At 43.2% G+C, this 255,286-nt stretch overlaps 1 protein-coding gene across 1 annotated transcript; it reads left to right on the top strand.

Annotated features, from left to right (window-relative positions):
* Positions 1 to 84,722: 84,722 nt before the first annotated feature.
* On the top strand, positions 84,723 to 251,905 carry fgf11a (fibroblast growth factor 11a). Its single transcript, XM_034106265.2, is given in 7 exon segments — positions 84,723 to 84,915; positions 86,929 to 86,930; positions 189,605 to 189,635; positions 189,638 to 189,712; positions 204,827 to 204,930; positions 243,466 to 243,664; positions 245,171 to 251,905. Coding segments are annotated over 7 exon segments (747 nt in total). The 3' UTR covers positions 245,314 to 251,905.
* Positions 251,906 to 255,286: the final 3,381 nt, after the last annotated feature.

Below are 255,286 nucleotides of genomic sequence, written 5' to 3'. Positions count from 1 at the left end.
GCCAGCGGACGTCATTGTGTGCGTCTGCTGCTGTGGGGAAACTATGGAAACCACAGTTTTCTATACAGCGGACTACAACATGGATGTTTAATAAGAACGAGGGACTGCTGTGAACTCATCTAGAGACTCTGCACCGTGCTCTGATGCTGCTGCTTTGCTTTATGAACGTGGACAACAGAGAAACAGATTCTTCATGACCAAAGTTGGAATTGAAATAAAAAAGGAAAGTGAAACTTATGCTCGTCACCCTCTCCCTCCGGTCCACATTAATACAAATTATCCCAATACGTATGATTGTATGAACTAAAGATCTTAAAATCAATACAGATGTATTTATTATAAACATTAGTGGTCCTTAACATCTATCACTGTGTATATCACCATTCAAACATCTTTTAAAAGTTGAACAAACCCCACACAGCTCAGTAAAGACTGAAATGTTGACTTTATTTGATAATTTCAGTGAAAACTAACGTTCATATTTCTCTTTTTGATTATAATACTGATGAACGTTCAAAACAAAGCACTTTGGCAACTTACCACCTATGTTTTAAAATGCTTAATAAGCACCGTAACTTTCATGATATTATTTCTCCGTCATAATCGGTTGTTTCCGTGAACGGCCGACTGTTGAGTGACGGCAAATGCTGCGGCTGCAAGGCATTGTGGGGCAGCATTTTCGCTTCTCCTGTCGGTTAGGGCCATGCTGTCAGTATCACAACACTAAGGCTGAAGTCGAACAGTCCATTTAGCTTAGGAACCTTCCTAAAGGAGTGAAATGACCCGGAAGTCCCTCAGTGGCAGCCATGATAAGTGCCGTTCGAATTCTCTAGAATGATGAGAATGATAGGAAAGGAGGTTTCAAACTTCCTTTATAACCTCCTTTAGCTTAGGAACCACTGGACCTCCCTAACCGACAGGAGAAGCGAAAATGCTGCCCCACAATGCCTTGCAGCCGCAGCATTTGCCGTCACTCAACAGTCGGCCGTTCACGGAAACAACCGATTATGACGGAGAAATGATATCATGAAAGTTACGGTGCTTATTAAGCATTTTAAAACATAGGTGGTAAGTTGCCAAAGTGCTTTGTTTTGAACGTTCATCAGTATTATAATCAAAAAGAGAAATATGAACGTTAGTTTTCACTGAAATTATCAAATAAAGTCAACATTTCAGTCTTTACTGAGCTGTGTGGGGTTTGTTCAACTTTTAAAAGATGTTTGAATGGTGATATACACAGTGATAGATGTTAAGGACCACTAATGTTTATAATAAATACATCTGTATTGATTTTAAGATCTTTAGTTCATACAATCATACGTATTGGGATAATTTGTATTAATGTGGACCGGAGGGAGAGGGTGACGAGCATAAGTTTCACTTTCCTTTTTTATTTCAATTCCAACTTTGGTCATGAAGAATCTGTTTCTCTGTTGTCCACGTTCATAAAGCAAAGCAGCAGCATCAGAGCACGGAGCAGAGTCTCTAGATGAGTTCACAGTAGTCCCTCGTTCTTATTAAACATCCATGTTGTAGTCCGCTGTATAGAAAACTGTGGTTTCCATAGTTTCCCCACAGCAGCAGACGCACACAATGACGTCCGCTGGCGCATCATAAACACGTCGGATAGTGAAAGTGCATTCGGATTCTCTAAAGTACCGCAGTCTCTTCTCCTAAGACCTTTTGAATTCTCCTATCCACTATCCCTTAACCCCGTGACGTTTCACTCAGAGGTCAAGGAATAGACGATAGGGTTAGAACTTAGGAGCTGATTTTTAAACTATCCGACTGCAGCCTGACTCTGCACATTTTAATGGAGGCTTTTAATTTTGACTTGTAGCAACCAATTATTTAATCAAATTAGCACTTAACTTTAAATACAATGAAATAGAAACCGAATAAAGTAAAAACCTGGTCAAGTGTTCTGTCTTCTGTTGCTCTCCCTGAGGTTTCTTACATTTATTCCACCATTCATTTATTGAGGGGGGGGGTGGGAGTTGGTCATCATCTTAATAATAATAAAGCTGATTCTTGTTTCCGGACAGTCGGACAAGAACAAAATAAGAAAAGCACAAGTTTCACGTGTGGGCCATATTCCATTGTACTTATTCAAATAAGCCAATTCAAAGTAGACAACGGGCTGTAGTTTGGACACCCCTGATCTAGATGGACACACTTCCCTTATACATTTAATAATGTTGTCCATCACTTTCTCTTAAAGGTGGGGTAGGTAAGTTTGAGAAACCGGCTCGAGATCGCTAGAATTTGAAAATACACAACCGGAGAAAATCTGCCACTTCCTCACAGAGCCCCTCCTCCAACACACACAAACGCGCACATGACCAATGAGGGCACGAGGTAAGTTTGTGCCCCGATGGAAGGCTGACAGGCAGGTAGGCCATCCAATCCGTTTAGCCGGGCCGGCTTTTTACAGTATTACGGCTTCTACAGATGAAATTTGTTTATGGATTTTTTTGTCAAAGCACTTAAGATATTCATTGCTATCGGGATGTTAAGAGCATTCCATGGAATATAACAAAAAGTGTATCTCAAGCCGGTTTCTGAAACGTACCTATATACCCCACCTTTAATTGTCTATAGGCCTACTGTACGCTGCTAGAGTTACTCCCAAAAATAATGTATATATTTTTATTTTAAGACTAAATAAATAAACCTACATCATTGACATACGTCATGATATAGACTAGAGTCTAGTCTATATCATGGCAATGATGTAGGTTTAGTCTTACATCATTATCTGTGATGCATGTTGTGTCTGCGTAATAATTCTAGATGAAATAGCATGCTCGTTATTTGGAGAGTTAAAAAACTGATGATCCGTAAATTCCTTAATCCAAACTCAAAAGTGTTATTTTTTTTCAAACAGGTTGCAATCTTAATGGGAACTGGGGAAAAGTGTATTTCTTTGAATACATCTTCAGATTGCAAAAGTGAAAGCTCTCCAGAAGGTTTCATGCAACTGGTATTTAAAATCTGAAGCAGTGCGTATTTTGTAATATCTGGTCGAGTCCCCAGGCGGTTCCTGACATTTTCGAAATATTTAGCCATTGTCTGTCATCAGTTATGTGATGATGGCGCAGATGTTTTTGGCACAAACACACATATCATTTTAATTAAAACCCCGTGCAGGCACTGACAGCAGCAATCTGTTGATGTCTATTAAGCAGATTATGAAGCGAGGAATTCTCTGGATTGTGTTACAGATGTTAGTGGGACTGTCCACAATTTAATGTTTATTTTATTTCAGCCTCATGTTAGCCCAGGTTTAAAGTTTAAACTACTTGAATTTGTGTCGGATTAATAAGCTTTGTCCTTAGGTTGAGGTGTTTAATTATTTGTTTCTGATAAACACTGATGATAACAGATCCAATAATTCAATAGTTTTTGATGGATCTCATTAGCTATTGCTCCAAACAAAAATATCTCAAGAAATATTGGATAGATTGCCATGAAATGTATAAACTCTGTTGATGCCTTGATAAAGCTATCACTAATATTCCATAGTAACAATGTATCTCAAAGAAAACCATGATGAAGTAATAAGAAATGATCACCCAATTCTGAAGCTCCCATCGGCTTTATGGATGTTTATAGTGAGTTTCAGATTATTGTGTTGTTGTGAGGCCCACAAATTCACACTTTTGGTTCACTCTCACTGCTGTTGTAGAGTTGTTTGGGGCTACAGCAGCGTCAGCCGCTGCTTCCAACAAAGTAGCTCTAAAAATCCACCTGCTTAGCAAATAGCTGGTGAACACAGTGGACCATTTAGCAGCTAAAGATCCGGATATATCCTTCTGCAGTAGATGGAGACCAAAAACAGAAAAAATAAAAATTGGACAGGTGGTCAGGATCCCTGAATAAATGATAATGCTAAGTTATCAAGCAACACCAACATAAAAAGTAATGATATGTTGGTGTACCCAGTTCACACATTTCCCCCACAGGTGGCCAAAGAATGATCATGACCAAATACAGTGGAGGAAATAAGTATTTGATCCCTTTCCGATTTTGTAAGTGAACCCACTTACAAAGAAATGAACAGTCTATAATTGTAATGGTAGGTTTATTTTAACAGTGAGAGTAAGACTATCAAAAAGAAAATCCAGAAATTGACATTATATAAAAGATAACAATTGATTTGAATTTAACTGTGTGAAATAAGTATTTGATCCCCTTGCAACAAACAAGAATTCTGGCTCCCACAGACATGTTACATAGAGTAAGTCAATTTCCTTTAGGAAAGTACTCATAATATCTACTTTACCTGTATAAAAGACACCTGTCCACAGAATCAATCAATCAGATTCCAACCTCTCCACCATGGGACAGACTAAAAAGCGGTCTCAGGACCCGAGGGACAAGATTGTAGACCTGCACAAGGCTGGGATTGGCTACAAGGCCATCAGAAAGCAGCTTGGTGAGAAGGAGACAACTGTTGGTGCGATTATTTGAAAATGGAAGGAAAGAAAATGGGCATCAATCAACAATCAATAGCCCTCGGTCTGGGGCTTCAGCTCCACACAAGATCTCTCCCCGTGGGGTATTGATGATCATGAGACAGGTGAGGTATCAGCCAACAACACGGGAGGAACTTGTTAATGATCTCAAGGCAGCTGGGACCACAGTCACCAAGAAAACTATTGGTAACACACGACTGCACCATGATGGATCAAATCCTGCAGAGCCCGCAAGGCCCCCCTGCTCAAGAAGACACATGAACAAACCGTCAGAAGTTTGCCAAAGAACATCTGAATGATTCAGAGAAGGTGACCTGGTCAGATGAGACCAACATCGCAATATTTGGCATCAGCTCGACACGCCGTGTTTGGAGGAAGATAAATGCTGACTATAACCCCAAGAACACCGTCAAGCATGGAGGTGGAAACATTATGCTTTGGGGGTGTTTTGCTGCTAAGGGGACAGGACAACTTCCCTGCATCGAGGAGAGGTTGTACATTGGGCGAAAGCATCCTTCCCTCAGCCAGGACACTGAACATGGATCATGGAGTGGTCTTCCAGCAGGACAATAAACCTGAACATACGGCCAAGGCAACACAGGAGTGGCTAAAGAAGAAGCACATTTAGGTGATGGAGTCGCCGAGCCAGTCTCCTGACCTTAATCCCATATACAATCTGTGGAGGGAGCTGAAGCTTCCAGATGCCAAGCATCAGCTTCAAAACCTGAAGGATTTGGATTTGGACAGGACCTTCAGAGAGGATGAGATGTGCACAAACCTGGAGACCAACTACAAGAATCATCTGACCTCTGTGCTGTCCAACAAGGGGTTCTCCAGCAAGTACTAAGACATGTTCTGCAAGGGGATCAAATGATTTCCCACAGTTAAATGCAAATACATTTTTACCTTTTCTATAATGTCCATTTCTGGATTTTCTTTTTGATATTCTTACTCTCACTGTTAAAATAAACCTACCATTACAAATATAGACTGTTCATTTCTTTCTTCATATACAAAATGTGCAGGCAGGGCCGTCCCTCCCTACAGGCCGATCACGCAGACTGCATGTGGCCTCACCTTGCGGAGTGGGCGCATAGGTTATGCCACGCAAATAGTTTTCGCCGCCGCGAGGCTCCACGCAACCCTAGTTGCCTCCACTGTAACTGTAAACAAAACGACATTCCCATCAGCCTTAGTAATTTTTTATGACAATAATAAGCCAGTATAGCATGCTAGCTTGCTAAACCAAGTTGGTGAACATGGTCAAATTTGTCCCGCTTAATATTAGCAGTGGAAGTGTCATCATATTGAGCAGGTTAGCATACTAAAGTTAGCGTCCATCTCAAAGCATCAATGATCCCCTGTTGCTTCAGAGTGCTAACATGGCTGAAGTCAAATGGTAAAAAAAAGGGTCCTTTACACATTGATACACTTACATGTTTATATCAAAATGGGTCTCATGTGTCCCCATCCAATGTGCATGATAGTGGTGTCCTCATCAGTCTGTCTTGCCAGTAATTGTGACCAAATCTACCTTGTAAATAGGTCACTGTAACCTCAGCCCTCAGGCAGCTTTGTGTGTGCGTGGCCTTAGAGTCGTGTGTTGGCATGTATGAGAACAGGCTGTAACTCCATAGCATGGTGCTGTCTGTCACTGGGAAACTGGGGCTGAACAGGGACATGTGTTCACCTGACACACACAACAGAAACAGTAGAAGGCTATTGTAAGCTCTGTCCTCCTAGATACATCCTGCATAAATGAAGAGGTTTGTTTGTTTGTTTCTGTGTGTGTGTGTGTGTGTGTGTGTGTGTGTGTGTGTGTGCCCCAAACATGTCTTCAGAATCAGGGAGAAACAAATGCTCTGTGCAGTGAAGCAATCATAATCAATCAATCAATCAATCAATCAATCAATCAATCAATCAATCAATCAATCAATCAATCAATCAATCAATCAATCAATGTTTATTTATATAGCCCAATATCACAAATGTACATTTGTCTCAGTGGTCTTCACAGTGTGTACAGAATATCAGTATGACAATACGACACCCTCTGTCCTTAGACCCTCACATCGTACAAGGAAAAACTTCCAAAGAAAACCCAGTTTAAAGGGAAAAATGGGAGAAACCTCAGGGAGAGCAACAGAGGAGGGATCCCTCTCCCAGGACGGACAGACGTGCAATAGATGCCGTGTGTAAATTGAAAAGATAATACATTTGCAACATAGGTAGTCCAAATGTTTGGAAATGCATGTGTGTATAATAGGAAGATGAATCCACGAGGATATCCATCCAGGACCTATGATCCAGGACCACAGCCACGACTCAAGATCCAGCGCTCGCGATCCAGGACACAGGACCGCAGGATCATCCATGACTCCGGATCCCAGCGTATATAGACACCAAAAAGAAAGACATTTGGGGAAGCTGGGTTAATCGGAACATGAGTGTACACGGGTATAGACAGAGAGAAGGAAGAAGTAAGATGTCCCCCGACAAACTAAGCCTATATCAGCAAAACTAGGGGCTGAATCTAATCAGCCCTAACTATAAGCTTTATCAAAAAGGAAGGTCTTAAGCGCACTCTTAAAAACGGATAGGGTGTCTGCCGCCCGAACACAAACTGGAAGCTGATTCCACAAATGTGGAGCTTGATAAGAAAAGGCTCTGGCTCCCATTGTACTTTTAAAGATTCTAGGAACAACCAACAACCCTGCATTCTTGGAACGCAATGCCCTAGTAGGACAGTAGGGTATAATGAGTTCTTTAAGGTAAGATGGCGCCTGCCCATTAAGGGCTTTGTAGGCGAGAAGAAGAATTTTAAATTCTATCCTGTGTTCTATAGGGAGCCAGTGTAAGGCAGCCAGAACAGGAGTAATGTGGTCCCTTTTCCTAACTCTGGTTAGTACACGAGCCGCAGCATTTTGAATCAGCTGAAGCGACTTGATTGACTTCTTGGTACTCCCTGATAATAAAGAGTTACAATAATCCAGCCTAGAAGTAACAAATGCATGGACTAGTTTCTCTGCATCGTTTTGAGGCAAGATATGCCTGATTTTTGCAATGTTACGTAGATGGAAGTAGGCGGTCCTTGAAATTGATTTTATGTGGGCGTTAAAGGATAAATCCTGATCAAATATAACACCAAGATTCCTTACAGTCTCACTGGAGGCCAAATTAATGCCATCCATAGTTAGTATATCTTTAGATAATTTGTTTCGTAGATTCTTCGGGCCAAGTACAATAACTTCAGTTTTGGTCGTGTTTAACATCAAAAAGTTTAAAGTCATCCACGTTTTTAAGTCCTTAAGGCAGTCTTGAATTTTATTTAGATGATTAATTTCATCAGGCTTGATTGATAAATATAGTTGAGTATCATCCGCATAACAATGAAAGTTTACAGAATGATTCCTTATAATATTGCCTAACGGAAGCATATATAATGTGAACAAAATAGGTCCGAGCACTGAGCCCTGTGGCACTCGATGGCTAACTTTGGTTTGCGTGGAAGATTCATCGTTAACACGTACAAACTGAGAGCGTTCAGATAGATAGGACCTAAACCAGCCTAAAGCAGTTCCCTGTATGCCAACTAAGTGCTCTAGTCTTTGCAATAGGATATCATGGTCGATAGTATCAAATGCAGCACTAAGATCGAGCAAAACAAGAATAGAGACAAGTCCCTTGTCTGAGGCTATTAGAATATCATTTGTGACTTTAACCAGAGCTGTCTCTGTGCTATGATGTGTTCTAAAGCCAGACTGAAAATCTTCAAATAAATCATTGTTTTTTAAGTAATCACACAGCTGTTTTGCGACCGCTTTCTCAAGAATTTTTGAGAGGAACGGAAGATTAGAAATAGGTCTATAGTTGGCTAAAACCTCTGGATCGAGGTTGTGCTTTTTAAGAAGCGGTTTTATCACTGCTACTTTGAATGATTGTGGAACATAGCCTGATAATAAAGACATATTCATAATATTTAATAAAGAAGTGCTAATTAATGGAAAAACTTCCTTCAACAGCTTAGTTGGAATTGGGTCTAACATGCACGTTGATGGTTTAGAAGAGAGAATCATTGAATGTAATTGTTCAAGGTTAATGGCTGAAAAGCATTCTAGTTTACTATCTAGTGTAATATTAGAACTTATGATTCCGGGAGATGTTGATAACACTATACTGGTCGAAGGCAAGAGGTCATTAATTTTGTTTGTAAGAGTAACAATTTTATCGTTAAAAAAGCACATAAAATCATTACTACTGAGTGCTAAGGGAATAGAAGGCTCAATCGAGCTGTGGCTCTCTGTCAGCCTGGCTACAGTGCTGAAAAGAAATCTTGCATTATTCTTATTCTCATCTATTAATGAAGAGTAGTAGGCTGCTCTCGCTTAACGCAGTGCTTTCTTATATTCATTGAGAGTAATATGCCAAATTAAACGAGATTCTTCAAGTTTAGTGGAACGCCATATCCTTTCAAGTTGTCTAGACTTTTGCTTTATTTTGCGGGTTTCGGCATTATGCCATGGAGCTAATCTATGTTGTTTTATTTTCTTCTTTTTCAAAGGAGCAACAGAGTCTAATTTTATTCGCAGCGCATCTGTAGCACTATCAACAACATGATCAATTTGGGGTGGTGTACATTTTGTATAAGTTTCCTCCCCTACATGCAGACATGCTATCGAGTTAAGTATTGGTTGAATCTCTTCCTTAAATGTGGCTATAGCACTAACAGATAGGTTTCTGCTGCAAGAGCTTTTGACTAATGCTTTGTAGTCTAGTAACAGTACTTCAAAAGTTACTAAGAAATGGTCGGATAAAGCAGGATTATGCGGTTCGACTAATAGTTGCTCAATTTCAATACCATAAGTCAGAACAAGGTCGAGAGTGTGATTATAACAGTGGGTTGGTTTATTTACACTCTGACAGAAACCAACAGAATCTAATATAGAGTTAAATGCAACAGTAAGGCTATTTTTATCATCGTCAACATGAATATTAAAGTCACCTACGATAATTACTTTATCTGTTTTAAGAACCAAAGTTGATAAAAACTCAGAGAATTCTGATAAGAATTCTGAATAAGGACCTGGTGCACGATACACTGTAACAAATAAGATTGGCTGCAAAGTTTTCCAGGTCGGATGCGTAAGACTAAAAACGAGGCTTTCAAAAGAGGTATAATTACATTTTGGTTTAGTATTGATAAGTAAACTTGAGTCAAAGATTGCTGCAACTCCACCTCCTCGGCCCGTGCCTCGAGCAATATGAGTGTTGACATGGCTGGGTGGAGTGGCCTCATTTATGCTGACATATTCTTCATGTCTCAACCAAGTTTCAGTGAGACAGCATATATCAATATTATAATCTGATATTAAATCATTTACCAATATTGCTTTAGATGCTAGAGATCTTATGTTTAAGAGACCACATTTAATCTTCCTGTTTTGTTGCACTGTAGTAGTTGTTACATTTACTTTTATTAGGTTATTATGTATGACACCTCTATTAGGTTTTACCTTAAATTGTCCTTGGGCAGACACACACACCGCTAATATTGGGTATTTTATTGGGTTCGGGATTCCTATGGGTGACTGCCTAGGAGAGAGCGCAGAGAAGCGTGTAAGACTGCGACTCTGCCTCCTGGTCTCAACTCCAGTTTGTCATGGATTACGTCCACAAAGCCCTGAAATGTTTGCCGAAATGAGATCTGCACCTTTCAAAGTAGGGTGAATGCCGTCTCTCTTAATCAGACCAGGTTTTCCCCAGAAGGCTGTCCAATTATTTACGAAGCCCACATTGTTTGCTGGGCACCACCAAGACAACCAGCGCTGAAATGATGACATGCGGCTATACATGTCATCATTGATCAGATTGGGGAGGGGACCAGAGAAGATTACGGTGTCCGACATTGTTTTAGCATAACTACACACCGACTCCACATTAAGTTTGGTGCATTCTGATTGGCGTAAACGAACATCATTACCACCGACGTGAATAACAATCCTACTGTATTTACGTTTATCTTTAGCCAGCAGTTTAAGATGTGCCTCAATGTCGCCCGCTCTGGCCCCCGGAATGCATGTGACTGTGGAGGCTTCGGTCTCTAAATTCACGTGTCTCATAATAGAGCTACCAATAACTAGAGTTGGCTTCTCAGCGGGTGTCTCGCTGAGTGGGGAATATCTGTTAGATACGTGAACGGGTTGGTGGGGACCTGCGGGTTTCGCGTTATGCCCCTTCTGAACAGTCACCCAGCCTCCCTGCTGCTCGGGAGTTGCCGGGGGACGGCTAAGAGGAGCTACATTTTGGCGGTCCGCACATGCTAACATGGGCTTTACTTTAGCTGAGTTACTTTCTAAGATGCGGAGCCGGGCTTCTATGGCTATGATTCCCGCCTCCAACCTAACAACTATACTACATTTAACACATGTATCCTTACCAGTAAGGGAGGCCGGGAAGTAACCAAACATGAGACAGGAAGAGCAGGAAATAGCACCAGAAGGTGGGGAAAGAGCCATGGCTAGCTATCAAGCTAAAGTAGCTACCGTTAGCAAACCCGAAAAGAGTGTAGGCAACTGTGGAGTTACAGTCGCTAAGAGAAGGAGAGTTGTGAGTGCTTAAGCTGTAGTAACGTGTGATTACAACGTCAGGCAGTTGCCGTGATCAAGAGTTTTAAAACGATCGATTAAGTTTAAGTTAATAAGCTATCAGCAACAGAACAGGCACACGGGATACCCGGAGATGACAACAACAACCGGAAGTTACAACGTGCAACGTGCTCACCGCAATAGGTTCCTCCTCATAAATCCATAACCTCGACCTAGAAGTGTTTAGGCAGGAAAGCTGGATGTTGCAACCTGCTTAACGCCTCACTTACCTGATGGTAACTAGCCACAGTGTAAGAAATACAAATAAATATGTGTGCCGGAATTGAAAATTAAACCTCTTTCTTTCAGAATGAGAGGAAAAGTATTAAACGAAGTGAAAATCATTACACGTCTGGGCATGTTGAGAGCTGCTATTACACAAAAGGGGAGTTAGTCGGTTCCGTAAGAGCCAGCATGCGCAACCCAGTCTCACGGCATTTCGTGTAATAGTCACAAAATAAATGTAATCTATTGATTCGTGTTCGCCAACACAATTTTCCCATTTTTTTCGTGTCAAACAGAACGATTTTAAAAGCAATGTATTGGTAGCTATGTTTCGTGCCTGCACCACGTCTTTTTGTCCGGTCAATATCAAGCCACGATTATTGTTTTTATTTAAAATTGTATAATGTCTGACTTTTTTTTGTCGTCCGCGAGGAAAAGAACTGGGGCTCAAAGCCTCAGAATACTGATATCTGTATATTTCATATTTTTTCCTTCTAATTTGTTATTATTTACAATGCTTTTAAAATCGTTCTGTGTGACACGAAATCGTGTTGGTGAACACGAATCAATAGATTAATTTCTTGACTATAACACGAAATGCCGTGAGACTGGGTTGGCATGCGGGCCGGCTGTACAAGGTTTCGGTGAGTGTTAAACGAGTTTAATGTGCAAAGTTAATGTCAGCTAGCTAACATTAGTTTAGCAACTCATTTTCTGTGTACCTTGTCCAATGCCAACACTAATGGTATCCACAGCATACACGCAGTTCTTAACTTGACTTCCGGCTTCACAGAGTTTCTTTGTTTATAGCAGTTAGCAAACAGTATGTTATGAATGAGATTATAAGGAGAGTGACCTGTGGCGTAACATATTAAACACACAAAGTCTAATGCTCCTTATTGACGTTATTAATCACTTGCGGGAGACAAATCTAAGGATACGTCACCATGAAGCTGAGAGGAAGACACGGCCCTCGTTGATGCAACTAATAGAAGGAGATTACAGAATGATATATATGAGAGTGTACGGGGAGACGCACTCTCTCTCTCTCTCTTCGATCACTGCTGTGAAACTTTTAGTAAAATGCACTACAACGCTACTTTATTAAATATTCTTAACACTTCCTGAGGCGCCACCTTGTCTCCTTGTAAACGTAGGCTACTCCTGGACTTTGGAAAAAAGAACACTTTCACTAGCCATGTGGAAGTGCTTACAGCATCCAGAACCTCTGTGCTCAGACTGCAGGCCTGTACTTCACCAGGATAATTGTATACTTCTAGTTATCAACACACGGCACAGTATGCAGTAGGTCCAGAGGAGGACAACCTGAGTGATCCAGGATTTCATCCTTCAGCAGTATCTGCCCAGTCATCACGGTCCTGCAGCCCTTTAAGTCAGGCCAGATGGAACTTCACTTTAGATGGATGGACTCTTTCCCCTAATGGAACTCAGGAGCCTGATCGTCTTCTCCTCCGTCTCCGTCTCCTCCTCCTCCGCTCGGTGGCTAGCCCCTCGTCCGTCTCCTGAACTCTGCGCCTCGGGCTCCGGGTTGCGGCCCCGCGTCTCTCGGTGCCCGCTCTGCTCTTTCCGTTCTCCTCCCGAAACCTCCTCCTCGTGATCTTTGTCCTCGTACACCCGGACCTCGTCCCCGTACTCGAGTACGTCCTCCTCTCCCCGAACCCCCTGCCCGCGGGGCTCTTCTTCTTCTTCTTCTTCTTCTTCTTCTTCTTCTTCTTCTTCTTCTTCTTCTTCTTCTTCTTCTTCTTCTTCCTCCTCGGACGAATTCGTAGAGTACTGCGCAGTTGCGTTCACGTAAAGCTTTCCTTGGACCTCTCGAGCGGTGAGGAAACGCACGGCCATTGCTCCCGAGGCTAACGCGAAGCGTCTGCGCACGCGCCCCGCCATGTTAGTACCGCACGGCGCATCCTTTTCGACCGAGGGGCCGGGTCGCTCGGACCCCGAGGGCGGCGGAGGGTCGCTGAGGCGCGCTAGGCTAGACAGGACTGGGTGGTAGTGGCTAAGGAGGGAGGAGGGTCGCTCGGGCCCATAGGGCGGCGGAGGGAAGCTGCGGAGAGCTAGGCTAGACGGGACGGGGTGGTGGTGAAGGAGGAGGGAGTAGGGTCGCTCGGACCCATAGTGCGGCGGAGGGAAGTTGCGGAGAGCTAGGCTGGACGGGGTGGTGGTGGTGGTGAATGGTCGCTCGGATCCATAGGGCTGCGGAGAGCTAGCTGGCCCATGCGGGACCGGGTGGCGAAGGATGATGGAGGAGGGTCGCTCGGACCCCGAGGGTCGCTCGGGCCCCGAGGGCGGCGGCGGAGGAGGGCTAGAAGCGACGGGGGGCTGAGGACGAAGGGGCAGGTGGCTCGGACCCCGAGGGCTGCGGAGGGGCGATGCGGATAGCTAGCTGGCCTACACGGGACCGGCTGGCGAAGGATGATAGAGGAAGAGGGTCACTCGGATTCTGGAGAAATGGATCTGCTGGAGAAGAATCTGAAAAGTGCACAGCGGATCATCAGGACAGAGCTGCCATCCACCTTGCTACGATGACCTCGTAAGAACTCAGATGCTCGATTCCGTTTGCTTGGTAATATTCTTTATTGTAAATAAACCAAGCTATCCAATAATGACTACTAGGATCTACTAAGATTCTACATCGAATCACTAGGTTCTACTAGGTCTTGTAACATGGTTCTCTGGTACACAGGCATGGAGATAACGACAAGACAAGACGAACCAACACCAGACAAAGGGAGAGAAGGACTAAATATACACATTAGGTAATCAGGGGCGGGAACAACAATCAATCTAGCAGGTGCCACACGGACAGGAAGTGCCGACACCTGGAGAGAGAGAGTAGAGTAATTACCATCAAAAGACCGATAGACAAAACACTAAAACACAACAGCTAACAGGATACTAGCACTAAACCCTGACACACCTGGGGCCTATACTACGAACCTGGTTCAACCTAACCTGGATATGTTTGAGTTAGCCGGTTGGCCTAATCCAAAACATATGCGCTCTCGCTAAACTGTCCTACGACGCTGGTTATCAAGTGGATCACTCAAGCCAGCCGTGTCCTATCTGGTTAGGTGCGCGTTCACATGAGAGGGGTGGTATTTGGAGCATTCGACCAATCACAAACATGGAGAAGCGTACTGACAGCACAGCGTCATACTTCCTGAATGAAAAGTGAACTTTAATACTAGTCAAAAATGAAGAAGTTACACTTTAAACATCCATGACTTAAACACTTTATCCAGGATAAAAGCCACATAGCTGCACCTGCAAGGTGAATACAGCTGGGAACAGAAAAAGTGTTTGAATGCGTACATTAACAGGTTTATGATATCACTGCCCCGTCTAAAACACGATCTGACTTCAATTACATTTGTCTCGAGTGTTTCGTCAACTTATGTGTTGCTTAAAATAATACTTCTGCATACAGTATGTGACACTGTGAGTGTTGCACGGCCAGATACGGCTCAGCTGACTCAGATAAGGAGATATATGATACATTATGAAGTGATATGCCGCGGACTGTACTTAATGTACTCTGATCCGGTTACTTATGTTGTGGCCGATATTTAAGTAAGCTTTCTTAACGCTAATGTTATAATAGTCAGATTGCTCTGAAGATGGAGGTGATATTCTATTCATGTTCACGTTCACACAGTCGGTGATTTTTGCCGGCCGTCTTTCCTGTGACGGCAGTTTTTCTGTATTTCCTTTCTCCTGTAATATGACTTGATCGCTTTAAACTCCGCACACTGAGCTCTGAATGGTCAGCAGGCGGTGCTTTCACTGAGTTGAGCTCTTAGCCTGCAACCTAACCTGGTCCCGACCAGGTTAGCTGCTTAGCATATATTACCATGGAGATCTAGCCTGCTCAAAAGAGAACCAGCTTCGTATGACCGGAAAGCCGGAGTTTTCCCTGAATTTAGCCGGCTAAGCGAAAATCCTGCTTCGCAGTATACCCCCCTGGACACCCCGAGGTGCTGGAGAAAGCAAAACGGCGATCAGGAACATCCTCCACCCAGACCTCTGCTTACTGCTGTCCTACAAACTTGTGTCTTAGTTTCAGAATTAGATTTTGTATGTGTCCTTTCTTTTAATAGATATTTAACGTTTACAGCTTGAGTTGGTCTGATTCCCCAAACAGCTGCTTCTATACTTGCTGCACATATAATACAAATAAAGAACTCGATAAATACACTTTTGCTGATATTTGTGTTACTGCTGGTGATGTTAAATAACATGATTGATTTCCTCTGTCTCACTGATGAAAGTTATAATAATAGAAGACATGAAGCTGCAGAGAAAGGATGGATATATTCTTACCTCTACTTTGTGATTAGATGAAAATACAAAATTAAATTAAAATAGTAATTGTTAAACACATTGTTTATTTCATTTACTGAGGTTTTAGCCATTATTTACTGTACAACATGGGTACATAAGCAGTGGAATAATAGGATCTAGGTCATTAATCTGTCTTAAGTTCAGTTTAATTTTATTAATACCAAAAATAGGTCATAGAAAATGTTTAATTGTGTATTTCAGCAGAGCGGGGAGTCACGGTAGTGCTGGACCTGGAGGTGCTGACCTAGTGTCAGTGGGACATCATCTGGGCTGGTTTAGGGGAAGAAGGAGAATATAAATGTATAATCACAGCTATTAAGATTACAGGGTATATGCAGGAATCCTGAAGTCAAATGTAATACCTTTTAAGACCCTTTCCATACATTTTAAGACCTCATTGCCACTTTGAGTTTTAACAGGTTTACATTAGCGACACACTTTACCTCACATTTACTATATACAGTATTGATTGTCCTTCCTCCTTATCTTCCAACCATTTGGACGCAGACTTGCATTTCCCCATAACGATGTTATTTAACAACTGGCGTAAACGGAGCTTCGTGCGCTATCAAGCAGTGAGCGTGCAATGTCCTGTTCAGATGACGTCAAATCCAACGGGATGCCATAAATAAACTACACACCTACGCAATGATTACATTCAGGCAAACTTTACAATATAACCTCTTTGGACCGTTTATATACTTATTGAAAACAAGCTACAACATTTTATACCTTGGAAAATACCATTTAATACTTTTTAATAGCCTTAATTTACGCTAAATTGATTTATCAACTTTTAATACTTTTTAAGACCCCGCGGACACCCTGGATTAGAACACTAATATTGTTAAGAATCAATCTATACAACATGCTTTTGTTCATTTATTAGTACAGTATCTCAGGCCCGTAGCAGCTGTCACTGCTGAGCGATCAGGAGTGAGTGACTGAGAGACCTAGCTGGCAGTTGCTTACAGATGGATAAACAAGCTCCAAAGCGTAAAGGCGTTTTTGTATAGTTTGTGTATACAGTATACAGTATTGTAGCTTCTGGCCTGGACACAGTTTGCACCTCACCGTCACATTCCTGTCTATTCTTCGGACGAACTCAAAATAATGGGCATACCTCCACCCCTCGAAAGTTATCGCTGACTCAGCCATGTTTATGCAGCACTGCACGTGGAGATGTGGACGCGCGCGCAGATTACGTACATATAACACAGCGGCGGAAACCCCTCTTGTCTGTCAGTGTGATTATGAATGATTTTAGGAAGTAACAAAGTAACGCGTGTCGGGGCAATGTTAGTAACTGTAGTGTGATTACTGAATTATAAAAGTAGCGCGTTACACTACTCCGTTACCGACAAAAGTAATATTATTACACCAATGTAAATATGTGCCCTTGATCAATTCAACCAAAGTTAGTCATAATTATTAGTTTGGTTGGTGGTGGCGTATAGTTCTTTTTTTGGTCTGAGATCTAAAGACCATTTTTAATTCCCAGTCCATCTTTACCACACACTATTTTATATTCACATAATACCGTGTGTGTGTGTGTGTGTTAAACTTGTTCCCGTGCCAGTGTGCATTAATCTCCATTACTGAATCACGTGTACTGAGAGTTTGGAGGAGAGAGAACGGGAGGACAACCAGGAGCGAGCTCTGCATGTATCCTGCGCTTGGTCTGCATGTTGATCACACGTCCCGGGTGTCTCCCCACCTTTTACCCTTGAAGCTTCAGCTGGACACTTCTGGCTGAGCTGCGAAACCACATGTCGTTGTAATGGCCCCAACATAGCTGATCGTAAATCTCACATCATTAAACTGATAGTTCTTGGTTCTGCTTGACAAATGCACATAGAGGCCATTGTAATAATCATGATTAACACACTCGTTTGACCATGTAACTGCTCGTGTAGCTACTGTACAACATCCACTATATAGTCTACAGACCGCCATCACAAGACGTCCTGCCTAGCTGCTGTATATTTTTTGTAGTATTTTCTGTTGTAGTTCATTAAATATCAGCTAAACAAGATCCACTAATTTTTGCAATGCAAGACTTTCATCTTAGGTTGGTTTTAACTACTGTATTTGCACGTTTTAGAACCTATTTTGACTTTTTCTGGCTAGCAGGCAAAATGTCTTACAGACTGCAATGCGACAGTATTTCATGGTTATTTACATACTACATATGCTCAAATAGCTAGCAAACCATATGTTCTCTGTTGTCCCAAAAGTATAGTTATTTTCAAATACACATTCCCAAAAACTTGTTTTCCATCTCAAAGAACTCGAAATGTTTCGCAATACTTCCTTTTAGCTGCGACCCGAAGCTCTATGGGTCAGTGAGTCCTCAAAAGTATACCATCCTTTAGAAGCTGACATTTGGCATAGAAGTCGAGTGTGTGTGTTTGTGTTCACGCAGGTTGCCATACAGAGGGTGTGGCAGTGAGTGGCCTGAAGAGGGCCTAGGTATAAAAGTCACGGCTATCTGTTAAATAAGCTAACAGTAAAATTAGCTTAGCATTAAGACTAGAATGGGGGGACACAGCTATCCTAGCTTTATCTAAAGGTAAAACCATCTGCCAGCTCGTATATCTTTAAATTCATACCAAACCAAAGATTAGAACCGTCAATTTACATATGTAGTTAAGTCAAAGCATCTGAAAAAGGAATTGTCCCCTTGAAACGGCTTGTGAACACACAGGCATTAGCATGTTAGCTGCTGAGTTAGTTGGGTTTTTCCTATTGTGACTGGGATCAAAATCCAAGTCTGAGTTAGAGTATGACATTCTAAACTTCTGGGATGTTGGATAGCTAATCTAGAAGTTTGATTAATAATTGCATTTTTTACGACTATTCCTGTGACAGGATAGACAACGTCTGCAGTTAAAACAGACAAAGCAACACTTTGGCGGGAATCATGGCTACAGCTCCACGATCTATCAAAGGTCAGCTCTGCTTTCAATTCTGTGGGACATCATCGGCCAACATTGTGACACATGTGAGCTGTGGCGTTGATGTAATGCTTTGAACTGGGTCACATTTCCATACTTTGTGTGTGTGTTAAGCTAAAACTAATCTCCTTCATTGTGTCATGGTGTGAATGCCTTACAAACGAGGCCCCATATGTTTGGCTCTCACTCGGAGGAGAGATGCCAAAATGATTTTTGCGCTCATTGATTTTTGACACTCAAGTCGATACTGTTGACATTGTGGCAGAAGCAAAAAAAAGCCTCAGCGCAGCCTCTAGTCCTCTCATCTCCAGACTCAGAAGAGAAGAAGAAAACTCAGAGAGTCTTTGGCTGAGTACGTCCTCTTCGTGCTGAGTGTTTCTCCACATAAGCACTTTTTTTCTGTTGGGGTTGTCATTAGTTTGGGCCTGTCATCAAGTTTGCTGTGAGGGGAAGACCTGCTGCATCTGAGTGTGTGTGTGTAAGAGGTTTCTGGTGCAACTTTTATAATGTTGTTATTCTCGTCTGTTGTCCCTGCTTCTTTCTTTGTATGTGTGTGAACCATTCTAGCAGAAGGTGTTTGATGACGTCACTGTTGATTGTAATGCTGCCAGTCACGTCTGTCATTGGACAATTACTTTTATTGATCAACATCTCCACCTCCGCTCCTCTCAACTTTTGCAGACATTGCTGTTGGCATCAGATGCTGTGTGTGCGTGCGTGCATATTAGAGAGAGGGAAAGGACATACCCTAAGTGTGCATAACCTAAACAGCGCTTACATTTGTGTTTTAATTTAGTCCTAGGTTTTTGGGGGGTATTTGTCTTTTTTTCTTGTTACTTTATACGCCGAATTGTGTGGTTTTTTACCAACTAATGTAAGTGCAGTTGCATTTTGTTAGAGTTAGACTGATTCTTAAAAAAAAGGGGGTATATCTATAAAACTTTTTTAACTCTCATTTCCAGTCTTTTGGATCTGGGATGATTTAGGGCTTTCGTTTTTATCCCGGTTGTTTGGTTGAGGGTAGGAACATTTTGGGGTTTGTTTTTTCACATGTTACCGGGTTTTAGGTTTTTGGGATTATCTATTTTTTGGTTAGACTATTCCCCATGGTGGACATTTTTGAAAAAGTGTGTTTTTTTTATTTTTATTAAACCACGAGTTAGGGATCACCAACTACATTTGTCCAAGGGCCAAAATGTATCGAATAGACACCATCGCGGGCCAGCGATTTTTATATAGCCCAGCATTTTGAAGTTGTTGACCGGGGGGGTGTGCTAGTGGAGCACGCTCAGGTACTGCATAAAGCTTAGCAGACTCTTCACGCTAACGAAGGATCACTTCTAGGCAGGGTTAGGAGGGTTACTTTGTAAATGTAATCAGTTACTGAATACATGCTCTGAAAGTAATCAGAATACTTTTAGAAAACTTTCTTTTTCCATAACAGATGGGTATGTTTTGGTGCACAGGAGACACTTATTTTACTGTTTTAATGGCTTATCAAGAGCACAAACACAACATCTTGGTGTCATGTTGGACAGCTCCTTCATCTGCACCCACATAAAAAAACATCACCCAGACTGCATTATTTGTACTGACTTAAAACCTTTCCTTGGAATATGTTATGAGTTGTAAGGTGTCCTTGGGTGCTTTGAAAGGCGCCCCTAAATACGCCATTCAGTCCTGCAGCTCCTTCGAAAAGGGTTTTCTTTTGTGCCATCTCCTAAAACCTGTAGGTTGGAAAGAGGAACGTTTAAAGAAGACTTGGCTTATTATCATCGCCAGCTAAGGCTTCTTGCATTTTTTGACAGCGAACAAAGAGAAGCTGTACCGCGCTTTCAGGGACCATCAGTTTGGAGCCTGGGGATACACAGGTACCAGGGGAGCTTTTGGAACTTTTTCAGGTAGACCAGGAGTCTACCAGGACACTCCGACCATCCATAGCTCCCTCCAACATGTCCTTGGGAGAACATCAGGCTTTGGAGGAACTGCAGGGTAACATGGGTTCTGTGGTGATTATGGATAGGAGCCAATATATCCGGGAGGCAATGAGACAGCTTGAGGATCCAAATTACTACTTGCCTCTTGACTCCCCTATTTATGAGGAAACAGCGGGGTTGATTGGGGAGATTTTGAAGGGAATGGCCAAGGCTTTCTAAAAAACAGTTGGCTTTTCTTTTGGTTCCGGTGGTGCCTAAACCTCTGCAATTTTATTTGTTGCCTAAAATACATAAAACTCCTGAGGCATGGTCGGTTCCCTATCGGATGCCTCCAGGTAGGCCGATAGTGTCCGACTGCTACCGTGTAGCAGAATGGTTGAACTTCCATCTTAACCCTCTTTCTACCCGACATGAGTTATTTCAAGGACAAAGTAAAGGCCATTGAACTGGTAGAGCCCTTTTTCTTTTTTTCTATGGATGTGGTTAGTCTATACACCAATATCGATACGGAGATGGGATTGCAGGCAGTGAGGAATATTTTGATCCAGCCCGTCCTGACCAGGATATCCTCAGACTGTTATATAAGCCTCATGAGGAATGATTTTTGTTTTAATGATTAATGGTTCCTACAGGTGAAGGGGATAGCAATGGGGAAGACATTTGCACCAGCCTATGCTAATATTTATATGGCAGAGTGGTAGAAATCCGCTTTTGACAAATGCTCGAAACTCCCTAGGTGTTATTTTCGATTTCTGGACGATATCTGGGGTGTTCGGACTCACACCACGGAGGAGTTTAATTGCTTTGTGGAGGCCCTTAACACCCATCATCCATACATTAAGGTTAAGCCTACAGTAGGGGTTCAGGAGGTTTCCTTTTTGGATGTGATCACTTATAAAGGCTTAGATTTTGCGACCACCAAACAGTTGAGCACGAAGGTGTTTTTCAAACCTACAGATGCCCATAACCTATTACACCAGTCCAGCTTTCATCCAAAACACACGTTTAAGGGGATTGTGAAATCTCAGCTTATTAGTTTCAAGAGAATCTGTTCCACGAATTTTGAGATCATTGCTGCGCCGGAGTCGGTCGACAGTTTTTGGAGAATGGTCTTCGACCATTTCTATCATAAGAGAGGTAGTGGAGGATAAACGGATAGCCCCTTGTGTCCAAACTTTCTGTGCTTTTTCTGTTCAGGCTAGTAGACTGGTAAAACAGAACTTCAATAGGATAGTGGGCGAGACAACCCTGGGTCAGTCGGTGAAGGTGATTTTGGTGTTTAAAAGGAATCAAAATTTGAGGGACCTTCTGGTCCGGGCCAAAATCCCTTCGTTTGGGTCCCGGGTCCGACCGCCGAGTTTGCCCAAGTCTGTGACAAATCCTATATAAAAAAAAAAGGTTTGCTCTCGAAGCTGGGTTAACTTTGGATCATTCCAACTGCGTGTACTGCATTAAATGCACGAGATGTGGGATTTTGTATGTAGGGGAAACGCGTAACACATTGGAATATGAATATGAAAAGGCACCCAAGAGTGCTTTCCCTGTAGACTAGGGTGAAAATTAGGATATGGGGAACAACGTGTCTATGTAAATGCACTCCCCTGCCTGTCTAAGCATCTCTGTACCCCATTACCCTCTACAAGGCCATGGACCAGCAGAGGGAAACGGGGGGTGAAAAAGAGGGTAAGGGTTTTAAGAGTAAACCGCAGGGGTCAAAAGTGAAAAAATATGGTATATAAGGTAGTATATTTCAATTTTTTGGTTATCCTATTTTTTGTTTTCAGTATTTATTCATTTTAGATTAAAATGTTTAAATGATCCTATTTTTTGTATTAAGTATTTCATTTTTTTGAATTTTGAATTTTCAAATTTCAAATATAATCATTTTATTCGACACATCAGTTGTGGACCTCGGGCTCATCTAATGTTTCGGCCATTATCACAATACACCTTTCACCCCAGGAAGGCCCTGCTGGGGTTGATCAAATCCCACAGTATGTATATTTAACAATTGGAGTTAACCATGTTTGTCACAATAAGGAATTAATTATTATTTTTCTTAAAAAGCTAACTTTTAAGACAATTGCCTGTGTCCCATACAACGCACGACTCCAGGAAATGCCAAAATAATATTAAACTAATCCTGAAATAATACTAAAAAGAATGCTAATATGAATCTAATACTTAAAAAACAATAACATGTGCCCCATACACCGTACGACTCCAGGTATTCCTCATAAGTTAGAGGTACATTGAGTCTGAAGCAAAAAGGTAGTCTAACAAACCGAGTTAACCCTGCATCGCAGTGCGAACACATTTTTTCAATAAAATATTAATTTCACTTGTATTCATCCTTTTTATGATGTATTTAATCCTTATTTAACCACTTTAGGTATTTAATTCTTAATTTAGGGTTAGGTTTAGGAAATATCTCATAAACTTCCCCACTCAATCTATCAAGACCCGAGCAGTTCTATTAGAAGTCCAAGGTAAGGCACGGGCCGGCGCTCAAAGGAATCCCTCGCCATATGAACTTTGACCCTTAGAAAGTAAAAGTGAAGAGGTACAACGTGTCTACGTAAATGCACTCTCCTAAAATAGTTTGAGGAAAAGGGGTAGGAAATAAGAAGTAGGAAACAGGAATATGAGAAGGCACCTAAGAGTGCTTTCCCTGGATTAGGATATGGGGTAAGGCACGGTCAATAAGTGTTGCTAATTCCCATCAGATGAAAGGTCTTGCAGTGACACAAGGACAAATGTCTCTGTGTGTGTGTGACTGTGTGTTACTCCTCGTCTACACACCAGCTTTAAAGTAACTTGGCTTGGCTTAAGGATATCGTGTGATTGCTCTTTCTTTTTTTCACTAACAAATGTGCACATTAAATACACACATATAAAAAGCACGTTTTTTCTATGTTCTACTTGTGTCTTCAAGTTAATGCTGGGAGACCCACTCTTGCCACAAGGTAAATAATAAATAGTAATAAATCATATATATTTGTTTTACTTCGATCAGTAGATATTTCTAGAAGTTGGACAAAATAAGTATGTTAATTATTATCTAAATGATACTTTATTTCAAGAACTTCCACACATGAATCGGGACTGGGTAGCACAAAATGTGTTTTTCCTTTAACCCAACAGGTGTTCACAAATCAGATTTATCAAAAATATTTATGAAGTGAATACATTGCTACATTAATAGGCTTCTGCTGAATAATTTGTAAAACATTTTCTTTAAATGTCTCTGTAAGTGGTCCACGGTGCTCCATAGCTCACCACACTGCAATCAAAGAAAAAGAAAATTGCAAATGAAGGTATTAGCTTCATGAAATGTAAAACATAGTGTTCCAATACGGCTGCCAGGGGGAACACCATAAAAAACTAACTTTAAATTAGTTAGGCTTCATACCTTCTCTTGAAGTTTTACGCCACTTATGGACTTTGTTCTATTTTAGAGATCATTTTTTATGGTGTGGTTTCACCTGAATGACATACTTCTCTCTCCTTCCAGCTTTTTTTTCTCTCTCCCTTATTCCTCCATTCCTCATTAGCCCCCCGTCAGTGCAGAATTATCCCGCCGCTTTATTATTCTCCAGAGGTGGCCGGTGCTGACGCAGCGCTGAGGAGTTGTCTTGTGCCGTCTGCTTCCCCCACGCCATCCTTTCTGTTCGGCAGCCCAGGAGAAAAGGGAAACGAGGAAGAAGAAGGTAGACAGGAGAGCTAACATCCCAGAGGGGCCTCGGCGAAAGAGCAAAGGCAGGCCGACAAAAGACATGTGTTACGGAGAGGGAAGCTGGACACAATAAATGTCCAATACGAAGAAGATTAGAAGCAAAGCCTGAAAAATGATGGCTCCATCAGGGATTTTTGTCAAAAACTCTGGCACACATTTGCTAAAAAAACGTTCACTCACTAATTGGTCACGGCCTCGCTATCTTTGAAGTGGAGCTACTTGAGCAAAGCTGAAGACACTGTCACATGCAGGAAAAGGTGCAAGGATTTAAATCTTAAAGGCCACAATTTAACTAAACACAAACCTGTTGTCGGTTCAACTCGATCTGTAAACCGCGACAACACCAAAGATACAATTAAAAGCCTTTTTCCCCGCAGAGATCAATAAAGATTGTGTTACGATCCGTTTCCGTGGTGGGATATTAAAGCTGCCTGTCCTCATTTCATGACCTTACTGAGAATGTTTTCCCTCGGCGTCTTTTATAGTTTATTAATGAAAACGGCTTGTAATTATTCATCAGCTGCTACAGGGACTGGGAGGCATTTATCTGAAGTCATGACTCATGAGCTGTGTTGTATTTTGAACAGTGACACATTGTAGTGTTTCATCATCGCTCAGATGTTTGACCCTGCCGCTGGCCTTGCTGACAGCAGCAGTCATATGTTAGCATATTTTACAATCTCAGCGGAACATAAGCAGTTGTATTTAATGCACAACTCTGATTTCTGTGGTCCTGCTGGTTCGGAATCATGGTGTCGTTTTTGCCTTGATAATTAGCATTGCAGATGTCACAATGGTTTGTAAAAAGTTCCTCTGTTTAAAGATAAGAATCATTCACTTGGGTCATTATAGAAATACTCTGCAACAAGTACTGCATTCAAAATGTTAAGGTAAAAGGGTCCCATTTAGTTTTTGCGGTTTTCCCTTCCCTATAGAGTGTTACCTAGTTTTCTGTGCATGTAAATGGTCTGCAAAGGCTAACATCTCCTTTAAAATCCAAAAGTACAATAAAATTGTACTTAAAGTCCCTGTAATATAGTGGTGCAGTGACGAGTCCTAAAACCCGGAAGTGAGTTAGCATTTTACCACTACCGGTTCCCTCGTCTCAGAGTCAATGGGATTTCTCCATAGGATTTTGGAAAATAGCTGGAAATAAGGGCTGTGGTTGACACAAATTTAAGAGACGGATCACGTTTTGTTCTACGACATTAAATACATCAGCAGTGACCCCACTGGTGATTTTTGAAGAGTTTATGTGTCTGAAAAACGATGGTTGTTAATAAGTGGCTGAATAGGACTACAGAAGTTGTTGAGGACATTGTAAGTCATTACGTCAAACACGTAAACACTCCCGCTAACTTTGTTTGACCGTTATGCTTGAAAGCAAGTACCTGCGCTCTTGCAAACTGTTAAAACAAACGCATAATGTTAGTATTTTTCTTCTGGCGATTAGATTTATGATTAGAAAAGAAGGGTACAGTAGACATGTGGATATTATCCAGCTGAACAAAACGTGCATTCATCTAACAGGTTCGTTTTCCACAGACCTTATTTCGAGCTATTTTCCCAAATCCTATGGAGAAATCCCATTGCTTTTTTGTCGAAGGAACCCATGCGCAGCCTACTTCCGGGTAAATATGTCATCCCTGCACCACTCTATTAAATAACTACAATTGGACAGCAGCCCATGAAAATAATACACATTATATAATTGAACTGTAATCATTGATGCATTCACCGTGATTCAAATGTTGCAGCTGGCTAAGGTGCAGCAATTTGTTAGTCGATGTATATGTTTAATATATAATCCAAATCTAAAAAAGCACCTAGTTACTTAAGTTATGAAATAAAAATAGCAACACTTGTTCACATTAGAGAAGCTGGACTTTGAAATGTCAACCGACTTGACTTTGACATTTTGCAATATCTTAATGTACTTATTCCACCACTGCATTTCTTGGCATTTAATCAGAATCAAAGTTTCAACAATCCCATTGTGTCAAAGCGGACTTTAAGTGGTTACATTTTTTTTGTTTCACCATTCTCCAGAACACAGAGGCACTCCACCTCAGACCGGACTAATAACCTGCGAGCTGTCAGTCAGTGCTCCGCCTGCAGCTTACCTGCTGCCATCATCTTTTCTTCATCCTGCAATTATCCTCCCTCTCCCCCTACATGCAGGTCAGAGGAGGAGAGACACATGAATAATTCCACAACAGGCCTGTATTCATGATTGCACTTACTTTAATAGGACCTGTATGTGTGTGTGTGTGTGTGTGTGTGTGTGTCAGGAAATGATTGTGAAATCTCCTCCATCACTACTGCTCTCCACACACATGGGAGCTCACTGACATGAATATAAATGCACCCCACACACACACACACAGACACCCTAAACCACACTTTCAAGCACACACCGACGAAGACCATACACACGTACACATAGAATATGAATGAAAAAAGACACGTGGTGAAGTTAAATGGATTTTTAATGTGATGTGTGTACGAGGGGAACAATTGAGTGATGCAGGACTTGGTCAGTGTGTGTTCCTGGCATTTATTGACATTGAACTAAGGGACAAAAGGAGACGGAGATGAATGGAGCAGGAAGTCTGTGTGTGTGCCTGCAACATTGTTGGCATTCATGCCCCAAAGTGTACATATGTACAAGTGCATATATGAGCAGACACTAAACACACACTCACATCTACACCCACAAACACTATTATTAGCTTCTCCTGCGAAGCTTATATGTAGTCTCAAAGAAATATGTTTTAGAAATAATTCAAAAAGCCAGGTAATCCATTTTTGCAGGCAGGTTTGGGGGGGGGAGCAAAGTAGGAAAGAAGGTGAAAAGCGTCTGATTGGAGGAAACTAAAGCACTCCGAGGAGAGATAATGGAAACAGATGAAGGGAGCGGCGAGGACGGAGAATGTGAAAGGAGAAATACTCCGAATCTAATATTACTATTTTGGATAGGGCACCGGTGTGAATTCATGTTATTAATACACAGCAGATAAGATAATGGATAGTGCATGTGTGCTTACAGTACATGTAGTCTGTTTGTGGGCAATCTATCATTTTGTGCCCAATAACATATTATACAAAAACACATTACTGTTTCACACACATCGTTAATGCAGCATGCAGTTCACACCCACTGCCTTGTACTGTATGTACTCAGAATTACACACCGACATGCACATTTTGCATACATCTACAATATGCAAGTATAAACACTGCGGATACCGCTGCTTCTAGAACACTAAGGGAGTGTACGTGAATTATTATTTATATAATTTTGGAATATGTTTTTTTTTTAATTGTGCCAGTTAAAAAATAAAATATACTGTATCTAAAGTGTATGGCCAAATCATGTCCATACATTCCCTAAGCAGAATAACAATAAGTGCACAATGGTTAATAAATACATAAATGTTGATCTTATATAATGTGTTCACACTGTGTCCACGTTTACTTAATTGCATCTATTCCAGAAAGTATTATTTAAATAAGTCTTTTTTTTAACCAATGTTTTAATATATACGGGCCTGTGCTCAGGTAGTCCAGTAACATGCACCATGCGCTTCAATTAACCAAGCACGCATGCATCAAAGTATTTGAGTTCATGAAAAGCGCTATATAAATATAATTTATTATTAAAGACTGAGCGAATAAAGCCCGCCTCTGGAACTCGCTCCCACTGGATATCTGGAATACTGACTCTCTCCATTTTCAAATCACGTCTAAAAACACATCTCTTCACGCTGTTATATCCACCCTGATCACATCACATGTCCTCTGTTTTTATTGATTATATTGTGTTGTTTTTTTGCTATTTTGTTTACCTTGTAAGGCGACCTTGAGAGCCTTGAAAAGCGCCTTTAAAAATAAAATGTATTATTATTATGAATCCACACCATCTAAATAGAACTTAACATTGAATATGGATATTACAAGGGCTCTTTCTTCGGTTTGTTTTAAGGCGGGTTTACCTGGAGGATGTGATATGATAAATTGTGCATCAGTCAATCAAAATCAAGGAAGCGACCTAGCCATTAGAATTTAACCAGATATCCACATGGGGGGATTTAAAATGTGATTTAAAAGTTAAAGCTGGAATATACTCAAAGCTGGATTTCTGTGTGTAAAATATGGTAAGAAAAACCTCAGTAATATCTACATCCCTTCCTCTCTATAATTGGGAAACTTCAACTATAGCACCAGTCAAGAGAGTCAAATTTGAGGGCAGGTGAACTGTGAAAGTAACCGGACTGTTGAGCCACTGAGGCGTGCGGTGATGTGTACAGTAACAGTAAGGGTTGACATGAGAGCTCTGTCAGACAGCTCTATCTGCATATATGAAATGTGTTCCTTTGTCACAGCCACTTATTCCTCCTGTCCATCAACGTCTGCGTGTGACGGAGGCCGGCCACGGATCAGTGCCCCATGTAAGGAAGGAGAGGGAGGGGGGTGGTGGGGTGGGGGGTGATAAAGAGGACAGTGAGCGGGAGTGAGACTGGAAAAGAACCAAGTGCTGGGATGAACACAGAGAGCAATCCATGTCTTTGACACCGTAGGATGAGTCATCCTGCTGCGCTGTGAATGAAACAGAAAGGGGAGGGAGGGACACCTGCAGAGAGGGGCTGGAGAGTGGGTGAGCGAGGGCGAGAAAAAAGAACCACACGCTCGCCGAGGAAAGAAAACACAACGACATGATGTCTACCTCAGATTCTGTCAATGAAAGAGGGAGGAGGGAAGAGTGCCAGTCACAGATGCGAGGGGGGGAGGGAGGAGAAAGTGCATTGGAGTGGATTTATGTGACGACGGTGTCCTGCACAACACTGATGTCATACCAATATCCTCCAGTCAAGCCGAAACAAGAGTATTATATTTATATAACCCAATATCACAGATCACAAATTTGCCCCCTGTCCTTTTGACCCTCGCTTTGGATAAGGGAAACACTTATATAATGAAGAGAAAACAGATCCTTCTCCCATGAAGGACATACATGCAATACATGTGTGTAAATTCAGACAACCCCTACCGCAAAATGATAAAGAAGGTGACCATATTTGACTTGGATCCAGAAGGATTTCATGTCAGAAGTGGGATCCCACACTACAGTGAAATTATGACGAGAGGTGGAAAGAAGGATGGTAAGGAGGACCAAGGGCGGGCCCGGCGCCCCGAGGGGGCAAAAGCGGGCAATGCCCCCTGAGTTGTATTCTCTGCCCCCTCACCTTGAGCATCACTCATCCATCAAAAAGTACAATAAATGTCACAAATTATCTTCCCCAACACACGTTACTATGTTTAGATCATATGTGGGCAGGCAGTCAAGCAACGTGTAAAAAAGCCTCAACCCCAAGTGAGCTTGTAGTCTAAGGCCCCGGCCACACGAGGACGATAACGGTCATTTCCGTTACCGTTCTGTGTCATATATAGACCATTCGGCCACACTAGGACGACAGAATATGGCACTAAACGACTACGGTAACGATAACGGGTCCCAAGGTAGACAGACCTGCATACGCAACGCTCTGGGGGGTCCAACGGCTCCGTGTGTACGCCCTATATGTTCATTTTCTGATAATGATGAGGCAATAGCCCGCCTCTCCCCACCTCTGCTGCTCACCCCCACGTCAAAGTAAACTGCACACTGAATTCAGATTATTTATCTTTCTCTCGATATGGACCTAAACGCGAGTGAAGTCTAATCTGACAGGACGGAGACACGCAGCTCTGCTCACCTGCAGCTCCTCCCGCTGTGATGCAGTGGTGAACGGAGCAAAACACACACTTCAAGTCAGATCATCACCCTTAGCTATTTTAATTACCTCTCAAACTATCTAAACTAGTTATACATATGTTTATTTTTACTGTCGGCCGGGTCACTGACTGGATCAGCTGCTGCATGAAACAGACACTGATGCTGTCCGAAGAGGGAGGAAAAAGAGAGGCTCCGTGTATTTTATTATTATATTATATAGAGTCGTTATTCATTTGTTTTAAAGCTCAATAAATAACAAAGAAGACCTTTGACCGGCACTTTTATAATTTTGTCCGGAAGATTGAAACTTTAATACACGTTGACTGGCGAAAAACTCTGCCCAGTTCCCTCACCCCCCACCGCGGAGAATAAACAGAAGGGCAACCATGACAACCATGCTTCTTCGCTGCTTTTGTGGAGGATGTTACAGCGCCACGTACATGCTCGGCATATGTACTGCAGCTTCTCCAGCGGTTGGAGCTAAACGGAGCTGTCTCGTGTGGACAGAAACTTTCCGGTGTCTATTGCGTGTGGACGGAAGCCTTTTTTGCGATTGCGTTTTACCGTTATCGTCCTCGTGTGACCGGGGCCTTAATGTTAGCGTGTGTGCTTAGCTGTAAACACAGTCGGATGGGTGACCAAAACGTCCCCGTTTTCCGGGCAAAGTCCCCGTTTCAGGTGGCCGGTAGCCTACCCGGTTGAAACTCCCGAAAATGTTCCCGTTTTTGAATGTGCGTTAAAAAACATAGAGCAAGGTGAAATAAAATGTTACATGTCGTCAGTAAAAACAGAGTAACCGTGAGTGTTGTGCCTTTGTAGCGTTAGCGTATTTCTTCTACCTTCTTCTTCTTCTAATTCAATGTACCTGCCCGCGAAATATTGGACAAAAGAAACTCGGATAGTAGTGTAAACAAAAAGTGCTTTAAACGAGGTAAGTTACGAATTTGTTCTCAATCGTCATGTGTGGGATTGAATATTAAATTAGTTTAGATTTATTGTCCCCAGGGGGACATTCATTTTCACAGCTCTGTGAAAACAACAAATAAGACAACTACAGCACCACACATGATGGTTACTTGTTATTATTTAGGGCTGCCTGTATGGCTCAGGTGTTTGCCAAAGTGAGCCCTTTTACTATAATAATATGTTGTGTATTATATAAATCATATTGGTACAATGAGCGACATCTAGTGACGGATTTTGGAACACTGATTTGATTTTTATTATGGCAGTGTTACGATCTCAGGCACTTAGGATGTTGGACCCAATTGCAGACAGAGGTAAAGTATTGGTAAGATACTTTATTTTTCCAAAACACACCATGAACAAAAAAAAAAAGGTCACTAACTAATCTCAGGATGAGATGACAAAAAATGAGACCAAAAGGAAAATCGCTCACGTAGTGAGGAACAAAACTATTCTTGAGCACAAAAAAAGCATAGACCTGACCATGACAAGAGACAATACGAACTGACACTGAACACTGGGAGACAGGGGAATTTAAACACAGGATAACTAGACACGGGTGGGAACAATCAGGGGCGGGGCTGACACTGATGAGCACAGGAGACACACAAGGAGTGACAGGTGAAAACAATCAGGAAATTAGACACACCAGGGAAACTAACGACAGACATGAAAACACAGGGAAAAGAGACCTGACAATATACAGGGAGGAAACATGACAAGGAGAACGGAAAAACACCCACACCTAGACATAGAAACGTGACATGACAAAATAATCCTGACAGAACCCCCCCTCAAGGGACGGATACTAGACGTACCTAAAAAATCAAAAAAAAAAACCTAAAAAATCAAAAACGTCCAGCAGGGTGGGTGGTAGGGGTCCGGAGGACGGGCCTTGACTGACAGCCCAGGGCACGGCAGAGGACCAGGAAGGGGTCTCAGGCGGACGGCCCGGGGGTAAGGCAGAGACCATGGATGGGGTCTCAGGCGGACGGCCCAGGGGCAAGGCAGAGTTCAAAAAGGGGAACTCGGGCGGACGGCCCGGGGGCAAGGCAGAGTTCAAAAAGGGGGTCTCGGGCAGACAGCCCGGGGGCAAGGCAGAGTTCGAGGAGGGGCGAAGACCACAGCTCTCAGGGGACCGGGCAGGAGCCGGTGTTGACCGGACAGTAACCAGAGCCGGTGGAACAGGTGTCGGCAAGATTCCCCACGGAAGAGGACATAGGGTTGGCAGGACCCCCGGCAGAAGAGTAGTCGGCGGGGCCTCCAACGGGACAGGACACAGGATTGGCAGGACCCCCGGCAGGAGAGTAGTCGGCGGGGCCTCCAACGGCACAGGACATAGGGTTGGCAGGACCCCCGGCAGAAGAGTAGTCGGCAGGGCCTCCAACGGGACAGGACACAGGGTTGGCAGGACCCCCGGCAGAAGAGTAGACGATGGGACCTCCAACGGACAGGACACAGGGTTGGCAGGACCCCCGGCAGAAGAGTAGTCGGCAAAGCCTCCAACGGCACAGGACATAGGGTTGGCAGGACCCCCGGCAGAAGAGTAGTCGGCGGAGCCTCCAACGGCACAGGACATAGGGTTGGCAGGACCCCCGGCAGAAGAGTAGTCGGCGGAGCCTCCAACGGCACAGGACATAGAGTTGGCAGGACCCCCAGCGGAACCTCCAACAACACTTGAGTAGGGACTTGAGTGGGAACTCGAGAGGGGACTCGAGAGGAGACTCGAGAGAGGGAACCTGAGAAGGAACTCGAGAGGGGACCCGAGAGGAGACTTGAGAGGGGACTCGAGAGGGGACTTGAGAGGAGACTGGACTTGTGTTGGTCGGTACGCCGACAGGACACGGGGAGCTGGCGTCGGCTGGAGAGCCAACAGGAGACGAGGTGCTGGAGTCGGCCGGTACGCCGACAGGACTCGGGGAGCTGGTGCTGGCTGGAGAGCCAACAGGAGACGAGGTGCTGGAGTCGGCCGGTATGCCGACAAAACTCGGGGAGCTGGCGTCGGCAGTTGAGTCAACAGGTGACGAGGAGCTGGAGTCGGGACCATGACTGCTGGGGCCGGTACTTGAGCCGGAACCATGGCTGGAACTGGGGCCGGAACCATGGCTGTATGGGCCAGCTCTGGTGCAGGGACCATGGCTGCATGGGCCGGTTCTGGAGCCGGAAACATGGCTGTAAGATCCAGTTCTGGAGCCGGAAACATGGCTGTAAGATCCGGAGCTGAATCCTGGATCATGTCTGTGTGGGCCGGTTTTGGAGCACGGAACCATGGCTGCTGGGACCGGAATCATGGCTCTTGGGGCTCGGGCTGCTAGCCTGGACTTGCGACTCCTTCTCTTAGAAGCCGCCTGAAGGCTCCGTGGACCTCCAAAAGCCAGACGAGTTCCAGAAAACGACTCCTGGACAGTAGCAGGAACTGGGGCAGAAGCATGGGTTGACTCCAGACAGAACACACCGAGACGTCTGCAGTCAGCAGGCTGGAAATCACACATCCAGAGGAAGTTCAACATCCAGCCAGGTACGAATTTCACCAAGTCTGGTTTCTCCATAGCCAACCGGTGCGCCTCTACCAGAGCGGCCTCCCTCTGCAGAACACTGGACGCTCCCTTCCACCAATCATAGCAGCATGCCAAATAAAAGGAAACATGTTGTAGCTCCACCTCAAAAGGATCATCTGCTGGGTCCATTTCTGGTCAGTTCGTTCTGTTACGATCTCAGGCACTTAGGATGTTGGACCCAATTGCAGACAGGGAGACAGAGGTAAACTTATTATATATACTTTATTTTTCCAAAACACACGATGAACAAAAAAAAGGTCACTAACTAATCTCAGGATGAGATGACAAAAAATGAGACCAAAAGGAAAATCGCTCACGTAGTGAGGAACATAACTATTCTTGAACACAACAAAAGCATAGACCTGACCATGACAAGAGACAATACGAACTGACACTGAACACTGGGAGACAGGGGAATTTAAACACAGGGTAACTAGACACAGGTGGGAACAATCACCAGGGAAACTAATGACAGACATGAAAACACAGGGAAAAGAGACCAGACAATATACAGGGAGGAAACATGACAAGGAGAACGGAAAAACACCCACACCTAGACATAGAAACGTGACATGACAAAATAATCCCGACAGGCAGTTAGACTCTAGAGACAAACCAGGGGACTTTATTTGTATTTTGAATATGTGTCTATCCATTTGGTGTAGTATTTTATCCAATATTACATTTGGTTTATATATTAGTCAGTTTCTTATGAAATGCCAGGTTTTAGGCCTTGATTTGAACATTCAATCCTGGAAATAATTGTTCTTTAATCCTGACCTGACTAGAGTAGGTAATAAGTAAGTATATCTGTATAGGAAGACGAGTTAAGTGATAGAGGAGAAAAGGTTATGGTATAATTACAGAGCCTGTCAATTTATAAATTGAGGAAATCAATGTTAGTCTGTTAACCAAAGTGCAGCCATCTATCCATCAACTATCTACTATCTGTTATTAAAGATCAGAGGAACAGAACAGAACGAGAGGGGTCAATCCGGAATAACAATAAAGAAGCAAAGAGATTGTAGAGCAGTGAGAAGTAAAAAAGCTTGGTGTGTCAATTCATTGTGAAAAAAAAATCGCCCCCTCTGATTTTTTAACAGCCCCCTCTGTCATTTCATCCTGGAGCCAGGCCTGACCAAGGGTGTTTCTCAATGTCGAGGACACTTCCTTGGTAGGACATGTCTTCCAAGTCAGGTCCTTCAGAAGCGAGGCAAGAATCCTTCCTAGCCTCGGAGAACGAAGAATGGAACAGGCTAACAGGTGTGCGTCATATGCGAGGCCCCGCCTTAAATGGAGCGAGATCTTGTATGGATACATTAGTTGAGAAGGAATACAATTAGACTCTGTTGCTCCTTTGAAAAAGAAGAAAATAAAACAACATAGATTAGCTCCATGGCATAATTCCGAAACCCGCAAAATAAAGCAAAAGTCGAGACAACTTCAAAGGATATGGCGTTCCACTAAACTTGAAGAATCTAGTTTAATTTGGCATATTACTCTCAATGAATATAAGAAAGCACTGTGTAAAGCGAGAGCAGCCTACTACTCTTCATTAATAGATGAGAATAAGAATAATGCAAGATGTCTTTTCAGCACTGTAGCCAGGCTGACAGAGAGCCATAGCTCGATTGAGCCTTCTATTCCCATAGCACTCAGTAGTAATGATTTTATGTGCTTTTTTAACGATAAAATTGTTACTCTTAGAAACAAAATTAATGACCTCTTGCCTTTGACCAGTATAGTGTTATCAACAGCTCCCGGAAACGTAAGTTCTAATATTACACTAGATAGTAAACTAGAATGCTTTTCAGCCATTAACCTTGAACAATTCAATTCAATGATTCTCTCTTCTAAACCATCAACGTGCATGTTAGACCCAATTCCAACTAAGCTGTTGAAGGAAGTTTTTCCATTAATTAGCACTTCTTTATTAAATATTATGAATATGTCTTTATTATCAGGCTATGTTCCACAATCATTCAAAGTAGCAGTGATAAAACCGCTTCTTAAAAAGCACAACCTTGATCCAGAGGTTTTAGCCAACTATAGACCTATTTCTAATCTTCCGTTCCTCTCAAATTCTTGAGAAAGCCGTCGCAAAACAGCTGTGTGATTACTTAAAAAACAATGATTTATCTGAAGATTTTCAGTCTGGCTTTAGAACACATCATAGCACAGAGACAGCTCTGGTTAAAGTCACAAATGACATTCTAATAGGGACTTGTCTCTATTCTTGTTTTGCTCGATCTCAGTGCTGCATTTGATACCATTGACCATGATATCCTATTGCAAAGATTAGAGCACTTAGTTGGCATAAAGGGAACTACTTTAGGCTGGTTTAGGTCCTATCTATCTGAACGCTCTCAGTTTGTACGTGTCAACGATGAATCGTCCACGCAAACCAAAGTTAGCCATGGAGTGCCACAGGGCTCAGTGCTCGGACCTATTTTGTTCACATTATATATGCTTCCGTTAGGCAATATTATAAGGAATCATTCTGTAAACTTTCATTGTTATGCAGATGATACTCAACTATATTTATCAATCAAGCCTGATGAAATTAATCATCTAAATAAAATTCAAGACTGCCTCAAGGACTTAAAAACATGGATGACCTTACATTTTTTGATGTTAAACACGACCAAAACTGAAGTTATTGTACTTGGCCCGAAGAATCTACGAAACAAACTATCTAAAGATATACTAACTATGGATGGCATTCATTTGACCTCCAGTGATCAGGATTTATCCTTTAACGCCCACATAAAATCAATTTCAAGGACCACCTACTTCCATCTACGTAACATTGCGGCGTAACATTGCAGGCGCCATCTTACCTTAAAGAACTCATTATACCCTACTGTCCTACTAGGGCATTGCGTTCCAAGAATGCAGGGTTGTTGGTTGTTCCTAGAGTCTCTAAAAGTACAATGGGAGCCAGAGCCTTTTCTTATCAAGCTCCACATTTGTGGAATCAGCTTCCAGTTTGTGTTCGGGCGGCAGACACCCTATCCGTTTTTAAGAGTGCGCTTAAGACCTTCCTTTTTGATAAAGCTTATAGTTATGGCTGATTAGATTCAGCCCCTACTGTAGTTTTGCTGATATAGGCTTAGTTTGTCGGGGGACATCTTACTTCTTCCTTCTCTCTGTCTATACCCGTGTACTCTCATGTTCCGATTAACCCAGCTTCCCCAAATTTCTTTTTTTTTGGTGGCTATATACGCCGGGATCCGGAGTCATGGATGATCCTGCGGTCCCGTGTCCTGGATCGCGAGCCCTGGATCTTGAGTCGTGGCTGTGGTCCTGGATCATAGGTCCTGGATGGATATCCTCGTGGATTCATCTTCCCATTATACACACATGCATTTCCAAACATTTGGACTACCTATGTTGCAAATGTATTATCTTTTCAATTTACACACGGCATCTATTGCACGTCTGTCCGTCCTGGGAGAGGGATCCCTCCTCTGTTGCTCTCCCTGAGGTTTCTCCCATTTTTCCCTTTAAACTGTGGGTTTTCTCCAGAAGTTTTTCCTTGTACGATGTGAGGGTCTAAGGACAGAGGGTTTCGTATTGTCATACTGATATTCTGTACAAACTGTGAAGACCACTGAGACAAATGTAACATTTGTCATATTGGGCTATATAAATAAACATTGATTGATTGCGCTCCATCAGGACCAAAACCTCTCTCCACCTGAACAGTTTATTCCCCTCCGCTACTGGCCTCTTAGACAAGGCCTGGGCCCCCCCACTGACACTTTACCTCAGCCACAACACAGACTCTATACGCATTACATTAATGCACACAATGTTCAAATATTGCTGACTGCACATATTTCACAGGAAATTACTGCTTCACTTTATTGTATTGCTATCTATCTATATTTGTTTAAAGTGTTGTTATTATAGTTCGCTATCTGTGTAATAATTTTCGTTTTATATTTTATGTATGCACCATGACATCAAGTCAAATTCCTTGTACGTGTGAACCTACCTGGCAATAAACCTGTTTCTGATTCTGAATAATATATATATATTCCTATATCATACTTGATGACTGCAAACCTTTTTTACACATATTGGTGCACATTGTAGCATAAAACAAAATCAACAAAAGAGGCAAATTCAAAACAAGGTTCATTCTCATACAATTTCTATGCAATTTTTTATGTTGGGGCAAAACGCTCTAAGAGAGCAAACAACCTTTCGGACCTTTCTCGGGCCTCTGCTGCTCTCCTCTCCTCTGCCTCTCTCTGATAGAGGATGTCCTCCCTTAACAGATTAATGTAGGGATCCTCTCTCTCCCTCTTTTTTGTTCCTACTCTGTCTCTCCGTGTTGTCCTGCAGTATGCATTAGGTAGTGGTGACGTATATGTTAAGATCTTTAATGGATTCCAAATGACGCTGGTGTATTTTTTTTACTACAAGGTGTTTTGCCTCTGGGTGAGCATCCGTTTTAATTAGAGGTCAATGACTGGATCAATCAACCCATCAATCAATTATTTCCTTAATCACTTGTAAAGTTATTTGTCACGGCTCACCACCTCTCAGCCATAGCCGAGGGCGACGCTGCCGTAGATCAACATGTGTTGGAGAGAAAGAGCAAAGGAAAGTCAAAGGGGTGCTATCATGAATGCAAATAAATCAAAGAAAAGTTGTCAATAACAAAATGCCAATTACAGCAAAGGTTGAGGCCGAAGAAATAACTAGAAACAATGGATCGAGATCTATATATGGAATCATGTTCCATTGCCAAAGCAGGGATTGGGTCGAACACTTGAAGTTGGATTGAGAACTATGGATCGGACTCCTTTGAAGCTAAGACCATAACATTGGAGATACAACACAATCTGTCCACTCCGTGTTTTCTACTCTTGTTGGGTGGAATTAAATATTGGCATCTCACACACCCCCAGTTTTCAAATATGGACGGTTGATGCATCTTGTGTTAAAAGGGCAGATACAGTCGATAATCATTTGGTTCTTCCTACATCGTTCCACATCTGATTTTTGAAATTAGGACCCCACTAATGTTGGGGTTGATATCAGATAATGGGCCAATGTGCACAGAAGTGAAAAAGCACCTGTTCGAAGAGGACCTGTCTCTATTACACATTCTAAAGTCTGTGAAGACAACCATGTGGGCACTGATTTCTATGACATCATAAAAGTCTATCAAAAATGTTTTAAGCAATCCCTAATAGCATGGGAAAACTCCACATGCAGAACTACTGTATGGCAAGTAGTGTAGTCCAAAATTGACCTAGAAAGTTTGTATGTAAACAGTACTGACAAAGACGAGTCATTTTATTGTTCGCTCTTGTTTTCTCTTCCAAATAAGTAGGTCCAATCGGGGGTTTGTTTACAACCTCTTTGATTGTCGAACTGTTAGTAGGTTGATGAATGGGTTTTTAATAGAAAACAAACCGATAAACAAAGAAAAGTATGTGGTTTTTAGGCAAACTCTTGCACGAATAGCACCAACATCTGCCACAGGCAATGGAAAGGTGTTCAAATGTTTAGGTTTCAAGAAGCTCAAATTCTCAATAAAGGTAGGAAGTTAATCTTAAAAGGGCCTAAAGAGCAGAGTTTCTGGTTGACATGAGGTTTGCATTAATTCAGGGAATGATCTGAGTGTTTGTTCCTCTTCCTCTCTTATGCCCTGAAGAAAGGGCGTATGTCTCCTCTGGGGTGGATCCCCCGGTAAACATCAGTGTGCACTCCACCAGAGGAATTTCCTCCTCCACGGCTTTGCACAGAGGAATGTCGGTGGAAGACATTTGCACTGCTGCATCTTGGTCTTCCCCCTGTTCATTTATTCAATTTTATTTGAGGGATATCTCCTATTCCTCTCTGACACACCCTGTAGGCTACTGAGTGTCTTGTGGATGCTGCAGGCGTTGGTGCCACTGAGGGCGCTCAGCAGGCTGGAGCCAGCTGACGTGCTGGCGAATGTCGTCCGCCTGTTCTGTGGCCGTCTTCACTGATTCCACCATGGCGTGGAACTGGGGTCCGAAGAGGGAGACGAGCATGACCATAAGACTAGACAAGCTACATCAGGCTACTGATCTACTGGCACCTAAACCCAGGACAAATCTTCTGAAATCTTCTGTGTCTTATAGAGCTATAAAGGAATGGAACTCATTGCCAAACTACCTTGCTGAAATATAATCCAGAGCCTCTTTCAAGAAGAGATTGAAGGGCCATCTACTAATGACCATGTACCCTTATGAGCTGTGAACCCTAATTTAATTTGATCGCATGTTGTTGATGATATTGGTGATGTTTTTAATGTTGTTAATGATGTCAGGACTTATGTCCTACATGTTGCTGTATTATTATTATTGTTGGGTTATTGTTGTATTGTTTTAAGTGTCGGACCCCAGGAAGAGTAGCTTTTGTCGAGAGCAAAAGCTAATGGGGATCCTTAATAAACATAAACATAATCCCACGGCGAGATCCTTGCCTGGGACTGGAGATAGCGACGGACATGCACACTGAGTGAGCGCCGTGCTGGCCGCCTTGCTGATCTCCTCTGCCTCCTCCGAGGCCAAGGTGGTGGACCGCTCTAACAGAGTCACCACCGAAATGGAGAGCAGCGCGATGTTATTTGCCGCCGCCGACGCCTGAAAGGCACACTGGGGCACCCGGTCGGCCTGGCGGGCGACATACTGATCTCTGGGGGCGGCCAACGTAGGGCGCCGTCCGCTGATCATGTTGGCCTGTCTTACCCCAAAAAACGCTGTCAGGCTCGGCTCCAGAGAAGGGGTGGCCGGGAAACCAGCATTATGTACCCAGAGCCACATGAGGGACAATCTCTGACACAATTGTTACTCATGTTAACCTCCCATCTTCCTATTTATACCGGAAGGGAGCCCGCGGGTGGGCGTGGACTACAAGTGTTTCAGTGCTGTGCAGGTGTGCAGGGGATTACCCAATAGCGATAGCCTTAGAGGGCGAAGCCATATACGAAATAGAACTTATATTGTGTTACGACCCTGTGTCGTTATGTCATGTGTGTGCGGATATTTTCCCCTCCTCCTCCAGGTGGTGCCCGTTTGCTGATTGGACTACCTGAGGAAGCAGGAGCATTTAAGCTGCAGCCATGCAGTTCCTATGCCTCTCTCCCATCGACCTCTCCTATTCCCAACTCCGCAACTGTTGTTGAAAATCTGATCTGTTGTGCTGTGTGTTTAAATCTACCGATTACCGGTCCTTTTGTACATTTTTGTATCTTGGAAAGCTAAACTAATCCGTCTAAAACTAAACCTGTCTTGAAAGACACACTTTAATTTGCCCAGGAGTGCGAAACCCTTTTCTTTTGCTTGAATCGCCTCCTGTTAAAAAAGAAACAGATAATTAAAATTACCAAAGGCATTTTCTGTCTCATTGTCCATTTCTTGGGAGTGGGGAGAGTGCAATTTTGTGCTGCTTCTAGGTTCCCCTAGACCTGGGCGTAATGGTTGACTAAACCCTTTTTAATAATTTACTATTTAGAAAGGTTTTTGTGAGAAAATAATTTCCTTTTTGTATTTAAATTTGAAATGTTTGCACACAACATTATTAATGTATACATTTTTATCAATTAAAAAAAATAATGAATCCATTTATTTTATTGTATTTCCTTGAGGCTGGGGAAGATATCCAGCATGTAGTTCAACATGCAAATGTTGTGTAGTTATAAGTATAACATGGAAAAGGAAATAAAATATGTTTAATGAGGAGGATGTGGATTTATTTTCTCTCACACAATCAAACAATCTATAATTTAGCTCTGGCCTTCACTCACAAAAAAACATTTTGTTAAATTGGACACATTTTTCGAAGCTCTGTTGACTGACATGCAATGACTGGGACTGATGGAAGATTCTGCGAGGAATTAACTAGGAGCAGAGAAATAATCATATATTAAAAGACAGCATTGTCATAAGAGGCCAACAAGAGTGACCAGCTATCCAGGCCAGTCTCTAAAGACTTTCGATGGTGTAAAATGCTGCTGCTGGAGTACTAGTGCTGATATCATGTCTACCATCCTCTTAAAATACTCTGCACAACAATATAAGTCTCATGAAGAAAGGTGTTTAAACGCTTATTCAAAATAGTAGAGAAACATGCATTCTTGTACTCAGGAAGGGACATTGACAGGATTACTCAAAGTACACAGTAAAAGTACTTCATAGTATTTGTGGGAGTAGTTTTACTAGTACTGAGTCCAACAGTGTCAATCTCACGAAGAACTAATGGCAAAGAAATAATTTTTTCCCTAATCAAACTTAGCAGAAGTGGCTTGATTTTGTTCTCAGGGGGGGACATTGACAGAGGATTTCAACAACAACAACAAACACACTAGAAGTAGGCTACTTCATTGTATTGTGGTAGTATAGGTGTAAGACTACTGAGTCCAGCAGTATCAATATCATTAAGAACTAATGGTAGAATTGTCTTTTTATCCCTCATCAAATGCCCCTTTCCCACCAAGGCTTTTCCCGTTCTAGCTCCGTGCTAGAGCTTTTCTGGTTCGGAACCGGTTCTTCGGTTCAGCTCCCGCTCTGTTCACACCACTCAGAGCCCGACTGGTGCTGCGTCATTGCGTCATCGTTTGCGTCATGACGTAACCGTTTACATGCCTGCTTCATAAAGCCTAACCGCGCAGAACCCCCTCATATCGACAACACCAACAATGGCCGATTGTATTGAAGCGCTACTCGTTTTGGTTTTGCTCTGTCGAAACGAAATGGAAGAAATGGGACGACTTTACTACCAACTTTACAGTCGTTACATGATACATTCAAAAGTTCTTTACAATCATGATCAACTTCAACGACGATTCCGTAGGAGAAAGAAGGTAAATATACGTCTTATTCGATGGCGCCAAGCTCAAACTACCCAGCTTTGCAGCATTAATTACTATGGTATAACATTAAAACTGATTCTCAATGTTATTTCTACAGATCATGTTGAAGCTGGCGGAAAGGCGGATGTATTATATGTACAGCCCTTAATAACATTCATTTTCTGTGCTCAATGTGTGTCTTGGCAGTTTTCGTTGTGATCGCTAAATTCACCTTGTTAATAATATTATCACCATTCCAAGCAAACGAGTGCTATTGTTTTGAAATCACTTCCGCGAGTTTTGCGCCCCTCACTCCAATGACCATTAGACCATTTAGTAAGGTGCAAAAACGCCTCGCATACGCTCTTCAGTTTACTTTAATAAAGAAAAACAAATGGTCCGAAGATACACGGATTCATCTCCCTCTATCATGTTGATTTGAATCCGAAGTTCTGAACATGAGCCCGCCCTGCTCGACATTCTGAGCCAATCACAGCGCGATAATGACCGTTTCAACCATACTCCTTCCGTTTCCACTATACTTTCTCTCACACATACATGCATTCTTCTCTTGCATACATATATTGTCTTCAGACATGCATATATTATTTATAATATTAAATGTAAACATGAGAGCAAAATGTATAAATTAAATACTTTTTATAAGTACTCTTATAAAAAGTGCACTTTAATATACTTTTTTCTTAATTTGTACTTCATTGTACTTTTAGGAAGTATATGTGCGTGAGAGGACCAGTATGAATTACGGCCATGCTTGGACGATGTTTACTTTGTGGTTGTGCATGTCCCTACTTTGTTTAATCACACTGGGGTTAATCACACCATGCTGCCCTGATTGGTTTTAAGCTAATCCCTGCAGGAACATCGGTACTAACCTACATCCTCATACAGATGAATGCACACACACACATGCACACGCACACACTTTTGCCTTTTCTACACACTCTCTCTATTACAGAGCCATTCGTCAGTGGGTTTTTCTGCTCCAATACTCAGGCGAGGTGGCACTGCTGATGAAGATTTAGGACCTCGACCCCAGTCGTGTGCGTGTTTCCCTTTGTTAACACTTTCTTCACTATCTCCCCACCCCAGTATCACACGGGGAAAGGCAGATCACAACTTATGAAGTTATCTAATGTCACACACACCAACTGACCTTGGGGATGCTGTCATGTGTGTCTCATTTACACACACATGCTCAAGGTGTGTGTGTGAGTAAATTAGTGATTCGATTGTTAATCTTCCTGATGAATTTGCCTGTCTCTTCCAGGGTTATTGACAATCTCTGAATGCTTTATTCATCTATGAGTGTGTGTGTCTCAAGGGTAGATCCCAACATGTACCGGCATGAATGGGTTAGGATTACATCACATGGGGAATTCTCTGCTGTGATTGTTTACATCGAGATACTTATATTCAGAGAACGGGGAATGTTGCATTTCAGTTATCAGTCCATTACCCTTCTGGTCATGTGTGATTGCACACACGGCTGCCCTCCACATACGAAGTATCCCTTGTGTTTCCCGGCAGGAGAAGGTCAGAGGAGGCATCTCGAATGTTCCTCTAGGTAGGCAGTCAGTCATGGCAGAGCTGCTGATCCACTCCCCTCCACAGAGGTCATATCTGCAGTCCCCCATGCCCGAGGCCTCTGAAGGAACATCAATCACGACAGACCTTGGACACACCAACACACACCCGTACGTTCACACTATAATGTGCTTTAAAGACAGCCCTGACCACCCCTTTCATGGGTAAACACCGGCCTCTTTTATCATGTTACATACTGTTTCAAAAGCATATAAAAAGTAATTCAATATTATTGATGGCTGGCGCCTTTGTGTAGTTTTAGGTAAGGCATGTGTCTCATTGTGTTATTGGTAAGGGGGAAATTTCATGCCATTTGATATAGAGATCAAGGTTGTTTCTGATGTCCTCATCAGTCACACTAACCCTTCTGTGGAACATATTAAAAGCACAAGGACAGTTGGGGTGTTCTTTTTTATATTACATTGCATTTAGCTGACGCTTTTATCCAAAGCGACTTACAATAAGTGCGTTCGACCAACAAGATACAAACTTGAAGAAAACAGAATCATATTGGTACATCAGGTTTCATAGAGCTAAAACATTTCAAGTGCTACTCAACTGGCTTTAGATAAGCCAGTCCTTTATTAGCAGTGGCGTTTCTACAAAAGTGGTGGGGCACAAAAAACTCAGATGTCTATATATAAGCTTCTGCAGTGAGGTTCAGGCTGTTGAGGCACTGGCACTGACTCTTCAGGTTTACAGATATTATATTTTGACCTAAATCAAAATATAATATTATTTTCAAAAGCTTTTTTAGTCTGATGCTTACATTCATTTTAAACAGACAGTTCAACAAAAGGTTTACCCCAAAAACGTAATTTTATCATTTAAATATTGAATTGTTCTCTCTTAGTAAGATCCCATTTTCAATAAAATGGTGGTCTTACCTTGACTTGAAGATGAAGTCCATTTGCCTATCCTTCTGGACAAAAATCTCTATTACTTTTTTGTAAAAGTCCTCCTTATCTTCTTGTAGTTTCAAAAGTCTATCATAAATCTAAATGATGGATTTATGATTAGAAAAAGATTAAAGTAGGGTAGACATGTGGATATTATGCGGCTGAACAAAACGTGCATTTATCTAACAGGTTTGTTTCCCACAGATCTTATTTTGAGCTATTTTCTAAAATCCTATGGAGAAATCTCATTGCTTTTTTGTGGAGGGAAGCCATGCGCAGCTTACTTCCTGGTTTTAGAACGCGTCTCTATCCTCCTCGACACACACCACTACCCGATCCGTCACCCTGCCCGATCGGTTCTGCGCATGTGCGAGAGGGTCCGCCATGTTGGACAACTCCGGACGGCAACACCAGATGGACACTTGACACAGTGGCTTTTAGCAAAGCTCAAAAAGAAAACTCGAGAGAGATGAGTTATTGTTATTACAACGTGACTTCACTATTATTTAACAACTCTTTTTATTGGGTTCTTTTATTTGGGGTTAAGTACATTGTCAGAATAAGTGAGGAATGAATTTAACTTCTGTTAGACAGCCATATGCCATACATTTTTGCATACATTCACAGTAAATATTTATTCAGTATGATAGCTGTCAGAAGTTAAATCTATTTCTCACTTATTCTGACAATGTACTTAACCCCAAATAAAAGAACCCAATAAAAAGAGTTGTTAAATAATAGTGAAGTCACGTTGTAATAACAATAACTCATCTCTCTCGGTTTTTCTTTTTGAGCTTTGCTAAAAGCCACTGTGTCAAGTGTCCATCTTGGGTTGCCGTCCGGACTTCCGGACCATCTCGCACATGCGCAGAACCGATCGGGTAGGGTGACGGATCGGGTAGTGACACACCACACTTTTCGCGGCACACGTACTTACAGCCAATCAGCTCTGAATGATGTGAGATGACGTATGGTGGGGATGGCAGCACTTTGCCCCTATGGTCATTATTTTTTGCCACACACATTAAATAGGAAAATACTCTGAGCATGCGCAGTGTAGTTTTTACAGTCACCGTTCACTTAGACAGTCAGAGGGAGGGGCAGGATCGGGTTTTGTCCCACATGGCTCTAAACAGCTCAATAGACACACACTGTAGACACTAATTAGAAGAACACATACTAAAACAGCAATGTACAGACAAATCAGATGATTAAACATGATCTTAAAATATATTTTATATATATTTTAATTTATTTTTTGCATTTTGTTGTAATCATTATTTTAATACTTTCTGCTGACACTAGGTGGGGCTGTGCCACCAGCAGTTCTAACATCTATTAAAGCCCTTTTGATACGCGCCCTGCTACCCATGAAATTATCTAGACATTACCCGGAGGGGCTGCATGTGAAGACGCAAATGTCCGAATCAGTTCAATTGGACATTAAATGGCCTTTTACCCTGCCAGCTCCCTAGTAGAAAGTCTGTGTAATGACCGATTGAACGCATGTGTCAAAAGAGCAGAGAGGAATTAACCGCGAGCTAGTGGGCCTGTTGATGACGATTTTATTGCTGCCAGCGTGAAATAAGAAGATAATTGCCACAAAATAAAATAAAAACATATATATGACAGGATTCGAGAACTTCAGACAGTGAGGGACAAAATAATAAAGGGACATAATAAAGAGACTGTACGATCTACCCAGGTGTAACCACTTGCCTAAAGCAAGCAGAGAATTCTCATGTGAGAACATGCTTAACATGTGAAAGGGAAAACCTGTGTGTTTATATGAGAAAATAGCCTATTTAACATTTACATTGGTACCATATAGGCAGCTCTAGTTCATCTCATTTCATTTTCTGTGACTTCACGTTCTATACATTTGACAGAAATACGTTGCCATGTCATTAACAACACATCTTGGGTACAAATTCAAGCTTTTCTGACTAGGTTATGGGTTACATAAAACGTCACCAAATCACTCTAAGCAAGGAAATTATTTTGTAATTCAGCAGCACAAACACTTAAAAGAAGGACGACTACAAACCAGCAACAGATGGATTTCTCTATTTTAGGAAATGTTCTTTTTGCATTAAGAAATGTATTTTTAGGTGTTTTTTATTGCGTACCTCCTAATTGTTCAGTTATCCTTCAGAATGCGGCATTATTACATTTATTTTTTGAGTGATTTCCCACCTATCTGACAATAATGCACATACATATAAAATCAAGTGAAACTGTAAGCAAGCGAGGTTTCACTCACTTTTACAAATATTACCAAATGTAAAACTGTATTCAACAGCCTAAAGAAGATGAATTAAGACTGTACAGTACAGTAGGGGCTGAACTTACCTTAAGGCTGCATGCAGGGGCGGACTGGGACTACAAATCAGCCCGGGACTCTCGACCGGCCCACTTCGGTACCGCCGGCCCACCGCAATTTACTAGCGGTAGACATTAAGGGTAAATAATGTCTACCGGGCCTGTGGACTTGTATTATCACTGGCCCCACCATTGTAACCACTGGCCCGGAGCATTCGTCCAAAAAATAAAATCGACTAATAATGAAGAAAATTAACACATTTGTTGCAATAGTAATGTATGCACTAACTACATTACTACTTGTACTACAACATTTTAATCATCAGTTCTTCCTCATTTTCCTCAATTGTTCATATTTGGTTTATTAAAATTGTTAAAAAATGTCTGCTATTATTATTAGTATAATGCACTTTCTGCCTACCTGTCATTAGGAGTTAGACATGTAATGGCCATGTAATTGATTTGATTAGAACCTGAACCTTCATTATCCTAAACTGCTGGGACATTTCGCCAATACCTTTATATTGTCTACTCTTCACTTACTTGTCAGCATAGGTCGGCATTGATGTACAGAGCCGACAGAAGACCTTGTTTATATTGGCATCATATTGAGAGGTGACGCCAGTGACGCGTCCTAAAACCAGGAAGTAAGCTGCTGGTTCCCTCCACAAGGGTTTTGGAAAATAGCTGGAAATAAGGTCTGTAGAAAACAAACCTGTTTGATAAATGCACGTTTTGTTCAGCCGGATAATCTCCACATGTCTACCCTACTTTTATAATTTTTGAATCATAAATCTAATCGATAGATTATAAAAGGGTTTTAGGACGCGTCACTGCAGCCAACTCCATCGATCAAGCTGTTTGCTTTGCACCCAACAACGACAACGGACTCACGGAACGCTATGTTGTAGCGTTGATAAACGAAACAATTTAACTAAATTGCTAGTCAAAATACCAATACCACAGGACAATTTTTTTAAAGCAATATTTTTAGTGGCCCGAGCGGGCAAGTGGATTGTACGTTATGCTGGCCCGGGGTGTCTAAATAGTGCTTCCGGGCCAGCGAGCCATTTAATGTCGAGCCCTGCCGGTTACCGGCCGGCCCACATCGTCCGACCGGCCCACTTCAGTACCGGCCCACCGGGATTCGTCCCGAACGTCCCGATGGCCAGTCCGCCCCTGGCTGCATGATATTTTGTGTTTTTTAAACTTCACTATGAGAGCAAAGCAAACAGATGATAAGTGCTCCGGCCCCGATTGCATGCATCTCTCTGTGCCTCGCAGCACAGTATCAGCACTGTGGTTACTTATGCATGCATAGCCTGGTCCGGCCTGCACATATGAGTTTGGCTCAGCTTAGCAGAAGCAGAAGCCATCTTCTACTGATAACAGCAAACACTCCGACGGTAATTTATATTTTAATTTTGTTCTTAAAGTATTCAAATCCCCAACCCTGACACACACACACACACACACACACACACACACAACCACACACACACACACACACACACACCACACACACACACACACACACACACACACACACCACACACACACACCACACACACACACACACACACACACACACCACACACACACACACACACACACACACACACACACACACACACACACACACACACACACACACACTGTGGGAAGTCCCATGAATCGAAAATACGTAGCAATGTAGAGGAAGTGTTTTGCTGAGCCAAAATGTATTCAAAATATGAAAATATAAAACATGAATACATTTACTGTGTGGTACAGTCAGCTGCATTTTAGTTGCATACTGTATAGGAAAGGAAATGAAATGCTGACAAATAGGATATTATTTTGAAAGATAATACATGACCTTAAAATTGTGTTTATATGTTTTATGTATTTAAATTGTAAACAATCGATAGCGTACATTAAAAAGAAAAATGTGTTGCAGCATTTCTGAATAATTGTCTTTCAATATGCAAAAGAGGAATTATTATATTATACTGTGAATTGTGGGAGAAATATACTGATGCATGGTATGGTATTTAACATGCCACTTGCTTAATGTGTACACAAAGCATTCGTAAGTTAATTGCACAGTGTTAAATAAATCAATGTAAGTAATACTTGTGCCACTACTGCGGCGTATTCCTCAGTTGAAACTCAAAAGCAGCATCTTCTTCCAACCCTTCTTCAAGAGACCACGGAAGAATCCCTGTCCTCCCCTCTGCCTTTTTTCACAGTCTAGGGACCTCCTCCTCCTCCTCCTCCTCCTCCTCCTCCTCCTCCTCCTCCAGGACTTCCACCTCATCATCCATGCGAACTATCACATTGGAGTCCAATCGGTGTTCACAGGGTCCACGTATTGTCATATTGATATTCTGTACAAATTGTAAAGTCCACTGAGACAAATATAACATTTGTGATATTGGGCTATATGAATAAACATTGATTGACTGATTTATTTATTGATTGACTAGATAAGTCTCCGTCTTCTCCAGGTCCTTCCTGCTGAATTACTGATGTGACGGTTAGTGTGTGTGTGTGTGTGTGTGTGTGTGTGTGTGTGTGTGTGTGTGTGTGGTGTGTGTGTGTGTGTGTGTGTGTGTGTGTGTTGCAGGTCCTGTCGTGGGGGTAAAGCCCATATCCTGGATGGCAGAGATGACGCCCTCTTTAGCAGAGAAAGTGCTTTCATCATAGTCCATCAAGTGGAAGCACTACCCTCTCATAGATGGCTGTGACCAGGAGTTCTGCTGGTTTAGTGTCTCTTCCATCATTAATAGCTTTATAAACCAGTACAATTATTTTAAAATCAACATACTGGGAACCAATGCAATTTAACTGAAACCGGAGCATTGAGCTCTCTTTCGAACAGCACTTTGTCTTTCAAGCACAATGGTGACAAACTGATCCACCTGTGATCATCCGGCTCCAGAGAGACATTAGCTCTCGTCATGTAAAACAGATGTTCCTCATTCCTCACAACAGCTGCCGCTCTCAAAGCGAGGAGCAGAAAATGGATAGGCTCTCCAGGATATTTATCATTAAGTAATTGCACACAAAGTCAAGTGAGAGTCATTTAGCTGGAAGTGGAACATAATCTGGGTGATTTGACTCCACCAGCCTTTCGGACTTCCCCTTTCCTTTCTTTGATCACCAACTCCTTCTGCTCCCTTTTCTCCTCTCCTCCCCCCAGAGTGACCAGATGTGAGCAATTTCCTGACTGTTGACTTATTTACATTTCTGCAATCATGTGAATGTTTGAATATGTATGATCTCTCGCTGTGTGGCATCTGCCTATACCGCCTGCTCATATGTGTGTGTGAATAATATCCATAATATGTTGATGAACTGTTGGCTTGTGTGTGTTCATAAGCAAAAGTGTGTGTTTTTGACATCAAGAAGAGAACAGCTGATCCGTTTGGTGTGTGTGTGAGAGATCCCTCCCTTCTTTTCTGTGAAGACATGCCAGTCCACGAGAGGACGGGGAAAGACCGGGTGGAAAAGTCCAATCAATATTTTATGAGAGCTAAAACCTCACGGCACACACAATTTGATCTTTTCTCTCCATGAACACTGTTTATAAATAGATTATCTTCTGTTCGAGGAATGAGATACAGTACCTGTACACTCCCTGGTGGTGGTGTTCTTCACGTGTCCGTTTGGTGTGCAGTGTCACGGGGGATTTTGATTTGGACCCTTCCTCCCCTTTTTGTTAATTGCCGCCTTGGAAAGCCCCAGCCCTGTCCTTCTCCCTCCTCCCTGGAGACCTTTTTAGAAAATTATATTGCTTATTATTATAGATGTGATATGTATAAATAAAATAACCATTGTGGTAATATCCTTTACACTGTCTCTGCCTGTGGCGTTCAAACGAACATGCCTTTTATTCAATTGGATAACTCTTGTTTTAGTCATTTTAGGGGCGTTGTCAGCAAACCGAGCATTTTTACACGTGCCGCACCACACCGCCACATTCAGATGGATTTTAGGAACTTCCCCTCTTTTCTATTGGCTCTAACAGTTAAACAAATATGTTAATCATCAAAATCGAACGAGGGGAGCCAGAGATATGGAAAATGCACCCAAATGACCCCAGAAGAGGGTTTATTTTGCTAAACCCATCATTCAAGGGTGGTTTTCACTATAAGTAAAACAATTTGGACGGACACTATAATTTAATTTTTTTTACTATGTTCAATCTGAGTTTACTTTAAAATAAAAAAATATGTATTGATTCTGACTTTTCTACTGTACATCCAACTCACAGGTTTATCCTTGCTTTGAGAAAAAAGATTATTAATTTACCCCTTTTTAGAAGTGAAGATATGGTCATTTGTTCTGGTAATGTCATTTTTGCTGCCTCCCTCCCAGGGTAACTCCACTATTCTCACCATTGTTGACCGGTTTTCTAAGTCTGCCCATTGTGTAGCCCTGCCGAAGCTTCCTTCTGCCCTGGAGACCTCCCAACTCCTTTTTCTGCTCCGGAGCAGGTTTGTCGTTCAGCATAAGTTACCATGGAGATCTACCCCGGTAAGAAGTGAACCAGCGTCGTCGGACCGGAAACCCAGAGCTTTCCCTGAAGTTAGCTCGCTAAGCGAAAATCCGGCTTCGTAGTACAGGCCTCAGGTTAATGTTTCCTGACTTTATAAAGTGTTTTTTTTTTTATAAGTTTGTGGTTGCGTTCTAGTCACTTTGCTCAGCGCTACTGCTTGTTACAACTTGTAACAAGCAGTACTCGCCATAAACTGTTATTGCTCAGGTTAATCTCGCCCCCCTCCGACGTAAGCATGGCGTATGTGGTTCTTGCTTCTAGACTGACAATTTATTCGAGCTTGGTAAGAACCGGTTTTCGGGGAAAAGAGCCGGCAGGAAAAACAGGAAAAACCGGTGCTTATTAGGCTCAAGCTCCGAACTGGCCCTGGAACCGCATTGGTGTGAAAGGGGCAAGTGCTGTGTACAACGAGGAACCTGAAGCTGCCGACTCTCTCCACCCATTGATGGAGATACGAACGTGTCCCTGATATAGTACTCATTCTTTTCATCTCCCTCTCATTAAGTGTTAACAAACTAAGAATCACATGCACTAAGTCAAGAGACTGACAGTGCAAATAAAGGCAACATGCATAGAAAACGTTAGTGCAGTTTATGGCCGGAGATAATATGTGCAAACACATACACGCTGTGCCATGACAACCAAGATCTGCATGATTTAAGACTGTGGTCATCCTCTCCTCTGTCTCCTCTCTTGAATGCCCACTTCTCCTCCGACACACACAACAAACATGACCTTTACAGCCTGTTGCATGATGAAAAACACTTGCATTTCTACACCTGTCACACACACACACCAGAGTAAATAACTCAGGGTTCATTAAAGTCTCCTGAGGTTGAAGGTGGGATCCCCTGTCTCTAACAGGCAATAGATTGACAGGGGTCAAACCCACACTGCATCTCATAGCTTTTATTACCCCGATAACCACCAGAGCACTCCCAGCTCCTCCCCCGACTCCCACAGCTGCATGATTAAGCACTTCATGTTTTTGTTGCAATATTTATATTTATTTATTTATTAGACGGACACATGAAAACACCAAACATTCTTGATGGCATTAGTTACTTAACGTACACCTTTCACAGGTGTGGAAATAAAAGACTACGAAAAATAAAATGTAGTTTTTTAACCCGAGGCCTAGCGTGATGACAAATGATGCTTTACCATGATAACCATTATGTTTTTTTAAAAAAGGGTCATTTCCATTGTTGTTACAAATTAGCAAAATGTAAGTCAATCAACTATTGATTTGAAAGTTCAGTTTTAAAAATAATTGTTCAGTTTCTTTAGAAAACTAAAATCTACTTTTCACTTTGGATTCATGGCAGTTTAAAGCTTAAATTACCAATATGTTTTTAATGTCCAAAATAAACTGAAAATATATATTATTTTAGCAGTAAAAATTGATTTTTATGCATGAAAATAAAACAATGCATTTTTAATCTAAAGGTTTTTTTAGTTTTTGATTTTTAAACCAGCCGCCCCGGAGTCTTATGAGCATAATCATGGACTTTTTCATATGTTACGACTACAGCTACTGGACAGTATATTCCCCCTTTTTATATTATGTAATTTATTTACTCCCAATCCACATATTGGGTGACAATGTGTCTTCCTTTTCTCATAGGGCAACTCTCACAAATCAGAACCTCTAACTCTAACAGGTACTGTAAAAAACATCATGTTCATCAACATTTTTATACATTTTCGCCTCTCCACTACTGGGGGTTTCAAGATTTTGATTCTTAATTGAAAACTGTTACAAGTAGGATTGGCGATTCTTCCGAGTATTTCTCTGTCCACTTCCACTTATGAGTAAACAGCATTAAATAAAAGAATACAAAATGTTCAGTAACAATTTATATTTATAAATATAATATAGAGAAGAAGAAAAAAATATATTTGTTTGCATATTGATTGGAATATATCCACTATACTGCAATGGAGACACATATTCATAAAGTAATCACCTACACTGTTAATATTACCGCCAATGTTGGGGCTTTTCATTCAATAAATAAGTAATTATTCCTAATAATCCCCATGATTAAAATAATTGGCGAGAATTTAAAAGAAAATGGGTTAAGCAACACAGAATTAAACAGGAAATTAAAGCTTTGTATCGTGACTCTGAACATTATGTGATCTCCACACTTCAGCTTCCATCGCCCTGCCAGCCAATCAGCTGCTGTCTGCAACTTTTCTAGGCTGCCTCAGGGCACTGCCCACTCACAACAGAGCCAATCAGCTGTCAATCATGCTATAGGAAGGCTTGTCTCCTGGCTACTGCCATCAGATTTGTAATCCTCAGTGATAATGGCTAATCCAATTTAGCAAATCCCTGCTGTCATAAACTCATCCATACCGTGGCCTATACATATTGGAACATACATATAGAATAGGATATCATGCTGTGTTGAAAACTCACCCTCTCTAACAGACACTCATGTAGCACAGAGCTAATACTATCAAAGGCCGCTCGGCTGTCTCTCTTCATGTGCCAGGCGCTGGAATACACTGAAGCACCTCCTATAGGACGTGATGGGAGCAGAGAGCGGAGGAAACAAGAGAAGAAGAAGACGAGGCTTCACACCAGGAGATGTCATTATTGTTGGGATTTTACAATGAAGATGGGCAGAACAGCGGGAAGATGCTAACATGTTTCTAATGAGGGCTAATTCACCCCGAGGGTCGACTGCTAGGCGTAGCTTACTTGTCAAAGAAAGGGTGTGATTACATATAGATGCATAACCTGAGGCAAAAACCAGAGAAGAAGACAAAGGGTGGATAAAGACACATTTATGAATATGTGTCTCCATTGCAGTATAGTGGATATATTCCAATCAATATGCAAACAAATATATTTTTTTCTTCTTCTCTACTTTAGAGGATCCCCTTCCAAACAATGAAAACTGCTCCACAGCTCTATCTCCGTCCCCCCCCGCTTCATCTTCCATCCCTTGTTTCTCCTCTGTGGATCATGGCAGGCTAATCTCAATCTGTTTCGCTGTGATATCGCACAACAGCTCTATATCTGTGGCGGTGCCAGCCTATTGGGCTCATTCGCCCCAGTGCCAGCTCGCAGTCTGCCAGCCGGAGCTCCACACACTCCAGCATTTAGTGGGGTTTTCCGTCCGCTGCATCCAAACGCTTGAATCTGCTGCAAAGTGTTTCCCAGCCATTGTACAACTCACACTGCGGAAAAACCATACTGCTGTGACCAATGTGGGACAACCTTTTCTCAAAAATGTAGCCTTGAATCCCATCAACGTATTCACACCTGAGAGAAACCGTACAGCTGTGAAGAGTGTGGGAAAACATTCACTACATCGAGTAAACTCTAAGTATTTTTCTTTTCAAGTGAGTGTTTAACTGAGGTGTCAAGCTCCAATTCCTAATTACTTTCAGACCAATTGAGGAAATAAACAGGCTCTTTTGCAGGCCATGGCATCAATATCAATATTCCGAATGTGATCAAGCGTTTGTCAATGAAGACAGTCAGAGATTGATTTGATACATTTAAAGTTTTTAAATTCCAATAGTTTCCTTTTGAGTAGTTCAAGTTAATATGTCACCAGTGAACCTGGTCTATGGCAGCCTCCTCTGTGAACAATTGCTTAAACCCTTTTAATTAGGAGTTACAGTGTGTGTTTCTCTCCATCAAAGCTGTCTTTTGCTGAAAGTGTGAGCGCAGTGTCTGCTGGATTACCCAGGTGTGCTCACCTTAATATCTTTCTTTTTTAGTGCACGTTTTTATTACTGTTGGCCATGAAAGACTGTTAATTACACTGAACTATTAAAAAGTAAGAGACTACAGATGTTTTCATGCCAGGAAGACCGCAATCCCGTAATTATGATTAGCTCATCAGATTAAAACTATTTTCCAAACTCTTTAAACATTTCTAAAAGTTTGAATTTATGTTCCAACCATATATGGAAACCACCATGACACTGTATCAGAATTCATGTTGTACTACATGTGATCCTCTTTGTAGTCTGCTGTGTCTCGTAAAGGGGAAATTGCTCTGGACTCAGTGAACTGGCCAGTGTCAAGACAAGATAGATAATTTAATATCCCAGTGTTGAACTGCCAGACTGGCTGGTGAAACACTGAACAAAAAACATCCTTGTCTCACATAAAAGCGTATCTGGGCAGCCCTTGAGAAACTCACTGTGCACTAATTTGAAGGTCTGCTGCTTAACACTTCCTTCTGTCAGTTGTAGAGAATCTCTATAATATAAAAAAATGGAAAAAGTAAAACCCCTGCCTCTTCATCTCGCGCCAATAGGTTTTGTTTGAAACGTCTCGACAACTTTTGGAATGATTTTCATGACATTTGGTACAGACACACTGATCTTTTACATTTTTCGAGCCAAATGCCACTGGAAACTTTTATGAACTGGAAAATGTCTTCAGCAAAAAAAGAGGAGTGTCTGGACTTTTACAAATTGGGGCTACACCATATTCAAAAAAAACATTTCAATGATTGCAATATAAAACAAATGACACAAATAATTACAGGAAAATTCATCCCAAAAGATGCATTTTAAAGTTAAATGAAGATATCTGGTGAGTTAAAGAGACATAACTGATGCACGTTGAGATGACCGTCATGTGATTTTGTAATTTCTTTTTCTATAAACGCATTTGATGTTCTATCTCACACAGGCTCCGCCCTCTACTGGACTCTATGGGTACTACTCTCATCAGTGATACACGAGCGTTCAAACACTGAAGTTGTATAAACGTAGCCGGCAAATGACACGGGTATGTTGGGCGTCTCGCTGATTACTCCTTCGCAAGATGCCCCTACCTCACCGGATCAGAGCGATTATTTGACCGCAGCATCGGCCAAATTAATAACCTGATCCATGGTGTGGCAGCCGCTGCTGGCCGGGTGATGTCACAGTGGGATCACGCCACGGCTGGCTGGGACTCCCGGCATTCTCCAAAAAGTGACCGTGATGATCTCCTGGGAGCCCCCTTGTCTACGGGGGGGGCTCTTTGGATTGATAGGCTCGGTCACGCAGCGTTTTAAAAGCAACGCCATTGTGAGCACAGATGATGGTGGGCCAGCCCCTGGACAGTTCCTCAGTTCCGGGGGCGCTGTCTCAGGAAGCGGGTGCAATAGGGGCTTTACCCACTCTGGGCCAACCTCTCCAGGCTTGGCTCCTGAGAGGGACAAGCTGTGAAGGGGTGGACTGTCTGACAAAGTTATACAGACTATCCAGGCAGCAAGGGCGTGATCCACCACAGCCTGTTACAGGATGAAGTGGTTGGGATTCCTACAGTCACTGGAACTGGTATAGCCGGGTTATTGGTTCACAAACCATCGACCTGAAGGACGCTTACTTTCATGTGGAAATTGCTAGAAAGCCAAAATACAGGAAGTATTTGCGTTTTGCCTTCCAGGGGATAGCCTACGAGTACAATGGACTACCGTTCGGCTACTTCCTGTCCCCACGCACATTCAGAAAATGTGTGGCCACAGCGCTTCAGCCGCTTCGCGACCATGGCATCTTATTTGATCTCAACGACCTCATAGTTATGGCCAGGTCCAGGGAATGGGCATATGTTCCACACAGCCCAATTGATCTTACACCTAACCAGGTTGAGGGTTTGCGGTCAATTGGAAGAAGAGCAGTCCCATACCTCACCAGCAGGTGGGGTATCTGGGGTTTTTGCTCAATGCAGCCCCCATCGAGAGCGAGGGGTACGCCCTCATCGAGAGAGAGCTGTACGCCCCACCGAGAAGGAGGGCAGGCTACGTGCCACTCTGTCAGAGAACAGGGGAAGGAGTCTAGAGCCTCTGTCCGGTAGATTGGGCTCTATTCTATCCTATCTATAGCTACTGGTGGACAAGGGGCTTGCTCATGCCACAGTCAAGGTGTATGCAGCAGCCATCTTGGCCTGTCATGAGGGATTTGGCAGCAGACCAGTCTTTAGCCAACCGCTTATGAAGCGTTTTTTGCAGGGGATCAGGAGACAGCGCCCAGTGTTGCATGTCTCCACCCCGCAATGAGAACTGCCATTGGTGCTCGAGGCTTTGGTTACAGAACCATTTGAGCCTCTGGAGCTCTCCTCCCTGAAGGCGCTATCATTGAGAGAGAGAGAGAGAGAGAGAGAGAGAGAGAGAGAGAGAGAGAGAGAGAGAGAGAGAGAGAGAGAGAGAGAGAGAGAGAGAGAGAGAGAAGCAAAAAGAAACGGCTTTGCTGCTTGCTTTAACTTCTGCCAAGAGAGTATGCAAACTGACCGCTCTATCGGTACATCCGATTTGCCTTCTGGTTCGTGGTGACCGTAGCGGGGCGACAAACCCTCCTCTGTTCCCAAGAACCTAAGGAGTTCTTCCAGGTCAAGGGTTATACAGCTAGACGGCTTTAGTCGTCCACCTATGCACGGCGGCGTCTTGGTCTACGCCAGGCCCGTTCATAAGGTAAGTATCTCTTAGACATGTATGGCTCCTTTTTCATCGTCGTGCTTGCTGGGGCAACACAGGACTGGTTAAAGGAGGAGGGCTGTGTGCAGGGGCGGACTAGGGGGAAAAAGTGGCCGGGGATTAATTGACAGACAGGCCCACTTAATGCGGGGCATGTATCGGCCGGCCGGCGACGAAAGTATGTTACTTAACAAAAAACCCTATGCATTTTATGTTATTTTGGACAATTATTCATTTTAAGGACATTTCGGCCAGGGGTTTAGAGCTATATTTGATTGGCAAAACAGGAGAGTGTGTGCACCAGTCTGCCTTGATCTATGTATTCATGTCTGTGACTCTCACAGTATCTGCTGCCCACAGCTGTTTTATAGAAGGAAAACCTCCTTCACTTCATGACATCTCTGCAGCACCAGGAGGCAGCGGGAGGGTTAACTCAGCCTCTGAAAAGAGGAGCGTGCAGTGCCTTTCACGCACCGCCTTCACTGTGTGTTTACCTTCAGAATCATTAGAAAGGCTAAAGAGCGGTGTGGCTGATGTGTTTTAACCCCACACACACACACACACACACACACACACACACACACACACACACACACACACACACACACACACACACACACACACGCACGCACGCACGCACGCACGCACGCACACGCACACGCACACACACGATTTCAACGCAGGCTTTTGTTCCTCCATGTTACGTTGTTATTGTTTCACTGAGCGGACCCGCACATTTTTTTCAAACGCTCCCCTTTTTGGTCCATCTGCGCGGTTTTGTGCGCTGTGATGATTCGGCTGTACCTTTAGTAATGAATATTACATGTTGTGAGGAAATCTTTCCACCAATAATTCCAATAAGTAATTCAAAATGTATTCACTTCAGGTTTATGAAAGTAACTGTAATCAGATTACTCGTTTTTCAAATGTAACGCGAGCTGAATACAGTTACTTGATTTTTGTATTCTGATTACGTAACACCGTTACATGTATTCTGTTACAACCCAACCCTGGCCACACCCCACTGGGCTGGGCTGGGCCGGAACACTTACAAATGTGGGCCGGTAGGATTTAGGTAAGCAACAAAAAAAAAGGGAGTGGCCGGAACACTTACAAATGTGGGCCGATAGGATTTAGGCAAAAAAAACCCTTACGTTTTCCCATGCTCCTTAGGGACCTGGGAAACGTGGTGCACAGTAAGCCCCATACAGGGCTTACCGTACCGATTACATTACATGTCACTTGTTAGACGATTAAGCTCTACCCAGCCAGGTAAGCTGCGGCCCCGACTTCTCCATGGTCACAACCGGGTGATAGGAAGTTGGGGTGCGATGACCAAAGGCCGGTCAGGGGCAGTGTGGTGGGTCGATGTTCTGTGTGAGATAGAACGATGGATTACGTATTGTAACCCATAGTTCTATAAACACAGGTGGAGCTCTCTACCTAGGGGCCCTGTCTTTCCTATGCCGCTCGCTGAAGAGGGTGTAGTCAGGATGTGTAGCTGCCTTATATACTGTGCGGCCTGCGCGCGCATTCAGGTAGGCTCGCCCTGATTGGCCGGCTACGTTTATACAACTTCAGTGTGTGAACGCTCGCGTATCATTGATGAGAGTAGCACCCACAGAGTCCAGTAGAGGGCCAACCAGTGTTTATAGGCCTGGGGTTACAATACGTAACCTATCGTTTTCAACCATTACATTTGTCCTCATTGCCCTGTGATTTAATCTGGACTGCATCAATCTCCCGACACAGTACGTTTTGAAAAACCCCGTCTCTGGATGTTGACATCATCACTGCACTGTGAATGACCCTCCTCATCTAACCACAGTATTTTGGTACTATCATTTGCTTTGAAAAACATATATATTCAAGTTCAGAGCACTGAATAGGGCTGAAACAATATTTTTTAGCAGCCTGTTGTGCACCACAGCTCTCAGAGGAAGTAAAGAAACTTCGAATTAACAGACTGAAGCGGAGGAGGAGCGGGTGGAGGCCTGTGCTGTGGAGAGATTGTGCGCTTTGCTCGACTGGCTGTTGTATCTTCACAAGACAACGGGTCAGTTCTCTTTTCATCTTCCACCGTCCGCTGTGGCTCTTTAAGTATTTAGAGCTGCCAGCCGTTTCTTCCCCCCCTCTCTTCTGTCGGTTCGAGTGGGTCTAATGCTCCGTCCCTTGTCAGCTTGGCCTCCACTCCCTTTCATTTCCTCTCATGTCTTCTTCCCTTCATCAGCATATTTCTGTTTCTGGACATAACGTCTACTCTTGTTTCCTTGCTTCTTGAAGAAAAAAGTATTTCATATCTTTGTTTTGTCATTCTGCCCCGGCACGTTCTGTCCTGTCCCCTCAATAAAACTTCCATGAACCCTTAACCTCTGCTTATGAGTGTAGATATCTTGTCTGAGAGTTTGTGCACACACACATGAATATTAATGGGGGTCTGTGAGAGATATACAAAAGGTGAGGGGTTGTCTGTGTGACACACTAAAAAACTTGAATTTAATACAGTTATGTCGGCTGGTTCACAGACGGAGCTGTTCAGCTATCGGAAATACAGTGTACTCAGCACGGTACAAAAAACAAAATGACCTTCTAGGCAGAGGTAAAAACGAAATGTACCGATAAATTAGGTTAGCCTTCGTTCAGAGTCACCAGTTATTAACAGTTTAACACTGTGTGTGGCAGAGTTCAGATGTTAAAGACAAAGTGTAGATACCATTGTTACACGCACAAAATTATATATTTCAAGTCAAAACTTCAGATCCTGAATTGACATTTATGTAATCACTGCATTTTGTTGATGCTTTGTATGAGTTTCACAGCCAAGCAACTTCAATGTTTGCCAGAAACTAATAAGTCATTTTGAACATTTCCCTAATGAGATAAGAAGAGTAAAAGCACATTATCATTTAAAACAAAGCTTTTAACGGCGTAACAGGCCAATATATTTTAGGGCCCTAAAGAGAGCCAACAAGCTGTCAACGGAAGTGAGTAAACTTAATTTGAACTTCTATTTCCTCATGTACACTAAAGAGAGTGGAAGGACACTTTGAAATATGGGACTTTTTATTCCTTAAATTGAAAGTAATGAATTGAGGATGGGTTGGCTTTACTAAAGCTGCAGAACCTGACATGCCTGCCAACACCTGAGGCCATGTGCACACATAATAAATGGCAGAGAATTGTTTACTAAAAGGTGGGGTAGGTAATTCACTTCAGAAACACTTTGTTATATTCCATGGAATCAGTGGCGCCGCCAGAGTATTTGTGTTGGTTAATCTAGGGCTAACCCATACAGTGGTGGGGCTCAAATCAGTATTTGCAATGTAATTACATACACGCTATATCGCCCCCCTTGACAGTGAAACGCCACGCGTGAGGTTTAGATTATTTCCCGGTCTCAATCAAAATTGAATTGCATGAAATAAAACGGCACATTTGTCTTGTAGTAAATAAAAAGGGATCACTGTGAACGTGACGTATGATAGTACACGTTGAAGATCCAATGGCGATACTGAATGGCGGTTCCGACTGATCTCAATCAGTAAGGCATGACACAGACCCAACGTTTCGTTGCTCTGATTGGCTGTAGGTCTATTCAAATTGCATTCGGAGGCATTTTGATCGGACCGCGGCCGCGCTGATATTATAACGCGAGAGAATTTCCACACCTTTAGTGTATAAAACTCCCCCACTACTTAGACTATTCCTTGCACCCCTCTTCTAGCATAAACACAAATGGTCTCAACCATATTGCATCAGTAACGTGCACTTGTTGTTACAGCAGGATCAGTTTGTGTGTTGTGGACACGACCGGTATATTTTCGCAATCCGTGTTCTCAACATGCTTACTTTAACATCATTTTTCATGGTGGGGCTAAGCCATTTATTGGTATGGCTGTAGCCTACCCCAGCCATACCCTGGCGCTGCCACCACATGGAATGCTCTTAACATCCCGATAGCAATGAATATATTAAATGCTTTGACAATAAATACATTAAAAAAAAGTCATCTGTGGAAGCCGTGGCGCTGTAAAAAGCACGACCAATCATTTTAGCCAGCCCGGCTAAAATAACTGGACGGCCTACCTGCCTGTCAGCCTTCCATCTCGTGCACAAACTTATCTCGTGCCCTCATTGGTCATGTGCACGTTCGTGTGTGTTGGAGGAGGGGCTCTGTAAGGAAGTCCGAAGGAAGAGGCAGATTTCTTTCAGTTGTGTACTTTCAAATTCTAGCGCACTCGAGCTGGTTTCTACGGAGCCCTGGACAACAAACTATTTTTGTTTATGTGGGGAAATGGCAGTGCATACATTATTTGAGATATATTTCAAACTCGGACTTCATTTTAGGGACATTTCGGCCAGGAGTGTAGAGCTATTTGTTTAAGCACCGGATTCGCAAAACGAGAGGGGTCTGCCTGCAGACCTCCACTCTCAGGACAGTTCCGGTGCAGACCTCCACTCTCAGGACAGGAAGTGCAAGCTAAGAATTCCAAAATAAAATCACCACTATCAGTACAGTGCCACTTTCCAAACAGGAAATGCACGCAAATACAAAATAAAATCGTACTGACACTTATTATCTATATATATATATATATTTATTTATTTATATATAAATATAAATACGACATCTTGTATTTTAGTTACACCCGCTAGACAACAGTGGAAGGTTCGAGAAACAACCGTGTTTGCCGGGGGCACCGCGGTGGAGGTTCCGTCTTGGTCACGCTTCATATCGGCCTGCCCGGGAAGGAAGAGACACGCAGAGTGGGGGAAGTCCCCCACCCCAACGCAGCACACCCTCCCGTCCATCAGAGTCGAACCCGCAGTTCGGAGGAACCGACCGCCAGAGCACCGGCACTAGGCCAGGCCGGCGTGGAGGCCCTCCGACAGTGGGTCGCGGTTGCCATTCGATCAGTGAGAGGAGAGGAGAAAAATGCAACAAAAATCTTGTGCGCACAAATTAATAAAACGTGGCCTCGTTTTATTTATTTTCTCTCTATGAACCCTCCAGGGCTGCGTAGGTTTCTCCATTCTTACCTACCCTACCTTTAATCTTCTTGAAAAAAGCTGATAGCTGTCTTTCTGGTTTTGAGTTGCCACCGGCAGGGAAAAAAAATCCTTGACCAAGCATCATTCCACCTTCACCTCTCAGTAAATATGTCTCACAGAAACGGTCCGATGTCTGGCTTTGCTAAAAATTAATGGTGACAGAGGGTAGTGCAATATTTACGACAAGAAAAACAACAAACAAGTGCTGCCATACCTAAAGACGTTCTTAGCAGTGTGGCCCAATCTCTTCTGCGTTTGTTTTTCTAGTTGCCGACAAAGTGTTAATATGAATCTCAAATATCAGGCTACAAAATACTTTTTAATTCTAACCAAGGTCATTCGTCTTTAGCTAACAGCACCTGTACTGACATTAATTGTCATCTTGGTTCCAGTCGGGAGCCCTGAGCTGTGTATAGCCCAGTGTGACTTTGTTCATTAAATCTTTATACTGTTTTGGTTGGCTACTGTGTTGTTACTTGTCTTGTATTGCAGACAGAAATGAGGGAAGGCACGCCTAACTGCACTCACATAATCACTGTGTGCAGAAAACAGGCTTTTCTGTCCTTGCACATCAACAAATTAGAGGAAATTGGATGAGACTGAATAAATCATAGTATAAAGTCAACAAAGGGAACCTGATTTGTTCTCCTTTTTATAAATCAGCAATAAACCCCAAAGTAGAGGCCTTTCCACCTCTTGTGTGTATTTCTAATGTGGTGTTATTGTGATAGTGGAGGCTGGCAGGTTCTGTTCTGGGACATAATACAGCTCTGCTCCATAAACCCAGCTACACCTGGCTCCACTTGGCTGGCAACTGGGCTTTTTGGATGGCAGGATGGTTCACTGTTATATTTCACACAGACTCTGCCCTCTACTGGACTCTATGGGTACTACCCTTAACCATGCTATGCGAGCATTCAGATACTGAGTTGCATAAACGTAGCCGGCCAATCAGGGCGAGCCTACCTGAATACGCGCGCAGGTCAACAGTATATAAGGTGGCTACACCCTGCCGGTCATCCTTTTTCTCTTCAGCGAGCAGCAAACAACTGATGACAAGTTCAGCTTGAGAAGAGGAAAAAAGAAAAGATCAAGGGAAGATGGATTCACCACTCCTCGAGACCCGGCCCTGTCCTGCATGCCCTGGCTTGATTGCGGGCGCCAATCCCCACCGCTTATGTTTCGAGTGTTTGGGGCCTGACCACGCCGTGGACGGCGTCAACCATTCCCCGGCCTGCAATGACTGCCGAATGCACCCGCGGCTCAGACATTGGCACCGCCTGGAACATTTCCAGGCACATTATGTCTCGCCGGGTGAGGCGGAGGACCAGCTGGAACTCGACGTGGTGGAGATGGCGGAACAGTATGTGGTCGGAGAGGTGCCATTTACATTCGCCATTCAGGCGAATCGGCCGGCCCCGTCTGTCGAGGAGGAAGACGACGAGGACTTCTCGGTGTCGCACGCTTCCGGGTCCGGCGTCCATGAGGGTCCACACAGGTCTGCCGGTCAGGACTTTCCGGTGGTGATGGCCTTGGCGGCGGAGCGTGTGGGGCTACCGATCCCTCCACCACTACCACCGAAGCCGGTGAGCCGCCTCCGTCAGGGGTTTATGGCCGGGTTCGCCCGGCGCAGCCGGCCTTTCGTGTGGCCCCCGTTACCAGACATCTGGCAATGTGGGGAGGCGACGTGGCGGCAGCCACTGAAGACGAGGGCTCCAGTGGCTTGTCGGGCAGGAATCCTCAGGGTGCAGGGCCGCACGGACACAGCGTGTCCCGGTGTGCCCCCCCTTGAAGAGAGCCTGGCGGGCCATCTGCTCCCACAGGCAGCAGGTTGGGCGGAGGGGAGAAAGCCTCTGCGCCCGCTGCTTCGTGACTGGGAGACGCTGGAATATCTGGATAAGATATTCCGGCTCAGATGGCGGCAGCGGCCAATAATCTGGGGGTGTTGGGCGTCTCGTTGATTATGATTATGCGGACCGCAGACATTGTGGGACAGAATTTTCTCCTTTCCTTTCGTAAAGGAAGGTCCAGTGTTTCCTAAGCTAAAGGAGGTTATAAAGGAAGTTTCAAACCTCCTTTCCTATCTAGATAAATCGAACGGCTCTTATCATGGCACTTTGGGGTAATTCCGGGTACCAAAATACGTATGGCAGTTGTTCTGCCCTAACAGCGCGTATCCCTATGCGTAGCTAGACAGTTAGCTAACATTTAAAAGTCCTCCAATAAAGATGCAAGGTTTTCTTTCTTGACTTTACTGTTCTTCTTTTACTTTGTAAAACTGTAACAATACAGAAATACAACACATATAAGTATGCAGGCTTTACATAACATATAAGTAGCACTGTACAAACGACACACATACTACTATTAGGAATTAGCTATCATTAGCATCACTATTAGCTAGAAATAGCACAGATCACCATTAGCTAAATTAGCACACATTAAACTAGCTTCAGACCAAAAGTTACAAACTTCAAACATTCTGCACATAACACATCCAAATTGCACATGAATAACTCACAGACAAATAGTTTCCAAGGCTCAAGCATCACATACACGAACACAGTTTGCATGAGGTCTCTGCTCCATGTGTTGATCTCCGTGCTCGCAAAGCTCGTGCGCACTCTGACACGCTCCCAGCAAACCAACAAAACCAAGGAGCGCTCACTGTAAGCCAAAAAACATGTCCCAACTCTATAAACATAGAAATAGGCAGCTAAGTAGTCAATGGCGAGAGAGAAATTATTTTTCGATTCTGTTTGAATTGTGCCGTGAATTACACATATGATGTTTGTCAATTTAAAAGATAATTTTGCAAGACAAAAAAAAAGTTTGTCGGAAAACTGTGAAGTAACTGTGAAACCGCTCAATGAACTACATCTCTGGTCTCGCAGAATACACGTCACCGACACCAAGACGGCCGTCACCTTGGAAAATTTCACTTCTTTCTTTCAGAATGAGGTGAAAAGTATTAAACGAGGTGAAAATCATTACACGTCTGGGCATGTTGAGCTATTACACAAAAGGGGAGTTAGTCGCTTCCGAAAGAGCCAGCATGCGAGACCGGCTGTACAAGATTTCGGTGAGTGTTAAATGAGTTATGACATCACTTACGCGACTCTTGGATTTGTGGTCTTTCTAGTTGCGTATTGTCATAGTATTATATTTCAACAGTTTTACGACATACTGTGACTTTCTTGACTTAGACATTTTTTTTTTTAATTGACAAACATCATATTCATGGCACAATTCAAACGGGATCAAACAATTATTTCTCTCTCTACCATACATATTTTTTCCGAAATAAGGTCCCATGGTCCATCGGAAAGGGAGGGACTTAGGCTCTCTATTAGCATCCTGGTCTAGTCTCACTTGTTATCCAGAGGTTTATTTGCAGGGAGGCCAAAGCTGTGGATACGTGCAATATGTGTTCATTAAAGTCCCCCACAGAAAACCCCTCCATATCAATCCCAATTTGGGGCCCATTTGTTCCTGATTGGTGCAGGTTAACAGGCAGTGACTGACACAGAGGGATGGTGCATTATCATATTATTTTGAGGCAGCACAGCGCAGCTGAGGCATACCGGCGACTAATCCACAGCTGTATCTAGGGATTTAGAGGTGAGTGGGGGGTAACACTCAGATGCTGCAGCACTCAAAGATACACACAAACACAAACCGACTGACAAAAACTCAGTTCAACACAGTTCGTAAAATACGCAAATGAAAAACATGCGCTTTTCAACCTCTTGTGTAAGCTTTGACATGGCTCCATTTGTGGTTAGGTGCACAGTGTGCGTTTTCTATCTTTATTGGGTATATTTATCTGTGACACCAAGTCTTGGCAGGACTAAGGCTGACATATAAAGCCATAATGTATAAGCACCCCAGGCTCCCTTCATGCAATTGCTGATGTAGAGGTGACAGATTCAAAGATATATGTCATATATCTCGTGTTGTGTACCGCCAAATGTGTTAGTCAGTCATGTTTCATGTTGTTTATTTTGTATTGTTTTTCACTTCCTGTTTTGTTTTTGTCACGTCTCACTTCAGGTCCCTTGACTCCCTTTCCTTATGTTTTCTCCCGCCCTCATCAGCGTCAGCCCCGCCCCTTGTCCTGTCCTCATGCCAGTACTCTGCTCGTCGTCGATTGATTCTTTTTTCAAACCTACGTTATGCTTCTGAAACTTATTGAAAGTTTAATTCCTTACGTTGTGAGCGATATTTTGTTGTATCTTTTTGGACCCTTTTTTGTCACCTCGTAAGAGTGTTTTTCTTTTGTATATATTTTGTGGAAGAAATAAAGTATATTAATTATACTTTACCTCTGGCTCCCGGGTCATTCATTTGAGTCCTTACCTTTGAGTATCCAAGTTCGTAACAGAACGAACTGACCACAATGGACTCAGCCGACCCAAAAGCTCTTCACGCCGCCCTGTCAGCCCAAGGCGTGAGGATTTTTCATCACGAGGAACAGCTGGGATTAATCAGCCAAGGAGTGCAGGCACTGGTAGGATTTTAGATGCGTATTTTGTTAAACTAATACGTTTGCGCTGTGGACCAACACTATACATTGACGGGGAAGGGGGTAGCAATAAAGATAACACCATTAAACAGTTACACAACATAACAGAAATAATATCGATAGCAGCGTCCCTAGCAACAAGTAGTTAATAATAATAAAAGACATTAAGAAAAAGGCATTTTAAACAGTCATTAGAAAGCAACACAATCTACCTCTGCATTGCATTACTCTAAATGTGTAACGTGCTTTAACCAGTAGGTTAAAAAGCTGTCAAGTTTACAGTGTTAATAAAATAAAATATACTGCTGTTTCTGGTTTAGTTTACGACGGATATATTGCCAACTTGGGGCCCCAAGCGACATTGTGAGATGAGGCCCCCCAACCGACAGGAGTGAAAAAACGTTTGCAAATATAATTTCTGTTTATCATTATTATTATCAACAGTTACTTTTGTATACAGTGAGGTAAATGTGCATGTATGTCGTTCAGTATGCGTTTACAGGTGAATAAGTCTGCATTTCCTGCCAAATACTAGCCTCAAAAAGATTAAAATATAATTAATGCAAATAAACTACTTCTACTAATAATGATAATCAATTCAATAATAAAAATACTATATTGTTTTATTATACTATAGTCAAGACAAAACATGCTTATGACATGCTCAAAAACTGATATTTCTTAAATCTGTATTCAAATAGTCCCTCTGTCAGCAATGTATCAACAACCACACACACATTTCTATCAGCATTTCTCTGTGTTGTGGTTGATATGATGATGACTGTTAGGAGTTAAGGGGAGAGGCTGAGCGTCACCATGAAATGTGCAAATTGACATCAAAATGAATAAAAGGGGATAAAATGCTCCATGTTTTTTAGGCTGTAAACTTTAACGGAGCGTCCACACAGCAGCGTGCGTTGACCCTTGGCGGTGGGCGTGTCTGAAGCTTGGGGATTTTTTGCGACCAACAACCAATCACATGAATCTCCCGCCCCCAACATACAAAGCAATAGCAATGTTAAAATGAAGTAAACTGGATATAAAATCCCCAAACAGGCGAAAACCTACCAGTTTCACCCACTGTCTCTGCCACCTCCCTCCATGCCTCGCTCCTCCGGTTTGTATCCCGGCAGATGAACAGAGACTGATCATACAGCACCGGGTGATTCACTACCGCTGTAATGAATTTTCCCTCCATTTTTTGGAATATGAGGAAAAGACCTGCGTAGTCTCTCCCAGCATACACGTGGTTTGATTGGCTAGCGCTAGTACTGGCAGATTTGCATAAACGGGATTTCATTGGCTGACGCTTCTGCCGAGGCGCCAAAAGTTGAATATTGCTCAACCTTTGAAGCGAGCAACGCCAGCAACGCTTCACGTCGCTTCCCAAAATGCAGTTCTGCTAAAAGTGACGTCACCCCATTCAAAGTGAATGGGCAGAAGCGTTGGAAGCTTCAACGCACGCCGCTGTGTGGACGGGCCGTAACTGTTATGTAAGCCAACTAGACAGACAGTGTATCACTCTTCCTCCTGTACATTAGCAGATAAAAGGCATCACATACTTGAATGAATGGTAAATAAAGAATGCTGGAAATAACTGCATCTCCATTAGCCTGTATGCTCTGCAGAGACTGCCTTCTTCATGTCATGAATTGCAGCTGATGTTTTAATATGGCAATTGGCAATTTGACTTATACAACATTCGCAAGTTGTACATTTGACTCATACAATAACCCACCTTCGAGTGATGCTCTAGTTTCTTCATGTTTTGTTTTTTGCGCCGGACTGAAACTGTCTTTTCACCGACATCTCTTCACCTTCACTAGTGGCCGTATAAAAGCCGTGATTGGTCAGATGTCGATACATTACAACGGTGTCGGGTTACAGACATGCTCCCCTTGTCATCTCTCAGGCTCATTCCCAAACTGCCCCCTACACCCTACCCCTCCGTTTGCGCGTTCACGCGGAGGGTCCGCCATATTAGCCGCGTTCACACTGCGGTACTTTTCCCACAAAGGTTCATGCAAACTTAGTTCATGCGAACTCTTTAGTTCGCATGAACTAAGTACAGATCGCGTTCACACCAGAAAAAGTCCCTGGGGGTGGATTAGGCAAATGAAGCCACTGACGTCACTTCTTCTTCTTCTGCTTTGGGTTTACTGGCAGGCCGCAACCCACTTCACGGCGTATACACTAGCGTATACTGCCGCCCAAAGTCCCCGGCCGGAAGTCCCCGGAGTTGGGGACTGGCTTCAGTAGAAGCTGCTGGGAGTCCCAGCGGCTTCTACTGAAGCCTTCCGAGTAAATCGCCAGAACGCCGACACCTCCTCATCTCCACCGCTCCCATGTTTTATTTTGTGTTGCCATAAGTTAGTCTCTCTGCGTTTCTGCGCTGGGCTAATGCTAATTATGCTAATGCGAGGATAATAAAATGGCGGCTTCACAAAACATTTTGGGAGTTTTACGGGGCGTGGTTTGCAATCCGCCCAGCCAATCAGGAATATAGCTCTTTTCTCAAAAAAGAGCCGCTCGAAAGTCCCTGCTTTCTAGCAGGGACTTTCGAGGGGGTAAAAAGGTTCGCATGAACTACTTTTAGTACCGGCTCTTTTTGGTGTGAACGCGATCATGAACTAAGTTCGCATGAACCTTTGTGGGAAAAGTACCGCAGTGTGAACGCGGCTATTGAGGGCTGTTCCAAAGCAACGAGTGTGGAGGGGGAGTGGGCTATCAAGCCCTCAAACAGCGAGTCTGCAGCGGTGCTGACTTGAGACCGGTCTCTACCTGACCGGAGTCACGCTGTGTGTGTCCGTCAGGAAACACGCTGTTTACAAGTAGTTCCAGCAAACATCCACTGATAAACTGCGATGTTAACAACCTCATGATAACCTCATATGTTTTAACTTAGGATCATACCTGTGTTTAGTCTAGAAAAAGGTAAATGTGTGCATTTTATTATAAAGTTGTGTATATTTACAGACCGTTGCAAAAACTAAAAAGCTTATAAACATCAGGTTTAAAACTAAAAGAGCTTTGAAACACAATGAAAGATGTTTGGAGTTTTATTTGAGTTATTAATTTAAACTTTTTGTCTAAGAGATGCTGATTTGAAACCGTTGATACATACAGTTACGGCTGTTTCTGCCGGAGAGAGGGGAGGCCGTCCCAAAGCTTGCTGCTGTATTTACTCCCTCCATCTGACAGGAGGGAGCCTCGTTGAGCTGCGAGTGTGACTACAGACGGAGTTCACTCCATCACGGAGGGGTAGGGTCGAGGGAGTGGGCCTCACTCTCACTCTCGCGGGGGGTGCACGGAGAACTGAGCGGAGAACTGCGCACAGCAGCTGAGGCCCTCTGGGTGGGGCCCCCTGCGCAAGGCGGGGCCCCATGCAGCCTGCTTGATTGGCCTGTAGGGAGGGGCGGCCCTGGATATATTTAGTTATTGTTTTGATATTTGTAACACAAAAGCGATGGAAAAACCCCACAGCAACACAGAAAATATGGTCTTAACATGACCCAGCGGTCAGTGTTGGGAAAGTTCACTTTCTACATGAACTAGTTCAGTTCACAGTTCACACATTTTAAAATGAACTAGTTCAGTTCATAGTTCATAATTCAAAATGTTGAACTAAAGTTCATGGTTTCAAAAATGAACTAATTTATAGTTCATAGTTATTTTTTCAATACGTTGCTGCGAGCTATTATTTGTCTCCTGTACGATGTTAATGGGCCATTTCAATTTTTACAATATCCTCAGAGGGCCGTACAAGTTATTGACCTCTGCTTAAAAAAACTAAAATCACAGCCCATTCATTTCATTCTGTGCAAAGAAAAAGCAACCTCTGAATCCAGATATCTCACCATGACTCGCGTATGCATGCACGTGCAGGGTGTGGCGTGACCACCAAAACAGAAAGATATGGACACAAGATGTGTGCAAATGTATTTAGTTTCCTACAGTATCCATGTGAACATGATTTAAGTGGGGGGGACCTAACCTCCTCTAGGGGGGTCCGGGGGGCATGCTCCCCTGGCAAGATTTGTTGCACTATGAGAGCAACATTAGGAGATCTATGGACACATCTCTCAACACCCAAACACAACTGTAAGCAGATTTTCTTTTAATTTATGGATATTTGACAAATCACTCCCCTTTGAAACTGTATTCTTCTTTATTAATAACTGTCATATAGTATTTTATACCTGTTTACTTTATTCTCTTGTTTTTTTTATAACTATAATGATCATATAAAGATGTGCCTTTACCTCACTGGTTGTAGACAAAGCTTCTTATATTCGTTAGCATAGCTAGCTAACCAGATGCTAATGATAACAACACGGTTATTGACTGTCTGATCAGTATGACAGATGAGCAGATCGCCACTGGGCTTTCAACTAAAGACACAGCCACGCAGAAACTGCGGCATGTGTATGGACTTATCGATACTGCAATTTCTGAAGTGGCGTTCTGGTGCTCTCCGTCAGAACTGCACCCCTGTCAGTCGAGACATATACCACGTAATGACACGTTAGGCTCGTGTTGTGTTCAAGGACCCTGACCTTGGCCAGGAAAAACAGGCACTAGCTTGTTTAATGGTCTAGATTTCTTTAATTTTTTAATTTTTTGCGTGTGTTTATAAATTACCTCGAGGGCCGTACCAAATTGTCTCGCGGGCCGTATACGGCCCGGAGGCCGGAGGTTCCCCACCCCTGCCATAGAGTCTCACTCTGAGCGAGTGCTGCTGCAGCTGCTCTCGGCTTCATCCATACTAATTCATTCATTCAATGCTCGCCGGTTCCGCGGTTCCACATTGTTTGTTGTGAGGAGTCTGATATATTTAGTATATTTATATTTTAGTGCGACAGCCAGGGGTGACAGGCGCGTACGCGTCACAGGCAGCTTGCTCTTGCCAGATTGGGTGGTTTTCCGCATTATTTTGAAGCCTGTTTACGGTGTGTTTTAACTGGGTTTTCGGCTGAAAGGCATATGAAATCTGGCACACTTTTGAACGCCGTTATAATACAGTGCTGAGAATGAACGCACTTTTGAACGCCGTTATACAGCGCTGAGCAGTGTTGTAGTGGGGATTTTTTTACTGGGGGGACGCTATTTTAAATTAGGTCATCCCAAACAATGCCAAACAAGTGCGCACGCGCGCAGTGCACTCACAAAACGGGCAGACAGGTCCACAGAAACTACCGGTATGCTTAGTCCTACTTTACTTACTGTACTGCAAAAAGCGGCGCGGTGCTCAACAGACACACACAGACTCAAAACCATGGACACACTGGCACATACGTTACATAAACAATGTATAGGCCTAAATTGCATAAACTACAGTATTGCAACTAAGCAGACAGCGCTGCTTTTCTCTCTCTATCTCCACTTTCAAAATCTATTTAAAACTCATAACAAACAAACAAAATTCCCAAAGTTGTCCTGAAATTAACTTATTAAATAAACAAAACGAAAAATATATATAGCCTACTAATGCAAACATTGAATCTGGACTGGAAATTATTCTGATTAGGCCTAGCCTACATTGCAAATAAGCAGACAGCGCTGCTTTTTCACGCTTTTTCACACACACACACACACACACACACACACACACACACACACACACACACACACACACACACACACACACACACACACACACACACACACACACACACACACACACACACACACACACCTTGCGTTTTGAAGACTGATACATCAGATATGGATGAACAAACTTTGCAGCCCAGTTTCCCAGCTTTGCAGTCTATCCACGGGTATGTCTCTTGTTTCCTCCGCCACATCTCCTCCGTCCATACCTCTGGGAAAGGTGAGCTTGAGCTAGCCAGGGGAACGTTGCTAGCGCAGCTAACGTGCACGTTAGCTAGCATTATCCACGTCTTTAGGCGGCTCTTCTGATGATGTACTGTAGTACTAGTAGCAGCTTCACTTGTAGCTTCGGTGCTGCTAGCCTCTTTCTTCTTGTGAATTATATTCTTTTTAGAAAAGAAGTCAAGTAAAAAATGTTTGCCTGCCATTATAGAGCTTTTTCGTTAGCGTTCTTGAGGGAAAGAGCTGCCGCAAAATCGGCGGGCGGTAAACTGGCCGTGGGTGTGTCACTGACACACCCCCAGCTCGCCGCGGGGTCACGAGCGTGATGACTAATCATAATTCTTTATGGAAATCGTTTTTATTTTTTATTATAATTACTGTGAAATGTATGTTTTTGTCATTATTACAACAAATACACACTTGCAACTGATAAGACTGGCAATGATTTTATATGTATTAGACTATTACAAAAAAGATCATGCTCCAAATAAGTGGGGGTACGGCGTACCCCCGCGTCCAACGCCCACTACATAACTGGCGCTGAGAATGAACGCGTTCTCAATTACGTTCATCTAGCAGAAATACAGTACGTTCAGTTCACGTTCGCCCAAAATATGAACGCGTTCATGAACGATCGTTCATTGAACGCGTTCAGGTACATCACTGCCAGCGGTCTAGTAGTTAATAAAAAACAATAATATCAAAACAAAATATTACTACTAACTTTATTGTGAAATTCAAACTGAGCGGTAAAAGAATATTTTCCGTCTATTCTGAGCTCGATCTCTGAAGATAAATAAAAATAAAGAACTACGACAGATGTGTAATATATTTAATGCAGCCGAACCATTTATTACAATGCATTCATGTGATGACTTTCAAAGAGTAGAGCAAGCACTGCTGAATAAAGTATGATTTGATCTTTTACGAAACGTTTTTTTTTTTCATATGGAATGCAGTTGGAGGTCAACCAATCACAGAGCTTGAGAACTAATCATGGGGTTTGTCAAACAGAGCACATGGTGTAGTCCTAAACGATAGCTGGGGATTCTGGGTAGTGTAGTGTCTTCTGCCATCCTTTACTCCGAAAACATATTTGTTTCTCCGAATCGAAGGGGAAAAATACAAAAGCATTGCACACAATTTAAACCGATCAATGTTGTGTAATTAACAAGGATAATCTGGTTTTTTTTAGTCGATGAGTTAGTGCAGATATCACTGTAAAATCAATCGACAGTAAGGGGAATACTTACTTCCGGGTGTACAATTATCCGTTATCTAATGGGAATGGACGCTCAAATTGCCTTTAAGGGCAGCCGACACAAACGAATGCCATGCTTCCATGAGCGTCAAATCCCGCCGCATATGGGAATACATTGCAATCAGTTGAAAGCTATTTGCGTCCCTTTATGACGCTAAAGGAGCCTAGGAGCGTCACAACTGCACGCCACGGACCCTGACCAAACGTCGCTCCTGGACGATTATGGAGTGAGAGTGTGTCAATTTCTGACAACGTGATTCGTTCAGATGCGTCACGTGGTGTGCTAAAACACTTCCTGGTTTAGCTTTCCACTGGAAATGTAAATCTCAAAATGGCAAAAGAACAGCGAAAAAAACATTCACAGAGAAGAAGACAACAATTCATGGGCCTGCAGGCCTCCACTCTCAGGACAGTTCTGGTGTGGGCTCCATTCTCAGGACACCTCCACTCTCAGTGCAGGAAGTGACGATTCTGACGAACATGTTTTTTTCCCCGCCCCCCGAAGGACTCGTCTGATCGAAGTGCACTTTGGGTCGGCCTTGGTCCCTTTTGACCCCCCCAGCCTGGTTCTCGTTTCCCACCCCATTCATCCATATATTAACGGATTTTGACAATTTTTGTTGCATTTTTCTCCTCTCCTCTCACTGATCGAATGGCAAACGCGACCCACCATCGGAGGCCCTCCGCCGGCCCGGCCTAGTGCCGGTGCTCTGGCGGTCGGTTCCTCCAAACTGCAGGTTTCACTCTGATGGCCGGGAGGGTGTGCTGCGTTGGGGTGGGGGAAATAGGGACACCTTGTATTGTTTACTCTCAGTACAGCGCCACTTTCCGAACAGGAAATGCATGCTAATACAAAATAAAATCGCACTGACACTTATTATATATTTATATATACAAATAACGACGCCTCTCTGAAGAACCAGCACCTTACCGTGGTAGAGAGGTTTGTGTGCCCTGATGAACCTGGGGGCTGTGTTGTCTGGAACCTTGTGTTCCTGGTAGGGTCTCCCATGGCAAATTGGTCTCAGGCAAGGGGCCAGACTAAGATTGGTTCAAAAGACCTCATGAAAGAAACAACAAGAAGTGAGGATACCCGGCCCGGAGGAAGCCCGGGGTCCCCTTCTGGAGCCAGGCCCAGAAGGAGGACTCGTCGGCGAGCGTCTGGTGGCCGGGCTTGCCACGGAGCCCGGCCGGGCCCAGCCCGAAAAGGCAACGTGGGCAACACCTCCGCTTCTCCGTCCCGCGGGCCCACCACCTACGGGAAACATCGATGGGGTCGGGTGCGCTGCCAGAAGGGTGGCAGTGAAAGCGGAGGGTCTCGACGGACCAGACCCGGGCGGCAGAAGCTGGCTTTGGGGACGTGGAACGTCACCTCTCTGGGGGGGAAGGAGCCGGAGCTTGTGCGGGAGGTGGAGCGGTACCAGTTGGATCTGGTTGGGCTCACCTCTACGCACAGCGTCGGCTCTGGAACCTTACTTCTGGATAGGGGTTGGACTCTATTCTTCTCCGGAGTTGCTCAAGGTGTGAGGCGCCGGGCGGGTGTGGGGATACTCACAAGTCCCCGGTTAGGTGCTTCGTTGTTGGAGTTTACCCCAGTGGACGAGAGGGTCGCCTCCCTACGCCTGCGGGTTATGGGGGGGAAAACTCTGACTGTTGTGTGTGCTTATGCACCCAACAGCAGTTCAGAGTATTCGGCCTTCTTGGAGACCCTGGAAAGAGTCCTGTATGGGGCTCCTGAAGGGGACTCCTTAGTCTTGCTGGGAGACTTCAACGCACATGTGGGCAATGATGGAGACACTTGGAGGGGCGTGATTGGGAGGAACGGCCCCCCTGATCTGAACCGGAGTGGTGGTTTGTTACTGGACTTCTGTGCTAGTCATGGATTGGCCATAACAAACACCATGTTCGAACATAAGGATGCTCATAAGTGTACGTGGTACCAGAGCACCCTAGGCAGAAGGTCCATGATCGATTTCGTTATCGTATCATCGGACCTGAGGCCGTATGTTTTGGACACTCGGGTAAAGAGAGGGGCGGAGTTGTCAACTGATCACCATCTGGTGGTGAGTTGGGTCGAGTGGCGGGGGAAGCCTCTGGATAGACCTGGTAAGCCCAAACGTGTAGTTCGGGTGAACTGGGAACGTCTGGAGGAGGCCCAAGTTCAGGAGGCCTTCAACTCACACCTCCGGCGGAGCTTTTCGGGCATTCCTGTGGAGGTTGGGGACATTGAACCAGAGTGGTCGGTGTTCAAAGCCTCTATTGCCGAAGCCGCGGTGGGGAGCTGTGGTCTCAAGGTCCTAGGTGCCTCAAGGGGCGGTAACCCTCGAACCTCCTGGTGGACACCGGTGGTCAGGGAAGCCGTCCGACTGAAGAAGGAGGCCTTCAGGGATTTGTTATCCCGGGGGACTCCTGAGGCAGTTGCAAGGTACCGACAGGCCCGAAGGGCAGCAGCCTCATCCGTGGCCGAGGCAAAGCAGCGGGTGTGGGAGAAGTTCGGAGAAGACATGGAGAAGGACTTTCGGGCGGCACCAAAGTTGTTCTGGAAAACTGTCCGACACCTCAGGAGGGGGAAGCAGGGAACCATCCAAGCTGTGTACAGTAAGGATGGGACGTTGTTGACCTCAACTGATGGAGTGTTGGGGCGTTGGAAGGAACACTTTGAGGAACTCCTGAACCCGACAACTCCGCCCTCTATGTTAGAGGCAGAGCTGGAGTATGACGGGGGATCAACACCAATCTCCCGGTGGGAGGTCACTGAGGTCGTTAAACAACTCCACAGTGGCAAAGCCCCGGGGGTGGATGAGATCCGCCCGGAAATGCTGAAGGCTCTGGGTGTTGAGGGACTGTCATGGTTGACACGTCTCATCAACGTTGCGTGGAAGTCGGAAACAGTGCCGAAGGAGTGGCAGACCGGGGTGGTGGTCCCCCTTTTCAAAAAGGGGGATCAGAGGGTGTGTGCCAATTACAGAGGCATCACACTACTCAGCCTCCCCGGGAAAGTTTACTCCAAGGTACTTGAAAGGAGGGTCAGGCCGATTGTCGAACCTCAGATTGAGGAGGAACAATGCGGATTCCGTCCTGGTCGTGGAACGACGGATCAGCTTTTTACTCTCGCAAGGATCCTGGAGGGGGCCTGGGAGTACGCTTATCCGGTCTACATGTGTTTTGTAGACTTGGAGAAGGCGTATGACCGGGTTCCCAGGGAGTTACTGTGGGAGGTGCTGCGGGAGTATGGGGTGAGGGGGTCTCTACTCAGGGCCATCCAATCTCTGTACTCCCAAAGCGAGAGCTGTGTCCGGGTCCTCGGCAGTAAGTCGGACCCATTTCCGGTGAGGGTTGGCCTCCGCCAGGGCTGCGCTTTGTCACCAATCCTGTTTGTAATATACATGGATCGGATTTCGAGGCGTAGTCGTGGGGGGGGGGGTCTGCAGTTCGGTGGAGTAAGGATTGCACCACTGCTTTTTGCAGATGATGTGGTTCTGATGGCTTCATCGGTCTGCGACCTTCAGCACTCACTGGATCGGTTCGCAACCGAGTGTGAAGCGGCTGGGATGAGGATCAGCACCTCCAAATCTGAGGCCATGGTTCTCAGCAGGAAACCGATGGACTGTCCACTCCAAGTAGGGAATGAGTCCTTACCCCAAGTGAAGGAGTTCAAGTATCTCGGGGTCTTGTTCTCGAGTGAGGGAACAATGGAGCGTGAGATGGGCCGGAGAATCGGAGCAGCGGGAGCGGTATTGCAGTCGCTTTACCGCACCGTTGTGACGAAAAGGGAGCTGAGTCAGAAGGCAAAGCTCTCTGTCTACCGGGCCATTTTCGTTCCTACCCTCACCTATGGTCATGAAGGATGGGTCATGACCGAAAGAACGAGATCGCGGATACAAGCGGCCGAGATGGGTTTCCTCCGCCGGGTGGCTGGTGTCTCCCTTAGAGATAAGGTGAGAAGTTCGGTCATCAGGGAGGGACTCGGAGTTGAGCCGCTCCTCCTTCGCGTCGAAAGAAGCCAGTTGAGGTGGTTCGGGCACCTAGTTAGGATGCCACCTGGGCGCCTCCCTAGGGAGGTGTTCCAGGCACGTCCAGCTGGGAAGAGACCAAGGGGTAGACCTAGGACCAGGTGGAGGGATTATATCTCTTCGCTGGCCTGGGAGCGCCTTGGGATCCCCCAGTCAGAGCTGGTTGATGTCGCCAGGGAAAAGAAAGTTTGGGGCTCTCTGCTGGAACTGCTACCCCCGCGACCCGACCACGGATAAGCGGGAGAAGATGGATGGATGGACAAATAACGACATCTTGTATTTCAGTTACACCCTCTACTAGACAACACTGGAGGGTTCGAGAAACAACCGTGTTTGCCGGGTGCACCGCGGCGGAGATGAGGAGGTTCAAGCCCGGAACCTCCAACCCGCTGCGTGACCCGGACCCCTGAGTCAGACGGTGCGTCTTGGTCAGGCTTCATATCGGCCGGCCCGGGAAGGAAGAGACACGCAGAGTGGGGGAAGTCCCCCACCCCAACGCAGCAAACCCTCCCGGCCATCAGAGTCGAACCCGCAGTTCGGATGAACCGACCGCCAGAGCACCGGCACTAGGCTGGGCTGGCGGAGGCCCTCCGATGGTGGGTCGCGTTTGCCATTTGATCAGTGAGAGGAGAGGAGAAAAATTCCTCCATGGTGTCATTTGTGCGAAACATGGCTAAGTCAACTTTTACAAGAACCAGGCTGGTTAGGGTCAAAAGGGCCGACCCAAAGTGCATGGTGAGCGGACTCATCACCTCCGTGATGAGTCTCCATTGTGATTTTAAAACTTCCATCAGACGAGTCCTTCGGGGGGCGGGGCAAAAAACGTGTTCGTCAGAATCGTCACTTCCTGTACTGAGAGTGGAGGTGTCCTGAGAGGGGATTCCACACCGGAACTGTCCTGAGAGTGGAAGCCTGCAGGCAGACCCCTCTCCAACAATTTTCATTTGCACGAAGCAAGGTTAGACGAAAAACAAATGACCCTGACCATGAAATACCTTCACGGAGTGCGTCGAGGCGCAAGCTGTCATCCAAAGAACAGGAGGGTTTAGTTAGCGCCACACTGCAATCTTTATAGGTCGTTTTCTCAAAATGAGTTTTTTCTCCTATTCTGAGTGAGACATTTCCACTTCAGTTGCACTTACATACACCAAACGTTCCAGTTATATTCCTATCAGTATTCTGAAGGTCTTTACATAAGGGTTTGTTAATATATTTTTCATAGCCTGAATTATATAACATTTCATACCTAAAAACATGGCGAAAATTGATATGTTAGGGCTGTTGACAGTATTTTCTGATTTATGGAGTGATAAAAAGAGATATCCAAAATCCCTTCTGTAAAAACTTTAGATTCTAATATGACTACAAAATGAAATGAGAATTTTTAACCTGGCTTTATCCAATGTTCAGATTTGTGTTCCTGAAATGTATTAAAATGTGTGCATATTTAATGAGATTATGGCTCATTTGCATATTTAAACATGCTATTTCATAAAACTTGTAATACAAAAAACAATTTTCATAATGTAAGTAATTAACCAGCGAAATCTCTAGCTGATATCTTTAAGTTAAAAAAAGTACCCTATTCACCTGTAGTGTCTCGCCTTAATGCTGCATGCGTTTTTTAAATAAGTGCGTTATGCGTAATATTGTACTTTACCAATAAAGAACCATGTGAATTTAACTGGGGATGTGCAAATAGATCAGTCCATCCGGGTGAAGAGATGGAGGGTGGAAAGTGGAGAAAAGGGAGGGCGGAGTGGAAAACAATGCTGCTGCCTGATCATAGTGTCACCCTCTAAGGCATTTGCCGATGGAAACTGACTCGCTCACAGATTCATGCCCTGTCATTGGTTGATGGCTTTGGCCCAGGAAACACAGACACACACAAACTGACTCAGTACATTTATTTCCTGCTCTCTGTCCCTCTTTGTTTCATTGTCTTCTTCCTCTGTCCCTCTCTATCTTGGCCCGGGTTCTTGTCTGTCTCCTCTGCTCTCCCTGTTGGCACTCTCTCTAACACTCTCTCTAATGTTTGGCTTGCTTGTACTGAGTGATGTCTTCATTGCAAAATATCAGCGTCTGTTCCTCTACACCCCCCAAAACCAAATCCCCCCTTTATACCATCCTCCAATTGCTTTTTGAAACTGTGTCCTTTTACTCAGCAAGACTTTTCTCCCAGTTAGGGTTCATTTGGTAACTGTCTGTCCCAGCACAGGCCACGTTTGTGATTTTAGGGTTAGGGCAACTTCCCACCAGACTAGGGGGTTTGGTATAATAGAAAGGGAGAGGGTGAGGGATGCCCTTGGGTGGGGAGGTGGGAATTATAGCAATGGTGCAGTATGAGGACAGTGCAAGGAGAGTGAAAGAGGTAATTACGTAATTTAACAGCTCAGGAAACTGCGGTTGTGATAGGTGATTGAGTGTGTGTGTGTGTGTGTGTGTGTGTGTGTGTGTGTGTGTGTGTGTGTGTGTGTGTGTGTGTGTGTGTGTGTGTGTGTGTGTGTGTGTGTGTGTGTGTGTGTGTGTGTGTGTGTGGGCGTAAGGGAAATCCTGCAGGGCTTTCTCTTCTCGTTCCCTGCTAGGCCAGCAAAAATGGGGAGGGAGGGACTACAGCATGTCTGCCTATATCAGAGAATCCTTCTATCATTTAACATTTGCCCTCTCAGGGGAATGCTGGCTGCTCTGGGGGCTGAGGCTGTTGCTCTGCTGTCATCTCAGTTTAATCTAAACCTTGTATTACAAACAGGAGGGGAATTCTACTTTCTTTTCTTTTTTTTCTTTTTTTCCACCGGTGTTGGCAGTTAATCATTGGGACTGCTCTTAGTAATTCCTCACCAGTCCGGTCTATTGTTGCTAATAGAATACAACTCTAAGCTAGCAGTGTAAGAGATAACCTAGCCTGCTAATCAGACTGAATTGGTGTTTTGTTTTTAAAAAAGAATTCTGACATTTTGTTAATAATGTGTTAACAATTGGAAGACGATGTCCCGTTCTTTCTACAGTTAGCAACGCCTATTGCAAGGATTCAGGGATACTATTCTGGATACTATTCTGGATACTATTGAGGGAGTAATCCAAAACCCTGACATGTTTGTAATGACTCTAATTGTGTGGTGGACCCATACCTAGCGGTGTAGAACATCAGAAAGCAATCCATTTAGCTGATGCCGTGTTCCAGATACAGTGTGATTCAGTAATTCACTTTCACGTCACCACGTCTTTGGCCAAATCTGATGGGAATCTTTCCATGCTGCCAGCTAATCACCAGTGTTATTCAGCTGGGCATTCATAAATAAGCCCTCACAGAACAGAACTATCTAAAGAGAGTATCTAAACTAAAGAAATATTTGGTAACAAAGCATGACTAACATCAACCTTACCGTGAACTTATCGCTCAGATCCCAAGTATTCATTGTTTATTTGTATTACCGATTTCCAGAAAATGCAGTTTCCTGTTAAAGATCCGTTTTTTTTACATAAACCACATCTCATGGTCTTCACCCGACGATTGACTTCTCTGTTGCAGTCGTGTTGCCATCAACATGATCACAATGACAATGCTTGCATACTGATGTTAAAATGCATATTGTTTACCATCTCAGTTTAGCATGTTATTATGCAACCATTAGCAAATTAGCACCAACACAGCTGAGGGTCATGGGATGTTCTTATATGATATTGGTGCTGGGGGAAAAGTCAGAGGTACAAAGGACATGATTGACATCTGTAGCGAAAACAAAAATACAATTTGCACATTATTATCCCCATTTCTGATTTACCTCCTTCTATAGTTGTACAATCGTTGGCTCTTTAACAACCCGTCTGATCTAGTTCCATACTCTGTTGAAGTGGAGTGTGCAGTGTGTTTGATAAGAGTGTGTTCGTCTGACTGACTGATGCAGACGTATGGATGATGTGACGGCAGTGACGCAAAGTCCCAACTGACTCCCAACAGTGTCACGGCATCTATACGTCCTTGTCATAGCACAGCACTGACAACCTGGCTTAGTTTGTCTCTTTAAGCCAACATCACATCAGAGAAGGTGGGGTGGGGCGGGAGAGTAGGAGGTTGGAGATGTGGGGGCACCCTGCTCTGACCCCGGCTCAGTTTGGTACCGGAGAAGTGACGGAGAGAATAGGGGAGGTAGAAGCGACTTTGTACGTGGAAAGGAAGGACTGAGTGACGGAGGGGGAGGAGAAAAGGGAGGGAGAAAGAAGAGCAAAGGGGAGGGTTTAGGGAAAGAGATTTGAGAGAGTGAGGCGAGGGAGTGTGTGCGAGGGAGAGAGAGAGGGAGAGGGAGGGAGAGTATGTGAAGCACGCTGCCAGCCCTCACTCAGTAATGCACTGTGAACAGGGAGCAAGTCAGACACACACACATATGCACACACACACACACACACGAGTACATGCTGCCTCCGTCACACACCCTTACACCCGTACACCTTCACACTGTGTCGCTCCTTCTTACACACACATGTACACACTCCCTGACACGTGTGCGCTGAGGTAGAGGAGACACACACTTTCTCTTCTCACACACACACACTGACTCAACAGAACCAGACCGGACTACTGTCACCCACCAGTGGAGACTCTGGCAGGAGGAGCAGCATCTATCGTAAGGCATGGCTACCTGTCACCTCTCTATTCCCCTTCACCTCACCTTCTCTCCCTTCGTCTCCCTCCATTCATTCATCCCTCTTTTCTCCCAGCTGCGAGGAAGCATGCATGGCTGAAGGACACATACTCTGCTGTGGTGTAGAGCGCTGCCTAGAGAGTTGGAGAGTCCGATCCGATAGGGGGGATAGATAGACTCTCCCTCCCTTTCCCCCTCATTTTTTCTGTGTCCCTTTCGGTCTCTCTATAGCGTCGCTCTCTGAATGTCACCTCTATCTCTGGGAAATGCTGGATTTGTCAAGCTCCCTGTCTTTTTTCCCCTTCTTTTCTCAGGGTGCGGGTGAACGCAAGGGTGATGCCAGAAGAGCTTGGGAGACAGCGCGGAAACAAGATGCACTTCGTCCAGCGGGGTCCATCCGCACCCCTTCCTCCTCGTCCCAGCTCCAAAAGCTGATACCTCAGGTCGGACAGTCTCTACTTCTTCTACTTCTCGTGCTCTGACATTGTTTTGCTTGGAGAAATTGTACAGGTTGGGGGACAGAAGGAAAAGGAGCACTGTCACTCCTGTTATTTTGGAGCGTTGACATCCGGGCGTCCCACCGAATAGGTGCAGGCGTCTTAACTGCAGGACTGAGCAGGTATTTTCTTTTTTCTGCTTTCGTCACGAAGCGAATGGTTCTATCGGACGGCGTTGAACTTGATTAGAGCTCCAGGAGGAGAGTCGATTGGACAAGGACATATTGGTGGGCTACACTGCAATGGATTTGGGTGGATGACATGACTGGTCCTAAAAGAAGTACAGTGATTTGTAATAAGCTTCACCTGAAAATAAACTCGAAAAACTAGAAGACAAACCTTCATCAATCCAACCTCAAAAAGCACCCATTTTCAGTTTTGGGTGGGCCTTTGTGGTATCCACCCCTATTTCCCCCATCTCCTCTTGTTGTGCCCTTCTCCCCGTGATACGGTCCTTCCTCAGAAGCCCACTCCACCGATCTACACTGCTCCCTCAGCGGTGCTCCGTCGCCCTGGGTGAGCGGGCAGGGGGGTGGCCCACGGTACCCCCCGACACCTGGGCGCCACCGAGCCGCCAGAGGCTGGTGAGGCGGCTGCAGGGTCAGCGCTGGGAAGATGGCCGCTCTAGCCAGCTCCCTAATTCGCCAGCGCAGGGAGGTCAAGGACCCCCAGGCGAACCGGCCGATCGCCAGCAAGCGCAAGCCCTGCCCAAAGAGCAACAAGTCGCTCTGCCAGAAGCAAATTCTAATATTAATATCGAAAGTTCGACTATGTGGCAGTCGAGGGAGGAAAATGGAAAAAAGACCAGGTGAGTTCCCAAAAGGCCTTCCTATCAAACTCTTTCCACTTTCTTCCTCTTCACTTCATCTTCTTTGCTCCATTTTCTGCCGTTACTGAATAACTGGATTTTGATGGTTAAGTTCCCAGACTACTGATTAATCCTCAACTGTAAAGCTTAAATCGAGAACGCCCACAGCTTTTGATTTCCAGTGCAGGACTTAATCTGAATCTGGGAAACATCCCAGCCAATCTTACTGGTAGCTGGACACATCATGTCCTGTATTTATGGTTGTAAAGCAATTGGAGTCAAATCCAGCTTAATGCGCACAGATGTAGACCACAGACCAAAGGCATAACCTCGGCCATGTTGTGACTGTTGAGATGACTCTGTTCATGTCAACACATCCACCACACGCTGGTAATCTGCGAGCACACAACAAACTTGGCTCATACATACGGTGATTTACTGTGATATAAAAATGTCAGGAGGCGTCTCATTTGCAATTCTGGGGGGCCATTACTCTCCCTGTTGTTCCCCCAAGGCAAGTGGAGCACAGTGCGGCCTAATTTGTCTTGTGTGTTTGCATGTTAAATATTATTGCACAATTATTCAATGAAGCTAAATGAGACAGTGACTCTTTATGTTTGCGATGAGTGTGTCTGTGCTACATACAGTATGGAGAAGGTTTTTGACATTGAGGCAAAGATACATTATTATTATTCTATAGTGTTCAACATCTGTATCCATATGATAACAATATGTTGATTCCTTATTTTGTCATACTTTCTGTGGTCTTGTCAAAACCTTTTTGATCTATTCTGCAATACACTTCAAAATGTATATAAGGAAAGGCAGGACTGAATACTACATTTGGCAATTTGTCCATGGACAAAATGTACTTTTGTAGGTCAGACCACCTTGGTGCCAAGGTTTGATTTTAGATTTGTACCCATAGTAAGATAGTTTGATCATTTGTCTTTATCAAAAGCTGAAAGATAAATAATCAAAAGTTGCATTTTTTGTATTGGGATGCATTTTTTACATTTTCTTTGGAGGAAGTCACTTTTTTACTTGTGTTTCTTCAAAGCAATTACACTTTAAAAAGCCTTATTTCGTCTTATTTGTTTTGGGTATTTATAAATGACCCCCCATTTATTTAATTGTTTTTTTATATTATACATTAACACATAACCTTTATTTTTTTTAAAGATTGTTTTTGTTAATTAAAAAAAGCTTTATTTTTCATCTTTCATAACTCTATATATCTTCCATGAAAGTGCTCACCTCAGCTGTCTACAGTTTGTGTGTTCCTTTCCCCACATCTACCTTCCTTGCACGTCCATGCAGAGAAAGTGTGTGTCCTTCTCTGCACTGTACCAGTGTGCTTGTGTGTTCTGTGATATTTATCACCTCACTGTGCCAAGTTCATCATTGTAATTACGTGGGGAACCTCTAACGGAAGCAGCATCTGCCATAGAGGCGGCTGCTCTCTATATTGTAATTACCATAGTAAAGTATGTCGGACGGGTCGTGGCAGTGCCAGCTCTTTGGGAAAAGACCAAGCGTGCCATGTCCATTGTTGGAAACCATTTCCATCCCATTGGGTTCAGTGTTTCTCACACTCTGATGGGTTTATTATAGCAATCGCCTGGACAAGTTATCGAGGCTTTGGTTAGAGACGCATTACCAGCTTTACCATTTCAGGGTTGTGATTTACAACTGTCTTAAAGGACACCTATCATGCTATATTTGAACAATATATTGTTGGGCCATACCTATATAAAGTGTGTATATATATATAGTTTTTTTTTCAAAATACCAAAAAGATCCTGCATTTTAGCCATGCCTCATTTCGCTCTAGGCCTTTTGCTTTTTCCAGCGCTGTTTTTGCAGGGGGCTGATTCTGTGAGCTGCAGCTGACCACACCCCCCTGCAGGAGAGGGGAGTGTGCTCTGAGATCAGCTGCTAGGCTGCAGCGGGGAGAGGAGGGGGACAAAAAGAGATCTCCGTCCTCCGTGTTTTATTCTTATAGAAGAAGAGAAGTGTTAGAAATTAAAATCAATCTTTTGAAAGTAGCTTAAACATATCGTCAGTTTAAATGCTGTTTTATACTGAAAAACCAGAAATTCTGGTGCACAACCAGTTGTTAAGCTTTTATTCTGAAAATCCTTCATCTCCGGTTAGCATTTAGCATGTGGCTAATATACCATTTACTATAGAGGTGAATTTAGTAGCGACATGACACGGAGTGTTGCACACCGAAACCTACTGATTTCAACACTACATCTATAGACGTTGAGATATTATTATTGCTGAATATTCAATGAAGGTACAGTTTATTTGAATACGTTTGTTTACAGACGTAAACAACATCCGGAACTACCAGAAATGATACCAGCCGTGAAGTATTTCCTGTATTTTTGGAGTATTGATTACAGTGTTTAAAATGTATTAAATGAAAAGTCATGAAAGAGATAAGAAGGAGAAAAGGCGTGTTTAGTTATATATTTAATGTACATTGTCTGAATCCTCTGTTATGCGCAACAACGAACATTGGAGACGTGGAGGGCCGGCCCCAGCAGCGCCAACCGGCCCCACGGGGAGGAGCCAGCAGAGGATATTTAAAGATCAAATGCAAAGCTTCCAAATATGCTACATTTTTATAGAAATGTTGTTTTTAAGACTGCCTGTATTTTTTATTTAATTTAAATCGAGATAATACACCCGAAAAAAAAAGCTTTTTATTGATACAAAACTCGACCCAAAGCCGTCTGAATTTCTGACATGTCATTCCCAGCAGCCTCCGCGCGCGTGACGTCATTTTGTACAAACAGTCTCTGGGCCATATATCCCGACTCGGCAGTCTCGTGCGCTGTTCACATGTCAGCGGTGTTTTTCGCTCATGACTGGTGCAGAAAACTCTGAATTATATCCGCGAAATCACGCAAAACATAGGTTATTGTTGTGCTTTCGGATGTACGAACGGTGCGGGATCTGGGAGAAGTTTTCATTCATTTCTTCCCAAGACAAAATCATCTGCCGAAAGTTGTGCTCTGACCACTTCGCGTCTGATGCATACGATGTTGATCCTGCCATCGTCAAGTCTGTTGGTGGAGAAGCATTTAAAGTACATCGGAGGCTGAAACCCGGAGCCGTCCCCTCCATATTTGAGCACAAAAAACAACCGAAAGAACAAAAGAGCCGGGCAATGCAGAAACGCCAAATAATTGAGGTAAACAAATTTGTATTTGATTTGATTTCAAAGCGCACGGAGCACAGAGCAGACAGCAGATAACGGAATTGCAGTTGTATTGCTTATAGATTATCAGAACATTTCAAAGGGGACACAGCCCCATTGGATATTAACCTATGGATTAACTACATCATCGTTTTTATCGTTTTAATGCCATTGAAGACCAGTTTAGACCAGACAAAGAGGAAGGTAAGCCATGTTAGCCTAGCGCATGTTTAGTACCTAGCGCCACTTGTTTTGATGTACGTTTTTGTTGATAACCTCATGAGTTTGTATCTTTCAGTGTTGAGGTCGGCACCGTTAGATTCTGTGTCTTTACGATCATAAACAATGTGTTGGATGTGCAGCGAGGATAAGTAATAAGGGAGCTAGGAGTGATTTTCGGTGCAGTAATAGGTTAGCATTTTTCGCTCGGGGCTAATTCAGAGGCTCACTGTTAGCATTGTGTGTTTTTTTTAAAAAAATAAATGAAAAAGATCAGTTAAATGAGTTTTTTCCCATTATATGGATATAAGATATTCATAGTTTATTAAATGTTAAGGTTCCTTAGACGTCGTTTCCTGCAAATGACGCGGTTTCGGGTCCGTGGGGCCGAAGAGTATAACAGAGTATGTTTTTTTATTTTTCACAACAGTTGTATTTGGATGGAATGAATACCTATAGTGATAATTCAAAGTAATAAAATGATTTTTACGGTGAAAAAGTTCAAATGGAACAGATGGAGCGATAAGCCAGGTGGAAATATGTTTGTACACTCTGACGTCACGCGCAGCGCCATCTTGCGGAGACGAGCGGCTGAGTAATAAATCGTCGGACTTGGTGTTGGGGGTTGAACAAAATAAATAGTACGCATTGCCAGATGCATATTATCTCCGATTTCAATACTGCAATATCTTAGATAGTGTTGTAGCTATATGATTTCGATTTTACTGGCAATTATAAAAAAATATTTGCATTTGATCTTTAACAGCTGAAAAAGTGGTTCTCGCCCTCTTCCCTTCGCTCGCCAGAACACAGCTGTTTTTCTGACTGAACAATCTTCTGCTTGTAACATTACCGCGCCTTTTTATTAATTAAAGTACCCATTTGAACCTTCCAAGAGACTCAATTAGTCTCCTTTTAAAGCTTCTCTCCTGGACGCGAGAATAACGAACAAAGCATAACAGAAGTAATGGGGCAGAAACCCTCCTTTTTACACAGCGGTCCAGACATAGACATCATACGGCGACACATATTCAGTTGCCAGTTACTTTGGCATTAGGTCAGGGATATCTAGATACTTTCCAAGGTTTGACATAATGAATTGTGCTACTTTTAAAGCAAGCAACGATGTTTTCAAATCTGTAATCAAAAAGCTACTCAAAAACACTATCGAAGCAGTTCCTGCCGTTGCTACGTTAGTTCAAACAGTAACAACGGACTATTTTTCTTAGCGGATGCATGTCAATTTAAATCAATAAAAGCATTTCAATTAATATTGGGAGTCATGTCGTTACTTTGTCGAGAATGTGGCCATGTAATAGGCGGGATAATGTTACATTAATGTGCCTTCATGCCGATCTAGATCCCTCCGCTTCGCGTCGGGCTCCTGATCAGCCTGTCGGTGTTCTTTTCCCCATAATGACCGCGTCGCTGCACATTATCCCTTACATATGATTATATAGAGTCATTATTAATTTGTTTTAAAGCAGGAGGCGCAAAAGCGGAGAATAACCAGAAGGGCAACCATGCAAGGGAAGTCTTCTTCGCTGCTTTTGTGGCAGACTACAGCACCACTTACAGGCCTGGCATATGTACTACAGCATCTCCAGCGCTTTCGAGCAGCAATGGCCGGCCGTGGCCCAACCTCTCATTCCCCTGATAGGTGGAGAATTAACCAATAGCCGTAGCACCACTTTACTGACGTCAGTAAAGTGTTAACATCTGGATCAGTCTGTATCAGATCCATTGCAGACCCTTTTTTAGAGATTTGGGTATGGAGGAAAATAGAGAGGGTTGTGTTTTCTGACACTTGGTGAGTTCCCTGGAACACCGGGGACACATATTCATGTATAAAAGACGTACAAAAGTGCATTTTGCATGATAGGTCCCCTTTAAGTACCATGTGTAGCAGTGTGTATTTTCCTCATCCTCTACATGTGTGTGGTCAGTGTAGAAAGGACACTACTGACCCCTGGCCATGAGTGTGTCTAGCTGGTGTATGTTAGTGTGTATTCTGTGCGAGTTTCCTTTTCTGAGCTTCAGCCCGAGGACACAGTCGACCCCTGGCCAGAAATAAACGACTAGAATATTCCTGAGCCTCCTCCTCCTCCTCCTCCAACTCCTCCTCCTCCTCCTCCTCCTCCTCCTCCTCCTCCTCCTCCTCCTCCTCCTCCTGGCATCCCTTCAGAGCTGCCTGTTTACAGCTTGCATTCACTTTGGCTTCCATTGTTTCGGCTGGCATTATTTGGATGATATTGGCTTATTCTGCACCTTGTGGCTTTTAGTGTCTTGCATTGTGTTGTATTTTGGTTGGTGCCCATTGTTCTCCCATGGCTTCCATTGTCCCATTGGCTTTCTATTGACTCTGTTGCCTTTTTTTGGCTTCTATTGACTTTTATCAAGCCAGTGTTTCCCACACTTTGACTTTACTTGGATAGGCAGCCCAGCTATATTAACTTCCGCCAAACCATATTCTGCTCACTTCATCTGGTATGAGCGATGGACAATGGTGGAATCCACTGCCCTCGTTTGACTGGTTTTATTGACACATTACACCCACAGAGTTCAAATCATTCCCATGCAGAGCCCACAGTGAATGATTCATATTAAATATTGTGGGTTAGGGTTAGAATAGCAGTGAAATGACTGCTGTATATCCTAACCCTAACACAGTCCCCATAAATGTGACCACCGCAATCTTAAATGTCCTCCGTCAGATGCCAACGAGAAAAGCCAAAGAATCTCAAATATTTATTTGACAATAAACAGCAGAGATGATGATAAAAAAAATCCACCCAGATTTGACAACAGTTTGACATATCACAGTATCAGTACTCGTACAAGCTTGTAATTTATAATCCAAGATGATCAACAAATGTTTTACTGTGACGCACCGGGTGAGCGTGTCGATATTATGGATGCAGCCATTAACGTTCATTTTTATGTTTGCAGCTTGCTTGAATGTCAAATGACATCCATGACAACATATACAGTAGTCACGCCCAAGTCAGTAACTGTTATCTACTGTTCCCAGGCAGGCAGAAAACACTCAAACGGCACAGCACCAGGAGGAGGTTTTATGGAAAGTGTCGACTGGAAGTGAATAATCTTCTTTGTATAAATCGACTTATTCATTAGTTGACCAAATGTTGCAACAATAACCAAGGATACTCCACTTTTATGGAAAAGATGAAATCTGAAGTTTAATTATTTGTTTGTATTTTTTGCTTTATCCCATCTTTCGAGACTCACCGACATATTTCACCACATTTGTTTCCCCATTGGAAGTCCAGTATATTGTGACACTTTCCACAGATAAGTTAATGACACCTCAAACAGACATGATGTGTGTGTGTTGATGTCGTTACCATGCATTTAAATGTCTTGTTATGCGACACTGCATTGTGAGCATCTCCCCTTGTACTGCTGAAGGTAATTTAAGGCCACTGTTAAAGTCTAGGAGTTGTGTCCTCAAAAATGTGATACCTGCTTCTAAGTGATGAATGGAGAGGTATGTTTGCGTGTCCTGACCCGACCCAAATACCTCCCCCCCTCCCTTTACTTCCTCTGTTACGGTGTCAATCCACATATCTCCCCACTCTGTCACCCCTCACCTCTACACACACGCGCCCTCTAACCCTCACCTAACCCATACTAATGATGCACTCCAGCCCACTCAGCTTATAACAAGGTCAGCTTGCCCCTGTACACACACACACACACACACACACACACACACACACACACACACACACACACACACACACACACACACACACACACACACACACACACACACACACACACACACACACACACACACACACACACACACACACACACACACACACACACACACACACACACACACACACACACACACACACACACACACACACACACACACACACAGACTTTCAAGTGCAGATATACGGAAGAAAACCCTTACTTACTCACACATAAAAATACACCTACGCACAGAAGAACTAATAAATCAACACAAACGAATGATGAGATTTGGTGATAATTCAAGCAGCGAGTGTGGGACAGAGATAATTTCGCCCTGGCGCGTGTGTCCGCCACTGATATGATCTAATGAGGATGTTAAGCCGCCTATTGGATATCAAAGCGAAAACCAAAAGAGCTCGTGTTGTCCTCTGAGCGGCTGTGGAAGCCCCTTCTCTGTTCTGTTAACAGGATAGAATAACACTAGAGTTGTTACTCTAGCGCGGGGGCCAAGTGTTCATCCAGCCACTGCAAATTGGTTTGTGCGGAAATACGACAAATTACAGATTTTAAATGCAATTTTGGGGTGGAATTTCTGCCAGATTAATTGGCTTTTGATTCTCACTTTGAAAGGGGTGGTAATGCCTGATGAATTGCCTTAATGATCAATGATCTGCTAACCACACGATCTGAATTTCGCTCAGCTATATCTTGCACTATGAGCAGTTTCGCTTGGTCCGTCTTTTTTCGTGGCTGAAGTTATATTTTAAAATGTGTGGCTCTAGCTTCCTGATCTCCTCTGTTATGTTAACAGGATAGAATAACACTGAGTTGTTACTGCAGCGCGGGGGCCAAGTGTTCATCCAGCCACTGCAAATTGCTGTGTGTGTAGCTCATTGTTGTGCCGTGATTCACCAGGCCACATCAGCTCCTCATTAACACACAATGATTTATCAATAATGTGCGGCAGTGTTTGGAGAGCACACATTGAGCCGGGCCGATTTACTGTCTCGTAGACCGGACACTCTAGACAAGCTACACCAGAGAGGACTATATTTCTCCCACTCTCTCTCTCTCTCTGTTTGCGTCTCTTTATCAGCTTTCTCCCTCTCTTCGTGTCCTGTTTTCGCCTCCTCCCTTTCTCCCATAGCCCCCGCCCCCCCTCCACACCACCCACTTATCTTCTCAAGGACATCTGGCTTTCTTATAACTGTCTCTCCCTCAGTGTCTCGCTCTTCACTCGCCGTATTTCCCCATTGTGTCTAATCATGTTGTCTCTCGGCCAGTCAGTTAGTCACTGGATGTTACAATGGCATATATACTGGAGGTATTGTGCTGCCATGTTACGTAAACCCGCTTCTGGATCAGGACTGATGCATGATGCACGTCTAATGTATGGAAAATAATTGTTTGCTATTGTTATCCCCCCCTCTTGGTGTATTATGTGATGCAGATATATGGAGGGTGTAGGTTTGCTTAGGGAGACAATTTGTATAAATATAACAAATAACTCATGAAGACATTGTTTTTTCCTCAATATTATGTCAATCATTAGGCTAACACTACTGACAGCTGCAGCTAAAGCCATAGGTAGAGATTGACCTGATTTTAAATCAATTTTTGGGGGAATTGGGTCAAAATTCTAGCAGATTGATTGTCTTTTGATGCTCAGTTTGAAAGGGGTGGTGACGCCTGATGAATTGCCTAAATGATCAATGACCTGCTAACCACACAATCTGAATTTTGGTCAGCCATCTTGAACTTTGTGCAGTTTGGCTAGGTCCGTCTTGTTTATTATGGCTGAAGTAGTAATTATATTTCGTGGCTCTAGCTTCCTGATTTTTCTTTTACTTTATTTTTTGTGCATAGAAGATTTGCACAAAGCATTGCAACCCTTTCCTTTTTTGTCAACAATTTTTAGGGTGGTGCTGGTCAACAGACCGAACTGATGAGGTTTCTGTGTACAAGATTGTTAAAAATGTTCATTGTCTTTACAGTATAAGACATCAGGACTCTCCACTATGCACATTTTTGCAAAAAATCATCTTTATTTCTTGATTTCAGGCCAATACATTGAGCTAAATGGCACACATTGATCCACTTCATGTCACATCTCCTTCTTACTCAAAGCATGATGATAATAATGGTGAAAAAATCATTATCATCCTACAGTAAATGTAGAAAATAAATCCAATGAACCAAACATTTTCTAATATCCCCTGATGACACTCAATCCAAATCCATTTCACCCAAAGCCTGTCCATGACCGTGTACAGAACTCCTCACAATTGCTATGGAATAATGCAGTAACTGTACAATAACCCTAGATAAGAGTGAAAACAAAGCAGAATCGGTTCAAAGAGTTAAAAGATGCTCCCTCCTTTGAGTCAGTGCAGTGGTGATGCAGAAATGAGCAGCTGTACAGTAAAACACAGTATATGCATTAAAAATAGCTTCCTTACATTGTTGTTTCCGAAAGGATGCTCATGAAAGGATTTTTACAATATTCCTGGTTCAGGTCCACCAGACTGCACATCAAGATGTCTCGGATTTTATCATGTGACACCTCTGCTGTGCTCCCACTTTGACCCTGGACTGTCCCTTTAGTGCCAAGCATCCTGAGGCATTCACAGATTATAAATGCCTGGCATAGATTTGGACAGTAGGACATCAAGTCTATTTTAGCTATATCCCAACGGATATATGTTGTCCCATGCAGAGGGGGGAAGTAGTGGAGTACAAATACGTTGTTACTGTACATTTTTATGGTATCAGTACTTTACTCCACTACTTATTTCTCTGACGACTTTTTACTTACATTTTTAACACAAATACCTGTACTTTCTACTTCTTACATGTTGAACTCGAATACCTGTACTTTCTACTTCTTACATGTTGAACCCAAAGACCTGTACTTTCTACTTCTTATATGTTGAACCCAAATACCTGTACTTTCTACTTCTTACATGTTGAACACAAATACCTGTACTTTCTACTTCTTACATGTTGAACTCAAATACCTGTACTTTCTACTTCTTACATGTTGAACACAAATACCTGTACTTTCTACTTCTTACATGTTGAACACAAATACCTGTACTTTCTACTTCTTACATTTTTAACACAAATACCTGTACTTTCTACTTCTTACATGTTGAACTCAAATACCTGTACTTTCTTCTTCTTACATGTTAAACACAAATACCTGTACTTTCTACTTCTCTCATTTCCCAAACAGCTGGTTCCTTTAGTCTGAATGTGTGTTTGGTGCGTGATCATTATTATTTAGAGTCATTGCGTGCCTATTGATTTGAACACGATCCGTGTATCCATCATTTCCTGGTCTTCTCTAAAGAAGAGGGACAAATGGAAACGTTGTCATGTTGCCGTTGTTCAGCATGGAAACATTCATTAGCTAACAATGACATCATTGTTCTATTAATATAAAAGGAGGTCAGGTACTCTTTAAAACAGCTGCTAGTTATGGGTACTTTCTACTGAAGTACATTTCAAAGCCCATACTTCTTTACTTTTAATGGAGTAAAGAAGTTTAGTCAGTACTTTTACCAGAGTATTTTTAAACACGAGTATCTGTACTTCTACTTGAGTAAAGGATGTGTTTACTTTTGCCATCTCTGGTCCCATGAACTTTCTAAATAACTTTTTATTGTGCATGCTCCTTTTCTCATTAGCCACAGACAACCAACCGCCCCCCATCCATCACCAAAAACGACAAGTCGCCACATGCTTTAAAGCGTGCATTACCAGCAGGCTTCTGTTGTTTTGCCGGTGTGCCAGATGTTGGGTGTGATATGGTTCCCTGAATAAATGATTTGGGGATGCTAACACTTGGCCTGTGCGATGATCAATGTGGGCTCTCAGTGCCGCCCCTCCCAACCTATTGATTTATGGTGCGGACCTCCAATTGTATTGACACGGAACTACTTTTTGATGGGCATCAATCAGCGTTATCTCCAAAAATTGAATATTTCTGTGTGCGTGTTTCAATGTGGGCTCAGGGTTTGATTGTGTGTGTTCTAGAAAAGAAGTGTGTGTGTTTTCTGGTGAGGCTATGTGGGGTTAATGAAGGCTGCACTGTGCCCTGGTAGGAATGAGGTGAGCTGCTTGGACTCAATATGGCACGTTCCAGGCACGGCACGGCACAGCAAGTGTGATGAGAGCAGGGCAATGATTCCTTGGGGTTTAAGATCTGGATGCTTTGCTCTTCAAATGACCTCCAGCGGAGACCCTTACGGTGAAGCATTTCTGCATGCATGCAAATCTGCTGGCGTTTATCTACAGCAGCACTCGACATCTTATTTAGCATCAGACAATTTCCACTCCGCTGGGATTCGCCGTCTTAAGAGGCAAAGTAATAAATGACCAGCAAGCGTTGAGTCAGCGACTCCCACCACCAGCACAACCTTGCTTTCCTCAATGTCAAAAAACCAGACGGAAAAGTGTGCACCGTCCCTTTAATCAATGCCCATATTTAAATTGAAATATTAACATGCCGAGGACAGGAAAGCCAGCATTAGCGTTTTTCGTATGCAATCAATTTGGCGCATGGTTTGTGTGCAGTGCCGACGTGTGTCACATGGAGATGGCAGTTTAGGGATACAGGACACACACACACACACACACACACACACACACACACACACACACACACACACACACACACACACACACACACACACACACACACACACACACACACACACACACACACACACACACACACACACACACACACACACACACACACACACACACACACACACACACACACAGCTTTTAAACCTCCGCTAACCACAGTGTCCCTGACCGAAGTGACACTGTCTAAAGTAAGCTCATTAAATAATGTGTCATTTTTATTCACATCTCTGCGTGTTTTCCTCTCAATCCCACACACAAACCACCTGAAACACTTCAAATTTGAGAATAAGGGGGCGAGAATTAACCCCCACCCCCCTCAATGGAGAAAAAGCCTGTGTGCATTTCCTGCTTGTGTGCGTATCTGATTACGTGTTCATTTACTTTGATCACGGAGGCTGTGGTGTAGGATTTACTGACAGGTGCTGTGTGGACAAACAGATCAGCATACAGCAGCACAGGCGAGGCTGGACTCTAAAATGTTCAATAAATGAATATTAAATCTATTTTATTTAGTAGAATGAAACTTATTTAGTTAAAGCTCTTTAGCTTCTAGCTGTTGTAAAAGGCAATGGTTTGGTACTTTTAATGAGTCTAAACCTGCTACACTTGTTTAGGAGATCTCTCAAATACACTTAATGTATTTTAGTTAGGGCTGTCAAACGATTACAATTTTTAATCAGATACAGCTTAAAAATTAATTAATCATGATTAATCACCATTCGAACATATGTCCAAAATATGTCATTTCTTTATGTATATTGTTGTGGGAATGGAAAGATAAATGAAAGAAGGCTGATATATCCATTTAACATGTTTATTGTAACATTTTGCTGTGTGTCAATATGAAAGAGAGCACCTATCAATCATCAAACCGTGGGGTCTTAATTCATTACGATGTATATCAACGGGGGAGTACTTCAGGAAAGTCGAGGGGGGAACGTTGTGATCAGCTGTCTTAGCGCAGTTCTCCAGTGAAGGGGGGGGGGGGAGTCTCCCTCCGCAGCCGGTTGGCGTAGTTTTGGCACAATTCCGTTGTACAGACCGACGTTAACAGCAGCCCTGTCTGTGCAAACGGAGACCGACTCTGTCGTCCGGTGATCTAACCGCCTTCTGGAAAAGCTTCACAAGTACGTCGGTACGCAAATGCGCTTTGTGACACAAGTGACGGTACGCATTTCAGATTACGCACATAACCTGCGTACCAGTTATGTGTTACCTGTAGGCCTACTGTCACTACCCGATCCGTCACCCTGCCCGATCGGTTCTGCGCATGTGCGAGAGGGTCCGCCATATTGGACAACTCCGGACGGCAACCCACGATGGACATCTGACACAGTGGCTTTTAGCAAAGCTCAAAAGGAAAACTCGAAAGCTCAAAAGGAAAACTCGCGAGAGATAACTTATTGTTATTACAACGTGACTTCACTATTATTTAACAACTCTTTTTATTGGGTTCTTTTGTTTGGGGTTAAGTACATTGTCAGAATAAGTGAGGAATGAATTTAACTTGTGTTAGACAGCCATATGCCATACATTTTTGCATACATTCACAGTAAATATGTATTCAGTATGATAGCTGTCTAACAGAAGTTACACCCTTGGTTATGCCGATGAAAATCTTAGGTCACAGGCTTCTCCAACAGTGCAACACAATAACACAGATAAACAGACAAATATAGTGCAAGTAAATAGTAAATACAAAAAGAAAAATAGTTTAAAAAAGTGAAATAGTGCAATAAGAGTCTATATGCAAGTTATTGGAATGATATATTAGAGGAATAGATACATAATTACTAAGAAGCAGATGAATGTTATGGATGTTGTTTCAACAGTTCAGGTGTTTAGCAGTCTTATTGCCTGTGGTATGTCTCTGGTTGTTTTTGTCCGGATGCTGCGGTAACGCCTGCCAGACGGCAGCAGACAGAACAGTTTGTGGCTGGGGTGATGGGGGTCTTTTATAATCCTGAGGGCTTTCTTCCTGAGCCGCTGGGAGTAAAGGTCCTCCATGGATGGTGCTGTTCTGTGCAGTTTTCACCACCCTCTGTAAAGCCTTACGATTGAGGGCGGTGCAGCTGCCATACCAGGCTGTGATGCAGCCAGTCAGGATACTCTCTATGGTGCACCTGTAGAAGAAGAGTATCCTGGAGTCCAAGGGATGTTGTTTCATCAGGTTTTAAATATAATTTATAAACGCCTTGTGCGTCAAAAATGTATACTATTTACCTGGATTGAAATTGGGATAGACATCTCTGTTTCAAATGAATACAAAAACCCTTCCAATGACAGTGTTTCAGGGCAATTGTGGATAGAAATATGAATATTTTTAGGAAAAGTGTTACATCCACAAGAAGAAACTCTGACATTCTCAGAGAAGAAAACGTAAGACAACTTGGGATTGTCTTTTCATTTTGTCAATGAACCACATTACTTTCCACCTTAATTTTCCCGCTCTTTTTTTCGACACACTTTCCTGTTGTCTTTATCATCTCTCCACCATTCCTCCACTTTCCCTCTCCATCTTACATCCTGCATTTACCGTACATAAAGTGCTCTTACCACATTGGTACATGTATAACACTGAATAATGGAACTCGCCTGCCTGTTTCTATAGACAGGCAGCAGAGGCGAGCGCTGCGACCCTATAGAGACAAGTCATTATGTTACTGTATAGAACATTACAGGCATTCACATAATGCGCCGGTGCAACATCTGTGTGTACAAATGCAAGCACCGCTGTGTTGTTTTAAAGACAAAAGTGGCACAGACAGGCTGCACTTTACATTTGCAGTTGCTCACACACACAAAGGGACACACAGATGATAAAAGGGGACACGATGCACAAACAGATCTATCAACCGCCTCTAGGCATGGTGTGTTTTCAAAAAGCATGTGTGTGTGTTGACTGTGGGCCCTGCTGCTGCTGATACGTATGTTCTTTGTGTGAGGATTTGGCATGGAGAATATACATCACACAAGTCAGATACACTGTAAATTCCCAAGTGTGTGTGTGTGTGTGTGGGTGGGGCACCTTGCTGATTGCAGCACCTTGTCTACCTGTGTGTTGTTCCCCTGTGGTACACAAGCACAGGTGCGTGACGCGTCCTTCACTTCAATGTGCCATCAATCTGTAGCTGGAGACAAGCCAGAGCGCAACCTCCCCAGCCCACTGCACACACACATGCTCACACACACACAGCCATACATTTGTGTATACATAGAGCTGTACTCTATTAGGAGATTTTGCATGCAGATGAGGAGAACTTCCTCTCGAAGTGGGGCTTTTCCGCTGCTATTAAATTATCCATCATGCAATTAGACCGTGCAGAGAGGGTGGGAGATAAAGGAAGAGAGAGACAGAGATAGAAAGCACTCTTAGCCATGCATTCAGTAAAACTATTGGTAACAACTCAACATCAACCTGCCACAATCAATTCTGTTTTCTCTTTTATGTCAATGCAAAAACAACATGTAATCGAAGCAACTGTGACGTCACTTTGTTGTGAAAGTAAATAATGGAGTCCAATGGAGGCGTTTTGGGGGGAGGAGGAGAGGAACTCCCTCTGGAGGGAACTTTAGGATGTTAGCCTTTGCAGACCATTTACATGCACTCAAACCTGTATAACACACTACAGGAAAGGGAATACCCCAAACGCCTAATTGTGTCTCTTGAAATAAAACCATAGATCAATGTTTTTAGACTAAATGTAAAAAAAAATATTCAAGTAAATGTAAAAGTTGCAGAAATTATGATTTACATATTTTTGATATTTCATGTATGTTTTCAATACAGCTCTGGGGCATAGATACATTTTGATTCCTTTCAGTATCAATACAAAGGTTTGTACAGATTATGCAGTAGAGTAGGGTAATATAAGGTTGTCTATGATCAAAATTAGGGCTTCAACTCACACGAGACTAATGTGTTGATTATGTCCTCAGTTAATCAATAGGTACAGTCTATAAAATGTCTGGAAATGGTGAAAATGTGTAAAAATACATTCATACTGGTAGTTTTCTTGCTGCCAAGCACTTGACACGTGTTAACTCCATTGCTTATCCTCAAGATGAAAGTCCCGTAGATTGGCGGGGAGTCAGTTAAAATAATTTCCATCCATTTATGTCAAATTCTAAGGCTGATGGTTTCACGCTGGCTATGTGAATGGCTCCAGCAGCAGGCAGAAGAGGGATGGAGGCGGAGGTAGACTACCTCTTGAAATATTTGTAAGTTTAAGCGCCTTGAGGCCGTCGGGCCATGAAGGACAGATATTTATCATCATTATTTTTAAACCATTACAGCTTTATTAGACGTTTTGAAGTGGTAAGTGACGGGATAGAGCGGCGGTCGGGTGCTGACATTCACAAAGGTCACATGACAGATTCAAAGCCATGATGCTGTCAAACCATGATGACTCACATCTACAGAACATATATCGCTCTCTGCTTTGATTCATGTCCAATGCATAAATGGATATATTCAACATGTAGTCGTGTTCAGTGGGTTTTTCGTGCAATCCATATAAGGACTTGCTGGGATGGAAAGGCAGAAGCATTAAATCCTTATAATAAAACCAGGCGCTATGACTTATTTAACTCCATTTTCATCACAAATTCATGTCACTCTTAAATCAAGGCTCATCATTTCATCATGTCTTATTGCACAAGGTCTCGTTTTAACCTTAAGACATTTACGTCAGCTTTAATGTTCTGTATCGTGCGGAATATTTAAGTGAAACCCATCTTACATAAAGACTTTATAGAACTAGTTGACGATGGCATATTGATGCTAGTTTGAAAAAGGCAGTTCGATGACTTAAAGATACTCATTATTGGAAATTGGATGTTACAGAACAAGCTGAAGAGAGCTGAATCACAATTAAACCGGTCCATACTGTAAAGTGTTTGATTTGTGCCATTCTAATGCGTTCACGGCACATGATCCGCCTCATATGCCTTCCCCGGGACTTCCGATGGACTCTGCTAAAGCTTCAGCTGTTAGCTCCAGAGAACAGACTTTGTGGCAGGACGCCATCTTAACACCCCAGCGCTGAGAGATAAATAAAGAATCTTCTTCCTGTAAGTCTGCCATCTGTTTACATAAAATCAAAGCATAAAATAAGGAAACTGAAACAACTCTGTTCAGGCCTTAATAAAGAGGTATTATAATAGTGTCACAATTAGACGATAATAAAGAAGACAGCAGTTTGATTCATCCAACCATAGCCTTAACTGACTAATAAGGTAACCATGTTGCTAGAGGTCCTCTTATCTTAACCAATAACTTTTCTTAAGCCAAACATATTTCCCTCAAAGGGGTTTTCCCTTTTCTGCAGTGTGTTATATATGTTTTTGTGCATGTAAATGGTCTGCAAAGGCTAAAGTTCCCTCTTCCTGAAACGCCTCCATTGGACTACCTTGGGAACTTCTGTAACACTCACGCTTCTATAGGCTAGTGCTCCAACACAAATGTACGTGATAGGTTAAGGGGCGGGACATCTCAAATTCAATCAGGAGAGACATGTTTTGATGTAACAATATATATGTATTGCCAAGAATACACAGATGAAAATATTGGTGATTAAACCCTGTTGTGCGGGACTATCATTAGGGAGGGGAACCCCCCCCCCCCCCCCCCTGGGGTCTTGACACTGGTGGAGGCATGAAGGTATTGATGCAGGTCGGTCTGAAGAGGAGTGGTTTAAGCTTAACGTGGACCCTGAATTCAGAGGAACAGGAGTTGGAGGAGGGCTGCGACGAGTCACCAGGTTTGAAGATGCGCTATGATTGGCTTGTGGGAATAGAGACGAAGGTTTTGCTGGGGAGTGAACACCCCCGGTCGCTGATTGGAGGTGTGAGCTTAGTAACAGGATATAAAGATGGTCTTCCTGTTTGATAAGTACTTTATTGATCCCAATTTGGGAAATGTTAGCGTTGCAGCAGCATAAAAGAGAAGGCATTGCACATAAGAGAAATTAAGTAGAAATAAACAATTCTAAAATGTACATCTGACAACTTGAATTTGCGCTGAGCTTCATGTGGTGAAAGAAGGTGCTGCAGCACAGGCAGTATGAGAACAAATAAAGACCTTTTTGAACATTAAAGCATGGAAACTTGTAACCAATTCATTTTTTATGCAAACAAATAATAATTTTGTGGATTAGCCCATGGACATTCATGTTTGTAAAATGACTAAACACTTCAAAAATATTATAGGAGAGCCGCATGTGATTTCACCCTTGTCTTGCGTTTCGGGTCAAAAGTGACCAAATTACTTTTGTTTTAATCATAAATATAGTGTTTTTCATCCAATTGCCTCAATACCTTATGTTATCCTCCACACTAGGCCTCTGCACATACAGTATACACTTGATGATCACCACTTGCATTGAATTGTGAGTGATTTATTCAACAGTGAAACACCCTTGATGTTTTCGGTCAGAATTGACCACCATAGAAAATGAATGGGTTTGAGTGTATTATGTTCATCCTGCAGATGTAAAACATCTATATATATATATATATACACACACACACACACACACACACACACACACACACACACACACACACACACACACACACACACACACACACACACACACACACACACACACACACACACACACACACACACACACACACACACACACACACACACACACACACACACACACACACACACACACACCACACACACACACACACACACACACACACACACACACACACACTGTATACAATGTATCATACCTTCTCACAGGTGCCAGCAGAAGAAATGGAAGACAACAGCGATCCAGACTATGAGCCTACAACAGACCAGGGAGAGGCACCTGAGGGAGAGGCCCCTGAGGTAGAGGCCCCTGAGGGAGAGGCCCCTGAGGGAGAGGAGCCTGAGGTGACATTCTACAAGTTTGCATTGTCAACTATGTGCGTGAACACACGTGAGCACACACACACACGTTCTGATATGGTATATTTCTCTTAATGTTCATTGAGGAAAACAGTATCAGTGTTTTATTTTATATCACAGTGAATGCTGAACTTGATGAGCCCACCGGTGGGTCCGGACCATGACATGAAACACTGACTTGCTTGGATCAAATCAATACATCCCACACATCATTGGAACGGGAAGAATCTCAGCTACAACACTAACTAAAGCATTTCCATCTCCATTACACACAGCCTACATGGCAAGCAATTTTATAATATACAGTAATGTAAAATAAGCACTATCTTTGAACTTACTGCCAAAAATAATATGAAATTCACCCCTGGTGTCATTCTGTCTGTCATCCCTTGATTCTACTTGCTTTGACTGTTCACATGAGATGCCAACCATCACATGGATAAGAGGTTCCAGAGATATCACTGTGCAAAACACACCGGTCAATTTTGACCGAAAATAGCATGGGAAGGGGGGTGTGACCTAACGCAAGAGAAGGGTTAACTTCAACACCCTGCATCATTGCTGTGAATATAAGATGTACTCAACCATTAGCAAGTAAGAAGCCATTGAAAAAGCAAGCATTATACATATAGCTAGAGAAACTGCTACAGGACGAGTGTTCATGACTTACACAGCTGTACAGATTCATCTTTCTTACCACAGCAGAATAAATCACTGGTTTTATTAAAAAGAAGTGATTTTTCTAAAACAATCAAAAAAAATGGTGGGAATAAATGTGTGTGGTGAAGTGAAGCATCCACTCCCCCCCTACATTTCTCTGGGACTAGGAGTGAACTGGGAGATGGTGTGATTAGAGCAGACAAGGACATAGTGAAGGGCGACCTCTAACTCGCGGTAACCAAGGGGGAAGGAGGGGGGAGAAATCAGCGGGATGCCAGAAATACGTAAACATCTACAAATAATATCAGCCTATAACGTGCATACATGTTTATCCCTTCGAGGATGAACTCCGAGCATGGATTGGACAGTTTGGAGTGTTTCAGCGGCCGGATGAAAGTCTGGATTTTTCAGGTGTCTGTTCCTCAAAGTGTGAGCATGGAGAGTATTGACTTGTTGTCAGCTCTTGTTGAACCAGAGAGTTTTGGAGGGTTTACACTTTAAACAACTCTGATATCAGGACGTCTCTATTTGGTTTATAGTGTATAGAGTGTTTATTGTTACCAAAATTGTCCAGAGAGAGGTTTGTCCTAATGTTCATAAGTCTATTTTTATATACCAATTTATAAAAGGAGTATACGTCGTTATATACTGTCAAAAGGGTTGGGTTCTTCTTGCATTATGTCACAAAAAATGACAGCCATTACCCAGAATCAGAGGCCATCGTGGGTATATATCACTGCTCAAAGGCGGCTGTGATTATTAGGAAACGTTTTTGAAAAGTGTTTGTGTTAATGCTTGATTATTAGTGTTTCAAAGTTCACCTTAATGTACCATTGACAAAATTATCTCTTTATTAAGAATTTGTTAAATTGCTAGAACAATTTGGTCGAATAAGGTGATTTGCAGTAAAATGAAATCCAAACTTTATTGCAGATTCATGAAGAAAAACAAAACAGAAAGGAAATGACGATAATCTTTGTTTTACTTCTAAGAGGATTTGATATAATCTTATATAAGGAGAGGTTCAGCTCTACAGGAGGTGCTGAGTGCTCAAGCGAGGTAAGGAAGTAAGGAAGCAAGGAGCACACATATATCTTGGGGAGACAGATGGACAGATAAGGGGAAGAGAACTAAAGAGCAGCTCCAAAATGGCGAGGAAGAGATGGCGTGATAGAGAGATGGAGGGATAAAGAGGAGAGGAGGTAGGTAGGTGGGCAAGAAGGAATGTAAGAGGGTTGGAGAGAGATGGGCTGATAGGGGAAGGAGGAAGGAAGAGAAAGATGGAGGGAGGGAGTAGGATGATAATTGAGAAAAAAATACAAAGTAAAGAGCGATGGAGGGGCGAGATATAGGCCTGGGAAAGATGAAGCTACCAGCAGTGCTCAATTATATTAAAAAAAATGGGGAGGGTTGAGGGGGGAGGAAAAGTGAATTCATGACTCTCACAGGAGCCTTCATCAGATAATTTAGTCTGCCAGTAATTCTACGTGTGTGTCTGTGTTTGTAATGAAGATGTACATGCTTGGTTGCAGACACACATATAAGTTATGTATATAGAGAGTGTGTGAAGGGTTTTATGTAAATATCTACATACTGTGTGTGTAGCCAAACTGGAATTGTAGTCTGGGGGCAGTGCCGGAGCTTTGGAAGAAGATAAGCAGACATAATTAAGAGGCCATTAATACATTTGTTAATGAGCACATGTAACGAAGAAAGGCGTGAGAGAGACACATGGGAGGGGAGGGAGATCATGCTTGCATGTGTGTGAAGTGGAGACTTTATGTGTGTCTCTCATATTCCATATCAGGCATATCTGTAGCCTGAGATAAGTTATCATTATGAGATATATCCTGCCTGTGACAGACACTCACTGTCATCTCCGCTCTATTTGCATAACGAGGGCTTTTAGCGATGCCCTTGTACCCTCAATGACAGTATCTCTGCATAAGTTAATGAAGACACACACACACACACGCCCCAAATGCATAATAGCTTTACTCATATTTATGGTTTAATGAATGGATTAACTTAATTGCAAGAGGTTAAAAATGCTAAATTAAACAAATATATACCAATATCATGGACTGTTTATTCAAATATTCGGAACTCAAGCTTTGTTTCTAGCTTTTTTGAAGCGTTCAAAGTCATAAGTAAGTATTACGGAACGCCCACACGGCTCCGTTGCGTTGAAGCTTGCCGGTAGGCGTGTCTGGTGAGCGACCAACAACCAATCACATTAATCTCCCGCTCCGGACACACAAGCACGCGGTTTGATTGGCTAGCGCTTGTACTGGCATATGATTTGATTGGCTGGCGCTTCCGTCGACAATTCAATCTAACCTAAGATATATTCCAGAAGACTTTATACTGCATCATAAGTCTGTATTGTTTCACCTGAGTGGAAATGATCAAATAAAACATTTCAAAAATAATAATGCTTTTTAAGGTCAGGCCAAAACAGAACATCAGTTTATCCAGAAAATGAAATTAAAATACATCACAAAAGAAGTGATCATTTTAGCATACTTCAATACCTGCTCTCCTTTATGAAAAACCATTGCGGTTTGCCACATATGTAAGTAAAACCTTTTTTAGGGGACTTTTTTGTAGTTTCACACAACTGGCGAGAGAGTGATAGTCTCTCTTTGAAAAAAAGAAAGTTAGGCTTTTTTTGAAAATGTCAGAGCTCAAATAAGCCATGTTTTCCAAGGTCCGTGCTTATGTATTGCATATGAACCCGGCAAATCTTTATTATATACTTAACATTTTTTTGGGGAGAAATTACCCCTTAAATTAGGACTTCTGGTGATGTAATGGCGAGTTTCCAGTGCAGCGCGGAGCTCGCTATGCTGCGTTCAGACCGGACGCGTTGCGAATATTCGCTTCGCTCTAAACGCTCCTATCGCATCGCTCTAGTCGCTCGAGTTTCACTGCAGCTGCCAGCTGTGTTTACTCGCATCATTCAAACAAGACGTGCTGGCTCGGGAGCTACAACTACAACAACATGAACATATTTTACCGTGATTTAATTGTAATACACGTTTCTAAATTATGCCGACGTAACAACATACTGATACCGGTTAGTAAAAACCATGAATTAATGCTTTGACAAGTCTGCAGACAGACGGCAGGCGAAAAGCTTTTTAGAATGCTTGTTTTCTGAATGGAGCTTGGCTAAGCTAACGTTATATATGCTCCGAACGTCCACACTCACAACAACGGCCTATACAGACATAAAAAAACCAGCGACTGTATTCTCCATGACACAGACAGTCTGTGGTTTGTATTTGTGTAACTTTTGTCTAGTTTCTGAACAGATCGTATCTGTCCCCGGCTGTTTGAAGAGCAAGCATGGGAAACAAAAGATAGCATTTACCTGTTTGCATCCAGCTAGCCATGTGAGAAGCCTTGTTGATACGTTTTGTCTTTTTCACGAGCCTGCTGTGATATATACAAATCGGGTTGGTCCGGTCCAAGGTCTTTAAGTATCAATTTATCTCCCAAACTTCTCCTTTCAAAAGGATTGGAGAGTAGCTCTTGCACGGAATTGGGTGCGGAGCACTGCGGACCGAGGTTCCGGCGACTCCACCTGCACACCATTCTCATCCAAATACTGCGTCACCTTGGTCACTCACGAGTCTAAAAAACAACTCACGTCAATGCACGTAAGTAACATGGGCGCCAACGTGAGCGCCCACGTGACCAAAATATTTGACGGCGCTGATTGGCTGAAATTATGTTTCGGCGGCACAGTTTACTATTGAGACTTTTGCAACCTGCTGGTTGCTGCTGTTTCGCTCGGGGGCTCTGCCCGGTAATGATAAACTAATGCCATGGGCAAGGCCAGGCAGGAAACATGTGACTTATCAGTAACTTTAGACATCGTAACACAATTTTAAACGAGATTGTATTGTAAATTATACATTTTTGTGATACCAATTGTATGATATTTACCTTGTTCATTAAAAATTAAAATATAAAATATATATATATTTTTTATTTATTTATTTTTTGTATCTGGCAAGAGGTGGGGCGGCGCCCCTATGGGCCGGCCGCCACTGCTTACGTGGTTACTTGTTGAGGTTGTCCTAGGCTGTTGCTTGGCGTGGTGAGAATATTGCTCCACTTTCTCCGGTCCCCGAGATTCGGTTTACAGTAGCTCTCTAGAGAGAGCTTTCGCACCTGTGGCCACTAACTGTCATAATTGCTCTGCTTTGTTTCAAGACCCGCATCAGAAAGCTTTTGAATGGAGGTACTTTTCCAGTTGGTCTACCTGCTCTTCACGTAGCTCTGCATGTCGTCGTTTAGGTGCTTTTTTTTTTCTGGAGATAGGCACTCCTCAATCCACTCCTCCATAGTGAGACCTCCCCGGAGGTCGAAGTTAATCTTAAATGTTTCCATCTTATGCTTTGTAAGTTTGTTCCGTAACGGAAGAAATGTAAATATATTTATAAAACTGACAAGTCAAATCAAGCAATCTGATTGGCCGATAGTGTTTTTGCGGACCTCTTTGATTACAGATTTGAAAACATCGTTGCTTGCTTTAAAAGTAGCACAATTCATTATGTCAAACCTTGGAAAGTATCTAGATATCCCTGCCCTAATGCCAAAGGAACTGCACACTGAATATGTTTTGCCGTTTGATGTTTATGTGTGGCCGCTGCGTAAAAAGGAGGGTTTCTGGCCCGTTACTTCTCCGCTGCTTTCTTGTTCCAGTCTGAAAAGCAAACTGCAGGCAGTTTGCTTTTCTGCCCAACGGTATACTGTTTTTCTCAGACGCGGAGGGATACTGACTTGTTGTGAAAAGTTACAATTTTTTGTACTTACAATTCTACCCGTGGTATACGCTCAGTATATCACGGCTAAGAACCAATCAGATTGCTTGATTTGACTTGTCCGTTTTATAAGTATATATATTTTAGATAGCTGTTCTTACATAAAAAGACCATTACCTGCAAGCTGGAGCTTAATAAGATGCATCACATACAATTAAGCCACCTTAAAGTTTACCTATTACAGTTCAGGATAAGCTGGGCTTAACTTACATATCGAGCACTCCTCCGCCTACTACATGTCAAGGTAAAGTGAACTCTCAAGTCTTAGACACAGCAGATTCAAATATTAACCAGCTCAAACACACACACACACACACACACACACACACACACACACACACACACACGCACGCACGCACGCATGCACACACACACACACACACACACATACCCAGTCCCTCCAGCCTGAGGGTCGTGTTGTGCTATGTGAGGCTTTCAGCGGAAGTATAAATGTTAGATTAATGTCAGTCAGGGAGCTTGGGAGTGCTTATGTCAGAGAAGGATGTGACATGGGAAGTTGAAGTGTGTGTGTGCTGATTGCAGTTTACATTTGAGCATGTGTGAAGTTCAGTAAGTGAAGCGCTGGGAAGGGGGGGGGTCACCCGGGGAAACCCTAACTGGGCAGTAAAGAAGAGGAGAGTTTACTGCTGTGAATTTATTCTCCCTCCATGAAGACAGAGTGATCCTAGCTATGCTGCTTTTTACTCTGCTACTTACGCCCTAGCTGTCTTCAATCATAGTGTTTTAGAATGACCTTCAGTTTTGTGGACTTAAATGTTTGACTAAAAACTTGCTGCAGAAATTGATTTTCACACTGACATCATGTTTTGTTTGGTGGAATGCATTTCGAAGGGATTGACATTCAATTTGAGAAAACTCACAGGTTTAACTTATGAGCTTTGACACTCAAGAAACTACCCTCTGGAAGCCTGAAACAACAGAGCCAATACTGTAATCTGGAATGTCAACATGATGTACAACCTGGAGGTTGTCCACTTACAACGACTTTGTGGACTCACACAATGTTTGTCTGAATGTATACATCCAGACAGGCTTTCTGCTGTGCTATTGTAATCGGTCCAACAAGTACTTTTCATTCAACAATGCCAGAGTCCTTCTAACCAGTGCCAGACAAATGAATGAAATGTACATCGATAACACTAAAAGTGTCTTTGCGACTTAACCAGGGCTCGAAAGTAACGGTTGCCAGGTTGCCATTGGCAACCATTCAGAGCAAATTTCAACCACTTCTGGGCCTTTGGTTGCCATCAGTGGCAACCAGTTTTTAACATAAAGAAATAAGGACAGCAAACAGCTAAATGTGCACCCCAAAATAGATAAATGTTAATTATTTGTTGTATTAAGAGTAGGGTTGGGTACCGAGAACCGGTTCCGGTTCGGAACCGGTTCCAACATTTCGATTCCAACGGCATCATTTAGAAATGTGAATTTCGGTTCCGCTTTTCGATTCCTGAGGAAATGTTTCTCGCCGCTCTCCGTAGCCTACTGCATGACTGCGGCGGGGCGGGACATTTCCTACAGTGTAACCTGAGACCAGGGCCGGCCCGTTGCACTGGCGTTATAGATGTTCGCCTAGGGCGCCAGATCTGTGGAGGCGCTGCGCTGGCAGCTCTGGGAGAAAAAAAAAAATGTTTTGACCGTTGGTGCTCATCCTAATTTCGGCCTTGATGTAACAACATTCATAATTAAGTAAATGTAACACCCTTTTCACCCCGGCTACACGTTTCATTTGCCCTGTACGATGGGCGCTGCAAGTGATTAAAATGGGGGATGTTGGCTTATCTGGCAACCGCAGCTCACAGCCAAAATGCGAGTGAGCTAGGGAGAAAGGGAGGGCGCTGTTGTTATTAGCATCTGGTGCTAGCTGCTCTGACGGATATAAGAAGAAGATGTTTCTACAATGATGTGGAGGGAGAGTCCTCTCCAGTCATACTGAGAGGCTGATAACTACAGCTCAGTGAGGTAAAGGACTCTGAGGGTTTAAATAGTTCATTTTAGTCTAAGTTATCTCAGTGGGTCTCAAACGTTTTGATCACAATTTATGTAAACACATATTTCCAAGGCATTCTTTTATAATGATTGGGATAAAACAGGTTTGAAATCATTCCAATGTATACTATAGGACAGTAAACCAGACACATCGTTTTAAACTGGAGAGATAAAAACATATGCATAAATAAAATAGTAAAATAAGATATGAATGAACAACAAAAATAAAATGCGTTACATGTAGGCTATTTGTTATTTAATTATTAAAATGTAAACCGATCTTTTTCATATGGGTGTTTAGAGTTGTACCCCCTAGATCTAGTCTCTAGTAATTCTGCGTGTGCACCAGATTGAAGCATTTTACTTCAAAATGTTCAAACATTTCTTCCCGGTATGCCTGAGAAGGCAGATATGCTTGTTTTTCTCAACAAGAACTGTTTTTAAAAGTTGGACTGTTGCACTGTTGTAGCAGTGGTTCTCAGGTTAAAGTTACATAGCAGTGAATATAAACAGACTGATTCATGTGAATATTACTTTAAACTAACCTGTGTAAAAGTTTCTCGAATAAATGTAATTTTGTTGGTGGAAGAAGCATGTATCATTTGTTTACCCTGCCCCTCAAAGAATCGGAATCGAGAACCGTTAAGAACCGGAATCGAAAAGTAGAATCGGAATCGGAATCGGAATCGTGGAAATTCAAACGATACCCAACCCTAATTAAGAGTGATATTTAATTATTGTTCTGACCAGTCGGAACCTGATACTTAAGTTGCACGTGCATTGGTGTGATTACGGAGCCAGAAAGCGATGCACGCTTACCTGTACCTGCGTGCGCGGTGCCCTGTGTTTATTTTACAAAAAATGGCGAAGCAATTTAAGTTGTTTGACTGTGGGGTAAAAAGTTTGGCAAACCCGTCAACATCTCAAACGAATGTTCAAAGTGATTCAACTGATAAAGCGCAAGGTGAACCCGAACGAAAAGCAAAGAGGACATTTGTAAAGTCTTGGGAGGCGAAATATACACTGAACAAAAATATAAACGCAACACTTTTGTTTTTGCTCCCATTTCTCATGAGATGAACTCAAAGATCTAAAACATTTTCTATATACACAAAATAACCATTTCTCTCAAATATTGTTCACAAATCTGAACAGATCTGTGATAGTGAGCACTTCTCCTTTGCCGAGACAATCCATCCCACCTCACAGGTGTGGCATATCAAGATGCTGATTAGACAGCATGATTATTGCACAGGTGTGCCTTAGGCTGGCCACAATAAAAGACCACTCTGAAACGTGCAGTTTTGCTTTACTGGGGGGGTCCGAAAACCAGTCAGTATCTGGTGGTAGGGGTAGGGTTAGGGTAATGTTGTGAATCGAGTGGCCTGTGTTCGTCGTCCATAACATACGCCTGCCCATACCATAACCCCACCACCACCACCACGGGCCACTCGATTCACAACATTACCCTAACCCTAACCCTACCCCTACCCGGGTTACCTAACCCGCGGCGCCGCGGTACAGACGGACCCGCTGGAATACAGGGTCTACTGCCGTTGACGGAACCCGTTTAGGAACCGTTAAGCAGAACCGAAAAGGTGTATTTTGTACGGGTACCCGGTATTTTCTTATTGGTTCTCATCTGGAACCGAGTTTCGGTTCCCAACCCTATGTATAACTGTATAGTATCTTAATTATTTAAAATATAAGGTGAATAAAAATGGCAACCGTATTTTCAGTTTTGGCAACCAAAAGCTGATGCCTGGTTGCCAGCCTGACAACCACTTTTAAAAGTTAGCGTTGAACCCTGTTAACCTTAACGTACATATACTTACAATATACATTCAACTAGGCATTTGTTGGAGAAGTTTATAATTATGTGCCAGCCCATGTGAAACCTGGTTTTGATTAACCCAACTGATATTACATTAGATTTCCTTTAGCTCATGCTTTATCCAAAATGACTTACAATAAGTATAGTCAACCATGAAGATGCAAAAAAGCCATAACCCTGCAAGTACATTAACTTCCAATAAGCCATACCATTATTACTACATACAGAAGTGGTTCCAATCCAATCCAAATATTTACAAACATATACTGTATAGCCAAGTCTGTTGAGTGTTTGGTATTAGCATGATGGCGAGGTGGCCAAATTACAGCAATGTTCAGGTTTATGTATTTTTAGTTCCTAGGACTAAATGTAATTTTGCTTTCTGTTTGCTTTCTATGTTGGACTTCTTTTTTTTTTTAACCTCCGGAAGCAACACAAACTCGTAGCTTTCCCATAACATGAAGTTCAACTTGGGGATACTTTCAGAGTAACACAGCAGCAGCAAGATGTTTGAGGGTTTTTGATGTAGTATGTATTGCTATTGAAATATTAGGCCGGTAATGTCATCATTTTCATATCTTGACAACAATATTTCCATCTTGATTGCTAAAGTAGCTAAAGTAACATTAGCATGTTGGTGAGCTAGCCAGATAACAGCTAATTTCCTTTTAATGTCACTGCTTCGGCTAGAGCTACAGCAGTTTTTTCTAGAAGAACTTGGGAACTAATGGACTATCCTAATTTCCATTAAACATTAGTTATAGTTAACCTTATTGCCATTTTTGTGTAAATCAGGCTCTTTACCTTGGTGGCAATCAGATGTTTGCTAGATGGTATTTGAGCTTTAATTTAATAACTTTAAAATGTAAGCATTTCATATAATTTCCTTATTCTCAGCCTCTCTTCACTCAATCCTCCTACAACCTAAAGAGGCTATGACTTAACTGTAATTACAAAAAACCTACTCCCACTCCAACAGCAATTAGAATACAAAATGGCTGAGGATCTCCTCCACCACCGCCTCACTCCCTCCGATTAAACCAGAGAGAGAGAAAATAAGAAAGAGCTAGGCAACATGGGAGAGCTGATCACTGTATTGAAAACCTGCCTCTACTTCCCACCCTCCTCCCTGTCTCCTATCTAACTCTCTAGAAGCAATCATTTATGTACATAGTAAATCTCCCAGGACCGTAGAAGGAAGCAATTAGTCCTGTTTCGCCTCCGTGTTGCATGGCCGTAATGATCGGCCTGACGATAGTCATTATGGCTTTACATGTTGGAGTTGGTTGCCAAATCCTTTGCATACTCCTCCTAAGCAGCGATACACTGAATAATTGCTGGCTCTTGGAGGATTTTTAAGATGATCTTGAGTAAGCTCTAGTTGAGCCACCTTGTTTGGAAGCATCCACTCTTCTCAAGTGTCCTACAGAAAGACAGAAACATAGTGCCAAACCCATGGTCCTCTCAGTCGGTGACCTTAACCTCTGACTGTGGGCTGTGGAGTAGGATCGTTTTCTAGTAAGATCACTTAAATAGTTAGAGTTTAGTCGTTTCAGTGAAGCAATTATTGTTTAGAAGGTAATTGGTAAATGGACTGCACTTATAGTGCTTTTTCCGGTCTTTGAGACCCCTCAAAGCGCTTTACATACTATGAGTCATTCACCCATTCATACCTCATTCATACAGAGCAGTCCCACTTGCTCTAGGGAACTACCATTCATACACCGTTGGCCATGCCATCATGAGCAACTCAGGGTTATGTATCTTGCCCTAGGATACATCGACATATTGACTGCACTGGCTGGGATCGAACCCACAACCTTCTGGTTGAAACACGACCGCATCGCTCGTAGCCACAGTCAAAGGGTGTTTACAGTAGTTGTGATAATCTATGCTTAAGTGTGCACCATTTGTCAGGGGACAACATAGTCCTCATCATTGAAGCCCTCTCTTTTGTAAAAGGTGAAACATTAAACATATCCATAAGGCTGGTGAAGCATTGATCTCTTAACATCTCCAAAATCCTAGTAATTCTTGCTTCTTGATAAAGTATTTATTTCCTCTATGCCAACAAAACACCTTCTGTAGCGGAGAGCTCTAGGTTAAACTGGGCCATGAGAACACTTTTAGGACCTGAATTAGTTAATTAGAAAGTAATGTTGAAGAGGATTCTAGTTAATTGTCAGACTTCACTTCATTGAAGCAATGAAGAGAGTGCATGCTTGAATGATTTTTATTTTGACTTCCACCAAGGACGTTTTGTTTTGTTGATTTGTTTGTCCAATTGTCTGCAAGATTACAGAACAATTACTTTTCCAATTTTCATGAAAGTCGTTCGATGGTAGAATGCGCCAAAGAAGAACCAATACAACCCAGATCACAGGGGGATACACACATTATTACTTACTACATTATCAGATCTACGAGCACATCGTTTTACTTATGTAAAAGCATTGCACAATCTTTTTCTGCTCTATCACAGCCAAGTAAATCAATCACACCAACACACCCAAGTATTTCACTTCTTCAGTTGACATACTCAAGTTACTTTCTTGGATAACTATTTCTTGCAATAGCTTCCCCTCAACCTTATTTAACCTCTCCGTGCTGAGTGTTATCAGAGTTTTGTACCCTCCGCTGCGGCGTAATAGAGACAACGGCAATAAATAGAATCCCTAGCAGTGCGCCAGAGAAGCTCACCCGCCAACAGAATAGGAAACAGAGAGGTACTAAAGGGACAACTGGGAGAAGTAACAGATGGATAAATGTAGGAAGGAGATCACCGGGCCGGCTGGAGATGATGGGGTTGCCTGGATGGGTTTTAACGGGAGGCCCGTCTCCGTGCGCATAAAGGGAATTATCCCCATACAGTTCAATAAAGCAGCATGTATAATTACAGTGCACTTTACTAGCTGGAAGGAAATGGAATCCCTCAGAACCAGGGTGAGAATGGTGAGAGAAAAAGAAGGTAGATAAGCAGGTGAACACATAAGAAATTATAAAGAGCAGGAAGGAGAGTTCTCTAGCTTCGATTTTTCCATTAACTCAAATTATACTCACAGGCGCTACTTTAAAAAACCCTTGTATGTGTGTTTCCTCGTTTGCTATGATTAGCTGCAGCAGGTTAAAGAAACGAAACCCTATAACCACGTCTCGCTCGGTCCAATTTCGGCTGACAAATGAACTGCACAGAAAAACTTCCAGTGACAATTTTACTTTGGACATTTTTGTTGGTTGTTTTATTGTCGAGTCTCCGCTGTTTGGTGCCGCCAATCAAAGACTGATTGTGCTGGATGTGGAAAAGCTGCTTCAATGAGATCAGGAAATAATTAGGAGTAACATTTTCGTGAACTGTGTGGCATTTGAGTTGATTGCGGAGCTGCCAACGGAGAACATAGCGGGATGAGGATGTACTGCATGAGTGTGTGTGCGTGTTTTGGTACGGGGGCATGAATGAATTGAGGACAGACAGGAAGAGAGAGTCTCCGCAAATCAGTTTAATTAAAGAGTACCGATGCATGAGATTAGATTGGGAGCCTATGGTGTAAAGGATATGATTACACAGTGAGAGGGACCCAGGTTGGAGATAGAATAAGAGGGAGAGAGAAAGTGAATGATGCCAATGGATTTCAGAGGAAACACAACTACGTCGCGGGAGACACTTGAGGTATTTGTTGCCTGCGGTGATGCATGGCATGCTGGTCCCATGGTGCTAAGCTTGCCACGCCACCCAAGGTGTTTCCTGTCATTATGATGTAGTACCCCTTGAGTCAGGCAATATGCGTGTGTTTCTCTGTGTTGGTGAAACATCCTTGGCAGCAGGGGCGGACTGGCCATCTGTAGGGCCGTTGACGGCCGGCTGGCCCTTTAAAAAAAAAAAATGGTTTAACGTCATCATTTAAGTTGTGCTGATGGCCGACAGAGGGCGACAGAGGGCGATAGCGGCCGCTAATGCAGTTGTGTGGTTCTTAATTTTTATCTGTCAAATAATCACACACGAAGAAGAAAAAAGACCGGGCGGCCACACGAAGAGAAGGGATTAGACTCCGCGGCAGACAGGGTGAATGAAAAAACATGGATACAAATAAAAGAAAACGAAAAGAAAAAGGTGGGGCCGAGAAGGCAAGAGAAAAAAAGGTGAAGACACTCGCAGGTTAAGCATATAAAGGTCGCAAATTGACAGACCTTTTTGGCAGCAGCGCTGCTACAAGCACTATCAGCAGCAGCTTAGAACAAGTGCAAGATGATGAAGAGAATGATGAGGGCGCGAGTTCAGATATACAGCCAGCCTCCTGCGTTCATGATAAGGGACAGAGTTGAGCTGGTGGAAGAACCAGCTCAACTGGCACATATACAAGTGCAGGGCAAGAGGTGGGTGAGAATTATCCCTTGAACTCAGTGGCGTTTTCTCCTGGAGGCCAAGGGAAGCCAGGCTTCCCCTGTTTTTTTGGGATTGTAGTTATAATTTTAATAAATAAATAAAAACACTTCGTTTAGTTTCGGTAATTATTCCATGGGAGCCTGCCTGCAGACCTCCACTCTCAGGACAGTTGCGGTGCAGACCTCCACTCTCAGGACACCTCCACTGTCAGTACAGGAAGTGACGATTCTGACGCGTTTTTTTTCACGCCCACCGATGGACTCGTTTGATGGAAGTTTTCAAATCACAATGGAGACTCATCACGGAGGTGATGAGTCCGCCCACCGTGCACTTTGGGTCGGCCTTGGTCAAGCCCTTTTGACCCCCCCAGCCTGGTTCTTGTAAAAGTTTTTCGCTCAAATGACACCATGGAGGAATGTAACGGGAGCTGACAGGGGACTCTGCCCGCCTCACGAGTGCCTATTTTCGGACACTTTTTTTTCACTTTTCCCCGGTTTTATTATTTATTTATTTTGTTGGCAATTTCACTCGGTTTCTACCGGGGACATTGCCCGGTCTCGGGTGTCCCCCCACTGCCTGTGTCCAGCCCCCCCCATCCATATATTAATGGATTTTTACCATTTTTGTTGCATTTTTCTCTTCTCCTCTCCTCTCACTGATCGAATGGCAAACACGACCCACTGTCGGAGGGCCTCCACTACTCCACACCGGCAAACACGGTTGTTTCTCGAACCTTCCACTGTTGTCTAGCGGGTGTAACTAAAATACAAGATGTCGTATTTATATATAAATAAATATATATCTATATAGATAATAAGTGTCAGTACAATTTTATTTTGTATTTGCGTGCATTTCCTGTTCGGAAAGTGGCGCTGCGGCTGTACTGATAGTAACAACAATACAAGGTGTCCGTATATATCTATATATATATACATATGTATATAATAAGTGTCACGATCCGTCAAGATCCGATTTTATTTTGTATTTGCATGCATTTCCTGTTTGGAAAGTGGCACTGTACTGATAGTGGTGATTTTATTTTGGAATTCTTAGCGTGCACTTCCTGTCCTGAGAGTGGAGGTGTCCTGAGAGTGGAGGTCTGCACCGGAACTGTCCTGAGAGTGGAGGTCTGCAGGCAGACCCCTCTCAATTATTCTGCCGGCCCATCTCTCCCCCATTCTCATTGAGTATTTTACAAAGAGTGAAACAGCGCCCCTCTAGATGTTATGGTGAAACAGTAGATTGCACTCTCTGTTGCGAGAGGAGGCCAGCCGAAATTGGCTTCCCTTGGTGAAAGAAAATCGAGGGATTGGCCAATCAGATGAGGCTCACGTCATGCCTCACAATCCAATCAAATCGCATCAACTTCAGTTCATACTGTAATTGTCATCACCACCCTTAAAAAGTAGCAAGCGACTGAAGCAAGTGCAATTATGGAGGGTGGCGATTTGGAGTATTTCATCAAAAATAATTTTACTAAACTTCTGCTACAGCAGCAACTACAAATGAAATCTGATGACAGGCAATGCCCAAACTGGAGGAAAAAAGTAGCGAATCGGACGTAAAACTTTAAATAATAAACAGCGGATTTCTAACATTTGACATTTCATGTGGCCGGACTGGGTCAGGTTCCAGGGCTGAATTTTAGTCCCAGTCCGCCCCTGCTTGGCAGTGCGTACTGTCTGTTTAATTTATGGAGTCAGATTTGGGTCAATATTCTAGCGTGCAAAACAAGCTACTCACGAGCAGAGATGGGGTCGTTACTAAAAAAAAGTAATATATTACATATTACATATTACTTTAAAAAAAAGTAATATATTACACTACTTCGTTACTATCTACATAAAGTAATTCGTTACTTTACTCGTTACTTTACTCGTTACTTTACTCGCAGGGCCGGCCCGCCCCTCCCTACAGGCAGATCACGCAGACTGCTAAAGTTTCAAATGTTCTCTTTAGTTCAGTTTCCATTGTCGCATAAGACTGATCCAGATAGCTCCTGAATGTTTTCCTATCTGACCATGGCTGTCCTCTGTCTCCTGCTATCTGACCGTGGCTGTCCTCTGTCTCCTGCTATCTGACCGTGGCTGTCCTCTGTCTCCTGCTATCTGACCGTGGCTGTCCTCTTTCTCCTGCTATCTGACCGTGGCTGTCCTCTGTCTCCTGCTATCTGACCGTGGCTGTCCTCTGTCTCCTGCTATCTGTATATTTTGTGCAGTCTATCTCTGCTCACGCTGTTGCGTCAGCGTGTTCTCCTGCGTGTTGGCCATGTGTTGCACTGGAGCCAGACTTCAGCCGAGCACGTACGAACTGCGCATGCGTGAGTGGCAATAACTCTCCTTACCAGCAGGCAGCGGTAGTGTGTATTCGTCATTCAAAACAAGCAACAACCGGAAAACAGAGAAGAAGAACTACGTGTGTGTGTGTGTGATATAAATAAACAACAGCTATGTGCGTTAGCTTCACCTAGCATGTGTTCTTTGCAGGTGTTTGTTGAGGTTTGATTATGACTGATTTTAGAAAGTAACGAAGTAACGCGTGTCGGGGCAATGTTAGTAACTGTAGTGTGATTACTGGATTATAAAAGTAGCGCGTTACACTACTCCGTTACCGACAAAGTAATATTATTACAGTAACGCGTTACAAAGTAACGCGTTACACCCAACTCTGCTCACGAGCGGAAAATGTGCTTTTACACGCACATGAAATGACCCTCGCGCACAGATTAAACACCAAGTCTGCACGTGAAACGTTTCTGACACTTTGGGGCGGAGCCACTGGACTTTGATTGACAGCTGCCAGGTCTGATAAATGCCTGAACTACCAAGAGCCGAGGAGTAACAGCAGCAAGATCAGTTGGACGAGATTGAATGGTAAAGATGTCCATAAAAAAACATTATGTTGGTAAAGTGTACAGCTAATATATATATATATATATATATATATATATATATATATATTTATTAATTAATTTGATATAAAACAATATATTTTTGAGTGGGCTGTATCTGTCAAACTGCTAGCTACTGTCTGCTGTACGGACCTCCCTTACGAAATGAACTATAAATGAACTATAGTATTACTATAGTATACTATAAGAGTTGTATAGTGTCCTATAGTAAGTTTGTCGTGTTCTGTAGTATTTTCACCAGCTATCGTATAACTATAATTTTTTCTGTAGTGTAGCCATTTTATTAGCTATAGTAGCCCTATATTATTTCAATAGTAATACTATCTAGATCTTTGTAGTATTCCTATATTATTTTAAATAGTATAACTATAGTATAATATATAGTGTTTCTGTAGTTGTTTTTTTAACACACTATAGAACACTCCTAGTAATAGCATGATATTGTCATAGTGAATGCATATTATTACTATAGTGTTTGTAAAAGTATTACTATAGTGTTTTTTTGGTGTTTCCGTAATAAGACTATATTATTTTAAATAGTACTACTATAGTATAATATATAGTGTTTCTGTAGTTGTTTTTTTAACACACTATAGAACACTCCTATAGTAATAGTACGATATTGTCATAATGAATGCATATTATTACTAGTCTTTGTAAAACTATTACGCTCCTACAATTAATTGATATATATATATATATATATATATTAGCTGTACACTTTACGAATATAATGTTTTTTTATGGACAACTTTACCATTCAATCTCGTCCAACTGATCTTGCAGCTGTCACTCCTCGGCTCTTGGTAGTTCAGGCATTTATCAAACCAACTCCGGGCTTCCTGGCAGCTGTCAATCAAAGTCCAGTGGCTCCGCCCCAAAGTGTCAGAAACTTTTCACGCACGCACAGACAGACTCCGCGAGAGAGTTAGGCGGACACTCCCGCGAGCAAGCAAGAGGGCTGTCTCTCTCGCGAGCGAGCGCATAGCCGCTCCCGGGGTTTAATCTGCGCGCGAGGGTCATTTCATGTACGTGTAAAAGCACATTTTTCGCTCGTGAGTAGCTTGTTTTGCGCGCTAGAATATTGACCCAAATCTGACTCCATACCAATTAGTAGTGTCGTACAGAATCTGGTGACAAGATACAACACAACTGCTGCAGGACACACACACACACACACACACACACACACACACACACACACACACACACACACACACACACACACACACACACACACACACACACACACACACACACACACACACACACACACACACACACACACACACACACACACACACACACACACACACACACACACACACACACACACACACTACTGTACGTCCCATGTCCTTCATGAGGATATTGAATCTCCATCGTTGCACTCTGAAGACAAAGACCCTCAGACCACAGGCGCATCTTTTAATGTCATAAAATAAAAAGCATTTGCTGCATGGCCGGTTTACATTCGAGTAATTTGGAATCCTTGAAATTGGGTTCACAATTACTGCTGTGTAGCGTATGGAGTGTCAGACTGAAACGTACCAGCAGTCAGTTTAGATTAGTGTCAAATAAGCTGTGAATAACACTCAGAAATACTCAATTCAAGCTTTGAGATTTGTTGAAAACCCTGTCCACCCTAATAAGAACTATTTTATCTGTACTCAAAAAATGTTTTAATGGTCAACATTTCTCACAAATTGCAGTGTAATTAAAGGATTTTTTGTTTCTGAACTTAAATTACCATGAACGATCTTATGCCCCTTAGTTGTACATACCAGCAAAACTCACTAAAGCTTTGATATCTTGTTTGGTAATCTTTGCAATCCATAGTTAATCCTCTCCTTTTGCTAATCTAAGATGCCCAGCTGCTTTTTGGAGCATTTTATGTATCATACACGCATAAGATTGGTATGGATTACCCAATCTCATTCTGGGAAATAAAGCCGTATTTGCGTATTTCCCAGACTTTAAGGCTTTACAGATTTGTCTAATTTAATTCCTTCTTAAACTAATCTGAAATGAAATAAATAAATCATTTAGAATGGCTTGCTTTACTTGTATTATCCTGTTTTATTGGTGCTCTTTCTTGCATACACATGCGCAAGTTGACCATGGGATCCAATAACACGTGTCAATCCCTACGAGATATGGAAGTCAATGTAAAAATAAAGGTTGCAAAAAACGTACTAGAGACATAACATTGATACGCTTTGGTAAAAAGGATTCTCTACCAATACCAGGGGGGAAAAGCGCTTATCTTTTCCAGTTTTGGTTGCACAAAGGTTGAGTGATACTTAGTACTATAATGGAGCCTTCATTTTTCCAGAATATCTTACCCAGTGGCAATTAGAGTTGGAAAGTGAAAGGTAAGCTTCATTTGCAAGGTAGATGGTGTTAAAGTCATTACATTGTGCATTCAACATGTACTTCATAATGATAAGTAAAAGCTAAAAATGTGTGTATTGCCACTTTGGAAATGGAAATATCACAGTGTGCAGTTTTGAGAAAGTCCTAGGGATATGACCTGAAAAGAAAGACAGTACTTCTATAGTGGTGGTTGATTTCCTCATTTGGAGCTGATGCTGACATAAAACCATAAAAGAGAGACAAAGGAATGGGTTGAGCGAGAGGAGGAATAGTCAGAGCATAAAATGCGAGGCAAAATATATGTGTGTGTGTGTGTGTGTGTGTGTGTGTGTGTGTGTGTGTGTGTGTGTGTGTGTGTGTGTGAATGAGAGAGAGGAATGGGTACATATGAATAAAAGCGTCAGCTACATGCAATGTAATGTAATGTAATATGGCGTGAGAGCCTGATTAGCATTGTACCCCATGCTCCACTGCTGTGGCTAAGAGAGGGAGAGGACGAGGGACAATGAGAGGGGTGAAGGAGGCAGGAGTGCTTGCTCAGCACAGTGCCAAAGGAGAGAAGGAGAAGAACAGAGGAGGAAGGAAGTGAGAGGTGTTCACTCGTGTTTAGAGATGAATGAGGAGAGGACAGTGTGGGATAAGAGGAGAAGGTAGAGCCTCCTCTCTGTTTCCCTCATTGTTAAAAAGTAGATTTTGCGCTGAGACATGAAACAACCATGAGAGATTTGTCAGACAAAAGCCCTTTTAACAATCAAAGCCACACTTTAATTATCTAGACATTACACAGTGGAGCCGTATGGGAATGCAAATGTCCAAATCATTCAGACTTGACATTAAGCATACTTTACCCTAGTACTCAGTCTGTGTGATGTACATTTAAGCCCATGTGTGAACAGAGTCGTTCCCTGTGGAGACTTTCATGGCAAACTAGGGTCGTGTTGATGTTTCTATAGCAGCTAACATTAACTAGAAGTATTCAAACATTCAAGGTAAAGAGAGAGGGCTATTTACAACGACACAGGTGGAAGAAGTATTCAGATGCTTTACTTGTATGTACCAATACATTGTAAAATACTTCACTACAAGTAAAATCCTGCATGTAAAATCTTACTTATGTAAAGTACAGAAGTCTTATCAGTAAATTGTACTCAAAGTAGAACAGGTTGAATTAATCATTGGGCATATCAATTGCCTTTATGTGTGTTATATAATTATATCTTTAAATGTGACTTTTCTAATCGCATTTTACTGTTGTAGACAAGGTTCTGCTTGACTTTATAAAATATTTAAATAATTTGACTCTTTTATGACTCAAAGAGTTAGTCTACTAGTTTATTTTTGGAGATACATTTAGTTAAAACTGTTAATTAAATTATTTCCATTTTTTAAATGTAGTTGAGTAGAAAGTACATTGATACTAAAGTGACTTGCAATAAGTGCAATCAATTTGTTTATTTTTAAATATTTTTTGGGACAAATATAGAGATCTATGGCAAAGAGAAACCAGCCCTACGTGGAAAGTAGTGAATGCAAGAAAAAAAATGGCAAAACGCCATAAAACCTATAATAGAACGTGACACATTATCTAAAAGCCATTGTCATCCTGAAATACTGTCAAGTCTGAGCCTTGCACCAAGATATCGCAATTAATTCTCCAGTGATGTCCTGACGTTTAAAACCAACACATGTAGAGCTGTGAAGTGCCTCTGATAATAATGTGAAAGCAAATTGATGTGTCCTCTTTATATCAGTGACTCTGGATGTGATCCAAGTGAAGAATTGAGCTGAGAGTCCTTCTGGGTTGTTTAAATTCGTCAAGTCATTGTCGATTCACACTTCCCTCCAGCCCATTACCCATCTGTTCCAAAACACACACACACACACACACACACACACACACACACACACACACACACACACACACACACACACACACACACACACACACACACACACACACACACACACACACACACACACACACACACACACACACACACACACACACACACACACACACACACACACACACACACACACACACACACACACACACACACACACACACACACACACACCATGTATACATCACTTCAGGGGACATTACATTGACTTACATGCATTTCCTGGAGACTTATCCTAACCTTAACTATAACCATGCATGCATTGCCTACGATCACACGCACAGATGGGGCAACGTCAAAGCATCTGGTGTCCCTTTCAAATGCATTTATTTTGCACTCGCATGGGAGACGATTGACAAAGAATGACAGCAGCAAGTGTCATGAACTATATTTGCCACAGTCAGTTTGTGTGTGGGCGCACTTGTGGATGTGTGTCATTTGAGGTGTACTCAAAAGCAAGAGACAGCAGTAACTTTATCAGCACAAACACTTCTAGTTAGAAGAAACACACAATGCAGATACATGCAAACACAATCACACAAATCAAATACTCACAATTCAATCTGAAAATAGTCAGCAGATTTTGAGAAAAACTGTTCAGTACAAATATAACATTGAAATTAATCGGGTTTTTTGGATGTATTTCTGTTTTGCTGGCTTTCATTTTATTTCAAAACCAAGGATAAAGATTTTTAAAAAAAACTGAAAAAATGTATATATATTATTCTCAATTTCAGTCGACAGGTTCAAGCAATCTATGGATTGGACACACACCTATTCACATAGTAGAAATGCAGTGCTGGCACCAAATAAGGCTAAAGTTTCAGGACTAAAAGCTCAGCAAATTCTGCACATTCAACCGTTTAATAACATCAGAGTTGTAAACGTTGAGAATTTGGCCAATTGGTTTCTTTTCTTGTACTTCTTTCCCAGTCTCATGTCCGATATATGTATTCCCTCCACTTGTGCGTTGCTCTGAATTATGGCATAATATGCTTTAAGTGTCACCTGGAGAGCGTCTATAGACAGGAAATTGCCTGTATTTGCCTCTAATGGCGCTTATGGGAATATTCCTATTTATCTCCGTATGTGTCAGCAGTTACCAGGTCTAGGAGAAATATAGTATGGTGTTAAAAAGCTAAAAGATGTAAGGCGTCTTTAAGAGAGGGAAAAAGAGAAATAGAGTGATGTTTGTGAATAAAAGAAGAAGTGTGGGTGGAAAGTTTGGTTCCTGGCCATTGACTCTTTTCAATGTTACAACACCAGGGCCATTGGTGATTGACCTGTCGCTTTGCCTCCCACCCTTCTCTCTCCCTCTGTGATTTCCCTCCTTCGTCTCTTACTAGTTCACTTGCTTTCATCTCCCCCCTTTGCAAATATTTTCCCACAGTTTATTTCTATACTTCCTTCCTCCCTTTATCTTTTCCGTATTTCTTCTCCTTGTTATACCCTTCCTTCTAATTCCACTCTCTTATGCCTTCCATCCTTCCTGTCCCACCCTGTTTATCCAGTCCTTTCTCCCTCCCCCTCAAGTGATATCGGGTCCTGGCCCGGATTTACACTTGGTGGGCGGGGTCTCACAGCTAATCGTTACTGTAATCAACATCATGAAAAAAAGAGACCTGGGATACTGAAAACCTCTGACTCACTCAGCTGTCTCTGTTTGACTTGTTTTACTTCGACCAGTCCTCTGCAGTGTTCTGTTGCAAAGTAAGCTAATAACTGTAAAGATATAAACACTGGATCACAGTTTACCTCTATGGCAAGGAAGCTAACACTGCCAGGTTAGATTTGTACAATATGAACTCTATTTAAAATAGTTGTGGGCCTTGTGGAAAAAATGAACTGCTGCCATTAAGCCCAAAACCTTATTGGATATTGAGTATCACATGGTCCCAGGTCTTAAACATGAATTTGGAATAGGCAACATATTGTCACAAAACTCAAATTACAAGGGATTTAAAACAAGATTTTGGCACGGGTAATGTGGCCAAACTTTCATTCTGGCCCTTCAATTTATCTGACAGTGCTTAAGTGGTGCATGCCTAACCCTAACCCCAACCCTAACCCTAAAAGCAACAGTAGAGCTAAACAGAACATGTGTTGAAAGCAAACTAAATTAAATGCAACAATGGCTACAGGGATGGATTCAAACCAGACATTGCCACTAAAATGTAAAAAAAAAAAAAACGTATAACCATAATCAGAAGGTGTTTTTTATGCCTTAACCATTGAGCTAGCAGATAAGTAAGCTTTGATTTTTGAAAAATATTTTTGAAAGACACTGACCAATGATCCAAAAGGGCCAATAGGATTTTGAAACATCCTGTTTTCTGTTCAGCTTTGACATCTTGTTGGGAAGGTTAAAGTCAGTTTTTTTTTTTTTTTTCATTTGTCCAGTCATAATTATGAGATATACGGAGCCCCCTAGGGGACATGGAGAAGAAAAAAAAAATTATTTGAAAAAAAAATAAAATAAAATGTTTTGCGAGATATCGCAAAACCTTTGCGAGATATCGCAAAACCCCTTTGCGAGATCTCGCAATACTTTTGCGATATCTCGCAAAACCCCGTTGCAGTTTGTAGACGGTCCCTAAGCACTCCTCTCCTTCCTCCAGCTGCAGATTGTGACCAATTATTGATGTTTAGCTCGGATGACGGCGCGTATCGAACTGTTCTGATAAAAACGACTCTGTAGCTCATTGGCTACCTTGCTATGATTGTAAAGTCATGTTGTTTGTATTTTTACAACGTTATGTTCATGAGTTATTGATCCGCGAAATTCGAATCTGTCAATAACTCAGCTCAGAGGGACGTGCATGTCCCCTCGCTCTGTGTTTTCTTGAGGTGTCTTCACTTATGTGAAACCCTTTTATATATACAGTCTATGTGTGAAACCCGTGCCTATTGCCAAGCACTGATGTTATATCTTTATATTTAAGGCCAAGCTCAAAGTAAAATCGATGAACCACTCCATTGTTGTGGTTTCTGTGTTGCCGTAGCAGCCGAACTGACCACCAGGAAGTACTAAATGAAAAGTATTGCGAGATCTCACAAAGGGGTTTTGCAAAACATTATTATTATTTTTTTGTTCAATTTTTTTTTCTTTTTCTTCTCCATGTCCCCTAGGGGGCTCCGTAGAGATAAGAAAGTCGAACTAATGAGATAAAAAGTCATAATTATGAGATAAAAAGTCATTATGAGATACTTTGGCTCGAGTTCTCCTATTTATCTTGACACGGAAATGGATTGTGAGTACATTGAGGACTACTTTAAACGTGGATTTACAACAGATGAAATACTTAATTTGCTTGCTGATTCACATGGAGTTATACTAAGCAAACGCACCCTTGAAAGGATTTTAAGCAGGAAGCGGCTCTGGCGTCGAAAGAATAAAACCGATGTGGCTGAGGTGGCAATCTTCATTGAACAGCAACTAGAAACATCTGGTCAGTGTCATGGTTACATATGGATGCACCAAAAATGTTGGTTACATGGAATTGTTACTGACAGAGAAACAGTGTGAATACTGCTATAGTTATTGGATGGTGAAGGTGTTGATCTGAGGTCAAGAAACAGACTGCGAAGGCGCATCTACCACAGCTGTGGTCCAAACTATGTATGGCACATTGATGGTTACGACAAGCTTAAGCCATTTGGAATTGCAATCAGTGGATGCATTGACGGGTTTTTCAGAAAGATCATATGGCTTGAAGCTTACAAGACAAACAAAGACCCGAAGATCATCGCTGGCTACTTTATTGATGCTGTTATCAATGCAGGTGGTGCCCTGCCAGACTCAGACTTGATTTAGGAACAAAATAGCCATATGGCTGAAATGCAGCAGTTTTTGCATTTTTCTGAGAACCAAGCTGAAACAGACAATAATAATCCTTATATTTATTATAGCGCTTTTATCAATGTCTCTCAAAGCGCTTTACAAATACACATTACACATACATAATGGTCATCTACTGTGGACAATACCCACAGGAGCAAATGCGAGTGAAGTGTCTTGCCCAAGGACACAATGTAACCATTGGTCCAAGCACTGGAAACCAGCGTATTGGACGATGGTGGCTGACCTTGCGAAGTGAGTATGTCCAGTTTTGGATGGACCTTTTTGACAAACTGAGTGTCGATGGCTACTTCTCAGACAACTTCTTGGACAAGTCCTTGATCCAGTACTGCTTTCTACAAATAATACAGGTACTTGTCACATTATGAAATAAATACATGTTTAATGTGGTGAATATTTTTAAAGAGCCACAAATGACCATGTGTAAAATAGAAATGGCCTGTTTTCCGTGGAGAGAGTGAATAATAAGTTATTGTTTCTGGCTAACAAAAATATGTGGGTATTCAGAGTAGCTGTGTCAAATAAGTAGGTATTTAAAAAAAATTATTTTCGGGTTTATCCACCACATTTTTATAGCTGTTAAGATATAACATTAGTTGCACTGCTGCAATTTACATTTTACAGGTATTATATGATTGTGCCAACCTACCATAGTACAACTAGAAGACACATCTCACAAATATAACAAACCATGGGTCAGGACTATACTTGACTAAGTAATCACCACTGCCCAGTATTTTTATACATTCTATTTGACTGAATATTATTTGCCTCCTAGGAAGAACTTAATGAGGTTGTATTGATTTGGAACAATCACAGAGTCCGTCAAGTCCATAACTCACGATCACCCCATGGACGTCCCTCCATATTGCATGCAGTCCCTCATCTGTATGGAGGCAGAGATTGTTTGCACCACGTGGACCTGGAGAAAGTCTGCCTTGATGAGTGTGTGTTCAAGGACTTCCCATGTGATGAAGATGTGTTCCATATCTGTGTGGATCTAATGTCAGAGTATAATCTGAAATTAACAAATGATGTGTTTGAAACTGTTAACCTGTATATCACACTCAGACATCTGATGAACAATGAACTGGATCATTAACTTTCCTGGGGCAGTGTCACCATTTATATTTCAGAAATGTGTATTTGTTTCCCGTTTCATTCCAGGACAAATTGAAATATATATACTGATTGCAATTGTCAGAATTATAATATACTTTAACCTGTGATGAATGAAAATATAATTGTAGCTGTTTGAGACACGTCAAAGTTGTACCAAATATTCTCAGTACATATATGTTTATGTACACACAAACAAAGTCATGTGTTGCCCTTAGATTGACTATGTGTAAAAACAGGATACAAATACAAAATACACACATGTATTAATAGAATTATGTATTCAATTATTTAAACAGATAGCATACAAAATTGCTGTTTTCATTTTGACTGGATATAATTGTTTCCAAGCAGCACTTTGATGGCTGAGTCACTGAGCATGTCCTGTATCATATCACGATAAGAAAAACATCAGTTTAAAGGCAGCAGCTGTTTCCCTTTCATCCTCTCTCCTTCTGCATCCCTCCATCCTCCCACTGCTTTCACAATGGTGTGCTAAGCCAGGGAAGAGCAGGCAGCAGAGAGAGAGAGTGAGACAGAGCGAGTGACTTCCTCAAACACTCCTCGCTCCTTTCCCCTCCATTTATCTGAATCCAACCAATCAGCTGGCAGACTTCAACAAACCTCTGAAACCAAAATTGCTGTTTTCATTTTGACTGCATTTTAATCTAACTTGCTACAGCATCAGCAGCCTTTAATCGTAATCTATCAATATGTTTATGAGTGGTTTAAATGCCAAACTGTCTTTTGGTAAATAATAAGAACAACACCTGAATAGAATAGTGCTTAACAAAGGAATATATACATTGTTGTCTGAAATAACTCAGGTTATTATTGAAGTCTAGCAATATAAACCATCAATCTTAAACTACTTCCTTAACTGAGGTATTCACAGAAAGTTATCTGCATTGAAACGTAAACATGTTCTTAAACTGAAAACAATGTTCAACAAAAGTGGCTAAAAGCAGTAAAGAAATATTGACAAGATGTCGATGCGGTGGCACTCAGTAAGGTTAAACAAGCTGTTTTACTTCCGTCACAATAATCTGGAAAACCTAAACATCCTAAACGTGAACCTCTGATTGCAGTCTCGTTGCTGTAAGCTGAAATCTTTGTATCGTAGACAATATCCATTACCCACACGTTGCTATCTAAGACTTTGTTCATTCATGTCGAAAATCTGGGTAGTGGTCGTAACTAACTGGCAACTCCAAGTAGCAGCCACATGTATGAGCAACAGGTCTTCTTTGAAATCCCTGAAGTTGTGTGAAGCTGACAGTGATGCTCTTTCCTGTGAACAAATCGGATCCTGTGCAAAATCTGAGGAAAAGGGAGAGGTGCTGGGTGTCTGACTCTCTAAGATATGCACTAACATACTTGACCTCCTGGGCATTCTGTGTACTGGGGTAAGTCATTGATCTCATGATCTTTCTTGATGTTGGTTGTAGCTCTTCATAGACGGCTGCAATCCCTTTCAGCTCTGATCTAAGAGGTGCAAGTGTGTTGCTCCACTGTTCAATCACAAAAGCAGGCTCTTGAATCAGTTTTTCGTGAGCAATCTCCTTCTCAATCTCAAAGTTATCTGCTGTTGGAAGCCGCCGGCAGTTCAATCAGGAGAGACGTGATGTATGAGTACATGTTTATTTATCGGGACACATGATATGCGGGAATAGTGATTGACGTATTACAACAAGTAACTGTAATGATATTTTGGCGACTAGGCCCCGGGTTTGCAGGATGATCATTCAGGAGGGAAAGAATCGCTCTGATGAACCCCCCGGGGTCTAGACACTGGTGGTGGTGATAGTAGTTCAGTCCGATCTGAAGGGAGAAGGTTTAGCTTGGCCCTGTATTTAGGAGACAGGAGGCGAAGGGGTGGAGGAGGGTTTGCGTTGACACCTGAAATGACAACTGACAGGAAGGGGAGAGCAGATTTAAAGAGGTTAGCAGGTGCGATGATTGGCTAGCCGGGGCGTAATGCCCCTGATCACTTATTGAAATAACGTGTGACACCCGATGCTGTTGTCTTCCTGATTGAACTTACACTGAGCTACATTTCAATCAGGAGAGACGTGATGTATGAGTACATGTTTATTTATCGGGACACATGATATGCGGGAATAGTGATTGACGTATTACAACAAGTAACTGTAATGATGTTTTGGCGACTAGGCCCCGGGTTTGCAGGATGATCATTCAGGAGGGAAAGAATCGCTCTGATGAACCCCCAAAAGAAGTGAAGTATGAAGTACGGAGCTGTGAGCAATCCTTACCTTGCGGCTGGCTGCGGAGATCTATGGATGAAAAGGAGATTAACATGGGGACATGATGAGCGCCGGAATCGCTTCCGGGCTGCGGGGTTAGTCATGTGCGGGACCACTGCCCGAAACCTGCACGCAGGTTTACCATGACGCAGACCCACTGGCCGCAACCTGCGCCCGCAGGGTTAAACCTAAGCGCGGACCTGTGTCCGCAACCTGCGCCCGCAGGGTTAAACCTAAGCGCGGACCTGAGTCCGCAACCTGCGCCCGCAGGGTTAAACCTAAGCGCGGACCTGTGTCCGCAACCTGCGCCCGCAGGGTTAAACCTAAACGCGGACCTGTGTCCGCAACCTGCGCCCGCAGGGTTAAACCTAAGCGCGGACCTGTGTCCGCAACCTGCGCCCGCAGGGTTAAACCTAAGCGCGGACCTGTGTCCGCAACCTGCGCCCGCAGGGTTAAACCTAACCGCGGACCTGAGTCGGCAACTTGACTCGGACCCACGTTCACGACCTGCACTTGCGGGATTAGCATACGCAGATCCGGAGTCATAGCCTGACAGATCCGGAACCGTAGACACGTATACATGCTGACATGTTACCACCACCAGTTATAGGTATATTTACCATCTTTTAGTGTTTGAGGGACCTTTGGATAGCCAGCACGGCACTGATGTCCGGGCGGATGTAGGATGTGAAGGCAGAGGAGGACCATCGTCCGAGTTGTTGCAGGGATGAGGATGAGACGCCTTGATTAGCAGCGGAGGTAGCTGCGCTTATCCTGAACGAATGCCCCGAGAATAATTGGGGCGATAAGCCGGATCTAATGAGAACTTGCTTAAGGTAATGATTGAACTGGTGTTGAGTTAAGGGAAAATCCCCTGAAATAAGAAATAGTGGTGAGAGAGGATTAATGGAAGGTCTAAGACGCAGGAATTTGATCATGGATTCATAAGGGCAGAACGGGGAATCGTTGCGAGCTGCGATGACGGAGCAAGCGCCTCCGCATTTGGAGTGTTTAATGTTTAAACTAAAATGGCTAGCGTGGAAGGATAGGTCGTTAAGGCAGATGTCTTGATTGGGATTGAATGATCGTGAAGCTGTGGTAAATTCGCCTGGTCTAAGAAAAGCATAAAATGCCAGCAGAAATACGGCATCGAGTAGGGCGTCGATGTAGGGAGAAAATAATCCTTCTCTAAGTTTGGAGAGCATAAGGCGCAGAGTGGAGAGTGTAATGGGTCGTCTATGGTCTAACGCTGGGGGAAACGTTTTTAGAAGACCTCTAAGTATGAGTTTAACGGATAGGTTAGCAAGCAAGCTGGGGAAGCTGGGATCGAAGCAGCGAACGTTAAATTGCATGATGTCACTGCAAGAGGAGCGACCTTTATTGATGATCCAGACCACTGACTGGTTGTCGCAGAGCACCGAGATGCGTTTCCGTAGCCAGAGGTGGCCCCACACGTGGCAGGCAACAGCAATCGGATAGATCTCGTGCAGGGCGGAGGATGAGGCATGATTGGGAAATGAGGGAGGCCACGGGCCCGCGAACCACTCTCCCTGAAAGAAACCCCCAAAACCCACGGATGGGGCAGCGTCCGTGAAAAACCTCATGGAATCAGAGGAGTACACGAGGTCGTCATAAAAGAAGGTGATGCCATTCCAGTGGGCGAGCAGGAGAGACCAGAAGCATAGGTCTGAGCGGCAGCCTTCGTCTAGAAACACGCGGTCGTGGAGGTTTGTTACAGCCGACGCTGCGTCCAGGAGGCGGGAGATGAATGAGCGCCCCTGGGGGATGACGCGCATGGCAAAGTTGAGGTGCCCGAGGAGGGAGAGCAGCTGCTGTTTGGTGATGACTTGTTGCTCGCAATAGGATTTAGTGATGTCGCGTATGCGCTGCAGTTTGGCGATGGGGAGAGATGCTTTCATGTCTATAGTGTCGAGTGTGATGCCTAAAAACTCCAAGCTAGTGTCGGGTCCTATGGTTTTCTCTCCGGACAGGGGGACGCCTAGCTCCTGAAAGCAGCATTTGAGTTTCGCCAGGGAAGCGCCTGAGTTATCCCGAGGGGGATCTATGAGGAGAAAATCGTCCAGCAAGTGGAGAACGGAGGGAATCCTGACATTATTCAGCAGAATCCAGCAGAGAGCTTCGGAAAAGGAATAAAAAATACAGGGGCTACTTCTGCACCCGAAAGTCAAGCGAACCGCAAAGTAGAATTTAGCTTCCCACTTAATACCGAACATGTTCCACTGGGATGGATGGATGGGAATGATCTTGAATGCGTCAGTAATATCTGCCTTGGAGAGCCAGGCTCCTTGCCCCGCAAACTTGATTAGTTTGATTGCGTTATCGACTGAGGCATAATGAAGGGAGAATGGCTCTGGAGGAATAAGGCTGTTAATACTGCAAAACGGGCCGGAGCGGGGTGCGGACAGATCGATAATCAGCCTTTTTTTCTCAGAGTATTTACTCGTGGCTACTCCTATTGGGCTTGTCCGGAACACTGAGAACGGGGGTGAGTGAAACGGACCGATAAGGTATCCTTTGTTGAGTTCTTTCTCGATAAGCTGGGAGACTATGGTGGGTTCTTTAAATGCTGATTGCAGATTTTTTTAAACAAGGGACACGGAGGGAGGAGAAATAACCCCGACCCTGAACCCTTGAGAGAGCCCTGACAGAAGATATTCTACGAACACGGGATCTGGGTGAGTAGAAAGCGCTGCTGCTAAATGTGGGATGTTGATGGGGGTGGAAAGGTGATGTTTCAGGAGTTTTTTCCCCCACGTGGTTTCTGCTGCGGGAACTTCACGTGCCCGCGCCTGGGGCAAACTGACTTCGGGTGAGCCTCCCTGCAGGTACTGGTTTTTTTGTTTATTATTCCCCGACTGTGACGCAGGAAAAGCTCTGAACCCGGAGAAAGGCACTGATGGGCAGAAGGGGGAGGTGTGGCCTTGCGTCCCGCAGCTGATGCATGAAACAACTTGTTGCCCGCCAGTCGCCATCACGAGCAGCTCGGTGTCCAGCACGGACCAGTCCAGGCGAACGTTGCAGTGGGCTAAGTGAAGCGCTGCTTTGCTAGAAAAGCTCTTGTGATAGGAGTAGAACGTGGATTTCCCGAATTTGAGATAAAGATCGCCGATGAGGCCCAGATAAGCGTCTAACTCAACTCTTCTTTCCGGGTAAACGGAACACAGGACATCGCGGAAGATGCCGAAAGCAACCAGAAATTGTCCTATGTTGAGGTCTCTGAGGAGCCGAGGATCTGCGGATTTAAAAACGGCAGTGATGCTTCCTCCCGTGGCGATTGACTTGTCGCACTCCGGGGAAGGCAAGATGAGGGTGACTAAATTTATGTCTTTCCCTTCGAGGATTTTCGCTCTCAGCCGAGAGCTAATGTGAGCGCTCTGGGGAATATGAGGCCTACCTGAGTGAGGCGCTGGGAGTGCTGAAGCCAGGGAGTGAGGGGGAGCTATGATTTGTGGAGGAAAACCCCCGAGACCTGGCATAAATCCTGTTGGCAGCGAAGCGGGGACCGAGGCCCAGTTCGCAGAAGAGGTTGAAGCTCCGATGGGGACTTTATCCATGGCCTGCAGGCGAGCGTCAATTAGCAGCATAGAGCTAGCCAAAGATTGCAGGGAGTTTGCTATGCTATCCGTTAGTGGCTGATTACCGGGGCTCCCGGGCTGGGCGACGCTCGGGTGAGCCTGTGGAAAGGTGGACCTTTTAGATGGACCGGCTCTAGAGGGACTTGACTTTTTTTTCCATTTCCCCCCGCGGCTCCGCCCGCGTCCTCGCTCCGGCCTCTCGGGGGTGATAGCTGGAGAGTTGGCTGGAGCTGCTGGGGCTGCTGCCCTGGGCTGCTGCCCTGGGCTGATGGACCGCGCCGGAGACTTGGTCCGAGAGCTCCCTGAGCTGGGAGAGAGGGAGATCTGAGGCTGCAGAGATACCCTGCTGCCGTAAATGGGTGATTATGAAGTTTGCTTCTGCTGATTGTGAGCTGTCACGGGAAGCCAGGCGGGCGCTCATGCGCCGGAGGCTTGAGGAGTTCGAAGCTGCATCCGGAGGTACATCGGAGCCAGGATCGAGATCCTTCGAAAACGGTTCGTTCTCGGAAGAGTCTGTGTTAGACATTGTGGTTTGTTTTTCTTTCTTTTCTGAGTGTTTGCGGAGGAGTATTCGTTTACTACCTTTTGCGTTGACACCTGAAATGACAACTGACAGGAAGGGGAGAGCAGATTTAAAGAGGTTAGCAGGTGCGATGATTGGCTAGCCGGGGCGTAATGCCCCTGATCACTTATTGAAATAACGTGTGACACCCGATGCTGTTGTATTCCTGATTGAACTTACACTGAGCTACATTTGTGGATATCCATGATTTCCAACAATTTTTCTTGGTCCACACCTTCAAAATCTGTACGACAAGATTCAAAGATCACCCGCTCAGACTCTGACACATACTTGAGAAAGCTGTCCACAAGATGACTCAACAAAGCCCAAAAGAGCTTGCTCCAGAAGTACAGGTGAAAGTTTAACAGGAAGGTACTTCTCTTGTTGCCAGCCACATGTGATTATTCGGCCTACACTTTCCAATTCTTGTTTATCAAAACCATGACGCAGGTATGGCACTTTGAAGCCATTTCCCATAGTGCACTGCTCATAAAAGTCCTTCCGAAATTCGGACCGTATATCCCTCATAACACCTCCATCAACCACAGCTTTTTCCAGCTTTCCATCGGGAAGAATAACTTGCAAGTGAAAGTCATTCTCCATGATATTTTCCTCACTCTTTCTCTCTGATTGGCTTGTTCCTGAAACATATCCATTGAAGGAAGCATGGATGATTCAATAGACAGTTCCGTAGAGAGAGGCAATGTATCATCAAGACTGGAGTACTCCATCAGAGAGATGCTGTCTGTGCGGAAAGTTACAATGCCACTATCATCTAAAGCACCGTTTGTTTGCAAACTGGATGCATCAGTTGGGTTGACTGTGGTGTAAAGAAGGGAAACACTATCACTGTTTTCATTTGCAAAAACGGTGCTGCTTCCAACAAAAATGACATCTGAAGTACTTATCTCCACCGGATCTGTTGCAGATGTGTCTGTAGAGAGGTGATCGATATCAGGTCTGGCATGTGTGTTTTCACCTTCTTGAGCAGTTGCATCACTATTGTTTTCCACCAGATTTATGTCACTGGCAATGTCTCTCTTCTTGGTTGTTAAATAGAAACGTAAGAGAGGTAATTTTGTCTTTTCATACAGTTCCTTGATTGTGATACTATCGTCTAATGCAGTGACCACCAACTGGCGACAGACATTCTCATCCGGCCCGCACGACGGGGGTGACTGTGGCGTTCACCGCCCACCCATTATTATTTTTTTACAACGTCGTGAGTAAGGTGCAGTACCGGAGTCCAACAGAGAGGCAGCAGCTGCGGGACAGTAGACTGCGTACTGCGAAACCTTCCCTGCCTTCAAGAAGAAGTGACCCTTCCTTGTGAAGAGTCTGCTTTGTGCGCTCCGCAGCAGTAGCCCCGCTGCGACGGAGTCCAACAGAGAGGCAGGAGCTGCGGGACAGTAGCCTAGAAGCAGGGTTGGGTTGTAACCATAGACTGGCTGTAACAGAATACATGTAACGGCATTACGCAGAATATAAAAATCAAGTAGGCTAACTGTATTCAGCTGGCGTTACATTTCAAAAACGAGTAATCTGATTACAGTTACTTTCATAAACCTGAAGTGAATACATTGTGGAATACTTATTGGAATTATTAGTGGAAAAGTTTCCTCACAAAATGTAATATTCATTACCGGCAGAACTGTGTGCACACTGCACAGCGCTGCAGCATGTCTGTGAGCGAGAGAGAGGTGCAGCGTGTCTGTGAGGCCCCGCCCCCGCACGCAGTGAGAGAGAGAGATCTCTTTTAAAATATATTGAAAGTTAGAAACGGAGATGGTTGGATAAAATGTGCAAGATAACGTTTATGTAGCATTTCTTTATTGTCGAAATTATGACATTTCATAACGGGATCAAATCAAAGTGAATGGCCTGCTGCTGCTGAATGCATGGGGCAAGTGACTGGAACAAGTTTTAAAAGTTATTACATCATTTCAGATAATAAATTAAAGGTCCGCAGTACCTGAGCGTGCTCCACTAGCATTGTGGACTATATCAAAATCACTGGCCCGCGATTGTGTCTATTGGATACATTTTGGCCCATGGACAAATGTAGTTGGTGATCCCTGCAATGCAGTGGTTCTCAACCTTTTTACACCAAGTACCACCTGAGAAAAATAGTTGGCTCTCCAAGTACCACCATATGACCAATGTTAAAATACAGTCTATGTACAGTTCATGCAGGACTCGGAGGCAAATGTATTCATAATAACATTATTTATTGTCAGCAACAGCTACTTGTACAAAGGGCAGTCCCTCTCCCTCTCCCTCTCTCCCACTCACTCACTCACTCACTCACTCACTCACTCACTCACTCACTCACTCACTCACTCACTCACTCACTCACTCACTCACTCACTCACTCACTCACCACAAGTGAGAACATAAAGAACAAAATAATAACTTATTCTCACACAGCAAATGGCAACTGTACAGTACTTCAATCACACACACACACACACACACACACACACACACACACACACACACACACACACACACACACACACACACACACACACACACACACACACACACACACACACACACACACACACACACACACACACACACACACACACACACACACACACACACACACACACACACACACACACACACACACACACACACACACCATGTATACATCACTTCAGGGGACATTACATTGACTTACATGCATTTCCTGGAGACTTATCCTAACCTTAACCATAACCATGCATGCATTGCCTACGATCACACGCACAGATGGGGCAACGTCAAAGCATCTGGTGTCCCTTTCAAATGCATTTATTTTGCACTCGCATGGGAGACGATTGACAAAGAATGACAGCAGCAAGTGTCATGAACTATATTTGCCACAGTCAGTTTGTGTGTGGGCGCACTTGTGGATGTGTGTCATTTGAGGTGTACTCAAAAGCAAGAGACAGCAGTAACTTTATCAGCACAAACACTTCTAGTTAGAAGAAACACACAATGCAGATACATGCAAACACAATCACACAAATCAAATACTCACAATTCAATCTGAAAATAGTCAGCAGATTTTGAGAAAAACTGTTCAGTACAAATATAACATTGAAATTAATCGGGTTTTTTGGATGTATTTCTGTTTTGCTGGCTTTCATTTTATTTCAAAACCAAGGATAAAGATTTTTAAAAAAAACTGAAAAAATGTATATATATTATTCTCAATTTCAGTCGACAGGTTCAAGCAATCTATGGATTGGACACACACCTATTCACATAGTAGAAATGCAGTGCTGGCACCAAATAAGGCTAAAGTTTCAGGACTAAAAGCTCAGCAAATTCTGCACATTCAACCGTTTAATAACATCAGAGTTGTAAACGTTGAGAATTTGGCCAATTGGTTTCTTTTCTTGTACTTCTTTCCCAGTCTCATGTCCGATATATGTATTCCCTCCACTTGTGCGTTGCTCTGAATTATGGCATAATATGCTTTAAGTGTCACCTGGAGAGCGGCACGAGAAGAGAGAGAGCGAACACAGCGGGGTTCCTGTCTAAATACCTCGCTGACCAAAGGAGGAGTTATCTGCGCCTCCCTTCCAGACCAGTGATTGGCTGCCCAAAATAGTATCAACAGCTCACATCTTAAATCCCCAATCCCAGTGGCTCAGCTTCCTTATCACAGGGATCTGAGATGACTGTATGTCAACTCCACACCTTCCCCCTCTTCCTTTGTCCTCACAAAACCAAATGTTCACAGGCCCCAAAAACAGTTCACAGTTTTCTTACTCAAATCATTTTCAAGCTTCTTCACAGTTTGCATGAATACATACAAATATTTCCTTACAATTCCCTCTTTTGCACTCTTAAAAAAGAGAGTGCAATTTACACAAGGCACTTGCAAAAAACTGCATCCTTGTCTGCTGAGTCTCCATACTTTTCTCAGTGTCCACAGTGAAGGGCACTCCGTCCAGGCTCTCGTTGCAGATGACGCAGCGGAAGCAACCGGGGCGGTAAGACTTCCCCAGGGCCTGCCGGCCTGCATGTCCATGATTAGATGTCCACCTGCGTTGCACTTGTCTGCAGACTGCTGGAACCCAGAGTACAGAAAGTCCTCTTCACAGAAAACCCTTCCTGCGTCATAGTAGAACGCCTTCCCTCTCAGCCTTCGACTACAGGCGCTGCAGGTGAAGCAGCTGTCATGGTAGAGGCTGCCCATAGCTTGGCAGGCCTGGCTGGCTCCATACACCGTCTTGTTGCACTTAACCCACACTCCTGTTTCAGCGGAGAGTGGAGTCCCCTGTGATCCGCTGACGGCGGCTTCTGGGCTGCCTGCTAGAGAGATGTCTTCCTTCTCCTCCGGCTTGCTGATGGCGGCTTCCGAGTCGATGCTGAATAGATGTCCTCCCGATCTTCCTTCTCCGGTCCGATGATGATGCCTCCCGGGACGACTGCTGGATGGATGTCCTCGAGGTCCTTCTCCTCCAATCCGCTGATGACAGCATCCGAGTCGACCTCCATGACGAGAGCCAGATCTGTCCTGATGTCGTCTAGGGTCCTCGCAGGTGTTTTCCCCGCCGCACACTGGCTCCAGTGGTACCAGTTGTCCCCCTTTCCTTGTAGGCGGACGGCATGGGATGTCCTCTGGGTCACTCGGTCGGGGCCGGAGAGCCTGGGGTTGACAGTCAGCCTCCTGCGTCTCGGGTCCCCCTTTTGGCATCCACAACCTGTGTGGAGAAATCTGATACAAATCCCTCAAGCCTACGCTCCGGGCTCTGGGGCCCTCGGCTGTTTGACCCACCAGTGCGTGGCAACTTGGAGCCTGTTGGTGGGGTGTCTTAAAACAACAGACGTCTGAGCACAGGTTTTCTAAATTAATTGTGCAGCTTCAGAATCTTAATACTTGGACTGTGCTCACTAAATAAGAACCACAACATCTTTAGGTAAACTAAATAACATATTTCAATAGCTCTGAATTTCTGACAAGCATCTGTATTTATTGAAATGAAATCCCTGAGATCCCATTAAAAATCTAAAAATATGATTTGAACTGCTAATGTTTCTGGTAAAGAAACACACTAATCTTATGGATTCAAAAACAACCAAAATCACAATACTAACAAAGTGAATGGCTTCCTGGTGATACTGCTTCTACCCGTCAGTTCTTAGATATTATCCGACTAAAAAAATGAATACAGAATTCCCACAAACTGTCATCAAATGTCTTTCTATTACAAATGTAGATGAAATGTATATCCCCATAATGACCTAAACAATAAAGTCTATGGCTCTTACTTCTTTACCAGGCTAGTTACATGATGTTGTCTGTTGAAACATTACTCACCGGTCAGCCTCTCCAGTATTTCATTCTGGACTTACATCTCTCTGGTAGCCCCTTGGCCCCTGATTCTTTATCTGTGTTACCTGCTATAACTCAACCAATATTAGAGACATGTCAACATTCATCAAACAGCCTCTTATCCCAAAATATGGAGCAGGTCAATTCTAAAACTGTCAATCAATGGTCAGATTGAACAATGGAGTTGTGCCAGCCGGTTCCTTTCAGTCCCTAAATGAAAAATGTACATTGTAAAGTTTACACTCCCCCTTTTTTACACATTATCTCATGTGTAAACAAAAACCTGTATGGGAAGAAAACCTTCAGGTCATAATGGATTATAAGACAATACCAAACATTTTTCCCAGTAAACACTTGAGAGTGTTTCTCTCCATCATTCAGTCCTAAAAGAAACAGAATTCCAAATGTCATAGTTTGAGTTTCACATTCTTCAAACCGCCACCTCCTGTGGGAGTGAAACATCATGAAGCAGATTAGATACGGTTTCCCCTTTTGTGCAATGTTAGGAAACCTCTCATTTCACACATTATTATCACCCAAAAATAATGTGTTAGTCCAAAACATGCTTGATTAGTCATCGTTTTAAATCATGCAGTTGCACTGATCAGGTGCAGACATACACTCACTCACACTCACACTGTCAGGTTGTAAAGTCAGGTTTGGTCAGGTTCACCGCAGAGTCAGTCATTGACAGTGCCTTCCCAAGTTACCCTGTCGGTCAGTTGGTCTCAGTCTTTTTGGTGTCGTGCTCTGCAGAGACTTTGATGTTCCAGCACAGGCCAGCATCCTCCGTCTATACAAATCTGTATATATGGAGCGCCATCATTTATTAATTCACAATTACAACTATAATGTTCAAGATATCTCCAACCCCTCCTTGCTGTTTCCCACATTCCCTGAAAAGTGTCTAGCCAAAAAAATGTCACTTCCTTATTGTACTATTACTATTACTGCAATTCATTTACACCTAATTAGTATTAAAATGACTAATAGATCTATTTCAGAAACATGTGTACATCACTATCTTGTGTCAAAACATTACTAGGATCTGTAAAGATCTGCTATTTATTCCATAACTCATTCTATCAATTTATCTTCAATTCTGGTGCACTTAAAGAACAATGTTACCCTCTTTAACAGTGCGTGGAACTCTGGGTGTCTGAACATGAAACCAGTACCTCAAATTGAAATACTATATTTTGTTTAGAACCAGCTTTCCCTTCAACATGACCTATATAAATAAATATTTATCTGATCTTATAGAGCTGTTACTAAAACTCTCCCTTTGAACTGATCAATACTGTAACAAATTAAAACACTACCAAATTCACACACGAATAAAAAGTCCATTGCATACTTCCTTCATGCCCCCCCCCTTTTTTTATCAGTGTGTATTAGACTGATTTTCCACTTCCCTTTAATAGTTCCCCTCTTTTCCGCTATTTTTATTTACTACTTGACTAATTTATGGTCCATACATCTTCTTATCTTCACTTATTTATCAAGTCAATTCAAGTTCTTTACAATACATTAGTAGATACCTTGTGGAGTCTTCACAATAACTAATCCCCTCTAGGATATGAAATCCATTCATCTTCAAGCAGATACTATGTCCTTATTTATGTTTTGTTCACGATAACAATGGTATAACAACCACATGTCATCAATTCTGGTCCACCTAAAAACCAATGTTAAACTCTTTAGCAGTGTGTGGAACCCTGTATGTCCGAACATGCAACCATTACTCCCTCCTTTATCAAGGATTTAAAAACAGAAGTCATTTCATATTTCCTATGGTAATAACTATGCTACAATGGTGAAATCAATTATTTAGATTGGAATACGATATCTGGCTTGGCACCAGCTCTCCCTTTAACATTATCCATACAGATAAAGATTTGTCTTATAGAGTGGTTCCTAAAACTATCCCACTACTTTATTCACACGTGAATAAAAAATGTCAAAGAATATTTTGTTAACATGATGAAAAGATTGAAGAATATGGTTGTACTCTGTCATGTGGCCCCCTTTAACCCTCCGTGTGTTCTCATTTTACTCTAATAGTTTACTGCTATTTTTAATTTAATAAATCTTTCTGTCTTTACGTATTTATGCTTTAAATGTGCGTTTTGTGAATAAGTGTGTTTATGTGTAAACTCACTCATTCCCGTTCTCCTTTTCTCCTCCTCTGGTTTTCTCAAGCCGTGACCCCGGCCTCCTCACTTCTAATCGACCATGCCAACTCCTCTGATTCTGTGTTCTCTTCAGTCCATCAGCTGTAACTTCATCCGCTGTCAGCCATTGGCCCAGTTACATCTGCATGCCCCATCATGCTAATGTTCTTGCACTGCTTTGCATTTCATCTCCTCCTTTACAGTCTCCCTGCTGTTTCTATGGAGGGCGGATTCTGCTCTCATGTCCCACACTTTGCTCTTGTGCTCAGCTTGGAACTTCATGGTCCCGTCTGAGGGACTGATGAGCGTAGATCTCTGCCCGTCAGCATGCTGTTTGGTTCTGGATGCCACAGGTGGAGATAGTTCTGGCTGCAGTCTTGTTGTTGTTGTTGTTACAGCTCTGGTTCTCTGTCTGTTCGATGGAGAAGGAGGAGTCTCCCGTTGGGTTAGGTCTTTTGTCTGCTTGGAGGGTCGGGATCGTAGCCTTTTCTAACTCAGAGGGGGAGTCCAGGTCTCGGGACGCATTACCTATAAAAAATCTACCACACTGAGGTTAAATAAATCCAACCCTTTCCACTCTGACTCTTTGTAATCATACTATCTGTCTTAATTGTTAAATGCCATCTAAACAACGTAATTGATGTCTACAAATGATATTACAAAAACTCACTCTAAAACTTGTTTCATCCATTGCTACATATTTACCCAACATAACTCTTTCAGGAAACCATTTTCTCCTATACATTGAAAAACGTACATGTTTCCAGCATCACATATTCCACACACTACGAAAGAACATCTACATATTTTCTCCAATATTTTAAGCTAGTTTCTATAGCAAGATTATCATGTGTGACATAATAATCAGATGTCTTGTTTGCTAACCAAGAATATTAAACTTTAAAATGTCTTTTGGCCAGTTGAAGTCCTGCTTACTTCATCCTTAAACTCTTCTTTAATTTGAAACCAAAAAAGGTCTTCCTTCTCCACCATGATCCTATCTCTATATCAAAGTCCAGACAAACTGATGATTTATCTTTATAAACCATGAGGAATGACTCATAAAACACTATTCTCCCTTACTTCAGTTCTAAATCAAATGAGCTAGACAGGAAACCCCCTTTAACCACTTGAAATTGTTTATCTAAGTTGTGTTGCAAGCAGGTTAGATCTGTAATGAATTAAAATCAATATTTAAGGACGCAATATAAGTTAAATATATTGTTAAGCAAATTACTGTTTTATTGTGAAGGCCTCTCTGGTGAACAGCGGCCTTTGGCTTTTATTTTGAAAGGCCGTTCCGGAACAGCGACAATCGTTCTAATGCATTAACTATAGTCGTGAAAGAGGCAAGGAGGGGGAAGGCGTGTGGAAGCAAGCAATGAACTGAAAATGCCACCAATCCTGTTTTAACGTGATGGCGCACATTGAAAACCGAAGCGCCCTGTCATAACTGACAAGCGTTCAAAAACCTTTCTGCTTATCCCTTAGGCCACTACTTTTTGTTTTATTCATAACCTAAAAATACAATTGTGATGAATAGCTTGCTTTTGTACCATTACATTTACCAACATAAAACAAGGTCTGTACTAATCAACAATGACAACCTACAGACAGCTCATTTATTTAAATATACGCAATATATTGACTTCGCTTTTATTTATCTGACTTAATTAACGTGCTTCCCCCCTTTTCAGCCACTAGATGGCAGCAGCAGAGCACAAATGAGCTTCACTCTTCTGAGCGAACGTCTGATTTCCACAGACAATGCTCACACAGGTTATTCAGGTAAAAATCACACAGATGTATTCCCCGTACAGTTTGTCCGGCTTGATAACGTGCCTCATATGTCGTCACGCAGGACTCTCTGCCTACCTTGCGATCAACGTTATGTTTACGTCAGCCTTTCAAATTAATGTTTACAGACAAGGGGAAACGAGAGCCGGTCTCGTCACAATGTCGGTGACGGTAGCGTTCTCTCCCCAGGATTTAACAGATAGCAATCCACTGACACTTTCGCTTATTCGGTCTCAGACTGCTATTTTACCCCCAGTTATAAACGGCGGATCGATCTGAAATATCGATCATCCAGGTTTCGTCGTGTAGGAATCACACCTACAGCCCACGAACTGCACCGCTTCCACGCCACTTCAGGAATAAACTACCTGAGATCCACGCTAACCTGCTTTATTTCTCGTCACGCAGGACTCTCTGTACCTTGCGATCAACGTTCACGTGTTTTATATAACTTTCCTAACATGGCAAAAATATGCATTGTATACTCCATTCAAACTTCAAAAACACTCTGAAACGCCTACAGACAATCCTACAGTTTCGTTACCTCCTTTGTAGTGGCGCAGGGCCCTGCTGTTGTCCGAGGCGTCTAAAAGTGTTTGTTCCCGACCTAGTCTGGTCGCCTGAATCCTTCCACAGCTCATGTTTATTCGGAAATGTCGGATCACCATTTGTTAGGAGATTTTGGTGGACAACTCGTCCACTTTCTTAAATCTCCTCGCGTCCCTACACAAGCCGTTATCTTACAGGAAGGAAACCCAGAGCATACAAGTAACCGTTTAACAATAATCCATTTTAATGGTAATATACAATGCAATACAAACAAATACATTACCATACACAACCATATCGTATCATATGTGTAATGTCAGGAGTTTGGCCTACTCCTGGCTCCTGCCCACAGGCCGCCAGACCTCCAGTCCGGGGTTCCTGTCTAAATACCTCGCTGACCAAAGGAGGAGTTATCTGCGCCTCCCTTCCAGACCAGTGATTGGCTGCCCAAAATAGTATCAACAGCTCACATCTTAAGTCCCCAATCCCAGTGGCTCAGCTTCCTTATCACAGGGATCTGAGATGACTGTATGTCAACTCCACACCTTCCCCCTCTTCCTTTGTCCTCACAAAACCAAATGTTCACAGGCCCCAAAAACAGTTCACAGTTTTCTTACTCAAATCATTTTCAAGCTTCTTCACAGTTTGCATGAATACATACAAATATTTCCTTACAATTCCCTCTTTTGCACTCTTAAAAAAGAGAGTGCAATTTACACAAGGCACTTGCAAAAAACTGCATCCTTGTCTGCTGAGTCTCCATACTTTTTATTCTCAGTGTCCACAGTGAAGGGCACTCCGTCCAGGCTCTCGTTGCAGATGACGCAGCGGAAGCAACCGGGGCGGTAAGACTTCCCCAGGGCCTGCCGGCCTGCATGTCCATGATTAGATGTCCACCTGCGTTGCACTTGTCTGCAGACTGCTGGAACCCAGAGTACAGAAAGTCCTCTTCACAGAAAACCCTTCCTGCGTCATAGTAGAACGCCTTCCCTCTCAGCCTTCGACTACAGGCGCTGCAGGTGAAGCAGCTGTCATGGTAGAGGCTGCCCATAGCTTGGCAGGCCTGGCTGGCTCCATACACCGTCTTGTTGCACTTAACCCACACTCCTGTTTCAGCGGAGAGTGGAGTCCCCTGTGATCCGCTGACGGCGGCTTCTGGGCTGCCTGCTAGAGAGATGTCTTCCTTCTCCTCCGGCTTGCTGATGGCGGCTTCCGAGTCGATGCTGAATAGATGTCCTCCCGATCTTCCTTCTCCGGTGTGCACAGTACTTTGATGTCTGGGGCAATCGAGGTGAGCTTCAGTCTCAGGTCTGGCTCAGAATTCAGCCTGCTTCTGTATTTGGTTTTAATAACAGCAAGGGAAGAGAAGCCTTACTCGCACAGCTATGTGGTCGCAAAAGGAAGGAGAAAGCGCACAGCTTTGTCAGACAGGGCGGGGTATTCTCTGTGTTGCTTTATCCAAAAGTCCACTAAAGACTGCTTTCTGAAAGCAGGCTTTAGTGTTTCATCACAAGACAACTCTATTAAACTCTCCTGCTCAGCCACAGTTAAGTTATTTGGCAGTCCAGAGGCTTCCATGCTGAACGGGCTTCTCATCCAGCTGTTGTCTTCGGTCATCACTGGGAAATACTGGCGGAACTGTTGTCTGAGCGAGACAAGGTGTGCAACCATGTTGTCCCTCACTCCTTCATCAAGGGTCAGCTTGTTCTCAGACAGAAAACTCTCTAAACCAGGGAAAGCTGAAACATCAACTGCCTTGACTTTGATTTCGAATAACTCCAACTTTTTCAGCATTGTGTTGATTTTGTTCGGCACATCAAAACACATTGATGGAGAGTCCATGTAGTCCCAAATGCAGGTCGTTTAAACAGGAGAACATGTCTGACAAGTATGCCAACTGGCTGAGCCACACTGTATCATCAAACATATCTGATAAGGGGACGTTTTTGTCCTGTAAGAAGACTTGGACTTCTCTGTGCAATTCAAAAAGCCTTGAAAGCACTTTCCCTCTTGATAGCCATCTTACTTCTGTATGGAGCAGAAGTCGGACATGCTCGCTGCCCATCTCATCACAGAGCACTTGGAATAGGCGAGACTGCATCGGTCGGGCCTTTATGAAGTTCACACTCTTCACAGCAGAGTCCATATTACGTTCCCTACTGGGCTAGGGGAACCAAAGGGAAGCAACACAACCAGAATGGAATTGGTAGTAATTATAAGTGGCTTTATTATAAACCTGTGTGAAACAAAATGTCAGACAAACAGTCAACGGGCGCCGACTTAACTATGGAACAAACAAAGGAGGACTCCACAAGGGAGTTTGGCAGAACATAGAGTAATAATTAAATAAAAGGGGAAACAAAAACCTCACGTTAAACGTGGTACAAGTGAAACTGAAAAGGCTGCACAAAAACACAGCTGCAGCTGATCAACAGGCGCTAAGCTAACCTGAGTCTAAGCTAACACACTTCACTAAACACAAAACACTTCTTAACACCCTGCTAAGCAGTATAACTAAGTACAGAAGATTTAACCGACAGGCGCTAACCGCTGAGCTAACCTGGTCTTCTTTTACACACACACTCAACACTAAGCACCGAACATCTACAGTATTACGAGCACCATGAGTAAGCGTAGCAAGAGGCTAGAGGCGTCTGTCTAACAACACAGAGCCTCCGGAATGATCTTCGTCCCCGGCCTTTGTACTCCTCCCCCGGAAGATGTGCCGGAAGCGGGCGGGGATTGGATGACGTCAATTCAATCACCTCTTCGGATGTTGCGAGGGCGGGACGACCAGTGGCATCAGAGGAACTGCACAGCTCATGTCCACACACACACACACACACACACACACACACACACACACACACACACACACACACACACACACACACACACACACACACACACACACACACACACACACACACACACACACACACACACACACACACACACACACACACACACACACACACACACACACACACACACACACACACACACACACACACACACACAAAAAAGCTGTTGTTCTGGTCTCCAGTGGTTGACAGAACAGAAAGTCTTTCTGAGCTGCACCATCATGTTCATATCTGACATAAACCATCAAATTGGCCAAATCTGCAACATCCTGCAACATCTCGTCCAGCTGGATGGAATAATAGCTACTACTTTTAATGCGCTCAATCGATGTATTTTTAACATCCTCCGTGACACAGTGTCATTTGAAAGTGACACCAAATGTAACTGTTTGGCAGCCTTCTCGCCACACATGATTTCGGTCATTTGTTTAGCGAGTGGGAGACAACGTTTTTCGCCAATTGTGTGTGGCTTACCGGCTTTTGCAATGCGGAGGCTGGCACGATACGAGGCTTCCTGGGCCTTGGCTATGGGTGTACAGCTGGATTGGATCGTTGACTTGCACTTATTCAGTAGATCACATTTTCTTGTAAAGAATTCCGCTGGCTTGTCTTGCAGGTGTGCGTGTTTAGTTGTAAGGTGCCATTGGAGGTGCGATGGTTTCATAGAATTATGACTTAACACTTCACCACAAATCACGCACTGTGGTCTGGGCTCATTATCTGTCCCACTGCTGCTGAATCCAAATGTGGTGTAACCCTGGTTGTATTTCCGAACTGTTTTGTGTCTCTTTTTTATGGACTCACTTGCGCTGCTGCTGATGGAGTCACTCGCAGCTACGTTAGCAGCGTTAGCACTGGGCGGTGTTGTGGCTGCGCATATCACTGTTGCGTTGCTGGTGGAACCTGCGCTTGCGCCCGCTTGACTGTCCTCCTCCTCATTCACTTGTTCCCTTTCGCTGGTAATGTTCTCCTCTGTACCTCTCTTCCGTATACCTCCTGTTTTGAGCCACGTTTTTAGCATAATTCAGCTTTCTTCTTTCTTTCATAGCTTGCTTGCAACGTTCTAATCTTTCGTGGGTAGTATGGTCGTCATAGCAACGCCAAAAATAAATAAAAACAATTTTTTTCATTTCTTAAATCTAAAAACAACAATAGCCTATTAGAACTAATTCAAACCACAGTTTCAATTATCTCAAGCTTATTTTCATTCGTTGTAGTATTTTGATAGTATGATTGAATGGCGGTCAATACAAATTCTGAAGTGTTTGCCAATCCGATAACAAATCTTTGAAAACCGTGGATTTTTGGATCTTCAAAGAGCTCGATTACGATGGCCAGTCAGGCAAACAATTACATTTGATCATTGGAAATCGTCAATCGGTCTTGATATATGGTTAAATTAAAATCAGTAGGCGAGGCTAATTTCTCCAGCTGTTACTCTCTTGAGCGAGGCAGAACATAATAGTTTTATCATGCCAAAAAGCTGCCGTGTCGTTTATTGCAGCTCAAACATTAAAAATAATCCAGAGTTCAGTGTTTCTGTACTTCCTCTAAGAAGAAAGGACAGTAAAGGAAGAGCTCTGTGGCTTCAGGCTCGATCGCCATTCAAATGACAGCGTTGATTCCCCCCAAAAGTGGGCGGGGCCGTAAAGTCACGTCAATGTTACTCTCATGTGTACTCATATGTAGCCCGATCGTCGATTTCTAATGGCTTAATGCAATTGTTTGCCTGTCTGGCAATTGGAATCGGGCTCTTTGAAGATCCAAAAATCTTTGGTACATTTCTGATCGGATTGGCAAAAACTTCAGAATTTGTATTGACCGCTGTTCAACTGACAGCGTTGTTTTCCCCGGAAAGTGGGCGGAGCCGTTATTTTTGCCCGGAGGTGACGCATTTGTTACTCTCATCTATAGCCTGTTTTAAATGGAAGTTGTTACGGAAGGTCCTTACCACCAGCTGCTCTTGCAGTAATAAGTAGTGCACCTTTCTTACTGTCCCAAATGTGCACAATGTAGTGACAGCTTTTCATTTTCTGTATTTTGTATGTCTGTGTTATGTGTAAGCTAAAGGTTAAGGTAAAATAAAATACAATTTTTTTTTTAATATTTTAGATTCCTCCGTGTACAACCTAGCGGGAGCTCGCGTACCACCACAGGTTGAGAACCACTGCTCTAATGAATTCCGCTGAAAGTCTGTTAAATCAATGTCAAAATCAGTAAGGCTCCCCTCTGCATTTTTTCCATCTGGAAAAAACAACTGCACAGCCTTTTCAACTAGGTTCTGTTTTGTACTGTCCTTCATGACACTCTCTTTTCTGGTCCCCCCACCCTTTTTGGTGTGTACCTGCACAAATTCCCCTTCGCTGAAATGCACCCATCCAATTTCAATCTTTCTTTGATTCTTCTGAGCATTATTTGGAGCGGTTTGATGGTCTGTCTCAGACACATGATCACCTTTGTTTCTTGAGAGCTTTCCTCTCAGTCGCTCAAAGAGCTTTGACTTGCGACTCGTGGGTTCTTTATCCTTCCGTCTACAGCAGGGGTGGGGAACCTTTTTCCTCTCAAGGGACATTTCAATTTTTTCAACATCCTCCGAGGGCCGTACAAATTATTGACCTCTGCTTAAAAAACTAAAATCACAGCCCATTCATTTCGCTTTTCTCTCATGCTGTGCAAAGAAAAAGCAACCTCTTAATCCAGATATCTTACCACGACTCGCGTATGCATGCACGTGCACGGTTGTGGCATGACCACCAAAACAGAAAGATATGGACACAAGATGTGTGCAAATGTATTTAGTTTCATATCCATGTGGATATGATTTAAGTGGGGGGGGGGGGGACCTAACCTCCTCTAGGGGGGTCCGGAAGGTTTTTGTTTTTAAATGTTGAAGTTAAAAGCATCAATCTGGTGCACTTTGAGAGCAACATTAGGAGATCTATGGATACATCTCTCAACACCCAGATGAAACAGAACTGTAAGCAGATTTATTTTTCTTTATGGATATTTTACAAATCACTCCTTTCAAACTATTATTTTTTTTACTGTCATATAGCATTTTATATAGTAGTTTACTTTATTCTCTTATTTTTGTATAACTATAATGATCATATAAAGATGTGCCTTTACCTCACTGGTTGAAGAAAAAGCTTCTTATATTCGTTAGCATAGCTAGCTAACCAGATGCTAATAACAACAAAGTTATTGACTGTATGATCAGATCTCCACTGGGCTTTCAACTAAAGACACAGCCACGCAAAAACTGCGGCATGTGTACGGCTCCTTATGGGTTCTGCAATTCTTTAAGTGCCGGAGCCGCGTTCTGGTGCTCTCTGTCAGAACTACACCCCTGTCAGACGAGACATATACCACGTCATGACACGTTAGGCTCGTGTTGTGGACAAGGACCCTGACCTTGGCCAGGAAAAACAGGCACTCGCTTGTTTAATTCTTTTGCGGTCTAGATTTCTTACATTTTTTTCTTTTTTGCGTGTGTTTATAAATTACTTCGAGGGCCGTACCAAATTGTCTCGCGGGCCGTATACGGCCCGGGGGCCGGAGGTTCCCCAACCCTGGTCTACAGTATCCAAAAACAGCCAGTCGATCACCATATGGATGGCAGATACTCTCTCAGCTGGTCATCTGTCATGAGAGTTATGACACTGGAATCCATCTAAAATGAAGAAATATATCAAGGATTCTTAGGTCAAGTGTATTAAATTACAACAATGAAAAACCTGCAAAAACAGCACCAGGTATTATTTTCAAAGCTCTTCCAAACTTTGGGTTTTTTAATGTTTATTTGTGAATTGTCCAAATTAAGCATTTCCTAAATCAAATCAAGTTTTATTTATAGAACACATTTTAAAACGATTTTTGGTCGAGCCAAAGTGCTGTACATGTAATAAAGACACTTTACTACAATAACAAGAAATTTTCAGAAATATAAAAACAAAATATATATAAACTACCTTCTCCTGTTCCATTAGCTGTATGTTTTCCTCAGGCACATGTCGTGACCTTAATTAGTCAGATAGCTCGTCCATCTTGTGACAGTTGAAAAAACCTCTCCACCTCTGTTGAATGAAATGAAAGCTTAAAGGTGGGGTAGGTAAGTTTCAGAAACCGGCTCGAGATACAATTTTTGTTATATTCCATGGAATGCTCTTAACATCCAGATAGCAATGAATATCTTAAGTGCTTTGACAAAAAATCCATAAAAAGATTTCATCTGTAGAAGCCGTAATACTGTAAAAAGTAAAACCAATCCGTTTAACGGATTGGATGGCCCATAGATATATATAAACACTAGATGACTCACTGCTGGCCAATGGAGACCGACGTTGCCACTTGGCCGCCATCTTGCTACAGGCAGTGCTCTCATTCATAACATTATGGTTTACTATTTAAATAACCATAGCTTGCTCAATTTTCAACCAATTTTCAAACGGTTTGGTTTTTTATAAACATCAAATATGTAGTTATGATACTGCATACTTATAATCATGGACTTTCATATGAAAATAACATTAATGAAATAAAGCAATAGCTATACTCACACAAGGTATTTATATTAAATATTTGCCGGTGTATATATTTCCATTTATTTTATTATATTGTTAATATTTAAAATAAATTATAAATAAATTATAAAATTAAAAAACATTTATATTTTATATATAAAAATCGGTCTCATGTTACCACTCTGTAAGCCAAGAGTTGTTAATTTAGCAATGCCGTAGCTTGAAGAACAGGGACACAACTAATGACAATAGCATATGTTGGTATATTATTTAGATATTCACACCTTTATCAGAAGAACCAAACCAACATAAAATGTGCTCACAGACAGGCCAGTTCTGTCTAATTTATCACAATTATTATTGACATGAGATCTTCATATCATCCTAGTTTTGTATTTAGTTTCTAGATTTGTAAACAAATCCAGAACCTTTGAAATATGTTATTGAAAAAAGACCAAGAATAATATAAACTGTACCATGTGTCCTTCTGTAGTCCATTTGTGGTTTGTCTCACCCCGGCTGATATATCACAAAATCCACTGTTTAAATTGTTCCCTGTAAGGTGTCCTTGGGTGTTATGAAAGGCGGCCCCCCAACATAAATGTATTATTATTATTAAGAAGAACAACTTGGTGTGGTGTGGAGGGGATGTAGGAAGCAGGAGCAGGTGAGGAGAGATGGGGCTTCAAGGTTCAAGGTTATTTGTTTTAAATGTGTCTTGGAGATAAGGACCAGCTGCACACAATAAAATACAGTACAGTATAACACAAAACCAATAAGACACACGGTGACACATGGCACACCAACAATCAATCATCGTCCAGCCTCAGCTTTGGTATTCTTTCACAACCATGTTATGGGTTTATTAGACTGAGCAAACAAACATATGTGGTGATCCCACGGGTTCTTGTTTGCAGCCAGCGGCGATTGGACCATCTGTAGGCTGCACAAAGGTCTGGCACAGTCAGGTACTTCTGTAAACACAAAGCCAGCAAATTCCTGTATCATAATGCAAGATGTTTTTAACAAGCCAAACCACTTGGAAGAAATCATGTGTAACTTAAGTTATGTTGAAAAGAAAGATCAGTTCTGCCTCTCCCACTGGTGTAAAGTTGCTGGGTGAACTTTGTAATACTAGGTCTCACTCACTGCCTCTTGTTATTAGACAGCTAATAAATACAACCACATACACAAAGAAAAGCTGCAATTTCAACATGTCCAAGCATCCTGTATCATAGCCATGCTAATAATGTTTATAATAAACCAAACCATTTGTAAATCAGTCAAGATTTCAGCGAGTTAAGAGTATTTGTGTGCAGATCACTCACCTTACAACAGCTACCATAACGCGAATCAGAGTAACTGTTGACTGTAGCAAGATGGCGGCCGGTCAGCTACGCTGGAAAATCTCCCATGAGCCATCTAGTGTTTATATATATCTATGGGATGGCCTACCTGCCTGTCAGCCTTCCATCGGGGCACATTAAAGGTAGGTTGTGTAAGTTTGAGAAACCAGCTCGAGATCGCTAGAATTTGAAAATACACAACCGGAGAAAAATCTGCCACTTCCTTACAGAGCCCCTCCTCCAACACACACGAACGCGCACATGACCAATGAGGGCACGAGATAAGTTTGTGCACAGATGGAAGGCTGACAGGCAGGTAGGCCACGTTTTGTTCAGCCGGATAATCTCCACATGTCAACCCTACTTTTATAATTGTATATATATAGCTAACGTTATGCTATAAACGAACTACAAGCCAGTACAGCAGCAGGGTCGCACGACTTCAACGTCAAGCCAACTTAAGATCGTTTCAACTGACTTGCACTGAAACTGCACTTTGAACACTTTAAATATATTAACCTTTTAAACTGTATACCCCGGTTATCTAGGCCCTTTTTGTTTTGTTTATGTATACATGTCACACTGTGGGAAACGATATTTCTGGATGTATAACACATGTAGAATTGTTGACAATAAAGCTGACTTTGACTTTCGCGTGCTTGCATATTTTAACAAAGCTTTTCATTTTAGCCACACAGAATTTAACTGGAAATCATGGCTGTCAATGACCAGTCTGATATCGTTTTACAAAGATGACAAGAAGAGTGTAGATAGGAGATAACCACTACAAGTCAGGACACATAAAACAGTGCAGCCTAGATGAAGCTGTGCTTCCCGGTGTTGTCAGGGCTAGCATGAGGGAGAAGGTTTATAGAGTGTCGGTGAGTAGTGATAGCAAGAGTACCGTTAACCTAGAGTTAATTTATTCACATTAGTGACATTAATTCCCATCAACACATCCATTTTATGTGTCACATGAAATCTTTATTAGGCAAGGCAAGTGTATTTATATAGCACTTTTCAACACAAGGCAATTCAAAGTGCTTTACAAAAATGAAAGACATTAAGAAAATGGCACTTAGAATCAGTCGTTAAAAATAAACGCTAATAAAAGAAACATTAAAAGAAAAAATACATGGATAAAAGTTACAGTGCAGTCTAAGATATGAATAGATCAATTAAAAGCAGCGACAAAAAGAAAAGTCTTCAGTCTGGATTTAAAAGTAGTCAGAGTTGCAGCGGATCTGCAGGTTTCTGGGAGTTGGTTCCAGATATTTGGAGCATAATAACTGAACGCTGCTTTACCATGTTTAGTTCTGACTCTGACTCTGACAGAAAGCTGACCAGTCCCTGAAGACCTGAGAGATCTGGATGGTTCATAATTTAGCAGGAGGTCAGAAATGTATTTTGGGCCTAAACCATTCAAAGCTTTATAAACCAGCAGCAGTATTTTGAAATCAATTCTTTGACACACAGAAGCCAGTGTAAAGACTTCAGAACAGGAGTGATGTGATCCACTTTCTTAGTGTTAGTGAGGACTCGAGCAGCAGCGTTCTGAATCAGCTGCAGCTTTCTAATAGATTTTTTAGTGAGACCTGTGAAGACACCATTGCAGTAGTCGAGTCTACTGAAGATAAAAGCATGGACAAGTTTTTCCAAATCCTGCTGTGAAATTAGTCTTTTAATCCTAGATATATTCCTTAGGTGATAGTAGGCTGATTTAGTAACTGTTTTAATGTGACTGTTGAAACTCAGGTCAGAGTCCATGACTACACCTAGATTTCTGGCTTTATCTGTTGTTTTGAACCTTGCAGACTGAAGCTCAGCGCTAACTTTTAAACGTTCTGCCTTGGCTCCAAAAACCATTACCTCAGTTTTATCTTTGTTTAATTGGAGAAAAGTCTGACACATCCAGTCATTGATGTGTTCAATGCACTTACTCAGTGTTTGAATTGGAGCATCGTCTCCTGGTGAAATGGTTACGTAAATGTGTATGTCATCTGCATAGCTATGGTAACTTATTTTGTTGTTCTTCATTATCTGAGCCAGTGGTAGCATGTAGACGTTAAAGAGAAGAGGCCCCCAGATTACAAATATTACACACCAGAAAACACAGAAATATCCATGAAATAAACATACAGTAGGCTATAAACAATTAAAGGGATAATTGGGATAATTAAATAATAAAACAATCCCACCACCACAGGTATCTACAGGAGAAGAGGGAATTATCTCCACAAAATGTGAATGCCCACGTGGAGAATGGAAAAGCAGTCATGCAGCTGCATTAGCCATCTTTGCCATCTACAATTTCAGCTGCACTGACACCCCCTGTCAGTGGAAGAAGCCAAAGGCAGCTAAACGTACGCATTCAGTGGAGGAGCTATTTCCTCCAACCAATAACTCATTCAACCCGCTGACAAGAGAGCCCACCTCCGAAGATCGTGACTGGCTGAGGGACAGACTCGGGGGCAGGTTCTCAGGAATGTCTTGGCTTCTCTCCCCCGAGCCAGAAGAGGAACACTACAGCTTGGAAACACTTACTGTTCCTGAAATTCTCAAATCTGTTGGGCATCAGGGACCTGAGGCAATTGTGGCAAGCATGGCATTGTCTGAGGAACAACAGAGGGCAATTCAGGTGGCTACCACTGGTCAGCAAACCAACCCAAACTGGCATTTGTTCAGGAAAGAAGGTTGACTGCCAGCAACGTTGGAGCTGTCCTGAGGTCAAAGCGCGTGACTGCTTCCCTTATTGCCAGGGTGCTAGGGCAACAACAGGCCCTTGATGGTGTTTTGTCTGTACAGTGGGGGACTATGAATGAATGTGAGGGCGTCAGGGCATTCACCACTGCAACCCAGATGCAGGTCCATGAGTCAGGTTTGTGGCTCTCCCAATCAGGATTGTTGGGGGCATCTCCAGATGGTCTGGTAGGGTCTTCCGCTGTGCTGGAGGTAAAGTGTCCCTACGGAGCCAGGGAAATGACAATTAGTGAAGCATTGCAAATCAAGGGCTTCTGTGTCAGTAAGGAAGGAGTAACATTCAGCCTGCGTGAGGAGCATCCTTACTGGCACCAAGTGCAAGGTCAGCTTCACCTCACTGCAAGAAAGAAGAAGACATTAAGAAATTGTGAATCGTTTTTAATTTACTCGCCTTTGCAATGTTGTGGTTGTTAGAGTGTTAGGTTTCCTGTCAGCTCGTCTGTTGGGAAGATATACAATATTAGTTTCATGGAAGTCACACCGTCACATATAAGAGCATTAAGACATACAGTAGGCTAAAACAAAAACATCTAAAGATATAACCTTGCACTTTGTCTCGTGAACTTTTTCACTATTTTGACATTTTTATAGATGAAAATTGAACTAAAGAAATAAATGGTAGATTAATCCATATTAAAAATAGGTGTCAGCTGCTACACTAATTATAATAGTTATATTTCATAATTAATTAAGATATTACTGTATTGATCCCAATGTGGGACATGTTTGTGTTGCAGCAGCATAACAAGAAAAACAAAATATAAGTTATTATTAGGGATGCTCCGATCGATCGGTCACCGATCGATATCGGCCGATACTCACTCTCTACCGATCGATCGGTGCTCTCTAAACATGCCGATCGCGAGAGCCGATCGCATGACGTAAAATACATGACACTTTTCTCTGTGTGCGGCAAAACAAGCTCGCCAAAATGGCTTCACCGGTCTGGCATTATTTTAAGGTGTCCGAAAAAGACAGTAAAATAGCGGTATGCAACCTGTGTGTGAAGCAGAAATCCTGCAGCTCCGCCCGCCGGACCGTTAAACGGGACGAAACACACAAGAGTTAGACCTAACACACTTAGCTATTGTATCTACCTCTGGAACAAGCTAAACTAGTTATAAATATGTTTATTCTTCACTGTCGAGTCACTCATTACTGGATCAGTGAGCTGCATGAGATGCTGACAGGCTGTCAGGAGAGGGGGAGAGAGAGGGAGAGAGGAAAAGAGAGCGCTTCCGCTCATTTCTCCCGTGTTATTATCCAAAGTGAATGTAAACTTGAATAATATACATCATTTCAATGTAATAATTAAGTTGATTGTTGTTTGTGGAAGCTCCAGTGAATGAGCCCCATTAACATCACTTTAAATGGAAGATTTAAAGTGAAGTTTAACTCTTCCATTTTGGCCCCGCCCACTCGATCGGATCGGCAATCGGTATCGGCCGATACTGATTCCAGCGATCGGCCCCGATATTGGCGATCGGAGCATCCCTAGTTATTATATATACAAAAGTATGTGAGGGATGTAATATTAAATTGATTATAAATGTAAAATGTACATGTGATTTTACGTCCAAGAGAAGCTATGGAGCAGAGAGTTCTCTGCCAGCCAGAGGTGATTTGTTATTAGTTCAATATGTCAAACTGATTTCCCTGACTACAATCTTTGGTTACATGGTGAAACGTTATGCTGCTTGTACTAATTAGACTTATCATATAAGCCACACAGGTTTTAATAGGATGTATTCATTATCTTTACTTATGTTGCGGTCTTTTCAGCAGCGCCATCTCGAAAATGGCGATACAGTCACTACCCATCATTTACATTTCACCGTGACATGGACAAAAATGTAACGTCAGCTTACCTCATGGCACGAATCCACACTCTCCTTTGGAAAACATTGGCCGGGAAACGATAGAACGAGCACCTTTCATGCGAAGACCTGTGGCTGCAACCCGGAGCAAAGCAACAAACCATTGCGTAGCTAACTAGTAGCGCTAGCTTTAGCTAACGTTAGCTAATGAAACGAACTGCCGAGTAAAATTGGAAAACACTGATAATTAATTATTCTATAATTTGTAAAACTACAGTGTTAAAAACGACAATTTCCAAAATACAGATTCTAATGGTCGGATATAGATATACACTAAAGATAGGTAGGTAGGCCTACTTGCTTTCAAGCGGAACAGGGCAAACAAACTTAACGGGAGTGTTTACGTGTTCGGCGCAATGACGTACAACGGCCTCGACAATTTCTGTAGTCCTATTCAGCCACTCGGTAACAACCATCGTTTTTCAGACACGTAAACTCTTCAAAAATCACCAGTGGGGTCACTGCTGATGTATTTAATGTCGTAGAACAAAACGTGATTTATCTCTTAAATTTGTGTCAACCACAGACCTTATTTCGAGCTATTTTCCAAAACCATATGGAGAAAATGTATTGCTTTTTTGACGAAGGAACCGGAAGTGCTAAAAATGCTAACTTACTTCCGGGTTTTACGACGCGTCACTGCGGTTCTCTATTGCTAACACACTCCTGCCCGCATTATCAAGAGCCTGACTAAGTTCTAGATTTGCCAAGTAGCCGAGATATCCATGTGTTATGAGATTAGGGTCATGCAGAGTGAGATCGCTATATATATATATATATATATATATTAGTGCTGTCAAAATTATCGCGTTAACGGCGGTAATTAATTTTTTGAATTAATTGCGTTAAAATATTTAACGCATTTAACGCATGTGCAGAATGGCCCGCCCCATACGTGCCACCAGTGGTAGCGCCAGAGTATGGCTGGGGTAGGCTACACCCATACCAAGAAAGGGCTTAGCCCCACCATGAAAAATGATGTTAAAGTAAGCAAAATAAAGTCTGCCAACTCGCGCGGAGTAAATTGCACAGACAGCAGTTAGTAAGACTGATTTCAGTAGCCACGGTTTTGAAAACTTTTGTCACGTAGTGATCGTCTTCTCAATAGAACATCTTTGATAACGGCGTGGTGTTGTTGCAGGAAGTCCCGACGCAGAATACTCTTGCTGTAGTACAGGGCAGAGCCATATAATAGTAATAATATGGCTCTGGTACAGGGGTGCACATAACTGGTACGCAGGTTATGTGCGTAATCTGAAATGCGTACCGTCACTTGTGTCACAAAGCGCATTTGCGTACCGACGTACTTGTGAAGCTTTTCCAGAAGGCGGTTAGATCACCGGACGACAGAGTCGGTCTCCGTGTGCACAGACAGGGCTGCTGTTAAAGTCGGTCTGTACAACGGAACTGTGCTAAAACTACGCCAACGGCTGCGGAGGAAGACTTCCCCCATCACTGGAGAACTGCGCTAAAACAGCTGATCACAACGTTCACACTCTGTGGTCACGAAGTACTCCACTAATAATTTCGGTACGGGTACGTGTACCGTTACACCCCTAATATATATATATATATATAGTTTGGATTCCTAAAGCTTTTATTCTCTGATCCCATCATTCAAGAGTGGTTTTCACGATAAGTAATGTATTTTTCTTGGACAGACACTATAATTTAATTTTTTTTTACTATGTTCAATCTGAATTTACTTTAAAATAAAAAAATATATACTATATTGATTCTGACTTTTCTATATCCAACTCACAGGTATCATTGCTTTGAGAAAAAAGATTATTAATTTACCCCTTTTAGAAGTGAAGATATAGTCATTTGTTCTGGGAATGTCATTTTTGATCCTGAGACCTTAAAAACAGGCTTGGGGCTTAACAGGTTAAAGATAATTATTTGGATGATATATACTGTATATTGTAAAGTTCCATCAATTTTGAAACACACTCACAGTGAATAAGGTAAATGACCATGATCATCATGATTATCAGAAAAATACATGTATTGATTGCATTGCAAATGTTTAATAATAGGCAAATGAGGAATTATTGGTAGTTTTTTGTTGAATTTAAGAAAAGTATTCTTACAGCCACAACCTTGAAGTGAATATAAAGATACAGGGGACCTTCTGCTTCGTAGCTGCTGTCTGTGGTAGCATTGATTTATTCTCTGTAATACAGACACTGACACGTCAGAATTAGATTTTCACAAATGGACACTTGTTCTTCCCTTACTTAGCAATACTTTTCCACATTGGCTGATTCCGAATAGTCAGGAAATGTAATAGGCCAATCAAAATGCTGTGAGCTTTGTGCACTGTTCATGCTTTTTTGTGTAATTTCTATAAACTTAGACTTTTAACTACAACCAAAACAAATTCTGATCTGGAAGTCTGCTTCAGTACTTTCGTCACTATTGATTATTTTTTTTAAATGTAAAGTTGGACTGCAGTGAGAGAGAGGGATACAGAGAGAGAAACAGTTTGTTTTGAAGGCACTCCGCCCCTTTCTCTTTCTCCGTCCTATGAGGGATGAGGCTGCTGGTGGTTTGGAGATGATTGATGGTCCTTGTAAATATGGCCATTACAATGTAGGCTCTCCCCACCTTTATACTCATTATTCATTGTCAACCGGGGCACTGTGAGTCCCTAATTTTATGCAATTTATCTGCACTTAATGTGAATGGTGAAATATGAGAACAAGTATGGCGCCTCCTCATCCCGAGTCTTGCTCTTCAGATAGAGAAAAGTGCAAAAAAATGTAATATAAAAAAGAAAATCTACATACCATCCTCCACTTGCTCTCATATCAATACAAGATATGTTTGTGGCTGCTGTCAAGCATTTACCAGTGAATGCAATAAATGCTAGGAGATGAAATACTGGCAGTTGTAAAATCCATATGTCCATGGATTAATATAGCTTCAGGCTCTCATGCTAGTGGTGAGAAAGACAATATTAGAGTCAGTGGGGAGTAACAAGCTTATTAACTCCGGAGAAAGCAGAAAAGTGTTTCTAGGGCCAGTGTGCAGAGGCATGACATGTTAAGTAGCAGCAACCAAGCAGTTATTTGGCCACAGTGCTGTATTCAGTCATACTGAAATGACCTTTTTCCACAGGATGGAGAAAGGACAAAGATGATGTGAGCTTGATGTTGAATCGTAGGCATTATGTACACAAAATAAATGCACAAACGTTGATTGTACATGTAATATAAGTAATTATAATGTGTTATAAAGTGACAACAATGCTCCTTTACTGCAGGAACAGTATGCAACTGTAAATTGTTGTAGCTCTGTCGCTAGCCTCAAGGAGTAATTATTTGAAAATTCAACTGTGCTTTGTTACCACCTGTCAGGCGGCACAAAGGACAATCTGTCAGCCAGTTGACTGAGAGTTTTGTTTACAATATGCCCATTCAATTTGTTTTGATAGCTACAGAATGGAAGGAGACATTTGTTTACTTTAAGTCACATTTTAGTAATTCCATTTGTGTTGGTTTGGTAATTTTATAAGCTGTGAAACTGGTTTCACCATGATTTGTAATTGTATATAACTTCAAACATTACATGTTACAGAGAAATGTTTGGGGCTCGTAGATATTGTGCTGATTCCCATAATTGGATGCTTTTTTTTAGGTTCCAGAAAATAGAACTTAACCAGAGTGTGTGACTCCCAAGAAGCATGCAAGTCGCTGAATAAGACTGTGCAATTCATTTAACAACAAAAGATAAATAATGTCCTAATTGGATTCAATGGTTAAGTTTATTTTACCATTATAAACAAGTAAGTTATATATAATCTTATTTTGGCAACCGAGAAAAGCATCTGAATATATTGAAGACAAACAGGGCAGTGGGCAGAGTCAAAGCAGTGAGAGGTCTTTCATGTTGGAACATGTGAAAGGTGATGAAAGAATCACTACAAACACGTTGATCTTCAGTAAATCCAAAGGGAAAGAACCACTCCACAGCAATGTATGGCCTTGCTGTTACATCATCTTTATTGCACTGGAAGAAAGTATGTCTGAATTGCATACCACTTGCAGTACGTACTGTATTATAAACTCATTTTCATAGTATATTACTTTGGCAGGTAATCATCGGCCTATAAGGTTAACATAGTGTGGCGGCACGTGGGGGGTGTTTGTTGGAAATCCTATTCAACTAAAAGCCAGACAACCCCACCTTGGGAATTGCACCCAAGGAAATAATTATTCCAAGGCACTCAGGTTTGTGATACTGAGGGGCAGGAGACGTGGTTCCAATGTATCAAATGTTTTATTTCTGGCATTACAATATCATTAAAAACACCATAAGATCATTATACACTGAAAATAAAGGGGGGGAACTCTTAATTCAGGGATGCTGAGGCTTACCAGTGGATGGAGGTGACAAGGTAATTGGCCATTTTGATATGTTTAATATTAAATTAATATGTAATAATGCTTAGTGAGGACATGCAAATATGTCTGTTGTCTACTACAACTACAAGACAACCAATTTTTTAAAAACAAAATATATATTTAGTTTTACATTGTAATGCAAAACAACCTGTTCCATTAATTCATTGCTTTAAAATAATACATTTTGTAGTTTCCTTTCATTTAAAATGGTTGAAGTAAGCTTGGGGGACTCAAAGGGCACCCGATTGTTTGTTTGAACACCTTGTTTCTCTTGTGCATTAAGAACACTTGTGTTAGGGCATGAATTAACAATAAATAGGTTATATACAGTATAAAATACCACGTGCTGTCCGCCCTCCCATGCCACCCTGGCATGACATCTTTCCCCCCCTTTGCCACCCATATAAAATGTTCTAGAACCGCCACTGGCGTGGATGTGTAACAATGCTGTGGTCCCCTATTTGATAGCTTTACAAGTACACACACACAACATTGGGACACAGATAATGAATCAACTTTTGGGAAACACTACCTGTAGCAGTATCTCTTCTAAAAGGTACCCATCTCAGTTCTCTCCCAACCTTCTTTATTTAGTCCAGTATAAATGACTTACTTAAATAATCACTTTTTCTATACAGTGTTACCCTCGTCGAACTTTACCAGTAGCCAGTCTCCTCTGTTTGTGGTGATTAATTTGGGGTGCTATGATGCATAGAGCTGCTGACTCTCTCCAATGAAGTTTTCAAGCTTTAATGTAGCAAACGCTGAAACAGTTAGTGAACTACAATGACTATAATATATCAGCGACGCATCAGTGAAGTAGCACATCTGTTCTCCCCGGAGTCGAATGCGTCAGTGCTGACACAGACTAAACAGAGAGCATTTAAGATGACACTTCGGCAAACAGATGGACGTATAATAATAAGCCGTTGCGCAGTGCCATCAGTTTCAAGTGGCTTGACAAACTTAAGTGTCTCAGAAAAATAGGAATAACTGCAATCGCTAAATGAGAAATCTACAAGTCATCAGTGTCTACCAGTGCTGCTGAAATACAGTGACTACCTGTGAAAAACAAATAAAGGTGAAGAGATTTACTCTTTGTTCCTCCCTCGTCTTCTTGTCAGTCAACAGAGTTTCTGTTGCTGTTAAGTGACATTTATTGACACTACTGTGCTTCACCCTATTCTTTTGACTGTATCCTTTAGCATCCTTAACGTTTTAAAAAGAGCAAAAGTAAGGACTTCTGTGCTGATTGGATATACATCTTTGGAATGAGATAGGGAAGATGAGATGGAGGAGAAACGCAGGGAAGAAGGCAGTTACACATAATTACTAGATAATGCTGGGTTTGTCTCAGTTCATATTCCATTTTAGCAATGCAAATATTTTAACAATGGTGCCAAAAATGAAATAACTAACAATTTACATTTGGTAAACTTGGGGGCAGTGGGTCAAGGACAAGTTGCTAGTTACTAGTTATCAAGCGTAGGGGAGGGTAAGAAGATAGAAAGAGGAATCTACTACCCTGACCTCTATTACCCTGACTGATTCTAAATGTTGGCACTGGTAAACTGTCCCCTACCCAAATTGTCTAATATTGAAGTCATTTAACAAAACCCTTGAGGAGAAAGTAAGAAAGATGTATAGACAGAGGAAAGGACAGACAGACATTATCTTTGGCACACTCTCTCTGCTTCTTCAGCCAAGCCCGTTGGAGGCGTCCAACACACATTGAGAATTGGAGTGTGTCAGGGGGGGGAAATAACACTGCCCACTTGTCATCTGCCTTGAGGCATCGAGCAGCCGGAGGGTTCAGGGTAACTTTAATGGTTGAGATTCTTAATAAGTCAAATTAATCCTGCTCTTTTTTAAGGTCACTCTACAATTGGCATTGAATGTCTGTGGAATTATAGACCCACATCTTTCTCATGCATAACACACTCATACATACTACCACATGACATCCAGTATGATGAACTCTGATAGCAAATCTCTTCATTAATGCTATGATATTCCCAGGATACATTCCATTGTGACAGTGGGATTGCTGGCTATACAAGTGTGAATTTGTTCCAAGTCCCATGGTTTCAATGCAATTTCAGAGGCCTTTTAACCCTGCCAAGAATACAACTGTAAGGAGAACTCTGCATTGTTTTCAATTTTGACAATTTGTTTTAAAATCAGCAGCCTTAATCCGGATATGTCAGTATGAGTTTCAAAGGGCCCTTTCAGTTAAAGCCTTGGGTTGAAGTCAGGCGTTAACTTGCTGAATGTTTTAGCCTCCATGGTCCATGTAACTACATCTGGTAAATGCAGCAATCAAAGAAATATGTTCATACTTTACAGTTACTTAATAGTAGTGGATTGAAACAAAAAAGCATTTTCAGTTTTTAAGACAATTTTCTCGAAATGTAATTATTAACATTTTGGATACATTTGCTTGAATACTTCTTATTCAAACATAACTCCAGCAGGCCACCCCAGTATACATATGGCAGTGGCAAACCGTGGCTATCACAACTGGACCTTCTGTAGACACTGATGCAGAGCGGATTGCACGTGCTGGGGTGTACAGTTTAACCATGTCCTGGATATAGGAAGGGCCAGATCCATTCGCAGCATGGTACGCAAGTACCAGTGTCTTGAAGTGGATTCTAGCAGTAACCGGAAGCCAGTAAAGGGAGCGGAGGAGCGGCGTGGTGTGGGAAAATGTAGGAAGGTTGAAGATCAGACGAGCCGCTGCATTCTGGATGAGCTGCAGAGGTCGGATGGTACATACAGGTAGACCAGCCAGGAGGGAGTTGCAGTAGTCTCGGCGTGAGATGACGAGAGCCTGGGCCAGAACCTGCGTCGCTTTCTGGGTCAGCTGGGGACGTATCCTCCTGATGTTGTAAAGCGTGTATCTGCAGCAGCGGGTTGTAGCAGCGATGTTTGCAGTGAAGGACAGTTTGTTATCTAGGGTCACAACTAGAGATGTCCCGATCCCGATCCCCGGATCGGATCGGGACATCCGATCCCGATCCGATACTGGGTTTTAAGGTGGATCGGGATCGGCAGATACAATTAATTGTCATGGCCGATCCATATTAAATATTTCCCATGATTCCATTGTTACGTTGTTACGTTGTTTGTCATTGTTGTTCTATTGCATCAGCCGCCATTATCGAGTTGGAAAAGTGGAACGGACACATATCGTTAGCTAGTTAAAATGTCTGCAGTTTGGCATCATTTTAAAATAACTACAAGTGAGTCGCCGACTGCGACATGCAAAGTCTGTGGTGTGGAAGTCTCACGAGGTGGTGCTAACAGGGTCTCCTACAACACCACAAACCTAATCAAACATCTTAAAAAGCACCACCCCGACGAACACGCCGCCTACTGTAAAGCGACAGCGACTGATGGACTCCATCAACAAACACTGCGGGACAGCTTGAAACGAAAGGATTTACTTCCTCGAGACTCCGAGAGATTTCGCAAGATTACTGAGCTGATTGTGGAGTGCATAGCAGGGGACGACCAGCCAATTTCACTTGTGGAAAACTCCGGTTTTTGTCATCTAATAAATTATTTGGAGCCGCGCTATGGGATGCCATCCCGCCATTACATTGTTGAAAAAGGCATCCCAGCCCTGCACACCAAGGTGCGTGAACAAGTGCAACGGCACCTAAAGGAGGCTACCTCAATCGCCCTCACCACAGACCTGTGGAGTTCAGGTGTAGCCCCGATGTCGCTCCTCAGTCTGACCGCCCACTGGATAGACTCCAGTTTTACTTTGCACAACGTGGTGCTACATGCAAGTGAGCTGCGTGGCTCTCACACTTCAATGCGTATCCGGAATGCTATAGAAGAGATGCTCGCCAAGTGGGACATTGATAATGACAAGGTGCATGTTGTTATGAGGGACAACGCCGCCAACATGAAGAAGGTAAGCCTTCTTGTTATTGACCACTGATGTTTAGCTACGCATTACCCACGTCAGTAAAGTTCATGCTAATTCCGTCAACAGCATCTTTTAATGAATGGTCATGGGGTAAACTTCCATTTGATGATTTTGACATGATATACTGGATGTATATTAAATGTTCCCTATTCCCAATTATAATTATGTGTGCCCTGGATTTATTTAAAATGATGTCTAGATAACGTGTCTTTTAGACGGCAACCACGTCAACAGGCTAGCAGAAAAGTTAGCCTAGCTTGTTGTCAGCTAACTCACGTCAGCTTAGCCACTAGCACTAGTTGTTATTGCGACAGCAAAGAATTAAAACGAAACATTAATATCCTGTTTTATGTCTTATCTAAGACTACAGGCTTTCAATACGTTTGTTAGACTTGGAAGTAGCCTACCATTTTAATGACAAAACAGCTAGTTTTGAGAGGCTACCTATCAACAGGAAAAATATTCAGTGCAACTTTTGAGATGTTAAAATCTCAAAAGTCTCATCAGATCATAATGGTTTGGAGGTATCATGCAGATGGTGGACCATAGTGTATAAATTACTCACAAATGTTATGGAAATTTCCCGAGGTTTGTTTAATAAGTTAAGGAAAGTCCAGAAATGTATGTAAGTCAATGAGAGGTAAAGACGTTACCTCTCATTGACTTACATACACTGCTATCAGTTTTGCAACCAGCAGATGGCTGCGCTCTATTTGATACTATTGTGACATCGACTGCTTATTTTCCTCACTGACCAGTATCAATAGGCTATTGATATTCATCTATCTCTCTCGCCATCATCCTCTCTCCCAATCTCTCGACTGTAGGCATTTGCAGACATGGGGGTGCAGAGCCTGGGCTGTTTCGCACACACACTCCAACTCGTGGTCATCCAAGGCCTTCTCGCCCAGCGAAGCATCATCGATGCTGTCGCCAACGCACGGAAGCTTGTGGGTCATTTTAAGCATTCCCCAAAAGCCTACTCCATCCTCGAAGACATTCAGGTGGCATTTTATTAGTAGTAGTAGTAGTAGTTATCTTTTTAGTAATTGCACTTTCCCCCCTCCCTGTCATGTCATTGTAAAGCAATCCATCATTAGGCTACACTAGTGTTGAAAGGATGTTAGCCAACAAATAATTAACCTAAATATAGAAGCATTTTGAGTGGCCTACTAGAAAAGCGATACACACAGCTGATTTATTTTAATTATTATCATTATTATTACTTTACAGAAAGACCTGCACATGCCAACACAACGACTCCAGCAGGACGTGTCAGTCAGATGGAACAGTACTCAGTACATGATGCTGGTAGGCTATATGGATGGAAGGAATGAATGCAAAGAATTAATAGATTTTTTTACATGTGAATCAGCCTAAATAAATACATTTAGATGTGAGGTATATAGTTCTACTTGTATTTTACACATGAATGTTAAACTAACATTTATTTACTTATTTTGCAGAGCCTTCTTCAGCAAAAGAGGCCGCTCAGTGTCTATGCAGCGGACCACGACCTTCCATGCATGCCCTCTGCCAACCAATGGGCGCTTATGGAGAAGGCAGTTGTGGTCTTGAGTCCATTTGAAGAGCTGACAAGGGCAGTGAGTGCTGCGACTGCGAGTGCCGCGGATGTGATCCCTGCAATAACTGTCCTCAAGCGTCATCTTTCCAAGAAGAGCACAGATGCTGGAATCAAGACTATGAAGAGAACACTTCTTGAGGCTGTCACTGAGCGCTTCGACTACGCTGAGACTGAACCAATCTACTCCGTTGCTACATTGGTTGACCCAAGATACAAAGATAGGCAAGTCCTGTTTGATTCAAAACTTCTTTTGCGATATATAATTGCTCAGGCCTAATCAATTCACCACTTGATTATTAATTATCAAATAACATCAAAATAAATGTTCCAAATGTTGTTCTGACATTGACAACAATAACTTTGATATGCTAAGGGAACGACAAAATATGTTAGGAAACAAATAATCATTTTAACTAAATGAAATTCTATCCATTTTCAGATTCTTCACAAGTCCAGACCACCAGGAGCTTGCCAAGGAGGCTCTCATTAGAGAGGTGGAGATCATGGAGAGAAAGAGGAAGGCTGGCAGTGAGGTGTGCAGGTATCCAGCAGCGCGGCGCGTCTGGTCTTCAACCTTCCAAAATTCTCCCACACCACGCCGCTCCTCCGCTCCTTCACTGGCTTCCGGTAACTGCTAGAATCCACTTCAAGACACTGGTACTTGCGTACCATGCTGCGAATGGATCTGGCCCTTCCTACATCCAGGACATGGTTAAACCGTATACCCCAGCACGTGCACTTCGCTCTGCATCAGGCAAACGACTCGCTGCACCCTCGCTGCGAGGGGGACCCAAGTTCCCATCAGCAAAAACACGTGGATTTGCTATCCTCGCTCCAAAATGGTGGAATGAGCTCCCCATTGAAATCAGGACCGCAGAAAGCTTACACACCTTCCGGCGCAGACTGAAAACTCATCTCTTTCGACTCCACTTCGAGCGATAGAATGACTAACAAAGAACTTCTAACAGAGCACTTATATACTAATAAAGGACTGGCTTATCTAAAGCCAGTTGAGTAGCACTTGAAACGATTGGCTCTTTGAAACCTGATGTTCTTATATGATTCTGTTTTTTCAAGGTTGTGTCTTCCTGGTCGAATGTACTTATTGTAAGTCGCTTTGGATAAAAGCGTCAGCTAAATGCAATGTAATGTAATGTAATGTAATGTGTCTGCAGAAGAGCCTCCATAATTATTTGAAAATTCAACTGTGCTTTGTTACCACCTGTCAGGCGGCACAAAGGACAATCTGTCAGCCAGTTGAACGAGAGTTTTGTTTACAATATGCCCATTCAATTTGTTTTGATAGCTACAGAATGGAAGGAGACATTTGTTTACTTTAAGTCACATTTTAGTAATTCCATTGTGTTGGTTTGGTAATTTTATAAGCTGTGAAACTGGTTTCACCATGATTTGTAATTGTATATAACTTCAAACATTACATGTTACAGAGAAATGTTTGGGGCTCGTAGATATTGTGCTGATTCCCATAATTGGATGCTTTTTTTTAGGTTCCAGAAAATAGAACTTAACCAGAGTGTGTGACTCCCAAGAAGCATGCAAGTCGCTGAATAAGACTGTGCAATTCATTTAACAACAAAAGATAAATAATGTCCTAATTGGATTCAATGGTTAAGTTTATTTTACCATTATAAACAAGTAAGTTATATATAATCTTATTTTGGCAACCGAGAAAAGCATCTGAATATATTGAAGACAAACAGGGCATGGGCAGAGTCAAAGCAGTGAGAGGTCTTTCATGTTGGAACATGTGAAAGGTGATGAAAGAATCACTACAAACACGTTGATCTTCAGTAAATCCAAAGGGAAAGAACCACTCCACAGCAATGTATGGCCTTGCTGTTACATCATCTTTATTGCACTGGAAGAAAGTATGTCTGAATTGCATACCACTTGCAGTAGTACTGTATTATAAACTCATTTTCATAGTATATTACTTGGCAGGTAATCATCGGCCTATAAGGTTAACATAGTGTGGCGGCACGTGGGGGGTGTTTGTTGGAAATCCTATTCAACTAAAAGCCAGACAACCCCACCTTGGGAATTGCACCCAAGGAAATAATTATTCCAAGGCACTCAGGTTTGTGATACTGAGGGGCAGGAGACGTGGTTCCAATGTATCAAATGTTTTATTTCTGGCATTACAATATCATTAAAAACACCATAAGATCATTATACACTGAAAATAAAGGGGGGGAACTCTTAATTCAGGGATGCTGAGGCTTACCAGTGGATGGAGGTGACAAGGTAATTGGCCATTTTGATATGTTTAATATTAAATTAATATGTAATAATGCTTAGTGAGGACATGCAAATATGTCTGTTGTCTACTACAACTACAAGACAACCAATTTTTTAAAAACAAAATATATATTTAGTTTTACATTGTAATGCAAAACAACCTGTTCCATTAATTCATTGCTTTAAAATAATACATTTTGTAGTTTCCTTTCATTTAAAATGGTTGAAGTAAGCTTGGGGGACTCAAAGGGCACCCGATTGTTTGTTTGAACACCTTGTTTCTCTTGTGCATTAAGAACACTTGTGTTAGGGCATGAATTAACAATAAATAGGTTATATACAGTATAAAATACCACGTGCTGTCCGCCCTCCCATGCCACCCTGGCATGACATCTTTCCCCCCCTTTGCCACCCCATATAAAATGTTCTAGAACCGCCACTGGCGTGGATGTGTAACAATGCTGTGGTCCCCTATTTGATAGCTTTACAAGTACACACACACAACATTGGGACACAGATAATGAATCAACTTTTGGGAAACACTACCTGTAGCAGTATCTCTTCTAAAAGGTACCCATCTCAGTTCTCTCCCAACCTTCTTTATTTAGTCCAGTATAAATGACTTACTTAAATAATCACTTTTTCTATACAGTGTTACCTCGTCGAACTTTACCAGTAGCCAGTCTCCTCTGTTTGTGGTGATTAATTTGGGGTGCTATGATGCATAGAGCTGCTGACTCTCTCCAATGAAGTTTTCAAGCTTTAATGTAGCAAACGCTGAAACAGTTAGTGAACTACAATGACTATAATATATCAGCGACGCATCAGTGAAGTAGCACATCTGTTCTCCCCGGAGTCGAATGCGTCAGTGCTGACACAGACTAAACAGAGAGCATTTAAGATGACACTTCGGCAAACAGATGGACGTATAATAATAAGCCGTTGCGCAGTGCCATCAGTTTCAAGTGGCTTGACAAACTTAAGTGTCTCAGAAAAATAGGAATAACTGCAATCGCTAAATGAGAAATCTACAAGTCATCAGTGTCTACCAGTGCTGCTGAAATACAGTGACTACCTGTGAAAAACAAATAAAGGTGAAGAGATTTACTCTTTGTTCCTCCCTCGTCTTCTTGTCAGTCAACAGAGTTTCTGTTGCTGTTAAGTGACATTTATTGACACTACTGTGCTTCACCCTATTCTTTTGACTGTATCCTTTAGCATCCTTAACGTTTTAAAAAGAGCAAAAGTAAGGACTTCTGTGCTGATTGGATATACATCTTTGGAATGAGATAGGGAAGATGAGATGGAGGAGAAACGCAGGGAAGAAGGCAGTTACACATAATTACTAGATAATGCTGGGTTTGTCTCAGTTCATATTCCATTTTAGCAATGCAAATATTTTAACAATGGTGCCAAAAATGAAATAACTAACAATTTACATTTGGTAAACTTGGGGGCAGTGGGTCAAGGACAAGTTGCTAGTTACTAGTTATCAAGCGTAGGGGAGGGTAAGAAGATAGAAAGAGGAATCTACTACCCTGACCTCTATTACCCTGACTGATTCTAAATGTTGGCACTGGTAAACTGTCCCCTACCCAAATTGTCTAATATTGAAGTCATTTAACAAAACCCTTGAGGAGAAAGTAAGAAAGATGTATAGACAGAGGAAAGGACAGACAGACATTATCTTTGGCACACTCTCTCTGCTTCTTCAGCCAAGCCCGTTGGAGGCGTCCAACACACATTGAGAATTGGAGTGTGTCAGGGGGGGGAAATAACACTGCCCACTTGTCATCTGCCTTGAGGCATCGAGCAGCCGGAGGGTTCAGGGTAACTTTAATGGTTGAGATTCTTAATAAGTCAAATTAATCCTGCTCTTTTTTAAGGTCACTCTACAATTGGCATTGAATGTCTGTGGAATTATAGACCCACATCTTTCTCATGCATAACACACTCATACATACTACCACATGACATCCAGTATGATGAACTCTGATAGCAAATCTCTTCATTAATGCTATGATATTCCCAGGATACATTCCATTGTGACAGTGGGATTGCTGGCTATACAAGTGTGAATTTGTTCCAAGTCCCATGGTTTCAATGCAATTTCAGAGGCCTTTTAACCCTGCCAAGAATACAACTGTAAGGAGAACTCTGCATTGTTTTCAATTTTGACAATTTGTTTTAAAATCAGCAGCCTTAATCCGGATATGTCAGTATGAGTTTCAAAGGGCCCTTTCAGTTAAAGCCTTGGGTTGAAGTCAGGCGTTAACTTGCTGAATGTTTTAGCCTCCATGGTCCATGTAACTACATCTGGTAAATGCAGCAATCAAAGAAATATGTTCATACTTTACAGTTACTTAATAGTAGTGGATTGAAACAAAAAAGCATTTTCAGTTTTTAAGACAATTTTCTCGAAATGTAATTATTAACATTTTGGATACATTTGCTTGAATACTTCTTATTCAAACATAACTCCAGCAGGCCACCCCAGTATACATATGGCAGTGGCAAACCGTGGCTATCACAACTGGACCTTCTGTAGACACTGATGCAGAGCGGATTGCACGTGCTGGGGTGTACAGTTTAACCATGTCCTGGATATAGGAAGGGCCAGATCCATTCGCAGCATGGTACGCAAGTACCAGTGTCTTGAAGTGGATTCTAGCAGTAACCGGAAGCCAGTAAAGGGAGCGGAGGAGCGGCGTGGTGTGGGAAAATGTAGGAAGGTTGAAGATCAGACGAGCCGCTGCATTCTGGATGAGCTGCAGAGGTCGGATGGTACATACAGGTAGACCAGCCAGGAGGGAGTTGCAGTAGTCTCGGCGTGAGATGACGAGAGCCTGGGCCAGAACCTGCGTCGCTTTCTGGGTCAGCTGGGGACGTATCCTCCTGATGTTGTAAAGCGTGTATCTGCAGCAGCGGGTTGTAGCAGCGATGTTTGCAGTGAAGGACAGTTTGTTATCTAGGGTCACAACTAGAGATGTCCCGATCCCGATCCCCGGATCGGATCGGGACATCCGATCCCGATCCGATACTGGGTTTTAAGGTGGATCGGGATCGGCAGATACAATTAATTGTCATGGCCGATCCATATTAAATATTTCCCATGATTCCATTGTTACGTTGTTACGTTGTTTGTCATTGTTGTTCTATTGCATCAGCCGCCATTATCGAGTTGGAAAAGTGGAACGGACACATATCGTTAGCTAGTTAAAATGTCTGCAGTTTGGCATCATTTTAAAATAACTACAAGTGAGTCGCCGACTGCGACATGCAAAGTCTGTGGTGTGGAAGTCTCACGAGGTGGTGCTAACAGGGTCTCCTACAACACCACAAACCTAATCAAACATCTTAAAAAGCACCACCCCGACGAACACGCCGCCTACTGTAAAGCGACAGCGACTGATGGACTCCATCAACAAACACTGCGGGACAGCTTGAAACGAAAGGATTTACTTCCTCGAGACTCCGAGAGATTTCGCAAGATTACTGAGCTGATTGTGGAGTGCATAGCAGGGGACGACCAGCCAATTTCACTTGTGGAAAACTCCGGTTTTTGTCATCTAATAAATTATTTGGAGCCGCGCTATGGGATGCCATCCCGCCATTACATTGTTGAAAAAGGCATCCCAGCCCTGCACACCAAGGTGCGTGAACAAGTGCAACGGCACCTAAAGGAGGCTACCTCAATCGCCCTCACCACAGACCTGTGGAGTTCAGGTGTAGCCCCGATGTCGCTCCTCAGTCTGACCGCCCACTGGATAGACTCCAGTTTTACTTTGCACAACGTGGTGCTACATGCAAGTGAGCTGCGTGGCTCTCACACTTCAATGCGTATCCGGAATGCTATAGAAGAGATGCTCGCCAAGTGGGACATTGATAATGACAAGGTGCATGTTGTTATGAGGGACAACGCCACCAACATGAAGAAGGTAAGCCTTCTTGTTATTGACCACTGATGTTTAGCTACGCATTACCCACGTCAGTAAAGTTCATGCTAATTCCGTCAACAGCATCTTTTAATGAATGGTCATGGGGTAAACGTCCATTTGATGATTTTGACATGATATACTGGATGTATATTAAATGTTCCCTATTCCCAATTATAATTATGTGTGCCCTGGATTTATTTAAAATGATGTCTAGATAACGTGTCTTTTAGACGGCAACCACGTCAACAGGCTAGCAGAAAAGTTAGCCTAGCTTGTTGTCAGCTAACTCACGTCAGCTTAGCCACTAGCACTAGTTGTTATTGCGACAGCAAAGAATTAAAACGAAACATTAATATCCTGTTTTATGTCTTATCTAAGACTACAGGCTTTCAATACGTTTGTTAGACTTGAAAGTAGCCTACCATTTTAATGACAAAACAGCTAGTTTTGAGAGGCTACCTATCAACAGGAAAAATATTCAGTGTAACTTTTGAGATGTTAAAATCTCAAAAGTCTCATCAGATCATAATGGTTTGGAGGTATCATGCAGATGGTGGACCATAGTGTATAAATTACTCACAAATGTTATGGAAATTTCCCGAGGTTTGTTTAATAAGTTAAGGAAAGTCCAGAAATGTATGTAAGTCAATGAGAGGTAAAGACGTTACCTCTCATTGACTTACATACACTGCTATCAGTTTTGCAACCAGCAGATGGCTGCGCTCTATTTGATACTATTGTGACATCGACTGCTTATTTTCCTCACTGACCAGTATCAATAGGCTATTGATATTCATCTATCCATCTCTCGCCATCATCCTCTCTCCCAATCTCTCGACTGTAGGCATTTGCAGACATGGGGGTGCAGAGCCTGGGCTGTTTCGCACACACACTCCAACTCGTGGTCATCCAAGGCCTTCTCGCCCAGCGAAGCATCATCGATGCTGTCGCCAACGCACGGAAGCTTGTGGGTCATTTCAAGCATTCCCCAAAAGCCTACTCCATCCTCGAAGACATTCAGGTGGCATTTTATTAGTAGTAGTAGTATGTTATCTTTTTAGTAATTGCACTTTCCCCCCTCCCTGTCATGTCATTGTAAAGCAATCCATCATTAGGCTACACTAGTGTTGAAAGGATGTTAGCCAACAAATAATTAACCTAAATATAGAAGCATTTTGAGTGGCCTACTAGAAAAGTGATACACACAGCTGATTTATTTTAATTATTATCATTATTATTACTTTACAGAAAGACCTGCACATGCCAACACAACGACTCCAGCAGGACGTGTCAGTCAGATGGAACAGTACTCAGTACATGATGCTGGTAGGCTATATGGATGGAAGGAATGAATGCAAAGAATTAATAGATTTTTTTACATGTGAATCAGCCTAAATAAATACATTTAGTTGTGAGGTATATAGTTCTACTTGTATTTTACACATGAATGTTAAACTAACATTTATTTACTTATTTTGCAGAGCCTTCTTCAGCAAAAGAGGCCGCTCTGTGTCTATGCAGCGGACCACGACCTTCCATGCATGCCCTCTGCCAACCAATGGGCGCTTATGGAGAAGGCAGTTGTGGTCTTGAGTCCATTTGAAGAGCTGACAAGGCCAGTGAGTGCTGCGACTGCGAGTGCCGCGGATGTGATCCCTGCAATAACTGTCCTCAAGCGTCATCTTTCCAGAGAAGAGAGCACAGATGCTGGAATCAAGACTATGAAGAGAACACTTCTTGAGGCTGTCACTGAGCGCTTCGACTACGCTGAGACTGAACCAATCTACTCCGTTGCTACATTGGTTGACCCAAGATACAAAGATAGGCAAGTCCTGTTTGATTCAAAACTTCTTTTGCGATATATAATTGCTCAGGCCTAATCAATTCACCACTTGATTATTAATTATCAAATAACATCAAAATAAATGATCCAAATGTTGTTCTGACATTGACAACAATAACTTTGATATGCTAAGGGAACGACAAAATATGTTAGGAAACAAATAATCATTTTGAACTAAATGAAATTCTATCCATTTTCAGATTCTTCACAAGTCCAGACCACCAGGAGCTTGCCAAGGAGGCTCTCATTAGAGAGGTGGAGATCATGGAGAGAAAGAGGAAGGCTGGCAGTGAGGTGTGCAGGTATCCAGAATGCAGCGGCGCGTCTGGTCTTCAACCTTCCAAAATTCTCCCACACCACGCCGCTCCTCCGCTCCCTTCACTGGCTTCCGGTAACTGCTAGAATCCACTTCAAGACACTGGTACTTGCGTACCATGCTGCGAATGGATCTGGCCCTTCCTACATCCAGGACATGGTTAAACCGTATACCCCAGCACGTGCACTTCGCTCTGCATCAGGCAAACGACTCGCTGCACCCTCGCTGCGAGGGGGACCCAAGTTCCCATCAGCAAAAACACGTGGATTTGCTATCCTCGCTCCAAAATGGTGGAATGAGCTCCCCATTGAAATCAGGACCGCAGAAAGCTTACACACCTTCCGGCGCAGACTGAAAACTCATCTCTTTCGACTCCACTTCGAGCGATAGAATGACTAACAAAGAACTTCTAACAGAGCACTTATATACTAATAAAGGACTGGCTTATCTAAAGCCAGTTGAGTAGCACTTGAAACGATTGGCTCTTTGAAACCTGATGTTCTTATATGATTCTGTTTTCTTCAAGGTTGTGTCTTCCTGGTCGAATGTACTTATTGTAAGTCGCTTTGGATAAAAGCGTCAGCTAAATGCAATGTAATGTAATGTAATGTAATGTGTCTGCAGAAGAGCCTCCAAGAAAGTCACCACGTCGAGGCGGTGTAGGCTGTGCATGTTACGGCCTATAGGATTTTGGACCCCAAAGCAAAAGACTGGAGAGAGATGGTCGATAAACAAAAAGCTTTATTCAAGCAGAGAACAAAAAATACGGCAGTGGAGTCAGGAAGTTGGCTGGCAAAAATCCAAACAATAATCCAAACAACGAGGAGAGCAGTGAGACACACCGGAGGGTCGAAACACAGAGGAATTATCTGGCAGGGAAGTGCTCAGAGGGCTCAGAGGACTGGAGGAAACTGGTTTGAGAAGTGAGACATGAAATGATGGGTGGACATTCAAGGCAGCAGGCAGCTTGAGCCTAACCACAGCGGGGTTAATAATCCGTTCAATGACAAACAGGCCAATGTACCTGGGTGCCAGTTTGCGGGAGTCAGTCGGGAGTGGCAGATCACGTGAGGACAGCCAGACCTTCTGACCGGGCTGGTAGTCCGGGGCTGGAGTGCGATGGCGGTCTGCAAGCCTCTGGTTGCGAGCAGCAGTGCGAACGAGAGCTGCCCGAGCTTCATGCCAGACTCTGCGGGCCCGCCGAAGATGCCCCTGTACTGAGGGGACTGCCACATCCCTCTCCTGGGCGGGGAAGAGAGGGGGTTGGAACCCAACAGAAGCCATGAATGGAGACATTTCTGTGGCGGAGCAAACCAGGGAGTTGTGGGCATATTCAACCCAAGGCAGGTGGGAGGCCCAGGAGACTGGATGGTGAGAAGAGACACAGCGAAGGGCTGCCTCCAGGTCCTGATTTGCACGCTCAGTCTGGCCGTTGGTCTGCGGGTGGTAACCTGATGACAGACTGGCCGACGCCCCCAATGCCTGGCAAAAGGCCTTCCAGACTCGAGAGGCAAATTGCGGACCCCTGTCAGAAACAATGTCCAGAGGAATGCCATGCAATCTAAAAACATGCTGGGTGATTAGTGTAGCAGTCTCCAGAGCAGAAGGTAACTTAGGTAGGGGAACAAAGTGTACGGCCTTGGAAAAGCGGTCAACAATCGTCAGGATAACTGTATTTCCTTCCGATGGGGGAAGACCCGTCACGAAGTCCATGGCGATGTGAGACCAAGGCCGATGAGGAATGGGAAGAGGGCGGAGAAGACCAGCAGGGGCGCAGTGGGATGCCTTACTGCGGGCGCAGATGGAGCAGGCGGCGACATACTTCTTGGCGTCAGAGGACATGGAGGGCCACCAGAAGCGTTGTTGGATGAGGCCTAGAGTCCGAAGTGCTCCTGGATGGCAAGCTATCTTAGAATCATGTCCCAACTGGAGCACTGAAGATCTGGCGTGCGGTGGAACGAACAGCCGACCCGGTGGACAACCCTCAGGAGCTGGATGGTCCTCTTGTGCCTCCAGGACCACCCTCTCAACCTCCCACCTGGCTACTCCCACCACACAGGAGGATGGAAGAATGGTTCCTGCGGATGGCTCCTCAACCGGAGGAGCCAACTGACGTGACAGGGCATCTGCCTTGATGTTCCGTGAGTCTGGCCGATAGGTGAGGGTGAAGCTGAACCGGCCCAGAAAAAGTGCCCATCGAGCCTGGCGAGAGTTGAGCCTGCGAGCAGAACGGAGATAAGCTAAGTTTCTGTGGTCCGTCCATACCACAAACGGATGAGTTGTGCCTTCAAGCCAGTGCCTCCATTCCTGCAGGGCTAAGACTACTGCCAGAAGCTCCCGATTTCCCACATCATAGTTTCTTTCTGCCGGGGAGAGCCGGCAGGAAAAGAAGGCGCAGGGATGCAACTTCTGGTCGGAGGCTGAGCGCTGGGAGAGGACTGCCCCTACACCAGTGTCGGAGGCATCCACTTCGACCACGAAAGGGGCTGAAGAATCAGGGTGAGATAACACAGGAGCAGAGGAAAACAAACACTTCAACATAGCAAAAGCAGCCTCAGCTTCAGATGACCACACAAAGGGAACTTTAACTGAGGTGAGCTTGGTGAGTGGGGCGGCTGCTCGACTATAGTCACGAATAAACCTGCGGTAAAAGTTGGCAAAACCAAGAAACCTTTGGAGTTGCTTTCTCGTTGTAGGAGTGGGCCATTCGGCCACTGCCATGACTTTGGCAGGGTCGGCTCTGACCTGTCCCTTCTCTACCACAAAACCCAGGAATGAAACAGAGGAAACATGAAAGGCACACTTCTCAGCCTTAACATAAAGTCTGTTCTCCAGAAGTCTCTGCAGCACCAACCTCATGTGTTGGACATGTTCTTGGGGGTCACGAGAGAAAATGAGGATATCATCAAGATACACAAAGACAAATCTGTTAAGCATATCACGAAGGACATCGTTAATGAGTGTCTGAAACACAGCAGGGGCGTTAGTTAACCCAAAAGGCATAACTAAATATTCAAAATGTCCCAGGGGCGTCTTAAACGCAGTCTTCCACTCGTCTCCCTCCCTTATCCTAACTAGGTGGTAGGCATTTCGGAGGTCCAAATTAGAGAAGATGGTGGCTTGATGGAGGAAACCAAAAGCTGAGTCTATGAGCGGAAGAGGATACTTATTCTTTACAGTAATGTCATTCAAGCCCCTGAAATCAATACAGGGGCGTAGAGTCTTATCCTTCTTGTCAACAAAAAAAAAACCCTGCCCCCAATGGAGAGCGAGAAGGGCGAATGAGACCAGTAGCAACAGAGTCAGTGATATAAGTCTCCATGGCCTCCCTCTCCGGCTTGGAGATATTATAAAGTCTGCTCGAAGGCAAGGGAGCACCGGAGAGCAAGTCAATGCCACAGTCATAAGGTCGATGAGGTGGTAGAGACAGGGCACGATCCTTGCTGAAAACCTCCTGGAGGTCATGATACTCAGAGGGAACTGACGTGAGGTCAACAGGTCTGGGGGGGAACAGGTTTTGAAGTAACAGTGGTGGGTATGGCAGAGTGTAAACAGTGAGAGTGGCAGAACAAACTCCAATTGACGATGGATAAGGTGGCCCAGTCTATGTGTGGGTTGTGGAGTTTAAGCCAGGGGCGACTTAACACCAGCGGAGAAAGGGGTGAGGGAATGAGATACAGGGAAATGGTCTCGTGATGATTACCTGAGAGTAACAATGACACTGGGGCAGTACGGTGAGTTACACGGGCAAAAAGCCTACCATCAAGGGAAAAAATGTTCTTGGGCTCGGGAAGGAGTTCTGAGGGGAGATTAGACTGGAAAACCAGGTCAGAGTCAATACAATTTTCATCAGCCCCTGAATCAACTAAGTCTTGGAGAGGAAGGGAAACTTGAGAACTAGAAACCGTACCCTTTAACTGGAGACGATTAGCGTGGGAAGGGGAGACAGGAGTATGGCTCACCAGCGCCCCTCCCCCGGCTGCTGAGCCTGCTCTTTTGGCCGAGCGGAACAGTTGGCTCGAATGTGGCCAGCCTGACCACAGTATATGCAGAGCCTCTGGAGGAAACGGCGTTCCCGTTCAGCAGGTGAAAGCCTCATTCTCCCCAGCTGCATAGGCTCCTCTGGGCTTAGGGATGAGGAGACGGTGGGTGGGTCCCGGTAGGAGAAAGGCTCCAGGCGTTGGTGAGGAGGTGCAGACTGTCCAGGCGGACATGGTGACTTGGGTTGGGAAAAGGGGAGAGGGAATCTCTGCCTATCTGTTCTCTACCTACGCCTCTCACGGAGCCGATTATCTAAGCGAATGGCCAAAGAAATTAACTCCTCAAGGGACGAAGTCTCATCTCGAGCAGCTAGCTCGTCCTTTAACTCCTCGTTTAATCCACGGGAAAAAACTATCTGTAGAGCCGTCTCATCCCACCCGCTCTCTGCTGGGGGGATACGGAAATCAATTGAGTAAGTGGAGACTGACTCAGAACCCTGGCGTAAAGAAAGGAGCCGATTACCAGCCTCCTTACCCTGAAGCGGGTGGTCAAAAACTCGATACATCTCGGTCTCAAACACAGGAAAGGAGTTATAGATAGCTGGGTTACTCTTGGCTATGGCTACCGCCCATGCAGCTGCTTTACCCGATAACAAACTCATAACGAAAGCTACTCTAGTTCTGTCAGAGGAGTAAGTTGCTGATCAAAAACTAGTGAAGAAACTGACTGCATGTCCCTGAATCACCTGAATACCTCACAGGGGTGGGGATGAATGGTTCACGGGGTTGGCCGGGATGAATGACTGGAATCTCAGGAGCTGGAGGCGGTGGCGCAGGAGCTGGAGCCGTCAGAGTGTTGAGCTGGGTGAAAGACTGGTCCAAGCGGCCGCTGAGTTGAGTGAAACCGGTATTAAGGTTGTGGAGGGATTCCATGATACTTTGTAGGGCTTGTTCGTGCTGCCCCACACGAGCTCCCTGTGTCGAAAGAGCTTGCTTCAATCTCTCAGTCTCTGCGGGGTCCATGCTTTGGCCAGATAATTCTGTTACGGCCTATAGGATTTTGGACCCCAAAGCAAAAGACTGGAGAGAGATGGTCGATAAACAAAAAGCTTTATTCAAGCAGAGAACAAAAAATACGGCAGTGGAGTCAGGAAGTTGGCTGGCAAAAATCCAAACAATAATCCAAACAACGAGGAGAGCAGCGAGACACACCGGAGGGTCGAAACACAGAGGAATTATCTGGCAGGGAAGTGGCATGAGGACCGGGCTTTTATCTCTACAGGTGAAGAGGTGAGTGGAAACAGGTGTGCCTCGTCTGCTACTGGGAGGAGCCAGCCAACTCCCTGTCACACACCAGCCCTGCAGAGGAAAACAGAGAAGAGAGGGGTGAGACAGGAAATAGCACACAAAAGCACACAACAAAAATACAACTAAACAGAATCATAACAGTGCAGCTGCAAACAGCAGCTTTGTCAGTCTATATGACGAGATCTTGGAGGGGAATGTGGTGGAGTCGAGGCCTGTGAGTACGTCAGCAGTCGTCACTCAGGTGGAGGCCTACCTGGCTGAACAAACCATCCCAAGGTCAGAGAATCCTCTACACTACTGGCGGGCACATGCTACACAGCGACCCGCACTGGCTGATACAGCCATGAAGTTTCTTTGTGCACCTTGTACATCGGTGGACAGTGAGAGACTGTTTAGTGCAGTGTCAAATGTCCTTGATGAAAAAAGGAACCGGTTGACAGCCGATAAGGTGCAGGTGTTGGTTTTCATTAAATAAAACCTGCACTACACTTTGAAGAAGTCAGTGCAGTAGATTAAGATGGAGGAAATAAGGAGCTCTATTACACTGTAAAAATGTTTATGTTTAAGTTTAGTGATTAGATGTCTCTGAGATCCCTTAATTATCCACACTGTGAAAAATAATAAGTTCAGTTTACTTGAAAAAAGGGTGGAAACTCGTTGTCTCAAATAAGTAACCAAAACGTTGTGTATGTTATGTTTACTTTATGTGTACAATTAATGCAAAGATTTTTAAGTTATGGTTACTTACTTCCAAGAAGTAAAGTTTAGTGAAGCTTACTTGTGTTTACTGCTGTTAAATGAGTAACCTTTTGAGTTGTAAAGGGTACTTTATATTGGATAGGAAAGTTGTTTTTTTATTATTATTGCAAAATAAATGCTCTTGAGAATAAAAGCTATTGAGCACAGCTTGGGTGCCCGTCTATTTCTTAATGTATACGAAATTAAATGCTGTTTGCCAACACAAAATGTGATATCGGAAATCGGTATCGGAAAACCGGTATCGGGAAATATCGGGATCGGATCGGAACCTATATGAAAATATCGGAATCGGATCGGAAGCTAAAAAACGAGATCGGGACATCCCTAGTCACAACCAGATTCCTTGCAGTCTGAGTCGGGGAAACAATATAGGTGCCGATGTTGATTGTCAGGTCAAGAGTGGGACAATCTTTTCCCGGAAGGAAAAGCAGTTCAGTCTTGTCAAGGTTGAGCTTGAGGTGGTGAGCAGACATCCACTGAGAGATGTTCGCTAGACAAGCAGAGATGCGTGCAACGACCTGGGTCTCTGAGCAGGGAAAGGACATAATTAATTGGGTGTCGTCAGCGTAGCAGTGGTATGAAAAACCATGCGGGCTAATGACTGATCAGAGCGAGTTTGTGTACAGGGAGAAGAGGAGGGGACCAAGAACAGAGCCCTGAGGGACCCCTGTAGTTAATTGACAAGGGTCGGACTCGGACCCTCTCCAAGTAACCCTGTAGGTACGGTCTTTGAGGTATGAGGTGAGGAGGGAAAGTGCAGAGCCTGAAACTCCAAGTTCTTGGAGAGTGCGAAGGAGGATCTGATGATTCACTGTGTCGAATGCAGCAGACAGGTCCAGAAGGATGATGACAGAGGAGAGGGAGGCTGCTTTAGCAGTGTGCAGTTCCTCAGAGACAGCAAGGAGGGCAGTTTCTGTTGAGTGACCTGCCTTGAAACCAGACTGGTGCGGATCCAGAAGGTTGTTCTGATGGAGATAACAGGAGAATTGTTTAAAGACAGCACATTCAAGTGTTTTAGACAGGAACGGGAGGAGAGACACAGGCCTGTAGTTTATAACGTCAGACGGGTTGAGAGTGGGTTTCTTTAGGAGAGGTTTTACTCTTGCCTCCTTGAGACTGTTTGGAAAGTGACCAGAAGTTAGAGAAGTGTTGATGGGAGAGAAACGGTAGAATATCAGGAGCGATAGTCTGAAGGAGGTTTGAGGGGATAGGGTCCAGAGGACAGGTGGTTGGGCGGGCAGAGGTAATGAGGGTAAGAACCTCACTTGGAGAGAGAGGGGAAAAGGAAGTTAGTGTGTGGGTGAAAGGAGGGTCTGTTGACCCAGTGGTGAGTAAAGGTGAGTCAGAAAAAGAAGAGTGAATATCATCAACCTTTTTTTCAAAGTGGTTAACAAAGTCGCTTGACAGAAGGGAGGAGGGGGAAGGTGCTTTGGGAGGGTCCAAGAGGGTGGAGAAGATGGAAATAGTTTTTTGGGATTGGAATAGGAAGATTGGATCTTATCTTGAAAGAAAGTGCTTTTTGCTTGAGAGATCGAAGCAGAGAAAGAGGAGAGGAGAGCCTGATAGGTTAGGTCGTCATGGTGTTTGGATTTCCACCGTTTCCGCTCTGCTGCCCAAAGGATGGTTCTATTAGCATGCAGTGCGTCATTTAGCCAGGGAGCAGGAGGGGACTGACGAGCCTGCCGAGATGTGAGAGGACAGAGAGAGTCCAGAGAGGATGAAAGAGTCTTCTGCATACATTATACTAGGGATGTTACGATACCAAAAACTCACGGTATCATAATATCGCGATAAAAAGTCCACGGTACGATATTTATCGCGATATTGAAAAATAAAGGAAAAAAAATGCGAATTTATTTTTTTGTAATTTAAAAAAAACAAATGTACTTGGATTTGTTTTCTTTATCAAATAACAAATCTGATTTGTACAGCATTTTAGTTGGATAGTAGTATTTTCAAGTGTCAAAAATATAATAATCAGACCCTGCAATAGAATAAATCAAGTTTCACTTTAGTTTTTCAAGTAACTCTACTCTAACTCACTCACTCAGTATCATCAAGGTTATCTTTGAGGAATATGAGCATGTCCACATTTCCAGGTAGAAGCTGGGATGTTTGGGCGTTTACAATATCCCCTGCTGTGGAAAAAACTCTCTTGCTTGGTACTGATGTTGCTGGGACAGAGAGATATGCTTTGGCCATGGGTAACAGCAGAGGGTAAAACTGTGCATTGTCTCTCCACCACTTCAAAAACAATACCGTTTTTGCCAAGAAGGTGAGGCTTATTGACAGGGCGAGATACAAATATACTGTTGGTACTTGTCAATGTCTCTAGGTGTGTACATGTCACCCTGTACTGTAAATACATGGTCCTTTATTGTTATCTGTTGTTTTATGTTCATGTTATAACCTACTTGCTGCCATGTTAGGCAGGTCTCCCTTGAAAAAGAGATTGATGATTTCAATGGGACCATCTGGTTGAATAAAGGTTTAAAAAGAAAAAAAAAATTCAAAATAATAATAATCGTGGCATATTTTGTCAGTCTCACGACGATATTGAGACATTTATTTACCGCAATATCGCGATATTTGATATATCATTACATCCCTACATTATACACATCGGCCTTAGAGCTCAGCAAATATACCATCTAAAGTTGACCAACAAGCCAAGGAGACTGCTGAATCAGTTGCCAAGGTCATCCCACTTTCAAGTGATGTGGCGAGGTCTAACACTGTATCATCAAACCCCAATTTAATGCTTCAATTTGTCAAAAGAACAAACATTTTATTTTGGACCCACTGAACCAACACAGTCTCACTCCCTGATAGCCCAATAGCGACGCTTGGTCACGGGGTTTGTCGAGCAAAGCGCATGGTGCAGACTCAAACGATAGCTGAGGATTATGGGTAGTGTCTTCTGCCATCCTAAACTCCGATACAACTATTTGTTTCTCAGAGCGAAGGGGGAAAATACAAAAGCATTGCACACAATTTAAACCAATCAATGTTGTGTAATTAACAAGGATAATCTGGTGTTTTATAGTCGATGAGTAGTGCAGATATCACTGTAAAATCAATCGACAGTAAGGAGAATACTTACTTCCGGGTGTAAAATTCTCCGTTATCCAATGGGAATGGACGCTCACATTGCCTTTAACTGCCGCCGACATGGACCGATGCGGTGCTTCCCTGAGCGTCAAATACCGCCGCCGATGGGAATACATGCAATCTGTTGAAAGCTCTTTGCGTCCGTTTATGAAGCTGAAGGAGCCTCGGTTCGTCACAACTGCACGCCAAAGGACCCTGACCAAGCGTCGCTATTGGACTATCAGGGAGTGAGAGTGTGTTGACTGAACCCGTAGGTCCAGGGAACTCATTACATTGAACTCCTGAAACAGGTTTCATGCTGCGTTGACATTGTTAGGACAGAATCTGAGCTCAGTGTGCCGAGGACAAAGCATCCATCACTTTGAAAGTCTTGTTTAACAAGCTGTCATGGAATAGTGTGAAGTACAGTAGATCTACGAACTAAATAAATATAGATCCCCTGTCTTCAGTCAGTTATGATAAATAATAGAAAACTATTATACAGTGTTTTTGCTTCATAAATATTAAGCTAACAATGGTCTTTTCATGCCGTTTTAACCAACAGTGCTACAGACCCTCTGCACAAACAAAACATATGTGAATGTCTGTGTTTGTGGAATTGAATCGCCAATTTAGATCAGATTAACTCATATACTGCCTCATGTTGCACTCAAGGCCATTTCTTCTGCTTTTAGCCGATGCTTCCACATGGTTGGATGCTGTGTGTTAGTTTTGTCACGGCTCTTTACATGCACTAGTAGTCTTGCATGTTCGATATTTGGATTACAGCATAGTCCACCGGAAACGTTTAAAAGTCAACATCCGCCTCATGTGTGCGTTTGTTGATTCACTTGCACTGTGGCAGTTGTGTTGGGCAGCACATGGCCTGGTGTGTGGTCTGAGGCTTAATTTGGGATTAACGCTCAGGATATTACAGATTACAACACTCTGTGTTTGACCTCTCTGCGTCTCGGCAGCCAGCGATGGATGAGCTTTTATCTTTTAGTAGTTACAGCAATTTAAGACCAGAGCCTCCGATGAAAAGCTTCCAAACATGTTGTGTCACACTGTCAGCATGAAAGGGGGGGGGGGGGATTACACACCAGCATTTCTTTGAGTCATTCACGGACCTCAAGGCTTAACTCAAACCGTAATGAGCTTCCATTCAACAACTACTTGAGGTTTGCAGGGAGATGGGTTAGATTTGCAACGACAAAAAGTTGATATTTTACTCACACGTTTAATTGATGATTGTTGAATAGGTTGGAAAATGTTAAACAAAATGATTCCACAACTAAATTCCATTGATGAAGACTATATATTAAGACTTCACAAGGTTTACTTCTACAGGTTAACAAATGCAGTTCAATGTATTCTTCATGAAAGTAACTTTGTTTTTGCTGTTGTATAGACAGGGAAGGTCTACTAAGGTGTCAGTATACGAAAATTGTGCACTATTATCCCTTTTGGACAATTCATTGCATCTCGCCGCGCTCTGTCAGGGTTTCCACCCCGCCTTTGAGTGAGGCAGTTCAGAAAAGCTATAAACACCACCGCCTTGGATTTGAAAATGGGACTCTCGTGTGGCTGTATTTTTTGCCAGAAAAACTATCTGCCAAGGAATAACAGGCAAAAGTACTGCTAAATCATTATTACTGGCATTTAAATCCATTTTTATCACCAATAGAAGTAGCATTACATTTAAAATTGTATTTATTACTTTGATTTCATTCACTTCAGAAAACATTTGTGATCCCTTCTTCTCTCCTCGAGTTAGATTCAGGGCCCCTAGCACAGAAACAAAATGTTGTTTCTGAAAAAATTTCTTCAAGGAACATTTTCTGTTACAAAATTGAGTTGTACATTTTGTGAGCGATACCATTTGCAGTGCATGTCTTTCTCTTCTTCTATCTCTGTCTCACACCCCTGCTGTCGTCTGAGGGCCAACTGCCCCCGTACTTCTTCTGTCTCATCCATATTTGATGTGTCTCATTAAAAACTTGATTGTGGAAACACTTCAGCATTCTGACATTACTTCTGATCCACTATTTAGTCACCCTCAGCACTTCCGAGTGAGATAGCCCCCCTCGGTCATGACGGTGTGGACCTGAGAAAGGAGAAACTTAAACAGAAACACTTAAAGTTTTAAAGAAGACACGCTACTTTATCCCTGATGAAAATGCCTGATTTGAAACCAACAGTCTGATGCCTCCAAGTGCACTGAGTAAATGACGACAGTTGGTATTTTAGAGCGGGGTTAAACAGACGATAGAGCTTCATTAAACATTCAGTACGAGGGTTAAGTTGTTCTTGCTTGTTTCCTGAATTGTTGCCATCTTACATGCAGGACATCGACTTTTCTGCTCATTTCGAGGCGGCATAACAAGGGTTTACCCATGTGTAATTATCACAACCCTGCAAAAACAAACATAACCCTTAAAGGAAAAACAAAATGGTTGGCTTGGTGTGTATTATTTATAATAATTGAAAGATCGTTATGTCCATGTAAACATAAGTAAAATAAAAACTAGTAATACATTTGACTATTAAAGCAAAGCGGAAGAACAATAACGAGGAAATTGTCTTTATAAATTATAACAAAGAAAAGTTCCTATGTTCTTGCTGTTTTAGCAATACAAGTCTTATTAACTGAATTGTGGTCACCACTCATGTTAGCCTCACCCCATTGTAGAGTGATGGGCATCTACTTAAAGCAAGCAACACACACATGCAAAACACCTTGCTTGCCTCACTTGAACCGTATAAGATGCTTCTTTTTTAGCCAACACTGAGAAACCCATCAATCCTGCTGAAGGCCAGAGTCACACACACCCATGCAAGCACACACTTCATGTTGACTATTCCACCGTGTAAATATCAAGCCTCTTGTTTAGTCAATATGAAGCTCCCAGGTGGGTGGCGGTGTGCATTAATACACGTGCCCTGACAATTGTTTGTGTGTGTCGCGAATGCTAACGTGTGTTTAACCCTGTGTTTGCTCTGCAAGCCCCAGCTGAAGGGCATCGTCACGCGGCTTTACGCAGACACGGCTTCTACCTCCAGATGCTGCCGGGTGGCACCATGGAAGGCACAAAGGACGAAAGCAGCTCCTTCTGTAAGTGAACAAACAACCACCAACACACACACCACACACACACACACCACCACACACACACACACACACACACACAACACCACAACACACACACCCACCACACACACACACACACACAACACAACACACACACACAACACACACACACACACACAGCTAGTTTGATGAGGGTGTGTATCTCAAAGCTCTGTACAACAAGGAGTTTCCCCTGCTTCTATGCCAAAGGACATTTTAAAAGGGACTTCCCAACAGGACGGTCGTACATCTGTACATTTCTTCAGCACATGCATGCAGGATAACACTGCCATGTATGCACACTTGGCAGGTGCAGTGTGTACGCCAGCTAAAAGGCATTTGTTTTAAAATACTGTATAGTATGTACGTTAAATTAAACTAGTATGTTGAAACATTATCTAGGATATAACGACTCCCGTGTTATTCCCAAGTTTAAACCTACATTATGTTCCAAATTAAGCAGGGGTTCTGCTGTTATATATAACAGTACCAAACGCCCCTGTACATCACTATGCAGACTATCCAAAAAGAAAAATATACCTTAATATGAAACATATGTTTTGGCTTGGTTTGTCTGTCTGTATGTCCGAGTTCAGCAGGATTAAGGAAGAACATTTGCCCAATTTCCATACTACTCAGTACAAGTGTAAAGCATGGTCCAAAGAAGAACTCAATATGTTAGTGGGCTTCTGAATCATTGGGCAGATATTAAAATTAAATGTCACGTTCGTTTACATTGGAAGATTCAACATTAAACTAGTTCCTTTGAATTCAAGTGAACGCTGGGCAAGTAGGACCAAGTTGGATACATATCAATATGCAGAGGTGGGAGTAAATCTATCTTATGTGCAAGTCTCAAGTCTTAACCTACAAGTCTCAAGCAAGTCCATGCAAGTCACTGTGGTGAGAGTTAAGCAAGTCAAATCATTGCTCAGATCAAGCAAGTCACACAAAATTCTGATGATAACCCAGTTTTAGCATTTAAATCAGTTCAAATATTGTGGATATGAAAAGTTTAGTTTTATTTGCAATGGGAGCGGGGCGCTGTGAAATGATAACCCTATAAGTTCTAAAAGGGCTCTAAAGTGATAACAGGAGTACAACACAAATATTTACATCAACATGTTAAGCCTCCTACCCTGGTTCCGCTTCAGCAGGGCCACAGCATGTCTCCAGTCCATGGTCTGTCTAAGGTGCTTCTCATATGACTGTCTTGTGTTTTCCTAACTGTCCTGTGCCATAATATTGCATCAAAGTCATACAACGGAATAGTGTACCAGGGCACGTTATATGTGTGTGTTTGTGGCACTGCAGACAGTGCAACATTAAGATTAAACAATGTCTTTCATTTAGGACCCATGAGTTGGCGGGTGTGTAAAACATTACTGTTCATGGTAGTTAGAAAACAAATGCCGTTGTCACACACACACACACCACACACACCACACACACACAAACACACACACAACACACACACAAACCACACCACACACACACACACACACACCACACACACACACACACACACACACCACACACCACACACACACACACACACCACACACACACACACACACACACGCCTTAGTGACCGGACATCTCCTTTATACAACGAGTAATAGGGGGATTAATCGGGCAGTTCGATGTGTGTAGAGGTGTGTGGTTAAAGCGTAGAAGCCTGCGGTCGCGCTCTAGCTGTTCTAATTAAAGTCAACACAGTGAAGGCGTTGCGTATAAGGCACAGCTATTTGCGCGTTGGTGCTGCACTTCTCAGAGGCAGAGTTACACGTCCCGCTGCCTCCTGGTGCTGTAGCGATTTCATGAAGTGAATGAGAGTCCGAGTTTGACATATATCTAAAATAATGTATGCACTGCCATTTCCCAACATAAACATTACAGTCTGCAATGAAACGGTTGTGTGCTCCACTTCCTACTTGGCGCTCCGGTAACTTTCTCGTGCGAAAAAGATACAGAATATATATTTTTCTTTCATTGCCCTTTAGGGGCTCCGTACAATACAAAAACAAATGCAAATATTTAATTAAAAAAAGTCCTTTCGAGTCACCTGTCTCAAGTCAAGTCTCAAGTCATGAATACCAAGTCAAAGTCAAGTCAATTATTTTATCAATGTTAGTCAAGCAAGTCTCGAGTCCAACAATATGCGACTCGAGTCCCCCACCTCTGTCAATATGTTATTCAAAAAATCTAAGAAATAAAATACAACGCATCTTTATTGTAGCCTCCGAGTTGTTTCCATATTTCACCAAGCTAAAGGAAAAACTTCTGATCTAGGGTTAGGGATTTGGGGGAAATCAGTGGAGAATGTGAATGCACCATTTGCCTTGGCACAGATGGGCGCCCTCCACAGTTTCAAAATGTTCTGTCCTCCATTTCTCACATTCATATCAGACTATCTTTTGGATGTCTACATGCACTCATCTTATAAATGCAGTATTTTAAAGTCACTTAAGCAGAGAGTTCTCTGAGGATCTGAATGGAGACTAAGTTTTCGCCCATTATTGCAAAAAAACTGCTGAGGTCCTCTATTGATGAAAACACTCACACACCAACATCATAACCATGTTAACACACTCATCTCCCTGCAGGGTCATCAGCTAGGTGATTACTGCCCAACACATCATATCCCCTGGATTCCATCCAACCCTCCCAAAGAGATCAATATTGTATTATGGGATAACCCTAATGTGGCAACACAGCATTTTCTCTGTCATAACACCAGTTTGGAGGGAAAACATGATGCTTGCACAATTTTGGATTTATAATCTTCATAAGGAGGAAGTAAAAAAAATGTCACTTGTGAGGTTCTCTCTGTGAACATTTCCTTTACAACAGCAGTGTTGCCAAGATTGAAAGACATTTTTAATGGATTTAATCGTGAGGCAAATATTGGGAGTTGTTCCCTTGGCGCTTGTCCCGCAGAAAAAGTTTAACAGCATGTTCTATGTGACTTAAGGGGCCTACACATCAAACTGACACCAAAGAACACGTCCCGACGGTACACGACTGTTGTGTCGCCTCACGTCTGCTGCATCTTAGCCAACAATCACACTGGAACACACCGCACACACTTCAGCCGACGGCCAAGTAGCACGTACGAACTGCGCATGCGTGAGTGGCAATAACTCTCTTTACCAGCAGGCGGCGGTAGTGTGTATTCGTCATTCAAAAGAGGCAACAACCGGAAGACCGACAGTGTGATACACCGAGAGAAGAAGAACAGACTGCGTGATATAAACGAACAACAAATAACGTGTGCGTTCCATTTTCACTCTACAGTGAGAAGCTCATGGGGCTTTCCCGAACCTGTGTCGAGAGCTGGAGTTAAATGAAATCTCAGATTTGCCTTCTTAATAGTTTGTTTGGGTCCCTCACTTCCGTTTTGCTTCTCATGCACTGATTCGCTAGGCTGAACAGCCAATCAGAGTGATTTCTTTGGCCTAGAGCCTAGAGCCGACAGCCTCCCGATCAACATGTTGAATCGGCGGCGGAAGGTGTCGGTACGGCCGAAAAGACACGACGGGGTGGGACACACTAATCTAAGTAGTGCAGCATCTGATATTTAAGAAGTGTGTTACATTTGAAAATGGCAGAAAGTCTTGTTGCAATTTCCAGATATTAAAAGAGGTCCTTTGAGTTCCTCTGGTAATTATCAAATAGTAGCAGTTAAGTGAATACTGTTCAAACAATACCTGTGTTTGTGTTTTATATTGATTTATCTGTTTCATCCTTTCATAAATGTGAGGACTAAAATGGCGGTAGACAAAGGGCTGTTAAGGGTTTTATTGCTGTGGGGGAGCTGGAGCAAGACCCCACTGTGGTCTCTGGAATGTGGGGGGATGCGTGTATGTTTGGAGGCTGCAGAAATAGGAGACAGTGAGGGTCAGAGGTGTTTGTTTGAGATGACTGGAAAAGACGACCAGTTGTCCTTAAACTCCACCCCTTCCGGTATCATTGGTATGAAAGCCTATCCAGCTTTCTGTTCTGCCTCTCTCTTCTCGCGCCACTTGGACCGGAAGGTCGTGGCGGCCTGTGAAACAGGGGCCAGGAGTGGGCCCACTCCTGACATTATGCATATGATATGATATGGTTTTGTATGGTAATGTATTGATTGTATTGCATTGTCATATTACCATTAAAGTGGATTATTGGTTTAACGGTTAATTGTATGCTCTGGACTCCTTCCTGTAATATAACCAGCTTGTTTAGGGACGCGCGGAGATTTGAAAAAGCGGACTAGTTGTCCATTCATATCTCTAACAGTAGGGCGACAGGACACTCATCGACGGCCATCGATGGCCGAAATCGGCTTGGTGTGTAACGAACCTATTGCCAGGATTATGTTTGCTGATTCTAAAGTGTTTCATTTAGATTTGGACGTGTACAACCTTTCAAGACAGTTTCTCTTAAGACAAGATCCTTTGAAAGAAAGTATTGGGAAAACTTGTGAGAGCCCTTTACCATATGTTGGAAAAATTAGCCGCAACACCTCATGAAAGCTCCGCAGTAACTGATTAGACATGCGCTCACCTTTCTCTCTTATGTAACAGCACACCTACACTGAGGCAAAACATCGCTGCACTGTGAACTTTAAACATTCTCATGTTCGATCTGAAATATTCATCACATAATACCGTAGGGCACATCCGAAGGCGAGCGGGAAGGGAGGAAGTATGGAGGCTCTGAGGGGATGTAGCAGAACAAAATGTGACAAACGTATGGCCTAGCAATGTTTGATCACTAAGTTCCCTCAGGGCTTCTGGAACTAGGCGATAGAGAGAAGTTGTTACAAAGCTGGAAGTGATAGTATATCGAAGCTACAAAAGAACGACAAAAGAGGATCAGAGAAAACAAAAAGAGGGCACGGCGGAATACGCCAGAGAGAACCGAGCCAGCGAGACGCGGTGGGTTGGCAGAGGAAGAGAGAGCAAGTGAGGGGAGGGGAGAGAACGTGAGGATGACAGAGAGGAAAAAGAGGAGCAATAGGAGCAGCTGGCACACAGGTGATGGCTCCTCCATCACTGTGTCTCCCCCCTCTGGTGGGAGGTCAGAGGAGCTGCTCCCCCCGCCCTGCCCCTCTCTCCTCTTGGCTCTTCATCGCTGTTACGTAATAAAGCTGGAAGAGGATTGGAGGCAGCAGAATGAGCATGATGAGGGAGATGTATTATCTATTTATTAGGCAATAAGGTGCTGTTAATGTAGCCCCTTTACAATGATTCACTTATTCTTTACAGTTCGCCCACCATTTTCTGAAGTACCGTTTGTAGCAGCCCATAGGTTTCCATTAATTCCATTATGGGATGCAGCTTTCTAACCCTTACCATTTTTTTAACAAACAATCTCAATCTCTTACCCGCAACCATAACTTTAATGGGGAACTTATGCATCTAGAGCAGGGGTGGTCAAACTCAAGGCCCGGGGGCCAAATCCGGCCCGCGACTTCTTTTTATGTGGCCCGCAAGAGCTTGCAAAGAATATATTACGTTTATTATACTGTTACATGCCGATTTACAGAAGCACGTTGCCCATAAACTGCATGTCCCACAATGCATTTCGTTTTGTGCCATGTGCACTGAAGAGACTTGCAATTATTTGCCCTGGACTTCTGCTTTCAGACGTAGTTCATTACTAAGTTATTATCCTATCTGATAATAATCCAATTCAGAGGCAATAATGTAATATAACACATTATTTATATAATATATTTATATATTTATATAGTCTTAAAAGTTACAACCGGCCCTTTGAGTGCAACCATAATGCTAATGTGGCCCGCGATGAAATTGAGTTTGACACCCTTGATCTAGAGTCTATCTGTAATTAAACCCGCTAAGTCTAAAGTGTGTTATAATTCTAGCATATTTCAAATGGCATACATTGTTATTTGTAGAGTAATTGTAGGGTTCACACGTTGCACATTATGGTTGTAATTTAATTAGTTTCTGACTTTAGGAACTCATTTACATGAGTGGAAACGTTGTGTAATAATTACAAATTGCCTAATAAAACCCATAAAGTGTATTATGCTGTGGAAAATGTTAAACATGTCTTGAATGTAATGATTATTTCATATTTACAAAAAAAATGAAAAGGTCTGAGGACCCAGGAAACATCTGGATTTTCTTTAAATAATAAAGAAATTCAGTTGTAATATAGTTTTGTGTAGCAAATGTTATTTTGCGGCCTTTGACCCGTCAGGTTTTATTCAGACCTTTCCCCCTGTTGGGAATGACATTTCCAAGGCCTTGCAAACTTGTTTTCTCTACAATAATTAAATATTCAATACCAAAAAACAAAACAAAATCAATTGTTAACGTTTGGAAAAATACCCTTAGTATTTATTTGTTGGGAGTGTTGATTGAAAGTGCTTGCGACAGATATACAATTCCACAACTGGTTCAACCCACAGAAACAGCAACAGAGGTGAGACAAGGACATACTTGGTGTTTGGAGGGTTTGTTCACTAACCATATAGATAGTGAATTAAACATAGATCACAAGAGCTGAATGAAGAGTAAAACATACACAAAAGAAATCACAGGGGAAATAATTGAAGTGATGGAGCTGTTGGTGTGATTGTCACTGGATGGTTTGAATTCAGTTTCATGGAGAAGTAGAGAGAAAAACCCAGAATGAGACAGGAAGACAGACGAGTTGACTGAAAGAGATGAAAGCCACAAGAGAAAGCTCGACTTTTATCCACTTTAATTACAATCTTCCACTGTTGGAGAGAAATCGGACTTTTCTCTATTCTGGAACAAGCTTGCTCTTTCTGTCTGACTTTCCCCAGTGCTCGATAACAATCCGTCAAAGAGGGCAGAGGGAGAGAAAAACTTGAAAGCAGCAGAAATATGAACATTGAAAAGCAGATGCCAGATGAGGAGGAAAGGTGAAAGACTACCAAGTTTGGTTAGGATGAAAAGGAAAGCATGAAGAATACCAAACGCCGAGACGTGAGGAAGCAGAGACAAGAGGAGAGAGTGATGAAGAGACCCGCAGAGAAGGCTGCAGGGTAAAATAGGACAACGATGAATGGACGCCGTTGGAAATGTATGGGTTTCACGGGACGGGGAGAACGACAGCAGGCGTTGAGGGAATTGAAAGGGAACAAATGGGGAAGACAAATAAGAGACGGGTAACAAAAACACCGAGTTAAGATAATAAAAAGGGTTGTGTAATTCATGATAAGGCAGGGTGAAAGCACCGGGGAAAGAGAGAAGAAGAGACAGATGGACTGAAAGGCAGACTGATAAAAGGCTCAGAGGAATGGAGTGGAATGCCTCGGGAAGAGGGAGAAGTTAAATAACGGGAGTTGTCTTGTCATCGGTGTCATCGACCGCGAGGGAAATCAGCCGCAAAGTTGCTCTACAAGTCATTTAATCTACTGGTGTGTCTTTAAAGCTCATTTTTTACAACACCAATGACAGTGTGTGAACGGAGAGAGGCTGTTTCCGTTGTTGCCAACACAAATCAGCTTGTATTTATCAGTTCAAGTGTCGCTTAACTGATTCCAGGGCCTTGTTTCAAGATGTAATTCCATTTTTTGGAAGTGATTGTTTTTAGCGTGAAACATGGACATTTGCTTTGTGTCACGAGAGAGCAATGAAGGGTGGACCCAAATGTAGGACGTACCCAAAGGAACATTGTAATGTTTGGTTTATGGCATAGCAAGGCTTATCAAATATAATTCTACAAACAGCAAACAGGGATCCAACAAACGGGACGGAAACAAGAACCTCAATGCATGCAAGTCTAATCACAAGGACACGACACAGCTGGGGAGGGAAGGAACATATCAGGTGAACACAATCAGGTAGTCAAACAGGAGGGAGAGACAGGAAGTAAAGCAGACATAACAGGGGGTGAAAACGTAAAAAATAGACGGATCATGATATTGCAAAATAAAACGAGGAAAACATTGGGGGCGTTTTTTCATTCATTTAGTTAGCATTTTTCAGAAATGGTATAACACGGAAGAGTTTTTCTACACGTGAAAGAGTATCGTAAGTTAATTCGTAACGAGGTTGATTTCTCTGAGCTTTCACAATGCAAGCAAACGCCAAATGAATCTAGATACAAGTTAGGAAAAGTGTCTTTGGTGTTATGTATTCAAACTAGTTTTGTGTTACAGGTATCTGAGCGAGAATACAGAAACACAAGTTATATATAACCTCTTACTATATTTTCACATTCTTGGACACATGTCTGCACAGCCCTCCAACTAAACATATAACTGTAGTTTGTCATATATTCATTATCATAATTGTTTTTTGTAGCTTTTAAGGTACTTTGTATATATCAATTAGGTGTCAATACTTGCCTTTTTTAATGCTAAAAGGTTTCTTAAAAATACTTGAAAGACATCCAACATTTTTAATACCACAGGTCACATCCATGTGCCAATTGCCTGACAATGCACACTAGTGTTTGTCAAACTCTACTATACTCATACTGTAGATAGAAAAAGTACACGGAGCATCCTGGGACTTGGCCCCATAGAGCATAGGCACTGTAGTGTTTCTTAAGCTTTGAGATGAATGGAGAGGGAAAATAAGTCTGGATTCGGCTTTTGCGCTTTTCACAACGTTTAGGCCCGAATGATACTGATGAAAGTGTAGTACCAACTCTGGCCACTTAGAACATTTGCTTTGCTCCTACTGGGGTCAGCCACTGTAAGGCCACACAACAAGTTGAAAGAGACTAAATATAACAAAATGAGACCCAATCAGAAAGGCAAAACCCAATTGCAGAGCAGACTATATTTCAAAAATCACACAACAATAAGTTTCCATCCTGATAAAATTATTTTATCTCGTCAGCTTTTGACACAAGTTAAACTCTGTGTGACTTCACACACACGACTGTAATCCTCTCCTCTTTCCAGTAGAGATCAACTGGGCTACACAATGCACCCAACAGTGTGCAGGCCTGCAGATGCCCTCTGCACAGCTGTGCCCCGCCCCCCCCCCCCCCCCCATCTCACCCCACCTCCACTTTCTCCTTGTTTGTTTACTGTGTAGATGATCGCAAGCCTCAAATTGACTTGCGGGATTGATTTGGCAACACCCTCCTCCCCTCCCCCTTCATTTGTCTCTCCCTCAAAATACTTTTGATTAATCCGGCAACCTCCTCGGTGAGGAAAAAAAGGCGAGTCAAACAGAAAGGACGATAAAGGGGAAAACAGAGGAGAGATGGGATGCCTCTGTTATCCCAGGCAGAAAGTTGTGTGATCGATAAGAGAAGCTCCTTTCGATTGAGGGAAAAAAGCAAGCTGTTTCCTGAAGGGGAAATAAAGAGAAACAAATGACAGAGCAATAGACAGTTTGCTAGGTAATAGACAGTAATAGACAGTTTGCTAGGCCCTGTTACTGTTGCTACGCCAGCCAAGCTTTCCATTCTTAGTACATAGCTTATAATGACCGGGGCAGCAGGAGATCTGAAGCTAACTAGCTAATTAATCCGCTGTTAGCTTGAAATCATTCAGGTTATGTGGGGTCATCAATACCGAGCAGAGCGAGGGAACGGGAGGGAGGCGGGGGGGGGAGGCGACGGGAGCGTGCCCTGCTCTATTTGTCATCCCACCCGTGGTCTTTGGTGACACCTTGTTCATTTGCGAAAGCGACTGTTTGAGATGCAGGGATCGATGGAGCAAATAAGAAGCAGGGCCCTGAAGATAGAGCGGGAGAAGGGGAGAGAAGCATTTGCAGTTTTCTTTACCCACATCTGCATTTACGCACTGGCACACGTCACTGTTTGCACTGCCTTTCATGTATGATGCAGGACAGAAGGGATAAGCGGTAACCTTTGGAATTAACAAATGTCTGCTCATTCCACACGTCGCCTAAAAAGAATAAGCTTGTTAGCTAGCATGTGAAAAAACGTTAGAATCTTCCATGAAAAGAGGACAACGTTGTTTCGTCGTCTTTAATTATACACTTCCAAACTCAAGGCTAGGGTTAAGTTGATAGAGTGGTAAGTTATGTTTGTCACCATGGCCAGCATTGACTTTCTCCACCTGATGACTTCACTTCCATCCATTATGTTGGCAGACATTTTGATGTGAAATTGATTTATTTTAATAGTAGCTGATGCCCCCAAGAATCTCAAAATTACCCGAGATTACATTTTTCATCTGTATAAGAGATCCATCATCTTAGCAAACACGCTGTCATTTTAAGAATGCATTGAAGGGAAAAAAAGCCTCATATGCTTCATCACAGTGATGCAGGTTTTGTTTTTTCTGACCTGAATTCAAACTGGTTGATTTTCAAGCTTAAATCTGTTAGTGACTTAATAAAGATGGATAATATTAACTATTTAGCGTTTCTGTTGTTACATTTGTTTTTTGAGCTTACAAAAAACACTTAATTGGTCACTTGGCAGACTTGTGTCATGCTCAACCTAAAATATAGTAGTAAAATAAAGTTTGAAAGGTTATTAATTAAGGTCAAGTTTTGCCCAACACTCGTTGTAAATACACAAACTTGCTATGGTTCTGCTCTAATCTCTGGGTAACTGTGCGGTCTGTCAATAAGCTTGGCATAAAGCGGGCAGCACATTTTATTCACTAAAATAAGAATGATTGTCTATATAGTAGCAACTAGGGGTTTCACAACTACCTATATTTACTAGTCGACAAGTTTTTCAAAATAGTAGTCGACTAGTTGTTACGTCATAATAAAGACACACAAAGAGAGGTGTACAACTGTATTTTGTATTGCAATTCATTCAGTTACGTTAAACACTGTAACAAAGGAGCATTTTAATTTGTGTTACATGTTGTTAAATGGCTGATTCAATTAAAAACAGTAACTGGACACACCAAATCTACTGCAAAAACTCTGTTAAGAACATAAATGCGACGTAAATCCACTGCGCATTGCGCAACACTTTACTCGCGGTCACTGTCCTCCTCGATAACGATGTCCACCCTTCCAGGTTTTTTGGTTTGCGTTAAGGAAGACAAAAACATCAACATGTGAGGGAAAGAGGCTTGACCGCTGTCGGGTGACAGTGTTGCCTGCCAGGGCAACACACTCTCACTCCCTAAGCGACGTTTGGTCAGTGTCCGTGGCGTCCAATTGTGACGCTCCTAGGCTCCTTCAGCGTCATAAAGGGACGCAAATAGCTTTCAACTGATTGCAATGTATTCCCATCTGCGGCGGGATTTGACCCTCATGGAAGCACAGCATTCGTTTGTGTCGGCTGCCCTTAAAGGTAATGTGAGCGTCCATTCCCATTGGATAACGGAGAATTGTACACCCGGATGTAAGTATTCCTCTTACTGTCGATTGATTTTACAGTGATATCTGCACTACTCATCGACTAAAAAACACCTTGTTAATTACACAACATTGATTGGCTTAAATTGTGTGCAATGCTTTTGTATTTTTCCCCTTCGATTCGGAGAAACAAATATTTTTTCTGAGTAAAGGATGGCAGAAGACACTACACTACCCAGAATCCCCAGCTATCGTTTGGACTACACCATGTGCTCTGTTTGACAAACCCCCTGATAGTCCTCAAGCTCTGTGATTGGAGAGTGTGCTCCGAGGGTTAAGCCGATTCTCGAACAGCACTTGAAATGGGATGGAACCATGGCAGACTGTCCAAAACTGGATTTGAACGGGTCCACCGCGTCCCCCCTCCCCCACCCCAGAACTACACATGCTGGCTATTCTGTTTCGCAACATGTTCTCTATGGCACGTCTCGACTGGGAGTTGTAGTTTTAAAAGACGTTTTCGTATTTCCCATAAAAAGTTGCCAGTATTAAACTGTGTACATCCCTGGAGGTTTAGGGGACAGGAAACACTCACATTTAAAACATATAATTAATAAATGGGTGAAAATTGCTTGTGCCCATTATGGGCAGTATTAATATATATACCCACATGCCAGCTAAGGTCAGAAGAGCTTTATTTAACAGCTGGTCTTATGTGTGTGACCCCTGTGATAACATTACATTACATTAATTGATAAGCCTGAAACATGCACTTGTCAAGGTTCAGAGGCACATTTTGCAAATATGGCAGTAGCCATCGATCATCTTAATATAAGATGTACTTTATTGATCCCAAGTTGGAACATTTGCGTTACATCAGCATGTGTAACAGTTAAATATGCAGTTGTGTTTATTTGAAAATCATTTAGTATAATCACACAAATTCTGTGTTTTATATTCAACAATTCTGTGTTCTTTATTTATTGATTGTTCAATACCTGACAAGGCCGGAGATGAAATATCTACATACATCTTATAAGAGTATAATACATTATGTATAATATCAGTTAAAATAAGTGCTTCAACATAGTTAACATTGCTGGAGGTATGCACAAATTGGATCAAATATAAAAGTGAGCCGAATTAGTGTTGATACTGCAAGGAGACGTATTGTGTGAAAAGAAATGTAAGATGTTGTTTAATGGCTGATTAAATGTAAATGTAACTTATTAAATTTATGATCCACATCACGTTTTCAGTTCCTCATGTTTGTCTAGAGCTCTTCACATCAGGGCTCTATAAATACAGAACTACGGCAGATATGTAATATTTAATGCAGCCGAACCGTGTATTACAATGCCGTTATGTGATGACTTTCAAAGAGAAAAACAAAGCACACTCGGAATAAAGTATTATTATTTTTTTTTTTAAATGTTTTCGGTCTGTTTCCGGTATTTGTTAATGACGATGTGCTGTGAGATGTGAGACTGGAATTGCACAGGGGAAAATAACGTAGGCTATCTTTAGATGCGGATGTTGTTAAACTAATATGTTTGCGCTGTGGACCAACACTATACATTGACGGGGAAGGGGGTAGCAATAAAGATAACACCATTAAACAGTTACACAACATAACAGAAATAATATCGATAGCAGCGTCCCTAGCAACCACCTTGGTAACAATGAAAACGTCGCGATTTCCTGAAGTAATCTTCGTAATAACTAGCAAACTAAAGATCATGTACATCCACTGCACACATAATCTGAAATAACTACTTATATTTCTCGCATCAAATGACATCAAAACGCATTTTAATGGCCAAAGTAACTTTAAATAAGCATTTTCCACCGAGAATAAAACGAAGTTCGGCCATGTTTTCTTTTTCTGCAGGGAGAAATTTGAAGATCATGTGACATAGACGCCAGCCATGGAATGAATGGTGAAAAAAACGGGGTTTGTCAAACAGAGCACATGGTGTAGTCCAAACGATAGTGGATTCTGGGTAGTGTAGTGTCTTCTGCCATCCTTTACTCAGAAAAAATATTTGTTTCTCCGAATCAAAGGGGAAAAATACAAAAGCATTGCACACAATTTAAACCAATCAATGTTGTGTAATTAACAAGGATAATCTGGTGTTTTTTAGTCGATGAGTAGTGCAGATATCACTGTAAAATCAATCGACAGTAAGAGGAATACTTACTTCCGGGTGTACAATTCTCCGTTATCCAATGGGAATGGACGCTCACATTGCCTTTAAGGGCAGCCGACATAAACGAATGCGGTGCTTCCATGAGCGTCAAATCCCGCCTCAGATGGGAATACATTGCAATCAGTTGAAAGCTATTTGCGTCCCTTTATGACGCTGAAGGAGCCTAGGAGCGTCACAATTGGATGCCACTGACCAAACGTCGCTATTGGACGCTTAGGGAGTGAGAGTGTGTTGGCCAGGGAAAACATCCGTTCACTTGGGGTGCTGGTGGCTAGCCAGGTAGCGCCTGGAAAGCTTGGCTAAACGGGGGAAGCGGTTTGCGTAGCTCATCCGCGCCACTGTTGACATGTTGTCATGTTTTCTTGTTACTCTCGAAATGAGGTCCAAACAGCTGTTCAAAGAGGGGGTGCTAGTGGAGCACGCTCGTGAATTTTTAGTGCCGGAGCTAAAACTGAAACTGTAGAGCGCATTATTGCGGCGCATTTGCGCATAAGATGAGGACCCCTGAATGTCAGACGTGTTTTGCTGGAGCATTTTGCAGCAGCTCAGCGCCAATGTCGGCATCCTCATCTCCCACGTTTGTCTCCATTTTGTTCACGACTAGTTGACTAGGGCCTACAGCGGTAACTAGTGGTAGAGGTAGTCGACTAGTCGATTAGTTGGTGAAACCCCTAGTAGCAACAGGTTGTGGTTTTATGTGAACTGCAACAACTTCCCGACATAAGACGGCAGATATAGTTACTAGTCATTAGTCTGAGTGCACAGACATACAGTTAGAGTGGTATTGATTCCATAACCAATAGGCAAATCAGCATATTTGCAAACTTTGTGCAGTTAAAAACTAAAACGTGTTTATTCCCACTTTGTATAATGCAATAATAGCCGTTGCATCTTCTGAAGCTGGTCTGTTTTGGTTGTATGTCTCTTCCCGGATCCAAATGCATCATGGTAATGTGTGTTCATCATGACAACGTGACCACAGAGCAGCTGGCAGCCAGAGGCCGTTTTGTCAGTATCACTCAGCTCAGCGTGTCACATCCTATATGGCACACACTCCAGCGGTCTGAGAGGGATAAACACACACGTGCACACACACTGGCGAGAAGAGTAATGCATTAAAAAAGCCCCTAACATATTGCATGTACACATTCACAAACATCAGTGTGTGCTGCTCCAGTGACTGAATTGAAGATGCACATATACAAATCCAAGGTTCCATCAAACGGGGATTCGGTAAACAGCATTGCAAAGTGCTGTTTACTGTGTCGGGACAGGAAATGAATTGAAAGCAGGCTCAGGAGTTGTCACTTTCTAATGTACTGTGTTCCTAAAGCTCTCTTTATCTATCTCTCCAGCAGGGGAATTCTCACTCCCGGCTTTGTCTGACCTGCGGTGTATTAGCAAGCAGACTTTATTCCTCCTAAATCTCCCACTCCTAATCCTACCCTGCTTCTCACTCTCTCTCTCTCCCACCCCCCCCCCCCTGTTCCCGCCTTTGACAGATATACTGTACAACAGGGAGGATGAAATAGGAGACAGCTGGGAAGCAATTGTGTTTTTATGCATCGAGGAAGCGCTGTGAGCGTTTAAGAGGGAGAATGATTGCTCGAACACCACTCATCCTTTCTCTGCTTTTCTTTTTCTTGCAGTGCAGTTCAACTTGATTCCTGTGGGGCTCAGGATAGTGGCCATCCAGAGCACCAAGACCGGGCTGTACGTCGCCATGAACAGCGAGGGCTACCTCTACACTTCGGTACGGTCAGCACATAGTACAGTATCGCAGTAAGCCTTTAAACAGCGTGATTTTAATTCACCAGTCTTGATTGCAAAACTGCCACCCTTCCACATATGCATTAACAGCAACATGTGCATTATAAATGTCAGTTGAAATGGAAGGCATTTCAAAGATACATCTTGTGTGGCAACATAACTTGAAATGAAAAAACGGCACCATAATTCACACAAATACTTGCTACATTATTCTACATCTTGTAAAATGTGATACCAGCAAGTTCTGACTTTATTTATGTGTACAAATATATGTCATTTACTTTTACCAGGCTCCATTTTGCATGTATACTGTAGCCAATGTCAAGCAATACTACGCAAAGTAGATCACTCTTTTAAAAATAGTATATTATCCCTCGCCTTTTTTTCCACAACAAATGTTTAATGTGTTATTATAATGTACGATACAGATGGAAAGGTGATGAAACACTAATTATCTTTGGATAAAAACTAAAGAAAAAGAAAGATTATCAGCATAGAATTTCATCTGAACTTACTCCTTGTTAACTTCAGTTCCAGTTATAGTTCTTAATTCCTGTCATGGGCTAAGTTAAACAGCAAATAAAGCGTATTTTTCTAAGCATGCTCAGTATTTTGTAATGTATTTTAAAGCTGCATGTCGACTGAGACTGAGTCTTTTTATCCCAACCTGGTTCCTTTTTACTCACACAGTGGTAGGCTGATTCTGGCATCTGAAACTGTGGGTAATGTCTGCCTCTGTGCATGAAACAGTTTCAGCTTTTGTACGCTACAACTTGTGGAACAGCTCATGCGGTGCTTCCAGAGAGTTGTTTCTCCTTGATGTGCAGAGAGAAGCGGAGTCTTGAGAGTGAGATGGAGGAACAGACAAAGAAACAGAACGAGGATCAGAGTGCACTCTATCAGCATGCAGAGAAAAGCGTTTTTGTGTGCCTTTTTCCTCTTCGCACACAGGCAAAGTGTGTGAGATCTTGTTTGAAGTGCATCGGTGCGCTCACTTCAAAGTCCATCAAAAGCTGCCCACACGAATACTGCAAGAGAATGAGCAGATACAGTAACAATGGAAAGTCAGCCTGGAGAGAACACACATACAGTGAGAGTCTGCTGCTGCATGTACAGTATGGGAACAGCATTCAGTTGAAACATGTACGTTGTACCTAATGGCTATCCTTCATTTTAGTAGCTTCTGCCTTTGCCAACAAGGAATTGCAGTGAGATAACACAGTCATTGAAGTTCAAATCCCTTCCCGGTTAACAAATCACATAACATGACTTTAAGTAGTTGGCAAGAGTTCTTGAGTTTTATGTAACATGTGTTACTTAATGAATGTAGAATTGTTGAGCCTCATCTTGTAACAATAGGGACAATTGAGCGTTTTTCAATTAGAGTAGCCTACCTGCTAATGCTAATGCTAACTTTGTGCTCGCTTTTCGTAATGAATCGGGAAAGGCAACGTACAATGTTCTGGTACAAATAGTTTCCAAATAAACCCACATTGTATAATTCTTGTACTTCAAGAGCTGTTGCTTTGTCTAAATTAAAGTAAACACAGACATTATCTCTGTTGATTAGCATGCTGTAGGCAGGCCCGCCTTAACCTGCCATCAGGCCCTGGGGCCTGTAGGCCCCCCTATTTAAACAACAAATGAAAGTCATTTATAGCCTCGGCAGGCTCTGTGATCGCACTTCTCCACTCTGCTCTACGCGCGCCTGGTCCTCTCCTCTTATCGGGCCTCCCTCATGTATTTGTCCGGTTGCCGTTGGCTCCCCTCCACGTAGCAAGTCCTCGTCGTCCTCTCCATCTCCTCCAACAGATAATGTCCCTCCTGTCTGTTTTTCCTCTCCCGCTACTCCATCGCTATCAGAACCAGGCGGCCTACTTGGCTCCGACATTACATTATCTCCGTTGATTAGCATGCTGTAGGCAACGGGAAAAAATGTGCGTCTTGGAAGGCTTTCCGTTTTTGGTCGTGTACTATTGACCAATCACGTAAGAGCCGGCTTTGGTCGAATGCAGGCAAAACTAATCCCTGTGGAAAGCAAAAGTGGCAGAACCTTTTGGCTGAAATGCTGTTTTGACACTAATCGGCTAACATCTTACCACCATTTAGCTAACCGTTAGCTTAGACTGAATACCTGAGATACATTTATTTAAAATTACGGCATTTCCATTGTCTTCTTAACAGAAACAGTCCTGAGTAATTTTAACTTGCTAAAAAGTCAGAAGTAGCCCCAATCCATATATTACCCTAACTCCACCCTACTGTAACGCCATACCCAAAAAAGAAAATGTTCCCCTAATGAGACCCAGAAAATGGTCCTTGCACATGACTTTTCCAGAGCTCGGAAACCCCCCTAGACATTAAAAACCTTGCACGCACGCACGCACGCACACAGGATATAGAGGTTATACTTTCCCAGCCATTCTCCTGACAGAAGAAACATGACCCATTTTCACTTGGGGGAATAACCACGGGGAAAGAGAGATAGAGCGAGGGGAAGGAGAAAAAAGTACGAGAAAATCCCTCTGAGATAAGGAAGGAAGGAGGACACCTTAAACTACCTGCTCTGCTATTGTTCTGAGCAGCAGAGAGAGAGAGGGAAGACGACCGGAGAACAGAAATAGAGGATGAGGGCATGTTTTGCTCTGGTTGCCCTCAGGGTCCCGGGAGAGGCCCTGCAGAGCCTTAACACCCTGTTATGCAACCGGTAGCATGTGCAGAAAACAAGGTCCCTGCACCAACCCCTGAAGGGTAAGGGGATTTTTAGCATGCAGTTGAAGAAATAACCTTAATGTATGATCTTGATTTGAACATACAGACATTTCTCTAAATATTTTGGTGCCATTTTAGGTCACAGGGACCACTTTCGTGTTGCTTCCTGTTGTGGGAAATGGGGACTCTGTTGTTGTTGTTGTTTAATTTCTTATGTGTGCTCTCTTTAAATATTCATAATGGAGGAGATGTTAGAGATAATGGCTGTTAGTGTGTGGGTGGTTCTTTGGTCTGCATTGCAGGGACAGGAGAGGAAAGCACGGTATTGCTATTAAATCTGCTTTAATCAATGTTTTCATCAATCATGGATCGAATTACAGGTTTTTTTAGACCCCCCAATAAATGCATCTGTTATGGCTTTAGTTCACTCTCACGGTTCTCATCAGCATTGTTACCAAACGGACCAAACGACATAAAGAAAGTTAATTATTAACTAACGAACATTGTGCAGAAACTAGCAGTTAAGAGTGAGATATTTTCTTAATTAGAGTGAACATTAGACTTAAGTTATGTGCGTGTAATTTGTAAACGAGCTATGATTTGCTTACAAGGCTTGTTTCTGCTGACTTCTAGTAGATAGAAAAAACACATGTTAAAAAAAGTTCCAAAGTATACTGTCTAGAAATTAGGTTGATATATTCATTTACAATAATCACATTTACAGATTAAGCATATTGTGCTTCCAGTCACTGGTTATTTATTTATTTGACGATTTCTTTCCCGAACCCAACTCAACATTCATTTATAATGTTCTTCTGATTATCTTGATGAAAAACTAAATAAAGCAGTAGTATGAAAGTTATTTCTATGACACAAGTCTGGCAATTACAACCTTATTTACTTTCTCAGACTCAAATCAAGGTTTTTTTTCCGGCATCATTAGAAAAAAAACACATAACCGAGGAGAGGAGTTTCCTCGTACCTTTTTGTTGCAATAACAAAGGCTCACCTCGGCTGCGGCAGTGTTCCAGTGGCTACTCAGCATTAATCTTTCATGGGCTTCTGTGGCAGGCGTGTGTGTGTGTTAGTCCTTCTGCAGCTACACACACACAAACACATCCAAGCAGACAATTACAACACTTATTTCACGGATTTGAAAATGAAGTACCCTCTCCCAGCTGTACGTTTTCCAGTAATGGCTCAGAGGGAAGAGACAGTAGTTTTCTCATTGAACGCCCTTTGGTGTTATTTTCTTTTTGTATTATCTCCAGTAGTTTCTGTTTTTTTATGTTCTCATTTATATGATCTGCTCCGTTTGCAGCCACAACTCATTTCTTCCACGAGGGTCACTGAAATGTCTTCTGATTACCCAATGCAATTTAATCATTCAACCTTTTATAAATAGCCTACTCCCAATATTTGTGACCAAAGTTAACAACCTGAAACACATCAACACACAGTATTATATGTGAAATGAAGTTGAGTCTGTGTTCCACTTTGTGGTTTAATCTAGCCTGCAAAATGCTGAATGCTGTAAGGGAAGTCCTAAATTGCTAACAGTATGTGGACTTGTTGAACAAGTGGGGAAAGCCTTTGATCATCATATTAAAAAGTCAAAGGCACCTCTTCTAGCAGGGGGAAATCAACTCCCGCCATGAGAAAAGTCCATCAAAAATATGCCGAGTACACAATAAATACCTCCTGTAGGTACATTACGTTTGATTGCTTTAGGTTGCACAGTGGTGTTTCCCCTGCAAACACACAGCATGAATTATTGATCACATGCAGGCAGGGTATCTCCTCAGCTCCCCTCTGTGGCTACGGGTAACCAGTGTTGGGAAAGTTCACTTTCTACATGAACTAGTTCAGTTCACAGTTCACACATTTTAAAATGAACTAGTTCAGTTCATAGTTCATAATTCAAAATGTTGAACTAAAGTTCATGGTTTCAAAAATGAACTAATTTATAGTTCATAGTTATTTTTTCAATACGTTGTTGCGAGCTATTATTTGTCTCCTGTACGATGTTAATGGGCCATTTCAATTTTTACAATATCCTCAGAGGGCCGTACAAGTTATTGACCTCTGCTTAAAAAAACTAAAATCACAGCCCATTCATTTCATTCTGTGCAAAGAAAAAGCAACCTCTTAATCCAGATATCTCACCATGACTCGCGTATGCATGTACGTGCAGGGTGTGGCGTGACCACCAAAACAGAAAGATATGGACACAAGATGTGTGCAAATGTATTTAGTTTCCTATCCATGTGAACATGATTTAAGTGGGGGGGGGGGGGACCTAACCTCCTGGGGGATCCGGGGGGCATGCTCCCCTGGGAAGATTTTTTTTAAATGTTGAAGTTAAAAGCATCAATCTGGTGCACTTTGAGAGCAACATTAGGAGATCTATGGACACATCTCTCAACACCCAAACACAACTGTAAGCAGATTTTCTTTTAATCTATGGATATTTGACAAATCACTCCCCTTTCAAACTGTATTCTTCTTTATTAATAACTGTCATATAGTATTTTATACCTGTTTACTTTATTCTCTTATTTTTTTTATAACTATAATGATCATATAAAGATGTGCCTTTACCTCACTGGTTGTAGACAAAGCTTCTTATATTCGTTAGCATAGCTAGCTAACCAGATGCTAATGATAACAACAAAGTTATTGACTGTCTGATCTGTATGACAGATGAGCAGATCGCCACTGGGCTTTCAACTAAAGACACAGACACGCAGAAACTGCGGCATGTGTATGGACTTTCTGCCATTTCTGAAGTGCTGGAGTGGCGTTCTGGTGCTCTCCGTCAGAACTGCACCCTGTCAGTCGAGACATATACTGTCGTGGTAAGCGTAAAGTATTACAGACGGTTTTAGAGCATGGTGGTTACTTTATTCAGGCTTGTACTTTCCATGTCATTTCGTAGAAGCATCACCCGTCGTGTCCACATCCGGTCTCATACATCCTGTTAGCTCTATCACAATAAAAGCATAACAGCTAACACCACATCTCCCTTTCTTAAGAAAACAGAACAGACTGTCACATTTATATACTGTGACTCAGAACATGCAAAATCAGGTGATAAACTGATAAACTCTGCAAGAACCTCAGAACATGTCATCACACTTCTTTCTGCACAATCACATAGCAATTTACTCAAAAATAGAACATTGCACTCTTAAGGCTTCAACAACAAAAAACAACCACTGAGTCAGGCAATATCTTTGTGAGCATTAGTGATCTAAACATCAAAACACAAAATTATTCAACATTCTTCCCTTTTCACATCGTCTTTTTTTCTTTTTTTTTTCACATTCATTTGTCTCCCCCCCCAGTTCACAAGTCCAGTCTGTGAGGTTTTACCACCACTCTGCCATACCTAGTGGTAGGGCCGTGTGTGTGTGTACAGACAGGTGTGTGTCCCTTGGGAGTCTGTGTTGGTGACTCAGGGCGTTCTGGAGAACCCAGTGTAGGCTCACCTGGTTGGGGTGGTGTGCTGGGTGTTGGAGTGTGAGGTGTGGTACAGTCTTTGGAAAAGGGACAAGATGGTGTCTGTTCCGCCTGATGGTGCCTGAAGGCCCGTCCACTATGTAGGAACGTGGAGCTGAGTGTGACGAAACCACTGTGCCTTGAGACTTTGTATCTGTAATCTACACTGGCTGACCTGGTGTGAGCTGACTTAGATCTCTCACACGGTGTCTTTTGTTGAAATGTGCAGTGTCCTTCACCCTCCTCTCTCTTTCTTTAGCTGCCACAACAGTGCTGTCTGGAAGCTCTGGGGTGAGTAGAGAGGGATGCTGGGGCACTGGAGTGCGCAGTCTCCTGCCCATGAGGAGCTGGGCAGGACTGTAGCCATTAGCAAGTGGTGTAGCTCTATAGGCCAACAGAGCCAGATACGGATCCTTAGCTTTCTTTAGCAGCTGTTTCACAGTCTGAACGTGACGTTCCGCCTCCCCGTTACTCTGAGCGAACCTAGGGCTACTAGTGACATGTTTGAACCCGTAGGCTACTGCAAAGTCCTTGAACTGTTGAATGGAGTACTGGGGGCCATTGTCACTAAAAAAATTCTCTGGGACCCCATGTCTAGAGAATATTGATTTGAGATGCACAATAACATCCTGAGATCGTGTGGGAGTTAGTTTGGCAATCTCTACATACCTAGAGTAGTAGTCCACTACTAGTAGGTAGTTATCCTGGTTGAGTGTGAATAAATCAGAACCTACTTTTTGCCATGGTCTCTCTGGGAGCTCACTGGACATTAATGGCTCCACAGGATTGCCACGCTCTTTGATGCATGTTTTGCAATTTCTCACCAGCTCGTTTAGTTGGCCGCTCAAGCCAGGCCACCATACCGTCTCTCTGGCCCGCTCTCTGCACCTGGTCATCCCCTGATGTCCCTCGTGTAGTGCATCGAGGACAGTGTTGCGCATCGCTGTGGGAATGACTAGTCTGGAGCCCATGAGCAGGAGTCCATTATGTACAATAAGTACAGCTCTATCAGGCCAGTGAGTTTTAACTGGACCTGTGAGCTGGCTGCGGTCAGGCCATCCTCTCTGACAGTGTGACATGACCTCCGAGCAAACACTGTCTTCCTGCAGTCACTCTCTCAGTTGTGCCATGTATGTTCTGGCGGGCATGCTATTGATGATTTCATCCACATAGATGTTTGTGTCTTCCATTAAGTCGTTGTCTGTCAGTTTTGAACTTGAGTTTTGACTGACAGGTGAGCGTGAGAGAGTGTCGGCTGTAAACAGCTCTTTGCCAGGTGTGTGTGAGATTGTGTAACTGTACCTCATGAGTCTGAGTCGAAACTGCTGGATCCTGGGAGGAAGCTCAGTGAGTGCCTGGTGACCTAGCAGGCTGACAAGTGGCTTGTGGTCAGTTTCCATGGCAAAATGTTTCCCAATTAGGAAGTCTCTAAAACGCTCGCACCCCCATGTCAATCCTAGCGCCTCCTTCTCCACCTGGGCGTACCTCTGTTCTGTCTCTGTCATAGAGCGCGATGCGTACGCGACTGGTTTCCACTGCTCTCCCTCCTTCTGTAGGAGGACCGCACCCAGTCCGTAGGAAGAGGCATCCGCAGACAGTTTGAGCTCTTTGTTGGGGTCGTAAAGTGTCAGCACTGGAGGTGATGTGAGATCATTTTTCAGCTGGTCAAACGCTTTCTGTTGTGCACAGCCCCAGACCCACTGATACTTCTTTGAGAGAAGCTCTCTCAGCGGCTTGTCCTTTTCGGCTAGACCTGGAATGTATTTTCCCAGCTGGTTTAACATTCCCAGGAAACTGCGAACCTCTCCTGTGTTGGACGGCTCTCTCATGGACATGACAGCCTTTACCTTGTCTGGGTCTGGCTGCACGCCGTCAGCTGACAGAATATGACCTAGGAACTTGACTTCACGTTTGCTTAGCTCACACTTCTCCATGTTTAGTGTGACCCCGGCGTCTTGGAGCTTGTTGAGGACAGTGTGTAGTCTGATGTCGTGCTGCTGTTGATCTCTCCCCCATATGAGGACATCATCCATGTGACATACAACCCCCTGCAGCCCGTCGATAATCATTGACATGCGCCGCTGAAAATGTTCTGGGGCTGACGCTATGCCGAAGGGCAGTCTGTTAAAGTAAAAGCGCCCAAAGGGAGTTATGAACGTTGTGTACAGTACCGACTCGGGGGACAATGGAACCTGCCAAAATCCTCTGTTGGCATCTAACTTGCTGAAGATCTGGGCTCCTGCCAGAGATCCAATTGTCTGCTCAACTGAAGGCATTATGTATTTCTCTCTGCGAACTGCTTCGTTGAGGCGGGTGAGGTCGACGCAGATGCGCACTGAGCCAGTCTTTGTAGGCACCGGAACCATGCCTGAACACCAGTCGGTCGGCTCTTCAACTCTGGAGATGACCCCAATGTCCTCCATCTTTTTGAGCTCCTCTTTCACTTTGTGGAGTAGAGGGATGGGGACCCGTCTAGGTGTGGCCAGGGAATAGGGAATCGCGTCTGGCCTGAGTTTAATAGTGTATGGCTGCTGCATCATACCTAAACCCTGACACAACTTTGGGTAGGACTCTTCCATCTCTGACTTCTCTATGCTGTCTGCTCTGTAGACTAGTTTAAGCTTTACACTTGCTGGTCTGCTTAACAAGGCTACGCTTAAGTCATTGACAACGTAAACATCCTCCTGTATCACCTGCTCTCCTTTGCATAGTGACTCTCTGTATCTGCCTAAAACAGATAGAAGCATGCGACCTGGGCCAAATAGTGGTCTGTCAGGCTTAGCTAACTGTGTGTTGCTCTCAGCAATGGCATAGTAGGTCTGGGCTGGAATAACTGAGACATCAGCTCCTGTGTCTATCTTAAACCTGACCTTATGGTCCCTTATAGTCAAATCAGCATACCATGGGTCTAAACCTGCATCTACTGAGCCTAGGAACAAGGGAGTGTCATCATCATCATAGCAACTTTCTGTTTCTAAAGCATGTACTGCTTTGGTAGATTTACATACTTTACTGTAATGACCTCTCTTTCCACATGCATGACATGTCACCTCTCTGGCTGGGCACTGTGCATTTGCATGACCAGGGGACTTTCCACATCTGTAGCATGACTGGCGATCAGATGATGGCTGTGGTTTTGTTGATGGGTGCATTGGTTGATGAGGGGACTTTGGGGTGAATGGGTATTGTCTTCTGCCTTTTGTTACTGCATCAATGTCCATTCTACCCCCTCCTCTGAGGTCTGTTTGCTGCCTTTTAATTACTTCGGACTGTCTGGCCATATTGACTGCTTTTTCGCGAGTCAAATCCTTGTCTAACTGCATCCTCTCAGCTAGACTGGTGTCTCTCAACCCCACTACGAGCCGGTCTCTTATTAACTCGTCGCGGAGTGCTCCGTATTTGCAGTTTTCTGCTAGGGCATACAATGCAGTAATGAAAGCGTCTACAGCCTCGTTTGGTTGCTGCACTCTCTGATTGAATCTTGCCCTCTCATATATCACATTCTTTCTAGGTACAAAGTACGTTTCAAGTGTGGCTTTTACCGAAGTGTACTGCTGTCTCTGTGCGTCGGATAAATCATGACCCTGTAGGATGTCGTCTGCTTCATCCCCCATGCAGTAGATCAGCGTGTTCACCTGGTTAGCTTCTGTGCTAAGATGGAGGTTGCTGGCCAGTCTGAATCTCTCGAACCTACGTATCCATCGCTCCCAGTCCTGAGGCTTTGCAAAGTCGAATGCTTCAGGTGGTTGGATGGTGAATGTAGCGCTCGGAGGCGCGTTAGCATTAGCCTGTAGCTGGGGAGGTTGTGGAGGCTGTGCAGCCGGTGCGGCTGCAGCTCCGTCGTCGTCTAACATCTCGCCGCTTGCAGACGTTAACTTTTCACAACTCTCTTTCCAACTTCAACCTAGCTCTTTACCGCTGCCCACGTTCTGACACCATGTCGTGGTAGTTGTAAAGTAATACAGACGGTTTTAGAGCATGGTGGTTACTTTATTCAGGCTTGTACTTTCCATGTCATTTCGTAGAAGCATCACCCGTCGTGTCCACATCCGGTCTCATACATCCTGTTAGCTCTATCACAATAAAAGCATAACAGCTAACACCACATATACCACGTGATGACACGTTAGGCTCGTGTTGTGTTCAAGGACCCTGATCTTGGCCAGGAAAAACAGGCACTTGCTTGTTTAATTATTTTGCGGTCTAGATTTCTTTCATTTTTTTAATTTTTTGCGTGTGTTTATAAATTACCTCGAGGGCCGTACCAAATTTTCTCGCGGGCCGTATACGGCCCGGAGGCCGGAGGTTCCCCACCCCTGCCGTAGAGTCTCACTCTGAGCGAGTGCTGCTGCAGCTGCTCTCGGCTTCGTCCATACTAATTCATTCATTCATTCAATGCTCGCCGGTTCCGCGGTTCCACATTGTGTGTTGTGAGGAGTCTGATATATTTAGTATATTTATATTTTAGTGCGACAGCCAGGGGTGACAGGCGCGTACGCGTCACAGGCAGCTTGCTGTTGCCAAATTGGGTGGTTTTCCGCATTATTTTGAAGCCTGTTTTCGGTGTGTGGAATGGAAAAAATCTTCTGGTATGACTGATTTCGTTGTGAAAGAGTAAGAAAAGAGGTTACGCTGGCTTTTCGGCTGAAAGGCATATGAAATCTGGCACACTTTTGAACGCCGTTATAATACAGTGCTGAGAATGAACGCACTTTTGAACGCCGTTATGCAGCGCTGAGAATGAACGCGTTCTCAATTACGTTCATCTAGCGGTAATACAGTACGTTCAGTTCACGTTCGCCCAAAATATGAACGCGTTCATGAACGATCGTTCATTGAACGCGTTCAGGTACAACTAACTAGTTGACACACACACACACACACACACACACACACACACACACACACACACACACACACACACACACACACACACACACACACACACACACACACACACACACACACACACACACACACACACACACACACACACACACAGGAACTACTTTGCGGAAGAGGGATGAACTTTCTCCCTCTCTTGAGAAGTTGAGCGTTAAGCTTGAAGGATCACGCTAGTAAATGTTTCGTGCTTAGTTTAGAAATGGATCATGGAAAACAAAGTAGCATTACTGTCAGGGGTTTTCTTGAAAAATATATTATGATGGCGCTAACGTCACTTACGGCAACATTCCGGCCCCGCTCACATTCCAGCGAAAATAATGCATTAGAGCGAAGCGGAAAACTATAGGTTACTTACGTAACCCCAGCACTCAGAGTAACATGAAGTGAGATGTCTCACTATGGGATGCGCCTCATCGCGGAGCAAACAGAAGCATCAATCTCATTACGCCAATCCTGATTGGCCGGTGATTCTTGACGTCAACGTCAGGGGAAATCACCCCCTATAAGTAGCCTGCGCCACGACGCATGCGTCATTCAAAATAAGCACCTCTTCTCGCTTCACCGTAGCAAGGAGGGCCGTCTGGTGAGACATCTCACTTCATGTTACTCTGAGGCCTGGGGTTACGTAAGTAACCTATAGTTCTCATTCATAACACTCCGTTCGATGTCTCACTATGGGATATTGTAGCTCCCGTATTGCCAGACGAGCTTATCTCGAAGATCACCGATCAACCAGAATTTAACAGGTGGAGTCCCGACTCAACAAGGTGCCCAGCACTGTTCGGGTCACGCTTGGAGCGGAGACGTCCAGCCTGTAAAAGCAGACAACAGTGAGCGGCGAAGACCCGCTTGCCGCTGCACAGATGTCTTGGATGGGAGACATCCTGGACAGAGCCCAGGATGCAGCCAGACCCTGATTTGAAAGAGCTCGCGGACCCGAAGGTGCCTGCAAACTCTGACTCACAAGGGTTGTTATGGAAATCTGGCTCCCAAACACGGCTGGAGAGTACAAGTCAAATGATCAAAACAAATAAATGGTGAATCAAGCAAAGCTGTCTTTTGGTTATTTATTTGAAGTTTCAAATACACGATACAATAATATAATATGTCACAGGTCGGACAGAGTATGGAAAGTCTGCCCGAGAGTGCGCAGGACAATGAAAAAGCAGAGATTATATAAGGAAAGAGTGGGAATATTATAACTCTCCTGTTCACACGGGGAGATTGTTATGAGACACCTTCTGGCCTTGCAGATAGCATAACGGAACTTTGTGTGACTGTGTATGAGTCTCCCAGTCTGCTGAAACAGCTGTGGCCTTGCAGAGACTGGGAAACTCATAAGAGAATATAATAGAATAATAATGGTAAAAGCACAACAAGAGGAAATAAGAAGCATTTGGTTTAAACATATGAAAGATATAATAAGGATAATAATAAGGATGATAATAATAAAAATGTCCACTACATTCTCCCCTTTTGATCATACTTGATCAATAGAAAAAACAAATGATAGGATAGACTGATATAACACATCAATGAATACACTCCATCGCTGGTTTAAGTAAACACATCACAAATATATCATAGAAAACTGGCTGTTTTTGTGGAGGAAAGACTCCAATATAATGTAAGCATAAGAGAGGAGATACACACATGATTATATTGATAAATCGGAATCAGACTCTTCTGATTCTAGCTGATCTATCTCACTGTGGCGCAAAGGATTGTCTTGTAATGGAATAGTAGTATACTGAACGAAAGCTGAGGACACCATGCTGGAAACGCACTTCTTCAGTATTGGGATAATCAAACAGGTACAACTGATTAATAGGCCAAAAATGATCACCAGGGGTGTAACTATACTAGCCAGCCATGCTTTCCACCCGCCTGATGTAAGCCAGGCCCACCAGTCCCAGCCACCTGCGTTGGATATGTCATCAGCTTTCATGTCAGCTAACAGGTTGTTAAGATGCAGCACGGTGTCAGTGATGTTCTTGGTGGCGTCGGGAATGTAAGTGCAACAGGAGTCACCGATCACATGACACAGGCCACCCTTTGAGGCGAACAAAAGGTCAAGAGCGAATTGGTGCTGCATGAGCATGTTCCTAGAGGCTATTATGAATGGGGTCAATGCCTGGAAGCCTTGCGTCGTTTCGTAAGTGAGATTCTCTAGCCGGACGTGTAAGGTATCTATTTTATGGGCATTGTTTACTGTACCCCACCATGGGAACAGGCCACCCATGAATTTAGCTCCAGCGGACGTCATATCTCTTTTTACCTTGTGGTGGTCGGGGTGTTGGAACTCTGGGTAATGATGTGTCGTGTGCATTAAGGACGTGAGTACAGTGACTGCTGGATTCAAATCCACTAGAGTGCATGTCCCTATCCAAAGGGGAGCCAGAACTTGATAGAGCTTGTTGCCGCACAACCAAACGTAATCTTCAAAGCAATCCACACGACAGTGGGAGAACCGTTGCTTAGTAACCAGCTTGCCCCCCTTTAAGGGTTAGCCCAGGACACCAGGAGTTGGTCATTATGACCAACACCCCTGATCTGTCCATACAGGTGCGTAAGCACAAACTGGACACAGCAAATCCCGCTGCTGTTCCCCGTAGGGACCCAGCGGCTGAGGAAATGTCTCAATATCCATTGGGTACATGTACAGACAGTGCATGAAAACATTACTGGCTCGCCTGGCGGAAGTCAGGGTCAGTAACCGCACTATGTTAGAGAGACCTGGTGTAGGAATCTCTCGCACTCTGAATAGTGTTAACACCCTATGAGGGAGTCTCACTATATTCAGGTTGTACCACCCACGGGCCAGGCCCATAAGGCCAAGCGCTCTGGGTGTGGGTGAAAAATCTCACCCCCCGCCTGGGACAGTATGCCCCTGTGTAGTGGGAGCTGCCATGGCTGCCCGCACAGCAGCTGATAAATCTCCGCTAGCCAGTACATAGCTGGCCAGTGCGGAGCTATCAGAATAAGTGTGTGGCGTTGTTCCCTCACTCTTGCCAGAGTCTGGGGAATCAAAGCCAAGGGTGGGAACGCGTACAGAAGGCCCGAAGGCCAAACGTGTGCGAGTGCGTCCACGCCTAACGGTGCGTTTAGGTCGCGCATCGAAAAGAACAGCTGACACTGAGCATTTTCTCTTGATGCGAACAGATCCACCGCGGCTCTGCCATAACGCACCCACAGCTGGCTCACAATCCTTGGATGTAAAGTCCAGTCTGCATAAAGTGGTGTACCTCTGGACAGCAGATCTGCCCCGAGGTTCGACACACCCGGTACGTGCGTCGCTCTCAGGGAGAGGAGACGCCCGCTGCTCCATAGGATCAGTTTGCGTGCCAGCATGTGTAACTGGAGAGAACGCAAACCCCCCTGGCGGTTTATATACGATATTGTCGTCGTATTGTCTGTCCTCACGAGGACATGGTGTCCTCTGAGAAAAGGCAGGAAGTGCTTTAGGGTGAGGCACACCGCTAAAAGCTCCAGGTAATTTATGTGTGCCCGCTGGAGGTCTCTACTCCAGAGACCCCTCGCCGAGCGGCCTTCATAAATACCTCCCCAACCTGTCAGACATGCGTCTGTGGTGACCACCCTCCGTGAAAGGACAGCACCCATAGGCACGCCCCGTACTAGAAAAGTCGAGTGCAGCCAGTGGCGCAGTGCCGTTACGCATTTCACAGTAACCATTACCCTCCGCGCGCCATGACGCGCGGGGTTTAGTTTTAAGGCGGCTACCCAGCGCTGAAACTCCCTCATGTGTAAGCGTCCTAGTCGTACGACCAGGATGGCTGACGCCATGAGCCCCATCAACCGCAGGCATGTTCTGAAGAGAACATGTTTGCGACGCTGGAATAAAGCGAGACAAGCTCTGAAAGCTTTCACTCTTTCCGCTGACAGGCGAGCTGAAAAGGGCACCGAGTTCAGGTGTAACCCTAGGAAGAGTATAGTCTGCGCGGGGCACAACATGCTCTTCTCTGTATTTATTATGAACCCCAGGTTGAGCAGGTGCTTTACGAGAACATTTGTCTGCGTAATAGCCTCGTGCTCCGACTGTGCGAGAAGCAGCCAGTCGTCCAGGTAGGTCGCCTAGCGAATACCCTGTTGTCTTAACGGGGCTATCGCGGCTTCCGTACATCGTACAAACACTCTTGGACTGAGAGACAGGCCGAAGGGAAGTACTCTGTATTCGTAAACAGATCCCCTGAAATGCGAATCTCAGATATTTCCTGTGTGGATAATATACTGGGACGTGGAAATACGCATCTTTCAGGTCGACTGATGTAAACCAATCATCTTGTCGCACGAGACGCAGCAGAGATGTGTGAGTGAGCATTCTGAATTTATATCTTTTTAGATATCTGTTCAGAACCCTCAAATCCAGTATTGGCCGGATTCCGTTCCCTCCTCGTTTGGGGACGAGGAAGTACTTGGAATAAAAACCACTCTGACTCTGCTCGGCAGGTACAACAGATATAGCTCTCTTTTCTAGAAGTGAGAGGATCTCTCTCTCTAGAATATGGGCTGACTCTCCTCGGGCTTGTGAATACAAAATGCCCGAGAAACGAGGGGGGGTGACAACGAATTGGAGCCTGTAACCCCGTGTTACTGTCTTGAAAACCCAAGCAGATGTTGCGAGTATCTTCCACTGTGTGCTCCTTAGAGCCAGCGGAGATGTCACCTCTCTTGCCCTCTGAGACTCTGTTTGTTGTGTCATGGGGCCCTCTAGTGTCTGAACACGGTGGTACCCCATTTCAACAGTCCCCACCGTTACTGCGCACGCACGTGGCGGTGGCTTCACGGACCCGTCAATAATCCGTCCTTTGAGAGATGCCGTAGCTGCTCTTGAAAGGGAAAGGATTGACGGGCCGCTCTTTACAGCTCTAGCCGGCACTGCGTGCGCACGTGGCGGTAGTGCCCTTAAAGCCCCAACCGGCACTGCGCATGGGCGTGGCGGTGGTGCCTTCACAGACCCGTTTATTATCCGCCTTTTGAGAGAGGCCGTAGCTGCTCTCAGAAGGGGATTTATGGTTAACGGACTGTTTATTGTCTTTCTTTTCATTTTTTTGAGCTGCGCCCTTGGCCGAGGCCTGGATGCGTCAGCGAAAAATGGTTTATTTAAACAATAATGATGTGACATGTGTTTTGTGCGGACTTGAGGATGGCGTTGAGGCATCTCTCGAGGCAGCGGGAACACAATTCGAGGCGGAGAAGGAACTTCCAGCTCTGTCACAGAGGGGAGAAAGAGGGGCTGTCATGCCGCTCGCTTCTTCCTCCTTGATTGCTGGCCGAAATTCTGGGTTGGCTGCGCCTGGGCTGCGGCCGGGACCGGAGATTTTCTAGACCAACTCGCCCTCGTCTCCTGCCTGGGCTGGGGACTCGGGGAGGACTGCGACCTCTGCTGATCTGGTACTCTAGATCCAGCAGGGTTCGGAGCAGCTTGGGCGAAGGGTCGCTGTTGCGGAGGCAGCGGCTGGACCCTTCGAGGGAGACAGAGGTGGAGGGCCTCGTCTTCCTTCTTTTTCGACTCGCACCTCATCTGCATGGAAGCGAGAGCGGAGCCGAAAATTCCCTCGGGAACGATGGGCATATCCAGCACATCTTCTTTTTCCCGGTCTGGGAGGTTGGTGAGGTCTAGCTCTTTCCTGCACCACCATGATCCCCATCACTTTGCCCGTGGCCTGGACGGCGCAGCGTTGGACACGGAGACAAATGTCTGTGACCGCTGCTATCTCGTCCAGAGTGGCCGGTCCAGAATCGCTCGACAGATCCTCACAGAGCTCCGCTTGGTACGCGGTTAGCATCGAGGAAACGTTCAGAGCTCTGGCGGACAATGCTGCAGCCTTGTAGGCCCGTTCCGTCATGGTCGACTGGAATCGGTCTGTTTTTGCTGGCAGTGTGGGGTTCCTGCTCTGTGACGGGCCCATCCTCGGTAGGAGGTGGGCTGCCACCAGCGGTTCCATAGGCGGTATGTGGAGCAGGCCGAGCCTCTCCATACCGTCACAGTCAAGGGAGGAGGCACCCTGGATTGGGGCCTTGTTGCTAAAGGGCCGGTCTCTCCACGAGACCGACACCTCATCCAACATCTCCGGGAAGACCGGGAGGAGTTGCCTCTTCGTCCTCGTTGTTTGGAAAAACAGTTTTCCTTCATAACGGGACCTGGAGGTCTCCTTGGCCACTTCGGGCCATGGGATGTCTAGTCTGGCCGCAGCACGTTGACACACGGCTTGTAGGTCCATGCTGAGACAGGGCGAAGCTGGTGTGCTATCGCCCGAGAGAGCAGCCATCGCTCCAGGCTTTGCAGCCTGAGCTGGTGACATGAAGACGTCGTCTTCCTGCTCGTCCGAATCAGACAGGAGGAACTCAGAGGCATCCTCTTCGTCCTCCATGTAATTTAATTCCAGGACATCCTCCGCGGGTGAAACCATGGTGAGGTCCAGCCGGGAGCCCCAGCTTGGTATAGCGTGGGGTCCCGTTCCCGCGTCCTTTGCCGCCACCGGGGCCCGGCCTGATATGGCGCGGGAAACCGGTTCCGCGGCTGCGGCGGTTGATGGGCCCCAGGCCGTGAAGGCGAGGGGCTCAGTCTCTGCGGCGGACACCCCCGTGTCTTGGTTGCCAGCCGGCCAACCAGTGGACATGAGGGGATCCTGTCCCGACAGGCTAGCTTGTCGTGCTAACCGTCGGCGAAGGCTCTTTATGGTGAGGCGGGCACAATGCCCGCACGAGCCAGGGTCGTCGATAGCCTCCTGGGCGTGTTCCAGCCCGAGGCAGGACGAGCAGACCTGGTGTGAGTCTGTGCCTGCTATCTTCAACCCGCAGTCGCAGAACCGAGCCTTCGAGTCCCTGACTCCTCTGGTGTGAGGGAGAGAGAGGACCTGCTCTTAACAGGTATGTCGAAAAAAGTGTCCCAAACTGTCCTTTATCCGGAGAAAAAGGTAGTGTGGGTCTTTTCCTCTCAAAGAATATTACCTGGTGTGGCAATATTCTTTTTTAAATCCTTTTATCCTCCGGGGAAGAAAAAAGAATAAAAAACGTCCTCGCTACCGTGGTGTCGGCAGTGAGGGAAAAAAGCACAAGCTAGCAACTGGTGTGTTGCTAACTTGCAAGTCAAAATCTTACCTTACTTCCAGAGGAAGAAATCGGCGAGGTTGACTATGGTACTTCTTCTGAAAGAGAATAGGGTAGCCGGCTAACGCCCGTCGACCGAAAATTAGCTTGGGTTCAGTCTGTGGACTGTTAAGCTAGCCCGGCTACCGTTCGAGATGTGCTCTGAAGCGAGAAGAGGTGTTTGAATGACGCATGCGTCGTGGCGCAGGCTACTTATAGGGGGTGATTTCCCCTGACGTTGACGTCAAGAATCACCGGCCAATCAGGATTGGCGTAATGAGATTGATGCTTCTGTTTGCTCCGCGATGAGGCGCATCCCATAGTGAGACATCGAACGGAGTGTTATGAATGAGAACAATAGTTTCTTCATTTCTTAAAGCTGCTGTGTCATATATTGCACCCAAACAACAAATACATCCCAAGTTACGGTTTATTTACTTCCTCTACAGAAAAAAGGACGATAAAAGTGTCTATGCCGTCTGATGGTCCATTTGACACTATTATCTTATTTTTGGAGTAATTATATATATACCATTTTTGACTAACAAAAATATTGTTTTCTGGCATCACTTTAAATCCAGGGGAAATCTGCATTTTGGTGTGAAGGTCCAAGACAAAACCCTGATTGTCATTTTGCCCTTAGCCTCTTGTTTCAGGAGGATAAGAGAAGATGATGATACAGAGAAGTGAGTCACTGCAGAGCATCAGTCTTTCTGCAATAGAATGTACATGACGGAATTGGACTCTGAGTAACATGTGTGACCTTCCCATACATGCAATCACACAGCATTCATATCCATATAGCACACAAATCTGTATTCACGGCCGGGGCTTCTCAAACTCCTTGAGGATAAGGGGGGTAGCAGGGCAATTTGATTGACAGGACAGGCTGGGTCTTACCACGAGTAATAACACACAGGGCAGATTGTAGTCTCTGTTTTGAGAGGAGGAAGATGGAAAGAGAGAACGATGGCCTGACAGCCCTGGACTCGTACGAACATAACGTCTCCGCTGGGAGCAACAACCCCAGCCCTGCCTCAACACACTGTCTCACTTGTACAGCTTTTACTCGCCTGTCAGTCTGTCTTGCTCCCTGTCCGGACATTTGTGTCTGTTGGCCTCTCTTGTGGGTTCGCCTCTCCACCATCACTAATACATCCTCCCTTGCTTTTTGTCATTCCCCCAAACCTATTTTATTCAGAATATATATCCCTGTCTTGATGCGTCCCTTATCTGCTGTCCTTGTCCCGGCTCTGTCCTTTACTTCTCCGTTCCCTTTTCCCCTTCCTCCATTTGTCCTTAGCCTCCAGGCCCTGAAACCTTCACTGTCAGCTCCCCCCTCTCTCGTTTTTATTCTTTCCACTCTTTATTTCACCATTCCTTTAACTGCACCCTGTCTATACACTGAATAAGACAAATCCACTTTCCCCAGGGTTCCGTCCTTATCTATTTTCGGACATAATCCATTCCTCATAGTGGCAATAGATGCATTTTTGTTTGCATTGACCTATTATGAAGTACATTTTGACGGTTTTAGATTGTTATAGGCGGTTTCTCCCCTGAACTCTCCACCCTGCCTCCGACCTTTCTCCCATATGCCCCAAATGGTCCTGGACTCACTCACTCACTCACTCACTCACTCACTCACTCACTCACTCACTCACTCACTCACTCACTCACTCACTCACTCACTCACTCACTCACTCACTCACTCACTCACTCACTCACTCACTCACTCACTCACTCACTCACTCACTCACTCACTCACTCACACACACACACACACACACACACACACACACCCTCATCCAGCACCAGTCACTTTTCTGCCATCTCCGCTGAACACTTTATCTTATTAACATTTTAAACTGTATACCCCGGTTATCTAGGCCCTTTTTGTTTTTTGTGTTGTTGTTTGATGTATATATATATCACACTGTAGGACCTCAAGAAACGATATTTCTGGATGTACAACATGTAGAATTCTTGACAATAAAGCTGACTTTGACTTTTTGACTATAGAATAATGACCGCATTGGCATTTTGCCTTGTTAAATTAATATGAACTGAAACAAATGTATGTGACAGCGTGTTCCTTCACATTTTTGATGAAGCATTTCCCCCAATGTCAACAATCAAGTCTTGTTGGATGATATTTTGGCTTAGGCCCGTCCACATGGAGACGAAAACAAAAACGAAGTCGATATCAAGAAACGTGTCCATCCACACGAAAATGCTCAAAACGCTGTAGTACATATGCCGGGGCTGTACTGTAAGTGGCCACAAAATATACCAAAAGCAGCGAATAAGACCGATGACGATTATTATTATTATTATTATTATTATTATTATTATATTATTATTGTTGCTGATGGTTGTGGTAGAGGAGCTGTAGATTTTGCACTAAAATCTGTATCATGGTCAGTAGTGTCTGGAGCACGAACGCAATCCTGTGATCCACCATTGTTGTTGTTGTTGGCGAAACGCATCAGCAATGACGCGGGGGTAAGTAGGAGAGGTGGGAAATTATCGTAACACATGGAGCCGCAAGCGTTTGGTCCTCAGACCTACTCACTTTGGGAGCCGTTATCAAAGGGTATCGGATTCGGGCTCCGAATCTGCATTTCCGTTTCGGCCTTGTGTGGACGAACCGTCTATACGATAGAGAACGTTAGCGGATTCAACTGATATCGTCTCCGTGTGGACGGGGCCTTAATCAGCAAAACCCTCTAGGTGCCAGAGTAGAAACAGCTGTCCCAGGTGAATGTTAATTGTAAGGGCATAATGCAGCAAGCACATGAGACATGTTGGTGCCATGCTTTTGGATAACATTCTGTGGCACAACTCCAGGTACAAGACTCATTCACTGATTAAAAATGTGAGATGGACGGAAGACGATGGGAATACGAGAAAGAGCTGATCTGGGGCAATTCTGGATAAGGGGTTAAATGACTCCCCAATCAGAGGGTTGGTAGTTCAATCTCCAGCCCCTTGAGTCAACTTAATATAGTTTAATTGGACCAAAAACTGGACCCCAAATGGCTCCCGTAGGCATGGCCAACGGTCTATCGATTAGCAGTGTTTGGATAAAAGTGAAACGTAATGATCTTTTTAACGTCAAATCAGTCCATATCCAGTTGAAAGTTATGTATTCAAAGTTTCTGATCTGGGACAGCTGTAGTGTAAGAGAGGAAAGACCGGATCTCCTTTCTTACAGTCCTTCTGAGTGACCTACATCTATACACTTAAACATTTCACTTTGCCGCAGTTCAGCGATGATAACACACAGCAATAACTGAAGCCTTCCTCCGTGGTGATAACACTTGTGCGGATCTGGATAGCCCAGCTGTAAGAGGACATATGTGCTGTGTGTATCCATCTGTCTTTACACATCCCTAACAGTACACACCTCTTCATCTTTCCCTCTCCTCACCTCTGCAGTACCTTTGTTCATCCGGTCCCCGTACATTATTTACATTTTTAAATGATGGGGTGGAAGGGAGGTAGAAGCACATAACATTTTCTACCTCTTTTCACATAGGAGAGATATATATAGCTCCAGGATGTGTATTGATAGTATGTTGGGATACCTAAGGAGGCAGTACCAATGATACATGAACACTTCTATTCAGACTGTGCTGTCTCTAAGTTAATTGACAGACATGATTAGTTATGTCCTCCAAATCTCAAATCACTAAAGGGCACATAACAATAATTTGTGTCATTTATCCATTGTGTCTCCAGCAAATCTGACACAAGGAATGGCTTTTGAGGTATGGTTAGAAATACATGGCCCAGTTCTATGCAATGGCTGTGGAATGCTCCTGCTGCTCCGGGGCACTCCACAGTAGATCGGCAAAGGTTAATGGCGGTGGGAAACTCCTTGTCATGGCTCCATTGTCTGAGGCTCTGGGACCCGCTTACCTGTGGGCACCTCCTGAAAATTGCTTTCTGATAAAAATAGTGCTCAACTGTGGACCTGGCCCACTTTATTAGCCGTGCCTCCTGGGTAGAGAGATGGCAGCGGAGAGGGAGGTAGGAGTGATGGCTGGATGGTCGGCTTCAGAGGCGGCGCTAGGGGGTGGCTACTTGGGCTCAAGCCCCGGATGTTTTCTGAAAAGCCCCGGATGTTTCACTTAAAAAAAAAAAAAAAATTACATTTTTTTGTTGTTGAAAATGTCTCGGAAGTAATGTGCAGTACCGGAGTCCACCAGAGAGGCAGCCGCTGCGGGATATTAGCCTGCGTACTGCGTAGCCTTCCCTGCCCTGAAGAAGAAGTGATCCTTCCTAGTGCCTGACGAGTTTTAAGCTAATAGCCTATAAAGTTATGGATATTAGAAAGTTATTTTCATCGAAGCAGGCGCCACAAGCTGCAGCAGCAGCAGCAGCAGTATCAGCAGCTGACAACAATGTCATCACTAGCAGTGAAGAAATGGATGATGTTTCAGGTTTGTGAATCTAATGGTGATAATCTGCACTCTGGCTGACTGAGTAAGAAGTGAAAAAGAGTGATGTAACGTTAATGTTATAGCTAGTAAACATGGAGTAACCAAGGCAAGGCAAGTTTATTTATATAGCACCTTTCAACACAAGGCAATGCAAGGTGCTTTACAAAAATGAAAGACATTCAGACAAAGACATTTAAATACAGTAAAAGATAATAAAAGAAACATTAAAAGAAAAAATACATGAATAAAAAGTTACAGTGCAGTTTAAGATATGAATAGTTCACACAGAAGTTCCACTTCTGATGAACACAACAGCTCAGTTTAAATAAAAAGCAGCGACAAAAAGATAAACCACACTAAGTCAATACCCTTATATGTTAGTATGTATACAGAACATGACTAAAAATTATTCTAAGATGTAACGTTAACCCTTCATACCTCAGTCTACTTTTAAGACACTAAAATAACGTATTCCAATTTTTATTTTGTTTTCGCGCGTGGAATTATACCGGCTCTCGTTTCAGTACACATAACAACGGAACCATAGCAACGGAACTGACAGGCAACGGAACTGACAGGCAACACTCTAAATCCGATTGGCTGTGACTGCATCCACTCAGAGTGCCCGATTCAGAAACGTGACTCTTACACTCTTTACGTCACAAACAAAGATGGTGGATGAGAATAGATCTATAAAACGATAAGCAATGCGCAGTGGATCGGAAGAGGACGGTGTGTCGGCGTTGTTCGATAGCGGTGCGGTATGCTAATGGGAACACACAAACATGCTAAATCACATCAGAAGGCATCACCCAGATTTGCCAATCACCGGAGCCCTGCAAAAGACAACAGCAGTTCAACAGCTGATCCCCGCTGTTTTTAAGAAGCCAATAGACATGAAAGCCGAGAGACCAACATAAATAACGGAAGCTTTTGGCATATTTTTTGAACGACTTTGCGCTCTTGAAACACTTTCTTATTATTTATGATGTAATATTTTCAAGACATTCTTTTTAGTTTTACAGCTTGATGAAACCTTTTTGTTTGACATCAGCCATTATAGATACTATGGCCATCTGAGTGTGTGTGGTACTGTTTGTGGTTTGTTTTTAACTGTTTAATACAGTTAATTATTCAAAATGTCAGAGTTCCTTATTTTTAAACTGAAACTTGCACTACTGCTCAAAAGTAAATAACAACGACTTTTTTTTGCTTTTTCTTGTTGTACCGAACCGTGACCCCCAAACCGAGGTACGAACCGAACCGTGACTTCTGTGAACCGTTACACCCCTAGTCCCCGGTGTTCCAGGGAACTCACCAAGTGTCAGAAAACATAACCCTCTCTCTTTTCCTCCATACCCAAATCTCTAAAAACGGGGCTGCAACGGATCTGATACAGACTGATCTTGAATTATTTTCTACGTCACAGAAGTGGTGCTCCGCTTATTGGTCAATTCTCCACCTATCAGGGGAATGTGGGGTTGGGCCACGGCCGGCCATTGCGCTGGAGACGCTGTAGTACATATGCCAGGCCTGTAAGTGGCGCTGTAGTCTGCCACAAAAGCAGTGAAGAAGACTTCCCGCGCATGGTTGCCCTTCTGTTTATACTCTGCTCTGGCTCTTTTTCTCCCTCCCTGAGGCAAGCGTTTGCTCCCGCTGCTGTAATTCAATGCAATCCCTCCCTCGCTGTAATTCTCTCCGGTAGTCCACCAGCAGATGACAAACACCCTCCTCTCCGGCTCTTCCAAGGAACGAGGGGACCGTGCGGCAGAGTTTCAGTTCGATTTTTATTTCGCCAGTCAACATGTTAAAGTTTAAATCTTCCGGACAAAATTAGAAAAGTGCCGGTCAAAAGTCTTCTTTGTTATTTATTGAGCTTTAAAACAAATGAATAACGACTCTATATAATAATATAAGAATAAAACACGGAGGACGGAGATCTCTTTTTCTCCCCCTCTTCTCCCTGCTGCAGCCTAGCAGCTGATCTCAAAGCACGCTCCCCTCTCCTGCAGGGGGGCGTGCTGCAGCTCACAGAATCAGCCCCCTGCAAAAACAGCGCTGGAAAGAGCAAATAGAGCGAAATGAGGCATGGCTCAAAAGGCAGGATCTGTTTGGTATTTTGAAAGAAAAACTATTTATATACTTTATATAGGTATGGCCCTACAATATATTGTTCAAATATAGCATGATATGTCCCCTTATTACTAAGGTAGGGTTAATGTTGCTCTCAAAGTGCACCAGATTGATGCTTTTAACTTCAATATTTAAAAAAAAATCTTTTTAAAAAAAATCCCCCCTAGAGGAGGCGACGACCCCCCTAAAGGATGTTTGGTCCACCCCCCACTTGTAAAAAAAAATAGCACTTTACCCCTGCACCCCCCCCCCCCAACAACTCCTGGGCTAAGCCCCGGATCTCCTACAATCCTAAATCCGCCTCTGGTCGGCTTGGTATTGTACACACATACACACACTCCCCGGTGCAATTTAGCTACCCTCCACATCCCCACAAACACAAATGTGCAGCCAGGTATAAACAATCTGACAGCGGCAGAGAGACATAATTGGGCCGGACTCTGATACCCGGGACAAGCTCCGGCCAGACTCTACCCAGTTAACGGGGGAAAGTTGGGCAAAGTAAAAACTTTACTCTGCCGGCTGACATTGTGGACCTGCACTTGGAGGATAAACAACCATCTCTCCTTAATCTCCACCAATACTGAGAAGCATTGGTGGGGCGGAAGGGAGCCAGAAATACAAACAATTTTCATGTAGGAAACACAAATATAGCTGCAGAAAGTCTATTGGTAGAATGTTGGGATACCTCAGGAGACGGAGATACTTCCATTCAGTGTGTGTTTTACTTTTTTGGGGAGAAAGCTGTCTCTAAATGAAATGTTAAAGACATGATTGGTTAGCTTTAGGGAAAGATCAGGATTTGGGTTTTGAAAAGGTTGATTAGGTTAAGGCAGGCCCGTGCACAGATAGACCTTTTGCCCTCCTATTAAAGAAGTGCCCATTTTCGAATTACCCTTTTTTTTTCCAAACTCACATCTGACAAGCCTTTGCTGCGGGAAATGCATTCTGATTGGCTTAGGCACTTCTGTGATGACACTCTGTTACGATAGGCTAAGACACTTCTGTCTGGTTAAACCTTTGTGACCGGGTTACATGTGCACAAACAGAAATGTATTGATCATTCATTTAATGTAATTAATCCGGTCATGGATTTGTTTTAAAAACATACATTTAAATATCTCACTGTCACAAAAGTAGACATTCTAGGTATGTTTTAATTTCTTTAGTAATTAGCTCACTTTTATAAATATGGGCCCCTGCCCCTTTAACATCCTCTGCACATGCCTGGGGTTAGAGTTGACAAAAGCAGACACTGTTAATGTTATACAAACACTGTATTTTGGCAGAGCTGACCTTTGGCCATCTGAGGTTATTTTAAATGTGCTATATAAAAAACTTGAGCTTGACTTGTAGAAATTAGGAGCTCAAAATTGAGGACGCTAATTCCATTTTCTGAATTGCCATTGAAGGATTTTAACTGTTTTGCCCCATCCACTGTGTTTAAACTTCCTGTCATATTATAAAGTGCTTCTTTATAAGAGTAAAGGTGCATGCAGACAGTTATGAGACAGCCGTTAATGGGACTAAAATACATTTATATAAGCTGTGTGAACTTATTGTCCCATTAGCTTCAGGGCTAATACGATTACAAGCCTGTTGGTCGAGATAGCTTTTTGTCCTCTTCAATAAAACAATTTATTGCAGGAAATTATGTACAGTGTCAAAGAACAGGAACAAAATGTCAGTAGGGAGTACAACTTAACGGCAGAGAAAGTATAACGAAGCACAGGAAGCTGTCTTGACTTAACGGTGCCAGTTGTCTGTTATAGAGCGCTTCAAGAATGACTCTTAAAATGTGGAAATTACCTTTTTTGCACATCAGTTTCCATTGCCTCAAAGTCAATTGTTTTTTTAAGTGTTTTTTGGTTAGGTGCCGGAAATAAAGTCTGTGGTTAACATAATCCAAAAACCAATGGAAAAATCCAATTGGCTTTTTTGTCCAGGCCACCAGGAAGATGCTAACTTCCAGGTTAAACGCACATAAAAAGTCTTATTGTAGTTAACCAACAACTTATAATGAACAAGAAGTCCCTACATCCCAAAGTTCCTAAACCCCAACATTTCCTCCATCTTCCTCATATTCCATTATGGGTTCTTCAATACCTCATTGTTTTGTTTTTTATTGTTTGTCTATCACATCTTGCACTGTTTTTTTCTTTTTCTCTATCCTCAACATATCAAATACCTTGCTGCTCTTAAGCAACATCAGAGAGGATGGGGAGATTTGGGGCAGGAACAAGAGAAGGCATATTTGTGGAAGAGATGAGAAGGAAGGATATTGGAATTGTGATTGGTAGAAAGGTGAAGGAAGTGACTGATGAGACTGGATTTCGTAACAATGTAATGTGACATCGACATAGATGTGTGTTGACAGAGCTACAACTTTTCCAATAAGCTGAGATGGTCGAGCCCTGTTCAGCATTCTGATCAGTACAAACAATCCATAAACGCACACACACAAACACACTATGCATATGTGTCATGTGAAGATTTATGGGATATGAAACAGATGTGTGTAGAAGTACAGTACACTTTGTACCAACAACTATTTCCCCATGGGTGTAATTGTTCTTTATACTTTCATGCTGTGCCATTTTGCTGCCATATCTAACAAAGCATGTTATTTGGGATGAAGTTACCACATCCATCATTACGCTGTGTTCTATAACAGCGAGCTGTGGAGACTGGCTGAGGGAAGGTGTGTGTGGCAGTAAGTGTGTGTGTTCTCTTCACGATATTTAGTTCATGGGTTTTCCTGCAGAGCTAGTGTGAAGAATGGGTCACACTATGAATGCAGGGCTGAGGATATACTTTTAAAAGTTAACTTCTGTTAGCGAGTGAAAACAGACCCACCAAAATCATGCTATTCAGAGTTGTATGAGTGTCATGCTGATGAAGGAAGGTTCGGCAACATGCTGAATTCACACCCATGGGAAATTTAACAGTGAATATTTCAACATAAAAAAAATTGGTCCACACAATAAATATGCTATTAAATCTTTTGGGCAGTGTTTTACTTGGCTGACCATTATCATGATTGATCCCTCTTTCCTACACACACCTAAACACACCTAAACACACCTAAACACACCTAAACACACCTAAACACACACACACACACACACACACACACACACACACACACACACACACACACACACACACACACACACACACACACACACACACACACACACACACACACACCTGACAGGTAGCAGACTGGCAATTAGTCTGTTTCCTCAACAAAGCTTTCATCAAAGTCTTCTAACAGTATGACCTGAAGGGACCGAGCCACACACACACACACACACACACACACACACACACACACACACACACACACACACACACACACACACACACACACACACACACACACACACACACACACACACACACACACACCACACACACACACACACACACACACACACACACACACACACACACACACCTCCATCTTCCCTCCTCTGACCTTCCCTCAGCCGCCCATCGAATCCGCTTGTCTCTTTTTATTTGAGTCAGCACTCTTGTTTTCTTTCCCTCTCCTTTCTGTCTCTCCCTCTTTTGCACTATGATCGACCCTTCTACCCCAATCTCACACACACACACACACACACACACACACACACACACACACACACACACACACACACACACACACACACACACACACACACACACACACACACACACACACACACACACACACACACACACACACACACACACACACACACACACACACGCGCACACACCTTCCTCCTCTGATGTGGCGGGCAGCCACACGTGGCCTTAAGGAAGGGGATGACAGGAAATGTGAAAGGTGGAGGAAGATGAAGCAGGATGAGGACAAGCTAGTAATGCAGGTGATCTCTAGTTCCCTTTGGAAAATCCCCAAACGCACTGCAAGGGTCTGGCAGTCAAGGTGAGACGCAGAGGACATCCACCCCCCTCCCTCTCTGCTCGTGCACCCGCCTGCACCCTCTCCAGCTGTTCCCATTACCGTGTGTGTGTTAGCCTTCACTGATTCTACTGGGTGTGTGTCAGAGGGTTGTTTCATGCATCTTGTTTATTCGCCCTTTAGTGCAGTCATATGAACCTGTTTGTATGTGGACGTTTCTTCTTTTCCCGTCTGCAGTGGTGAAAAGTAACTAAATATATGTACTCAAGCACTGTACTTAGAGTATTTTCATTTTATACTACTCAATACTTCTACTCTACATTTTGGAGGCAAATATTGTACTTTTTCCTCATTACATTTGATTGTACTAGTTACTCTATAAATTCCCATTCTGACACACAACACTTTGGAAAAACGATTACAAATATTATTATTTGGACTAGATTAAACCATCCAACATCATATGTTTGTAACTATACCATGAGTGGGTTAACATAAATTAATTGACATCAATTTTGCGAAGAAGTATTTTGTTCAAAAAAGAAATATTTCAAACTGAAGATCTACTGCTTTTACTTTTAAATATTCAAATCTTTTTGGAGTACTTTTACTCCTAGGGTTAGGGTATTAAGTACCGTTTCTTAATTGTACTTACTTTATTCACTCAAGTGCCATTCCTGATTTTACTTTTACTTGAAATTAACTATTTTTACAATGTGGTGTTAGTACTTTTACTCAGGTAAGGAATCTGAATACTTTTTCCACCTCCACCCGTGTGTGTTTTATGCTTCAGCGCTCCTCAGGGCGTCCCTGTAAATGCCAGAATATTGGCACAGATGAGGCCCCCTCTCGGTCTGAACTGCTAAAACTTTGTTCTCTACTCTGTCGTTCAGACACTCATGAGAGTTCACACAGGTGTGGGGGGGGCCAGGAGGTGGAAAATAGATGGAGAAACGACCTTTAAAAGCTGGCGGTTGGGTTGCTGGGAGGTCTGTAAAAGCAACAAAGTAATGTGACGTTTTGATCTTCAGTTTCACTTGGTAGTGCTTTGTCTGCTAAGTACTCCATTCTACACAAATCACTGGCTTCTTGACCTTGGAGACAGTACTACAAAAATCAACCCATCTATGAAATGAGTAGCTGTTCTGGAGCGTTTTATCATTTCACATGATATTCATAAGTAAATGGAGTTTGCTCAGCCTTAAATGATCATAATTCAATTCTATCCTAAACATTTAGAGTAGCTAAAATCAATATTTCTGTATGACTTTCACTGGGTAACCCATTGACATTTGCCTCCCAACTCTGCAGCCCCTATTTTAGGGCTTTTAAGCTCAGTATTATAACACCTATATTTAATGTTTCGGTTCACTCAAGTTCTCTTCAATATCAAAAGATGGAGTTCAGTCAGCTTTAAATGTTTAAAATGCCAACTTTTCTTAACATTTTGAGCGGTTATAATCAATATTTTCCTGCTAACAATTGAATAAATGGCTCTGTGCATGAGAAAGTGGTCTGTTACAGTTACACCAGATCCTTTGTTGTGCTATCAGCACAGTGCTTTTGTTTTATAACCCCCATAAAGTTTTGATTCATTTTCGCTGTCATCGGCATCAGTTTCAGAAGCAAGCAGCAGTTTTTCAGCAAAGAAAAGCTCTAAAAAACAACGGAACACTTCCTGTCCAGCACCAAATGCAAACAAATAAGTAATTATCTGGTGAACAACAAACAGTTTATTCGCCATCTTGTGCACTTCTTGTAGGCAGTCTCGCAGTGATACAGCAGACTCACACGCCTACAGGGAGGATGACACATTGTTTTATTTTTCAGACAGAACATTTCCTCCAGCAGCTCTGCTTACAAGTTGTACAAGTCAGCCATAAAAATTCAAACTCAAGCGAGCAGACTGCTTAAGTTTTTCTTGTCTAAGTGCCGAGTGATGGGTTCTACAAAGCATTTCAACGAGCAGTGCTGATAATAACACTCCAGATAATGCCAGCGGGGCTATATGTTGTGCATGAATTAATAAAGCGCCTGTGATGCTTCCTCAGCTGTTTGTCCTCAATTAAAGTTGTTTTTTCTCCTGCTCATTTGTTCAGATCGTAATCAGCATGGCTAGTAAACAAGCTTTTGTAAGGCTAACCTTGCCCTGTGTGCTTTTAGTGCTGATTCTTATCCCTCTGACAAGAGTTCATCTGCAGGTAAATAGTTCATCATTCTTCCTGCAGGGACAATAACGTCCCACTTTATTTCACTATTATCCTCAGCCAGATATCCTGTATTCCCTCTGCTTCAAGCTTCATTAGACTAAGATTACACACAAAGTAACACTCGCAGCTGTAGCATAACATCAAAACACTGTTATTTTATATCTTCAGATGTTGTCAATGTATGATGATGGTTTTTTTAGGGCCTTAAAAGATGATTTATGGTTGGAAATCCTACTGAGAAGTGCTTTTTAAATTGAGAAAACACCTCAATTCATGATCAATCCAATAAAGTTTTAAGCTGTTCCATGAAATTTCCACTCAGGATATTTTACTGACGGTTTAATTTGTTTGTTGGATAGTGAGATGGACAGACAGGGAGGCTGAATATGTTGACTGATTGGTTGTGAATCTAACTTGACCTTATGACCCTTATTCTCATGCAACAAAGACATACAACTGCTTGTAATTTTTTTTTAAATGTATTTGGCTTGAAAAAGTGACTAACATTTAACACGGGGATACCAAGAAGTATTCAAAAATAGATTGTGCATTGCAGTTTGAATTTCCAATAAGATAAGATGGTACTTTATTGGTTTTTTACAATACTTGATCTTAGTATTTTGTTGATATATTTCCCTTCTCAGGTTTTGAACCAATCCCACGCAAACCAATGAAGTTGAGCATGCTGGAGTATATTTGAAATGCTTTTGTACACTTGTTAAAACCTATAACAAAAGGTTGTTATGGTTTCATGGGTAGCATCCAAAGAGCTCTTGGACATTTTGATGGCCTACTTTATTTTGTAACTGGTCCACCCATACTTATTTTCAGTTGTATCCCTAACCCTAACCCAACATCTTAAAATCATATTTTCTGTAAATTGGAAACTAAATTGGCATTAGATTTGATGAAGGATGCATAATACTTTGACGTTGGATTTGAATCACAAAGATTAGTTTACTTGAACTTGACTCAACTTGTTGGTCTTGACAATGAACTCCTACATCCTACATTGTGACTTGACTTCATAATACTCACATTGTCCCGCGCTTATCGGCTGATATATATATATATCAATCTGATCCATCATAAACATTGACATTAGCCAACAAAAGCCCATTGGACTTGAACGAGGCCATCCATTCTCCCAGTGTCCATTCGGTGCTGTAACAGCTGTGACAGGAATAGGCCGGTATTGATCAGCTGTTCACACAAACATCATTCATCCGGCTGTAAAAATATGGCACATCTGGTGTATTTCCCACATGTGAGCAAACTCATACGCCTGCTTTATCAGCGCCGTGAAATACATTTGTCCTCTGGGATGCGGTCGATAAGCGTCTGCGATTTAAAGCCCCGAGATTAACCTGCGGTTGCCCGATCGCCGCTTGTAATCGTTTCAAGTTCTTCACGCTCGGTTATGTCGCCACATTGTGTGTCCGATCAAAGCCTAATCCGGGTTTTTCTTCTGGACTAATGCCTATTGACTTTTCACAGAGGTCTTACATTTAATCAATTCCCCAGTGAAGCACACGAGAGGCTCAATAGTTAATGGCAACCTGTGGAATAATGTCTTTAGGTGTCAACGGATAGAAATGAGATGGTGTGTCATTACTGGGGAATAATCCCACTACACTTTCTCCGTCCTCACGTGTAATAGTTTCCTCTCGTCCCCTCTTTTCCTGCTCCCTGTCTTTTGTTATGCGGGGTTGAGTGATGAGGGAGGCGACCGGTCCATCCGTCACTGTTGATGTTGTGTGTGTGTGTGTGTGTGTGTGTGTGTGTGTGTGTGTGTGTGTGTGTGTGTGTGTGTGTGTGTGTGTGTGTCTGTGTGTGTGTACGTATGCATGTCATCTGGCGCCGGGTGGCCTCCCGCTGATGTAAGAGGGATCCGTCATGTCTCGCTGTCACAACAGCAGACACGCATGAGTGAACGTGTACACACACACACACACACACACACACACACACACACACACACACACACACACACACACACACACACACACACACACACACACACACACACACACACACACACACACACACACACATACCATGTATACATCACTTCAGGGGATATGACATTGACTTACATGCATTTCCTGGAGACTTATCCTAACCTTAACCATAACCAACACATGCCTAACCCTAATCCTTACCCTAACCCTAACCCTAAACCTAACCAAGTCTTCACCCTAAAATTAATGATCCCCCTTATGGGGACCTCCAATTTGTCCCCATAAGGGAGGCGAGTCCCCACACGTGACTGTGTAAACAGATTTAGGTCCCCACAAGTATAGTAATGCTAGGCCACACACACACACACACACACACACACACACACACACACACACACACACACACACACACACACACACACACACACACACACACACACACACACACACACACACACACACACACACACACACACACACACACACACACACACACACACACACACACACACACACACACACACACACACACACACACACACACACACACACACACACACAATGCAGTTGTCTCCTCTGATGTGGAGTATTTCAGCGGATGTTCATGGATACTTTTTACTTAATTGATCAGATTAATAAGTGGGTTTTGTCTTTCTTTCTTTGTTCCATACATGTTGTGTAATCAGTGTACATTTCAACTGATTTTTAGGCCCTGAAACTTTGCAAAGCTGTGATATCAACTTCCATAATTTTTTTTATATCCATGTCTCTTCTTCCTAAATCGTGTTAAGCACCATGATGGCTCATTTCAGCGAATCCTGCTAGGAATATAAAAAGACCATTGGAGCATAAATAGCAGCACAGAGAGGAATCCTCGTGTGTACCTGCCCCTCGAGTGTTTCAGCGGGTTAAACGAGGCCCTTTGGGACGAGCTGAGCATTATGGAGTGGCAAGTAGACACAAATTAATTTTGGAGCATCAACACAAGCAGGAAGTGTGACAGCATGTGTTTGGAGCATCCCCTGCTGAACACAAGAGGAACTGCAGCACTTATTTGTCTTTGAGATGATTCCAAGTTCTATCTCACACAGGCTCCGCTCTCTTTTGGACTCTATGGGTACTACCAGGGGTTACATTGGGATTTGATATGTGGGGTGGCTCTGTGTGGAGGTGCGAGGCGGGTTCTCGAGGATCTCATTATTTGACCGTAAGGGCTATACTGTATAAGAGGCCCTAAAGCAACTGCTCCATTATCTGTATCAAATGCACACATTGATGCCATCAAAGGACACAATACAAATAGATACTAGATATAAACTAGAATTAATTTACATCTTGAATTATTAATATATATACACACATTTTTTTTTTACAAATATCCAACCTTTAAATTGCTTTTTCAAATCAACACTGCTCTGCACACTTGCTAAAGAATGTTTGTGTGGAAATCTCAGTTCATTTGTAGGCTGCGCGAGTATGGCCAAAAGTATGTGAGTAAATCTCACTGTCAACGATTTAATCATCACCAAATTCTATGATATTATGACCGATCATAACTCAGCTTTATGCACACACATACATTTGCATGGTTTAAGAAACGGCTCTGTGTTACAGGACGGGTCGGGGGGGTTGGCGGCTGGTGCTGCAGCTCCTGATTGGAGCAGAGACACACGTTCACTAAGATCTGCTATTGTAAAGTAAAATCAACACATATCGAACCTTAAATATAGTCTATATTAAGAACGAAAAAAGTTTTAACATATATATAGTTTTTTGTACAAATGTGCAAGGGTGATGACGTCAGAGCATCGTGTGCCGGGGCTGAGCGCCGGACAAATGTAACCCCTGGATACTACTCTTCATCAATGATACGCGTTCACACACTGAATTTGCATAATCGTAGCCGGCCAATCAGGGCGAGCCTACCTGAATGCGCGCGCAGGCCTCACAGTATCTAAGGCAACTACACCTCCTGCAAAAAAGTTACACATGTTAAACAGTTACAGGAACTGGTGCAGCCGGGCGATTGGTTCATAACCATCGACCTGAAGGACGCTTACTTTCATGTCGAAATTGCTCCAAAACACAGGTAGTGTTTGCGTTTTGCCTTCCAGGGGATAGCCTACGAGTGCAATAGGCTACCGTTTGGGTTTAGACTCTCTGTCCCCACGCACGTTCAGTGTACGCCCCCATCAAGACCAAGGTGTACGCCCCCATCGAGAAAGAGGGCAGGCTACGTGCCACTCTGTCAGAGAACAGACAGACGTCCCTGCTTCAGGCAGTTTCCAGACTGTGACGGGGGGCAACGGTGACAGCCCTGACCATCATGCAGACCTTGGGTCTCATGGCGGCTGCTCACCACGCGGTACCGCTGGGGCTACTGCACATGCGTCGCCTACAGAGGTGGTTTGCCAGCCTTCGTTTAGATCCCAAGAGACACAAACGATGTCTGGTGATCATCCCCCATCAGTGGAGGGCAACCTCCGATACTGGGGGTCCCCAAAGCATTTTGCTGAAGGGGACTCCACTGGGGCGGCTGACTTCCTACGTCACGGTGTTCACAGAAAAAAAGAACGTCCGTGACAGGATGGGGGGGGGGACCTGCCTAGAGACAGCTATAGGTGGTGGCTGTTCTCTGACAGAGACCCGGCACATCAACCTTCTCGGGCTACAGGCAGTAGTACTGGTCCTACAGCACTTCAAACCCTTACGACAGGGAAAACATGTGCTGGTGAGGAGCGATAACCGCACCACAGTGGCTTACATCAACAGGCAGGGCGGAGTCAGCTCCAACGCCTTGTTGAACGCTGTGGTTATGGGCCTCAGAGAATGTTTTTATCTCTAAAGGCCCTCCACATTCCGGGACTGGAGAACAGGGGGGCCGGCCTCATGTCAAGAGGCGGGGCCCTTGCCAGACGAATGGTGGTTCTCCCTAGCTCGGCAGGACAATCCACCCTTGGGGGTGAACACGTTTGCACACGAGCCATGGCCAAGAAAGCTGCTCTGCGCCTTTCCACCGCTGCGTCTCATGCCCCACTCCTGGAGAGGGGGAGACGAGAGCAGTTGTCGGTCATCCTGGTAGCCCCAGGTCGCTGCTCGGCGCCGTGGTACACAGAAGTGACACAGAAGTGACACAGATGATGGTGGGCCAGCCCTGGACCGTCCCTCAGTTCTGGGGGGCGCTGTCTCGGGTGCAATAGGGGGTGACAGACTATCCAGGCAGCAAGAGCAGGATCCACCACAGCCGTTGGTGCGAGGAAGGGAGTCTCGAGCCTCCGTCTGGTACATTGGGCTCTATTCTATCCTATTTACATCCTTTCCACCGCTGCGTGTCATGCCCCCACTCCTGGAGGGTGTGAGACGAGAACAGTTGTCGGTCATTCTGAATCATCTTCATTCCAGTGTGTGAGGAAGCTTTTTTCTCACTTTGTTTTAGAGAATGTAACATCAGCCTGAAGTGCAGTCAGAGTAAACACTGCAGACAGATGTGCATATGTCCCCTGTGTCTCTGCTGGGTGAATAATGTGTCTCTGTAAATGACTGTTTAATGGTGTGTTATCCTATAAAGCATCATCGCTGATGGCACCCCGAGTGTGTGTGACTAAGTACAAGTGGTTGGAGTCTGGCCGGGACAAAAGTGGACTGACGGAAACTTCACGAAGAGAAAAAAGTGTTTCACGCATTGAAATAAAAATGAAATAGTTGGATCATTCTTCTGACAGAAAAGTGTTCTCATGCAATCAAGCGTGTGAGCCAGGAAGTCTTTGTTTCCCTGCAGGTGGACTGCCGGTGAAGCGCCACACTGAGTTAAAAATCTATTAAATAGTAAAGGTTTCTTTTTCAACGGGAAATCTAAAATGTATGATTCACTGAAAACAGATTCTTGCCCATTTTTGCTGCTCAGCCTATGATGTTTACCGACTGGAGGTCATATCGTACAATGGAGAAATAAAGAAGTATGAAAAGTGATGCATAGAAGGAAATTGTCAGCCATCTTTTTAGAGGGCAAACGCATTGGATAGAGACACTTGTAAGAAAGGGAACATTACTTATTGCTGACATTTATACCTCGACAATATCAGACAGTATAGACTCTAAAGGGGATTTAGATTAGAATGAATTGTAACGCTAACAGATAACTATCATTATGCAGGTTCATGTAAAGTGACACTGCAAAAACACTACAAGTGGTCATTTTAATGTGAGCTGGAAAATGTGGTTAATTTTGTCCTCCAATATTTACGAAAACAAGCATCAAACAAACATTTTTAAGGAAAGTATCTTAACATTCTGCTTCAGTTATATGTGGGCTCCTTAGGTATCTATAGCACGTACACGTAGGCTGTAAATGGACGCAAAAAAAATGTCACGATATATGGACTACTCTCAGAGGAAACATCATAAATGGCCTCCTAAAGTTTTATCTTTAATCACAAAGTCAGCGTTTGCCTGGGGTTGGAAAATCCAGCCTCTATATTTCCTCTGTTGGATAATCGAAAATACCTCTTTTGCAGTCGCTTGGTCACGGCTTGGTAATGATACAGGCTTCATTTAGACCATATCTGGACAATTCCCTATAACTCATAATCAAATAATGAACTTCAGGTGTTACCAAAAGAAGATGAGATGCAACACATTGCAGTGCAAACACGGTTAATAACAGCGATCTGATTACACCTTCCAAGATGCTCCGGACCTTTGGATTTGGCTCTGTTCTATTAGAGCTCAGTTAATGGGTGGCTGAGGAAAGGAATGGCAGCCTAAGTGAATGGATGTGTAATTATGAAATGGGCGATACACTCAATGTAATTAGCTTGTTTATGTGCGGTACAATGGATATAGGCAGACGTTAGGGCCCTGCAGTGGCGACGAGTACAGAGAGAGAGGAGGAGTGAGGGATGAATGAGTGTGAGAGAGAGAGAGAGCAAAGTCCTTATTCAGGCCTTTTCTGCTCACCCGTCACATCAAGGCTCCAAATCAATCCTACAAATTGGTTTGTTCCTTCAACAAGGTTACCAAATGATGAAAGGATGGGGGAATGAAGTGCAGAATATGAGAGAGGGGGAATATGTGAGGGCTGTAACGAGAGAGGGATGAGGGTGGGGGATGTCCCGGTGTTGACGTATCGTCTAATGCAGAGCTTTGTGTGTATGTGTATCTGCGTGTGTGTGTGTGTGTGTGTGTGTGTGTGTGTGTGTGTGTGTGCCCGCTGAAGGCCGATAGTTTACTACAGAGGGGGGTGAAGGATCCTGTGATTGTTTGTTACATGTAAACCGAATCGGCTGAGTTATGGCATCCCGGCTCACACACCGCCCTGGTCATGTGGCAAATAGGTGTGTGCGTGTAGGTGTGTGTGTGTGTGTGTGTGTGTGTGTGTGTGTGTGTGTGTGTGTGTGTGTGTGTGTGTGTGTGTGTGTGTGTGTGTGTGTGTGTGTGTGTGTGTGTGTGTGTGTGTGTGTGTGTGTGTGTGTGTGTGTGTGTGTGTGTGTTGTTGATGCAACCACAGACGCCCAGTTGAGTTCAGTGGAATTGCAGAGTAAATATATAAATAATAGAAGCGATAAAAAGTGCCAGATGTTTGTTTTTTTCTCTGACCTGAAGCTTTTGTTTTCTGTGTGTGTCTTTCAGGAAAAGTTCACGCCGGAGTGTAAGTTTAAGGAGAGTGTGTTCGAGAACTACTACGTCACATACTCATCCATCCTGTACAGACAGACCCAGTCAGGACGGGCGTGGTACATCGGCATCAACCGAGATGGACAGGTCATGAAAGGGAACCGTGTCAAGAAGACAAAGGGGGCTGCGCACTTCCTGCCTAAACTCATTGAAGGTACAACAGATTCATATAACTTACAATACTCTTATGTTGCCACGAGAGATGGACTGGTCAAACACAATTAATTTTGGCAAATTTGAAGAAGCAAGGCTGACTAGTGGATTCAAAATAAAAAATAAATTGAAAAGTAAGGGGATGCTAATGAAGCGGGTTTCTAAAAACCGTCCACTTCGAGGTAGTGAAAAGTTGTTTTTTCACCCCAGCTATGTTTCAGAATGCTCAAAATTAGCCTTAATCAGAAAAGTTCAAATAGCAGCAAAGTCTCTAAAGGTTTCTGGGTGAATTATCTGCAACTTTCGCCCGTCAACATTTTGGCATTACATTTCAATGGCCTGTAATGTAAATTCCCTCGCTGAGCTCCCCTCTGTGGTCTTTTTCCTGTTGTAACGGGGTCAGATCCTGGTGCTATCTACTAGTGCAGGACCTCTGGCCTTTCCAACTGGAAATAATATTGATTCTGTTAAATGCTATAACTCTTTATAAATAACACAACTTTGGTTTAAGCTTGAATATTTGTTATGTGTGGAATTTCCACCACAAGGGAAATGCGCCAAGCTGCTCTCAATTCTTGATTAGGAGCCATCTCCACAACCTGTGCAATAGGTGATCTGAATGACCATCCAATATACTCAGGGGAATTGTTAAAAGATAAGTCACATCAAGTACCAAAGAATGACTGCCACTTTATGCAAAGTTATTTGATCGATTGCTCATTTAAATATATTAAATTGATATTTCAAAATAAAAGTTTGGAATTTATTTAGTTCTCTGCCCTTTACTATTTCCCCCCATTCCCTCTGTATCTATATGAAGCATGACCTTGTATATATAAGGTCATGTTAAAAGTGTCAAACAACGATGTACAACTGAAGATGAAATAGCATTTGACGACTTCCGGTTTCCTTGTATCAAAGTCTTTTTTTTAGAACGGGTTTGATGTTAGATACCTGAATTAAGGTTTGGCGTTTTTTTTACATTTTGTTCCATGACATAAAATAATAATAATAATAATAACTTGAATTTATATAGCGCCTTTCATAACCTCAAGGTCGAATGTAAAAATACATCAGTTATCACCCTGAAGCTTCTATGTGTTGTGAAATGGCGGATGCAAATAAGCGACTACTTAAATCTACTAAACATCACAACGCCAACATTAGCCGCCTTTATCTTAGCAGTAGTGTCATTTGACCAGGATGTGGTTCATTTATAGCCTGACAATAGCTTTTCACTTCTGGAAATTCCATTTGTGCCACAAAATCATAAAGTGCTGTTATATGTGGAGATTATCCTGCCGAAGAAAACAAGCAAGCATCATAAACGTTTGTTTATTCCAAAGTCAAATGGAAAAATTGCTTTTTGTTGAGGAAGCTCTTGAGATGCTAATTTCCGGGTCCACCTACACAGATATTATGCACCAAAACACAAAGTGAAGTCTTTCATTTATACTTTCACTTGTCTCTTCCCAGTTTTAACTAATTCAACCCTCTCCCTCCACAGTGGCCATGTACCGGGAGCCCTCTCTACACGACGTTGTGGAGCAGAGTCCGCCTAGGAAAACGCAGAAGACCTCCAGTGACTCGCCAGTGCTCCAGAACGGCAAGAAGGACCCTAAATCCAAAACCAAAACCTCCACCTCCTAGCGCTTAAAGACACAGGTGGGAGGAGGGGTGGAGGACACGGGGCACTTGGCACCAGCGGACACCTGAACAGGGTTGTTAGGGCTACGCCCAATGTGCAACACTGACCCAACATGAACTCTAAGTACCACAATGCACTGGTGTAAAGTTGGAGAAAAAAGTGGCAAATGGGGAGCCCCTTTTACATTCACAGACCCCCCACCCACCAACACCAGCCCTCCACCTTCTTATTATCAAAGCCTGGGATATAAAAGCAATAACTCCACGAAGAGGTGAACATCATCATATAGCATGTCACCACTGCGTGTTTAACTTGCTGGAAGAAAAATCCCACACCGCCATCATCAGCAACATGCTTCGAGTCAACCAAATATTTCAACAAAGTCTTCCTGGTTCTACCACAACGGGTGCAGCAGTCAAAACGGTCCCTCAAACGTACTTTACAAACGAGTTTTCATCTCCCCACAGGGTTCCATGCTAATGTTAGCTTGACGCAGAGCCATGCTAATGCAAGTCTGTCACAGAGACCCTTGCAGACTTTTTGTTCCGCAGCCATCTGCTCAGTCCACTTCTTCCGTGTGTGTCAGCGACTTTGTGAGATGGCCTGGATACTTGTCAACCTCATTCTGTTTGTGTGGCTGTGTGTGTGTGGCTGTGTGTGTGTGTGTGTTCCTTTCACCTTTAACGCGATTTGATTAGTTTGTGACATGGACTCAATTTTCCACTCGGCCGCACAAGAAAACCCCTCCCGTCCTCCCTGGCTCTGTTAATGGAGTCTGGGGCTGATCAGAATCTTTTCGACCCTTAAAGGAGGGGCCAAGAGCTCCCTCGACACACACACACACACACACACACACACACACACACACACACACACACACACACACACACACACACACACACACACACACACACACACACACACACACACACACACACACACACACACACACGTATTATTACACTGGCATATACTGTACACACATGCAGAAGTGTGCGTATTCTGTACACATCCTGATATACATGAGCAACGACATCAGAAAAATAATCTCACGTTTTAACACTCTTAACACCACAACATGCATTAACACACACATGCTGACTTGGTGGGGGATGTGTGTGCTGGGGGGGGGGCATGATGAGGATATCAGCAGGTAGTGATGGAGCCTGACTGTGTAGCTTGTGATTGCACTGCGATAGCTTTTCTCGTTGTGGCTGGCCATGCATTGCACATAACCCTTGAGGCCCGAATAGTATCTTGGGATCCTCTATCACTCAATTTGGTATTCTTCCCAAATAAATACAATGTTTTTGTTTTCAATTCTTGCATTCAAACTGTGAAATAACATTATGATAAAAAAAAAAGAAAATGTTGTGTTCAAGTATTTTAAAGGGGCACCCCACCTATGTTGAAGTCACGGAGAGCCTTTTTGAGCCTATGCAAACATTTGGGGCTGTATCGGAGCTTTGTCAATTCTGAGAAAATACTAGATTGAGTAATCTAAAGCCATTTTCTCAAATAACCTCCAAACAATGTCTGGAATACCAAGTCAATATAATAGGTAGACATTTCTATTTGCGTCTTTGCTGTCCTCGATAGAAAATTCCTCAACATGCCCACTGGCTTGTCCTTAAGGCTCAGTATTATGATTGGCTCTGTTCATGCTTGGGCTTAATCGAACTGCAAGCAATGGGAATCCACCACCACATTTTTGGTTGGACATTCTGGTCTGTTATGCTAGTCGCGGCTAATGTAACCTCGAGCGACTATAGGCCAAGGAGCTTGGGAAGAAGGTCATGTAAGGTCTCTTCATATTGACTCAAGATTTTTTTTCTCTTTAAAAAAAAACTAGTTTACAACCCTAATTTCCGACACCTCCTTGTGTCCAATCACTTTAGGCAATGTATCCAATTTGACTAAGTTCCTTCAGCAGGTCCAAAATGTATTATTCAACTTTTTACATTTGTAGAAGTTGCCGTTTAAAAATATCATATTAGAAATTAGATAAAAACTAAACCCAAATCAAGCCCAAAGCTTTATGCAACACAGTTTTCCATGTTGGGAAGCAAAACAAAAAAGAAAACGTATGACAAGACCAACACTTTGCTTTATGGGAGTGCACTACTAAATCACCAGTGGTCCTTTAAGCCCTTATTTACACATGAATTAGTCAATCTAAAACCTCCTTGCTGACAAGTAACAACACAATGCTAAACATTAATCACTTGGTCGCTCAGTTTTTTTTAATCTGATTTTGAAATGTTATGATACAATGGAACTCAAGCCTTCATCACTAGACATTTCAAGTCATACGATTGAATGAACACATTATGATTACTATGACTGTTTTGTTAGGGGGAATTAGGAAACCAAAGTCATATACAAATATTAAAATTGATGGCTGTAGAGGACAGGAAAATATAGTTTCCTGGTAAAGAAACAAACCATTTGAAAATATATGGCTATGCTCGCTCAGGAGACATTGTCTTGAGTCTTTCCATTTCTTCTCTCCATTCAACACGAAAAGCAATACTTTTTCATATCGAATGTGTTAGTGCAATATGCCTGGCAGGGTAATTGTTTCTGCCTAATGTTTATGTATTGAAGGAAAAGAGGGAGTCCTGTGTTTTCAGGGGGCCGGAATAGATTCACGATCAAGCCTCAGAGAGTGGGTCCAACAAAGGAGAGGAAAATAGGCTATTAAGTGGCCAGCGTTCTCTGGACTCACACAGAGTCACACACACATCTTATTTCATGCACAACACTCAGCTCCCCTTTAACCTGCTGTTGTAAATAATGATAGCTGATAACCCGTGCAAGATAGAGGCGAGCTGCTGAGCTAAATAATCTGGGCAAACGTTACCTTTGTTTCTCTAGGTAAAAGGAAACAGAGAGAGTTTACTGAAGGAGAATAAAAGGTTCAAGAGGGAAGACTAACGGAGAAGAACTGATTCCACAAACAATCTATAGGAAGGACTTGTTGGGAACAAAGCTATTACTATTATTTTATTTATTTATTACAACTACTTTTAAAACCTCACTCACTCACTGAAGACCTTAATTAAACTGTTAAATGGACCCTCAGGCTAAGTGTGTCCGACCAGTCTCCCCCTATGGATCGCTAAATCCAGAGCACGAGTACTATTCACAAAGTAATTACACAAATGTTTAATTAAATGAAACTCCTGCCAACTAGATTGGGAAAAAAAGACTTAGTGGGACTTCATAGAGGAATACACTTAGATGAGAGGGTAGGAGGAATTCTGCAAAGCCATGACTTCTGTTACAACTTCTATGTTAAGGGCTGGGAAATCTATGTTGCAATATTTTCTTATGTATATGTTTGCTGTTTTCAGACTTTGTATCAAAAATAAAATAGCTCTAAAGGAGAGTTAAGGGCTAATATGTTAGTGCAAGCTCATAATGACTGAGGAAATAAGAATATTTGCCAGATAAAGTGTCATAAGCAATGCATCAATCATGCACACAAGCCGGCATTTGACTGGAGGTAGGCCTATGGGGTTTAAAATAAGTGAGCATATGAGGCACAAAGGTTCTGATAAAAGACAAGTTGCATCATGGGAAATGTAGGCTGCAGCTAGACGAAAAAATGATACAAAAAGACAGGATATCTCAGCCTCTGCTCTTTTAACTTTCATCCTTCTTTTTAAATTGGCCTCTGGTGAGTCCCCTCCCCGTGTGGAAGTGCATTACTATACTGATTGAGAGCCCCTTAAAACTTCAATGCAGTATTTATTTGTATGTTGATGCATATGCCTACACAGATGCAAACAAAATTAAATAGGAATCGAGGTGGTCTACAATCATCTCATTTCCTGCCTCAGACAGTTTTATTTATCAGCTGGAATATGTCATGATGTGTGTAGACATGGTGATTACATCCAATCCAATACAAATGATACATTGGCCACTTATAGTTGCATCAGTCATGAGGATCTATTCCCGCTAGATTAGCTCTTCTTACATTTTAATTGTAATCAATCTGACCTATAATCTCTTTATTTTGCATTAACATCTGTAATGTAATTACTATCATTTAAGCAGAGGCTGTAACAGATACTATAGTTTTTAATCAGATTAATTAGATGTTGATATCGGAGTATTATTGATATATTTGGGTGTGTAGATGGGGGGTAAAGATTGTAAAAGAGGAGGTATGAAAATCCCATTCCGTTTTGCTGTGATTTCACTTTACAACTTTGCAAAAAGGTAGATAAAAAAGTAATTTATTCCCTGTGAGTGTGTGTGTGTTTTGCACACACATGTCTCTGTCTGTTAGTCCCTTGTGAAGCCTGAAATCAGCTTCTCTGTTCACCAGCCTTCAGGCGTCACTTCAAACACCCCTGTGGATAACAGGATGTAAAGATTGCCATTTATCTTGGCAGGCTGTCTAACTGTGCACACGTTTGATTAGTGAACCCCCTCTGTTGCTTAGTATACAGCCTTTAACCCACTGATAAATGTCTGTGGTTTCAGCTGTAAATGTGAAATATTGGCCTTTGGGCTCGCTGTTTCTTTTTCTGTGAAAAATTAGTGGGAGAGGTGTGTGTCTGTGGATATATGAGGGGGTTAAAGAAGTATATCTGATTCAGCTGCATGCTTCACACGTCAAACCCTCACACACACATACCCACGCACATACCTCTCTGGGGACTCCGTTTTTACAGGGTCAGGTCTCTCCCTGCTTGCAGAGCAAATGAAGCGAGGGTCATGCGGGGTTGTGAAAGACTCAGAGAGAGGGAGGTGTGTGTCACACTTACTTCAGCTAACTTGTGCCCTCACAGTCTCCTTCTGCAGATTCACTTCCTCTCTGATCCTTTTTTGCAAACACAACTTCCCTTTAACCTGGAGGCATGTGTGTGTGTGTATGTGCGCGCGTGTGTGTGTGTCTGTGTGTTTTCCCGATCTCACTCATCAGCTTTGGTCTTTGTGTGTAATCGTTTTGTACACGTGATTAAATATCTCTGTATGTCCAGTATGTGCGAGGGAATAAAGAGAGTTGGAGGGGGGGGTAGAGGATAAACCAGAGGCCAAATCAATGAGTGTGAGTCCTTGGGCAGAAAGCAATAAACTCCATTAACAAGGTGCAGCCACATTATCTGGGAAGGAGTGTGAACAAAAAAAAGATGAATATTGATATAGAAACCAACTGCGTGTTTTATTAGAGCTTTTATTTTTCTAACCCCTTTTGTGATCTGGGTTGCTGTGTGTGTGCGTGTGCGCGTGCGTGTGTGTGTGTGTGCATTACTACGAGGTGGAGTCCCTTCACCACATCTGCAATGCAGCAGAAAACACAAAAAAGAGAGGGAGGACGAGAGAGGCTCGCGTGATAAAAAGAGTGACGCCGTCCTCGGACACATTTCTCTCTCTTGCTCCCTCTCCATAAAAAGTGCTTGTATACTGAAATCCAGAGCACATCATGTCACATCCTGTCCCCACATTAACTTTAGATATCAAAATCAGGCTGTGTTTTTCCCAGCGCACATCTGCACTGCCCAGCGCACATCTGCACTGCCCACATACACCCAATGTGGTGACCTTTAAAAACATGGAGGGACTCCACCTCTCTCAAGCTGATGCACCGGCAGTGTTTAAGTTGTGATTGTACATGAGGCTTAAATGTCTTTATTTACCACAAAGTGTTTTGTTAAAAGAAGATGTGTATATCATTGGAAGTACTGTGACCTATAAAGAAATGAGGAATTCTGAGTATTGCTATGAATCATGTTGGTCTGTCCATGTGTGTTTGTTTTAGTGTGTTTAAACGTGTCTTTTCTCTGGATGTTGGACAATAGAGCTCAAAGAGAGAACACTTAAGTACGCCAAGTCCTCCACACCCCTCTAGCACTCACCTGTGGATCAAAGACCGACCGATCTTTGATACCTTAACGGGATTTGAATTTGCTCACCGGCAGCATGTGGACTGCTCATTCACCGTCTGTCTTCCCCTCAGACACACACACACACACCGGCTATGTGTGTGTGTGATTCTTCGATCGATCCTTGAGAGATTTTTTCTTTGTACTGCATGGACGATCCAAGTAATTGTGACAAAGTCTTCCAGAAACGATGTTAAGGAAATCACCATAATCTTGCTTTCCTTCTTGTCTTCCAAATGCAAAAAGAGTGCTTCAGTCTTCCAAAGCCAAAATGACACTATTTTTGTATACAAATGGGGCAAAAAAAGATATCTATATATAAATATATCCATGCAAACGTGGTTGGGGTGCAGTAACTCCCCCTGTTGCTGGCAAGGTGGAATAACACAACTACTATACGCCATCTGAACCCACGGATCACTGCGAGAAAACAGCTGAAAAGGAATAGGAGTTGTGGGACTTGTAGTTTGAAACTCCTGGGTTGAGGTAGAGCATCACAGGCAGGCGGGACTACAAGCATGCATGCGCCAATCATTTACTGGACACCTTCGAAGAAACAGTCTTTACCCAAATATTTACTCGTTAACCCCTTAAGCCCCCTATCCTCCAACACTATTATCCCGAACTCTTGTCTCTGTATTTGCAATATGTATTTATTTCTATGATAACTTACACAAAGTCAAGGGGATACGTATTATTGGATATCATTGAATAAAACAAACTAATATATTTGTATGATTGTATCGCTGGTCTGCTGGGAGTTTTTTTTCCTTTGATGTCAAGACATTTGACCTACATTTCCAATTTAGGTAAGTTCACTAATATGTGTATATGATATGTTATGGTTTGGGCTGGGTTCCTTTGGACACTTATGCATCTGGAGAACAGTTAATCAAGGATATGCAAATTCTCAAAAAGGTGCATAATTAGTCTGGACCGGAAGAAAACATAACACTGATTTGAAGAGAAAACATAATAAGTCAAGACTAACACTGGATGTCAAATGCCATTACAACCTGGCTTTTGAACCAGCTTAAACTAACTGAACCAAAACCACCGAACACAATTGGTAAGCTACGGGAAAAGAAAAACAACTTCCAAACACGCAAAGTCATAATACTACATTTGTATTTTAGACAACGGTGTGCTTCCAGTTCCAGTGTGTCCATTTCCTTTTATAACATGGCAGAAAGCTGCTCGAATAACAAACGGTGTTCCCAGTTTGGAGTGGAATTAGTTGACTGGCCTACTCAAAAAGAGCCAAACCCAGACATCAAGCCTGGAGAATAATTGGATTACCCTTTCTCCCAACTAAAGTGGCTGACCTGTTGTTGAAAGGGATTAGGCACCGGATTGATGGTTTTGGAATAAGATGTTCAACCGTGTAAGATTGCTTTATTAAGGTCTCCCCAAACCTTTTTGCCCATTACTGTTAGTATTCTTGTGTTACTTTTAATTGTAAACTGAACACAAAGATCAATTGGCAGACTTTTAAATTTGAAATCTCAGATAGGACAAAGTTTATCTCTGCCAGGTAATTCAACACACTCTCACTCCCTAAGCGTCCAATAGCGACGTTTGGTCAGTGTCCGTGGCGTCCAATTGTGACGCTCCTAGGCTCCTTCAGCGTCAGAAAGGGACGCAAATAGCTTTCAACTGATTTCAATGTATTCCCATCTGCGTCGGGATTTGACGCTCATGGAAGCACGGCATTCGTTTATGTCGGCTGCCCTTAAAGGTAATGTGAGCGTCCATTCCCAGGAGTAAAGGATGGCAGAAGACACTACACTACCCAGAATCCCCAGCTATCGTTTGGACTACATCATGTGCTCTTGACAAACCCCGTGATAGTCCTCAAGCTCTGTGATTGGAGAGTGTGCTCCGAGGGTTAAGCCGATTCTCGAACAGCACTTGAAATGGGATGGAACCACGGCAGACTGTCCAAAACTGGATTTGAACGGGTCCACCGCGTCCCCCCTCCCGTCCCCAGAACTACACATGCTGGCTATTCTGTTTCGCAACATGTTCTCTATGGCACGTCTCTACTGGGAGTTGTAGTTTTAAAAGACGTTTTCATATTTCCCATAATAAGAAGTTGCCAGTATTAAACTGTGTACATCCCTGGAGGTTTAGGGGACAGGAAACACTCACATTTAAAACATATAATTAATAAATGGGTGAAAATTGCTTGTGCCCATTATGGGCAGTATTACTATATATACCCACATGCCAGCTAAGGTCAGAAGAGCTTTATTTAACAGCTGGTCTTATGTGTGTGACCCCTGTGATAACATTACATTACATTAATTGATAAGCCTGAAACATGCACTTGTCAAGGTTCAGAGGCACATTTTGCAAATATGGCAGTAGCCATCGATCAGCTTAAGATAAGATATACTTTATTGATCCCAAGTTGGAACATTTGCGTTACATCAGCATGTGTAACAGTTAAATATGTAGTTGTGTTTATTTGAAAATCATTTAGTATAATCACATAAATTCTGTGTTTTATATTCAACAATTCTGTGATCTTTATTTATTGATTGTTCAATACCTGACAAGGCCGGAGATGAAATATCTACATACGTCTTATAAGAGTATAATACATTATGTATAATATCAGTTAAAATAAGTGCTTCAACATAGTTAACATTGCTGGACGTATGTACAAATATTGATAGATGTCTTGTAATGCACTATTGAGGAACCTGCAACCCAAGTTTTTCATTCAGTGCAGAACTACACCACAGTTGTGTAGGCCTATATGATATGTCAATAAACCTTAGAAAATCTTGAAATCTTGAAAGGGATGTGCAAAATAGTCATTACATACAGTCTTTAATTAACAATTAGTAGAGAATAACGAGTAATGAATATACTTTATAGGGATCGTATTAATATCTAATAATACACATATTGAAATTCAATAACATGCTTTAACCACCAGGTGTCCCTTTATATCAGCTGTGCACCTTTATGGTGTAAATACAGCCTATCTACCAATTGGATCAAATATAAAAGTGAGCCGAATTAGTGTTGATACTGCAAGGAGACGTATTGTGTGAAAAGAAATGTAAGATGTTGTTTAATGGCTGATATATTTATGATCCACGTCACGTTTTCAGTTCCTCATGTTTGTCTTCTCATCAGGGCTCTATAAATACAGAACTACGGCAGATATGTAATATGTAATGCAGCCGAACCGTGTATTAGAATGCCGTTATGTGATGACTTTCAAAGAGAAAAGCAAGCACACTCGGAATAAGGTATTATTATTATTTTGGTCTGTTTCCGGTATTTGTTAATGACGATGTGCTCTGAGATGTGAGACTGGAATTGCACAGGGGGGAAATAACGTAGGCTATCTTTAGATGCAGATTTTGTTAAACTAATATGTTTAGGCTGTGGACCAACACTATACATTGACGGGGAAGGGGGTAGCAATAAAGATAACACCATTAAACAGTTACACAACATAACAGAAATAATATCGATAGCAGCGTCCCTAGCAACCACCTTGGTAACAATGAAAACGTCGCGATTTCCTGAAGTAATCTTCGTAATAACTAGCAAACTAAAGATCATGTACATCCACTGCACACATAATCTGAAATAACAACTCATATTTCTCGCATCAAATGACATCAAAACGCATTTTAATGGCCAAACTAACTTTAAAATAGGCATTTTCTACCGAGAATAAAACGAATTTCGGCCATGTTTTCTTTTTCTGCAGGGAGAAATTTGAAGATCACGTGACATAGACGCCAGCCATCGGAATGAATGGTGAAAAAAAACGGGGTTTGTCAAACAGAGCACATGGTGTAGGCCAAACGATAGCTGGGGATTCTGGGTAGTGTAGTGTCTTCTGCCATCCTTTACTCAGAAAACATATTTGTTTCTCCGAATCGAAGGGGAAAAATACAAAAGCATTGCACACAATTTAAACCAATCAATGTTGTGTAATTAACAAGGATAATCTGGTGTTTTTTAGTCGATGAGTAGTGCAGATATCACTGTAAAATCAATCGACAGTAAGAGGAGTACTTACTTCCGGGTGTAAAATTCTCCGTTA

The sequence above is a fragment of the Pseudochaenichthys georgianus genome, chromosome 18 (genome assembly GCF_902827115.2).
Source record: "Pseudochaenichthys georgianus chromosome 18, fPseGeo1.2, whole genome shotgun sequence".
In the NCBI taxonomy this organism is placed as follows: Eukaryota; Metazoa; Chordata; class Actinopteri; order Perciformes; family Channichthyidae; genus Pseudochaenichthys; species Pseudochaenichthys georgianus.
The sequence above is the reverse complement of the archived record's forward strand: the minus strand, read 5'-3'. Positions and strand labels throughout refer to the sequence as shown.